Source organism: Catharus ustulatus, chromosome 11 (genome assembly GCF_009819885.2).
Source record: "Catharus ustulatus isolate bCatUst1 chromosome 11, bCatUst1.pri.v2, whole genome shotgun sequence".
Lineage (NCBI taxonomy): Eukaryota > Metazoa > Chordata > Aves > Passeriformes > Turdidae > Catharus > Catharus ustulatus.
Window position 1 is genome coordinate 10,891,454 of NC_046231.1, and position 288,358 is coordinate 11,179,811.

The 288,358-nt window shown below is 38.4% G+C and overlaps 1 protein-coding gene and 1 long non-coding RNA gene across 6 annotated transcripts; one reads left to right on the forward strand and one right to left on the reverse strand.

The window, feature by feature from the left end:
- Nucleotides 1–2,224: 2,224 nt before the first annotated feature.
- LOC117001239 lies at nucleotides 2,225–8,890 on the reverse strand. 3 transcript variants are annotated; one of them, XR_004418993.1, is made up of 6 exons: nucleotides 8,429–8,443; nucleotides 7,765–7,815; nucleotides 4,912–4,984; nucleotides 4,143–4,234; nucleotides 3,226–3,370; nucleotides 2,225–2,320 (listed from the first exon to the last, which is right to left on the reverse strand). It is a non-coding gene; the product is annotated as an uncharacterized LOC117001239 (long non-coding RNA). The 3 variants fall into 3 exon arrangements; XR_004418992.2 differs by lacking the exons at nucleotides 7,765–7,815; nucleotides 8,429–8,443 and adding an exon at nucleotides 8,681–8,890; XR_004418991.1 differs by lacking the exon at nucleotides 7,765–7,815 and having other exon boundaries at nucleotides 8,429–8,528.
- FTO (FTO alpha-ketoglutarate dependent dioxygenase) lies at nucleotides 7,995–240,498 on the forward strand. Of its 3 annotated transcripts, none has more exons than XM_033069392.1 (9): nucleotides 7,995–8,178; nucleotides 46,621–46,698; nucleotides 51,522–52,179; nucleotides 60,651–60,794; nucleotides 66,726–66,805; nucleotides 67,130–67,273; nucleotides 73,119–73,238; nucleotides 105,533–105,657; nucleotides 233,388–240,498. In XM_033069392.1, exons 3-9 carry the CDS (start codon nucleotides 51,588–51,590, stop codon nucleotides 233,539–233,541), a joined length of 1,359 nt encoding a protein of 452 aa, XP_032925283.1. In that variant the 5' UTR covers nucleotides 7,995–8,178; nucleotides 46,621–46,698; nucleotides 51,522–51,587; the 3' UTR covers nucleotides 233,542–240,498. The 3 variants fall into 3 exon arrangements, with proteins under 3 accessions (XP_032925283.1, XP_032925282.1, XP_032925284.1); XM_033069391.1 differs by lacking the exon at nucleotides 7,995–8,178 and adding an exon at nucleotides 8,567–8,676; XM_033069393.1 differs by lacking the exon at nucleotides 7,995–8,178 and adding an exon at nucleotides 8,980–9,464.
- Nucleotides 240,499–288,358: the final 47,860 nt, after the last annotated feature.

Here is a 288,358-nt window from a genome sequence, read left to right on the forward strand (position 1 = left end):
CACCTGAATTAATGTAATAAAAATGAAGACTGGTGTGGAGTGTAACCAGCCACAAGCCTGATCCATAGTTAAGGAGATAATTCTGCTGACTCCAGTTTGAATCAAAGCTGTAGGTGTTGAGGTTTTTTAAAACACATTATCAGTTCAGTGTATAGGTTAACTGAGTACAACTACTTCTACGAATGTTCCTATGAAAATATGAAAGTTTCAAAGAGTGATTTCTAAATGTAACTACAGTAAGTAAAGGACTGAGAGAGAGACTGCCTTAAGCAGTAAGTCTCAACATAAAAAGCATCATTATAAATGGCTGCCTTGTAGTATTTGCTTTTCAAAGTCCACACGTGTGATAGATTTTTCAAGTCTGCAGTGCTGTGCACAGATGTATCAAGAGACTAGAACAAACCTTAAAATTAAAAAAGGAAAAACATGTGCAAACAAACTACAGATGTGATACTTTGTTTTAAAATGAAAATACTAAAGTTTTTCATATACTACTTTTATAACCCTTTTACATGTAGAGAAGTTATACTAAGGAAGTTCAATGATTTTAACTATTAGAAAACTTCCCTGATAGCCACTGTCTTCTCAAATCTGTACTTTTGTTTAACCCCGGCTACTGTGGATTCTCATAATAAGGACTTCAAAGGCAAGCAAGCTATCATGACTGCTATAAATAAATACATGAACAAGGGGAAAGAATAATCTTTCTGCCTGCAGGTACTATTATTACCCACTGATCAACAAAAAAGAGTATGGACTTGCTATAGTGAATTATTAGGGATACTGGTATAAACCATTGTTTGTAATAAATGTGAATCACACCTTTCCTTGTATGCTCTGGCATAACAGCAGCCTCGCTCATTTTTCTGAGAGCACTGCTATTAAAAGACTGAGCACAGCTGGATGGATAAGGTCTATGGCCTGGAATCTGGAGCTGCTGGTCAGCTGAAAGGAGTTTACTGGGGGGGGGCTTTCATTTTGTTTCTCAACGTCATGAACTTTTTCTTGTCAATGCTCAATCCTTTCTTCCAGCTCCAGGCCTGACCCAGCCACTTGGGGCCGCCACCAACCTGTTCAGACTTTTTTTTTATCATTAACAAGCTGTATTAACTTGGTGGTCATTCTGGGGAAAATAATAAAAAGATGAAAAAGAATGTGAAAAGTCAGCATAAAAAGCATTCTGTTGAAAGGAACATAATCACTGTGAAGACTTCAGCATAGAACCTGAATAATAAATTTCAGGTTTTGATATAACTATTACTGCCTGTGAAGAACTCTTTGAAGATAATTGAAACCACTGTGCAGCAATCTGCTTTATAGCACTGACAAATAACAGTTTCCTAAGGCTTATCATTTAAGGTTAGTAAAGGGAGGACACATATTTACTCCATATGGTGCTTAAATGTAATTTTTAACGCATGACCTTATATAGGAACCTCATGCATGCTGTTAAGTAAAGTTATAGATTTGGGATGTGGTGGGGCAAACTATAAAACTACAATTCCACAGAACATTCAACTACTGAAAGAATGCTAATAATATGCAACATTCCAATTATATACAATTTCTAGTATTTTGGGATTTAAATATATATTTAATGTCTAAAGTGGCTCAAATATGTAGGTGGAGATATTTAAGAAGGTACTCTGGAAAAAGAGACTTAACAGTTCTCATTACCATACTCAATTTTATACTTGGCAAATATTTCCAGTGTGCTTTGGAGAAGAAACAGTTAGCTGCAGAATATAATTAGATACAGAGGGTATGGTTGTCATCTGTCTTTAGAAGGATACAAATTTTGCTTTTGGTATCTCAAGCATTGTACCTCTGATTTCCCTTAGTTCTGATAAACATTGGTAAGCTAGAACAAAAGGCAGAGAGGGCACATGGGGGTGATGTAACATGCACGAACAGAAAACATACCCAGAAGTGAATGCAAAAAACTTGGCGTATAAAGAAAGAAAAGGTGGCTTTGATGAGAGAGACAAGTTCAAGACTTTACAAAGAGAGTTGCACATCTTTGAGACCTGTATCTAGTTTACAGGAAATCTATTTTTGAAGGCCCAGAAAGAAAACTGAAAATAAGGACACACTTCATTTGTTTAAAGGGGCTTGTTTTATTTTTTGTATACTTGTGGACAGAAGCTTCTACTTAAAAGAACAAAAGTGAAACAAAAAAAAAAATCCCCTAATAACTTCAGGATGTCACAGAATGTTACTTGCCTGTAAGCAGGTTTTTTGTTTACGTGGAGTTTTTTCAATGCTCTTCCACTGCAAATTCATTCCAAACTTCTAGTTAAAAGGGTTTTGGCGAGGAATGCTGGAAAAGAAATTTTAACTTAAGGAGTTAAGTTTTTTTTCTCTGGCAAACACTGCATTTTTTTTATTTTCTGTGCCATAAAGCATTAATTCAGGTATTCCAATTTGGACACTTTGTGTAATGCTACTTAAGTGGACAAGGAGTGCATCTGGTAAGGAACCTAACAGAAACACAGGAAATGCCCTCCAGAACGAGTAAACAATTCATTTGTTCCACCATCTTGGATTTGACAACAGCCTGACAGAAAAGATGGAAGTTATGTCATGCCAGTCAATTTGTTCCTGACTCACTCTCTACTGAGTCAAAAGGAAAGAATATTTTGGACTTAAAAAAATTATGAAATAGCCTCCTCTACACAAGCAATATTTTCAGCTGCCCTTTTATGAATCCGTTAGCTTCTGACAACACCTTCCTTGGATGCAGCGTGACTTGGTTAAGCACAGCACAATGTGAGCACAGAGTCATGGTGCTTTTGGATTAATTAGCCCTCCTGCAATGCAGTAATAGCATGAACAGCTCTGCTGAACCCACACTGGTTGGCCAGCACAGCACTGAGTTTAATAATGGGTGAAATCTCACTATATAGACAATTTCGATTCTAGAATGAAACTCCTGATTAATCATTAGGATTCTACAGTTCCCAGAACACTGACAGTATACTTCAAACCCAAAGTACCAGCTCCAGAGTGACAGACAGTGCTGTAGCTCTGTACATGGAGATCTAATACAATCCACCACAGACTTACATACACAGACATAACTAGAAATGGAAAAAAGATTCAAAAGAGTGATTTTTGCTACTGCTTTAAAAAGTGCTCTGAGAGAAACCAGCATTTTAAATTTGTTGATATTTTAAAGGGCAAAAATATTACTGTAAGGTAAAATAAAAGTATTAAACCCCATACCTTTCAGTTCTCTCCTCTTGTTCATTTCTATGCTGATTGAGTAAGAAGTGATCATCATGTACACGAAGAAATCTGTCCTCCAGGTCTTTTTGACTGATTTGTTACTTAGCTTGTTGAGCTTTTATATTCTGTGCAGTTCTTGACTCTACCCAAACCAAGACAACTTTAAATTATGTTCAATACATTCAACAAGATAGAGTTCAAAGTCAAAACTAATTTTGAAATACTGAATCCCCCCAATTTTTCAAGTAATTTTGTATTTTACACTTGTATGAGTCCGTTAATATTTTTTTTATGTATCGTCATTTTAATCACTTACTTTTTCCTTCTTCTTACAGGTTAAAAAAAAAAAAAGGCAATTAAAAGTATACAGCAATCTGTTTACACACTAGACAACACAAAGGTAAGTTTACCCAGTAACCAGGTTCTGCCAAAGATACTATAAGCATTACCAAGGGGATTCTTTCTAATCTTTTCCAAAGTGAACATATTATCTTGAAGTTTGGAAACATTAACTCATAATTCTGTAAATTTACTCAGATATAAAACTAAGCCCAGTTGTTCCATTCTAATAGCAGCTGAGCAACATAGCAGAATTGCATTATACTTTTGGTTCCCATTTTGTGAAATGGATCTGGCCTTGTCCTCAGTTCAGCAAAAAAGTTCTCTTCTTCTGGAAGGATGAATGTTACACCTCAATGACATTTCCAGTTTTTAGCATCTCAGAGCAACTCCCCTCTTATAACAAGCAACTTGAACATAGAATGGGTCACAGCATCTTTCACAATTTAACCCAGATTTTGAATGGTATTTGAACTCAATTTTGTGAGTGGCAACATCAGAAACATTTTTAGAAAGAAACTAAAGAAGCCACTGATCAAAGTCTGTAGCTGTAATAAATAGCAGCTGGTACAAACCTTGTAATCCTTCAATTCCAGCTGGTGCTAGACCTGCATGTCTCACAGGCAGGTCCCCCACAGTTACATCAGCTGCAACAGGCATGGCTTATCTAGGGATAAAAAAATTCAAATGAAATACCTCTTCATCTGGTATTTAAACTGAAACTAGACCGAAGAATACAACAATATGAAATGAAGGGAAAAGTTATGGTGGATTCAGTGAAATGACAGACTCTGAATGCTCCTATCTCAACGAGATTGCGCAGAGGATGATCTAAACTCTCAAGTTTAATGTCATGCCAGTTTTAATGCATTCACAAAATACACCTTTGTTGTGCAATGGCTGCAATTCTATTTAATATATGTACAATTAGCTTTCTGAAGTTCTAGTTCCACTGTTTTCAGGAATTTTTGGGCTAAGGCTGCATTTCCAAGTGGATGTGGGAAGGGGACATGCAGGTTTTTAAATTCTTTGTTCATTTAAGAGAGGTAAAAGCTGAAGGCATTGGCTGGTAGATGAGTAATGCCATCTTCCATGTTCTGAAAGAGGTGCTGGGGGTTTATGAAGTTATTTCAGGGTTGCCTGGCATTCTCTTTGTCTTCTTTCAATCACTGTCTTATAAGAAATTACTTTTTAAGAGAGACAGTCTCCTATGAATGATTCTCATAAATCTGAACTGATTCTATCCTGTGGCAACATAAAGCTCAACTATATGACAAAGTGAGATTAGGAAAGTATTAATGTGAAAAAGTACTACATTTGTTTTGGTGTAATATATGAACATACTTGTTAACAACTGCTGTTTCTTTCTTGTCTTCTGGTGCAGAAAATTACATGTTGGTCACAGAGTCAAGTAATGCTGAAACAACAGGAAAAGGAGAGATGTAAAGTCCTTTCAACAGTCTTACCCCCAAAACCATTGTTACACTCTTCAGGTGATATAAATCCTTAGTCAACCCAAAACCATCTAGCAAAGCACTGGAAATTAACAGTGATGCTACTAGAGACTTGTATCAGAGGGCAGAAGTGACATGGTACAATCAACAGACATCCCATGAAATATCTATTAGTGTGATCATAATCAAAAGTGCTGCCTAAGCTCTTTCTTCCATCATAAATAAGTCTCCTTATGGCTTTGTTCTAAAGAAACAAAAGGGATTAATGGAAATTTAGTTTCCAACAAGTCAGTCTTGCTTTTAATCTTTTGGTTTTTTCATCACTAAAATTTATGATAAAATATTATTTCCAGACTTCACTGTTTATGAATAAACAGGAACACATTTTTCTCCCATGTGGAACAAATGTTTCCTTATCATGACCATTGAAGTGAACTGATCTACAGTTGTAGACTTGCAATATGGTTGCAGTTTCAATGTCATCAGTGACAGACAGTACTGCTCTGTGATGTTGATGTCCACACCACTCAGCTGATGGCACAACTGGCAACCAATACAAATACACATCCACTGGAAGATCCAGCTCCTCAGCATTCTTGGCTCTTTTTGCTTTGCTCTTACAAAATCCTCACAACTTTTTTGTAATTTGTTAAATTAGCTCTATCTGCAGTCATTGGCTTCACTCAGGTCTAGATTCATTACTGTGGTTACTGTTGTAGGTCCCTGTACCAGTATGGCTACAGCAACTGAGGTCAAAGGGAAACAGAAACACTTTACCACCAGAGGATCATCTAAATTTGCTCCATGATAGTAGGAAGGAGATGATACCATTCTACATCTTTCTAGAATGTGGTTGTCCTTGCTTTCACAAATCAAAAATGACAGAGGCTTTTTTTTGGGCAAGTTTCAAGAGACATCGAGAGCTAAACAAGTATTTTATCAGCACAACTCCACAATGTTTGTGATCTATCAAAATCAGGCTTCAAAAACTCCAGAGCAGTAACAGGCACAGACAAACATTACTGGTTTTCACTATATGCCAAAGAAACTTTACTGGGGATATCTACCTGTTATTTTCTCTGTATGAGAACCATGAGAGAAATCTACTTATTTAAAAACAGAGACAAAACAACACATGCTTGTCACTCAAACTGTCACTCAAATAAGCAAACAAACAACTCTTGTCAGTAGTAATCCATTACTGGCTGCAGCAAAACCACAGAAATACTTGAGCTGTAAGCAAACTAACATAGCAGATATGCACACAAAGCCAGTTTTTACTGGCAACATGACATGACTTGAAGTGACAAAATAAAGCAACTTCAAATCTAAAATGTCCTGAAAATTTAGAAGGTGAAATTTTCAAAAGGAAGAGGAAGAATAATTTCATTTCCATTACAAAGAGTCAGAAATTAGGCATTCAGTTATCTTTTCTGTCCTGGGCCACAGAAAAAGAAAATGAAAAAAACCAACCATATTAATTGGTTTTATCAGATACATGGTTTTAGACAGAAATAGTACAAACATGCCTCCTGGTTTTAAGGAGGACAAATATAATTACGGATTTAGAATTTGCTTGGCAACTTATTTGCCTGATTAGTAACATACCCACGTCTTTAATAATCACTAATAACCACCAGTTAAGCTGCTGCTTTGAGAGAGGACACTTCAAACATCAAAGCATGTTACATATGTTACAGTTCCTCTTTGAATATTATCTCAGTGTCAATCACAGACACTTAAACAAAATTACTTTTCCTTGCAGTCCAGCTCCAGTCTTATTTCTAAAAGCATATGAGATTTCTCCACAGCGTTCCATATTACTTTTGAAAGCATTTCCAAAGCGATTACATCTGACAAAACTGTACAGAAACACTGCCACAAAAGTTATGGTACTTAAAAGTGCAGCATTTCCTAAAAGAAAGCATAACAAAGTGAGAGAGATATAAATTTGTATTTGCATCTGGACAGATTGATATTCATCCTCAATCTCAATAACTTAAACCAGGCTTTATTTCCAAGAAAGGATGCCCTACAATCACTTCAGCACAGATTATTCCTCAAAACAAGATAAAAGAACCTAATGTACAAAGAGAGGAATATTCCCCGTATCTCTGGGATTAACCTGTAAGAACTTCAAGTTAGGTATAAACAAGAATTTTTGATGCAACTACTAAAGTTAAAGAAACTGTAACTCTCATATACATTTCACTACTTGCAAAAGTGGTTTTACCACCATCCATATCTGAAAATGTACTACAAAAAACCACACACAACTTTGCACTGTTATACAAGGCTCACAGCAATAAAATTAATATTTATCAAAGCTCATGCTTCAGGTTCAGATTCTTATATAACTCACAGAAGTGTACTTTTGTGTCAATATCATTCAAAGTCAGCAAAACTGAATGGAGATTACTTAATTTTTTAGAAGTTCTCAGCCAAAGGGGCTTTAAGTGACTTCCAGTGAGGGGGTTTCTAGTGAAATCATAAGAATTACAGCTTAATTGTTTCAACATGGTTTTTGAATTGAGTGTCAGATATAGCCAAGATGATCCTTTTGTTCCAAAATCCTACTTCACTTCCCTACTAGAGGGAATTCAAAAAAGGAGGTGGGAGGGACCACCCACCTATCTTAGTTTATCACAACATATTTCCAGCCTATGTTTTCCGTCTACTGAGTCCTTAAAATATATGTTGTCACTTTATTGGTCTTGTAAGCTAAAACAGCCTCATTTATTACCTGTTAGAAATACACACACATATCATCTTTCAAATATCACGTGTTGCAGTGCTGTGTGTTTTGGGAGGTGGACAGGGAAAAAAAAAAAAAAAGGAAAGATATGGAAGATATTAGGAAACGGGATCACAACCTCCTGCTATTGCCTGAGGGAAGAAACATTTCTCAGAACTGTAAGTCCTACTTCAACATAGAAAAATCTAACAATCGTGTCTTGCCTTCAACATATTTCACAAAGCCTCTCCGGTTTGATTCAGGCGCGCCGGCTCTGGCGGTGACTGACAGCGCTGGAAGGGGCAGGGCCGCGGGGAAGGCCGCGCTCGCCTCAGGAGGGAACGCCCACAGTGCCCGGGCTGTCCCGCCCTCGGCACAGGAGCTCCGGCTCCAGCCCGGCTTTCCCCAGCATAGCCTTCCCAGGTACAGAACACAGGCCCACGGGGCTACTGGTAACCAAACGCTGGGGATCCCAGCCTCTTCCCACGGGCACCGAGCGAGGAGCCCCTCGGGTCTGGAACCGCCGCGGCAGCGCGGGACCCGCCAGCCCCGCTCCTCGCCTCCCCGGCCGGGGCCCGCCCGCTCCAGGACACGGCGCCTCAGCCCCGGGCAGCTCCGGCGCCCCGTCCTCCCCGCGCCGTGCCCCGAGGAGGAGAAGCTCCCCCGTACTCACGGCCCCCGCCTGCCCCGGGCTCTGCTCAGCGCTCCGCTAGCAGCTGCCGCTGTTGCCAACCGGGCCCTTCCCCTTCCGGGCCGCCCTGGGCCTGCCGGGACTTGGAGTTCGGGGCGGGGCCGCGCACTGCCCGCGGAGCGCGGTCCGGCCGCTGCCGGCGGGAGCTGCGCGGGGCTGCTCCGCTCCGGGCGGACGGCTAAGGCGGCACCATGAAGAGGAGAGCGGGGGAGCGGGAGAAAGAGCTGAAGGTACCTTCCGTTTGCTTCCTGCTCCCCGCAGCCCCGAGGAGTGCGCCCGTGGCCAGCCCTCTCTGCGCCGCTCCGGGGCTGTGCGGCGCAGCTCCCGCCGGGGCTCCGCTAGCTCCAGTGCTGGAGCCCCGAGGGGGAACTCCGAGGCCGCCGTGAAGTTGCTGTGAGAAGGCGGGAGCCCGGCCCCGAGCTCGGCCCCGAGCGGTCCCGGAGCCGGGTGAGCCCTGACGGCCGCGTGTGGCCAGCGCCGCCCCGCGCCCCCAGCGGCTGCAGCGCTGCCCGGCGGGGGCTCCGCTGAGCCTGGAGAAGGCGGATCCCCCTCCCCGAGTGCGGGGCACCTCCAGCAGCCTGGGCAGCAGCTGCTGGTAAAGGCCTGTGCCGTCCGGGCAAGAAATTTCCGTTTAAACGAGTTCTGTGGTACATGAAAAAAAAACAAAACGATGGAAGGACCGTATGTTCATTTTTGTTGAAACATTCACAATGAGATGATGCGCTGTGTAACTGCGCTTAATTGTTAAATTTAAAAGTACACTAAACCTGGCCTAAATAAATGTTTTAAGTCTGTTATATCGCCCGAGCTTTATAATGTTTATTTTCTTGTTCACGTGTTTAGGTACAATGTTGTTACATGCTTACATTGAATATGTTATTTCTGTGGAAGCAAACGGGAGTGCTGAATGTTTGCTGTTTCAGGTGCCTTTGAAGGGCTTGTTTTACTACATTGGACAATATTTTATTTCAGGTCTTGATGATTGTTGTACTTCTACTGATTTTGTTTACAAGACCCAGTAAGTGACTTGTTTGAAGGCATAGTGCTGGTGTTAATGAAAGGAAGACTAATTCCATTATAAATTTAGAAAATGCCTTTGAAAATGGTAATCTCATTCACCTGAGGAGAGAACATGCTGGTTTTAGCATTGCTATTTACTTTTCAGTATTAAATACAGTATTCCCTGTAGAGGCAGGGAAAAGTTGTGATGTAAGTTTGCAACTAAGTGTTACACTAGAAAACTTGAGATCCTCTTTGGCCGAGTGAGATTCATAACAACTCCTTAAGGACTACCTGGTCATTTTGCAACTTGTCTTTCTGCTATCTCAATTTGCCGAAGGACAGCAATTTCAGTGTTACGTTTGTGTTCTGCCCTTTCCATATATGTCAAAACGTATGCAGCTGTCCCATCCAATACCTTGCAGAATAAACCTCAACCCATACTTTTTCTAGCCTGTTCATTTGTGCTGTCCATCCAAGGACCGTTGTTTTTTCAGTGGGGCGTGAATATATTTGGAAATAATTTACATTAGAAGAATAATGGCCCTTGATAAAATAATCACGCAAGGACACCTGTGAGGGGTAAAAGGATGGTGCTGTGAACTACATTGGCAAAGGCTGTAGGAGTAATGGCACATGAAGAGGTGTCAAGAACAATGTATGAGAAAAACTTGAGGTCAAGTGCAAGAGTACTGCTGTAGACACAACTTTATGCTGGTGCACAGACAGAGAAAGATGAAAGATTCTTACAGAGAATTTAAAGGTGTCAATACTTACAGAATGCCCTAGGGGGATGTGGTAAGTTGGACACTAGAGAGAAGCTGAGTATATTGAAAGTAAAGCAAAATATGCCTGTAGAATGTCTTAGAATAAAGGCTGCTAAAGGAGAAAGCAGCAATGGAAAAAGGGGGGTATGCTAGAAGGAGCTTGTGCTTTGTTTTTCCTATGGAAGCATCCTCATACTGATTATTTTGTGCAACTTGGTTGGATATGTAATCTCTGGGCTCCTGTCAGTCCTCTAAGTCACCCTCCACGGGCTTAGCCATTCCTAGTTTATGTTGATCATCTGAGAAATGCTGAAGACAAAGGAACAGTGTCTTTATTGTACTAGTTCTGCCAAGACTTCCATTTAGTTACTGATCTATATTTTTTAGCAAACCAAGTATTAGTGAGGTTAACCCAACCTCTTCTGGAGAGTAAGATTTATGAGGCCTACTACTGAGAGGGAAGTGGTTGGGTAGAGAAGCTGGTTTGGATTATGTGTCTCCTGGCAATGTCCCTTGTTTTCCAGAACTAAATCCTGAATAAAAGTTCTTGTTTTGCTATAATTGTGTACAGTCAAATGCTGTCTGTCAGAATCCTGCTGATTGGTTTTTGCTTTGTAATTATGTAGTATGTTTCTTATATGTGATAAACTTTTCTCTGGCTCAAATTTTCTTGCGTATAGCAAGCTTTGATTTATGCTGTTATAGAAGAGCATTTCTGTTCCAAGTATATGTGGTAGAACTTCTGTAGAGTGCAGTGCTGTCACACAGCAATTTCCACTTTGCAGACCACTCAGTTGAGTAAGATTAAATGTGTAGCAGAAATTAAATTGTGCTAGTATTTGGTGTTCCAAGTCAAGAGGTGGAGGATATAAATTCATTCTTGGGAAGAAGATCTGAAAAATAATTAGGAAAACCACAGCCAGTTAACTACTGATCTGTTCTAAACACCACATTGGGCATGTTAATGTCCTGTAGAGTATTTCTCTGAGTCTTAAGTGGGCAGCAAAACACAACTATTCTGCAGTTTCTAAAGATGCCTTTGGAGCTGTTGCAAGCCATCAGCTGCTCTGGTCTTCCCCAGAGCAAATATTGCGTAAAATGAGAGCTGTTAGAGTAGATGTTGCTCATTAGCTGAAAAGGCATTTTTATGAAACAGTTGTGGGGTTGTTCATGCTTGTTTGTTTTAACTTAGAATTGTGTTTTAATTAATACAGTTTATAGTTATTTTGATTCTTTTTTCTTTACACAGTTGGTCACTTCTTTTTCTCTGGGTGTAGAAATGTACCATGCAAAGTAAAATCAAATCTCATATTTGGTGATCTAAGTAGGCTATTTCCTCCTTTTAGACTTGGGAAAAAAGCTTTTTTGCTTTTAGAATGTTTATTATCTTGATTGATGAGTTAAAAAATTTAATATTTGATGTAAGACTTAATGTTCTCGCGACTTACTTATTTCAAGTCGATTTTTTTTAAAGTAAGTTACAGTATGACAGGGGGCCAAGTTCTAGTCATTTCCGTATATGCTTCCTCTACCACTCTTTGCATGTCAACGCCCTGTGCCACTGCCAGGTGAAAAAGAAGATACTCAGCCAGTCTGGAGAATTACTTTCTTTTAAAGTAAAGGTATTACCTTGATGGGTCTTTGGAATAGACCACTAAACCCAGTTCACAGTTGCCTGATGTCGCTGTTTATGCTAATTCACATTACTGTGAATACTGACTGTAGAGAATGTATTCCACAGACACTACTGTTATGTTTGTACAGCTCCCAGGACAGCTGGGACCCCAATCCAATAAAGTTATTGCTGTACAAATAATAAATGCATCAATGTGCACATATCTGAATATTCACAAGGGCTTTTACAAAGATATTCATATGCAATATCACATTTGTGAGACATGTTGGACAAAGTAGCAAGGAAATATAACGCTTTAAATAACACAAAGCTTTGTATGTATTTTATTTGCGAGGAGAGAAAGGGAATATATTGTGTTTTGGCTGAGATTTCATTGAAGGTCTTATTTCATGCATCATCCTCATTTTTGCTGCCTGCAAAATAATACATCTTTACAAGGTAAAACAGGTTGTCTCAACATATTAATGCTCAAGAAAAATTAGGCAAGTATTCTCAAAGCACTTCAAAGCATGATTAAGGATTTGCTTTTAGAATTTATGCTGAAAGATGGAACCCATACCATACAATGAAGTTTAAAAACTTAAACATTGTTACCATGGTTTGTCCTAATATTATAATGATATATTGTTTACGGTTATTGTTCTACTTCTTAAGATAAAAAAACATTATTAAAAAGAGCCAAACAAAACAAAGTTTTCTAATTGACGGATTAGATTCTTTTAGAAATTGTATTTAGGAAAATTAATGAAACAGCTTAGATGCAGTTAAATAAGCTTGTTGTCACGTCATATTTCTGCTTAGGTAAATGGTGTGCAAGTTTTAGCAGAATCAGCAACCAATATGCCAGTAGCAATTTTTGTGGTAATCACATTATTGGAACTTCCCATTATTAATGAGACAATAATTAAGAAATAGTGTTGATAGTCACATAACACATGATTTGTATATTGGAAATGGTCAGGTAGAAGCCTTGCAGATGCAGAATAAAATACAAGAAAGAATGAGTGGCAAATGTTTCTTGCTTTTAAATTCATCACATTCCTGCTGTTTAAATTGCCTCAGCTGCTAATGCTGGAACCATTACAGTAATGGACTCGGCAAATGAAGGAGAACCGAGACACACACTTTATTACTGGAGGGGTAATTTTCTCTTCATCTGTAATAGCAGCAGTGCCTAGTATTGATCAGACCATCAAGATACTAATCCTCTGTAAAATTACTTGTTATAAGTGAAAATGTGTTAATCCAAATCAGTCTGTGTCCTGACTTTCTACTTGCTATTGAATACAGACTATTAGATGGTTTATTTTTTGTGATTTAAAGCCTTTACATCGATAATAGAGCTTCCTTTGCAAGAGCATGTGCTTAATCTTAGCTATGGCCCAGGGATGTCTTTTTGTTTTAACTAGAACATCACCCACTTAATTAAGAAGTGCGTGTCTATCTTTCTGCTCGGAATTATGTTGGTACTTTAGGCTCTGCAGATTTATTAAACGTTGTTTTACATTCAGTCACTTGTTTTTTGCCGTAAATAAGGACAGATCTATGCTTCACTTATTGGAATCTGCAAAGATCTTGGAGCTAAGGATGTGAGGAGGATGACTGCTCAAAGCATGAATTTGAGTATTGTGGATGGTGGCCTGAGAGGCTTTTGTGTAAGGCAGCAGTGTCAGGGAAGTTCAATGCCAGGGATCTAAAGGTCTTCAGTTCACTTTTATCCTGGTGGTCCACTAGAGGAGACAGTGCTATGGCGACCTGTGCATGTCCCCATTCTGAATATGGGAAGTTTTAGGGGTTTTTTGGTTGGTTGTATGTTTGGGTTTTTTTGGGGCTTTTTTGTTTGTTTGGTTGGTTGGTTGGTTTTTTTCCCCCTCTCCCTCTGTTTTGACTGGTTTTTTTATAGTCATGTATGTTTAAAATGGAAGCTCATGTCTGTAACTTGTATAGCCTCAGTGGAGTGGCTGTTCCTGGTACAGGATACCCTGTAGGACCTGATGTGGTTTTGAAAAACCTTCCTATTTTCTGTGGTAAAATAACAATTCATGTGAATTGGAATTTAGGGTTTGAATTAATATATTTCTGAAGAGAAATCTTAGGAAGAATAAATTATTCAGTTTCAGAAAGCTACGTAGTCATCCAAACCCTTTAGTCTTCTGGTTCTGAACTGTTTATAATGTTAGAAGTTTCAGATAAAGATTAGCATTTATGAAATAAAACCGTAGTGAAAAGTCTCTACTGGAAGTGCAGTACAGGGCTTACTTCCAGTATTATTTTTAGATTTTGAAAACATTTGATGAACAATTATTATACTTTCTTCTTTTACATCCGAGAATATTCAGTTTCAGCTGATCCAGGTTAGTGAAAACTAGACAGGTCAGTGATTGCCTAAAGCTGGTTTCTATTCCCTTGCAATTGATAATCAAAGTTTTGCAACCTTCAGCTGAAGCAGGATTGGGCTGCCATGCTTTTAATAATTAATCCATTTCTTAAATTATTTAATTACCTGTAATGACCAAGTGCATCCAAAATACCAGATGATCCTCTTCTCCAGCCGAGGCTGAAAAGCACTGTAGTGTTTTACTGTATTCTGTTATGTTCACTAGTGAAGTGCAAAGCATGATTATGAGCATTTATTGGCATTTAAAGTATGGCACAGATTAAACATCTCTTTGAAGCCTACTGGATAGAAAATTATAGTGCTGTAATTTCAAAACACTTGGAGTCTGATTATGGGAGTAAACTCTGCTCTACCTTATTTAGCTTAACAGTTTTTTGCTTTTGTATACATACTACCCCAATTTCTAAAAGAATTACATCTTTATCTCCTAGAACTTGTCCAGCTTCATTTTGCGCTTTTATCTGCTGCTCTTCCCACCATTTTTATTTAAGACTGTAAAGTTACTTTAGTGTAACTGCTCTTGTCACCTTTGCCCTCAGCTAATCAAATAGTTTACCTTGAGGGAAGCATTTATCTCCCACTTTCATTATTATTATTTTCGTAGCTGTAAAGATATATATTTTATGTCTCCAGAAGGGTGTAACAGTGAAACGAGGTATTGATCTGCTGTATTTGGCAATTTCTTTCCACCTTGCCATCGATATCATGTCAGCCTCTGTCTGTACTGTGGTTGACCTCACAAATAGCTCTTTATGTTCCCATTGGATTCAAATGATATACTATGCTCAAAACTAAATCAATGAATGATTATAAAGTTTTTAGTATTATTTCATAACCCTCAGGCAACTGGTACTTCATGCAGTGAATGTTTGAAAAGGTAGCTGATTAAAATATTTTGTTGATTCTATTCTAAGGTTTGAAACTGTATTGAAATCAAACACCTTGTAATATTAAGAGATTCCATTATTTGCTGGCATAAGATTTTACTTTAAATCTCCCACATCTCATGGATGTTCTGTCCTCTGAGTGCAGAAATTTCATGCACTGGATCTTGCCAGTGATAAATCATGATTGTACATACCCTGTATGTGTTTATGGGGAAGGGAGGGGTGGGGGGGAAAGGAGGTAAAGATCAAATAAGGTTTTCATCTTCAAAAAGTGAGCAGTAAGTTTAAGCAGCTTTTGGATTGGAAAACATTGCTATTACTGCCATGTAAACCCATACCCTTAGATATAATTCGAACAGTTTAACTGATAAAATACATGTTCAAATGCATATTTAATAGACTTTTTTTACTCTAATGGAAATAGGTACCATTTTTACAAGCAGTTAAAGGTTTTTAGAACCCAGTCGTACTGATTTTGAATGTGCACTCAAGATCTGGAAAAATCTTCAGATTCTACTCAGTGTTTACTTCTAGTTTAAGTTAAGTCAGTGCAGCAGGTAATGATGTTCTTAAAGGAAATACTTCATCGTCTGATATCTAAACCATGTGATGGCAAACAACTGGAGTTAGTAAAATACTCAACTGAGCTATGATGTGTATGTATGTATGTAATTACTGAATAAAACCAGAACAAACTATTAAGTCTAATGATGTTAGGTAGGAGAAATTGTTTTTGGGCCTTCATTGTAAACAGTACATCAGGAAAATGACCATCTTTCTGAGTTGGAAAGCTTATATAGAGTCAGAGTCTAAACAGAAATTCTTAATAAGCTGTTTTAAAGAAAATGAGCATTTGTTAAACATATCACTTTTTCAGGACATTTATGCAATAAAAGAATTGTGGAAAGGTGTTCCAATTAGATTTATTTCAAGTAAAATATTTTATTGTGTATTCTGAGACCATATAAGTGCCGTATATTAGTATATAATATAAAACCATCAGAAATTATACCAAAGCTCTGATCAGTTTGAAACTGTTCCTGTTAACCCAGATTTTTTCTAAGATGTAGAAAGACTTTTTTTTAATGTACGGCAGCTATTATGAACTTGTAAAAAATTAAATTGTGTTTATATGCACACAGGAGCCAAAAAGTAACTTTTTACTGAATTTGTTATTTCAGCTACTGTATTTGTTGAGTATAGTGTAACTGACTTGACAGAAGGTAAGATCAAAAGACAGTTCTATTCCCACTCTCCAGCCATTCCCATGGCAGTTATTTAGAATAAGATGGGTTGAATCAGTTATGTGGCTCTTTGCATCTGTGGTAATGGGTAAGGGAAACTGTTTTGGTTTGGATATTTTACTGTGATGATTAGTTCAGTAGTCAATTATCTTTTAGGGATGTTCAGTGCTCCGCTTTTTCGCCTCTGGCACGCGAAATGCAAGATGTGTACCATACTGGTGGTTTGTTTCTTTTTAAACTTCATGCAGGAGGTGTTAGTTGAGGAAAACTAGAGGAACAACAGTTGGTTTGTGTAATCTTCCCCCATGCTTTAAACCAGAAGCCATCAAGCTTCTGCATTGTCAAGCTTGGGAGGCATCTGGTATGTGCTGGCTCTCTTTCTTCAGCCTCTCTTGCTGCTGTCCAGGAAAATAGTCCGTGATATATTCATATGGACACTATCAATCTTGGTTCAATAGGAAGTGTTTATGGAAAGCATTTATAAATAGACATAAATGAAATAAAAGCAGTTAATGAGTACAACCAATGCTTTTATTTCACAGTCTTGTATTCCATTTTTAAAAACTTCTAAAATCTTTTACTTGCATTAGTAAAAACTCCTATTCTTGGGTACCTATTTTGCTTGAATGTGCCATGGGGAACTTTATTTAAAAGGCTTTCTTCTTCTGAGTTTCTTTGCATTCTTGATATTTATGTTTTCAAGTTAGATTCCATATGTTTTCTCCAGTATTATTGTAAATAGGAGTTGAAACTCGTAGGAAATTTTCTGACCATGGGAGCTGGTACTTTAGAAAACGTGTAATCCCTTGACTGTAGCAAGTTGTGCTTGATGAGAGTATATAGCAAAATTCTTAGTGGTGTTATAGCTTAAGCTTTTGTAATGAACTGTAGATATTTGTCAGCCTTCCCTGAACTATTTTAAAAGTGCCTAATGTTACTGAAGTATTTCTTCACAGAAAGAGTGATTGGGCATTGGAGGTGGTGAAGTCACCATCCCTGGAGGTGTTTAAGAAAAGGCTGCCTTTGGCACTTAGTGCCATGGTCTAGTGGACATGGTGGTGTTGTCACATTAATGAGCGTTCCCCAAATTTACAATTTCTGCTTTAGATAGGACCATCTTGCCTATGTAGAAAACCTCTGAAATTTGTTATTCAGTCAAAAAAAAGTTGAATTATAACTTTATGGTTCTGGCTACCTGAAAGTAATTCAATGTGATCAGGACAGTAGATTGGTCGTTATCTGTGATTTCTGTATTTGGTTAGTGTTGATATTGTGACTTGTGCAATAGAACATAGGAATGTAATGCCCACCTACAGAGTCTGTGCTTTATGTGTGTCTGTATACGTGACAGACACATGAGTTTATGCTTTATGATCCAAACATATTCCTCATAAATAATGGCAATTCATTTTCTCTTCAGTTTGCACAGCACGGTTTGTGATGAGGGTCTTTAGTGGCTTGGTGTCATGACAGAAGGTGGTCAAAGCAGTAATGTCACAGGCAGGAGGATGCCAGTGACCCAGTGAAGGAAACAAGCACTTTGCATGTTGATCTGCTTTGTGAGAGGGCAGTGTTTGGCCCTGTAAGTGCAGAAGAGATGGACTGTTCATGAAAAGGGCACAGAGAGCTAACCCATATGATCCTTTGTCAACCTGATTAAATTTAGTGCCAAGCTTTCATTCATATGAAAGATGAGACACATCACTGTTTATCTAATAGAAAAAAGTATTTCTATTTTTCCTGAAGTCTTTTATATGTTAATAGAGGCAAACATGACCATGATCACATAATTTAAATGTGTAAGTAAAAAATATACATCTTTACTGGCAATGGTTTAAAAGTAAGATGTATACGTTTTATGCAAAATAATGCAATTTCATTGTTAATCATGCTGTTCAAGCCATAACTCCACACAAAACAGTTTTTAAACAAATAGAATATGCTGTTATTGGACCATTTATAATAGAAATGCCTAGAATATGTAGAGACTGATGAAAAGTATTTATTTTGCATACTTTAATGTATGCTTCTATTATGATATTAATATACAAATTCAGAATTAAAATTCCAGGTATTAGACATAATTGTAAGGTGTTAGACTCTGATTTTTAATACTAACAGAAACACCAGTATTTAGAACAAGGGTTACAACAGATGTAATTTTGGAAATAAATGCAGGCATACAAGAAAATGGAAGAATTTCTTGTTAAATAATTGAAGTTCTAAATATTTAAAGAACGAGAAGGGAAAAAGTTTAGATGTCTTTCCCCTCACTCTTCCTACCCTGCCAAATGTGGCTTGCTTAAGAGACCTGCTGGGAGTTCTGTTTAATGTTATACTTTGCATGCATTTGCGATTTGAAATAAAATAAAATAAAAAAGCCAGCCAAATTTGAGAGAGACAGTTTGAATGGCATGCTGTCAGTTTGGCTCTTCGTGAATTGGCAGTGGTCTCATTTAGGACCTTCAGATATGTGTCTGCCTGGACAGAATGAGAACATTTTGCATGTTCTTGAGAAGACAACCACTCCTTGCTGCCTCACAGTACTCAGTGGTGCATGACAGTTGCCCTTCATCGCTGTCTTCTCCGAACTTAACCTTTGACCGCCCACTTTGTTGCCGCGCAACGCTTGGAGCAGGCCGAGATGTTCATGAATGACGGGCATTGGCCTGCAACGTGCTTGTCATTATTGGACTGTCAAAAGTAGCCTGCCATTGGGCTCCATCAAGGTTTGAAACCTATGTGCAGCAGTCCATATTACTTAACTTCCAGCACTGTCAACAGGGCGATCGAATGTGCATAAAAAATGTGTGTTGAATATGTCTTTGATCATAATATAGGGAGATATTTTTTGTGTGTGCTAAATGTATTCATACGAGTTTCACAGGGCCAAGAGGTTGATTCTGCTGCCATGGTAAAAAGTGAACTGTTGTCTCCTGTGGTCTAAGTTTCAAATAGCACAATTTAGATTTGAACAGCTCTGCCAGTTAAACTCTCAGCTTGTCTTGCGTATCCTATCAGCTTTTCAGCCAGCAGTATAAGCAGCGAGATACCAGACCAGTGGTGCCTGAGGTTAGCTGTCAAACTGGAATGTTATTTTGGAACTTGCTGTAATGTAATATCGTAGAAGGAGGTCAGGCTGTGTGATTTGTAAAGCAGTTGTGCAAACTTAAAATGACTGAAATGTTTATTTCAGGTACTTTTTATTCCATCTAAAAGAATTGATGAGAAAATAGAATTTATCATAAAAAAAACCAAAGGCAATAAAAAATGGTCATTTTTCTCGCATGCACAGAATACAGTGCATAAAAGAGCATCAAAATCCAATATGAGGAGCCAGGCTGAAATTTGCTAAGTAATAAATGCTTGACATTGAAAATATGTAACAGGCAGATACCTGTGTATCTTCTGATAATGAATCCCAAAGAGATTTGGGATGAACCTCATACTTAATTTAACAAATGGCAATTGTACCCATGGGTTAATTGGAATAAACTTGGTGTGTAGGTAACTAACTTATGCAATCTATCACACATTAATGTACAATAAATGCACATACAAATACTTTGAATTGCTTCCTGCTTGGAAGCGTCATATCCTTCTTTAGTGGAATATTTGCTATTCACTTGGGCAACAGCGATCTGTAACTGAAGCTTATTTCATTGGATTTGAAACTTGTCTGTTTTCTCTCAAAATATATCAGTTCCTTTGTAATTGAAATGGTATATTAAAATGACATCACAAAATCTCATCTTAAGAAAACCAAAGATTCTCTAGAGCTTGTTCATAATGACTTCTTTCCAAACCAGAAAAGTAGCATTATCTTGCAAACTGGCTATAAAATTACTTTTCCCTTCAAGCTTCAAAATATCTTTTTGCTAATTAAGTAAAACCAGTAGAATTATAGTAGTGGATATGGGTTAGATTGCTTGGAAACAAAAAAGTATTATTTTCATAGTAGTTTCGCCCTCAGTGTATTTCCTAAACCAGATTTTATTTTTTCTGCTCACAGTATCATTTGCAAGAGACCTCAGTTCAGAGGTAATGATCTAAAAGACCGGATTGTGTCATGGAGATGTTTTTGGTCTTCTTGCTCTTAATGACAAATGCTGTTTAATAGCCCAACTCTTTTAGTCTTTGCCGGTGTGTTGACAAGTGGCTACTCTGACATGGAGTGTAAAATGCAGGCATTCAGGTGTGTGTTTGTGTACATACATGTACACATGTGAGCCATAAATGTGCAAAATTCTTTGGTGAATGAAGTGGTCTGGTATTAGATGTTAAAACAATTATCTTCTAAACTCTTTATCCTGCCCAGGAAGTTGCTGTTAATAAGTTTTGGTTTATGTTTCCCCTTAATGGACTAATGTAGATATATATGAAATATGCTTTCGTGAGGAAGGACTGAATTTTCAAAGTGTGCAAATATGCAATCATTTAAGTAGACAAATATAAATAATGAACATTTAAATAATTGTTGTGTTGGTTGATATGGCCTCTGAATTTAGAACTCCTTTTCAGTCTCCACAGTTAAAAAAATGCTACCAAAATTAACAGAAAAACTGACCTAACAACTTTTAAACTAAAGGAATTTTATTTTTCATTTCAGAAAAATGTTGCTCTTCCTTTCACTGTACATATGAAGGTTTAATTTCCACTGAGAGTTAATAATACATTTTATAGCTGTGTTACTGAGAGAGAAAAGTTTAAAATCTTCAAGCACAATTTTTTTCACTTGAAGTATGGAACCTGTTCCTCCACTAACCAGAGGCTGCTTTTTTCCTATTTTGAAGTAGTATTTTACATTTGTGTGCAGAAGAAACTAGGCATCATTATGCAGTTTATTGCAAGTATGTTCATATCTTTATATTTTTCTAAATGGAAGTACTTTTGTGAATTCTGTCCAGTCTGTGTCATAACTAAGGGTTTGCAATGTTTTTGCTCTTACCCTGCAGATCTTTTTATCTTATCACTATTTAAAAAGGATATGGAAAAACCAATTTATTAACATAGAATGCAATAAAAAGTAAGTTCTCATAAACTGTTAGGAGCTGGTGTCTTTTCCCATTGCCTTAAAAGATGAAAGAAGCACTATGAAAGTGTTTTCTAACTTTAGACATTAGAATTTGAAAGTGAAAGCACAGTGAATAAAGATGACGGCAGTTAAGTGCCATTTTGTTTTGTATTCTGAATTAAGAATATCCTGCTGAAAGCAAAACATTTTAATCAAGCAAAGAAACTTCTGAAGTTGTTGTCAGGATGGCAGGAGGTGTCCAGGTGCTTTTTATTTCAACTTCCGAAAGTGTTTAAAAGCCACATAAGTGTATCTGGGAGGTTACACATCCGTGATGCTCTGTGGTGTTAGAGGAACAAAATAAATCCTATTACCCAAAATAAAAGAGAGGTAGATACCTTAAGGGAAGTGTTCTGTTGTCACCTATACCCTCTGCAATACAAATATCAGCTTGTCACATAGGTTGAGACCCTTGTAGTGCGTTCTTTCAGGGAACAAATCTGTCTTCTGGCTTTAATGTAAGAGCTGTGAAATATCTGTATTAGGTAAAATAGAGGTTAAGGCACCTTAAGGGCACTGAATTCTTATCTCTTTTTACTAGCAGGGGTGTCAACATGTACTAAAATGTGATGACCTACTCTCCTCCTTGATAAAAAGGAAAATGACCTGTCTACTGTGGATGGTGATAGAGTTGCCTGGGGCAGATTACATTGTCACCTTTTTTAGTATTGGTGTGTAGGAAAATAAAAAAGGCCAGGATAGTTCTGTTTACCACAGAAGTATTTGACATTTCTAGCTACTGATAAAATACACTCAGGGGTAGAAAGAAGAAACTGGTTTACAGTACTAAACAAGGTTATGGAGAAAGGCAGAGATTGTTTGTTGTGTGAGCCCTTGGTATCACAGGATGTATGATGTGTATCAAGAGATTCCTTCTGACCACTTCAGACACTCACAGTTCAAGTTGTGCATTTAACCCTGCTCTCCACTTGTCCAGGGCCTTTTGGTACACAAAAGGCTGACATGTCTTCAGTGAAGTCTTGAAATTCTGATGTACCAGTGGACTGTGCAACTTAGAGGGTTTAATCATGGACTTAGTTGATAAAAGTAACAATATTTCTTGTATTCTTGAAATAATTGGTGTCACATTCAACACTTTTTCTTGGTAGCATTCCAGAGCATTTATAATTTGTAACAATTAATTTAGAAGTTGTTAGTCGTTGCCTGTTGCTGTGTGTGATGATATATCTATAACTTAGAGTTGATTTAAATTGTGGAGCTGAAACATACCTAACTGTTAAAAGTGCTTTAAGCTTTAATTAATACTTCTGTGTCTTACTGTAAAGGAAGGTGTGCTTCCTGCTCATCAGAAACTGGACTTAAGGATGAAGGAGAGATTTCTGTTGCAGTCTTTATCAATATTTGAGTAGAACGGGTTTCAGCATTTCTTCATGTTTTCTATGATGGCAATGAAATTTAGATGTTAGTTCCTTGCATAATAATCTTGTCTCTTGTTTGCATAAATAAATTTTAAGTTTTGTTGTTAGAGGTATGAGACTCCAAGGGATGGGAAATTGATTTCCTGTTGCCAAACAGATACTGATTTTTAAATTGTTTAAAAACTCAAATCTGTACCTAAAATATCCCCAAAATGAGTGAAATCATAAATGAGCATTCATGAGAGAAACTAAAAGTTTCTTTAAAAGGCATGGGAGCCTTTTTGAAAAAGCATAAACCCCATAACTTTGGTCTGGTTTTGCAGTTTGCAGGTCAAGCTCATTAAGGTATTTTTGGCCTAAAGTTCTAAGTATTCATGAAAAAGGTAGAAATCTGTTTGGATTTAATGTCAATGGAAGATGAAATTTAGAAAATCAATGTTAACTTATTTAAATCAGGTCAGTGAAGTGTGTCTTGTTATATGCTGAAAATTCTGACATTATATTCTTCTGAAGCGTAAATAATTGATTTTGTCTCTCCTAATTGTTTTGAATTTTTTTATAAGGCTAGTAGCTAGTTATAAAGTAAAAACTCATTGGTTTATAGAACTTTGTTCTTTCAATTTTAAGTGTTTACAGAATTCAGTATTACATTGGCTCATGCGTAACTGCCCATGATTTTACCTGCATTTGTGATTAAAGAGTGTTTAAAAATTTGCATTAACAAACCCATTTATTTATAATCTTTTTTTGTTTGTTTCATAGTCAGTGGGGGATTTGTTATTGTTTTCTTGTAAATATTTTTATTCCAAGGAATTTAAGTAAAGAGCAGGATATAATCCAGTTCCTGCAGAAAACTAGAGAATTAAGTCAGTAATGAAGGTGGGCAATGAACAATGAAGGAACAAAACAACTCAAGAAAGAGACCTGCTGAAAGATGATAAAATACTAAGGCAATATGGTATTTTGGGAGGAAGATTAGATAAGGAGAAAAGTAGCACAGAACTGAAAGACAGAGAATCAGTAAAAAGTGAGTTACAAAGCCAGATATCTAGCAGATTCCTGTGTAATATTCTAGCATTTATTTGACTGAAATGTAATGAGTGACTGTTGTGTACTGTATATACAAGTGAATTTACATGTGTGGTTTGCTGTTATAGAGGGACTGATTGGCAATGTAAGTGCATCAAATGTTTTTAAAACCAGATTATTTTTCACTTGGGCATCTATCTGCTAATTCCTCTTTTGTAAGGAGTAGTGAGGGAGAGTAATTAATTGATACTGAGGAAAAGAAGGAAGATTTTTTTAAAGCTTGGGATGTTAGCATAGCTACAAACAATAAAAATGAAGAAAAATCCAAACAGATAGTTGTGAACACGTGAACTGTTCATGCCTAAGTACGTATTGGGCCTCGACCATTGGGTCCTTTAGAGAGGAACCTGACTGAAAAAGTCTGGACTGCTTAGAATGGATTTATTATTCTTTTTGCATGTGGAATCTCTACTGTTGTGGTCCTGAGCCTAATCATCTCTCCTTTCTAATTTAGTTTAAAAATTCTTTGAGAATTCCACATTTCATCTGTGTGTGCAAAATGGCAGAACTTTGTATGCATAATAAAAGCTCAGTGACTCCTTGACAGTGCCAGTGGTGTGATTAATTCCTGTGCATAATATATTCAGTCATCCTATGCATATGCAGTGACAATATAAGCAAAGGGGGATGAAGGGTCCCTATGGATGATGTCTGGGGGAGAGCTCTTGTCTTGCTGTTGTCAAATACGTGTGTCTGTCCCCATGTCCCCACAGATCTCCTTGGGCTTTGTGCCAACTGCAGCATCTTCCCCATCTGGTCAGTACAGAAAGGTGGACCACACCTCAACCTCTTCCATCACGTGCTGGCAAGTTTGTGTGACTTGGTACAGAGGCAGAAAATAAAAGAAAGCATTTTCCTAAGGAGCCTTTATCTAATAACCCCTGGTGTTCGCCACATTGATTCTTCCTGTTAATAAACTGCACTGTTTGCAGAAAATCATGCCAGGTGTTTGACTGAAGCAATGTTGTATCAGGTGATGTAGTGCCTCATATCCCAAATAATTAGGCCTTTGATTGCATTTCTTCCTAAGAATGATCTAGACTTTTCTTGGGTAACCTTACAGTGTTAGTTGTGTTTGTAGCATGCCACATGTGTTTTTTTTGTTTGGGGTGGTTTTTTTTGTTGGTGCTTCTATAGATAATTTCTAGGCTTTATTCTATGAATGGTATTGAAAATGTAAACATTTTTAGCTAGAATCACCAAAGCTCTCAAACTAGAAAGGTACCTCTATCTTTTTTCTGACATGAACAGTTGCTCTTGCAGGCTCTAAACTGGGATTACGTGGTGCCTGTAAATGTTAACAAGAAACCTTAGAGAACTACTACTGACAAGCCATACAGCTTTATGACATTATGCTGGCAAAACTCTGTATGTTGTGTTTCTATCTACATCCGTGGAAAGGTATAGTGCATTTTGCTAACTGTAGTTTGTAGGCACATATGGTGATTTGGTGTCATACTGCACATATTTCTGTATCATAATAAACAAAATACTTGTATCTTGTTAAATTAATAAATCAAGTAGATTTTGTAGTTGTGTTTTAGTAACTGGATAAAATATAATTTAAAATCTGGCTTGTTACCAATATTTATCAGTGATGAAAAATTACAGATTAGTCTGTGTTTCTATAATCAGAACATTTACACAATGGATATATTGTTACAGTTGTTGTTTTAGTTCTGATGATTACTCAGTATGTCTATTGCAATTTTCTCATTTACAGCTGTTATTGAGCTCCATGTGTAATAGATGGAATTACTGTGTCTACCATTTATTTAATGAATAGCCTACAGAAACATTAGTGTTAATAATATTATCCACTTAATGTACATAACAGTTTATAATATGGATAGATGAATAATGTGTTGCACTATTTAAGTTTTATCGGAATAAGATAAATAGTTCTAGTGCATTTTTGTTCGTAAATGCGATGTTAGAGTCATCTGGGGGATTTAACAAAAGTCAATTCTAAGCAAAGTGATTGCAACTAGTCTGTTATCTAATATATAAATAAAATGGTTTAGACTTAAAGGTCTTTTTTGGGGGGGTGGGATTTGAACCAAGAGGAAATTTTTCATTTTAAAATAAGTGAGAGTGTCAGCTGTTCAAGTTTGTTCTTGATGGGGGATATTCTGCTAATAAGGAGAATTGGATTGGAAAACTAAAAATTTGGTTTCTTTGCTCAGTAGAAAGGAAGTGTACATGAGACACATATATTAAACAGAATTAGCTAAGTTTACCAATTTGATAAATATGACATGCATCTCTGATTAAATAGCAAAAATAGCAGCCTGTATAGTAAGCAAAGTCAGGCCTTGTCCAATGCAGGCAGCTTCCTCCTCTTGCTCTTTATCTGCTTTTTTGGATTAGAGCAATGTAGAAAAGTTTGATTTTCTAAGACTAAGAGGAAAATATTCCCCCTACCTCCATTTTGATAGGCAAAGGTAAATAACCTATTAGACCAACTTGTAGTTAGACAAGGCTTATGTGTCCTAAAGCTAGGCTGACCTTGCCTAGTGGCTCTGGGTGGTCTTGTAAGGGACAGACCCACGGCTGTTGTAGCCCAATGTATTTTGGGTTAGTTGTCCCCACACCCCCAAAATGTTCCTTAGGGCAGACAAGCTGTGCAGACCAGTGAGTCTTTGCTGCTGAAGTTATACAGATTATATTGTTTAACTCCACAGATCTCAGAGGAAATCTGAGAGATGTTGGCATATTCAGTTGTGAATTTTAATACGTTCTTTAATTATAGTTTTAACTCTGTGGTAAATGGTTTAAACTGAGTCTGTACAGAAAATAGTCTATGCATTTATGTACATCTGAGAGGTTCTTCTAAATAAAATACCTACCAAGTCCTCCTACCATAAGACTTATGTCCTTATAGCTGTGTATCCATAAATTCCTTAGCATTACCAATACTTTGTTATTTAAACACTCTCCATTCTGAGCTACGTTGTAGTGCAGGGATTCATGAGCAGTGAATGCCAGCATTTCAGGACCACCAGAGGACTGCAGAGAGCTCCCTGGTATTTTAACTCTAGTTCCCCAAAGATAATTGGTGTTTCAGAGAAGGTAAAATGTGTGCATCGAATACACATACTCTTCTTCTGGCCAGTTGTACAGTGTTGTGATTTTATTCCTTAAAAGAACATTATGTGTTACTGATTTGGGACTATCTGTAATTGTTTTGCAATGTGAAGTAATATTATCCGCTATTATGTGATTATTTTCTCAAAAATACAGAGCTTTCTAAAGTTCTGTAACATATCACACATGAAGAATAGCACAAAATTGATATTTTAGCAGAATAAATAATTTTGGTTTCTTCAATGTTTTATCTGGTTACTCTATCAGTTCTTTCCACAGATTTTTTTCTTCTTCTTTTTTTGCTTACTACAGAAAAATTACATCAAATGCAGGATAACAGAACACTGTCAAACTAAGAAGGTTTTATATGGACAGCATTAGACAGGAGCAGAAAGATCCAGTGCGCTAATAGGCACGCTCACATGAGCTACCTAGTCCATTGACAGTTCTTTCCTTTGTTCTCTCTCTCGACCCACTTTCTGCCAGTGATTTGTGACATATTTTGTAAGAGATCAAATAAGCCCTTGACACCTGATTGCAATGTAGTGCTTGTTTACAGTTGCATTTTTGAAGGACCTCTAGACAAGATGGAAGGTTTAACTTAAAGTAATTAAATTTGCATCTACTCTGTGACAGGAATTTTCTTATGTGTGTATCCTGTTGAGCAACTTTTACTGTAATTGGCCATGAAGTACCAAAAGAAGGATCCAGGTAGACAAAATCATTGTTGCCTACTACTAAAATCTGTCATGGTATTTCTTAAGGACTGGCTTGTACTTGGCTTGTGCCATGTTCTTTGAAATACAGTAATGCCTACTTTTCTTTTTTTTTCCTGTTTTTTTTAATGTGGACCCTGACTTGAAACACAAATTAAGCTGAACTTGATGAATAGCATTTTCTATTCACATTTTAAAAGCTAAATATCTATTTTATAGCTTCTTGGAATTCAACATGATTAATTCATATCTGTTTTTATGGTATATTTTGGCCAGATTGATATTCCTGAATTTCCTCTGATGAGTGAGATTTGAAGTAACATACCAGGATGTTCACCTTATGCAAACTGAAGTGGTTTTATGAGGACCGAGAATTATTTGTATCTTGCATGACCTGTCCTTATGGCTACTTTTGAGTACAGTGTAGGTTAGAAGAAGTTATTTTCAGCCTACTGACTACAAGCAAGATTAATAGCTTTTGAAAGGGCTGTAATGAAAGGCTGACCCAACTGGCTTTTGTATTATACCTTGTTTATCCTGCTCTCATCTCTATCACCTTTGGGCTACAACAAAATGTAATTTATGTTAGCAGTGCTTCATTGAAGGTGAAAGGTCACATTTTTAATGAGGGTAACCCTGATTGGGATTCAGGTTTTAAAATGTGTGGTAGAGTACAGTGAACAAAGTCTATGTAAAGAAAATGATTGCAGAAGGGGGTGAGAAAACATTATTTGGGGGGGAAATAAGACCATTTTCAACTAGCAGAAGTTAAAGAGTTATGAAAAGGGATTTAACAAAGTACCAGCAATGTGATGCTCAGTTTTAATAAACCTTTATAGTTTTGGCCAAATGGTGGGTTCTTTGTACTGATAAAAATACTTTGCAAATCTCTCTCTCTCTCTGTCTCTCTCCCATATCTTTGACTTGAGGCGGGCATAAAGGAAGTGACCACCTGTGCTTGTTCTAGGGAGAACTTGTCTGTATTTGGAACAGTTAACCATAATACCCAAGAGGGTTTGAGTTTTCCCTTTAGGAAGCAAAGTTGCCTTATGTTCATGAGATTGAGCAGTGGTGTCCATTAGTTGTATGCTTTAAAAATGATCCTGCTGGATTTTTGTTGAATGATGTTAATATTAGATGCGCTACATAACTTACAATTTTCTGAAACATGCACTTTCTCATAGAAGCCAAATTTTTTTGAGATAGGTTAAAACTTTAAGAGAATTTTAGTCAGAAGAAGTTTAGCAGGTACCTGGGGAGGTATTAGGGTATAGGCAATGAAGGTAACACAGAGTAGTCAAAAGCTGATTTGAAAGAAGTTCTAGGATTTGGATTTTCAGCATTCAAATACTTACCCTGTGTGACTGGTGCTTGTCATGAATCTTACTCTCGTCTTTCATTTATGTGCGTTGTTTGCAAGGGACAAAGTGCTTCATTTATGTTCAAGAAAGGAATGGGACATACATCAGGGATTTTGAATTCTATTGCCTTTTTATGCGAACAACTTCCAACCTGGGCTTAGTTCAAAGTTTGATATAGAGAAGATTGGTGAAATGAGCCTCTTTGGTTCTTTACAGCCAAATTATCTTTCATGGAGACATAGACTATAAAAATCTGAGTTTTTATATATGTATATATATATTTTTTTTTTTTTTTTTTTTTTACTGTATGTGTAGATTGTGGAACAATAACCACTGAGAAAAACGATAAGGTAAGGCCCATAGGATTCACCTTGTGAATGAAATTTTAGGAAGGCTGCAGGTTAGGCTGTGTAAGAGCTGCAATACTTTGAAGAGGTATTGTGCTGATGTCAGAAACTTTTTTTTCCTGATTTTGGATTGTTTTTTGTGTATTGTGCTGCATCATAACTAAATACTGGATGATGTCCCTTTATGGTAGGAACTTTTTATTCCATGGTGATATGTGAAGCAGTTTATTGAGGCCCTGCTGTAGTTGAGACACTGGGTTTCCTTTCCTTCTCCCCAACACTCCCCACTCCTGTAGCCTTGCTGTGCCATGCCTCTCCATCCTGCTCTCTCCCTTCTTCCATACCACAGCACTCCCCTGTGCCTGGGCTCCTGCTGTCTCTCGGCAAGGAATAGAATCACACTGTGCTTTAAAGCAACATAATGTTGGGATTCCCCTTCTTTTCATCTGTGTCAATAGGTCTTGAACTATTACTGCAAATCTTCAAAATGATTCTTTTAAATTTACACTTGTTTTACATTATTTTATAATTAAGTTTTAGTGTTTAAAGAGAAGAAAGGAATAGAAGTTTTTAAAATTATTAAATATTAATTTTATTCACATTTAACCCTAATTTACATTAAGGATGTTAACTGAAAGGCAGATCTTTTGAATTCAACATTTTCATTTCCTTTTAGCCTCATTGATGAACAGTTAGATCTTGTGATATAAAGTGTCAGGGTCCACTGGGATAGAAGGAATAATTGTGCAGTCCTGTACCTTTTAGAATGATCTGTTTGTGATGCTTACTGTTTCCTAACAAAATAAAACAAACAAACAAAAATCAAATTGAGAAATATTTTGTCTAAACTAAAATGGAGATTTGAAACAAAACTTTTTTTCAAATGACTAGAGTGGCTATCCTGCTTGAGGACTCCGGTGAATCTTCTTGGCTGTCTTAACAGGACTTCTGTGACTTAGAAAGCTACTGGAAAGTATATTAAGGGGCAATATTGGTGATAAAATCTTGTATTACATATGTGATAGACATATATATTACATGCAGGGCTATGAATTTAGGTAAGTACAAAAAAATTGTGCTGCATACAGCTACAACTAGGTGTGAAACTGATTGCTGATGTTTATTTCCTTTCAGAGAATTAAATTAACGTAAATGCACTCAGTATCCTTCTGTTAAAATCTATAATTCTTATGTAGGAGTTCAGGAAACCTAGAATTTATTTCTGTGATCTGAAATTACTTACAGAACCCTGGATAAAAGTTCAGTCTTGGCATTGTATAAACTACTGCAGCCTTTTGGATGCATTCAGTGCTTACACTTGCACAAGTAAAATCCTGCAAATGATACAGGCCTTTGTGCAATGTTTAATAAATCATGGAACTTTGAAGAATCTTTGAGAAGTGGAGCCTGCATGTGACTGAGCAGCAGACATGAATAAGTGTTATCCTCGAGTGTATGTAGCAGACAGTAATAGATGCTTGAACAGACAATATGAGCACTGAATGAATGATGGTAATAACATTAAATATTTACATATAGCAAAAGCATTTTGACAGCAGAAAAGAGACTGTCTCTGCAGTAAGGTGGGTAAACCCCAGTGTGATATAGTACACCTTTCTATAGGACAACTTTTCATTAATAACTAGCAGTGTTTCTCTGTAAGACAGATATTTTGATCTGCTGTCATACAAGACAATTTTCAGGACTTCATTGATGTAATCTCCAAGTGCCAATATCACTCCATACCTACCATAATGCAAAAACACTTACTGAGTTCAGAAAGAAGAATTGGTAATTGGATAATAACAAAATGCATAATATTAACCAAAGTAGATTTTAACCTGTTACCAAAAGCCCAGATTCACTCTACTTTGCCTTACCTCAGTTTTACATTGAAGTTTCCAACACAGGAGCTGTCTGGAGAACTGTGCCCTAAGGAATGTCATACTGTGGCTGTGCCTGAAAGAGTTGATGAAAGTGAGAAGTCGTCCTGCCCGCTCCACTGCTGAGCAGTTTCATGGAAGTAAATCCATTTTATTGATTCTGGAGTTCTTGAAGTGCAGGGTATTTGTTTATGTGCCCTTGTTTTGTTTTTTGAGACAACCGGCAAATTATGATTGTAGAAGAGTTGGTATTCCTTGCACTGGACTTGTTAAAATAGGTGATGCTTAATTCACTCATAATTTTAAAGGGAAATTACTTCATCAGAAGCATAGGATGACAGTTTTTATACTGAGGAACATATGAATTTTGTTAAAGGTTTTTATCCTTCTAAATGCATTTCAAAAACCTTTCACTTATAGGAAAGAAATAAAACAATGGAGACAGTAAATTTATTTTTTTTTTTAATACTGTATGAAACTCGTATTACTGTGATGAGCCTCCTTGCATTTAATGATCTGTCATGTCATGTAATTAAAACAAATTAATACTGAAAATTAATTAAATTGAGTGCTATCAAACCACTTTTTCATATATTCATTTTGTTGTCACAGCAAAAGAGATCATAGACCACAATTCTAGAATTTGTTGCTTTAAATCATCTGTAAGGTTGATTTTTGTTTTGTTCCAATATTTTATGGCAAAGATAATTCTTTGGACGTGTATAAGGGAAATTTCTTGTTGAAAAGATGCTTGGCAGTTCCTTTCCTAGCAGTGGCTTTGGCATGGGTATACAGTCAATGTCCATGAGTAATCTAGGTCATTTGAGAATATGAATAACTATGAATATCTGGAATATCTAAGGCCTATGACCAGTTGAGCTTTGGTCAGTCAAGCATTTTTTGAGCTATACGGTCTAATACATTTTTACAGCTTTTAAGGAAAGAATCTTGATCCTGTGGAGGAAAGGGCTGGTATATTGCAAGAGGGGAAAAATGTTATATTCCTGCAAATATGTGAACAATATGCTTTGCAAAAGGAATGTGACAAAAATTTAATGTGATGTTTTCTTTTCTTGGAGGCATTTTTCTTTGAGGGAAAAAATTTTGCAGGTGATGGCTGTTCTGAGGAGCATTCCTCTGTGGCTGTAAAATTGATGTGGGCTACAGAGCTAGAATGTTGATAACTTGATGCCAGTGGATGTGAGCTGAGATGTTTTGAGTGGGGAATGCACTGAAGATAAACCCAAGTGAGCTCATTTCCCTGTCTAAAACTTGAACCATATTCCATGTTTGTTTCTTGAATATCAAGAACTGGAAATTATGCAGCATTTAAATTTCAGATTGAATCTGGAATCTAGTATGGGAGCATGCCCCTGGCTTTTCAGAGGACATGTCAGGATCCTTAAGAAACAATGCCTGTTTTGGAGATGATCATATATGTGTGTTTTTCAAGGCAGCTACTAGTTTGTTGTCTTTTTGGATTAAAACTTCTAACATGCTGATCAGGAGTTACTCTAGTTTAAATGCTTTTTCTTTCTAACACAGCCTGTGTGTTATAAGTAAGGAAGTGTTCTTGTAAAAACAATAAAACAGCAGGTTCTTAAAAGCTTGAACAAGAATACTTCAGTGACCATCAGACTTTGGACTTTTTTGTTCATTGCTGTGGTAAACAGGGGGTTACACTTGGTTTTTTGCTGTTGATGCTGCCTTCTTTGTATTGTGGTCTCTACAATTCCTCACCATTTCTCATTGCTTTGTATCAGCACATCCTCCCTCCTGTCTGCTCATTTGAGCTTTCCAAGGTGTCAGAGCAGTGACAGTGCTCCAGAAAGTACAAGTACTTCCTTTGAATCTAGAAGAGCAATTTGTGAATCCATGAGCAGAGTTCTATCTGACACATAAGAAACAAGTTTGTCTTCCTTTTTTAACTTCATATTTAAAGTAAGGGACAACGTTGATTCTTGTGGCAGCAGTTTAGGTCCTAAAGTAGGATATAGGTTCAAATACTTAAAGTGTGTTTACAGTAAAAGTTTCCAAACTTGGAGCTACAGTGTGCTGACCACTCACTGAGTGAAACTTCTCCCATTTGTATTTCTAAGGGCTTTTAGAACTAAATTTGGATTTCTAAGGACTTTTTAGCAGTATTTATATACTTCACATCAGATCTGTTTGCCTAATATAATAGAAGGTTTAGTCCATGCAGTCGTATTGTGCTAATCTAAACATCAAAATGAGAATTTTAGGTTCAGAAACTTCTTTCATCACACATAATTTCAGGGTTTACTGATGCACATACATAACTGAATAAGAGTCTGTGTTCATCATATAACCTTCTAGACCATGTGCTGGTCAGGACCTGAGAACATACAAAACTTGGCTGAAGTTGTATATTTCTATTTCACTGAGTTTGTGGTGGGGAAATGAATTAGACAAGCTGCAACTGTCAGTCTGTTGCAGCCTGAATAATGTTTTCACAAGCAGTGTTTAAAAGCTGTTATTCCTCCTCTTCATTCTTGCTCCTCTTCATTCTTGTGGCTTCAGAATTTGGAGAAATCATTTTTAAAGCAACTTCTAAGCATCTTGTGATCCAAGTTACATTTCAATAAAAACAGACATTTGGTGTTCTCATGTAACAGTAAGTCTGCCTGGTGTGGATTTTTCTTTTTTTTTCCTTGTTTTGTATTGTGCAGTTCTACATACGCTAATTTACATTATTTTTGCTTAGTTTAATGAAGCACATGAAATTGGGAGTCATGAGATTTGAGTCATGGCAATTTAATGCCAGTAATAGGAAGCAACTTGGTTGAGGGTGATTTTCTGCTGAAATTAGTACCATAAAGTATTAATATATTGCTATTTGTATCATGATGATAGATGTGGGGTTCAGATGTAGCATTTTTAATTTATTCATCAATATATATAGAGTGTCCATAAATAAATGCTGTCCACATGCTAAATGGCTAGAGAACATAGACATTTTCTTCCCTTTTCCTGTAAAAATGTTGTGAAATAAAAATGTAGGGACTAATGACAGGGATTCTACTAGCATCCTTTTTTGTAATCTATGGTTTTAACTTGATCTAAGCATGTAAGTGAATCTTTTTACTTGGTAGACAATTGTGCTGGTATTCACACATTAATTTATACTCATCGTGAAATGTAATTTAAACTCTTTGTGGTTTTTCATGAGCGAAGTTGTGCTGCAGAGTTTAGTTTGTTTGCATGAACTTCAACACTGAGCTGCAGAATAGACCCAGGGTAACGGAGATGGGGGTGGCTGTAACTCCATTGTAGTGACAATAAATATCATGGCAGGAGTATACGAAGTGTTGACATGCAAGGAAGGGAAGGAAGAATGTGCAAGTTTGCATCTCTAGAACACTCTACTAAACTGTGAAAGCACTTCAGATAAAAATAGTAATGGTGAGTGTCCATTCGAAGTGGAGGGGGATATAAAAATAAAAAAATTAGTTGATGGAATATTTTCCTAAAATCAATGACAAAAACTATCCGAAGTATGCAGTGCATAGCATTGGCTTTAAGATACACTGGCTTGGGCTGTAAGAGCAGGCTGTAACAGAACTGTGTGTAAAGTGCTCCCAGCTATTCAGGTGCGTGTGTCAGGTGTAAAGCGAGCAGAGTCCAGCTGTCTATCTGTCTCTCTCCTGGGGAGCCCGCAGTGCCGGGTGTCCCTGGCAGGGAGGGACGCTGATCTCTGTGGTGTGTGGGCTGGAGCCCAGTCAGATTGTGGAGTTGCTCTGCTGTCCCTGTTATAGCTTAGTCCGGTTTCGGAGCTGGTGTGCTCTCCCTGTTATAACTCAGTCCAGTTTCGGAGCTGGTGTTCTGTCCCTGTTACAGCTCAGTTCGGTTTCAGAGTTGCTCTGCTGTCCCTGTTATAGCTCAGTCCGGTTTCGGAGTTGCTCTGCTGTCCCTGTTACAGCTCAGTCCGGTTTCGGAGTTGGTGTGCTGTCCCTGTTATAGGTCAGTCCGGTTTCAGAGCTGATGTGCTGTCCCTGCTGTAACTCAGTCCCATTTCAGAGCTGATGTGCTGTCCCTGCTGTAGCTCAGTCCGGTTTCGGAGTTGGTGTGCTGTCCCTGTTACAGCTCAGTCCGGTTTCACAGCCGGTGTGCTGTCCCTGTTACAGCTCAGTCCGGTTTCACAGCTGGTGTGCTGTCCCTGCTGTAACTCAGTCCCATTTCAGAGCTGATATGCTGTCCCTGCTGTAGCTCAGTCCGGTTTCGGAGCTGCTCTGCTGTCCCTGTTATATCTCAGTCCGGTTTCACAGCCGGTGTGCTGTCCCTGTTACAGCTCAGTCCGGTTTCGGAGCTGCTCTGCTGTCCCTGCTGAGGTTCAGTGTCACTAGGTGGCACTGGAACATCGCCCGTGCCCGCACCGCCGCGCCTGCACTGCCGGGCGTCAGGGAAATTGTTTTATTGGTAAAGGGCATAGTGTAATATATTCATCTCCATCCCAGGCAGCCATTTAATGCCCTGAAACATGCCCTCTCACAGCTCTGGCCTGTTGACTGCGCTTATTTGGTGTAATAATTAGCAGAATTTCTCACTAACAGCGGTACTTACTAACACCTCACATTTTGCTCTGTGTTTTTGTACGTGATGGATTGTGCATTCTATGAATAAAGTTAAGCGGGTCACAGCCTAAGCCCTGTACAACACAGCTATTTTCTGCACAATAGTTCTGAATAGATATATATTAACTCCTTTTTAATCCCCGTGGTGTGTAATGCAAACAAATTCGAGTCTTTTTGTAATAGGCTATTGAAAACTTGTAAGCACAGAACACTTAACTTGTCAACTTAAAGAACAAAAAAAGAGAAATGGAATGAGGAGCTACAGAAATTCGAGTACAGTATCTTTTGCCAATGGCAGCCTTTAGGAGCCTGTTCTAGTCCTTCATGAGGTTTGGTAGAGATGAATGTACATGGTTCTAGAGGAACAATTCCTGTATGCATGTTAAAGGTGATCTCTCTGCTCTCATGATGTTCAAAGTTCATCAGTATGAAAGGAAAAGTAGGAATTCTGAGGTAAACTGTTTTTTGGTTTTTTTTGCACTTTCCTAGCTGGAAATTATTTTGCTTAAAATTCTTGTGATGGAAATAAAAAGAAAAGGTTCCTGAATAAATTCTGTGGGTAGGGATCCTCATCATGGTTCTTTCCAAATGTAGGGCCTGATAAAGTTAAGGGTTCCCAAAATTATCAAGTAACTGTAGTCTTTTTTCAGTTAAACTCCTAAGTAAAAAATTAATGGAATTCTTATATAATGAATTAACTTAACTAACAGTAGTTTGGAAGTTCAGCTCTGCATGGAGACTATCAAGCCTTTGTCATTAGTTTAGTTGGGAATTGCAGCATATGTAGTGCCAAATGTGGGTCATAAGCTCCTGCAGTTATCTGTTATTTAATTTTAAAATCCTCCCTTGGAATATTTTTTTAAATCCTACATTTTTATTTTTTTTTTTTTTTTTTTTTTCATTCAGCCCTTCTTGAATTCTAGTTACTGCTGAAGCAATTCCATTGTAGAAGGGGAAGTAATTCAGCATGTTAAGCCAGCAAATAGAACAAAGGTGGGTCTGGCAGCTTTCTCTTAGTGTCAGTTCCTTGCCCTCAGCCTCCCTTATTAATGCAACTGAGCTGCTGTCACTCAGATGGTTTTAACACAGATATGCAGGCTACGTGTCAGAAAGGGTGGCCTAGATTTTTGAATTGCAGGTTGAGAGTACCCCAACATACAAAACCACTGTATCAAGTTATAAATGGTTGACTCCAGTCCTTGTAGACAGTCTGAAGTAAGTGAAATTTATTTATTGTTGTCTTTGACATATCCTTTAAGGAAGCAGGAGAATTTAGATCTTAAGGTGTCTGCAGTATTTTCAGCTGGATGGAGACTTTCCTGTGTGCATTTATTTTTATGATAGTTCCGAACAATCCTTCTCTTTGTCAAGTTGTACTTCCACGTTAGTGTTATTTTTTGTGTTCTTGTATGTCTTTATATAAAGGGTTTTATGTTTTCTCACTGTTCCTTCACTTGTCCTAATTGATTGTGGGCTTTTTGATAATGTTCTTATATATCCTACACAGATATTTACTTAAAAATGCAATCAGAAGCTATTTTGTGCTTTTTCTTTACTGGGTCATTTAATGGATTCAATTTTGATTGTCACCACACAGTTCATTAAACATGTCTGTATTTTCCTATCAGCCTGCTACAGCTTTAGCAGGTTGTGGATCGGTATGGCTCCCCCTCTTCTTCCTTTGTTTTGACAACCAATCCAAGCCATTCTAGAGTGAGTTACTACTCTTGGTAGGAATTGTTTATTTATTAAATTTGGCAGAAGAAACATGCAGTAGTGCAAGTCTAGGATATTTTGTCAGCAGAAAGGAGCAAGTAGGGCAAAGGAGAGTTGAAATGGTTGAAATCTGGAATGGTCCTCTGTGTGCCAGCCTCTCTTTTTCACCTTCACAAATCCAGCCTGTATTTGAGAATAGCATGGAGATGGGAAGAGATGATTTTGAAAAGATTTATTACTGTACTACCTCACATTCTCAAAATAATGGGCAGAGGTAGCAGCAGGACTATTTAGAATCTTAAACCAGTTAGGAATGTGAGTGTATGGGATGAAAGGACAGGCAAGAGTTTTCCCTGAACAAATGTCCAAGGAAGAGTTAAGAAGTCATTTTTGTGCATTTCCAATCTAGTTGAGTAGTACTGCTCTGCAAAATTATATCTGAACATTGTAAGTGAGGGGGAGAGTTAATGAGAAATAAGGTAGGTATATGCAAATAATAGAAAGGAAAACTGGAAATTAAGTATTGACCTTTTCATAAGTCAGAATAGCTTTATTAAAACAGCATTATTTAAAAAGGTGTGAGTTCTTAAGTTTGCTCAATAAATGTATTCTTAAGCAAAATGTCGATTTGCATTATGAAATTCGCTTGGATTTGGTGCAAAGAAAATGACTTAACAGAGATTTACTTCTTTCACAGCACATCAGTGTTCCCTTGTATTTTATCTCTTAGTATACCCCAACACTGTTTATGTTGTGCAAAGATGGCTTAAAAATAAAATGTGAGTAAACTTTCTTTTAGCTGTGGTTCTTTAACCTTATGATAGTACTGTAAATGTTCTCAGTACTCTGAAATACAGATTCCAGCTAAGTCCAGTTTTTTTTGAATTGTGAGGCAGAAGAGAATTTCTAACACCAAGGTCTCCTGGTTCACTGACCACTGGTGACTGGCAAAATGATTAATCAAAACCAAACTGAGGAACGAAATGCATCAGACTTTCAGTCAGTGTGGTTCTGATGCCTCCAGGTTATTTGGTTAGGCTGTATGTGCAGAACTTCTTAAAAAAATATGAATGATTCTTTGAAGTCTGATGCTCTAAACAGTTTGGGAACCACTCATTTAGGAAAACTTTCAAACTTGATATAAGAAAAAATTCCCACAAGGGAGAATGCAGGTTTCACAGGGGTCTCTCCTCCAATGCCTAATTATCCTTTCTTTTCAATTGTGCTCCCTGTTTCTGGTCTGAACTTGTCCAGCATTTCAGACCCTGAATTTTGCTAATTGTTGCCTGCCAACTTAATGTGTAGATGTTAGGTTTTTGTTCCCCATGTGACTTATTTCAGAGACTCTGAACAAAACAAAGCCTTCAAACTTCAAAATTAATCAAGTCTGAATTGTTCACTGTGAGGTGTTTCTTTATATTACTTTTGTTGAACCTCCTCCCCCCTTTTTTCAGCAAACTATACAGCAATATATTTCTTTAATTTATACCCCAAAATTCAATCCAACGGTATTTCATTAATAGTTGTCTTATTGTGGAGTCAACAACTGTAGTATTTAGGTTTCTGAGTGAGTGTTTCTATCATTTGACTGACAGTGTAGTGCATGTCAAGTTAGGAAATTAGTGTGTAATAAATACAAGCCAGTGTCTGAGCATTTATTACACAGGTCACTCTTACAAATCATAGAATCACAAAATCCCAGGTTGTAAGGAGATCTCAATTGTTTTCTGGTCCAGTTGTGTAAAATGTTACAAATTGCACTTCATCTCACCAAATGCACTCATACTAATTTTGTTATGTATTGTAACTATATTAACACTGTTCTCCTGTGTCTTCAAAAATGACATTTCAGTTGTGCTGTTTTGGAAAAATGTTGAGAGTGAATTCATTGTAACCATGATTATGCATCAGTAATTAGATGGTTACCTTTAAATTGTTTAAATTGTTTTGGGGAGAGGAGGGAGAATTCCACAAAGCTTCTGCTCAAGAACTTCTCTGGTGAGAAATGTTGGAAGGAAAATTTGAGTTTATCATGTCCTTGAAAAGGGCAAAGCACAAAGATGGAAGAGCAGAGGCAAGAAGCACGAGGCAAGAAGTCTAGTGCTGCTTCTGCAGCCAAAGCCCAGGGAACTGGCATAGCCCTTCCTTCGGTGCGTTCTTTTGACAGTGATTTTGTTAATTGTGACACGTATTCTCAAGAATTTTATTGTAAATTACTCCTTTAAAATACACCAACTGTGTGCCTGGTGAAATGTGACTAACAGAAGAGTGTTGCTGGAATATATTTCCTTTTACGTGTAAGGCTTTAAACCACCTTCCTGGCTTTTCACTCTGCAGTGAAGAATACAGTTATGCATTCTGCAAATATGTACATACCATATCTTGGAAGGCTGTGAAGGTCTTCAGATTTCACCAACTTTGTAGGTGCTTTTAGACTTTCATAGTGCTTATTGTGCTAATAAAATCTCTGGAAAATAATTTGGTTCTGTAAAAAATACCGAGAATCAACAATTTTGTAATGGCCTGCAAAGATGTTCAAATACTGTGTAATGGGCATGACAGTTACAGTGTGTGAAATTTAATGCTCTAGCTCCTTATTGATCTTCCTTGTAGCTGACTGCATGGCACATGCATTTGCACTTAACACCTGCTCTTTCTACATTAGCACTATCTTCTGCAGTGTCACCAAGGGCAGGTTAGAAGCTGCATTTGATGCAAAACTGAACTATTTAAGGAAATATCTATATTTTTTTCATATCCTTTTTACTTTGCTTTTGTCTGCTTTATCTTGTGGGTGATATTTTAATGCTTGGAGTTTTTTCCCCCTTTTTTAAAGTGTTCTTGTTAGACATTGGTTGCTTCTACCATTACTTATCAATATATGTAGAGACCAGCAATCCTGCCAGGCTTGTTATTTTCTGGAAATGATTAAAAGCTGCAAGAAAATTTATTTTATCTTTGGTTTTGCTGGTAATTCTGTAAAACTATTAATGTGACCTGCCAGTGTTTGTATTGGAAAGTTCTTTGTCTGTATCTACAGAAGTTATGTTGCAAAGGCTCTGCGTCTGCATTTCAAGCTGTAAGCCCTTGGGTTTCAGTCTGGAGGTCTTCAGTCTGTTCCGTGGTTGTTGGTCAGTGTGTTTGTTCTTACTTTGCTACATTAATTAGATATTGAATCCCAGTGAGGTTTGTGCAATTCCACATTGCAGATATGCAGTATTTCCTCAAGTAATGTGGAAATTCTTAATGTTTCTTGAGGCCTTCAGGGAGAAATAGCGCCATGTCAGCATTATTTTCCATTCTTGAACATCATATGCAACTCCTAAGGCTACAGAGATCTAGTGGCACATGTCCTGGTAATAGATTTCCATGGAAGTCAGGAACCATCAGTATCTTCATGTCATTAAAATATCAGATGAACAGCAACACCAAATGTATCGATGTTTCAACATTTACCTTCATTATAGTTTTCATTTTATCTGTCTTTAATCTTTATTGACTCTTTTGTCTGTCAAATACTGTTGCTGAGTATTTCACAACTGGTCAAACCACCTTGATTTCTTGGACTTGGTGTGGGGGGGGTGTTTTTGCTAAATCCTGCAGAATCAGTTACTGGTAAAAGTCACTAAGGTTTCTGTCTGCTGATTCTTTGGAGGTGAGTTGGTTAGGAATTGTTAGATTAAGAAATCTGGTCTCAGAATCTCTTTGCTTTTAGAAACTGTGCAAAGAATGACATGCAGATGTGCCTCAGTGTCCTTAAGTATTCATAAGGATTTACAGCCATATTGAGCTAAACACTGTCTGAAGTGTTTTCTGAAGTGCAGGTATGATCTTGTGTCCATATGTATAAGAAGAAACTGGAGATCTGATTAAAATGTGATAATTTTAAAGTTTGCATGTTCTTCTCTCCTAATACTTGTAGCTGAGCCATTTACTAACTGGCACCTGCTGCAAGAGGGTGCACAAATGCTAGGAAGGAATAAAATGTGGATGATGTTATCAAGGTGCTTGCAGTGATGGTAGAAGAAGTTTATTCAGAATTATACAGAGAGGCCTTAGGGACATTTTGACAGCCCAGTGTCTGTGTTTGAACTATTTATTACTTCATATTTTTATTATGATTACTTACAGTGCTAATCCATGTGTGACAAATCTACACTCAGCTAGGTAAGGAAATTGCCAGTTCTGTTCCATTAACAGCCACTGGCCAAAGGAACAATGTTCCTGTAGGTTAAAACAACAATTAAGGGGCCCTTAACACTTCAAGGTGGGGAAAGAGGGGATACTGGCAGCAGACATTTTTCACACATTGCTAAGCTGCTTCAATGCATAAATTAACTCTTAGTTCAGTTACATCAGTTGAGTGTGTTGTGCATATGCATGACTGGTCTGTGTGTGTGTGAACCAAAACCTGGGCCTGTTGATTTATGAGAAAGGGTAAGAGAGGTTGAAATTAGTAAGCAAAGCCAAACAGTACCTTTGGAGCAGAGAATATCAGACAGTCTTTGAGACAGCTACTCACAGATTTTTTTACTCTATGTAATTTTTTTCATGCCCAGGTCACTTGAACTGCATTTTGTTACTTCTGTAGCTGGACCCATTTGTTCAGTGGAAGAACAGGATTCATTGTGATTATATTAAATAACAAGTATCATTTATTGCAGTATAATTAGCAAGTGGATATGTAGGGCATGTAATACTGCTAGATCATTGTAGATTTTAAAAATATGAGTTTACATAGAATAATAATAGTAATGATAATGCCTATTTTTGTCCTTAATATAAAAATGTTTTTGACTTATATTGGGGGGCAGGGAGGGCAGCTTGTAGTATGCAAAGTGTGGTACAGTATGGTCTACAGTATATGTCTACCAGTATTTCCAGTGTTTTTGGGAGACTGTATTGTAGAATGTGGCACAGACAAGGTTTTTGGTAAGTCTTGAGTGTAATGAAGAGTAGACTAGCAATATAACATTTTCATGTCAGTAAATGGTGCTGTAAAAATGGCCAGTCCCTTACTATCTTTTGATGTAGAGTTTACAGAAATAATTTGAAGAAAAAAAATCCTGAAATCTAATATATGTGATAATGGAGAAATAAAAGCTGTAATGGTACATTTAGGATGTATTTTTTATTACTCTAGGTTCATTTCTTACATAACTTATTTTAGTGAACCACTTGAATGATCTTGGTAACTATGAAGTTTTAATAGCTAACACTTGGAAAACCTTGTAGTTTAAACAAATGTCAACTTCAAAATCACATTCCTTCCTTAAGAAGCTATCCCAATTTTATTTTTTATAAAACACCCTAAGATGTGAAAGGTTGTTAGGAGGTAATGTTTTGGAACTTCCTGTAAAATGGTGGCTTTTTTCTTGATGGGGTCTTAGTATTGTGTCACAAAATTGTTGCTATATGTTTAATCTTCCTCCTTATGAAATTGTTTATTAAGCATTTCAGAGCACTAACCCTTTTCTTCATGCAGGATTTGAAAGAAAACCATGTTTTATTAGAGTTGATTTTAAAAAAGAGAGTGAAAGGGAAACACAGGACCTAACAGGCATTCCTATGTGGGTAAAAAGGGTAATAGGAAGGAGAGATTTTTGAGGAAGCAAAGGTTTTCATCTGAACTGTGATTCAGATCTTTCTTTCATGACAACAGGCATTCTCAGGCATTCTAAACCTGGTAACCTTTTAGAAAACAAAAGACTGCTGGGAAAAACTGTTGGAAAAGGAGATGATACTTTCTTTTGCTTTGAATAGTGGCTCTTTTTTAAAGATCTATCCCTGAAATTTCTGCAAAAACATTGGATTGCATTAAAACAAAAAAAAAAAAAAAAAAATAGAGTGTTTTACTAGTTCTGGTAGTCTCAGAAGTGTAGAAACTGCAGCAGGCAGTCAGCAAACTTTTTAGGATGAGAAAAATGGGCAATGTTTTAAGAACTCCTGATGAAAGGAGTTGAGGCAGAGGGACTGTTGTAGGCTGGGAGTGGAGATGATGTTTCAAAGCTGCTACACCATCCTCTCTGCACCTTCACCTCTTTGCTGTGTTTCTGTTACTTTTCTTGCTCTATTACATACAAGGTATTACTTCTCTTGCCAGGAAAAATAAATAATTACATGTATAGTGATTAAGGGATTCCAATTATTAATATTCCACCTGCTGAATTTTACAACTGTCTTGTTAATAATCTTATTTATTATTAATAAATGAGCAGAGATTAATGTCTGCAGAATGTTCATTGCATGCTCTAAAGCTGGGCATTTGTGTTTCTGATGTTTGTTGCAGGGTCACTTAAAACAGCTCCGGTAACACTCACAACAGCCCACAAAATAAGTATTTGCAGAGGTTTTTGTGTTTCTGAAGGCCCAAGAGGAACACTTAGCAAAGTTTCTAAAGCAGTGCATGGTGATGGGGATGGTGCACATTAGATTGCCTTTCATGTACTGGCATCACTAATGTCTGTGTAAAAATCACATTGTTTTTAAAATCATAAGAAACACAATCTCAGTATATGAATAAACTTTTACACTGTTGATAATTTTTAAAATTTGAAAAATCAGATTTAGGAAAGTGCTCTTTAAGAACCCTGATACCTTCAAGTAGGGGCATTTCTTTAGATTTTATTTAGGGGGTTATGTGTTCGAAGAGCCAATAAACAGTGCTTATGTAACACTGCTTAGACTTTCACATCAGCTGGTGTAGCCAGATACTCAGTTTTTCTTTTTTTCTTTTTTTTTTTTTTCCACTTTTTGGAGGTATTTGTGAGTAGCTTGATGTTTTTGACATCTGTGTGACAGCTTCTTGCATAAGAGATGAGCAGCATGTTCTACCACCCAGCTGTGTGTATTAGTCTGCACATCAAGCTGAAGAGCGGCACTTAGCCAGATCTGACAATCAAATGTGAACTACTACTACCTATACACGAGAGTGCATTTTAATGTTGTGTGCTTTTTGCCAAGAGCCTGATACTTGACAAAGAAATTGTCAGAATCTCTCTTCATCCCACTTTTTTTTTCTTCCCATAAATGTGAGTCCATGTTAAAATATCTTCTATTTTTCCTTGCAGTTTAATATGGTTTATCTTAGAGACAGCAAAGCTAGTCTAATGTTTTCAACAATTTTATGTAATAAAATTCTGGCAAGTGTTTGGTAATAGAGCAGTGTAATTATTTTAGAAAATGCAGGAAATCAGTGTGTCGTTTTCTGCCAACTTAATCTGAAGTTACAATCTGCTGGGTTTCACCAAAACTTCATGTCAACATACCAACAACCTGTCCCCAAAGAAAACCGAGGACATAAAGAAATTACACCAGTAGTTCAGAAATGTCCGTGCTGCTCTTCTCAGGCTTGTTAGGAATTGGTGCTCAGCACGTTGTGAGTGTGGAGATGAGTGAGAGCCACCTGCTCTTACTGTAGTTTGACTGATCTATGAACCCTGAAATCCTCTGCACTTCCACCTGACTTTAAGGCTCTGTCACCTTTCTCAGTGCTTAAATTTGAATAAATGGAATTCATTGTCACAGAATGCACAGTATACTCCATAGTTCAGCTTTCCTTGTTCATGTGTTTGCTGTAAGTCAGGAGTTAGTTAATACATGGGATCGTCATGTTTTCTCTTTCTTTTTAAAATAGTAGTGCCAGAATAACAAAGATCTGTTTTGACCTTGTTTTGAACTTGATTTTATGAGTGTTAGTCATACCTTTTTTTTACTTGCTGTTTGCCTTTGTATTATACCTTTAATATTCTTTTAAAAACAGTATTCCATTCCCATCTGGTCTTTCTCTTACAACATAAAAATATTGAGTTGTTTCTTATGCTAGTGTTTATGTACTTGAAAGTATTGCAATAAAAATAAGAATTTGAATCCTGTTATATATTTAAGAATTATGGCAGATACAGTTTTGTGATCTTTGAGTTGCAAGTAAGTTGAAATTTGTTAATAATCAAAGTAAGAAGCAATTCTTGCAAACTAAAGGAAAGAAGTAGTAGAGGAAACAGTTTATTAATTTTCAAGGCGAGAACTTCCACTGTAATAATTTTTACACTGTGGTTAATCTGTAATTAGTACTGAGTTAGTGTTGAGTTAGTCTGTGAGTAGCTAAGTGTGAGTGGACCTGTGACGGATCAGGATTGTTTGATTCCAGAAATTCTGATGTCATGTTTCACACATCTCTTGGCAAATCATTGACACAATTAATTGTATAGTGCCACAAAAAAATCTATTTTAATTAATAAAAACCTGAAAAATACAGTTTGGAGAGCTATCAGGCTTTTGTCTTAGCAATTTATTAGTGGTCACATTGACTAAATATTGGTAGGGATGCTCTCAGTCTAAACCAGTAATGAAAATGGAGTTGAGAGAACAAGGGGACAGAGAGTTTTTACAGGCAGCTGGTTCTTTGTGCACTCCCAACATCAAACTGCATTTATGGCTGCCTCTGGGATGGCAGTCTTGAGGATTTTAAGTATTGTCAGGCTGTGGGGCTTTGGGGTACAGTAGATTGTGCTTTCCTTTTCTTTCATAAACTATTTCAGGAAATACTTTAGGGAACCCCCAACATTGGGGCTTTTTTAGTGAAGTGGGCTGTTGAGCCATTTGGTGAAATATGAGCTTTGTACCCCTTAGCTGCACAAATTGAAGTAAGAAAGAAAATGGAAAGGAAACAAGAAATTAGTGTGTAGTTATAAAGTAAGCATAGGCTTTAAAACATAAGGCTGAGATGAATTTTGGTCAGCGTAACAACAACTGATTATCTAAAAAAGAACTTGGGAGTAAAAGTACTACTGATCTCTAAAACTACCTAAACTGAAATACTGCTTTGTAAGCAGAGAAGTTCTCTGGTTATTTATTTATTTGTTTTTCCTTACTTAGTTTTCCAATATTGAAGGTAGTAAGAGAAGTAATTGCACCTGGTTTTGCCATTTACAACTACTTTTATACTTCTCTTGGGTTTTAGTCTAATTTTCTGTTTCAATTTTGTCCCTCCAAAACAGAAGAAAAAACTTCTTGAAGAAATTGGAGAGAACAAACTTCCGTATCTGACACCATCCGATGCTGATTTCCACCAGCTGGTAACGTATTTCTTTTAAATCATTTTAAACTAAAATGGCTGTTTGCACTGAACAACAAATAAATCTTCCTTCAAAGAGACACTGTGAAATCTGATATGAAAAAAGGTATCCTGATGGCTGATAATTCCCTTCCAGGTGATGTGAAATAAGATCTCTAGAACTGGAATATTCGCAAATGAGAACTCGGTGAACTAACTTTATTTTTATGTGTGGACCCTTGCTACAAGTAATGTGTAACAGTTAATCACAGTTATTCATGCTTTGTTGAAGCAAAATGCATGTCATTATTCTTTTAATTTAGTTTTTCTGAAGGGTGAAGAGACCTTTATAGCTCACATTTGGCAAAATAGTGGGAATATTAACATAGAAGTTTAAAGTTTAGGAGGCTTAATTCTACTTTCCAGCAATAAGTAATTGTTAATACTTTGCTTACAAAACAAACTATGGAAACTGCAATGCCTCAAATGAAACCAAGCATAAGTAAGATCAGGCCCAGTAGCCATGTGAGTGGTAAATCGAGTGAGTGTATGCTAGAATATAATGAATAAATAGAATTATCTGCATTTATCTTGGATCTTTCTAGATCAGGTACAGAACTCAGGGTCAGTTCAATCAGATCAAATTGGATCATGGTAAGAAAAAAAGCATAAGGAATAACCTGGTGGTTTGAACAGCTCCAGTGACTATGCTCATGTTACACGACACAGGAGTGGTGCCTGCCTTGTGTTGAAATATGGCTCAAAGATGTGCAGATGTAGAAGAGCTGGGAGAATTTGTAAGAGTCATGCAGATGGATTTTATTATTTCTTTTTTCTTTACACAAAAACCCAAACACTTTATTTTCAGTCTTACTGCTCATGAAGAAACTCTTCCCCCTTTTAAGAGTTGGGCAGCTGACTTTTCTCCTTCCTAGTCCTGTTACATCCCCTCCTGTTTGTTGTTCTGTTCTACCTCTGATGCTGCCAAGAGCTGCTGTGCCCAGCATCTTTTTTCTTTTTCACATCTTTGTAAATTCAGCTTCTCATGGAGCTGATGTGAAAAGAGAAAGTGGAGCCAAGGATGCCCAAGTGAGATGTCATTTGCTCAGGGTCACTAACCCCTGAATATAGAAGACAATGGGAACAAGAAAAGCAGTAAAATCCCACCTGTTCAATCCTTAATAATGTTTCGATACATTATTTTTGTGAATATAGAATTATACTTTTTATGTAGTGTTTGTGTGCATGCTAGATATTTTTAAGTATATATACTAATCATAAGCATCACAAACACCTTTTGAAGTCTGTGGTTACTGGAATCACAGCTGTAGAAATTGCCAGTTCCAGGATGCTTAAATGCACTACATCTGGAGAGGAAAAGAAGGGTGAGAGCTTGAAGACAACAAGTTGGTAAAGTAAAATATCGCACACAGTTTAGTTTTATAGTCTGTCTTTCCTGGACAGACCTGCCCTACTCCTTCAAGGATCTACCTCTTATAAAACTATATTCTTTGAACATGTTGAAAAAGTTAGGTAGGATGCAACTAAAAAAATTCTCTTATCCTGTTGGGTATGGAAGTGTACGGCCTGAACAGAAGTAAGAAATTCCATCGCAAGCAAAACTTCCGCTGACATCCTCTTTCAATGTGTTTTTCCTGATAAAGGATTTTGGAAATGGGCCCTGAGCCATAAGCTGAAACAATGTAATGTTTAAAGCCGGTAGAGAACAAAAAAGAGGCTGTAACAAGGTAGTTCACAAATATTTGAAGTACAGACTATCATTTCGTGATGCACATGGCAGTTTGCTTATCAAGGGTCCTTATTGCTGATTCCTAACTTTACTCTGTCATTCAGGTCCATAGGGTGATTCTCTGCTGAGTATCACCATCAGAAATAAAAGCATATTTAAAATCCTGTGTGTAGCATTCACAAGAAGATTTGAGCATCAAATGTGCTCTTTTTTTTTCAGTGCTGTAGTTGCCTGTAATGCTGCCACTTCTTCAGAGTGAACAGTGAGTTGACCTTTAATACTGGCTGTCAGAGTTACAACACAGAGTACATGATTACTGCCCTTCCCCACCCCCCCAAAACAACAAGGTGTCCACTGTGAACCCAGCAGTCATCCCGTGTTCTGATCCTGTAATTCTTTCCTTATGGAGGGCACAGCACAGGCACTGGTTGGGGATTTAAAGAGGACCAGGCTGTTTTCATGTGATGTGTCGGAAATGTGTTTCCACTTCCTGATTTCTTTTGAGATACCTTAATGATAAAATAGTTCTTAAGCATGTGATCTTAAAGCACAACCCAAAGGTAACAGGCCTCTGACTTGGCTGGCAGCAAAATGTGCAAGGCATTACCTCTGCAGTTCAGGAGGGGCATACAAGGTTGTTTCCTTTGTAAAATCTCTGTTCTTCCTTTCTAGTGCGTGTTTTTAGGGATTTAATTGCTTTACGTCATATTGTTATTTCCCTCCTTCTGTTTCTAATAATTGTTTGGAATTTCATGGGTGTGATTAATGACAGAAATCCAGTGCATTTATATTTTCGTACAAATGGTTTATAATATGTAGTATTTCTGACTGTTTAAATATACTATAATAGCATATGTAATGTGTTATGAGTATGTCCAGTATACAGAATAATTTAAAGAAATACTGGGGTACAACTATAGAACTGTCAGAGCTCCTGCTTTCATACAGGGCATTTACATAATGAAAGAAATAATGAAGTAATAGTCATTATATGTCACAACATATCCTGCCATTCTTAAGTAAGTTTATGAAAGAATATTTATGATTCCCATCAGCCTCTACCTTCCCATCTGAGTGCAGCCTATAGCTCCAAATCATAAATTTACAGTTACTGATTTCATTGGCTGTTGTTTTTAAGAATTTTTTTCACTGTTCAAAGGCTGGAGTTACACAACACTGATAGAAACAAAAGGGGCAGTTCAGGACCTCTAAAGGAATCATTTCAGACCTTTGGCAAACTCAGGTGAATTTAGTTTATCAAGTTTGGATTCACTTATTTGAATGAAATGATCCTGTGTTCTGGGGTTGTAGAGGGACCTTCACTGTTTTCAAGCTTTGGTGTTTGAAGCTAAGCATGGAAATGCAATTGTCAGAAATTATTATCTGTAGATACTGTTACAGGGTTGTGTTTTTCCCCCCTCTCTCTAGGAAGCTAGTTTTTGGAACCGTAAGAAAGTATAACAAAAGGAGTTAACTTCACTGTAAAAATTTCACAAGGAATGGTGGCGAGGTTTATAGATAAACCAAGATTTATTATATGTAATCATTATTTTTAAAATAGGCTTCCTTTTATGTTTCCTTTTTAGTAGAAACAAATGATCCTATAAAGCCAGCTCTTCAGTGTTGTAGGATAACACTGCATTATGATGCAAGTCTGTTTTCATGCGTGGAAAACGTGCATACTTACTGTCTGGTTTGTGTTTTTTAAGGGCATGTTCTTTGGATTTTAAAATTAATTTCCTGAAAGGCAGGTTCAAATGAGACTTGGAAGTAGATAGTACTAGTAAAGTGGGTTTGAGTTGTACCAGAAGGAGCTCCCAGATGGATTGTAGGTCAGTGTGGTGTTTTGTGCCGGTGACTTTTATTTGCCTTTTTAAAAGCCCTTTGAATGCAAGCTATTAGACTAATAAAAGTTTTGGCAGATCAGTTTTGTGCATCCATGTGCTCTTGTCCATTGCCCAGTGCTTTCAGATTTCAGTCTACCTTAATGTGTGTCCCCACACCACCATCAGTACCTACCTTTTCTCCAAGCTACCGACTAATTTTTGGATGAAAAGAAATAGGTGTGGTGAGTCTTTAGGAGCTTCGCAAGTGCTAGTTGATGCGTGATGCACTCACATTACAGCCCTTCCCTTAGGCAGGGCACTAGTGTGCATCTGTTTCTTCTATTTATCTGTTAATTTAAATGTCATACTTAAGAATTTACTCTTGTAAAGAAGTTATTCTCTAGCCTTTGTCTAGTTTGCCAAACAGTCTCAGCAGTAGTTAAAGCAGATTTACAGGCAACCAATAAAAGGTGTGATTATGTGATACTCACTTCCTTAGAAAAACAGATTAACAAAATAAAATTATCCAAGCCTTCCTGGAGTGGGAAGCAGTATTGTGCATACAAAGCAAGGAGCTGCTGATTAGCAGTGTTATACCTTGCTGGGAGTCGCTGCCTCCACACACTGCTGGATTCTGAACTCCAGCTGATACCAGAGCTGGTGTGGTCACAAGAGGATATGAGGAAAAAGGACACTACAGGTAGGGAGCTGGGGAGGAAAATAAGGTTGGACATTTTCTGTTATCAGAAGAGAGCTTTTATGTAAAATAATTGGCATCACTAAGGAATGTAAAAATAGAAAGCACCAGAATGTTAGCAGCGCTTTTTTTTTTTTAAATGTACATTTTGATTTCTTTTTTTTTCCTGAAAAGTATTGTTTATATAAAACTATTTGAGTTCATCATGTAGCCCTCTAGATTTTTGTACAAAAAAGTGGATACACTTTCTTACTTGATATTCTGTTGTTTATATACTTAAAGGGGGCATTATCTACACATTCATCAGATGAGCTGTATGTTCTACTGCATTGTTCTAGAGTTTTCTTATTTCTTTATTTGGAGATTTGCCTTGGTTGAAGCCACTGGCACATATCCACAGATTGTGCAAAATACAGAAATATGAAAATAAAGTAACAAGTGCCATCTATATCTTCACCACGTTCTAGACTCAGTCTTGTTAACTTGACAGCTTTGCCTTGTCTTAAAATATCTTGACTCCTGTAAAAAGAATAATTATTTTCCTCTTTTTGTTGTTTCTTTTTCTCCTTCAGTGGAAGACCAAGTACTCCAAGCTGATTTTCAGGAAATCGGATACAGTACCTGAAGAGCTCCATCAAATGGTACAAGAAAGCTTTCTGACCTTGCGAGAACACAACTGCTTCTTTCAAGATCTTGTAAGGATCAAAAGCAAAGACTTTCTTACTCCAGTGTCTCGTATATTAATTGGAGACCCAGGATGCACTTACAAGTACTTGAACACAAGATTATTTACAGTTCCTTGGCCTACAGAAGGTTATGATATAAAATATTGCAGTCCTCAAATACATGATGCTTGTAAAGCATTAATGAAACTTAATGACTACTTGCATATCGAAGCAGTCAGGGCATTGCAAGGACAAAATTTGTTTGATACCAAAGAAATTAAAGATACTACTGTAATAGACAGAGAACAAAGTTTTGCTACTTCTGTTATGGAGCAAGAGTCTGTTTCAAAAGATCAAAGCAGTGTTTGTGTAGCAGAGGATGACAGAAGTCTAAAGAACAGAACATCTTATAATTTGACTTTATTAAATTATATGGATCCTCTACAAATGCTGTACTTGAAACAAGAACCTTACTTTGGAATGGGAAACATGGCAGTGAGCTGGCACCATGATGAGAATCTGGTGGAAAGGTCAACAGTGGCTGTGTACAGTTACAGCTGTGAAGGTGAGTGATGGGACTTGACCAGTCACAAACTTACCTGAAATCCCTGAAGCGCTCCTGTATTCCCTTGTGTGTGTACATCAGCACACCTCTGCCTGCTGGTCTAGACCTGTCACGTGCTTCTGAATGTGTTGTGGTACCTTTTGTATTTAGGCCTAATCTTTATTTCCACTAAAATCTATACGAAATAGATTTAAACTAAAAAATGCATTGCAACTGGCTTAGCAATTGTTCTCTAACTAGATTTAAAAATTGGTATAATTAACTCCCTGACTAAGAGCCAGGAAATCAAAATCTGTCAAAATATTTTTCTTAGATTAATGCATGTGCATGTTTTCTATCCTGTCAAATGTTTCAGTGTGGTTGGGATCACCATTTTTGTAGTGTTTTTTATCATATACAGACTTGCTTTGCTTTATGCTGATTTTACTACTCTTCTTTCTTTGGAAAGATCATTTTCAGTTGGCTTTGGATAGAAGTATTACTGTATTTACTTAGAAATATATTCATTTTGTCTAGGCATACTGTAATGTTAATATGTATTTTATGGAACACTTGCCAACATTTCCCTAGCTGGGAAGGGTGGACACTGCATTAAAACAACTGTTGTCTGACTGGCTGTGTAGGCTCTTGCTTATTTTAAAACCAATTTTTAAAATACAGTAGGTTTTTTAGAGGTGATGGTAATTGTTAAATATTTATAATATTTATAAATTTCAATATAAATTGAAAAATTGTTAAAAATTTCATGTTTAGTTTAAATTACTTGTCCCATTTTTATCTTTTAAGAGCAGACATGATAATTTTTTGTCTGGTTTTTTCCTAACAATGCTTGAACAAAGGCTTAGGTATTTTTAAATTACTCTTAGTTTTGCAAACATAAAATTAGAATTTAGACACTTGATTTGAATTTACCATTGTTCTGTTATGTTTCATTATTCACAATGCATTTTTTTTCTTCTTCCAAAAATCCTTTGATGTTTGCTTTAGAACAGGAGAAGAATTTGCATTGACTTCAGTAGGTTTCAGCTAAAGACTGTGATAAAAAAAAAATAGTTTATACTCCCACGTGCATTCTCTTACTGGTTTTATTATTTTTGTAATAATAAAAAAAACTCTGTGTCACTTTGTTACTTAATGTACAACTGAAGTAACATTATTTACATTTTCCTGGATATAAAACATCAACTGGCTTAGCAAATTGAGTAGAAGAGATTCCCTGACTAGTAAAAGTGCAATTTTCTTCAGGCACTGCTTTCTGTCCTATTTGTCAATGGTGTCATATAGATTTGTTGGGGATTTTTCCATTAGTACTGTAGAGAAATATTTTTTCAGTAGCATTTTAAGTTGAAGAAACCTAAACATGAACTTGAAGTAATAATACTGTGTATGAGGGTTTACTGTAGTATGCTTGAAACCTTTTTACTTTAACATAAGGTTTGCTTATGGAGGGGGAAAAAAATGAGTCCCTTTAAGTTCAGAGAGCTATAAATTAACAGTAATGAAAGCTACTATGTTTATTCATAACTTGTCAGTTGATTTTGTTTCTTAAATTCAGCTTGTAAAATAAGTAAAAATTACGATGTTTTAAAACCACTGCAAATTCTGTAGATTTGATTGATGTGGGTAGAAAGAAATATTTAATATGTTTAGGTCAAACATTATTTTGATATCTATGTACAATTAATGTTTTTGCCAAATACAAGAGGTTTTTTTCATAAATACATTTACAATTAAAAGTGTTTTTTGGTTACTTTTTTTCCTGAAAAGTTTGGAAATAGACATGAAAACAAAGAAAGCAGAATTTTTCTAACAAATAAATTGATCTATCATTAAAAAAAAAAGTTGTTTCTTGAAATTTTTCTGGTTTTGCATTGCTCAAGTTGGGTTCTTGAGCTTTAGAGGGAGTTTCAGGTGCATGCCATGACTGTGGAGCATCGTGGAGAAATGTCCTGCAATGCAGCTCTATGTGCCAGCAGTTCACTCCCATCTGTCCTCAAGGTGTGGTTGTGTTTGCATGTCCCTAAAGCAATGACCTACTTATTCATAAATTGGAGGAAATGGATCCTGTTATAGCTTAGGAGTATGGTTTTGTCACTGAAGTGTTGGTAAATAGTTTGTGTTAAAGTTTTGTACTCCACGTATCCAACAAGATCTGATTTTAGAGAAGTACAGTAATTTCATGACTATAAGGCGCATCCTTTTGACCAAAATTTTCCCCTGAACCCGGAAGTGCGCCTTATAGTCCAGTGTGCCTTATATGATGGACAAAGTTGCGACATTTGCCACCCCAGAAGTGTGAGCCGTGGGGGGAGCTGGCAGTGCCGCGGCAGCCGGGTGGAGGCGGGCCTGGGGGCCCATGGCTGCCAGGTTGAGGTGGAGCCTCGGGCAGCAACCACATGGGAGGAGCTGGGGGCGGAGCCTCGCTGCAAAAAAAAAAGTGCGCCTTATAGTCCAGTGCGCCTTATCTGACCTACAAAGTTGCGAATTTTGCCGACTCCCGGGGGGTGCGCCTTATAGTCCGGTGTGCCTTATGGTCGTGAAATTACTGTATATGGTCTTTTTGCTCTTCTGATTTTCTGTTTACAGCCTTCCCATGCTGGTGATTCTAAGCTCATCAATGTTTATAATGTTCTTTCCAGTTCTATATGTCAATGTTTTGACAGTTTCTGCAGTTCACAAAGACTTTCAAAATTTCCCATATTACCAGGTCTCCATAACTGTCAAACAAGTATCTCAACATATTTTTGAAGAATATTGTTATATCTTTGTAGAATCATGTCTTGACTTCTATTGTTATTTTCCATAAATGTGTTTAGTTTTTATGCCAACATCTTTTATTAGTATGTACTCCATTAATTAATTTAGTATTGAATTACTGAATTCTTAGCGTAGTGTAAACAGACTGTCACAGAATCACTACAGAATACATAATAAAAGCAGTAGATGTGGTCAGAATTTTTTTGTTGAAACTGTTTTTCCTTAGAAGATGTAGATGAGCTGGATTAGTAATATTCTAGGTGAGGACACTTTCTGTGGGAAATGAAAACACAAATTGAGCATGTTGGTTTTTGTATTGTTGGTCATGCTGGAACTGGCTTGATTCTCTTTTCTGCCAGGTCTTGCACGTTTGTTTTGTCAGCTCTCAATTCCTCAAATGCTCCTGGTCTCTGAGGTGCTGCAGACACTGGGGGTCTGTGGCAGCCTTTGCATGTGGAAGCTGGTGCTTCCAGAGCTGCATGGCTGGGGCCAATCTGCCCTGCCGCGAATGCAGAATCCCCAGGTTGTCGGGTTTTGAGCAGCAGGAGCTCTTGGAATCAAGCAGTCTTACTGAGCTATGGCAGTTCTGTCAGACTGTTTAGAGATACACAATTCAGGTTATATGGTTTTCTTTTTACTTTTATTTACATCTTTATATCCGTTTGATTTTGTACCTACTTACTGGATTAAATAGCATTAAAACAAATACTACTGTAATTGAAACAACTTGTTTTCTTGTTCATTTGTTCATTGTTTGATGCCATAATGAAAATTTCATGTTTGAAACTTTGATCAGTATTAATTAGAGTAGAAGCAGTTTTCAATATGCCAGAAAAGAAATTTAGACATCAACATAAAGATATTGGAACAACTGATATTCCAATTAGTATCAGTGTTTTTCTTGCTTCCAGTATAAAACTCTTTCAAAGCAACTTCAAATGAAGTACATTTCTAGCAACAAAAGGTAAATATTTTGCTTAATGCTTTTACTTACATTTACTTAGATTAGGTTAAGAGTAGGTTGTCAAGTGATGACAATGGGACCTCATAAAAATTTGAGAGGTTTCCTTTTAGTGTGTATGCTGCATGAAAGTGCATGAGTTGTAGCCAAGGTGCATGTGCAGAACTGAATAGGTTACAAAATGTGTGTTTAATTATACTGCCACTAACAGTATTTGGAATTAATTTACTTTTTAGAATTTATCAAGGGACAGAAAATTCAAATTTTGACCAATTCAGCTTTTTTAATAACACATTAGCTTGCAAGTGTCCTATCACCTGAGAGCATGAAGGTAAAAAATTGTTCAGGATTTTAATATAGTAAGCTCATAAGATTTATAACTGCAGCAGGAAATAAATATCATGAATTGCAATTCAGTAGAATTAGGGCATTTTCAAAAATAGGATTTTATCCATGAAAAGTTCCTAATGACTAGCTTTCCATCAGGTCGATGTAAGGTTTGTAGGAAGTTTTATTACTTAGCAGAGCGCTAGTTGGTTCTAAATCCAAAGATGTTTACATCCATCTAAAAAGATGTCTAAATCCATCTAAATCTAAAGATGCTCTTTGAAATAGAGATTTGTTTCAGTTAAGAACTTGAAGGAGATAGAAAAAATGTAAACACTTGAAATGTGTCCATCTTTCTCTTACCTGGACTTGCCACAGAGAAGGAGATTTGATAGGTAGTTTTCTCTAGATTCTCTACCATTTCTTGTTTGTTTTCTTGCTGTAAGGCCTACTTGCTGTTAAACTCTTGAGCTTCTACACAACTGACTCTGTCTGCTGTCAAGGTAATGTTAAAAGATTTAACAAACTTAGTGGCAGTGATGACTATTCTTCTTTTGTGCTTGTTTCTTTTGTAAAATGTTGTTTATATGTTTTTACTCTGTGAAGAAGCAACATCCTAGCCTAATGATGGCTATTTCATTTAATTGGGAATAAAAATAATTGAGATGCACTACAGATGTCTGTTTCCCCACTATATTAAAAAACCCCTGAAACTACAGAAGTTGTTCAGCATTGAAGTCAATCTAACTTTGTAGTTGACCAATAACCCTCTTTATGTACTACTTAATAGATAAAAGTCATGGAATAGATGTTTTTTTTGCAGGATTGGAATAATTCCCAATGTCAATAATATAAGAGAAATATTGCTTGTTAAAATAACAGAAATGGTATGTGGAAAATGTTACATTCCTTTTAAAGAAATGAGTAAGTGCATTAAATGGTTGCAGCTCTAACTTGTTGGGTCTGCCCAGTTGGATTTATGTTCTGAGAGTTACAAATTTTTAGTGACTAACTTTCACAATAATCGATTAGAATCCCTGCTGTCTAGAAAGAAATCATCACTTGAATAGACTTCTGTGGGTTGTGGGGTTTCTTTTAAACATCTTCTCACTGATCAAATCCAGCCTCTCCCTCAGAAATTAAGGGATGACAGAATATTGTTCTTGTTTTAGGGATTTTGTTCCTGATATATCTGGATACAGCATTCCAAACATGAATTTATAAGAACATTTCTGGCAAAATCTTACAATTTTTTTTGGTTTTGTGGATGTCAGATGCAAGAAAAATTTAAATGTTAGTATAATTTAACCTCTTACACTATGGCTTTTCAGTAATGAGGTAGTGGAAATAACTTTGGGTAGATACTTCTTCTTTCCCATCAGCTGCTGAGAAGCAAAGCATGCTCTGCTTCTTTCACTTCTTGCATGTAACATATATAAATTGCTATTAGAAGACACTGATAATTTATGTATTTTTTTAATTGAGGAACATGTGCCCAAATTATTTTACATTCTGGAAAAATCAATCAATCTGTAAAAAAATAATATAATGATGGTCTGTTGGGTTTAATGTTGAAGCAAATGCTTCCAGTCCTTGTTCTTAGCAATGTATTGGCAATGATTCTATTTTCTTAAGAAATGGTGTGTAAGGTTACATTTAGGATGTAGTTTGGCTTTACAGTTTGACGTGAATAGAGATCATTTAGGTTTCAGAGCATCAAAAAAGTCTCAAACTCTGGAAGATTTTGGAGCCAACTAGCAAAGAAACCTTTCAAAGCTACTTTTACTTTCTGTGCTCTGGAACAATAACCAAAGTAGTTCCAGGAAAACAAGTTTCATATTGTTCTGAACCTAACCCTGACCCAAACCTGATAAGATCAGATCTAAGTGCGGGAACATCTCTGAAATTTGAGCTGTCTAGTTAAAAGCATAATGCTGTGGCCAATTTTCTGCAGCTACATTCTCTCTTTCATGGTTCTGCCATAATTACAGGTTTGATGAGGTATTGTTATGTTGTGGTAAGCTTTTTACTTCATTGCACCATTTTATTTGGGATTCCAGCATAAAGGTTTCTTGCAGGCCCAAGTCTGTAAACCTCTGCTGACCAGAATTCAAATCTGGACATAGTTTTGCTATACTTCCATTAAATACTTGTATATTCAATCATTTCATGGCTTACTACAAAATAAGTTTTTGTTCTTAAGGTGATGGATATGTGATCCATGATTTATTCACATGATTTATTCGCAGATACTTATGATTTAGATTCATCCAAATGTTTTCACTTATATGGCAACTGTAATTATATCAATAAATACACAGCATCCAGTCATTCTTGAGCTGTCATAGAGAATTTAATAACAACTTATTTTTATGTTAAAGTTTGTCAGTGCTACTTGGGGATATGCCACGAATGCTAAGGTGTCTATTTTTCCCTTGCTCTGAGTTTCAGGGTAGCTTGCATTTAAAAGCAAGTAGCAGCTTGCTTCCATTTGTTACCAAAATAACATGGTAGGAACAATCAGTTTCAATTGCTGCTGATAATTATAAGGTGCAATAATTGAGAATGTGGAGAAAAGGAGATTGTGAGCTGTATTTGAACTCAGTACTTAAGCAATAAAAAATTTATCAAACTGCAAAAAATAAGTCATTTTAACGAGCACATTCCAAAGGTGCTGGATTTATGAGGAGACCCCAGGAAACTTTGATTGAAATTGCTGTCTCTGATTGTAGTTCTATATTTTATTGGTGCCATATTGTGAACAGTGCTGCTGCCAAAGTGAATGGGAAGGCAGCGTAGCAGAGAGAGTTAACCCAGAAAGGTTACTTGTTTTTATAATATCTGTGATGTATTGCATTAAAAATGCCTTGAAAGCCATCCTATTTGCAGTTTTCAGAAAACATTTTTCTTAAATTAAGTTACGATTTATCTGAACAGGGTAGAAAATATGAAAGGCCCTTGAAGAGTTTAGTATTGATTTTTCTGAGTATTTGCTAGCTCTTGTTTTCTCATTTGTGTGCTCCTTGATGGAAGGGCCTAGAGCTGCTCCCATGCCAGAGCTTTGGTTGGATGAGAACTGTAAGCAGTGAAGGGAAGGAACTTGGGGACTCTAAGAATTTTCACTTGAGAACATTTGAATTGGCTCTTTAATAGGCTTTGTCTGTTTGTTTCCTGAATTTAAACAATATTTCATTGACATAATAGTTAATAATTTGTCTTAATTTTCTAAAGACTGGCCCCAGCTAAACAACCTGTGGTAACCATGTGAGGTGAATGACATGAATATTTTAGAAGTGTGAGTTTGTGGTCACACTTTGTGTGCGTCTTACAATAAGAGCTATACATCTTTAATATTTTTCTTCTAGAATTAAATTAAGGCAAAGGTTTTAAAAATGATTACATGAAAGCACATTTCAAGTGGACAGTGAAATGGACACAGTCACTAAGTTGTAAGCAAGAATTGGGCATGGTGCATTGTTAATTTCTAACTGTTCACTGCTGTTCCGTGCCAAATACTTATTAAAACTTCATCCCTCCTCTGTCTAAATGCACTGTTACTTTAGCTGTAAAACTGTTACACCATAGCTCCCAAATACCTTGTTATAAATGCTGACTGTATCTTTCAATTTATACTGCAGTGAAGTAAGCTTATGAAAATAGTTCTGAGGGATTAAGCTCTAAATGCTATTTCTATGCAGTGGATTATTTTTTCCCCAAGCTCAACACGTTCATGTTGCATAATGATAAGAAAAGTGTTGTGACAAATGTATTGAAGCTTCATTGGCTCTTGCACATGTTATCTAGCATGTTTGCCTAGTAATTTTGAGAAAAGAATGACAGAGATGGTTGTAAGATTTGCTTTGTTGGTCTAGACTGTGTTTTGTAACCATTATTTCACCTCACTTTGCCTCAGTTTATGATTTGGTGAAATTGCAGGTATACAAACAAATGAAATTGTTCCTAAAATGCTTTGGCAGTTTATGACTTGAAATTCTTTCAGAAGTTATCTATTGTTATATCAGTGTTGCTGCATTTTTTGGTTTTTTCTTTCATGCTTGTAGTTTTAGTAATGAGAAAAATTTAGTGATACTTAACTAAAACTCCCCTTGCATGTGTTTAAGAATTTCAGAAAACCTTGAGTCCATTACAAGCCTTGACTTGATAAGCCTTCACTTGGTAGTAACTTAGCATTTTCATCTTGATGAAGTTGGTTGCAGAAAAATTCTTGATCTCATATGGCTTTTTTTTTCTTTTACCTATTGCATACTTTTGAATTTGGAGATGATGATTATAGCAAATGGAGACTTGTAGAATCTTTAAGCCTATTAAGATTGTACCAATATGTGATATCTTTTAAGTCTAAACCAGATTTTTTATTTAGATTCTTACCTGTTCCTTCATTTGTGTGGTCTCTTTCTGTCTCAAGATTCAGCTCTACAAGCAAGCAATGAACAAGAACTGAAGGGAAGAGATCCTGCTGTTTGGCACGTGGGCTTGAAGGTAGCATGGGACATAGAGACACCAGGATTGGCAGTACCACTTCACCAAGGAGACATCTACTTGATGCTTGGTAATTTTCAAGGACTAAGAAGTTGAACCTTCTGTTGAAAATAGAGAGAATTAGACTTATGTTTAAAAGGTTACCATATCTTCCATACATGTTTATTTAGAAAAACATGAAATCTGACTGGTGTATATAGTAAATTGTCCTACTCTGATTACTTCCAGAGGAACTTTTTTTCCTTAATGTTTCTTTCACTTACAGCTTAGAAAAGAAATAGTCTTTTTCTCACCTTTTCTCTCTGTTGTGCAGTCAGAATTACTGGTCCAAGTTAGGCTTCAGGCCATAACTGGAATTGCCCCAGGTCTTGCCAAAAGTTACGCTGTATCTGCTCCATCCTTGTATTTCTAGATTCTTTTTGTATTCTTAATGCAGTTCTTCTGAGCATCTTGTAAGCTCAACAAATTTCTGTTCTTCAGCTTGACTTATTAAGTGACACTTGTATTATATAAGATGTGAATGAATGTCTTTAAGTTTTCTGTTACCATATCCTTGAGGTTTCAATCATTATGCCAATCTGTGAGTATTTTATTAGTTACCAGTTTTACAAAGACGCTTCTTCCTTCTGCTACTATGTCTGTATTCAAACATGCTGTTTTCTAGTAGTGGGATTATACTAAGATCATAATGAACACAGCTGTCTTACTCCAAGAATGTGTCTCAATGTCTCAAGCGTAGAGGATTAAAAAGAGAAAATTAAATTGAGTTAATTTGCTTGAGCAGCTGAGCTCATGTGCTAAGGTTTATCCATTGAAAGAAACAAAGCGAGAACTGTTGCTAAGGTTTGTTGACACAAAATCTGTTGCTTTCTCTTTTCACTTCTGTTTCTCTTGGTTACCATTTTTGTTAAAATAAATTTGGTTATAAATCAGACAAAATCAAGAACAAGGCTTCTGACAGCATCAGCTTGGCCTGTTTAGTGTCTTGGCTTGACAGACATCATCTTAGAAGACCGAGAGCACTTGCAGGCTCCCTGCTTATGTGTTGGTGACTTGGAAGGCATATTCGATGGAATGTCCCTATAAAGACTTGTCACACACCCAACTTTATGGGCAGAATAGTCTTTTGAACTTTACCTTTCACAGTTCACATACTACGAACAGTACCTTTATAAGCCATCATAAAAACCTTGTTCTTAGTTATCTCATCAAATCTTCTGCACTGTCATGAGAGAAGTGTTATGTAAAAGTACTGAACTAACTGTGCTCTGAAGTAAAGATCAGGTGTTAAGATGTGAGATCCTTTGGCACAGTGATCTGGATGTACCTCCCTTTTTTGTAAGGATATGAAGTAGAAGCCTAGAGGGAAAGAGGGACAGTGAAAATGAAGTTTAACTGGCAGCTAAACATTCCTAGAAAGGTTATTATAATCTATTTTTGTGCAATAGCAGTTAGGGCATCAAGTAAACTTCTTATCTAATCCTTCCTGACTGGAAACTTTGAGCATATAGAGCAATGCTGGCCAACAGATTCAGAAGGTATTTAATAAAAGAAGGGGACTAACTTTAGTATTTTTATTGCAAAATACTGTAGATTGTAGTTGATTGAGTTACCAGATCATAAGGGTGTTTTTTATTCCCTAGTGGAATTTATATAGTAACTAAAGTATTTTCAGAGATCCTATATGAAGGGCAGATCAGAAAGTTAGTTTATTTAATGAGTAACATCATGAGCATGTTTAGATGGAAACAATGGATATATTAAACATTCTTTTGAAGATGATGTGTAAATCACTTTCTTATTAATACTTTTGAAGAGCTACAGATTTGAGCTCTGTAGGCCAGGTGTTTTTTTAATCTCTTCTGCATTTCCATAGTCCTTGTATTTCTTTTCAATTACTTGCAAAAAAAATTGGTCTTCTAAATAGTCTTACAGGGTATTCTCAACCTTTTTATAAGGTTTCTTTGTGTAGCAGAATTGCCTTTATAATTTTGACTTGGAGTGAAAGATAATATAAGGAAACATATGTATGTTTTAGTGTACTTTTTACTGTTCAGATTTTTTGCACTAACTTTTAATAGGGGGCGTCTTGAGGATGCCATCTAAAAGACAAAATATGAAAACTCTGTAAAAAAAGAAACTTGGCAATAATAAAAAAATTTAAGAAAAATTACCTTATGCTTTTGTGCATGCTTTATTCCAGAACCTCATTTCAGTAAGCAGAGTCCTCTTGCTGGCATTATGTTAAAAGCAGTGGCACAATGCAGGACATCAAGAAAGTAGAACGTGGAAGAGTCCTGCAGCTGGTGGTGGTTCATGTACAGGCACTGATTGATAGGATTGGGAGGATTGGTTGTGACCACCACTCACTCATCTACCCTAGCACAAAACTCAGCCACTCTGTAGGTCTGTTCTTCCAGTGTTTGGAATGGTGTAGTGTTACTGTTTTTTATGAATGTTGAAAATGCTGAAACATCACATTCAATATGTTGCTTATAATTTAAAAGTCAGGTCCTATCAATTCCTGTACCTGTAATACCACTAGTATTTCCTGTGGTACACACAAATCTATATAAGAAAGTGTGGTAACTGGATATTTCTTATAGTAATGTGCAATTACAGTAGCTTGTAAATCAAGATCAATGGGTATAGCAAACTAACAAAAAAAACCATTGCTTTCTTTTTAAGATTTCTAGTAGACATTTAATAATGTTCCTTTTTCCCTCTACATTTGCTTTATAAATGTTTTTTGTTATGCTGGGGAGAAATTTAGTAAAATGTCTTCTAATTTAAATTTACATCTTCCTTCTCAGCAGCCCCCTTCAAATGAAATCATGAGCCATAATTTAGGTGTATGTTAATACTAAACATAAGGTGATCACATCCATTCTTTTTTTAAGCTATTACAATAATATAAATGTAATTTTTTTAAGCAATACCAACAAAAACTCAGAATTATTTTCTGTAAGACAGATTTTTAAAAATAATTCTTTTAGGCTTTTCTTAAGATGAAAAAAAAAATCTGGTGAATGGCTGCGAAGTCTGCTGCCTAAAAATTCAAATCTAAACTTTATATCACTCATGAAACGGAAACACTTTAGCTCAATTTAGAATAATATATTGGTCTGCAGAGGAAGTGCACACTGAACCCTGCTGTCTCAAGTACACAGTCAAGGGGTGTCTAATATGAAACGTGTTGGGTGCATGCAATAAATCCAAAACGCGTGGAGGTGAGCAGAGGGCCCCATCTGCTCTGTCCTAGAGCATGCTTAACTAGGCTTGTCATGGTCCTACTATTAAATTGGAATTTTTCCCCTAATCTTTGAGTTAGACATGACCAGATTTGCAAGCAGATTTACAATTTTCACTAATTTTCCTACCTTGACTTCAAAACATACTTAACAAAAATACATTCTGGACTCTTTCAAAGGCAGATTTGCTTTTCTGCAGCTGTTTCCCATAGATCAAGCTCGTTCTTGAAGGGTTAGGGTTTTATAACAGCATGAAGATGAACTTTGAATCTTATACCACTCCCCACCCCCAGCAAATTATAGTTTAAGAAGCATCAAAAAATTATTTTCATAACCAACCAGAAGTAGGTTGCACACATTGCAGAGGTTGGCTTGTGGTTAAAGATAAGTATTTAATGGAAACACTTCCACATGTATATAGTGACTCATTAAACTATTTCTAGATATTTAATCTGCTTCTATTTTCACAAACTAACTTGAACCCTCTTTGCTCTCTAGCATCTTGAATGTGTTGGAACTTTTCACCCCCCCTTTTTTTTCAAGTCCACATTTAGTCTAAATGGTGTATTCCCTACTGTTAAGACTTAGAACTTCAGAAATGTATTTGTCATTACCAAACTTTGATCATGAAGTTTGACAATTCTGACATATTTCTTTTGAATTAATTATTTTTTTTTAGCTTTTAGACTTTTAATTAATTCTGTTTTATTTGTGCATGGCTTTCTTGTTTACTAATGGTAGTTAAGAAAATTAATAGCAAAAGTCCATTTCACTTTTGTTTGTAGAGATTTGAGGTGGTTAGAATATCAAAGATTTTGCCAGTGCTTTAAACTCCACTGTACCTTTTATTTGCCCCCTGAAACAGATAAAAGACAACTATAAAAAGTTCAGGAGGAACACTTTAGAGAAGATAGAAAAGGCTATATTTTGGTAATTCTGGGAGCCATTTTTTTGTTCTGTGCTTTCCTGGGAAATACTTTACCTCCAAGTAATAAGTTTAGGGCCTTTAGCCCCCCTCTTTTAAGAACTGACTAAGAATTTCTTTCTACCTTTTATTTGTTATGTTGCAATAGTCTGCAGTGACATGGCTGTAGAGTCATTGTTCCTCTCCAAGTGCTTTGGCTGCTCAACTCACTGATAATTAGTTCAGTAATAGAATGAGAATTTAGTGTATGAATATTATTTCAGTGTTTGTACACAGACATGTCCATTAGTCTGTTTTTTGACAAAGTGCTGCTGGTGAAGCCCAGGTAATTCAGCTGTCAGAAGAAAGCCCAGGGCGGACAGAGCAGGGGCAGGGACTGAGAACAGGATCAGAGAGAAAAGGGAGGAACTGGCAGTAGATTGAAGGAGAGGACAGAAGAAATGTATTTTGAGAAAAGAAGAGGCAAAAACCCCCAGATGTCAGTACAGTGCAGGGAGAGACAGATCTACTATGTGAACTCGGCTCCACACGTAGAAATTGAATATGCAACATCCAGATTTCAGAATGTATCTGCTGTTTGTAACAGGAAAATCACTGAGAAGTTTTATTGATGGTGGGGTCCCACATAGAGAATAATAGCCTGCATTCTATACTGAAGAGTCTCTGTTTTGGTTTTGCAGACCTCACAGGTCAGTGCTTAGTCATGTAAAATTGAGGCTGACTCCTTAAGAGTAGTTTTTTACTGAACCCCACAAGAGCACTGTGGCACTTCCAGTTTGAGTGACCAAAGAATGAAGCAGCTTTGGTTTGGCTTTAAAACCAAACTAGTATTCTGGGTGTAGTGTTCTGTATCTGAATAAAAACTTTTAATGCCATATGGACAACAGCCAATTTATCAGAGCAATTTTTCTTTTCAGTTAATATATATTTAGGAGAAAATGAAAGCAAATCTTTACCACAATCTTTTAAGACCTAAAATGTATTTTTTAATATGCTTTGAGGCATACAATCAATGAAGCTTCAAATATTTTTATACAATTAGAGTTTTAGATTAGTTAGAAACTCTTAAATTAAAATTACAAGGTTTTTTTTCTGAGATTCATAAAGGATTAGAGACAGTTGGAAGCAATTCCAAGGTGGAGAACTGCAATGAAAGATTTCCCAAGGGTTTGAATAAAGGTGTAAATCAAAATTTAATAGGTCTAATTCTATGTTTGCTACATACAACCACAAAGAATGACCACTGAAAGAGACAGTGGAAGTGTTTAGGTTTGTTTTCTGACACAACTCTTTTTGAAAGTGATTGTGCTATTTAAATATTGCAATATCCAGAGATGATAATGTTCTGTGGCCCTTGCAAGACTTGGTTTTGTGCAATTTACCCTCGTATGTGTCTACAGGAAATAGGTTTTTTCGTAAGTTCTTTTTTTGTTGTTTTGTAGCATTTTTTTGAGAATTTTCATTATTTTTAGTGATTTTGGGGAAAGAGATTGTAGCATCCACGTAGTCTGTTCAGTCTTCTCAATAGTCTAGACTCAGCAGTCTCCTCATCTTTGGAGGAACTAATTTGTTTAGTTAAACTTTCCTTATAGGAGGTGGGAAAAACTACTTCTAAAATGTATAGGAGAAAACTAGTGTAAGTAGAAACGTTTCTGACTTGAGGATAGTGAATAGTTATTGTGCTCTGCAAAACATTGGAGCTATGGGACTGAATTCTCTAAGCATTAAAGCAAGAAAAGTATTGTACTTCATTAACATTCAACCAGATTAACTTTTAATAAGTGTAATTTTTCCCTGTCCTTAATGTTTTCCAATCTGTCCCTAGATGATCTCAATATGACACATCAGCACTGTGTTCTGGCTGGTTTATCACCTCGGTTCAGCTCAACTCACAGGGTGGCAGATGTAAGTATCAAAAACCTTTCACTGTTTGGTCCCTTGTAAAACCAATATCCTGCTGCCATATTTGCAGCACCATGGTGTCTTTTCAGAATTGTGCTTCGTGTTATGCTTATGACTCAAACTCTTTTCATTACCAACTGCTGTTGTTTATTTTTGATTGAGGTGCACTTGGTTCTGTATTGGTAGTTGGCCTTAGCTCCCAGGTAGACTTATCAGATGTGAATTCAGAATGTGCTGCGCCAGCCTCATGGATTGCTGATGAAATATAGTTGAGAAATGCAAATTTTCTGAAGTGGCTATATATATGTTTTTATTGTATCTTTATAGTCTTCAAGAGGAACGTTGGAATACATAATTGGACAGTGTGAACTGGCACTCCAGAATTTACAGACTGATTCTGAATCAATGGCTGTGTCTTTGAAATCACTGGAAGCTGCAGTGGTGAAGCAAGTAGAAGAAATACATAATGAGGTGAGATAATCTGCACTGAAAATACTTAAGCCAGGTCTGAGCAGTGCAGTCTCCTCATGGAGTTAATGGCAATTAAGTGTGTTCAGTTGCTTACAAGGCATTGCTTTGTACGAGTTTGCAGTGTGGCTTTTATGACTTTTTTACTTGACTACAGTAATTGGGATTATCGTGGAAGCTTTCATTTTTCCTTCTTAAGATCCCTCTGCTGGTAAAATAAGAGAACTTTCACAAAATACTACATCAGAACTGACAGTGTGGTGGTCAAACAGACTAATCTAGCACTTCTCTAATGGAAAGGAAGGGAGAGAAGGATAAGAGGATTAGAGGGAAAGGAGCAGGTACATTTTTTCAGTTATTCCTCCCTGGTTTTTGTTGAACCAGGTTTTTGCATAATGCCAAGGGTGGCACAATTGGGAGTGTGGGCCCTGGAGTATGTTCTGAAGAAAATACAATGGAAATAATAATTGTGAGGAACATATTTAAGCAGGTCATTTAGTGCTACAAAAGATGCAAGTGTAGTAACGCACTTTGACAGGATTCCACTGAAGCTTTCTTGCTTGGAGCTGTGCTCTATTTCTCTTAAGATAAATTAGAAGCTGTACATAGGTAATTTGTGCTCAAACTAGAATTTGTGTAAAATGTTTAAATTGCTGTCTGCTGAGGAATAGAATATTGTGTAGTGCTACTAAAACTTTGTAGAACACATTTTTATCTGTAGTGTTTACAGTTGGTAAAATGGAGCACAGTTGGCAAAAGATCTGTGCCCTTGACTTTTACCAAAACAGCTCCTAGGGCAATTTAAAGAAGTCTGATGCATGCAGGGGTTTACAAAACATTAATCAGGCTCAGTCCATAAAACTACACGCATATGTGGTTTGCACAGCAAGGGCCACAGGCACAGCTGGTGTAAATTTGCACGGGTCCTTTAACATCAAAGCCATGTGCTGTTTACATCAGGTGAGAGAGTAGCCCCTGGTGTTTGCAGTCACCTGAATAATTTTGCAATGTGACATACAGGGTGGTTCCTGTTACACATATGGGATGTACTGTAACAGCAATCCTAGTTTGACTTGTACATATTGTGCACTTAGTAGACACACTGGATCTATATTTAATTTGAAAAGAGAATACCCATCCAAAAATGCCAAAAAGGGTTTTGCTATTCTTTTCTTTTTTCCTTAATTTTTTATCCCAAGGTCAAATCTTCACTTGCTGTTAGAGTGCTACTTAAATGTCATTTGTGCTGCACAAGTAGACAACATTTCTAGAGGCTTATCTCTGTGGTCAATGCCTATTTCTTTTTCAAACATCACTGAGCTGAAAATATAAAGACCTGTGAAGCCAATGCAACTTTTCTTGCATATAAAAGCTTCCCACCTTCCTGTATGCTAAATCTTTGTCTTTTCAGGCACTAATACAGGTTTTAGGTTCAAACTTTATCAGGCAAGTGGAAGAACAAGAGACTGTTTTGTTTCTTTAAAGAATCAAACTGCTTACTCATGAAAATGAGCCTTTCATTTGTTAGCAATTTTTAATGCAAAATCAAAATAGCACTAAAATCCAAATCCCCATAGGATTAATGGAGAACTGCCTCCCAGTTTCCCAATTTTGCCTGTGTATTTCTGATACACAGCTTTCTGTGCTATTGGTAAAGCTCCTTGCAATGTTTTTTTCTTCTTCTTTTGAACCAGAGATCATGAGCTGGAAATGAGATAGTATCTAGAGGTGATGATATTGTTGTATTTTATTTTTAAACATTGTCATAACTGAAGTTTGTCAGTTTTAACTCTGGTAATTAGATACAGCCATTCTTCTTGGTTCTTTATCTTCCTGAAATGCTATGGGCTCATTCTTTTTACCCCCTTGCTGCTGCCTCCAAAGCAATCATCAGACAACGTTAACCAGAAGAGAACCATCACAGTACCAAGCTAAAATATACTAGTTTAGCAGATTCCCAGTCTATGGTGAAATTAAGTGCTCTGCCAAATGAGGCCTGGATGAATTATCTGTGTCTGCTCAAGGGAAAAAGCCTAAGAGCAGGTCTGAAAGAATGAGGAATGATTCCGTGCCTTCACTTTTGTACTCCCAGGCAGGAAAATTGACTTGCTGTGCTGATAAAGTGTGTTTGAACTGAGGATCTGAAGCATAGGTGGAGCCTTCATTTTTTTCCAGTTTTGTGGTGGGCAGAGAAACCTCTAAAAGTGTATCTGGGGAGTGTCCTCACTTGATGTTAGATTTGCCAGAGTTCATTTGTCAAGGCCCTGTCTTGGATGTCTTGACAGAGGTATTCCTGTTGAAGAAGTAAGATGCTAACCTGAGGAGGATTTTAGCATCTCTAGTGGGCAACCAGGTGGAAGTTTAATATTTCTTTAAACCTAGTTTTGTTGTCATAGTCTCCCTCACTAAAACAACTTTCAAAGGAATATCTGAGTAATTGCAAGGTATGTGCTGTGTGTTAGATGTGTGAGTCACGTCACTCCCAGTGTGTACTTTGTAGTTGTAAGTAAAGATAACCTTAATTAAGGGTGTTCACATGCAGTTTGTCTGCATAGCTTATGGCCTTGCAGTCTGAACAAATACTTCAGTGGCAGTGGTGTAGGAGGGTGAACAGATGTAGTTACCTGGCAGCTGTGGAGTACAATAGCCTGACAGCTCACACACAGTCACAATCAGATTGTTGTTTGGTCAGGAATAATCTATCCCAAGAGAAATGATCTTGCACAATTCTCTGAATGGGAACCTCTTGCTCATACTAGTACTTTCCTCTCACTTGGCTTTCCTAAACATATATAGCTGCTGAGTACACCCCAAACAGAGTACAGGGCACCCAGGGAAAACCACTGGCAACTAATTATTTTTTAAAGGAGCTAAATATTGTTAGATCATGTAAATGCTCCTACATACAGAATCTGCAATAAAGCTCTTACCAGCCTGTTCACATTTCAAGGAAAATTTTTTCTTGCTCTGTCTAATGCAAAGTCTTCTAATAGTTCATGTTGGTGTGAGGTACTTCTCTATTTGCCAGCACCAAACTAATATTCAGATGATCTCAGTGCAGCAAAACACAGAGGAAGTCTTCTTGATGTCATGGGGTTGTGTTGAAAATATGGCAGATTTAAAAACTAAGTACTTAAGTTTGAAAGGTAAGAACTTATTCACATCAGGGTATTTGCTTAGCTGTGATAGTCAGGTCCTGATTGCCATGATTAAAATGAGACTGAATTGGTTGCCCTGTTGTTCGTGAGGTACAATCAGTTTTGCCTACAGCAGATCTGTTTTTGTGGCAGCAGTAGATAAATTGTGCTTGGAGAATGAATGGAGAGGTAGAAAGCCTGGTCAGGCTGAGTTGAAGGGATGTGGTGTTAGACACTGAGGTCACTGATGAGAAAGGGAGAGGTGTAGGCAGCCAAAGGAAGGTTAATATATGTTTTAGCACATTGCAGCAAGCTGACAGCATGGTTGCTAGCTGACTAGTATGGCAGAGAGAAAATACAGATCACCTATATGTGTGCCATTTAATAACCACCAGTACTTTTAAATAATTGACTGAGGAGCATTGCATCACAAAATGACCAATTCTACTGTTGGCCTTTTACCACCCAGTATTGACAATAACCTAAAATTGGTCTTTAATCATTGCTTAAAGGACAGCTTGAAAATATGTTGAGATTAGACATATGAGGCCTGATTCTCAGCTTACTTGAACAGATGTAAGTCATACGTGAAAATCAATTAGAGGATGAAAATTATTCTTCAGACACTCACCCTATATATTTTTATATGTAAATATGTTTAAACTGTGTCCTCTTCAATCATATAAAATATTATAGTTCTCATGTGTGGGAGTCTCCAAATAAAAACTCTCAAAAATCCTTAGTAAGAGCTGTTAACCCGAAAGTTTTGTCACAGAAGATGAATGTTCTCTAACTTCCATTCCAGTAGGGCTAGAAATGAGCTTTTTGTGTCTGTCCAGTATTTAGCATTGAGGGTTTTTTACTCAGAAGGTGCATCTTCTGTGCATGGAAGGAGACAAGCCAAGAGGAGTGAGTTCCTGCTACAGAAAAACGTTATTACAAAAGAGAAATCATGTCACCCTTTCCTCATCAAGATAGTTTTCTTTCTCAGAATCATCAGTTATCTGTTCAGAGGTCATAGTTCAGAGCAGACACTTGCCAAGCAGCTTGCTGGCCACCTTGGAGGGTGAAACACTGTTTTTCTCCCCAACCCAGATTTATTAATTCAGGTTAGAGCTAAACAGAGCTGCTGTGAGATGAATGCAGAGCAGAGTTTGATAGCTGTGTGAGATGGCAGTCCACATCATTAAACACTCTCTTGTTGCAATTAGGGGCACACTGACCTCTGATGAGACCAGCTAATCCTGCAGAAAATGAATTAGCTTGTTGCTATACTTTATGTCTTAGATTAAAAGCGACTCTTTTTTGTCAAATTGTATATATTTTGTATAGGATCAAGTTACATTTAAATTTTGGCCAATGTGCCAGACTCCAATTAGAGTGAAATTACATAGATTATTGCCAGAAATCAATATGACTAGGTAAAAATCAGATTGACTGAAATAGATCTATGATAAGTCATATTTTAACATTGATTTTAATAAAAATAATTTTTTTCTCTGATTAATGGCCTAATGATTCATTTCATGGAACCTGTTTGCCAGACATCACATGGTAGAGGCCAAAAAATGCAAAAAGAAAATGGAGAGAAAAAAAAATTAAGTTCTTAAAATTCTAACTGAATAATGGTGTGCTTGGCTTTCCCAAAACTGCATATACTGATTATTTTTTTTTAATCAAACCATAACTGAGTCCTTCATACCTTGTTAATGTTATAGAGGAAGCAAAGTTTCCTTCAGCCTTTTTTTTTTTAGGGATGATGTTGTCAAACTTCTGTGCTAAAAAGTCACTGGCTAGCACTCAGGTTTTTTGAAAAGCATTTTAAGATCTGTGTCTGCCAGCTAATCGTATTTTATATTTTACTAACAAATTTACTTTAATATTGTTTTTATACACTGAAAATTTAAGTCTTTTTTATTGTAATCTTTAATGTATTGACCAAACCTTTAGGTGATGTTAACTGGACCAATTTCAGATTTCTGTAACTGTTCAGTTTTCTCTTGCAGGAAAGGGAGTGTTAGGTGACAGCTTTGGGCAGTTTTCTTTATTCTTTCACCTTGGTAGGTTTTCTTTGTTTGCATCTTCAGAGTTGAGCAGGGATAAACAAATCTTCTTTGTGGTACAAATAATGATTAAAGCAGCTTTGAACTCAGTGTGAAACATAACTACCACAACAAAGATAAATATGGAATTCTGAAGACCAGAACTATGGATTACTCTTAAAGAAAAGAGCATCTCTGGTAACTGGCTGTCTGCTGAAGGATGAGAGGCTGAGATTCCTTGTGTGCCACCCTCTCATTCCATAGAAACTGGGCTGCATTCTAGCAATGTTATTACTGCAAGTTTTTTTTCAATCTTCTATGATTGAAACAATTTGAAGCCCACAGTGTTAATCACAATAGCCAGAGTTAGTGCATATATGACTGGAATTGTTAATGTTTGTTGTACATGGGCACCATGTAAAAAAAAAGGGAAAAAAAGAGAGTTGAGTTTTGCACCTCTCTGGGTTTGAAGAGAGTAGCTCAGGTCACAAATGGATGTGGAATAGAAATAAACAGCTGGGTGTAAGGGTGTGTTTAGAAATGACCTACTTTGTAACTCTGTCCTTTTCTATGGGACTGTTCAGGTATAGCTGGGTTCTTGCATTACCCCATTCGTGCCCTAGACAGGAGCCATGGATATTTATGGTGCCATATGTTTTTATCTTGCAGGTTGAATTTGAGTGGCTTAGGCAGTTTTGGTTCCAAGGCAAGAGGTATTTGAAGTGCACTGATTGGTGGCTTAAGCCTATTGCTAAATTGGAAGAATTTTGGAAAAAACTGGAGATTATGGTAAGTACTAGTTTTAAAGTCTAAAGCCTCTAGGGCCTTATTCTGAGAGCACTCACAATTATGTTTTTAATTGTACTGTAGTAATGGGTTTTAGACTTTATTCAGAACATATGAGAAGCAGAATCAATGTCAGCCTTTCACTGTCTCCTCTTACTTTTATCCCCCAGTAGCCAGAGAAAATGTGAGCAAAATCAGATCCAAAACCCCAGGATTTTAGTTAGTTCTTGACTTTGCTTGTTTTTAAAGTTTGAAAGGCTTATAAAAGCCTCATATGAGCCTTTTAGAGCCTCCCAAGATGACAGCCATATATTACACCACACAAATGCTGTGCATTGTCAACTTGTTTGTACAACACCCAGACAGACAACTCTGCTAATGACAACAGTGGTGCACGTGTCTGAGGAAAGATGAGAACAAAATTGTTGATCTGGAAGTACAACTGTCTGTGGTCTACCTGCACACTTAGGCCATAGCCAGAACCTGCAAGAGGGGATTATTTCAAGAATGAATGTAATAGTGATTTTTGTGTACTTCAAAGTATATTGTACATTCCTTGAAAAGGGATTCAGTGCCAAGCACTGTTACCCTGTTGCTGTTGCTGTCCATGTAGAGCCTCAGGTGTGATCCTGTGCTGTCAAAGTTTCAGAGCAATTGCCAGTGTGCCTGTTTCTGGATTTGCACTCAGAAGGGGCTGTGCTGGCAAACCCATTGCTCTCCTCTGCATCAGAAGCTGCTTTGGTCATTTCTGCTGGCCACAGCATAAATTAGCCCCAGTTTGCCTGTGCTGGCTTGGAAGAGTTTGGCTGTAGCTGAGGGTGCTGAGTAGGGTTTGTTTCAGGGTGTGTTTGAGGCTCTGGAGATGTGGTGCCACAGGAATGAGCTCTTGAGTCTCCCAGGAAATGCTGTCACTCAAACTCGGTGTGAGCTTCCCTGCAGTGCCTGGTTCAGGCTTGGAAAACACACCTGGAAAAGGGGACAGTTCAGTTGTGGAATTTAGTGGCCACACGAAATCAGTGAATGCTGAATTTTCCTACAAAAGGAGAGAAAATATAACTTGCTTATGTGTTTGGGGTTTTTTTCCCCTCATTTTTGTGTTCTTATGTGTTCACATTCTCGAATGACCCTTATAATTGAAAAAAAATCTTTTGGTTTGTTTTTCTTTCAAATGACAACTTACTCTCTTGTAACGCAGGCTTAGATGAGGTAGAGACAAGAATGTTTGATATTTTATATCCATTGTGTGCTGAAAACATGGAAAACCAGCAAACTCTGAACTCTCAAGGGTTAGGTTTTCTGCAATTGGTGTGACATTGCCATGTGTCTCTAATTAGGAACAGGGTGGCGTCAGTGTATCTCCTTTCAACAGGCCCGGGATGATATTTATCAGCAAACCCCGGCTCGGGCCAAGACAGAAGCTGCTTCTAATTTATATTTTAAGAATTGCTTTAATGTTTTATGACTTATAACATATTAATCACAATTAATTTCAGCTATTGGAGGAGACAGAAGGGGAGGTTAATTGGGAATGTGTGTTTGGCGGGCCGGTTCGGGGCGCGGCCGCCGCCAGGGGGCAATGTTGAGCCGCGCGCTGTACGGACCGTGCGTTCCCATCCCGAATTACCGCGGTGCTCCGAGCGAGCCCTAATCTCCGAGATTCCATAACACAGGAAATCAATTGCGGGTTAACAAATTCAACAGCAATTTAACATAAAAAGTGCAGTGTTTTGGTGCATGCTTAGCTTCCACAGCTAAGTTAAATCAAAAGGGTATTTTTGAAGGTACCCAGCAGTCTGCAGTCAATGGGGTTTTTTCTCTCCAAATTTATAATTTTAGCTGGGTGATTATTTAAAAAAAAAATAAAGAGAGAGAGAAATGTAAAATGCTAAAAGTAAAAATGTCTTAGAATTGTTGGTATTGTTTTGGAAGAATTTTGCTGCTTAAAAGGAATTATTTCTTAAAAGAAAATATTTAAGCAATGTATTTTTCCTTTGTGTGTGAACTGAACAACTGTTGACATAGTGTTTTTATACATGTGTCTAGAGTGATACAAAAGTCAGTCTCAAGGACCTTTTGAGTGTTTTTTTTTTTAGGTTTTCCCCTTGTTTAATAAAGCAGCTATAAAGAAGAAAAGAAAGTTTAAAAAATTATCTCTGACTCTCCTAATTGTAATTTCTCTTCTGTTACAGCAGAGTATGATATTGCAGGAAGTGTAGCCCAGTGTCTTCAAACCTGTGGGCTTTATTTAATATTTTTCTACATTATAGCAAGCACACAATTTTATCATAATGTTTATTCCTGGCATTTCTTTCCCTGAGGATAGTTTTACTTAGAGCTCACTCTTGTGATGTAAATGTTAAACCTTTCATTTGAATGACATTCTGACAAAACATCACATTTCCCACAATATTACCTCATGAATTTATGAGCCATTAAATCCAAAGCAGTTTAACCAATCTTCCTTTTTTTTCCTCCCCCTCCCTTGAAAATATGAAGGCTATTCTTATGTTGGAGGGTTTTTTTTAAAAGTCATCCAAGATTAACACGTTATCACCTGCAACATCAGGATAAATGCTTGCAGAATTCAAAGGGAGAGTTACCATTTGAAAAAAGACCATACAGGCTTTGCTTTCTGGGTAAAGAGAAGTCTGAAAAGCTGAAATCTCATGTGATGTGAGCAAGTCTTGCTGTAGCTGTTCTGAGATTCAGTGGAGAGACAATTTGTCTCTCAGGGTCTGATATCATGCAAACCTTGCAATCTGACATTTATTTTAGCAAGGAAAATCTGTAACCACCACACCAAATCTGTAAGAACTGCAGAAGTCCGACAGTATTTTTTGGTTATTTTGTTTTAGGTTGATTCACATGAGAAGAGTAAGATGTAAATCAATGAAATTATTTTTGTTTGTGTAATGAAAAGTAAACATATAAGGGTACACTTGCATGTTGAATTTTTGAAGGCTTTTTAAAACATATCTAGTGTTCCTTAAAAAAAAAAAGGAAGGCCCTCACAGTGCTATATGGTGTGAATTGTATTTCTTGCTTTGACAGTCCATTTAGCAATGTAGCAATGTATTTATATGGCAGTTGGCCTTAATAACCTTTATTGACTTTAGTGGGAAAGAGCCAAGACTGGCATTATTAAAATGTATCAATTTCATTGCAGTATAAAATCACAACATATATAATTATGTTAGGTAGGCTAGGCTCCATTTAATCCCACCTATTTATGCAGGAATTTGGCAAGACAAAAGCAACGTGGAACTGAAATGTGGAGAAAAGTGTGAGAGACTTGGAATTACATTTAACAGCACAACTGTTTGCCTGCAGTGAAGGGACTACTTAAAGGAATGAAACATAGATCTTGGGGAAGTAATTTCTTAATGGGATAACTAAAGCACAAGTAGTTGTTACACCATTTGTTTCATTTTTTGGCTCTTAAAGCAGAGCTGATGATAATGAAATGCAGCACACCTTTTAATTTGTAGCAGTGCAAAAGCAGAAGCGTGCACACTTGGTGAAAGTAGAATCATCAAAGTGGCATTTCAGGCAGACTGGTATCTTTCTGCACAACTTTTGTGTTGATTTGTAAAACTTTCTTAAAACTATCTTTAGTCTTGTTATTACTGTTATTCTCAATAGTAGGCTTTTTATCTGTTTACACAACTGAATTGAAATCAGAGAGCAAGGCTTTTTTATTGTAAAATTATTTTTCTTTCCTTTTTGAGGTCTGTTTTATTATTTGCTCCCATTGCTATATATGAGTATGTCATAGTTTCAGCTGTAAGCCACTATTGTCAGGGGCTTACAGCCTGACAGTTAGAATTGAGTCTACGCTGAAACTTGAGCTACAAAATCTCAGCCCAGAGCCATTTTTTTCCTCCCCAAATTAAAGCAAGGGTTTAAATATGTATTTAAATCAAGAGCATTTCAGTTCCCGGATAACCATGAAAAGCTCTAAGAAAAAATATGCTTTTACAAGGAATTCTCCTAGCTTTTGTAGACTTTGGCACTTTAAACAACTAACCAATTATTTTTTAAAAAATAGATAATGGGATCACAAACAGGCTGGTTGGTGTTTAGCTTCTTTCAGAAATTGCATAGCAACTTAACTGACACTTGAATTGGTTTGACCTTGTCAGCCAAAATTCCGGGAACTCGGAGGTATTATTTCAATTTCTCTTCTGGTTTTCCCGTTGTGCTCAGAGACTGCAGTGTCACACTTTACTGGAGGGCCATGTGGCCATGGGTGATCGGATTTGCCTAATGAGCTGTGAAATGTAGGTACGATGTGGCAGCTCGAAGACCCAAATTTTACCCATATTTATTGTCTTTTGGGGCTCTCCTTATCTGTTTAGGCCAGAACCTTTAAATAAATGTATTTTTGGCTGATTATATTTTATGTACACTGGAAGTCAGATGTTGCTGGAAATGTATCTTTTATCTTAATCAACAACAAAACCTGATCCTAGAGACTTACTCTTTTTTTTCTTTCTTTTTTTCCTTTTTTCTTTTTTTTTTGGCAATAATTTCTTTGACCCCAATATTTTTAGCTGTCAGAAATGGGAGAAAGGATTTAGCATTGTCTGTACTAGAATCACAATGAAACTCTAAAAAGAAAAAAAAAAAGTAAAGTTGTATTGCACATCTTTGAGGAAAAAAAATATTTACAATTCTGAGGGAATTCAGACTTAAGCTTCCAAAACAACATGTGTGCTGAAAGCACAAAAGACTCTGTTTATGATTCTCTTTGAAGTGTTTCTGCAACAGGATAAGGAAAATTTTAGAAACTGTCTGATAGTGTTCAGGGTAAATACTTAAACCCCTTTAGAGAATTTCACACACAGATACTGTGCAGCAGAAAAAAGGATACTTATGTTTCCTAAAGCTGCTACAGCCTACAGCTTTGTACTTAAAGACAGAGGTGTTGAATAGAATTCTTCTGAGGATACATCCAGTGACAATATCTACAGGAACATCAGAGCGAACCAGTGGATAGCACTTTCTGTTTTTAACCCTTGCGTGAGCTGTTGAGATGTGAGCGGCGTTGATAGGAGCCTCTGTAACATTTCTGTTCGGAACTGGGATTGTTCAAAGGGCAGCATTCCCACTCTGACAGCATCCTGGGAAAGCACACTGACAGCAGGCAGGCTGGAGTGTCCTCTGGCACAGGCCAGCAGAGGTTTAGCCCCGTTTGTGTCCCTGGGGCAGTGAGGTGCATTTCTGCTGGCCCAGGTGTGTCCATGGGGGTGTAGCTGTGCCTCTGGTGCTGCCTCTGCCTTCCCCTCCAGCTGCATTCGCACCTGGCTTACAGGTTTGACATTGGTGGGTGTTCTTGTGAGCTGCAGTTTTGGACAACTAGAATTCTGTTGCCTTGTGCTTTATTCTTGCTGTAACAGGGCTTCTTTCTGTGATCCTCACTATTTTTATACTCTTGGATGTATACAGTTGTGTGTTCTAAACACCTGCACTTGCACGTCAAATGTGATGAGATCTGTGCTAGTGTTCGAAGCAAAAAATGCATATACCACAATCAGCAGAAATCAAATTTGTTCTCCCAAAACCTTGGACGGGTATACAGTAGAATAACAAAAGATCTTTGTATCAATGGTGTGTTTATTGAGGCTTATTATTTGCTGTGGAAATACTGATGTTGTAGTAGTGAGCTATTGTTTCACCAGTCTCACTGTTCTTTGCAAAATCTTTCACAAGGGCATGGAGTGACAGGACGAGGGGGGATGGTTTTAAATTGATAGAGGGCAGGTTTAGTTTGGATATTAAGAAGAAATTGTTTATTGTGAGGCTGTCAAGGCTCTGGTACAGTTGCCCAGAGAAGATGTGGCTGCCCCATCCCTGGAAGTGTTCGGGGCTTGGAGCAACCTGGGATAGTGGAAGGTGTCCCTGTCCATGGCAGGGGGCATTGGAAATAAATTGTGTTTAAGGTACCTTCCAACCCAAAAGATTCTATGATATGCTTTAATGTTCTCAGAAATCTATTTCCTAGTAGAAAAACTTAATAAAAGACTGTATTTGAAGACTGGGAATAATATTCCTTGAAAAGAAATTCATCTTATTTTTAGAATTTATGTTATATGCTATATAGAAATTGATTAATTATTAACAATATTTAAAATTATTTCTAGTTCTTATGCATTCAATCCCAGAAGTGATCAGATACAGAGCTTATGGATTCACATTTGTGTATATGTGTTTATGGACATGCTACACAGAAAAAAAAGGATTTGGTTTGGTGTTAAAACTGTGAATTACAGTGGTTTGGCAGGAATAATTTGTACTGTGATTGTTATAAACTAGGGTAAGTCGTGATTTTGAATGAAAGTGAAGCAAATGGCAGTATGATTAAAATGTCACCATCTACATTGCTGCTTTATTTAATACAGCTATTTTATTGCTATTGTATTTTGGTGGTTGCCATTGTATTTTAGTGGCTCTGTAACCACTATAAAATAGAACACAGCTGCTTTACTGTCCAAATGGCTTTGGTAGGCGAAGGAGGTGATGTCTTCTGAAAAGCTGCTGTTGCTGCATTGATACCTTTTCCCTCCCATCTGATCATCAGTCCTTCTAATTCCTAACAAGATCATGGATGAATAGTATTTTTGTAATGTGTTCTCTAACAGTTACTTCATCTTTGCTCAAAACTGCAGCTTTCGTTTTATACATAAAGAAATATAACTTGGCTTCAGGAGTCACTATGGAGAGCATTATGCCCTGATGAATTGGGTGCTAATTCTTTCACTGACCCTCTGTTTAACTTGTGCAAGTAACTTAGGTGTGGTTTTCAAAATCAGTCTGGCAATCAAAATATTGAGGTCTTACTTTGGTTTTGCATTGCATACAATTTCTGATCTTAAATTCCACCTCAATTAAATGAGGCTGTGATTTCTTTCTGTATCTGACAATTATTTATTGGCTGTGTCCTAGGGAGAGAACATCCTGCGTTTGAAAAAGACTGACAAGTTTTTTACCTCCCATATCATGATTGAAAAGTGTGGATGGGGCCACATAGGAGCTTTTTTTTTTTTTTTTTTTGTGTCTTTGTGTCAGATGGGCAAATTCTGTCTGTTTAAGAAAGAGCTTACTGAGTTTTGGCTGACCCTGATTGTCTCCTGGCACTTCCCAGGTCTTGTTCTCAGGAGCTTTTGCATGAATCTTTTTTCCACTTAGTGTTTGTCACTACACATGCTTCTGCTTAATGATCCTGAAGCTGTAGATATAATAATGTTTACTATTGTGCAGCAGAAGATAATTACTGGGTTTTCTCAAATGTTACAAGTGAACATCAGATTTTGGCAGTTTTCCTTGGACTGCTAGTCAATCTGAACTCTATATAATTTTCACAGCAGAGGCACTAATACAAAGTGTAAATGTAGCAAATCTTTTAAATTAGTCCAGTAAAATAATGTGATTGTTTATCACAATCAGCCTAGTTTTCATAGGACTCATTTTGAATTTCTGTAATGGAGTAGAATGATTAGGGGATGGTGAGAACAGGCAGGATTGTTGCTGGGGGACAGGAATGGCAGCAGTGGAGCTGTGCTCGAGATGAATCCAGCCCTGTGCTTTGCATGCAGTGATCCACAAAGTGCACTGTTAATAGCTGGGAATAGTGCATCAGTTCATGTTGTCTAGCTGCCTAGGGATCAATATCATTTTGTAATAAACTGAAGTGATTATTTTTATGTGTCTGTGTATATATGTATGCATATATACACTGCTAATAATTACATTTTAGCTCGATCTTCAAGCTGTGTCCTACATGCTAATGGATTAGAGCATCACCAGCCAGCTAGAAGGTCAATTGTTTTGTGATGCTGTGGTGGGACTCAGCTTGAATAACTGAATTATAAGACTTTTTTACATGGCAGAGTAAGTTAACTCATTGTGATCCTTTTGGTCTCCTTCTGCCCAATGTCATGCTTCCATTTCATGAAATAAAAGTTTTTGTGGTGAAATCATTTGCAGCAGGAGGACCACAGAATTCACTCACTTGCTCAAAAGTAATGATTGGTTGTGTTGCTGATGGACGATAGAAATTATTTTAAGATTATTCTGTACAAACCAGTTTATGCTGATGCTGTACCACACAGAGTTCTACTAATCTTCTGTGAGGTGACAGAAAATCTGAAAATCCACAGAGCCTTGCATTTCTTTGTGTCTTCTCTTATGGGTAGGAGGAAGGAGCACGGTGGTGTTGCATATCCAGTGGTAATACATCTATCCCTAGGAAACAGGGCTGAGGCAAGATGAAATTAGTTCTGCTTTGCATTTATGTAGGTGCTCAAAGCAAAGACCAACACAAGTCCTGACTAGGTCCTAGTCCGAAATGTTATGATGCTTTTGAAAGAATTAAAGATAAACATAATTAAGATTATTAATATTTCTCACTTTCTAAAGTCTTTTCCTATAGGTGTTCTCTTCATTAAAGCAACCTTACTGGGACGGGCATTGTCCCTCAGAGGAAGGACAGCAGAGAAAGGAGAGGTTGCCATGCAGGTACACTTGTACAGTCAAGGCTCTCCAAAACATTTTTTCCATTACTGATCTTCTGTTGGTTTTCATGTAGGACATACTTGATACACGTATTTATGAAATATTTGTACAATCAAGGGTCAATTCCACTTGTGGTTGTTATGCTAAACGAATTTTGAATTCGCAGTAATTAGGAATCTGCTGGGGAGAAGAAAAAAATGGGTGAGACGACAGATGAACTGGTCTTAAAAACTCTTGAAGTTTGTGGAGATGTTGAACAAACAAACAAACAAAAAAAACCCTCACTTTTTTTTTTTTTTTAAGAAATCCTAATGTTAAAAAACTTGATAACAGGGCTGTTTTCTCAAGTTTTTTCTTTGCTTTTCATCTTCTACATTTTCTTCTTAAATGTAAAATGCTGTAATTGAATCACAGCATTAGCTGGCTTTCCCCAACAAAACAGCAGATTTAGGCTCTTTGCTGCTGGTTTCAAAAATAGTATGTATGGAACGAGAGTGCAAAGACAAAAATTGAGCACATAGATGTATAATCCCAAAGGAGTAAACTGACTTCTACTAGACAAGCTGAAAGCTGATTAAAATATTTTTCATCCTTTGGGTATGCAACAGCTTTTGATGATGGAGAGTGTATTAATATTCAGCTTAGCTGCTTGTCGACACTGCAGACAGGTCCCAGGAAAGATTCTGATACTGACCAGGTTTTCTCACTCTGCCAGAAATCTTTATGAGACACAGAGCAGCAGCCTTGTACCAGGAAAAGCCAAGATAAGGATACTGCTATGTCTTTATTCTAGAAATTGCTTTTATAGATTTTTAAAGGATTGTAAATTTTAAAGAATGCTTTTAAATTATATTAATGCATTTAAATACAACAAAGGAGAAAGATTATTCTGAATTATTTTAAAATAAAGGTGCTGTAGTCTATTCAATTTTCAATTTTTCTGACTTGTTTGTTAACTTACAAGGATCCCAATAATAATATTGGTGATCAGGATTTTTGGAGAGTGTGTTCCTACTTAAATTATTTTATAAGTCAGATCTGAGGTGGTGGGGTACTGTTCTCTTAACTTTCTCTATTCCCTTGTAATGTAATACCTGCCTTCCAGACAAGAATGAGATGTAAACAGCTGCTTTATCAGCTGATACTTCTTCTGTTCTTTTGTTGGCATGCTGACATATAGGGTGTTTGCTTTTTCCCCTTCCACAGTGACTAAATATATACAGTATCTCTAGAAAACATGTCATAGGCTGTGTGAGGTGCCTTTAGGATGGCTCCAGGGCTAAATACTTCCTGTAGTAGGTGAAAGAGCATGGCTTAATCAGCTTAGTTAACTTAATTAAGCTGTGCTTTTTCTCATGGCACAGTTTTAAAGTGTATTTCGTTTAGAAACTGTGTTTCATAGTTGTGGAATAGCACGCGGTTGGAGAAATTCTGTGGGATTTTTATAGTGGTCTTGAAAAAGGTAATAGTTGCTAGTTTTTCTGCAATGAGAGGAAGTGAACTAAAGGAGTGTGTCCTTTTTACTGAAGATTTAAAGGGGAAATTCTAATGCAGTTTAAATTGAAAAGGCTTCTCAAACTGAGAAACTCTACTCTTCTTTTTATCCCCATCTAAGTTTAGGATTTTTATACATAGCAAGAGCTGACCATTTTCATCCCAATCTTGGCTTGCCTGCTTATAGATGTGTCACCAGATTCCATGACTCTACATTCTTTTATTGCTCTTTGGAAGAACTAAACTAAGGCAGTGTGTTTGTGAGAATGTGGTTCTTTTCTCCACTGATCTTTGAGTCTCAGCAGAAAATACTATTACAAATTAAAGTTATTTGAACTCAGTTGTTCTTTCTAGAGGTAAGTTGCTTCTTATACCCTTCATGAGCTACTCCATGTTGAGGAAAATGTCTGATTTTCCTCTTGGGCAAATGCTGAGGTCCTGGTCCTAGTGGAACTCTCTTGTGTGAATAAAGGAGATTGATTAGCAAGGCACAGGCACAGTTGGAAACAGTAAGTGCTGAGTGAGTTCTACTTACCTTCTCATTTGCTTCATCTGGCTCATTAATGTTAGTTATTTGCTTACCTCTACAGATTTCTGAGAATAAGGGGTGGGGGAAGAAGGAGCTAAGGCAGCAGCTGGAGCTGGCCAAGGGAGAGTGGCAGCAGGTGCCAGTAGCCAGGGCAAGCACAGGGAGAGGCTTGGGAGCCCTTCTGCTGGCAGGATGACAGGACTGAAGGCAAGGTGAGTGAGCACTCCTGGGACAGCAGCTTTGGAGTCAGGGCAGAAAGGCTTGTAACTGAGTGTGTGGGTGGAATGGACCTTTGGGTACAGTGGGAAGAGAAAACAAGCTTGGCAGGAAAAGCTTTGGAGGCTGAGCAAAAGTAGGAAAGGATGGCCAAGGCTCTCAGGCAAAAAGGAGTGGTGTGGTTTGAGAGAAAATAGGATGGAGAGGCTTTGTAAGGGGGAAGTGGTTATGGGGAAGATGGCAGAAGATAAGGGTGTAACTGTGTGTCTCCTTCAAAGCCAAATACTGAGGGTAGTGATTTCTTTGAATTTTTTTCCCATCTCTTTAAAAACTTTGTGTTTTGATAGAACTCTCTTAATTGATACCTTTGTGCTGTAATAACATTTCATATACTGCTGGCTTATAATACAGAATCAAATAAGGGAGAAATAATCTTTGTTTATGCAAAAATAATTATGTCAAATGCAGAAAACTATTTAAGGTATGTTGGAAAGCATTTGCTTTTGATTCCACAAACATAAATTTATTCAGAAAAAAACAAGGAGATTATATACGCATAGATTTTTTAAAATTTAAAAAATGCATATAATGGTTAAGGCTTGTGAATTTTTTTGGTGTTTTTATATGGCACATGGATGCACATATATCTATGTGTATATAGAGCCATGTGCACACATGGGAGGTAAAAGATAGGCCTATTTAAGTACTGAGCTGCTCTCCATAATGCTTGAAGTCGCAGAATCTCTCTGAACTGATACAATGTGTTAAGTTTCTCATATTTGTACTTCTCATCCCACTGCTTGGGCATAGTTCTGTTATAGACTTCAGTGTTCCTTGATTATATGGGGTGTTATAATTTCCTGATGACTGGTTATGTTATTTATAATACAGAGGGTGTTAATCCTTTGGTGATTAACACTCTATTTGAATTACCAGAGGTCAAAGGTACATTCTTTTATTTGGAGTTTGGGGTTTTTTCAGTGTTTTTTTCCTTTGATTTTTTTTTTCTAAAGGTTGTTTCATTCTCTGTTTTATATGAAAACATTTTGAGACAATTTGGAGTGTGAAGAGAAGAGGAGCATGCTTCTTCCTAGGGGCCCAAGTCTGGAGCTGTAGGCATTAGAACGTGATTTCTATTTCCACTGAACAACTCCTCCAGAAATCCTCCATTTAAAAATAATTAATACCTCCTAATAGAAAAAATCATGGTAAAAAGCACATGGAAGAAGATATTCCCTACTTAAGCCTGTGAAAAATTACATACCTACCTGTGTCTCATTCTAAGCCTTTCTGGAAAGATTTATTGAAGATTATAAATGTGTGTGCGTATATATTTGTGTATGTATACATGTAAATACTCAGTTTATAAGGTATAAATATGTATGGCTGTCATTTCAGGTGATGTGGAGATATTGCAGAGATTCTTGTCCAGTTGCCAGCTGTATCCCAGGCATTGTGGTTTCTGAACTGAGGATCTATATTAAAAGCCTTCAGTTGTTTCAAAGGCTGTGGCTGTGCAGAAGTTACCCTTCCCCTAATATTTCAGTCCTTTCTCGAAATACCGTAGAGTTTTTTGTGTTTTTCTCAGCTGTGTTCTTTTAAGTGCTGGAGCTGATTGAGAGGGAAGCACCAAAGGATTTTTGCTGTTTTTCACACATTTCTGGGGTTGTGTAACCATTCCCCCAGCTCCAGGAGAATTCAGTTTGCTGAGTTGCTGTGTCCACCTGCAAATCCTTTACAAGGACCTACAGCAATTGCCAGTGCACATCAAAGTGCTGTGACTGTGGCTTTGCTCCCTTCTGTAAAGGTGACCCTAACGTGTTCCTTGACTGCAGTTCTAAACAACATGTTCCACCTGGAGATTTCTTCAGGCTATGGTTATTCTACCTACTCCAAATCTGGAAAAGTGTGGGCATGATGGAAGACCAGCAGTTCCCTCACTGGTGTTTTTCCACTCCAAAACCCCTCTGGTAGTACTTGAAACTGCTTCAAGCCAGTTAGAGGAGAATTATGTTGATGTAGCATGGCCCTCTGCAGTATTTAGGACTTGCATGTAAACCAAAGAGGTGGTCAAAGAGCAAAGGAAGCACTAAATAAAGTTAGGAAGACAAAAAAAGGAGAGTGGCTCATCTGGTTGGTGCAGTGTTTTGGGCTTACAGATTGTTCTCAGCTCAAAAGATGCCAGCCTTGGAAGCTGTAACAGGGTATGATGAGCCTCCCTCTGCATTTTCCAACAGAGGCTGCTCCTGACTTGCTGCTTTAAGAAAACTCATCATCAGACTAGACTGAACAAATGTTAGCAGCATCTAAAAAATAACAGCTCTGGTTTAACTCACCAGAATGGGCTTAATGCCTGACCTGCGGGATGAAGTCTTTCAGTCTGCCAGAAAATTGAAACATACTGTAGTAATTCTTCAACATTTAATGTAGGTACCAAACCTGTGGGTGTTTTAATGTTGCTCTACAGCAGATAGGACGATTGTTAAATAAGTGGAAGCACCGAGGCCAGTTGCTCCTGTCTGACCACTCATTTGATGATTGTGTTTCACTGTCTGTGTGTGCTGGGTTTCTCCCTGCTTTGCTGTGTCTGGTGTTTTGCTCTGAGCTTAGTGAGGTGCTAAGATTAGCACTGGTTTGCTTTTGTCATAATCTTTCATGTTTGCTGTGACGGATAGGTGAAAAAGTAGTGTTTGTTCTGCTCCAGCATGCAAGGAATCCAGCTCAGACACTGAGGGCAATTAGTCCCTATGTTGTGGGATAAAAAGCAGACATGCTAAAATTTTAGAGGTACTTTTTTTCCTGTACATGCTCCAGGGGGAATGCTGCACACTGCACTGTGGCTTCCTACATGATTTCTCTGTTTAAGATTGCTAAAGTGCTGACTGCCATTCAACTGCTGGCCTGTGGTTAGCGCAAATACTAAATACTACACTGGCTTTGTTCTTTAGTGTTTCACTTCCATTTCAGGAATTTCATTTATGCTTAGAAACTTTTTTTTCTACTCCTGTGAGTAGTCTGGCACCACAAAATGTATTGAAAGCATTTGAACTAGTTCGGTAGGAGGCAGAATTAAAGGTCAAAGTGGTTTTGTGAGCAGAGCAAGAAACTGGGAGGAAATAAGTTGCAAAAAAGAGGTAGTAACAATAACCAAGTGTGAGAAATGGGAATAAATATAATGGAAGTACAAAGAGTCTTGGAAGTGCAAAGGATTCTAGGATTAAAGGAACTGAAGTTATTAATAGGACAATCTGAATTTTCATCTCTTCAACTTGGCTGCAGCATTTAAAAGGGTCTTCCTCTGGGGATATTAAATATGTTAACTACTAATATAAATAATACAATTAATTAGAAACATGAGTTGTGTGTGACTGTGTAATTTCACTTTCTATGTCAAAATAGGTTTTTGTCTTCTGACACAGTTCTGAGTCAGCTTTTTTGAAGGAGTGGTTACATTATGGCCTCACGGTAGCAGAACACTGTGCTTGAAAGTCTGCAGATAGAACATTTGCAGTAGTGTGTATGTGTGAAATTTTAAGTGATGAACTGCCTGATTAAAACCAGAATATGTTTTTACTGAAAATTGTTATTGGTTTTGTGTAAATCCATTTTTAATACTGAGGAGAAAAAAAAAGGCATGGGAGAGGGAAATAAATTAGTGGATAGCAAGCAAGACTGAAAGAACATACAACTAAAGGTTGAGAATAATAACCAGCTTACTAAATAAGATTTGCTTCATGAAAGATGGAGAAAGTTGTTTGCTGGTACAGCTAGAACAAGGTACTTAGCTGCTTTCATATTGAAGATTATGTTCTGTACAAATACATAGTACATTAGAATTTTGCTAGTCCTGTTTCAAAGTCTGCTGAAATATTTTGAATTCCTCCTTACATTTATCACAACCAACCATTTATTTTCTTGGGTTGAACCATAAGTATTTGTAGAAGTGCTGTAATCTTTTTTTAAAAACAATGATTTGAAAATTTGCATAATGGGCTTAAGTAAATAACATGACTTACAAATAAGGCTATGAATCTCTTGCCTCTGATGCTTTTTTTTGGTAACTTGTTCCATAACCAGAATTTATAGAATTAAATTCATTACTAGACATTCAAATTAAAGACATTAATATGTGTTATATTATGTTACATTATTAGACATTAAAATATACTTAGAGATCTACATCAGAAATATTAGTTATTTATATCCTGTTTTCATTTTACACCTACTTTTGCCTTACATTTGTACAAACCCAGTCAATAAGCATATATAAACCATGTCAACTTTTGCTGTTTCATTGCATTTTTGCTGTTTAATTGCATTTTTCAAATAAATTTTAATAAAAAAAATATTTTACTGCTTATTTACACTGTAGATCTCCTAAATCTAAGACACCACTGGGCTCAGAAGATAACATATAGTCTTATCCAGTGTTTGAACTGGTACTCCAGTTCCTGGTTTCCTGAGGATAAATGTGATTGCTCCAATATAAATGTTTTGGATCACAGTGACAGCTGTGGAAATTAAACATAGCCAGCAAAATCTATTTTCTGTCTAGCTAAGTAAAGGAGAGGACAGATGAAAAAACTCCCTGGGCGAATGAATTCTTATGAACAGTGATGAATCTCTTCCCTTTGCTATATTAATTTTATTGTATTGTTAGGAAAAAAAAATCTAACTTGGATTTTTGTGTATGTTTATCATATTAAGGTGCAAAAATGAGAATATCTCTCCTAGACCATGTTGTGGCATACATAGCGAGCACTTTCCTAACCACACAGAAGAGTTAGCCTTCAGGGTAATTTCCAGAGAGTTGCAATGGTTTGTGAGTGAAATAGACTTTAAAATTCTGTGAAAATCTGGGGTTTGGGGTGAGGTGAAAAACTTAAAATTTCCCAGGAATTTCCTTTCTCCTAATTTATTATGAACAATATTTTGTTTTTCAGAAGTTTTGCCTTATCTTGCCTTAAAATATCTGAAAGTTTTGAGTCTACAACTTGTTCCCTAAACATAAGTTTTGATACCTGCTTCAGAGGCTCCTGTCACGCAGAGAAATGCAGAATTTTCTCATACAGGCTATGCAGCAGATTGGGCACCGAGGAAGAATAAGAAGAGAGAGATTTCCCTTTGAGTCATTTTCATCCCTGGTTTGTTTTGTCCCTGAGGCGTGGTCCTGGCCTCTGTAGTTCTGGAGGATTCCTTTGCCCTTCCAGTGAAACTGCTCAGCCTTGACCTGTGGTTTGAGTCCCCTGTTTGCACCCAGAGGAGACAAAACAGGAGTTCTGCCTCTTTCAGGTGCTTCTTTCAGCTGGGCTTTGGGTTGCTGTTGTTAATAAGCTTACACTCCTCTGGGCCAATTCTTTCTTCTTTCCACAACTACTTCTTCTGTAACTCCCTCTAGCAAAGTATGCTATTAGAAGCAATCCGATAGTCTTTTTTGTGAACTATACCAGTCACTGGATATTTCTGTTTGGGTTAAAAAGTCAAAATAACTGTGGAGTGCTCAGTTGTTGCATTGTGATTTTATTCTTTCTTTGCTGAGGTGGAGGAGTTAATGTAGGATATAGCTCAGAAGTGAGGCTATGGGATATAATTTGTATATGTTTTTTTAAATTAGTATATTGTAACCCTTAAGATATACAAACACTTTTTTTTTTAAGAGGAAAAAAACCAGCTCTCTTTAAATGTTTATTGCAAAGTAAATGGTTAAAACCAAACTGCAGTTACTTGAAAGAGACAAATATACATTCATTATTTCCTGAGTGTGTTGTTTTTACGGGAAAGCAAAGGAAGCAATGGCTGGGTGTCATTAAGGAGTAGCTCGTGGAAAGCGGTGAAATGAGCAATGAGACTTGTAAAGTGTCATGAAAACTGAAACACCAGGGTACAAAGTACTGCTTATCCTTCCAGATATGGATACCATATGGCTACATGAAGGGAAATGGAGAGTAGGAGACAAGAATCATATTATTCCTCACACTTTCATTTGCTTGCTATTTGCTTTGGGCAAATGGCTTAAGAAGTTGTGCCTGGACCTTCTTCTGGCACAGTGTTTATTGACAAGACACCTGTCTTCCCTGTCAGGCTCCTTGAAGTTTCTTTGGTGTAATTCCAGCTTTGGCACTTCTGATTATAAATTTATTGTTGTTTTTCTAATAGTGTTGAAATAATCTGTTATTGACTGTTCCTAAGTTAAAATCTATATTAATTTTCTGGTAGGATATTCCTTTCTTCTCTTAAAACATTTCACTTATTTTCCTTAAGAAAGACAATCTGCTATAGTGGGTTCTTGCTGTCCTTGAAATCTCTTGTCCTTTTGTTCTTTATCTGCAAGTTGCCATTTCTGGACTACTTTCTGCACATCTCTTTTATGTATCTTTGGAATTAAATGGACTGATTGGGGTGCTTGGAAGGATGTGGAAAGGCTTTGACTTCTGGAAAGACAGCTATGTGGTCCATGTACCTTTGAAATGGCACAGAGGAGAAGAGTCTTTATCAGCTCTCCAGGGGCTGTCACAATTCTGGGAAGATTCTGTCACCTCCTCCCTCACCCATTTTCTCCATTCCACCTCCTGAGTATGCACCTGGTGTTTTCTTCATTTATAACAGTTTCACAGCAGTTTCATGTTTCTCTGAGGTTAACAGATCTTTCTTAAATATTGTTAATATTTAATATTAATGTTAATATTGTTAAACTAAGTCTTACCAAAATACAGTACACTTATATTCACTATAATAGTTGTTTAAAATGACAATTCTGGCAAATTTCACTTTTGCTTTTCCAACTTTGTGCCTATACTTGAGAATTTCTGATGTTGTCACCCAAAGTTAATGGCTGGTAGATAAAGCTGAAGCCAGGTGTTGCAAAACCAAGGAGAGTACTGACACTGAAACTTTCACTTGTTCTGCCTCATACCATCTGGATAGATCACTAATGTATTTGGCTTTGCCTTCACCTAAGGCTCTAGAAATGAGCAGCTATTTGACTGTGTTGCAGCAAAAAAAAGTGATTTTAAGAGCAGGTCCTTTTGTCACGTGAATGGGTGTTGGGTCAAGAAAGAACAAGAAAAGCTGCCCAGAAAGGTTGTGTGGGAGGTCAAGAAAATCGTGCAAAACTCAATAGAAGATGTTACACAGGGAGCCCCTGATGTATAAGGTTTATGCTTTGTTGCAGTTCTGAAAATTAATGCTTCGTGTGTCGTATTAGGCTGTTGTGGGCATGTAGTGGTGAAATTACAGATAATAAATTACTACTCTTTCTGCTGAAGCTGTGTAACCTTCTCCTAATTTTAGCACCACAAGGAAATGCCATTTAATGATTCTCTATGCTATGGAGTTTACTGCAAGTGTTTGAACTTTCCTGTGGTCTAGGAAAGCTGGCATTTTAAGGAGTATTTCATAGTTGCATAGGTTACCATTACAGCATTATAATGACTTTGCAGTGCTTTGTTCAGTAGAACACTAGCCTATTTGTGGGGGGAAAAAGTCCAAAGGACGTCCTAACTTCTGTTCTCTACAGAAGTATTTGATATGACACAGCATTAAGGGATAGAATCAACCCCATACATTCTCAATTTCAGAAAGAGGGGGAAAAACTGAAATACGAAGCTATTCCCACTAGAAATGTTGTAAATCTTACAAAATATATAAACTTTCCTCTTGAACATACATCAAAGGCATAAAACTTGGGAGATTAAAATATGTTTTTAATCTTGGTTTGATGAGCAAAACTTTCACTGTAATATTTATTATGAGAGGCTCTACTTGTGTTGCCTCTTCCCTTTGTTCTGTTTATATATGACTTCCTTTCTTCCAAAAAAAGTAGGAAGTATCGTTTTCACAAAGCCGAAGGATATTGCAATGGTTTGTTCATTTAAGCTGAATTGTAGGCCCACGTGGCAGACACAAACTTTTCTTTTATTGTCCCGGGTCCCAGAGGACAAGCAATGCTTTCTGATGGCTTCCCATGAATGCCTTTCATTTGTGGAGGAGTTTCAGTGGCTTATGCTGACTGTACAAAGATCAAACAGGCAGGAAAATTGTGGTTTTGTGAAACTTAGCCAAGATCTTTGTTATTTTCTCAGAAGTTTTTCTTCTCTAACCCTGTTTTTTAAGGACAATATTAGGACAATTAGTTTTAGCGACTGATGGAAAAAAAGATTGTTCTGTCATTTTCTTTTTAAAATTTAAGTATTTTCTTGGTTATTAGAAAATTTGTAGGCATGTTTAAAGAAACTACTGACCATAATTGTAGTCTGTCTTTATTGCATTTGGAATCAATGGTATCCAAAATTAAGCTTAAAAAAATGTTGTGGCTGTTTGGTCCTGCAATTTGATCTATTTTGGGCCACTGTGCCTGCAGAGTTCTGCTGAAATCACCCAGTTGGTTTTTTTTTTCCCTCCTGGGCACAAAGGTCTGTCAAACAGACCTTGATTGTGATTTGACCTGTCAAAGTCTCATTTGTTTCAAGAAAAGTGTTTTTTTTTTTTTCTCAACAGGTTCTCTTAGCATTCATTACAGAGATTTCCTTTTTGCTCAGCTGTTGGCAAGCTCAAGCATTGGAAAGGGATGTGCAGACCACAATGTCTTTTTAACTGCAGTGATGGCATGTTTTGCCAGCGATACATAATTTTCGTTGTGTTACTCACATAAAACCTCATGTTTGTCATACAAATTCGGTTTTTGTTGAAGGATTACTTTAATAAAACTAAAATGGCCCAAGTTTCTGAAGTGAAACCTGTAGCATCTTTAGGGGTCAGACGTAGCTGTAACTTGAACAGCTGTACAACATGCATCCTAGATTGTTTTTAATTGTCTTCCCTTTCTCTAACAGCAGTAATTCTTGTTTATATTGTCAAGAACCTTTCCACTGAGCACAAGAGCACCATACTTTAAGGTCGCATGCTTAACCCCACTGCGGGGTTACAATGCAAATGGGCCCCCTTTGTTTTCATTAATGTGTGAGGGGTGGGTGCAAGGCAAGCTGTTCACAGGGCTTAAATAACTTATTGTAAAAGTGTCTTAAAGAAAGCATATTTTGTCTCCATACCACAGTTGTTTAGCATTACTCTTGTGCATCCAACCGACAGCCAGTTTGGCAATGGATTTTTGTGTGTCATTTTGTTCTTTTGACCTGTGATGCTTTTTCCTTTTTTCTTTTTTTAAACCGAGCTAATGGATTCACCTCAAATAATACAAAATGAAGAACCTTCTTCTCCTTCTGTTCCTGATTGCCTAAAGAGTAGTAAACAAAGCTGGAACTGCGCTTTTCCACCCCAAACCCTTTACATAACAATTTGCCAACTACTGTTTCTGTGTTGATGAATAGGTTAAAAATTAAGACTTTCTAAAAATGTCAAATTAAAATAGTATTCTCAGTGCTTTTAATCAATTAAAAATTAACAAAGTGTAACCTTTTGGAATGGCTTCAGGAGTTTGAAGTCTTTTTTTCTGGAATGGCTTCAGGAGTTTCAAGTCTTTTTTTGATGCCTGCCACTCATGTATGGAGGAAGAAATAGATTGAAATATTACAGCTTGTTTTGATTATCTAGATTTACTCTGAGTCCCAAGATTTTAGATGATTTCAAATCCAGTGCTGATGGTAATTTTTAGTTGGTTTTGTAGGCCAAAATGACTTTAAAAAAGTTGAAGTCATGCTTTTAAGTGCTACAAAGTGTCAAAACCAAAGCCATTTGGGGGGGGTATATTTCAATATGGACTTAAGTTCATAGTATTTGGTTGCTCTATTTGACAAGTTTTCACAAATGCTTCTCAAAGTACTTCTTTTCCTCCTAATAACTTCTATGCTCTTGGGCTTTGGGCAGAGACATTTTGTCTTGGATTTTAATTTTCTTACACTTCATCTCTAGTAAGAGCAACTTAATATATCTAGTGATCTCTCCAGTATGGCAATAACTGATTTGACTAGTTGCAAACAAGATAAAATCTGCCAACCTTAAAAGATAATTTAGTACTCAAGAACATAGTGGCAGTGTGATATTTAAGGAGTTCTGTTAATAAATATTTAATAAAATTTTTTGTGAAACCAAAAAAAAGTATAGCATTTAAGATGGCAATAGATGAGATTTCAGCATGCAGTCTTGACAGAGTTGTTATTGAATAGCAAAAAATACTCACATATTTTTAAAAAGCAGTCCATATCCTAATGAAAATGTTTTAGCTTGCTGTTTTTTTTCCTAGAGGAGGGTAGTTATCCCTGAAGATTGATTTAGTACACATAAAAAGATTGCATTATGACATCCTAAATAAAAAATTTAAAAGTGGGGGGAAAAAAAAAGAACACTGACTACAGAATTCAAATGCTGAGGAGAGACCCTACTTTATTAAATGACATGTTTTCCTCTTTAAGAAGAGAAATATTTTTATAAACCACATTAATAGTTTGGGTGATTGTTTGCCTAGGCTGTACCTCTTATGTGTGGGCTGTGAATGCTGTGAAGTGTGATTTGCCCTGTAGCATCATGATGAAGCAGGTAGACAGGAACAATACATGGAGATTTTTAGAGCTCTGGCACAGCTTGTCATGATGTATCTTTAACAGTAGAGGTTTTTGTATGAGACAACACAGGTCAAACCCTTCTCCACAAACTGCTATTTTTCATTTCTGCAGCAGCCCAGGAGATAGAAAGGCTTTTCTGGGCTAGTGGAGAGCGTCTCCTTTGTGGCATGTACTGGGTGCGTGTCTGTTAAGGATGCTCAGCCAGTTTGTGTAAATGCATCCTTGACATTGCTTTTTACCAGTGGATTAACAGCTCCTCCTGGAAGAGTGCAGAGGTGATTAGTCAGCCACCTCTGACCTCTCTCTCAAGTTGGACTTCACAGCTGAACTTGAGAACCCGTATCTTGTTTCACGTGCTGTAGAAGGAAGCATTGGTGAGTGGCGAGGCAGGAGCTGGGAATGTTGTGGTGCAGGGTAACAGAATGCGCTGTAATGGGGTGTCTGAGCTGTAACAGAGTTGTCTGTTTTCCAAATTGTATTGTCATAATTTGTGAGCACATCATGCAAACGTCATCTCTGTTGAGTTGCCGGAATCTGCAGCACGTGATTTTTGTTTCAGAGAGAAATCAGTGTGCATGTGTTTGTGTATGTTTGATCTGGTAATCGCGCCGTTTGTTTTCTTTGTTAGGCACATGAATCAGATGATTAAAGTTTATTTTCCCTAATTGAATGCTGTCATATTAATAAAAACTCTGTCTCTATATTTTTTTATGTAGTGAAATTTTCCGATAGTTGGACAATCTTCTTCAGTGTCGTAGCATGGTGTTTTACTGGAGCAAGCTTAATCAGACTAATCAATAACTGCCTACAGTTGGCATTAACAGCCTTATAAAGTGTAGGTTTTACAGATACATTCAGAAGAAAAATACATAGCAGTATATGTTACTGAGTTCCTGGCAGAATGGAAGTTGGCAACTGAGTGTGTCAAGAGGATGAGAATGTCAGTGGGAATTGATGTGTCCTTGGAAGGGGTGGAGGTGTGCCTGAGCGTTCCTTGGGTTAATGCTCCAAATCCATGATGCTGGCCTGAAATTAGGTGGAATGTGATGAAACAGTAACTAAAGTTTTAATATTCTTTAGTTTAGGTGGAGCTGTGGTTTATGTATTTTTAAATTTTTTTTTTACTCTGGCAAAAAAGTGTCGTTTTCTTTTGAGTGTACAGGATGTAAAGTTTGATCTGACATATTAATTATAGTTCAACATTGTAATTTTGCAGTTGTCTTTTGTAACATTTGTGTTGCCTTTATATACTTGTAAGATATATTCTCCTTTATAACTTGTGATAGAAAATTAGTGTCTGTATATAAGTGGCATATATATATATATTACATGCTTATGTGGCTTTATGCTCTAATAAACGACAATGACATGTGCAAAACATTTTTCCTCAACATGCTCTGAATGCAAGAGAGTTAGGAGTAAGTACTTGCCTTGCTCTTTCAGAAGGGATTCATATTTAGTGTAGGTACTGACTCCAAACTAGTGATGGTACATATTTTGGGCAACTATTTGAAGTAAGTTAAATCAGTAGGCTTTTCTGTTTATTCTCCTTTGTCAGATTCCCCATTTTTACAAGTTTCTGGTACATCATCAGGATTTTCATGGCCCATATGTGAAGTACCTAGCCCATGCTTTGATGTAAAATATAGTCATGTACTGTAACAAAACTAGAGGAGACTAAGGCACTGAAATCAGACAGTCTAGTTTTCTGTTGAGGAATGAGGTTCATAGCTTCCAAAAAAGTGTGTTTGCTAATGCTGTTGTCATCAACTACTGGCAATGTCTGGTGGTATTCTCCTTGCTGCTTGACAATGTCATATTCTCCATACATTAAATACATGTAGAGTAGCAGGCTCTGCTTTGGTTTTATTTCCTATGTTCTTCCCAGCAGTGTGCTCTCAATTTTCTTTCTGTCTGTTTTGCCATGGCAGCTGATATCACTATTGCACTTAAATGATTATGAATTTTAAATCTTCACAACGGTGTGCCATGGTATCACTGGGGGTAATGAAGTTGTTACTTGATCCAAGTGTGACAAAACTTCATTTTTGAAAAAACACAGTGAGAATCCCATTCTCACAGGGATATTCACAGACCTGGTGCCTTTATTGCTGTGAGGATGGTAAAGGCATTGAACCCCTTATGTCATTCAAAGATATGATTCAGCTGTATGTGGTTATCTTGCATATGTACTAAATTGCTATTCTGCTAGGGCATGTGTCTTAGACAAAGCATGCCCACAGGCACTTCTGGACATGTGGCTTGCTGTTTCATTTGATTGTGGCTTGCAGCTTCTTCATTCTGCTGTGTTTAACCCATTCTGTAACTTGGCTTTCTGTTTTAAATTATTTCAGTAAAACTAATGACACTGGAAATACACTTTACATTTCTGCATAACTCTATTTTAGCAGACAGTGTGTTAAAAGGTGTTGTGACTAAGGCAGTAAATTGCTTGATGGCAACACAGCTTCAGTGTTGGGATGAAAATTCTCGACCTTTCCATACTAAACTGATACTGAGATGTGCTGTTCAAGAAAATCTGTAATATGACAAGAAATTAAACACTAAAAAATAATAAAAAATAAAAATTTAAATAATGGATTCAGAATCTAGCATTCGCTGTTTTCCATTTTTCTTTGTAGCTTGTGAATGTTTTAAATTTTTTTTTGTGATTATTATGGTTACCTTTAGAGATTCCAGTTTGCATTTTCAGTGCTACAAAGAGCAGAGATTTAGTTTGGATATTTTGGTATAAGTTTGCATCTATAAATATTTTAATAGAAGCTTGTAGGTAGCTTAGAGTATTAGGGCTTCAGTATAAATTAGATGAGTCAAAACAATGCAGGTCTTGAATTATTCCATTAGAATCAGTAAAATTAGATGGGTATTTAATTTGAACTACAGTTCATTTCAGTGTCTGTGAGATAGTATTTCCTACTTCTGGCTTTGAAGCCCATAATTTTTCCTCTCATCTCTCCTCCACCCTAAATTATTCATAATAGTTGATGTTGATTTTGAGATGCTAAGAAAATTAGAGTGCTATTTTGAGTTCTTTTGAATGCATAAAATCATTTGTTGTGTAATTCTTCAGTGCTTATTAGAACTGCACATAATTGTTGATGTTGAAATTTCAGACTGCTGGCTGAGTGAGTGTGTGCAGGTTGTACTCAGCATGATTCAGCACTGCAAAATCTAAGCAGTCCAGAGTGCAGATTAGCCAAGTGAGTCTTCTAGTGCATCTTAGCTCAACTGATTTGAGCAATAGTAGATAATCACTGAAGCATACACTGCTGTGCAGTCCTTCAGAACTTAAGTGTTCAGTGTAACTACTGTTTGCATGTGACCAAAATGGAAAAAGGGAGGTGTATACAAAGGAGTGAATTATAACAAAGAACACTTTCTGCTTCAGTTCTTGTTCAGAAAACATATGTTCAACCATGCAGGCAACAGTTGGGGTAAAGACACACTGTAGGTTTGGAAACAAAAGGAGTGTTCTTTTCTTGCATTCACAATGTTTTCAAACATATTCACTTGTTAGGGACTGGCCTGTCAGCTGGATCTTCTTGCAAGCGTGATTTCTTTTTCCTGACTTCTTTCAAAAGCTTTTTCCCCACAATGTTTTACACTTCATATAATCCACTATGCATGCTAGGCCTGCCTGGTCTTTGTGCTATTGATGATTCAGAGGTGGAGGGGCCGTGCTCTGGGAGAATGTGGCTGAAGGGTAACCTTTCAGTCACCCATACCTCTGAAGATACTAAGCCACCCTTATTCCAAATATCTTAAGGGGTTTGATTGCTCTGTCATGATGAGGTGGGTTATACTTCACCTTTAGAACATTGCCAAACCAATTAGTGCAGTAAAAATATTTTGAAAGTGTTGATCTTATTACATTTTTTAGTTTGTAACTGCATATTAAAAATCTTAGAGAGACTCGTCATAACCGCTTAAATCATCTAGTAAAAAGAATTTATTTTTCTCAATTAGAAATTCATTCAGTTGTGGCATGCCAGAGTAACCAAAAATTACTTGGGCATTACTTCTGTTTGGACTCTTTTTTCCTAAATTTATGGTTCAAGACCCTGGTATAAATATTCTTATATAGTCATAAAGGTAATGCTTATTTCCCAATAAGCTCAACCTGGTTTAATTTATGACTTTTGAACTCGTATAGCTGGAAAATGTATTGCTTTAGCTCCACAGGCATAGATAAATGGAACAACTTTCTAGTGCAGACAAGACCTACAGTTTCTTTGGAAATGTCGAAGTGATCTACTCGCTGTAGGTTTTTCTAGGTCAAACTACTCATCTATCAAGTCAGGTATTCATCCTTTGTTGTCAGCAGTGAATACCTCAAAGCAAGGCAGGGCTGCCTACATTTTAATGCATGTAGACTTGTATATAGAGCTTAAGCATATGTCTGACTTTAAGCATTCTGCTCTATAATTGGGTTATGTACATGTTTAGTTTTGATGTGCACCATTGAATATAATGGTAGGGCAGAATGTATGATCTTTGTGGTGATGGCTTCACACCAGCAACTTGACTTTCCATTCCTTTTATGCTACAAAAATGATATTTTTGTAAAATTCTCTATTCTTTAAATTTTATTTAAAAGAGACATAATGTTTCTCTAAAAACCTCTGATTTCATGTTGAAAGTTCTCAGTCAATAGCCACAACAGTTAGGGAGTTTTATGTTGGCTTGTAGATGTGTTTTGTTGGAATATTAATAGTGTTATCTGAGTTCTCAGCCTGGGAAATTACCACTGATGAATATCCAAGGATTAGAATTTCCCATATATAGTCCTTCTGACTGTGAGGATCATTTACTCGAGTAGAAAATCCTCAGACAAGAAAACTCCATGTAAATATTTTCTATTGGAAGGTGCCAGCAAATGCGTCCTTGCCAACGTATGTCAAAACTGCCAGAAGATCTGTGAGGATGGAGATTAACATTTTAGCACTGTCATTCTTAAGAGCTTTGACAGGGAAACATTATTTAAATGTTTTTACTTTGACTGCATATGACTGAAAAGATGTTAACGGTAGATAAAACTAATATAAAGCAGTTAATGATACTGACATATATTCCAAGTCTGCACCTTTTTCTTTTCTTGAGGTCTGTGTCAGAAATCCTTGAGAATGCTACAGCTTTAAAATAAATTGTCCTTCCTTCTCAAATGAAATTTGATGATTTGTCTCCAGTCTGATAAAAGAAAGCATATGCTAGTATATTACTTCTTTTGAGGAATTTTTTGTTTTGTTTTATAGGCTCCTTAAAAATAAATTATGTTTTAGATGTTGCAGTGACTCTGAGTCTCAGAAAGAAAATAGTTAATAATTTCTTTCCTTTCAGTTCCCATGAGTCTACCTTCATTGCAGTTTGCATATAACAGCTAGTAAGAGTAGAATGTACTGAACCTTAAACAAATCTATTAGGATCACCATAGCAAGAAACTGGGAAAATGGCAGGAAAAACGAACAATGATTTTGTAAACCCTCCAAAGGTCAGAAAAAGGCTTTCAGTAAGTATGCAGAGGCTAGAAATCAAATCCCATTTCCTATCATAAGAAACCAGTTGTTGTAGCAGCAGTGGTTAATGTACTGTATGTGAAAGATTTAAGACTAGTTGGAAAGCTTTGCTTCTGTTTTATTAGGCTGCTATTGAAAAGCCAACAGCATAACTTCAACTAGGTGCTTTGAGATTTCTTAATGGGCTGTCAAGGGCAAGACACCAGGTCTGTGCTATACTAGCTCTTTCCTGTACATTAAAACAACAGGGGCCAAATGATCATATACAGAAGTATGAATTACTTGATGCTTTCTCTGTTCCATATGGTCAGCCATGTCTTTGGCAATTAATCATGTACAGAATCAGTTGAGTGCTCTCTGAAGCATTGAAGTCAACATTTAGTTGTACCTGTGCCAGTGGGGGCAGTGGGGGTTGTGAGCGTAAAATAGCAGGATGAAGAGCTGCTGGCGCCGAAGCCAGAGCAGCTGGCTTCTATAAACAACACTTTTTTCCTCTTTACCTTTTTTTTTAAACTTTCTTTGACAAACATGACTCATTTTTCAATATCATCCAGAACATGAGGGTTGCTGAGTGAAGCTGTGATATCTGGCATAGTGGATTAATAAACAAAAGGCAGAGAATTGGGTTTAATGTGCCCAAATTACCGGGTGATAACTTAAACCATACTGGCTGTTTCTATTGTATCTATGAAAATGGGTGCATTTGCTCGTATTTTAAGTAGAAATTTTAAAATTAAAGAAGAAATGAGCAGGGTTTTGTAATCAATTACTAGCTTATTTTATCATGGAGGAGTTAGAACATGTTAAATTAACATAGCTTAATAGATTTCAGGTTCATTTTGCCTTCCCTTCTAATAGGGGTTCTAGTTTCATAGAATTGCATCAGAATGCTTCTTTCACTGAAACCAAATAAAATTACTAAAATAACAGGAAAAATACAGAACAACATTTTAGCCCTGCTTACAGAATTTACTCTTTGTTTTTCCTTTCTGTATTAGTTATTGATTTTTTTAGAGATGATTGCTATGTTAAAGTTGGAATGGTTGGTAAAGATTCAGAAGCTTATACTATTTAAACTGGTGGTGAGTAAATTAAATCTTAACTTAGAGTGAAAAATCTGATTTGTTGACCCAACAAAGTAGAACCAAGAGGCAAACTGTCCCAAGTGCCACTTTAGTTCAGACTGAAGGCTAATTTGTTTGACAGAACACTAAGCTTCTTGTCTCCAGTTATACAGTGTTTCTAACCTTACGTCTGACTCCTCATGAGGTCTGTATTGAAGGAAGGAAAAAATCTAGCTCTGTATGATTGAAAATGTACCAGTGTGGGGTTTGGAGTGTGTAGATGTTGTTTTTTCTTGCTTGTTTGTAGGCATGTTGTGATATTCACTCACAGTTCAGCAGGGTAGTGGCCTGTGGATGTTAAAATGGAGTTTCTTCTGCTGCATATCTAAGGAAAAAATATTGTAATTCTGTTACAATAACTAGATTAGCTTTGTTAGGTATCTAATTTTGTGTGTATATCTTGGGTGAATAGAAGGACTTGGTTATAACAGTTAGTATTCAGTCCTGTGTCACTGATATGTTGTTGGTGATAATGAGAGAAATGGGGTGTTGGTCTCTTGAAATCTAATCTTAGAACCTTCCTTTCTTACGTAATGAGAGAAGATGCTCTGATGGCTCTTGCCTGCTATGTTAAAGTTATTTCTGGTGCTGTACCAGGAGGAAGGCAAAGAGTACAGTTTCCTAAATACTGTGTTTAACATAAAAGACTGGATTTACTCCTGATACATTTGTACATACACATACACATACGTATGTATGTGTGTACATAGATTTGTGCTTTTTGAGCAGCGAGTTGTGTGCTTAAGACTTACGCCATTTGGGTTTTACAAAGAAAGCCCTAAATGCACTAGTAGATCTGTAAGGAGGATTGGATAAGATTTACTGAAAATACTAGCAGTACTGCTTGTTACGTTGGTGGATGGCCAATGAGACAGGGAGTTGCTTCCCACAAGTGATAAGCAATTTGCGTAATCTCGTTGCTTAGGTTCTCCAGGATATGTTTTTGCCAACTCAGGAAGCAGAAGAAAGAAAGTTTCACCAGTTTGTAAACATTACTACCCTCAAGAATCTCTGTGAACACAAGGATGAGATAAGACAGGCCGTAGGGCTGGTTGCATTGTTTATTTATTCTACTGTCCTGCAGTCCCAAGTGTGCTGAAAACCCCTGAGTCAGTGCTGAGTCCAGTTGAGAATTGTGAAGGCTTCACTCAGCATTGGGCAAAGGGGGCCTCTGCAGGCAATTATCTGTCATTAAAAGAATTGAGGCACAAGATCAGATTTTCTTTGATGGGATGTGCAGCTATAGTGATGTTCAAAAGAAGGTCATTCCAGCTCTTTAGAGCAGGGGTGGTATCAGCCGGGTTTCTGATGGATTTTTATCAGTGTTGATGTGAGGAAATGGCTTTCCCAGCTGATAACATCTTTGACCGAGTTTCTTGAACCCTTGACCTTTATCAGTCAAGGTATATATTGAATCCCCTTGTTAAAAATAAATCCCAAAACAAGTTACATGGAAAAGACAACTTTCAAAGGAACATGCTTTGTAATATTATTTTACCCAGAATGCTGCTTTTTTTGTTACAATTTGAGATTTTTTTTATTGTGATTATAAGAATAGCAAGTTATTAAGAAATGCCTCTATAAAAGCTACACATCAAGCCCTGCACTGGCATTCCAGGTGACCTTACTGCCCTTTCAGTACTCTTAGAAAACAAGTAAATCAGTTAAATTGCTATGTATTGTTGTTGTATGTTGCTTAATAATACTATTTCACCCTCCAGGTAGCTGTGACTGTACTCACAGGGCTCAATAAAGAAGCGTTTATGATGTCAGTGTCAAACTATGCGTTTGACTTGAGCCATGTACATCACCACATAAATGAAAGGTCTTAACAGAAGGCTGGAGCAATATAATTGTTCTCTCAGTAAAAAATAAGTTATGTTCTGTTTCTGGAATGATGATGTTTCTGTAGATGGAGGGGACTTTACTTAATGAAACTCAGGACCAAACCTGCAGTTTGACCAGGTCAACAGAATTCATGCCATATCACATATGTGATTGTGAATACTTGGAGAAGTGGTCACCCATCTCTGGCTGATAAATACTCCATTAGCATCATATTTGCATCAGATTTTAACTGAAAATTCTTTAACAACTCCCAGTTCTCCATGCTCTGAATGATTTTCTGAATCATTTATTTTGAGGATCTTGATGTTTGTTGCAGCAAATAACTGTACTTTTAGATTTGTGAGGCATAGCATTGTTAAACTTGGGAGTTTCCTGAAGTCTTGTGGAGAGTTAGACGTCTCACCATCACCAGTGGATTTTCTTGTCTCTCTGTGAATAAAATGACCATGCAAACATTCTGAAAGGGAAATCTTGGTGGACTGTATGGCTACAGTCTGATCATCCTAAAATACAGACGTAAACTCTGGTTGTAGTGCTCAGTCAAGTCCTGTCCATGATAAATATAAAAGTTAAGCTTTAGCGGGTATATTTATTGTGAATGACAAGGAGTGGTAATTTTCACCATTAAAGATGTGCTTCAGCTCATGTGAGTCTTTCACTTGCTGAAGTCCTCTATCAAACCCTGCTTTAAACTGTGCAGCTGCTGGAAGTGAGGCTCTAAGGTCAGGATTGTTGAAGTTGGCGGATATTAGAGCTGTGGAAAAGATGTTGTAGGTCAGTGCAAGGGAAACCCATGTCAGGGAATCCTTATCTGAAAATGCTCTCTGGCTTTTTGTTTGCTTTGTAATGTCAAAGCAGGGTCAAGAATGTGATCTGTATAGACAGAGTTTTGAACATTTGGGGTTTTTACAAGAAAATGTTCTTTTTGATGTTTAAGTCCTGTATGATGGGGTAATGCCTTTTGGTAGGCCAACTGATAGAGCTGGGAGATGGGGAGAAAGGTGCTTTTTGTTCTCTGCATGTGATGTTGGTGCAATAAAGTTATTTTCTGTCTCTGTGAACCCTGTCATGCTTCTCTCTTGGAATGACCATAGCAGTAACAATGCTACTCCTGCTTTACGTAGCTTAAGAAGTGTATTATCTGCATGTTTTTTTTTCTTGGGGAAAAAAACCCCAAACTATAATAATGAGGATAGATCTCTCTGTTTTCACAAACTGAAGATAACAACAATTCCTCATGCAGAATTCCCAGAGGAATTTCAGTTGGGCAGCACAGAATGTAATGTGTCTGTGGTGTTGAGGAGGCAAAATGCTATGTGTTTTGTCACCTTGTTCCAATAAGGGAGGTTATGCTGGGAATAGGAATTGCAGCTCTTGGTTATGTTTGGTTTTGTTTTCAAACTCTCATGCACAACTTCCCAGGTTAGAAACTTATTTTTTTGCCTCTTTCTGTGAAAAGAAAACAGGTTTCTGCAATAATTCCATCTGTTCTGTCATCCTTCCCTAAAGCACTTAGGTGCTTTGATATGTTTGCAGAACATGTAACTGGAGGCCAGAATACCAAAAATAATTCCATGTGTATTGGAGGCTGTTAAGGTGAAAAAGGCAGTATAATATCTTCACTTAAGGAAAAGACTCTCAGTCTCTGCCGTGGAGACACTGCTGCACATTGAGGAGCACGTGGGCACTGCTGGATGTAGGACTGGTTCATAGCTGAGCATCAACCATTTCCTCCCCAGCTTGGCAGATGTGGGGAAGTGCAGGGAAAGAGGAGAAAATGGTATAGTGGAGTCAGAAGGCAAAGATGGAGTGAGGGAACTGGAGTCAACTGGGTGGGAGGATGAAGGGTGATAGGAACATCCCCAGTTCTCTTATGTCAATGTTAACTGCCAGCACGTTTGGGAGGGCCAGTAACATTTGATCTGCAGAGACGGAGTGTCATCCTGCTTCACATATTATTTAAATCCATTGCATGTATAGGTATATTTTTGAGCAGTTTTTAATTTATTCCATATGTGAAAAGACTTTATTACTTGTTTATTTGAAGGATTTAATGATAAAGGGAACATGCTGATATGGACATCAGCAGAAATTCCATTCAGCAGATACAATGCAAGCAGCAGTTATTTTCAATAGCTTTACCAAGGAGCAAAGAGGAGGGTGAAATCCCCCAAACAAATGCTACATTGAGGAAAATACTTCTGATATTATTTGGTACATGATAATATTTAGAAAATAACTATGCCTCAAGAAAATGTGGGCTAGAATACACAATATCTTAGTGTGATACTTAAGGCAATGAGATTTTAAGGTTTACCTTATGTGCCATGTATATTGATTAAATACCAAATATATGGTGGCCATTTCTAACCATTATTTACTGTATTGATTTGTCAGCAGTGGAACTGTAATAAAAAAAGCTATTGATTTACTGTCCTTATTTGCTTATGGGCTTTTTATTAATTTTACACATTGTTTCCTATTTCCAGATTATAATTTTTATGTGTTTCCTCCCTTTAAGACAAGCCTGATCCTCTCTGAAGTTAGAAAAGAGCAACAAATTGAGGAACAAAGAAATGAGACCATCAGCTGCTTCCTGCTCCTTCTTAAGGAGAGACAAAAGCTGCGTAAAGAATGGACAGCAAGGTGAGAAACACTCCTATAAATCCCCTTGAGTGGGGAAAAGTGACTTTAAAAAACAATTCTAAATTTTCTCTGTTCAAATAGTAGTTCTTTGAATGGGATAGTCCATGTTTCTGTGGGGTAACTGCTCCCTTACTCATACAGTGCAGGCTACTGATAACAGCTTGGTAAGCAGCACTCAGATCTGAGGAGTGGTGCAACCCCTCAGGTTTTCCACACACATATTGCTGACAATATGAGCCGTGCTCTTTGCTGGAATGCTCTGCTAAAACTGCCCTTCTTGGCTTCCCTCGTGCTCCTCCCATTTCCCTGTGTCCTGCTGGTGTTACCTGGATCATGTTGGGTGAGGTGTGCGTCCGTGCATGGGCTGCTGGAGTTCATCTCGTGGGACTGTTTTACTGTACCCGAGTTCTTCCCTGCCATTGATCAGGGGATGCTGTTAACAGTGTTTAAAAATTGTTTATGTTTGTATTTGGAAAGGTTTGTGTTATTGGAATGTAATCAACTGAAAGCATTTCAGAAGTACCAGATACACCTTGCTTTCAGTTTGTTCAGAAACAGGTGAATGAAAGAGGATTTCCACCATGTTCCACCTTGTCCTTCTCTTAGGCTGCTAAATGAGTTGATGTCACCTTTTCTCACACCTATGTCCAAAAGCTATCGAAATTTTGTAATCTCTTATTATTTTCTTATTTGATATTTACATAAAATATCTATCAGTCTGTGAAATTTTTCTGCCAAAAAAATTACAGCTTTTATTTAAAACCAGGAGATTTTCCTTACTATTAAATACAGTTTTTAGTCAAAAATATTTTTAAATCACGTATTTGTAATTCAGATTTAGCGTTGAACTGGCATGATTGCTTTACCTGCTCTAATTAATGTTAGAGGAGATCTCTTGTATTTTGCTGGTGTAGCTCTTAAAGACTGAGATTGCTTTTAAAATGTTACCTGCAGATTTTGGGTCTGACACTTGGGTATCTTTTCTGCTGCAAATAATTGAAGCTGAATAATGAAGCTGAAACATTTTAGGAACTTTAGATAAAAATTGAGCATAATTGCACATAATTATTTTAAAAATTACAGGTTGTGTTTTATAAGTTTGTGTTCCAGTGAGTATGGAATGTTTGTATGCTACTCATTTAAGATTTCAGAGTAAGGTGACTCTAAAATATTTTCTATATTATCGTGTGGGGTTTGTGTTTCCGTATTACCATGTGGGGTTTTCCTTCGTGAACAATTTAAGGGATTTTTATGGGGGTTTTGTTGGTTTGTTGGGTTTTTTGGGAAGATTGTTTGGTTTTTTGCCTTCCATCACCATGCTTACTAAATAATGCAAATGTTTTAGCTGTTTTGGAAACAGAGAAAACCACTTAAAGCTTTTCTGTGGGACATGTGCATCTTCGTTGTGAAAGAGAATAGAAAGCTTCCAATGAGTGGAATGCCTTCTTAGAGTTCATTTTGCCTAAGAATGATTTCCTGATATACAAAGTCATCAGAAATCATGCAGTAATGAGTGATTTGGAAGTGCTGTGGGTTTCGGTGTGCCTGGCCTCGCCTGCTGCTCGCAGGGAGCTCTGGGGCTGGAGCCAGGGCTGCAGTTGGAGACAGAGCCCAGCCTGCGACACAGCAAAGCTGCAGCTCGTGGGGGCTGGGACAGGCTCGAGCAGACAAAGTGCAGGCCTTCTTAAAACTAAACACCTGAAAGAAAATTTCAAGAGCATTGTGCCTTGAACGTTCTAAAATAAAGTGTCCTTTGAGTATTAAATATCCATAATCCTTTTTCTTTCCATTTGATGTTTCCCATCCCAGTGACCTATCTGGGGTCTCCTCCGTGTGATGTGCACAAAGAGCTGTTACCATACACCTCACTGGCTCCATCAAAGCCCCAGCTCGGGGTCTGCAGTGAAACTCTGCCTGTGGCAGCCATGGAACACGCCGTGCTGAAAGTTATAAAACGTCCGCCCTGGTACGAGCAGGGCTGCCCACGTTTCAGAGATCAGTCTATTGTGTACTTTGGAATTACATGAGAAAAATGTGCTTGGACAGGAAATAATTAGCACTTGTCAAAGGGCAGGCAATAGGTTACAGTACTTTACTTTCAACAGGCTATCAGGGGATCAGCTAGATTAGATAATAGAATTTTTTTCCTGTGGAAGTTAAATACAGATGACTCTAATTACCTTACATTGTGCATTAGAGAGCAGATTATGAACAGTACAACTTCAAGAAATTTAGGTCAATGAAGAGAGGGCAGCTGGCAGAAAACTTCACTCTGCACTTGGTCTTTGTAGAGTTATGTAGTCATTCTGTTCTTTCTTGTGTTTTATTTGTGTCATTAGCACCTGAAATAAAAAAAACCCAAAACATACATGTTGGGAACTGGTAACAAGCTGACTGAACTTCTGGAAATTTAGTCTTTCCCAGGGAAAGGCATATGAACTGTTCTGGTATGTAGCTACTCAGTTAAAGCATCTTCTTGTGGTATTTGCTTTAAGTTGTACCAGTGTTTCTGCATATTAATGAGCTGAAATTACTCTTTAAGATTTTATTTCAGCTCCACAGCCCAAAGCACATGGCAGTGTGCTTAGTGTTGCACTCACCATTTCATAGACTTGTGATGCAAAGATGTCATCAGTATCTTAAGTATCTGAGCAGGTCTTCCAGGGATTCAAGTTGTTCTCTGAGTGGTAGTGATCCAAAATACTTCAGGTAGGACTCAGTGAATGTCGTCTGAGTGTTAACAGAAATGGTCCAGAGTTTCCAAAGGCCCAGATTTGTTTATACTGTGTGATAGTGCCTGATGGACAGGTTGTTATAGCTGTTAAAGAGCTGCTCTAGCCCTTTGAACTGACCCCTTCTTGACCTCTGCTTACAGAAGGTCACTGCTCAGCTTATAAAGTGAGGGGAACCAAGGATTCTACTGTAACAAATAGAGGGTGAAGGGAACAGCTGGGAATTTTGGACTAACCATGCAAACCTGGATAGACTTTTTAGGGTCACTGTATGATAATGAAAATTGTTACCAAATTATATGGAAATTTAACAGCAATAGTGGGAAAGAGAGGGTGGAGTCTAATGCATTGGGTTTGATAAATGAAGTGTGAAGTTACCCATCTGGCTCTAGACAGCCCTCTTTTTCTCTACGAAAGGGAAACATTTAAAAATAACCATGGTACATCTAGAATCAATGACCCATACAGAGAGCTGGAATAGATCAAGATTTAATGGTGACTGTGGAAGAAATTATCATTTGAAAAGTGAGACAAAGGATGAGAAAGTACAGTTCAATATCTGCACCTGATTCATTTTTTTATAAGGCCTTAATATTTTCCCTTTTGATGATGTTATTGACATTTTTTATTTTACTTTTTAACTGGAACCAGAAAAGTTATTATATCACAAAGAAACAAGGGAAAAAGAAAAAGTATTTTAATTTCAAGAGAGAATGTTGCACTTTTCCTGATCAGTATGTGCCTGAGAGAGCTGGGCTATAGTTAAATAAAATTGTTGCTCTTATTTCTCCTAATAGAACTTGTATCATGTTATAATAGCATTGTCTTTAATGCTTGCATGACGTACTGCACTTAATTGCTAGTAAGTTTTTGTTTATTTTTCATAGACATACATTCACTACCAAACTAATTTGTCATCAATAAATCATCAAGAGATTAATTTAAAGGGTAGTGTTTAACTGCATTGAAAATATTGACTGCTAGGAAAAAAAATGGTTAGTTAAACCATTACTAAAGTATGGGGTTTTCAAATGGAAAAATTGTATTAGTTCAAAGTAGTTTTATTATAACACAGACTCTGATGTCCTTTTTGCTATTTCCTTCAGTGAAATCATACCATTTCTCTTATGGAAAATTCAACCATGCTGGAAAATGTAAAGATTTGGAGAAAGACATAATGAAGGAGAAAGTTTGTAACATGATTTATGATTGTTGAATTTTCATAGTTGTGCTACTTATCCAAATTCTGAAATCTTAACTTCTCTCTAAATCATCATCTAATGATAAATTGGCATAGTGAAAACAGAATAAACATTCAATAATCTGTACCAAAGTAAACACAAAATTCTTCTGGTTCATGAGATAACCACCAGAAAAGTGTTAATTGATGATATCTGGTAACATCAATAACTTATAACCTTGCATCATTAAAATAACAGTAAAAAAAAATCTCTTTTTATGGGGTCATTCTATAACCCAAAATGTTTTGCAGACTGGGTCACTGTATTTCTAGAATTATGTTCTTGCATTTTTGCATGGCAGAGGAAGAAAGAACCTCTTACTTGTGACAAATCATGTTAGTTTCAGGTTTCAAGTCAGATGTGAGCTATAATTCCTCATCATTTTTTGCCTTTGTCAAACCCCTTCTTAGATCTCACAATTTTTGCATAACAATTTAAAGGTATGTATTTTTTTTAAGTTACAATCAACATGTATACTACAGAGTTAGTCTGAGCTCTCAGCAGTGAAATCTGGATTTTTATGTCAATATTTGTATAGGAATATAAATTACTAGTACCTAGTGAGAAAATTGAGTCCTAATCTGGATGACACTTTTCAATTCTATAATAAGAGAAATGAAAACTCTTAGAGTAGAAGCTTAAAATGGTGTGCATATTAGATAAGATACTAAGTGGAACATTTTATATAATTTATTTTCTGTTTTGGAAAAAAGTTCATTTTTTTTCTTCTTATGCCTAACCTCCTTATACCTTGAAATTTTAGATCATAATTAAGGAGGTAATTGAGGTAGATTTTACTTTTCTTAGCTCCAGTAGGAGAAAGTGGTGTTGATGTAAAGAAGGACTGTGTTTCCTCTGTAGCAGAGGAAATGTTGATGGGTTAAGAAGTTTACATGGGCTTTGGGAAAATCAGAGCTTTTTTTCCTTTCTGTCACAGGCTTTGTGTATTTTCAGGAACTCATGAATGCTATTTTTCAAATGAAATGTGATAATACCAGTTCAAAGACTGGTTGAAAAATACTGATTTTTTTTTAACTCTCACAGCCCTGGCAAGATGATAAGTATATGAAATAATGTGAACTCTTCAGAAAATAGTACAGTAGCAGCTACACCAGTTCTCAAGATTTTACAAACAGAGGTATCAAAGTTTGTCAGAGAGTGGGGGAAGTATTTGTGTTGTTTAAAACTTGTTGTTTTGTGTAAAGTGATAAGGACAGATTTTTTTTTGTTTGTTTTCCATGTTGTGGAATCCAGTATTGTGTTTCTGGTATTAGTAAGGATCTCAGTACATACAGCTGCGTGATCTCCAGTGTGTTTTTTGGTAATAATTGTCCTCTCTGGACAGCAGGTCAGTAAATTACCAATGAGCACACACCAAAATTTTGATACACCATTTTGGAAATCACAGAGAGAAAAAGAGAAAATTACATTTGGATTCTTGGACATTTGTACTTTAGATGTATGTGTGTGAATACTCCTTAAAAGAAGAAACTGAAACTGTTCAGCACCATCATGTAAGCTAAACCAGGTTTTCAGAACATAATATATTTAGACATTGTGCAGAAAATAAACTGTGACTGAGTAATCCTGAATACTGTATGTTAATCAAGAAGATGCTTTGAGTCAGACTGAAAACCAACCTTGCAGCTTTCAAATGAATGGAGAGGACAACCTCGATGAAGTTGTCAGGTCTCCTGCTGTAGTTATGCTTAGACATCAGCTGCCTTGGTTGACCTTTGACTTTTCTCCAGTTGCTTATTGCCAGATTTCTTTTACTCCTCGTGACCCTTCCTGTTTTCTGCCTCTGTCTTTCACCTGTGTTCCTTGTATGGAGGAATCTTTGAAGCAGCCAAGCTTGGGATCAATAGGTACAAGTACTCTTCAGAACAATGGAAATGCAGCTTGGTTAAATGCTGCTGTTTAGCTGTTCCTTTGAAAGTGTCTTGACCCTTTACCCTTGGAAAGATTATGTGTTTACAAGCTGTGGCTACTTACAGAAAATCCTGCCTCTTACCTTCTGATGTCCCTATATACACAGAAATATGGTGCAACAAAAGCTACGTGGTGTAACAACCTAAACCAAAATGTATTATAGGGCAGGCTATGAAAAGCTGCAGAACTTCAGCTCAGTGTCTCTGTGTGTGGCTTTTGTTTGTCAGACTCTTCTTTAAGGCACTTCGTAGGGATTGTTTACTCCTGAGTGTTTATCATTTTAGTTTAATTTTAATGGTTCACTTTTGAAATCCATAGACAGATCCTATACCTGAGTAACTACCAAATGAAACTTCTTTCACATTTTTCTCTTTTGATTCCATGATTTTTTTCTTCTCATGGTAGATGGGTTTTCCAAATAATTCAATGGCATTTCCAAAACTGGAAAATTACACAAATTTAGTCCTTATTTATAGCTCAATTAAAGCTTCAAAAAAAGTGTGATAAATAATTTTCCCGCTCTATCAGAGATTATTCAGTTACATATGATTTTTGTTTGTTTTTATTTGGAGAGGCTTTTAAAGTGAACATGGGTGACATTTCCTTATTTATGTAAACTTTCATAATTGCAGTACAAGTAAGATAGATAGTGTTGTTTTTCCAGTGGCTTGACAATGATTTGTTCACTACCATTGGGAGACCTGAATGCTGGAAATGGAGATTATTGCATTTCCAGGCTACAGGATACTGGAGATTGACTAGATCACAGAGGTGACAAATTTATAATCTGTGGAGACCAAGTGTTAGCCTCATCATCAGACAGTTGAACCACAAAGCAGCATTAGCATCTGCTGTCATCCTTTCTGGAGGAGAGAATGGTGTCTACCAGAGGCAGAGGAAAAGGAGAAAGGCTGGGAGAGTTCAGTGTGCTTTACTGTGGAGCCCACATTAGATAAATACCTGGTGTTACAAACTAGGGATAAGGTGTGAGCGGTCCAGTGAATGAAAAATTATCACAGATTTATTTTACTTTATCCACTGAGGTCTATTTCTTTTGCAGTATCAATCCATTCTTTCCTTTGCCTTCAGCAAAATGTGCTAATGTCATGGTATGTAACATCCATTAAACTACTGGCAAACTTACTGTGAACTCAAACTTTGTCTAAAACTAGACATTTAAAATTAAAAGTCTGAAGACAGAATTATCTCTTCTGTAAAAAAATAGAAGCCTTATCCGAACAGGACTTTAATGATTTTAACACCATTATTGTCACAGCTTTACCTGTCATAAAACTGAATTAAATGTTTAATTTGGAGGTGTGTTAAATAATCAGTATACATTATCAGTGGTGACAAAACAGAGGGTAACTTAAAGGGTTTACCCAGCCAAATGGTGCTGATCTTGTCGTATCATGATCAGTGTAAGTGAGCAGATGCTTACATAAGTTCATGACTTAAGTCTTAAAGGCAGTCAGTCTTGTGTTGTGAAAGTTTTTCCACATATATAGAACTTGATGGCTCCAGGGATTGGCAATGAAATACAAAGCCTTTTGTTTTCAGGTCAGCAGTTTAAATATGGTTCAGGTAGGCAGTGCCAAAGATTATTCCCATTGGGTATCTGTGTTTGATGGCCTATGTAAAATGCATGGGTTCTTCAGCCCTGGTAGGCAGGTGTGTATATCACATAAAGCAACTGCTACAGCTGACACTAATTGGTACCCTTGCTGGCACTTCTGGAGCAACCAAAAATTAAATGGATGTTGAAACTGAGCAAGATGCTGTCAATGCTCTGAGCAGTGTAGGCAGTGGTGGTGAGGTGGTGATAAGCCAGTGAATGTCATGGATTACTGGGGGTAAAAAAGAGGATCAGTCTGTTGCATCTACAGTTTTTGCTTTAAAGTTATGGTAGCACATGCTGATAATCATGTGCTGGGAGAGAGGGTGAATTCTTGGGAAATCTGAACAGGATTAGTGAGAGGGAAGTGAAGTCCACAGGGAGGTCAAAGAATGGCTTGGAGATGTATCTACTAATCTGAGAAACAAAGATGAACCAGAGAATAGGATTTGATTTACTTGCTTATTTTCTACTACTAATGAGATCTTTTGGGCATTTGAAGAGTTCGATTTGGCTAGTATTATCTGTTCTATTTATTTTATATGAATTTTCAATACTTAATGTATCATTGCTGTGGAATTATTAAATTATAAACTATGTTGATGTTTTAATATAGCTAAAAAGGGAAGTTGGCATTTCTTAAGCTTACGCGGTTCTGTAAAAACAGTGAATTTGGGGACCTGTTACAGAGCATAAATTGCTTTCATATTATATATCTTATTTTGGTAAATGACAGCATCCCCAAATGGGAAAAGAGCATATGTAGTAATAATAGAAGAAAATCCTTTTATAACTTGCTTGAGTAACTTGGCCAACTGAGAACTCTTTCAGAGATATGCAGGTATAAGTATGCAGGTATATAAGAAATAATTGAAACAAAAAGATATCTTGAACAGTATCAAAAAGATTGAGAAACAGCCTCAAAATGCAGCATTTGTGAGAGAAGCTGAGAAAAGTCTATTGAGTGTTAAAGTGAGGGCAGTAATACTAGGAGAAAAGAGTGTTCTGTTGGAAAATGAGAGTTCTAAGAACTAACAGTAAGAGGGTGTTCTACTTTTTCTGCAAGGGTAAACTGAATGGATCCATCAGTTATGCCCGTGATATAATGAAGTTAGATTTAGTGCCAGATTATGCTGGAGGATGGGTTTTTTGGTGCAAGTTTGGACAATAGTGTTTAATTTTTTTGCCAGTTGTTTTCAGTCAAGTCAACATTTTATCATTTTTATTTTCTCATATTTAATAATGTCAGCATTTGATCTTCCTGAGTTAGAAAAAAATATTTTTATCGGAATTATTTTTGACCATCTAGTTAATGTGAATGTGAGCAAGTGCTCAGGAGAGGTAGAGCAATCAAAGCACCCACTCCAGTGTAGATGACTTGCTGGCTGCACAGCATGTTTATTGTGAGGTGTAGTGTACTGCATAAAAGATCTAAGTGTTTTATATTAGACCATCCTGAAAGCACTTTAGGTATTTGCCCTTCCTTTCCTACTTGGAGATATGGATAATCCCCAAATCCAGGTGTGTATTATTAGGAATTGAGGGGGAGGTTGGAGGAGGGGAGAGCAGGGGAGGGGAAGGATTTGAGAGGTAAAAGGGTGCAATATTGGAGGAGGTTTTTGAATGTTTTGCTTGCCTGTAGGTGACACTGTTGCATCATTTATCTGTACATTTCCACATATGTTGTCCAGGGACAAAAAAAAAGTTTCATTGAAATAATTTGAGGGATTCAAAAAGTACATTTCACTAATGATTCTTTAAGCCTTGGCTAGAGAGTAGAGTCTTAGATACAGGTACATGAATTGTATGTTCTCCTTCCCAAAGATGGCAGCAGTTTATAATATTATTTCTGATTAACTGGCTCACTAGCATTGCATCTTCAGTTCAGTATTCCCTTGAAAGGTGAGATTCTAAAAAGATTGCTCTGCATGTTTCTAAATACTAATGTAATAAACCAAAATGATAATACACTGATGAAAAAAATCTTAATTTGCTGCTAAGTTACAGCAATATAAAGTTAAAATGTTTTTCTTTGCTCAAGTAATTTAAATTAATAATGTGTGTCATTAAGTGAAATCTCACAGAGGATTTTTTCTTCTTTGCCATTAAGTCTGCTGGCTGCAGTGAAAATGAAATATTCTATGAGGCTTGAGCAATCATCTATCTCTAAGCTACAGTGTGCCTGCTGCCAGATGTTCAGGTACTGGTGCTGATGCTTTGACATGTATATCTCTTCCAGGCAAAAAAAACAATATATACATCAGTCCAGGTGCAAGGTGGCCTTGCCAGCAAACCTGCCTCCTCCTAGCTGTGACACTCATCCACTCCCCGTCAGAGTGTGTACGTTGGAAGGGGATTGTAATTAACCCCTGGAAAGCATAGGTTTCACTAAAGTGATGTGCACAGTAATGATATTGTTAGCTTCCTTAATTTCCAGTTTCACCATCAATTATGCCATGTGTTTCATCCAGTTGGTGCTACCCTCCCAGTGTTAATTATAACCTACAAGACTGTTACAGTTAATTTTATGGCAAGCATATTGTCTCTTCAAGGCTCCACAGCAGCTCATAAATTATCTTGAAGGTAAAATGTAACTTGGGGAACTAGTTATGAAAATTCCATCCATCTCGCTTAGGAGGTGCAGCTGCTACTGTCAGCTGCCTCGCTGCTGCATTGTGAAGGAATTATGGTGGGTCAGGTTTAAGAGGCGAGGCCCAGGCTGTCACTGAGGAGAAAGGCTGTCCTGGCCCTGTCAGACAAGTACCTTCTGCCAGTCCCTTGTGGTTTCACTTTGCAGGCAGTAAAAGGCAGGCAGTGCAGGTGTTTAGTCCCCAAGCTGTCTCTATTCATTACTTTACAGAAACTTGTTTTAGGTAGGCAGGTACGGAGACCTTTTCACTGTTGTCATAATGTTAGGCATCATCTGCAAAGTGCAAGATAGATAACTCTATAAATAACTCGCTGTTCTGTTGGGCTGGGCTGGTGGAGAAAAGATGATTAGCACTGTAGAAGCACATGAAATAGCTCGCTGGTTTGTAAAATGACTGTTGGTTTAATTGTAGCAATAGCTTGGTCTGGAAGAGCACATCTGTTCGCCTTTATTTCGCATACACAATAAGAGGAGGTGCAATTTCACTGCTAAGTAATTTGTGTTGGAGTTTCACATTAAATAAATTAGCATGGGTTTATATGGGCATTATTTATGACATCTGTGTGTGTGTCCTGGTTTTTTTGCTCAAGGAATTGCAAACAGTCATTTCTTAAAAAGACATAAAAGTGAGGGGGAATAATGAAAATAAAGCAGTTTATTGCTCAGAACAATGAGACTGGCATTCATTGCTATTTATATTTTAGTAATACACTTTTATTATTACTAAAATGCCTTATTCTGCTCTTTGCAGCAGTAACACAACTACCATAGAATATAATGCCTTATCCTGCTGGCTCTTCCTTTAATATTTTGTATTTCAATAGTTTTAAATGCTCTTAAGCTTTGAGTGTTCCTTTAAGAATAAAACCAAAGTGCAAATCAAATTTCCTGAGAGGCTTTTTATTCTTCCACTCTTTTACCTTTGGAAAGGCCTTCTGTGTTTATGGTGTTGTTTCCTAACCTCATTTACAGCTGGGAGGGCACATGAGAAGGAATACTGAAAGCTGATACTTTTCCATAGGCAACTACTGTGCAGATGTGAATGTACAGATCCATTGTGAATGAGTAAATGTTATGAATTCAATTGAGGAGAAAATGAACAAACGCAATAATGAAAAACAGTAAGGATAATTCATCTAAATATATATATTGTTGGTTAGTTTTGACAGTTTTCATTCAGTTTTAATTACTTTTGATTATTCATTACACAGGGAAGAAAACATTTTCAAGAAAGTGCTGACATTGTAAATTACAGTAAATTCACGAATACAAGCCGCACTGACTATAAGCCGCATCTCTGGGTGTTGGCAAATATTTTGGTTTTTGTCCATAGATAAGCCGCACACGAATATAAGCCGCTCTGTCGTTCGCAGCGAGGACCCGCGTGCAATTATTAACAGAACGGCGGGAGGGCGGGGTTTACTGGCTGAGCTAAGGCTGTGCAGGCTCGGCCCGCTAGGGGCCGCTGACGGGGCCAGGTGGTCCAGCACGGTGCTGCAGCTCGGGGCCGGCCGCCGCTGCCCCTGGGCTCGGTCACCCCGGGTCGGCGCTGCCCTGCGGTGGCAGGCAGGGACGGAGCTTCCCCTGCTCCTACGGCAGCGGCGGCGGGCGGGGACGGAGTTTCCCCGCTCCTGCCGCGGCGGCGGCGGGCGGGGACAAAGCACCCCGTCGGCTCCCCGAGCCGCGGCAATGGCTGCGTCGGCTCCCCGGGCCACAGCAATGGCGGCGCCGGCTTCCCCCCCCCTCCCCGGGCCGCAGCAATGGCGGCGCCGGCTTCCCCCCCCCCTCCCCGGGCCGCAGCAATGGCGGCGCCGGCTTCCCCCCCCCCTCCCCGGGCCGCAGCACTGGCGGCGCCGGCTTCCCCCCCCTCCCCGGGCCGCGGTAGGGGCGGCCCGGGTCCCCCCTCTCCTCCCCGGGCCGCGGTAGGGGCGGCCCGGGTCCCCCCTCTCCTCCCCGGGCCGCGGTAGGGGCGGCCCGGGTCCCCCCCCCCCTCCCCCGGCCGCGGTAGGGCCGGCCCGGGTCCCCCCTCTCCTCCCCGAGCTGCAGCAATGGCGGCGCCGGGCCCCCCCCCCCGTCTCTCCCCTGGGCTGTGGCAGAGGAGGAAAGAGAGCTCTCCCGCCTCTCTCCCCGCCCCCCGTTCTGCCTACACGGAGCCAGGCTCCACCCGCGGTGCAACAAAGTAGCGATTTGTAACAATCGCAAAATGCCGACTTTGCAGCTGCTCGGCTCAGCACTCTGGCAGGCACTTCTGAGGTTGTATTAGCCGCTCCTGATTATTAGCCGCATTTCCGGTTTAGGAGCAAAATCTTAGTCAAATTGGTGCGGCTTGTATTCGTGAAATTACTGTAGACCTCTTATATGGTTAACAAGGGGAAAAAAGGCTCATTAGAGCCTGAAAATCACTACACTCCTAATGTATGTTCTTTATTTCTTTTCCTTTGGAATTTACAGTAAATGTGCCTTGTGATATTTATTAGAGTTCCATCCTTTTCCTGGAGTCAACAGCAGACATTTTTGTTTAGTCCCAGAAGAAACCACTATGTTCTGACCAGAACCTTATATTTCTATTTGTTTAGAGGGAGTTTATTTAGAATTTATTTAGAGGGAAAGTCTGCATTAGGCAGAGCCTTGGGCAAAGTGAGGTATACAAACAGAATCTCAAGAGCAGAACCTGAGGTGTTGCTTCTCAAACTTCCTTTTTGGCTTCACCCTTTCCTTATCTCCCACAAAAGAGAAGGGAGAAAGTTCTAGGTGTTGCTGGAATATCCCATGTGATGTGGGGTTGCTTCACCTGCTCATGTGTGTCACATCTCCTACACTGCAGGATGTCAACTGTAAACAGAGATTATCCATAAATATTGCCAAAGCAATTCCTCCATTGTGGGGTTCTCCCAGTTCGGGTTCTGCATCACAGCTGGGGGTATCTGCAGCTGTTGGAGTGCAATTCTCATGAGTTTGTCTACCCACATAAGGCTGGGCACAGGAGAGAGCTCTGAGAATTCAGATATCCAGACTGGTTTCTTAGGAGATAATTTGACTGCTGAGTATCCAAAATGTAACATTTATTTTGGTTAAAATCACGTGAAAGTATCTGGATTATTTTCATCATTGTCTCTTCCCAGCTTGATTTTGCACCATTGCAATACTGCTGAGTTTGAGAGTTACTCTTGATTTAAGTTAGTGGGATTGAGAAGAGAATTAGAGCACAGATCCTGGTAACTGTCCTTCACATTTTCTGGTGATGGAATCTCAGACTTTGATTGTGATAGTGTTGCAGAAAGAGACACATCTGATTTGAGAAATCTCTGTGGTTTTAATTTGACACATAAAATGGTCATTACTAAAGTCATTCTCTTTTAAATAGAAGAAAATATTTGAATGCAATTGAAAGAGAAAAGCTTTATTTTTATTTTTTTTTAGAATAAAGTGCCTTTATTTCTTAACTCTTGGCCAACTTTGATAGGAAAAGTCTGCATTTGGGAAGAAAACTATGAAGTATTGAAAAATAGTTTTACAAAAATGGATTGAATTAGCTCTAACATAATTGGAGACAACTTAAGAGTTGGATCCAAACCACTTACTGCTTCTCTCTTGTACTCAGACATAGGATGTTTTGGTGTGAAATACATTTTATAATCTTTTATTTCAAAATATTCCCACACCTGGCTCTCTTTTTACCTTAAGATAGAGAATCACTGTTCTTCACTGCCATTTTGGGGCCTTCTGACCTGTTTTTTCTCTAAGACGGCAATTTTATAATTTGCCTTGGCTGAGAAGTGTAAAACCTTGAGTAGGATTGCTTGACTACCATAATACTATGCAAATTTAATTGTGTAATCAAAGTTACATGATTAAGAAACAAGACGTTGGTATGCTTTGAGTTCCTGACTTAGCAGAAGTGTGAAACAAGATCATTTCAAGACCATTTATAGTTCCTTTGAAGGAAAACAGCTTGAAAAAATATAAATAGAATCGTGTATGTGAGTTTTCACGTGTTCAAGACAAGTTTCTCTAAGTGTTTCTCTGACTTTTAGCATGAATTCAGGTCTCTTTGACAGTGAGTGTCACTGCACACAGAAGTACTTTATTGAAGACATTCTATTGATGGAGTTGGTCTGTACTTAGGATTTCTTATTGTGTACATTGTCTGTAGAAGGAAATCTTCTTAGTATCTCATCAGAATATTTTAAAGCAAACAAAGTGACCAAAGCAAACAAAAATTCCAGCAAAAGAAACCAAACCCCCCTTGAACTTTGATGTACCTGTGCTTGTGAAATGTGTGACTTTTATTTCTCACTGGAACCTATCAGCATGTGCTTTAGTGTGCTAACATAGATGATGATCTTAAAAAGTGTTAACTGACTTTTTCTGCACACTCTTAATTGCGAACTGATATGGAAAAGTTTTCCTTCAATTTTTGCTAATTCTTATTTTTATCCTATAAAATAAACTGTAAGAAAATAGCATGCTGTCAAATTTTTTTTAAAAGAATTTAAGCGTACAGCTTTTAAAAATGTATCCATTATTATGAGAGACAGTTGAAGAGAAATACAGAAAAATAATTTTTTTTGCCTGCTCATTTTTTTGCTCAAAGCCTGGCCTTTATTTGAACATATTATTTTTCACACACCAAAAAATAACCCAATAAGATTTATTGGCGTTTGTATGGAAAAAATGAAAGGATTTTCATGTTTTGTAGGAAACTTAATACACTCTCACAGATGGCCTAGCTCAGGTGTGATTTTAATTATGAGATAAAACAAAGCCCAACACAGTAGGAAGTAGTCTTAATAAACGGCCTGAAGCTTTTGTCTTCATGTGTCAAAAAGCCTTTTTATTGCGTGATGAAATTTTTTTTCCTAGGTGTTTCTAAAAATTGTTTGAAAAAAATACAAGGGCTTCCAAAGTTCAAGTGAATTATTCTGGTCAAGTTAAAAACAGGAATTTCATTTTGTTTTTTATTTTTATTTTTCTTCCCAACAAGTTTAGACTTCTGGCAAATGGTAGAAAAAATGCATTAATATTAATCAAACCTGCAAGGACCAAATGCTTTATTTATAAGCAAAATAATTGTCTAATCAGATATTTTCATTGTTTATTGCAGTATCACATTGCTTAGTCATAACACAAACTGAGAATTTGCTAAGCTTGGCTTAAACTGCACTATCAGAAACTAATATTAATTTAAACCCAGTTATGGTATTCAGCCTTCATTATTAAAACACAAATAGTATGATCCTGTTGTTAAAATATTACTAATATATTATAATAATGTTGCACTGTCTTTCCCTTAGTGGGGAATTATGAGGACCTCGTGTTAGGACCTCAGTGTCCTGACATAGTTAATTATCCATAGATAATGGTTTTCAGCAGTGGCTGTTCTGAACATCACAACCTCACTGTTAAGGGCTTAATAAATATTTTCAGACTCAGGTGCAGAGCACCTACGTCCTCCTCTGCAGAAGCAAACAGCTGTGGTTGCCTTCCTGTGCCATACATCACCCCCAGCCCCTCATTTGTCCTGGCAAACCTAATGGTGCAAATGGCAAGTTTTATGCCCTGTGCTAGACTGGGGTAATGTTTGCTGCAGAAATGCTACCTTACCTTTCAGGAGTCATCTGTCTTTTCTAATGCAGAAATATCTTGGAAGCTGAGACTTCTGTGGTTCGTTACTCGAATGTTCTGTGTACTGATAAAATTATTTAAAACTTCATTTTAGAGTGTAAGACTGCTATCACCACCCATGCTGGAAGGTGCAAAACTGCAACCAGATGGTTCACAATTGAAATCTGTATCCACGGGCTTACTTTTAGGGGACAGTTATTTGTAAAAATTATTTTAATTATAGGACAGTGCAGAGCTTAATTGTAATGAGCTTTTACAAGGTAATACAGGTTAAAGATTTGGGGATTTTTTAATGTGGTTGAATACATCTCATGGGAGGAGGTACCCATAAGCTCCAGGTAGCTGTGTGTCACCTTAAATTAGGGCTTGGACTATTGGGTGATTCTTACATAACATGCCAACTGTAATTGCTGTTGAATAATGGAGTGAAAAGAGGAAACTCTAGGTTTATGTGCGTGGAACTGAGCCATGTTCAGACAGAGATATTCTAGAAATGGAATAACTTGCATGGTCTTTGATGATTAGTAGTCAGTGAACTTCTCTGTCTAACTAGTTACAATAGCAGTCATATTTGAAATGCTACTCAAAATCTCTTTGGCATTCAGTCCAAGATAAACCCACCAGCTTCACTTCTTCATATTTTTCTTCTAGATCTCAACACTTTCAGCAAAGGCCCTAGGGGGAAGTTCTTGGGTTTTTTCCCCAGGAATTTTTATTCTCTGCTTCCTCCTTGCCTTGCCATCCATGCATCATCAGTCCTCATTCTTTTCCGTTTTTGGATTTTTATTTCATCTTGTCTGGTCACATTCATCATGTATTATGAGGGGGTATCATATAAATAATAATTTATATTAAATTAATAATGATGTAGTTCAGGTTTTTGACTATGTGCTGATTGAGGGAGCATTTGGAAGAATACTGTATTGTCCATATTCTACAGAATTTGTAGTGCAGTTTAGGCATTAAAATGATCCTTGTCTGTCCTGTTCTATACTAAACACTCTGCTTCTGAGATTTTCTAGGAAATCAGTTATTGCTGAGCAGGGGAAGCAATCACCATTGACTTGCATGGGTGTCTGTGAAGCATGGATCCTCAGCATTGCTACCCCGGTCTCTGGAAAATTCCTAACTAGTTTTTGGTTGTCAAACACACAAATTTTATTATTCTCACCATTCAACAAACTGCAGTGACTGTAGGAAATCAGTGTTAATAGTACTGGGCACTTGATGTTTCAATTGAAGTTGTGATTATGGTGTTGCTTATTCAGTTACGAGTTTGGTACAAACCTAGAGGAAGGAATTCTCATTCTATTATGTGCTGATTGTCTTTCCTACTTGTTAATCCTACCCTGGTGATTGACTCTGGGTGAAACACAAGCTGGCATTACTGGTCTGTGCTGCACTCAGAGATGCTGCATTCTCCTTCTGCTCTGGATGTGAGCAGTGCTAACATGTCACTAACCTGGCCTGGCTATCTGACCAAGTCCTAAGTGTTTTGTCTCCCCATCAAACACAAGTTGCAGTGTCAGTGCTCACTTTTTTCCCTTAACTTTTAATGGTACAAGCTTAAAAGTTACATGAAAAACACAGACATGACTCCAGGATTAAAATTCAGCATTGGATTAATTTAAGTCAATCATATCCCTTTCTGATTGAGTGCGCTTTAAATTCTGTCATAACTATTCTCTTGGTAGCCTATGTCCCTTTGAGTCATTAACAAAATGTAACTGATCTTCATCTGTTTGGTTGGAGAGGGTGGGGGGGTTAATCTTCAAAATAATCAAGGCAAGAAGCTTTTGGCTCATGAAAGTAAATGTTTTCGATCCTTTGTTGTCAGATGCCACAATTTTCTCCACAGCAAACTTAGATGAAACAGAAAACTGATACACCGAGCCACTGGAATTGCAGTCTTGTAATTTAGAAATATCCACTTTATCCTTTATAATTCACTAAGATTCTTCAGTCTGAATCTGATATAGGTAGGAGCCAAGACAAACAGTAACCATTTATAATCGTTCAGAAGAGTTTGGGTTTCACTAGAATGTAAAGCCAAAGAGTTCTTGGCTTTGTTTCACATGTCTTACAAGGAGAGAAAGTGTATTTAAATTGTAGTATTCACCATAGCTGCATGCTTCTGTAGTATCTGCAAGGTTTTCTTTTCAGCATTATAAAGATGTGAAAATTTTGTACACTAGATTTTTTCACTTTACCAGCTGAAGAACTTGATTTAAGGTCTTTTAACTTGCTAGAAATAGTCTATACAAAAAACTGTCTGCAGTCAGTCCTTCAAGCAGGAGTGAGAATGCAGTGGTACCAGGGGTGCCATACATGTGCTTATATGAAGAAAAGGGCAGGTGTGCATCCCTTCTGTGTGGAGCATTGCCCTGGAGTGCTGACACCTATTAAGAGTTTTGATCCTTCAGAACACTTCTGAATTCACCGCTGACTTGCTGGGCTCTTAAAGAACAAGTTGTGCAGCAGAGAGTATTTGCAGGACTGAGCCATAAAATTGCTTTTGTGATTTACTTTTTTTAGAGGTATTTGCCAACTAGCTAGAATAACTCTGAGTGAGTGCACAGGACAAAAATGGAATCTACATTTATTTCACCTCGGGAGTTTTAGTCCTAGAATTATAAAAGCTATCAAATTAGGCTCTGCTCTCATTTTAGTATGTTACTGACCTACCACCCAACATGTGTGTGCATGCACACCTGACTTCCAGGTATGTATGTGGAGTAGATACACAAGGAGTCCTTCTAGTGAGGGGAGTTTACCAGAATATCATTCAGAATCTGTCTTGTCTTGTCCTGTCCTGAATTATCATTAACGTAAGAATCAGAGCAACAGTGTAATTGCTCTGTATCTCCAGAAAGTTCTTTTTAATATAGGTTAAACTATGTATTCTACCTTAAATAGCATTTTGAAATTCCTAAATGAAATTGCCAGTATATATGACAATGAAAAAGAGAGAAGATTCCTGTTTACAAAATCCATGCTGGGAAAGCATTATGGCAAAAAGATTGTAGTACTGTACTCTTTACAGCTGGAATTTGTGAAATGTTTTGCCCTGGACATAGGTGTGTTTATGGTGAGCTTTCCACATCTGGGGTCAAGCACCAGTAAAAGTTGTGTTTTCCTTAGACACGAGCTGGGCTGGCATTTCTGACAGACGTGTAAACAGATGCAAGCCTTGTTGCTAATGACAGGTGATTATAAGTGGCATGGGTGCCAAGGTAATTAAACCATGCCTTGACAGGAACATTTGGTGAAATGGTACTTCAGCATTAGAAAAATTGTTGCAACACTTTTTTTCGCTGCTAAGCTATAACCTGAATATCATTCATTTTGATTCTTTGGCCACAGTGCTCCCAAACCTGCTCCCTGCTTTATGTATAGAAGTATTGAGAAGCTGCTGAATGGCACCAGTACATATCAGTGGGGTTTTGGAGCTTTGAATTGAAGCATCTGCTTCTAAGAAGGCTTTTAGCATATAAATACAGTATAAAGTCCAGCATGGAGGGGTTGGTGATGTATTATCTTTATGACAAGATAATGGTTATTGTGCCAGCTTTATTAATGGCTAAATTATTGTGCTACTGTTTGTCATATATTTCTTTTTGGACATCTTAACTGCTATTACTGCTGCAAATTGTAGTTTCTAAATCTATTTAAGATTTTTTTTGTGCATGTGAATGTACTTCACCATGAAATATAGTTTATTCTTAAAGTGAAAATAATGGTTGCTTTAGAAGTAATGCACTTGATATTAGAACTTTTATGAACTTCAGGCAGTATCTTCTCAGCTCTTCATACTGCAATTTCATCGTTTGACTTTATCTTTTCCATTCCAATTTCTGTAGCTGATAGTGAATATAATGCTAAGTTCCTTATTGATCTCAGAATTCCAAGCGACCCTTTATTTAAAATATTCACTCTCATATTGCATCAGAAAAGTGCAAAAATTTGCTTTAATCCTATAAATTAATCAAAATTGATTTAATAAAATATGAAAGATCTAGTTTAGGGATATTTTTCCACTATTCTGTGTGAAATTCATTATAATCTTAGGATGGAATCTTCTGTTCACATTATTGATGTTCCCTTGGTTTTTGCTTCAGCCTTGAAGCAATAAGTGTTTAATATAATAATCTCATCTGAAGTTCTGGGCTGATAGAAAATTTTGGAGGAGAACTTAATCCTGTTTATTTTTCGTTCAGGGCTCTCAGGATGGAAAGAAGTTATTTCTCTCTGCTGATTGGTCATTAAGCAGGGTAATAAACTACTACAAATATTCAATTGTAGCTAATACAATCTTAACATGTGGGCTGGGTACTTAGCAAAGGGTCTTTGAAATCTAGTAACTTAGTTTAAAGGTGGTTCTTAAAAATGAAATTTTAAATCTAGTGAAGTCAATTTTCACATCAGTTACTTGAAGAGATGCAGTTAAATGATTTGTTAGATACCTTTCTTCCACATTCTCATAAGAATTTAGCTCAATTTGAGCTAAACCCATCAAGAAAATGAAATTTCCAATGTCTTTTGTTGCCTTTTTTTCTTCTTTCCCCATCACCCAATTCAAATCTATTAACTTTCCTTCCCCTGAATTCTAATGAATGTGCTAATAGAATGTTGATGGTCAATTAATACAATTGTAGGATTTTAAGGCTGAGAGAGAGCATGTAAATAATTTGTATGGTCCAAAGAAGCTGGTTGAATGTATGTGGTGATTTCAAGTGTGTCACAGGTGAGTGGTGTGCCTATGAAATGCTGCAGCAATGACCTAACAAAGTGAAGTCATTTATCTACAGAGAAAGTAAATCAGGGGATCACTTGTAAGGATTGTCAAGCCGAGAAGTGAGAGGGTAACTGGCATTTTTGCATTTAGAATTTCGATGTACAGGAGTGTTTCAGAGGTTAGAAAAGCTTGGCTGTTTTCCATCATCTTCAGTGAAAGAGAAGGTGTGCAAGTTGTGCTCCTGGTGCAGTTTGCAACTTATAAGTAAAAAAGCAGAAAGAAAAGGATTTGGATGCTCGTAGTTAAGGGAGGTGTAATAGCTGTAAAGCCTATCCAGTATAAAATCAGTCATACTGAGGTCCAGAATTGAATGTGTGTGTTTATACGTACAACTTTTTCAAAAGATTTTAGTGTTATGTGCAAGTAACCTTGGAGCTGCCAGTTCATTTTATTTCTGATGTTGCCTGTTAGTCCCTGAAGCAGATAAACTATGGATTTTTTTTGATCTTCCATTTGCTAGGCTTTCTTTATATTGTGGTTACAGTCACAATGTCAGCACATAAAATGTTAAACATCACTGGTCTGAAAGAAGCTTCCATTGTCTTCTACTTCTGGTGCCTGGGGATTCTTTCTAGCCTTGCAGTGGTGGTTCTGTCAGTGTAATATGTCATGAAGCATTTCTCAGTAATGACAGACATTGAATATGAGTGACAGGAACTCTGACCGAGTGAAATGGGTTCAATTACCAGAGATGTAGGGTTACCTGAGATAAAACCAAATGGTCCAATTGTGCTCAGTTTTGACCCTGTGACTCTCAACTATCCAGCAGCAAAGACAAATGGCTGATTAACCATCCCCTAACCCTCCTTTTCTGTGATAAACTTGTTTGGATTTCCTTGTCTGAATAAAAATCTAAGTGTGGCATGTTTCTAAAAGGAAATATGATAGGAAAACAATGGGTACTGGTGCTAGTCATTTTCTTCTCTTACCGACACAAAACAGAAAGCTGTCATTCTATCTTGGAATGTATCTAGGACATAGTGTCCAGAAATCAATACAAGATAAATGATTGCTCTCTTAACCTCACCTTTCTTCTGCTGCAGCGGTTACCTTGCTCCTGTTCACCTGTAGCCAACCTGACGCCAGAATAAATGAGAGAACCTGCCATGAAAAGTATCTTCTTGGGGTTTTTTTGTGTTGGAGGGTTTTTGTTGGCTGGGGGGCAGGGGTTGCTAGTCAGTATTGAGAACCGTTTTACACTTGTTCTAGTCCAGTGCCTCCAGCTCCCAGATAGAGTTATAGCAAGCTCCCTAATTAAACTGTCGCTGTCTGCCCTCACTTGACTGCCTTTACAAAGTCATTTAACTAACAGACATTCCTGACTATTAAAGCTAGGAGCTGTGTGTCTCCAGTGCTGGAGATAAAATGAATGAAATTTGTTAATCTCCACTGACACTTGATCCTAGATGTTGAACTAACGCTGTTGCACCTGAACTTTTTCTTTATTGTAATTACTTCTCATGTTATTATTTCATGTAATAAATTGGAAGAAAATTTCAACAGGTATTAAATTATTCAAGCTGATTTATGGATGCTGAGTGAATATGACATTCATCTTGTGCATTCTTCAAAAGCACAATTCAGTGGATGTTCAGAGCTGAATTCAAGGTTTGCAGTGATAGAAAACTGCAGTAAGAGGATGTATTTCCTTCATCTGAAAGGAATGACATTTAAAGACTCTACCATTTAGTAATAAAGATAAATTTTACCTTTGTGATTTTTATCTGCACTTAATTTAAGCTAATACTTTGATTGAAAATTTAATAAATTTAATAGCACATCAAAAAAATTGCATGTCATTGGTGGAATCAGAAGGGCTCAGATTACAGGATAGAATTCATTTCTGTTTGAAGGAACAAACACTTTAAAGGAACATTTGTAGTTTATTTTCCATCTTCTCTATTTGTTCAGTAGTTCTTTTTCTGTCATAAATTTTAAGTCCAGAAGGGACTTAGACCATCTGGTTTGAGCTCCTGTATATTTTAAGAAGTTACATTTCCTTTGACTGTTCCTGTACTGGGCTCAGTGATTTCTCTTTGGGTTTAAATCCATTTTTCAGAATGGTGTCCATTGATTTGAGGACAGTGGGAAATGGGAATCTACCATTTCTCTGGAAATGAAGTCAATGGCTAATTAGCCTCACATCTTAAAGGTTCTTTTTTCTGTTTTTTATTGGAATGCTCTGCTTCAGCAGCCTTTGTGTACCCTTCCTATTGGATTTTCCATTCACAAATATTGCTCCTGCCACATATAAAGAGAGTTCTAGAGAACTTCTGCTCATTGCTAGGTGTTATCTGCCCTCTGTCCTTTACAACTAATAGCAGCCAATAGAAAGAAAGTCTTTTTTCTTTTTGGAATATGATTTGATCTTATAGGCTTGCATTTCGTTAAATAGATGGGTCATGACCAATGTCAATTCTGTTCATGCCAGAAAAAGCTGAGATGCAGCTCATCTTTTCTGTTATATTTTTGCAGTAGAGGCTAATGCTGAACTTCAGAATGACTCAGCAAAAAACTGTGTGCTTATCCACACAGTCTACAGACGAGACAGGCATCTCCAGGAAAGTCTCACAGTCTTTCACCTGGTCATAATAATTGCTTAATTCCTCACATCTTTTAATGCCTGTGAATTTGCATCCCCGGTGCAGCTTTGGTGTCCCCATTGTGCCCACCTAAGCAGTGGTTTTCAGGTGAGAGATGTGTGGCTGCAAAAGGACAGTGCAGTAAGTTTCGTGGCCTCTTCAGCCAGTCGTATTGTTTATATTTCAAGTGAATACATGGTTTATTTTGTTTAGTTGATACAAAATCTGTCATATTTTAAGTTGCATTTACTCTGTTTTAAGCACGAGTTGAAGCCAGGCCTTTAGGGCTATTCACAGAGTAGGATGTTCAACAAATCAGCTTTTGCAGCACCAAAATACTGAACATCAGTGACAACAGCCAAAGATGGATTAAAATACATGCTTCTTTATTTACAAGTCTAAGTCAAATATGCATCTGCAAACTCCTATATAGTATCCATCCAATGTCTATATAGTAAGCAGGCTTCTCTGAATACAAGAAATATTTCACTAGCTTTGATGTATGGAATAATGTAAATACTTGCCACTTATAAATTTACATTTATTTCCTTAGTTCTATTATTATGTTGTGATGATGTTTCTATGGCATCCTTCCTTTGCCTCCCCTTTCCTATTTTGACCTTTCACTCATACCATTCTAATATATTGTAATGCACAAGATAAATTCTGGGAAAATTAGTCCTTTGGTTGATGTAAATGTTTTTTTTCCCCTCACGTTCTACAACATCCAACATATTTACAAAATCTGTATCAATATATTGCGGATTCCAGTCGCATGCTGTTCTTGCCTGTGCAGCTATCCAATAAAAATGCCTTCCACAGCTATCAGGATGGAAGTTTGCAGGAAACCAGCCATTGCATCCCACTTGGAGCACTGTTTGTGCTCTGCTCCCCCTGAGCCTGGCGGGCCAAAGTGAACAGTGGGAGCTGTTGATCGATGGATAATATTCAGTTCCAAGCTTCCATAGCACCTTATTCTGAGGCTGACTCATTCACCAGCCCATGTTCCATGCCATGAGAAATCTGGAAAAAAACCTGGGTATTCTGGCATTCAGAAGATTTAATAAGATTGTGTGTGTGGAATTATTTGACTCTGTTGTGCAAAGAACAGTGAGTCTGGAGTTAAAAGTACATGACACAATGGCCTTAAAAACAAAAAGTATCTGACACGATGTCTTTAAAAAAAAAAAAAAGATACGTTTCCAATAGTATATTGTCAAGATTTAAATGTGAGCTAGCAAAATCATCCTTCAGTGCCGGGTACACTTTTGGGAGGGTAGTTAGCACATAGTGGTTTATTCATTATTTTAGGCGTGGTGGTTTTTTTTAGCAGATTATCTTCACTTTAATAATTGTTAGTTGTATTACTAGTATTTTTTAGGCAGTTGGAATATATCTTACAAGCATAAAAATATGTACAGATCAGATTTTTCTGTCAGTTCCTAGAGGCCTGTATTTAAAACCAAACTAACAAAACAAAACAAGCAAAAAGCCTCAGCCTCTGTTGTTTTTTAAACTCTGTGTCACAGGGTCTGTAAAAGAAAGCTCTGCCTAATGCAACACTGTGGATTTCCTACATTACTGTAAAGGCTACAGGTATAGTCCCTTGTGTGGCTGCCTAAGGATACTTGTCCTTGTGTGTGCAGGACTGTCAAGTGAAAAAATTTTGTAGATATTTATTGTACTGAAAGACCAAATTATTTTGCAGTCCAGTAAGTGGTCTTCTACTTCAGTATACAATGACCTCTTGGGTTTCTTTCACTCCATCTTCCTTTAGAAAGGTTGCCACAATCAGGCTCATTGGTTTAAAAACACAATTCACAAAAAATAACAGAAAAAGATGGTCCATCATATACAAGTTCAAACATGGAGAATTAGACTGAAGAAGTATTAAATTGATGGAGTAGATTTTTTTTATATAAATGTCATATTATGCTGGTTCATCAAATGTATATTTGAGAAGAATACAAATTTAAAAATTAAGTACATCTATTAGATAGAGCTACCAACTTTTATCAGTGGAATAGATGCCTTGGTACTTGGAGTAACCCAAAATATATTTTTTACTGTTGTAAGCTATATATTGATTAAAAATCATAGTGCAACTACCCTGCTCTAGAATGTAATTATATTATTGCATATATTAAAATTTTGTGAAAAATAGTTTGATGTCTATCTTTTGGAATTTAATTGACATAATTTTGATGTAAATATTAATTGTATTAGTAGGAAATAATCTCTACATTTCCCTAGCATATTTAATAAGAGTGAAGTTTGTTTTCACAGGTTCTAAAACAGTCATGTGGTCTTAGTGAAACCGCTTTATTAGCACTTACACCTTTACTTGCTTTATTAGTGGGGTCAAATTCATTTGATTTAAGGTAATAGGACTTTTTCAATGCTGTATTTTCTATATAAGACTTGGGGAGGATGGGTGAGCATTTTCCCTCACAGAGATTTTGATCATTCCAGCTCTGCAAGCTAAACCAGATCTCAGTGCAACTTTGTTTGGTGGGTATCCACAAGTACACACAATTCTGTTAATTTTCAAATTCTTCTGCTTTAAATCTGCATCCTCTCGCACTTCATCTGTGTAAATAAAGCTCCTCGTGCAAGCCGGCCAGGAAAACATATGATACCATTTGCGATTGCAGAATGCGGCATGCTGTTCTTCTGTAATTATAATGGCCTGAGCAGTGAGGGGTTGGTTAGCCTTCCTTAGCAATCATTAATCTAGCCAGTCCTAGGTACAGTGGCCCATCTTGGAGAACAGCAGTCCTTGGCATGGGGCACCTCGCGCTGCGAGTTTGCTGCGAGCGAGGGATGGCCGTGTTTGTTTGGGGCTGCTGCTCGCCCTCCCTCAGGAGTCTGGCAGGAGGCTGCTGCTGCCTCCTGATTGCTGCTTGCCCTCTCCCTCACTCTCTGCTTGTCCCTTTATTTCTCCTTGTTGTGAAAGTTTCTTTCTGTGTGACTGGGAGTCTGTTTAGCAGACCATATTGCAAGTGAAGGTGCATCGTTTGTTGCCTGATTTTGGCAACGCTGGGCAGTCAGCTGGGATGTAATTAAGACTCTGAGAACAGGCTGTCTTCTCCACAGGAAGGGCATGTTAGATGTTGCTGGGATTTGGGGCTGTCAGTTTGGCCAAGGCTGGAAACTGAGAGCTAGGGACAGTGATCTTTTCTTTCATTTATAATCCCTTTATGTACAGTGTATGCACTTGGCAAAGTTTACATATAACCTAGTGGCTGGAGCTTGCAAGCCAGTGCGGCTGAATTAGCATATGTTACATGTATATTTTAGTAATATTTTAAAGCAAGTGCAAATTTCCAAAGTGAATTATGCATGTATGACAGAAATAGGGTTGTGTTGCATTGGGTGTCAAATCCCACAACTTTTTGTCAAGACCATGGATTTTACATTAAAAAGGCAGAGAGACTAAACGAGGTAAAACAGTTTTAATTTTTAACAGTTTGGTCCAGCCCAAGGAACTGCTCTTTGACAGTTATAACTGACATTTGAATAATTGGATTAATTCAGAAAGGGGCAAATCCTGTATTGATGACTGTGCTTGTTCTATATGTTTTTTAACTTAGGGAAGGAGCTGAATGGTTTAATTATTTAAAGGATACTTCTTGCAATATAAAATACTGCTGTTTTGAAACTTTGGTCTAAAATCAAGGAGGAAAAATATTTGCATTATTCCATTCTTCACATATAAAAGGTTAAGAAGAAAAAAAAAAAAAAGAAACTTACTGCTTTGTGGCTTTTAAGCCAATGTAAAGAAAAACGGAGAGGCAGAAATTACCATTTGTGCCCCAAAGCACCAGAAATGGAGATGAGCCTGATTTAGTCAAGTAGATTCCAATCTTTTTTAGGGAAGTGTAAACCCTCAGTAATAATCACATTACACTGTAATTGCAGGATATTCAATCAACATCATTGCAAAAAGGACAACTTCCAGTTTCCTTAAGCTAATAGGATATTTTTTCTTTTATCCAGACTCCTGTTTTGTTTTGTTTGGTTTGGTTTGGTTTGGTTTGGTTTTGTTTTTGTTTTGTTTTTGTTTAGTGAGAAATTTAAAGTTCACAAAAGTAAATGGTTTTACTGTGCTGAAAACCAAGGGTAGGAAGGCTAAATATGTCAGGGACAGTTCAGAACACCAGTTTGGTTCTGGCTGTTTACCCAGCAGGACATAAAGGGTATTAACGCTCAAGGAGAAAATGCGGATTCACAGCTTACGAAATTAACACCCAGTAAATGAAGTATGAAACATGCCTATGAAATGTCACATGCATATATGGATGCATGTATGATTTTAGGCAGAAGTGCTTTCTTAAAGAGGATTGTGCAGTCTGCTTTGGTTTTGTTAGTTTATGTTGCAAAACAAGCGACATCTTTCCTAAGCATTCCTTGCTTCCAAGCTGCATTTATATGTAACACTATCTTAAATTCTGCTAACATAATTCTCTTCTCCTAAAGGTTTGTTTCAAAATATTTATGTATAAATAACCAAGTGAAATTTGAAAGTTTGTGAGTGAATTCTAAATTTTTCTTCTTAGATGGCAAGGAAGTATTATTTAAGGTGAGTTTTGTAAATTGGCATCTTCAGGAGTTTCTGTGTAGTCCTCAAATGTTTTATGGTTTGCTTCACAAACAAGACATTTCAGCTTTCCTGTATCCAGACTATCATTCCTTTGGGAATACTCAAAGCCTTTTAAAATTATGGGGGTTTTGGTGTTGTTTTGTTTTGGGTTGTTGGTGGTTTTTTTTTTTCTGGGGCAGTCTAAGGAAGTCCCAGGAGTGAAGTTGCCATCTGTCCTCTATATTAAAAGAATCTTCTATATTATATACCTGATGTTCTTGTCCCAGAGATAAATGTTGATAATTAAAAGAACAGCATTTGTCCTTTGCGGTGAATTAAAAATTCTTTCTTACAAACTGTTACAAAATTTATGAACAATTTTTAGGTTCTTTAAGCTCTATTTTCTATTCTATGTACTTTTTTCTCATTAGAGATTTGATAAGTATTGGCAAGTAAATTGAATCTTTTATTAATCTAAGCATGTGCATGTATGATTTAAGGAAGGCTTCAGCAGCATTGAATACAGTTGAGTGTAGATAAATTATTGTTACAGATAACTCTGTCTTGTGGTAGAGAGGAGGGAAAGCCATGGGTTGAGAATGAGAGATTTGCATAAGCCAGACATGAATATTGGGAATGTTTCCTCCATATAAATTGCAAGTCAGAGACTCCACCTCCCCCTTCAGGAAAGGAACCTTCTTCATTGTATGAACTTCTTCCCCAGCACACATTTGCCCAGGAACAATTCTGCATCTTTACACTTCAGCTGTAGCTCATTAGTGTCCATAGTTGCTCCCAGTAGTCCCTCCTTTCAGGGTGCAGGCATGGCCTGAATACCAAGTACTTCTGTTCTGAATATCACACTCATGCAAGTCAAGATTAATAATTTTTAAGTAGCATCCTTGTTTGTTTTAGTATTCTCTCCATTTGTGGCTTTAAGACAATAATGTAAAGAATATGTCTATCAGTAAGAAGAGTGGGGGAAGAAGAATGCTGTGTAGTTGCTGGAATAATCTGTTGTGCTGCTCTCCTTCCCCCATGGTGAGCAACACCAAGCCAGGTCAGACCAAAAACCTTTCTAGCTCAGTGCCACACAGTGAGGGACAATAGCAACAGCAAAAGAAAAGATAATACAAAAAGGAAAAGAAAGAAAAGGGATAAGTGATTTTCTCTCTGGATATTTACCTAACCCCGATATTTTTTGGCTAACAAAAATTCTGATGCACAGGTGGTATCTTTGGTCCTGTATAGAATTTATGCGGTAGTTTTTAATTTATGTGGACTTTTAACAGCATTGCTATTCTTTTCTGAGCTCTGGCTCTACCTACTAAAGATTATAACCACAGCCCACCCCCCTCCCTCCCCCGCAAAAAACCCAAAACAAACCACCAAAGCCAAAAATTCCACAAAACCAAAAATCCCCCCAAACCAAAAGTTCTATCTTCTTTTGATATCTTACTGCTTTTTATGAAGAGTAAAAACTTGATTCCTAGGTAAAGTTTGGCGGTTGGGTAGGATGGGATTGTGGTTTTTGTTCATTCATAAAATTAATTAGTTTTTCATACAGAGTCCTCTATCCATCAGTCTTTTTTGTCTTTCTTAATTGTATTGTATCTGCTTTGATGTAGGGACCAAAACTATTTAGTTCTTCATGTTTTGCCACCTAATCTTATCCAAACTGTACCATATTCATATAAATTAGTTCATTTTTCTTTCTAGTTTGGATGTGTTTTTTATTCGTAATTTGTCTAAAAGAGCCTGTGTATTTTTTGTGGAGTGAAATGTCAGACACAGAATAAATAATTGTTGTTTTTACAACACAGTACAAGTCTGGTACCTGCTATTCAGATCTAAAATTGTCATTAAGCATACAAGGTGGAACTGCAGTCAGATCAGAGTTTATTTACCTGCCTTAGGTAAAATAATGAGGACATTTATGATCTCTTTGCTAGGCAGAATACTGGTGTTGTTATATCACTGTATATGTAAATGAACTTCACAAGTATCTGTTCTAAACTGAGGTTATATTCTGTCTGGCACACCTTGGATATAGAAAAAATGCAGAGGATAAATTAAGGAGCTGTGCTGACAAGACTCCTTATACACAGACCACTGAAGAATTATATAGAAATTTATATTCATATTTAGTTTAGGAGACTTGTTTGCATACAGTGACTATAATTTCATTTTAGTGCCAGACTATCAGCAATCAAAATTTTATACTGACTCCCAAAAACTTACGTGCAGCAGTTCTCTATATTTCTGTCCCAAATCAGTCTTCTATTAAGATAGCAACTGTTGTTAATTTTTAGTTACTGAAGATTTTCTTTCCGTAATTTTTAAAAATTATATATTTAAAATGTTAGTCATCTTAAAGCATGGAAATGTGTTCATTATTCATTATTGCTTTCCTATTTGCTCTGATTGCCATACATAGTCAGTTACTAAATTTTTGGGTAATTACTTTATGTGAAGATGTATTATTTTGCATGGTCCTTAATGGCATAATATTAGGCTGCATGCAGATGCAGCTATTCCACCTTTTACTTGTTTCGCTCCCATAGAGGATTCCTGCTCAGCAATTTTGGGTGCAGTGAGTTTACTGCTGATGATATGCATACAGGACACATGTATTTTATGTAGTTATAATGGCTTAATTCAGTCTTTGTTCTTCAGCTCCTTAAGAGTTACTTGTTCAATTTCTGATATCAAGTTTTGGTTTAGTGTATGTGAGGTGGCAGTGCCTAATTGATGAATGACCTTCCAGTGCATATACAGGATTGTTTGCCTCTTGTTAAATTCATTCCTTGCAGAATTTCTTTTAGACAATATGCATCTCTCTGATGCTATAATCTGTATGATTATTGAAAACTTAATTAAAAAAAAACTGTTCTCCAACAGCTTCTAATGTACCCGGTTTTGTTACCTTAACATTTTTCTTTCATTAATATTGATTAAACTGTAAAGGGTTTCATTGCTGTTAATGGGGGCCATATTTTAAATTTTAGTTCATTAACATTTAAATAGATTTTAATTGTTACATTTAACAAATTTATGCAGGTAAAGATTCAATTTCTTCAATTAATTTACATTTACACGTTCAGAGATCTTTCAGTAAGGCTATTCTCATAAAACTTTAAGGGTCCCAGAAGGATCTCTCTATACTTATATTCTTTTCATTTTATCCCTGCTACTCTCTCCATATTATGTCTTTGAAATTACTAGGCTTATTTCCATGTGCTACTTAATAAAATAACCTTTCTTTTAGCTTTTTAGGGGAAGTTTTGTTTCAACAGATTTATATATAAAGAATCAAGTAAAATTTTACGTACATGAGTGAATTCTAAATTTTACAAGTTTTGGATTTGATCATCTTCTCCATTATGCCGTACTTGTGGAAAAAAGAAGTACCTGCTTGTTTGATGTAACATGCAAATCAGAAGAAAGAATTCCTGGGACTCCTTTTCCATCCCCACAGCTTCCAGAAATCCAAATGAAAATAGGTAAACTTAGTTTGGTACTTTATCTCATACAATAGAGGAAAATTCAGAAAGATGGTATTATGTCATCCTTGACCTGGGTCTGACATTTCTCTGGAAGCATATTACCATATTATCCTACACAGGATATAAGTATACAGGGTAAGTTTCTATCAGTTTGGTAAAAAGCCACATGTTTTACTTTATCAAACTAATTGGCTTGCATGATACCAAAATAAAACATTGTATAGAGCAAGGACAGGAAAGACAGAGGTGGTGAACATCTATGTCTTACGAACAAGAGTACAAGTTATCTCTTGCAATATTAAATTTCATCAAGAAGGGAGAGAAATTTCTTCATTTTATTAGGAACAGCCAGATCAGCTCATAATTGCATAAATATGATCCCAAATAAATTACTAGTGAAGCTTAATGTGACACATTTTATATTTCTAAATGTTATTGTGTGTCTTGAAGTAATTTTCTGAATTACAACCCAACATGGAAAACCAGGGACTCGGGATTGTAGAAGATGGATCAGTCATTTGAAGTTTTTAAGTTGATAAGAAATTTGCAGAGTTGTCAGGGGCACAATAGGAGTTTGACAGTGGGGTCAAATCAATATACAGCAAAGTGTTAATGTTGGAAAGCAAAAGTTTAAAACATTCCATATGAAGGAACTGGTCACATGAGGAGGTCAGTGGATAGGACAGGGGAGGACAAGGACCTGCTAGACGACAATATCCAACTGTAGAAGAGAATATCAAATTAATCTTAAATGCTCAGACATAAACACATTTTTAGGATTTTGGGCCCAGGAAGATTAAGGGCAATAAAGGAGAATAAAGGTGCATGGAAATAGTAAAGGCTCTAAAAATTTTCGAGGCAATTATTACACCATTTAGTGAAAGTGATTTCTGTTGACAAAAGGTGGTCCAAGCAGAGGTGATCAGAATGGAAGTTGATAGAAGCTTGACACAAAGGTAGTAAATGGATATTCAGTGTGTATAAGAGGAATCAAAATGGAAGTAAACATTGAAAAGGAAATTAAGACCTAAAATACCCTTTTTTACTCGTGATAAAACTTAATGTTTTGGGAGGATTTTGCTGGTAAGGAGTGAAAAGGTCACTGAAAGAAAATATAAATTGAAATGGGGGAAAGAAGAGACTTGAACATGATGGGAAAGTTCATGTACAGTAATTTCATGATTACAAGCCGCACTGACTATAAGCCGAATCGCCGGGTGTTGGCAAACATTTTGTTCTTTGTCCATAAATAAACCGCACCCAATTATAAACCACTCTGTCGTTCGCAGGGAGGACCCGCGTGCAACAAAGTTGCCAAATAGTAACAGAATCGCGGCACGGCGGGGTTTACTGGTTCGGCTCGGGCTGTGAGGGCTCGGGGCTGCGGACAGGGCTGGGCGGCCCAGCTCGGTGCTGCCGCTCGGCGGGGCTGCTTGGGGCCGGCCGCTGTGGGAGGCGGGGATTGAGTCCTCTGGCACCCACGGCGGCAGCAGGTGGGAACGGGAGCCCCTCGAGCCGCGGGGACGGCAGCATGGAGCCCCCGCCTCCCCCCGGGCCGCAGGGCCAGCAGGAGGGAGCCCCCGCCTCTCCCCTGCCCCGCGCTGCCTGCACGGAGCCCGGCTCCACCCACTGCGCAACACAGTAACCAATTTGTAACAACCGCGTAAATGCAGGGTTTTACTGGCAGGTGCTTGACTTGGCAGTTTGCACTGACTCGGTTTGCACTTCCAGGGTTGGAAATGTCAGAAAATTATTCACATTTTAGCTGCTCCTGAGTATAAGCCGCATTTCCGGTGTGGGAGCAAAATTTTGGTCAAAACGGTGCAGCTTGTAATCGTGAAATAACTGTAATTTTTTAGCTGACATAAAATATAATCAAAAGGACACACTACTGGAATACAGCGACCATTAATGAACAAAAGCATATACATATCTTGAGGGTACATTGTCTTGTGTCATGAAAGGCAGATTGTGTCAGGGGGTGGAGTGTTTATCCTGGTCATTGTTTATCCTGTCAGACAATATTGATTTTAATTGTGTAGGAAGGAGGTACTAGAGAAAAAACCCAGCAGCTCCACCATGCTGACACTTACTCATGCAAGGTTCCCAGAGTTCTATGAAGTACTGTTGGTTTCAGTTCTGGCAGCATTCAGAAATGTTATTATTGTTTGTGAGAGGCAGAAACTCACTTTAAAGTGTGAAACTCACTTGGAAACTGAAAAAGAATTTAAAATAATTCTTCACTGGGTCAGTTTCTCAACTTCTGATAATTAGCATTGGTCCTCTCCAAAAAAAGAAGTTGTAGAACTATAGATTCTCAGAGGAAATAGAGCTAAGTTGGAAATTATATCATAGCATAAATACAATTCAAAACAAAGGATATTTCCCTCCCAGAGACAAGAATATAAAAATGTTTTTCTTCAGCTTTTTTGCTGAAGAATTTGCTTTTTTATATTTATGATTCTACATCTGTCCATTACCAAATGCAGACATGATTTTATACATTTAAGACAGGAGAGGACAATCTGATTTCCAAGAAGGAAAGTGTTTCATTTTAAAGCATCATGTTAGTCTTGGGCTTCTGCTAATGTGAAAATAAGAATGTTTGCTGCTGAGGGACTGAGATCTCCACATAAAATATCTATGAAGGAAATAAATATTTTAAAATGCAAGCACTAAAGTGGTATTGGCACTTCAAAATAGGGTCAGGGGCTGATTCCTCCTTTAGAAGTGTCAGTGTTCTAATGCTTGTGACTGCATACACTGAACCTTTCATGATAAAGTAACTAGTTGATTTTTTTCCAATGGAAAAAACACATAGTTTTTTTTTTTCATTCAGATCACAAGTTTTCTATAAATAGTGATACAAGGGCTCATGGTATGTGAAAATGGAAGTTTTTATAAAGCTGATTTATTCTATCCAGACTGCACAGAAGAGAACACCAGAATAACATCTGCCTGGCAAGTTAATTCATGTTTCATTCAATGAAAATAATTTCTTTAAAATGAGCAAAGAATAAGCTATGCTTTTGCAAGATAAATGTGTATTTTTCCAGATGATCTAGATCTCATACTGAAACATGTAAAAATGTACTTCAGCCTCAGTGCACAAAAGGAGAGGTACTTGGAAGCCAGGAATTTCTGCAGCCTGCTGTCATCAGCTCTGATTCCTCTTTGTTCTAGGTAGCATAAAGGATGCAGGAGGAGACCAAACCTTTGCTTCAAAAAACTGCTTGCACATAATGTTAGTGATGTTATTTGATCTATATTTTTAAGACAGACTGGTAATAAATAATAGGACTTTCCAGTAGTCCTGTTTCCTTCTGATGAACAACAGCAACAGGGAGTACTCAGATCTGCTTCCTGGCCTTGCATATTCCCTCAAAATTGGTTTGTGCCTCAAAGCACATGTTTTGGTTTCAACTTTTGGTTTCAAGGTCACATTTTTGTACAGAATCAAAATATTTATTATTCATTAAATAATTGTCTGTAAGTATTAAATTTCTGTTAATCATGTCTGGAAACATAAAAGCAAGAGAAGAGTAGACTATTAATAAAATAGAATGAAAGAATACAGATTTTGAGGACCCTAAATGGGAATTTCACTTGAGTCTTGAACTCAACACATACTGAGTACCTGTAATTAAATGCTGAGCAATCTGAACTTCTATTGACCTTGGAACTGAAGTTGTTTCAAATCTGTCTCTTACCATTTTAACAACCCCCAAGTTTCTCTTGCAAATTACATCTGGTTTTGGGTAAGTGGGAAGGTTGAATACCTTGTGCTTTTACTTACCTTGTCCTGTGCTCAATCTGCTGGCAGATGAAACATGTTCAGCTCTGTTAGCCCTTAGAGTTTGGTAGAGTTCAAGACTGAAATAACAGAGAGGACAAGGGGGTGGTTTAGCAGGGAGTGGCCACCTCAAGTCAGTCTGGTTAGATTGCTGCTGCTTGCAGTGTCAGCAGAGCAAGCTCACAGACAAAAGCACTTCCCAGGTGACATTTGGGTGTTTGATGAGATGTTAGGAAGAGATTCTTCCCTCTGAGGGGGATGAGCCACTGGAACAGATTCCCAGAGAAGCTGTGGCTGCCCCATCCCAGGCTGGGTGTGGCTTTGAGCAACCCAGGATAGTGGAAGGCTGAAGGGGGCTGGAACAAGATGGTCCTTAATGTCACTTCTCACCCAAAGCATTCTATGATTTTATGATTGTATTACTATTCTTAACTGTTTCTTTAATAGAAAAGTAATTTTTTAGGGAAAAAAAAAAAGGCCTGCTTTTTTATGTTTGTACCATGTTTCTTATCAGTTTGTTGAACTTTCTTTAGTCATGTGCAGCCTAACAAGTACATAGAAATGTAACGGGATACAAAAAACAGTCTCTAGCAAAGTGTAGATGTGCGCACAAAACCTACATTAGAGCTGGTTCATGACAGTAAATGTAAATTTCATAATCTTATTATCCACCCACACAAGTCTGTACAAGTACCTTGGATGGAAAAGCATGCAGATGCAAACTCTATAAAAGTGTGAACAAACAAGGTAATTAAAAGATAGGTTTTATTGCAGATAAAAATGTATGATTGCTTTTCCCCTCAAGTGGTACCCCAATAGAAGTCACAGCTATTTGCATGCAGTGCAAATAATTTAATACAAAACATTACCACTACCTCAAGGTCCTGAGAGTGACAGTAGGAATGCAGAATGCTGTACTTGTATTTCCTTTTCCAGACTATCTCACATATGCTTAGATGTGCCTTACCAATGCAAGTCACCCTTTTGTGTCCAGGCTTTGAAATTTTAGCCCTTTCTGGTAAGTAAGTTTGAATGAAAATTAGATTTATTTTCCCTTCATTAAATAATCAAGGAGACTTGATTCTAGTCTTTCCACTGTACTCACCATATTATTATTATTAGTCGCTCAGATTTATGTCTACTAAATTTATGTTTGCATACATAGAAATTGAAGTAAATATGGTATCTATTCTGAAGATTGCACTTCTGTGATAAAAATTTAAAAAGCACACTCAGGTTGAATGTTAGGATGTGATTTCTGAGTCCAACCAGTTCAGACAGGTCTGCCTAAAACTATAATCAAGTTGAATGCATTGCATTGGTATTCTAATTTCCAGTTTGGGATTTTGCTACATAAACTCTAGTAGAGTATGTCTAATCTTTATGAGGCCCAAGGTCTCTGTATAAACTCCCTGAATTTTCCTCCATGTGTCTCTGCTAAACTGAGATGTGTCTTCTGGCTGAGTTGTAGAGACATTAAATTACTGAGTAAATCAATACAGTGCCGTTATGTCACTGTATCTTTTTCAAAGACCAGCTCAAATTTTGTGTGCTGTAGCTTTGATCCCTTTCATTTAATTCTAAGAACACTTGTTATTATAGTAACTGTTGTTTGTATGTTATTTTAGCTTTTTACTTAAGTAGCTATTTAGCAATTTAAATGAAAATGTAATTGGGTTACATCTGTTTTACATGCATGTAATACCACGCAGATGTAAACTTATATTAAAACCATCTTTTCTTTTTGGCAAAAAGACAAAAAAATAGAATTGTAGCAATCATGCAATACATCTTTTTTTTTTTTTTTTAAGTAGTGTACACAAGATGTATTCCAGTGTTTATGTTGTGATGGTAACAGCCCTTTCTATTTTTATGGCAGCTAACTGGTATAGCTGTACAAGGACAAGTACACTCTTATGCTGGTGTAAATCCAAAGGAACTCCATTGAAGTTAGTTAAAATTCCTTACCAAACTTATCAGTTTCAATAACTAACTCTTTCCAGAGTCAAATTCCACTCCAAAGATCTCCACTGAAATAAGGAATCTTTGTGAGGCTGCACAGTTATGAATGACACCGATACTTGGCTTCCAATCGCTTTATTTTAAAGAAAGATGAACTTCTTCTGGCTGATATTACCAAGTGCTGAGTGCCCTCAGCTATTGTTGATTTTGATAAGGTTATTTTCTATGCTATGGAAAGAGCGATAAAAGATATGGATTCAATTCCAGCTTTCTCTCTGCTTTTGTATAGGTACTTAGGGAAGGTACTTAATTTCTCTGTACTGCTGTAATCATAACACAGAATTCCTCCTGCCCTATTTATCCTGTCCTTTTTTTTCCTTTGACTCTAGATTCTTCATAGCTGATTACTATTCTTTATTTTTGTGGTATCTAGCACAATATCAGGATTGTGAGTAGTATCTATTGGTACAAGTGTAAGTCCCAAGTGAAATATAGGAATGTATTAGAGTACCTGACAATTCTCTAAAATAACTGGAATCTTTAAAGACTTTGGAATTTATTTAGAATAGCTCTTCTGTCTATCAGCAGGCTAAAAATATTAAGTATTGTTTGTTGAGTAGTCTAGTACACAGCTTTTTCATAATGCAGTGCCTTGCATTAACACAGCCTGTGTTAATAAGGGAAGACTTCTTACTCCCTTAGTTTCACTTATATAAGCATAAGTTCAAAATAAACCATGTATATTTTACTTGAAGCAAGGATATATTTAACAGACTCTTTTATTATTACAATATATGTTTCTGTTGAATAACTCTTTTTAAAGTGTAATTGTGAAGGACACATAAGGAAACTGTTGCGCATTTTTCTTCTTACTTTTTACCTATCAACATTTAAGGCCCTGATTCTAAAGCCATGAACATAAATATGTGAGACTCTGTGGAGACTGAATCAGAATATAAATTTAAATTTATTCCAGTTCCTCATTATTAAGTGCTTTTAGAGTAAATCTTGTTGCTCTGAAGTGTGAATTTGGCCCAAGTGAGGACTTGAAAATTGTCTCTGAAGAGTATTTAAGCAGGTAATTTGCAAATTACCAATGAAAAGCTGATAGGAAGCCACAGAGAGTCAATATGAAGGTTTTGTTTCTCAGTTGTGCCTGGTAGCTCTGCTACAGTTCCTGTTTGCTACAAGGTTTGTATTTCAGGATTTATTCTGAGCAATCTCTAATGATACACTCAAAATAATGTTCTCCAAACACTTAGTTTGTGTATCCTTATTTGTTTGAATTAACTAAGCCTGGGACTTCTTGAGAAGTCCACAATCAATTCTTGGTTAAAAATTATTACAAAGTAGTTGTGTAACTATTAACAAATCAGATTTTTGTGAGCATATAGAGTAAATATCTGCTTTTAAAATACTTTTCCCACATACACTGTATAATACACTGTAACTGCTAAGTTTTGTTATTTAATGGAATTTATGTTAACTGAGCTGTCCCAGTTAACTTTGCTGTATAAGATACTCTAAATTTTCTTCATGGATTTGCCAGAGAAATTGATGGATGCAGAAATCTTTGCTTCTTACATGCAGACTTTAGTTAATTGGTTGTCTGTATAAGAGTTAAGAGTTGGACTCAAAGATCCTCATGGGTGCCTAACAACTCAGTATATTCTGTGATTATACATATGATATGTATGTAGGATGGCAGTATTAACAGAAAAGAAACACAAGAAGTTTTATAAGTTTTGTCAGGTAAAGACTGGAAGCTGGGATGCTCCACATTTTTCCTCTTTCTTTCTGCATGGAAATATTTTTTTTCCTTTTCAGTGCCATTCTCCTTCCCAGTGGACTGGGCTGTGAAGCAATTGCCCTCGAGTTGAGATAATGATTTATAGAAATATATATATATATATATGTGTAAATATACATATATATAAATATAGAAATATATATATATATATATAGAGAGAGTGATGTATATATACAGATGTATAAATATCTACCCAGGGAGATGTCTATATACATTTTTAAAACCTCTTAAGTTTTAAGAATTTTTGTGGCCCAGAGCCATGCTCTCAGTAGTGTAGGAGCTGTCTCAGTTTGCAGACCACTGGTGCCAAGGACCCTCAGCTGCTGCTGCTGGGGATAACTCTGCTTTCTGCACCTCTCATGGCATTTCCAGGCTGGGTAAACTGCAGAGAATGATTCAGTGTTAACTCACATGGTGACTGCCTGTATGATTTATGGAGATTTTCAGTAGGAACTTGGTAGGTACAGTGGGTTCTTTCTGTTTCTGTCTCCTTCTGGACAGCCATACTTCCATTTATTCCATGAAAAAAGTAACTGCCTGTGCTTGGCAAGGAAAGCCGTCTCAGAGATGTGATGGGGAGGCTTAGAGCCTCTAAGTACCTGGATCTACAGCTGATGCAGCCAAGCTACTCAAGCATTCCCTCTTTTGCAATGAGACAGAACATGTCCCTAACCTGCCCTTTTATGCCAGTGTGATGTAATGCTTATGGTAAATAAAAACCATTGTAGCTGTGAATTAATATTGACTTTGATTATTGACACCTCGAGGTGACCAAGGTCTCTATGATTATTAGAATTTTAAAAATAGTCTTACAAAGATACTGATTTTAAGTTCAGTGTATTGAGTGGAGGGTGAGAACACAGTTACATGATAAATAATAATTATTAAAGCACTTGATGTGGCATGTACCATCTTTCCCTTTATGCTATGACAGCTTCCTTTGCTGAAGAGGTAGATGCATGTCTGTTACAACTGCTGGAGTGGGGAAAGAGCACTGAAACTTGGGCTCAGTATCAGATCATATTTCACTAACAGAACAAGATTGATTTATTGTGTTACATCAGGGTTAGATGGACCTAGTACTGCTTCACCACATGCTATTTCATTCCCTTGTCTACTAAGTATGCAAGTACAAACAGCTTTAACACAATTCTTTACCTAGAAACAAGCCTGAGGCTTCATCCAAATACTTTTAACATATGAAAATTGAGCTGCTTTGAACTTGTATGTTTTTGATAACTGCTTGGTATGCTTCCTGGAGGATCACCTGTAGGCTTTTCTTTCCAAATCCTAATCCCTTTGATTAAGTGCCAGGACAGATAGCTCTCATTGAATAACTCCAGTCTCCTAATTCTTCCTTCATTCAGAGTTGAAAGGGAGCTGCTCAAGCTTCAATAGGTAAATCCTCAGATTTAGTTAAAGTAATTCAGACACTTAGAAACTGAAATTGTTTTGTTCTGAAACAGGGTTCAGATGGGCTACTGAACATTTACATACCACTTGCTGCCAGAAGCTGTAGGATGAAAAAAAAACCAAACAAATTTTTTAGCAAGAAGGATTAAGAGTAGGCAAACTTTGAGCACCAGACATTAAAGACAACCTGGCATGAAAATTTAAACCCAGAAATAGGAACAGAGTTACTTTGCTTGACTGCTCTTGTGGGTTTTTTTCTGCAAGATCAGACTGTGGTGCTGGGCTAAACATTCCATTCCTTCCTTGGCCCTTCTTGTTAGAAACTACCAAAATAGGGAGTAAGCAGAGGAAAAACAATTCTTAGTCTTTTTATCTTTACAAGTATGCCTGCTGGGAACAAACCTGAGCCAGTTCAAGATTCTTCTATTTAAAAGTGTTTGTGGCAGACGAGTATGACGGGGAATTAAAACTAAACCTGTTAGCTGCTGATATCTGGGGGAAATTGAGCTATCTATTGCACATACAGTTTTGCACATGCCAGTTTGCCTATGTGCATAATGAAACAGTTTTCTCTGTGGAGGACTTGCTGTTCACCTAAGAAATGAGAATATTTCCACATGAATAAATGGCCTTGCTTAATTCTAGTACAGCCAGAAATGGAGCAGAACAATTAGAGAAACTACACTCAGTTTGTGTGATAAAGATTTTCATAGCTCCTTCAGCCTGAAGATCTGTTATGTTTAGCAGAATGAAACCTGCCAAAATAGTACATGAAACTGAGTACTGTGTCACTGTTCTAAACTGCCCACTCTGTGAACAAGGGATGAGGCTTCCATGGCTGTAATGAGTTTATAGTTAACTTGAACAAAACCCATTGGGTGACTGTGCACCTCGTTAGCATTAGACTTTCTGTCAGATCCTTTTGCCTCTTAGCCACCAGATTGTTCCAAAATATTCATTTGCAGTCATTTACTCTTGTAGGTAAAAAAAGGATAAATTCTTAAACTGCCTCCATTACTTTTGTTGTTGTTGTGGCAGGCAGCAGTGTTATTTCTGCAGCTCTTTGGCAGGTAAGATGTGTGAGCCATTTGAAGATGGAGCTTTACCCTGAAAACAAACCAGCACTGGAATTAAGTATAGACCTTAAATACTACAGCATTAGATTAAAAATTAGGACATATGTAAAGAAAGCCAGCCCCACAACTCTGGGGTAGTTCTGACTGTTCAGATTGCTTTCTATTATGACAGAAAAGTTCAACTTGATTTTTTTTCTTTTAAGAATATCTGGTTTTTCTAACCATATCCCACATATCAAGAGATCTGTAATGGAGTTGCAATTCAACTGCATCAATACAGTTGAGTCTGGAAAAAGAATGGAATGGTATCCAACTGCAAGTAATCAGCAAAAGCAAGTAGACAAGGATGACAAAAACAAGCTAGAATTTTTAAGGACATAAGTGCTAATTTCTTTGATCTAGAAAATAATTACATAGAGTAGAGGATTAGGATTTCAGTCTTTGCTGGGAGATCTTGCTGCAAGCAGCAGAGCAGCACCCATGGTCTCAAATCAGTAAAAACTTAGTGTTACATCCAGACAACTTCATCTCAGTCTAATATCATGAGATTTTTAAAGTTCTTAGGTGTAGCTTATTATTTTATTCCTTAGCTAATTTAATAAATGAATCCAGTAGGTATTAGAATTGTTATTAAGGCAATGACAACTTGAGGGTTCTGGTTAATAAGATAAAAATAAAGTAGTTTGGTTAAATAAACTTTGAAGCAGAAAGCCTGAAGGCCTCTTGTTATTACCTCATTAACAAGAAATGCCATTAAGTTATTATTATCCTGTAATGGTTCTCCTTCTTATCACTCTTGCATTCTGATCAGCAGGCATATTTAATGAAATAGCAATAAATTTTAAGAAATTATATGTACCCAAGCAAGACTAGAAACTGAAAATGGAAATAGAAAGATTTAACTTTTGAACATACACTTTTGAAATGGGAAAAGATTCTGCATGTTCTTACAACAAAGCTTTGGAATGAAAGCAAAAGTTTATGACACATTTTATTAGACCTGTAAATCTGAAAGCTTAGCTGTAGTTTTTAATTTTTATTTTGCCTCCATAACTATTTTTATACCCTCTTTATAGTTGACTGGTCCAAATAAGTTCTGCTAGAAGTCTATGCCCCATTAGTCTTCTGTAATAAAATGTGAACCTGGCTAAAATAAAACATGATGCTTTAAGAGCAATTAAGAATGGTCTTTTGTAGATAACTGTAACATGAAATACAATCACTGTTTTTATTAATGGATTTGGGAAAAGCAGCTTAGTGATTTATAGCACTGAAAAGGGTTATTTTACATTTTTATTTCTTTTATTTTATGTCTCACTCTTCAGAAAACCTTTTAAGACTCCTGAAATAATCCAAATCTGTGTTTCTAATGTTTATCATGTTAATGTGAACCTTGGTATCCATTTTATTTAGGTAGTGCTGTGATGTCAGCTAAGAAGGTGTCCTTTATTTGCTGTTTCTCCACTCCAGAAAGTGTTGGCTCTGAAAGAAAATCTTGTTGGATGTTTTATAAGAGTGATAAAATGTAAAAGCTGTGCATTGTACTTATAAAGGCAGGATTTGAAGGCTACAGACATAATCTACTGGGTATTGTCTGAGCACAGAGCACAGCATTTAATCAACAAACAGTTTCTTAAAATGTATAAACACATTTGACACATGTCTTTTTTATTGTATAATAATTGTTTCTTTGTGATTATTACATTAAGCTTCTAATGACTTGAAGTCTTCAAGATGAGAGTTTGATATGGCTGGCAATGGAATCACCACTGTTAAACATGGAGATGTTGTTGTTATGTTTGGCACATTTAGAAAATTTCTGTTTGGATTTCCATTGTATTAAATATGGTGTTTGCAGGCAAAAAGTGTAAATTTGCCATCATTATGAATGGTGGGAGGAGGACAGAGAAGAAAAAAGGTCTAAAGTGAACAGTGTATTTCCTCATCTCCTTGGGACCATAAAGGCTACCAGTGTTCTGTGGGCTCTGTGCTTCTTTGGAGCTGCTTTCCCAAAGCCATGGAAGCTCCTTCTGGGCTCCTCCTGGCAAAGCAGGTACCTGAAGGGCTGTCACACACTGTCCTTTACAGCCACTCTGCATCTCTGGGGGCGAGCAAAGTCTGGATCTTGGTTACACAGAATTAGGAACGCGTTTCCTAGACTTTGTGTTAGTGTATTGGCATCTCAGATAAGAAATGGATTGCTGTGTGCTGGTGAGTGTTTGGATAAAGGCAACTCATTTGGTCTCTGAAACCCCTTTTTCCACAGCAGAGCTGAGTGTAGCTTTAAAAGCCATCAGCATGAGAGAAGGGCCACAGCAGTATTCCTCACAGGGTGCCTGCTGGCATTTAGCACATGCAGGATCAAAATAAAATGTGCCTTGTAAAGAACAGAGTATACACTCCTTCAGGCTAGGTAAGTCAAAATTCTAACTGATGAAACTAAATTTCGTGTCTGATATCAACATTTTGAAAAAACAATCAAAATCACATTAGGTAAACTTGTCTTCAACTAAATATATATACAGTACATATGTGTGCATATGTATGTGTAATTTATACATATATATTTGGGGAGTGGGTATTTTAGTGTACAAGAGGCTCTTTATGCTTCTGAAGGGTAGTAGGGATATGGTCACTGGCCTTATTGTGCTCTTTGTTTCACCTGCCTTAAGGAAGGGCAGGTTTTAAATGAAGTTTCTTCTACAGGAAATTCTACTTCCACAACTGTGGAAGCACATGATAAAAATCAGTAGCTTAATGCTTCTGCACTTACAGTAAAGTGTAGTTGCAAATGAAGCAATTTATTTGATTTGTAAGCACATTCACAAATGTTTTGACAACTTTCTAGTGTACACCACAAATTGTGTGGTAGCAGTGACTTCTGGGGTTAAACCTCCTGGCCCAAAACCAAGGGTGGCCTTAAGTGTCTTTAAATGCTTGGCCCACAGTATTATTTGGTAGGGACAAATAGCTGACATATACTGTGCTAGTAATATCCTCTGTCTGCTGTAACAAGATCCTTCCCCAGGCAGTGCAGGGCCCTATTTTTGGGGTGTGCAGTACAAAGTGGGCAGTCAGTCACCTTGAGTTCCACCCGCTTGACTTTCACTCCCCAGGGTCTCAGCTCCGTGCTCAGTGCTGGCTGCTGTTGGCACAGGCCTTGAGTCAGTCAAAATTCTGTTCATTCTTCAAGATAAGATCTGAAATAAATGTGCCTTTTGAAAACTTGTGTGGTTGCCATAGCCATAGGAATGCAGTCTTCATTTAAAATCAGCAGCACATCAGAGTCACTGTCTGTGTCGTTCAGAAAATGTTACATGGGGTTTATCCAGACACTCAGTCTAGAGAATGAGGAGGATGTGCATTTCCTTAGCTTAGCCTGCTTCAGAGAGCTAGCAAAGAAATGTTAGACTAAATCAAGAAGAATGAAAGAATCTGCTGTGTAGATTCTCTTTAAAAGTGATAGAATTGTGCTCTAAACTCATCTAGGACAGCTCTGAAATGTGTTACAGAAAGTCAAATGGAGCTGAAGGGTGAAGTATCCTAGGAGCAAGGACTGCATTGAGACTCAGCAATCCACCTGTGCAAATCTATTTGCCCCAAATCCACCTCCAGAAGAGGCAAGAGAACTGTAGGAACACAGGGGTTGTTATATTTTGCTGCATCATCTGAGGTAATTTTGTTATGAAGAAATCAACTCTATCTCTAGCAAATCTGAGTATAACAGCATTAAGGTAGATGACAGAATGATCCCCACCAAATTCACACAGGGATGTGAAATTTGAGGAAAAATATTTACCTTGGCATCATACCACCTGAGCATGAATGTATTATGTTACTGGTTTACAAAGGTTATATGCTAGATATTTTTCTTTCTCTGCATGGCTCTGAATGGAAATGAATAATTGTCATTTTGCTATAGCCATTTACAAGCATTAATGGTTGGTGAAAATGTACTTTCATGTGATCTTTCTCTTATTGCAACTCTAAACATGGCTGGGAGATCTGGAGTATAATTTAATTATCACTGTTTTTCTCACATTAAAGCAATTACAAACAACTTGCAGAACTAGTCAAACTTAAATATGCTCATACAGCTTAAGAAGAATTCTTGAAGACACGTGGTTCATATTTGGAGACAGGAGTGGCTGTGGCTGAAGGGAGTGTGTGATTACTCTTTGGTTACTGCTCATCACAGGTGACCACTTTTATCTTTTTCTGTCTTTTCCTTTTTGCTAAGATAGTTATTAAATATTTTATATAAATGCAGTAATTAATCTTTTTTTAACCTTTAGTGTTTTAAAACACTTAAGACATTTTGGAAGGACAATGTACAGTGGAAATACCAGGGATTGCATTAAAAAGAATGGGTACTTTGGTGTCTTAGTAGTAGTATTGACTTGAGAGTGAATAATAATGAGATTTAAGATGTATAAATCCATTCAGGGCCCTTGCTTGAGAATTTGTGTTGATGCAGTTCCCATGTTTTTTTCTCTCCCCCTGTCTCTGCTTAGCCTTTTACCTTCAAAACAGGCAGTAGGATTCAGAGATTAGCCTTGTGTTTTAGTTTTCACTGGAATTTGACATTTTTTATTAATATTTCCATCATTTGAGTTTCCTAACATGAAGAAATTCAGGGCAACTTGGATTTCTGTGAGAACATTGCTATTAACAGCAGCAGGGGAAGGGTATTAATTCAGGAGTTTTATAGAGATTTTGCTTGTAGCAGGTACAGTGTTTCAAATACTGTTCAGAATCATAGAGGGTGTGTGTATCACATCTCAGAGCAAGTGACTAATAATGTTTTGAAAAATTAGGTGCATGTTAGAGATCATTTATGTATAAATGGGTGTTGGGACTGTTCAAGTTTAGAATTCAGATTCTAGATACTTGGTTTCATTGTTTTGCCTTCATGCACAGATGTAGCCAAGACCAGCTAATTATTGTGTTTATGGCACATTTGAAGAGGTGGCTGTCCACAAACTAGTCAACAAAACCTGTCATTATTACTTTGTATTCTTGTCATTTTCTGTTGGCATTTAATATATTTTATATATTCTGATGTAAGTGTAAGTATTTATTATAGTATCCCAGAATTATTTTTTCAACATAACAAAAGAAGGTAGAGGCGCATAGCAGAAATGATGTTACTATGTAGAATCAAGTAAATATATTTGTATATTCATTGAGTTCAGTTGTATTTTAAATTCTATTGCTGTGAAGTATTCTGTACTGAAAAAAGGTTTTTTCTCCTTGTGAACAGATAATAGGTAAGTGAAGCTTAGTTTGATTTTGATTTATAGGACCAATCATTGATATTCATCATTGATGCACAGTAAGATGTGCCTTCAGCTCCCTCCATGGACAACAGATCTCCAGTTAACTCTGTACTAATTTGCACATATGCAACAGCTTTATTTTCAGCCTACTGTGTTTCCACTCAAGTCTTTACCTACAACTGTTGCCTTTGGTGGGGTGCTGTTTTCAGTATTTGCAAGTATAGAGTACTTGGGATAAAGCTTAATTATTAAAAGACCTACACTGTTATATAGAAAACTGAAAATATATCTTTTCCTATCCACTTAAGTGTGTAGAAGAAGCACAAAAATATTTTTTAATCAATTTCTTTCAGGTCTTTGTGTTCTCTGCTAGGAAATCATTTTGCTTTTTCATAATTCACAGAAGTTACCTTGTGCTTGTATGTGCCCATGTGTGTGACACTCAGTTCTGCACTGCTTGTACTGAGACACCTAATGTTGTTTATGTTGTCCTCCTAAATACCATAAGTGATATGAAATATGCACTAAGGACTTGCATAGAGAGAGAAAGACTTCCTAAAAATTTAGCTTACACAGGTTTGGGATGAAACAACCCACAGAGCAGTTGCTGAGATCACATACACAGACATTGTGCTTTCTGTAATTTTTAATTGCTTTTTAAATTATAGACTAGAAGCTGTTTGATGTCTTGAAAAGAGCTGAGTCTTTCTGTGGTTCGTGCTCTGGTTTTGGGGCTCTGGCTGAAATTTCATAGTCCTTTCAGGAATTCCCTCAGTGAGTTTGGAGGAGTCTCTTCATGAAATGTGAGAAAGCACTAGTTACCTAACTGTGCAGAGCAGCTTGTACAGACAGGAGAGTGGATGTCTCCAGCCTCCACGCATAAGGTATATTTAAAATCACATTTACTTACAAGCTAAATGGTATGTTTGCACTACACTAACATACTAGTTTAATGGATGCTGGAAACACCACCAATAATCAAAGGATTTTTATTGAGACGTGTTAGTGCATTGAGGCTGGGTTAAGATACTCGAGTATGAGCGTTCTTTCAGCAAGAGATATTAAACTTGTTTGTGTTCCTTCATTTAAGGCCAAATGTCATATCAGCTTTCAGTAATGCTAGATCTTTTCTTTCTTTTTTTTTCTTTCTAGGGCAGATAATGTTGTGATAGTATTTCAGTGCTTTTATTCCCATAAATTGCATACCGAATGAAAATGTGTCAAGAGTATCAACTGTTTACTGTAAAGGTATATTTGCTCTGCTTATCTAAATCCACCTATTTTCCTTGCAAAATTTCTTTAGAAGTCTATAAAATCATTTTGTGTATTGTCTGTAGAGTATAAAGAAAAAAGGTACACAGAAGAGGGGAATAAAAGAGCATTTAAGCTATGTGATAAATAGAAATGCTTGTGTCCTTTTTGTAAAAAAATCAACTCTGTGTATTTCAGAGTGTATTACTAGCGTGGCACACTGAGAATTTTCCTACATGAGGGTCAATTTAATCTTTGTGTTGTGTTGAACACTGCCTACACTGGCTCTGAAAGCTGTTTTTTTGAGAATATAGTCGCTTTGAGTCAGAAGGAAAGGGTACTAAGAATGCAATAATGTTGGTAAAATGCAATTCTTGGGAGCACTGCATTATCCTTGCTTGTGAACTTTTAGTAGCTTGATTTTCTATCAGAATAAACAAGAGTTGAATGATGACTAGGTCCTACTGATTACGTGCAGAGTTTATCACTCAGCTGTTACCAGCTGAAGTCTTGTGTAAACAGCTGGACCGCAGGGGACGTTCTCTGAATGGCGAGGGCTTCCCGGTTTGCTACCGCAGAACTGACTGCAAGGCAGGCTTTGGCAGCTCGTGTTAAACACACCCAGCCCCTGTGTTAGGGCACCTATTAGAGATACATCTCCCTTCTGAATCAAACTGAGCTTTTTCTGGGCGTCTGCTTTTTATCATCAAGATTTTTAAACTGCTCGCACTCGTTACCATGAGCGAAGTTGTCTCACTGGAGGGCTAAGTAGCTGCATATGGGTTTCCTATGCTTTGGACATGAATTTCCATGCTGCATCTGCATGCCTTTGAGGAGAGGCATTGTGTGGAGCTGCTTGGGCTCGTGTGTGTAGAGTTACTGCAGATGCTTTGCAGAAATGAAATTTGCTTGCGATTGAAATTGTGAAGTTAAGGAAAGTTGTGAAATTTACTGTGAGAGCTACCTGCTAAAAGGGCTGAGCAGGACTGGCTGAGAAAGCTTTTTGTTTGTTTGTTTGTTTGTTTGTTTGTCTTCTTCAGGTCCTGTTGAAAACGTACTAGAAAATAAATTATGTAGAGAAGTAAAGGTCTGTGTTTTTCTTAATAAATATGAAGGTTCGTTTAAATATGATATAATAGAAGTTGGAGTAAGAAAAATAAAATCGGTCTAAGGAAATGAGTAAACATTGACATTTATATTTGCATCATTCTACTTTAAAATAAATATGTGAAAATCAACATGGGGCTGTACAGACATCTTAAGATCAATGAAACCCAATAATGAAGCAGCACACTTGTTTACAGCTCAAGTGTTCAAGTCAGATGGCTGAAGGAGTTAAACACCTGGAGCAAGGCTGCCAAACTGCTAAGCTGGCTTTTGGCAGCAGTGGCAGCGTGCAGAGAGAGTTTTCCCTTCATTATGGTTCACTGACTAATTCATTCAATGCTGAGAAACCAATTGAGAGCTGAAAATTCAGGAAAGCTTCTTTTTCCTATTCTAACCTTTAAATATATTGATATGTAAGAGGACTTGAGCTGCAGGTTTTAGATGCTTGCTGGATGTGAAAGACAAAAATAAAATAATTAGTTTGGGTTTTTTTCATAATATATACAGTGCACTAAGTTTCATTTTAATAAAAAACAACTATTCAAGAAATTATCATCTTGTATATTTTCAATTTTTCCTAAAGGTAGACCTAAATAATATTTTTATCACTTTTATTAATATTTAAATAGTTAGAAAATATTTCCAAAGTAGTAAAATATATCAAATTGGCTAATAAAGTATGTATTATGTAGCATTGACAAAATACATTTCTATCAAGTATGGTAGTTATCATATTGAATTGTAAAACAATTTTTTTAATAGTTGCTAGTCAATGAGCAGTATTTTTGTAAGAAAACAACCGAAAGTTTTAATTAGCACTCCTTGTCTTCTTACAAATAATTCCTTCTTTTGGTGCTTCCATTTCTGTTTTGCTTTGTTGTTCCTCTAAAGCTATTCTTTCGTGACAAAATATAAGCTTTCTCTGTCAGATCTTAAACATTTACTGATAGCAATAATTGGTTTATGAAAGTATCTCAGGTTTGCCTATTAGAAAATAAATACTTCTTTTAAAAGGCTAGAGGTCATATATGTTTTGATAAATTATATTTTTTCACCAGATCTCTTTTATTCTGCCTATGCTTGTAAAGGCAAGGAAGAAGTCTCATGTATGTTCTCTAGTTCAATTTAAGCCCACTGCTAAATTTGTTGAATATGTTTGAGAAATAAACTTTTGGATAAACAGATGGACTTACAGAGAATTGAATTACAGGAAATACTCAGTTTGCAGTTGTAGTTTTAGTTATTCCTCACCTTTTGATTCGAGAAGTTAGACATAAGTTAGAATGCTTTAATCTAATATGGACTTTTGGCTGTGATCTTTTAGTTACGTAAACAAAGAGCAGTGTTCACAGGAATGCATCAAGTATTGGTTGATTAAGATTTCAAATGTTTTTGAAGGTTTTTCTTTTTGAGAGGATTGCAGTTGTAGATAAATATTTTTCTAGCTTATTAAGCTCTATTTCATCCCTCTGTAATTTCAAGTTTCATAACCTTTCCCTCTTATTTCAAGAGATATTTTGTATATGAAAAGATCATGTCAAAACTTAGCTCTACCCTTCATCAGGCTTTTTAAAATCTGAGTTAGAATTCTGTTTCTAAGATAAACAGATTTGGATCAGAAAGATTTTCAACTAGCTGGTATTCATTTTGGCTGAGAGTTCAAGCAACATCTTTAATCATATTTTTGTTGATTATTTATTAGTTTCTGTGGGAAATCAAAGGACAGACAACCTAAAATACGTCTTCCGTAAGATACATCATGAATCAGAAGCTGTAGCAAAGAATTTCTAGGATGTGCCTTTCATGTACTTATATGAACTGATTGAGAGATAAAATATACATCTTTAGTGTGTGTATAACATGCAGATGAAGGCTGACCCAAAAATGGAAGACATCAATATCTGGCTGGAGTAAGATTTGTATTTCGTTACCAGAGTAAGAAAATCCGTTGTGGGAGAAAACAGTATTTCTGTTCTGTTCCATGTCATCTGAAGGACAGTGGTTATCACTAATGCAAAACATCAAAGAAAATTGGTATAAAGGTGCACATTTAGAAGACATTGGCTACCTTTGGAAATCTTGAAAAACATGTGTTTCCATAATTGGCATGTACTTGTATGGGGTAGTAATAAAATATGATAGCATCTCAATATATCTGTGAGACCCCCATCAAGTTTTAGCAGTCACTATTATGTATTTTTGAATTATGACAGTCAAAGACTGACCTTAGTGCTGACACTAATGAGGAGAAAACAGTCTCTTCTTGGAAAATAAACACTCACTGCATTTTACTGCATGCGTCAGTGGTACAAAAAACCAAAATCAGTTAATTGAAAATGTGATTATGTAAAACTAATTTTGTGTTTTGAATCTGCTGCTGAAAAAAATATCATTCTAAGATTTTTACAAGTTTAGTAACCCACATTTCATTCAGGAAGCTCCGAGCCAGGGAGAAGCACCACTGTCTAACAGAACGAGCAGAAGCATTTTGGTCATTCCTAGCTGCCAGTTCATATCTTTGAGCTTTTTTAGCTGCTTCAGCTTGCAGGGGATTTTTCTCCTTCCTGCTCCCTTCCCCAGTCTTTCTTGGTGAACATTTTCTAGATTTCCTACTTCTCTAGTATGAGGGTACCTGTCATCAGTGATGTAAAGTGTTGCTGCAATAATTTGTTGGTAAAAACTGAGCAGACAGAATGTCCATCATCAAATGCTCCACCAGGATGCTGCTGGCTGTTGAGAGAAGGATTGAATTATTGAAAAAGTGGTGCATGCCCCTAGCAAAAATACTAGAGAAAAAATAAATGGCGAGCAGATTTATGCCAGATTTGTGATGGAATTGGGATTTGTTTCCAAAATGTATTGACAGTTTAATAAAAATAATTTAAGTATGGAATTTTATCATTAAAGCCAATTATTTTTCTCATCTTTGTTTCCAGTGTGAGTAGCAAATACATTTTTCTCTGTGTGTTTTTTCTCTGTGTTATAGTTTGGCAGTAGAAATAGTTCTATTTTTTTTCCCACCAACACAGGATAATAAAAACCAAAAGACAAATATAATTTTTTAAAAAGATAAATAATATAACATGCTCTTCATTTTTTATTGGAAAGCAATCAAATATCTTGTTACAAGATTATTTTTCTTCTGTAAAATACACCACACTTTTTTTCAAAAAGCTCTTTCTTATAGGGTGGAGCTAACGATTTTGTTTAAATTTTTGGCTTTTCCTTGTGAAGGTTTCCAAAGGGCAGAGTCTGCTGCAGTATTAAAACAGAGGTTTAGTGCTGTATTAGGTGGTGGTTGGCAGTCTGAGTATCAGTGCTGCCAAATATAATATGATTCAAACACCACTAATAGTTTCTACTTAGCCATATGTGTGATTTTGTAAATGTCTATGGAAATTGTGCAATAGTCTTTTTTTTTTTTTTTGGGACGATCTATACAGGCAAACACAAAGTGTGTCCTCATTCTGCATCCTAAGGCAAGATCTCCAAAAATGAGAACGTAGGAGCCACTAGCCAAAATACAGCACAGCTTTTATTTTGCGGGCTTGTGTCATCTTCAGTGTAAAAGCTCTGTCTATGCAAAAATAAATTCATTACCTTATGCTTCATTTTCATCCAATGAGCCAAGTCCTTGAGGGAAGCATCAACTTGTAATTAGAGAACTAAATAAGAATACAGTAAATTCACGAATACAAGCCGCACTGAGTATAAGCCGCATCTCTGGGTGTTGGCAAATATTTCGGTTTTTGTCCATAGATAAGCCGCACACGAATATAAGCCGCTCTGTCGTTCGCAGCGAGGACCCGCGTGCAATTAGTAACAGAACCGCGGGAGGGCGGGGTTTACTGGCTGAGCTAAGGCTGTGCAGGCTCGGCCCGCTAGGGGCCACTGACGGGGCCAGGTGGCCCAGCCCAGCGCTGCCGCTCGGGGCCGGCCGCCGCTGCCCCTGGGCTCGGTCACCCCGGGTCGGCGCTGCCCCGCGGTGGCAGGCAGGGACGGAGCTTCCCCCGCTCCTACGGCAGCGGCGGCGCCTCCTCCCCGGGCCGCGGCAATGGCTGCGCAGGGCTCCCGTCGGCTCCCGGAGCCGCGGCAATGGCGGCGCGGCCCCCCCGCGTCCTCCCCGAGCCGTGGCAATGGCGGCGCCCCCCCCACCTCTTCTCCCCGGGCCGCGGCAATGGCGGCGCCCCCCCCGTCGGCTCCCCGGGCCGCGGCAATGGCGGCGCCCCCCCCCCCTCCTCCCCTGGGCTGCGGCAGAGGAGGAAAGAGAGCTCTCCCGCCTCTCTCCCCGCCCCCCGTGCTGCCTGCAGGGAGCCAGGGCAACACGGTAACACTGTAACAATCGTGGAATGCCGGCTTTTACTGGCCGGTGCTTGGCTCGGCACTCTGGCTGGCACGTCTGGGGTTGCAAATGTCAGAAAATTATTAATATATTAGCCGCACCCGACTATTAGCCGCACTTCCGGGTTTCCACCAAAATTTTTGTCAAATTGCTGCGGCTTGTATTCGTGAAATTACTGTAATTAAAGAATAAATTAGGTCCAGCCCCATGTTTGCATGCCTTTGTCGAGAAGGTGAGAGAAGCTCCTGCAGTTTGTTCCACTTGCATCTTAAAATGAAAGCAAAGCCTGCTGTGTTTTCCCCTGCCCTTTTCATAAATACTTCTTTTTTTTTCTTTATTGAAATGATTTAAGGACACTTGGGACTAAGAATTTTTATTTTTTTTAAATAGTCATTATTTAGTTTCTAGATGTATTGGTGAGGAAACAAAGATTACCTTGTTCATAAGGGAATTGGTGCCCCAGGTTAATGTCCAGGTGTTCTTTCAACTGATGGCTGAGACTAATTTCTTCCTGGCCCTCTGGTAACCAGCTGAAGCAGAGCCCAGCTGGTATATCTTCACTCTTGCATACCAACATCTTTCACTGATTCACACATTTCCTTGTATTCTCAGTACTTCCTCTACTGCTTAACAATCTTTGAACAGTAGTTTGAAGATAAATGCTGTTTTGCCTTGCAATGGCTGCATCTGACCCAAGGAATTAATTTTATTTTTTTTAATCATAATCTCATAATGATCCTTGTAAGCTCCATTTGTCAAAAGGTCATAAATTTAGGAACCCATCAAAGGTTTGCTAAAGAAATACTTAACACTGAATATTATCTGGTTTGAATCTTGTGTGTTTGGATGGCATTTCAGCAGGTAATGCTACAAAGAAGAGTTCCAAATATGTTTAAGTCAAGCGTTCAGTCTCTTATTTCTCTTATTTTCTCACACATACATATGCATACCTATCTCTTGCCACCTGTCAAAGTTCACAATTGGAGTCAGATTTTGCCTGCTACACATAGACTATATCAATCTAAAAATACACTGAGCAGCAGAGACATCTGATGTTCTTTCACTGCATTCTGAATTTAAGGTGCATATATCATGTGCTTAGTTTTTAAGCTTCCTTGCAAAGTTTACAGTTTTTTTGTGGTCACCATTTGGTATGTGCTCTGCTTGAGTAAGGGATGTAGTAAATGTTAGATGGGAGCAGGCAAGGGGACAGCAAAAGGGATGCCAGCAGTTTTAATTGCATCTTAGGAAAGAATATGCTTACCCTGGGGGTACGTGGGAAGTGGAAGCTGCAGAGTTGGAGTTTCTTGTGGGAAAAGATCACAAGCAAAGTGATCTTTGCATGTGCTGTTGACCAGTAAAGTAGGAAGAAGGCAGTTCACTATTTGTGTGGTGAAAAATGTGTGATGGGACTGCTCAGAATAGAGAAATAAATTTAACCTCATGCTGAAAACACCAGCTTGAGGAAATAGACTCTGAAAGCATTGTCAGGGCAAAACAGCACAGTCACGAGGGATTCACTGAAGTAAAATAGCTTCAGAGCTTTCATATGAGCCAGGGTAAAACTTCACAGTTCTAAATGCTGCTCAGCACTACTGTAGAGGTATTGGTGTGATGTTACTTGGCTGTATATAACTGAATATACAGACTATGTACATTTGGACATTTAGACCAAATTGAATTCAGAGAGAATTATGTGCACCAGCTATGAAGGACTGGTAATTAAGATGTGGAAAGAGAAGGAAGTCCTTATTCACCAGAGTGTCCATATAACTCCATTTCTGCTTTCACTGTAATCATTCAGGACTCTTCTATCCCTGACAGCACAAGTAACATTTAAATTTAAATATTGACAACTGTAGAAGAGGGAAGGTGGAAGCTACTTATCATGGTTTGTGTAAAGAATTCTTGTTTGAACAGCTCTTTTGAGAGAACTTCTGAAATTATTTCCTGTTGTCTGTACAAACTGAAGTGCAGTTCAGTGAGTTATGTTAATTCTCTCAGGGCTGTGTGCAGTATCTTCTGGGGATTCTTCAGTTCCACAAGGACCTTCACAGCATAACTGCATGCTCTAATTATATAATCACACATTTGCACCACTTAAGTCATTAAGTATAATTGCATTTGCCATGAGGACATGCAATAATAGAGCAAAAATTACTTCTAGAAAAATGATGCAACAGAATCTTAAAAAAAATTACATATGTAAGGCATACTTACCAAAATATAGTATATACTGGAGGTTAAAAACTCCCATGATGTACAAATATTTGCAAAATCTCAGTGTTTTCTTATGCAAGCACTTGTGAAATATTTGCCTTAATTTGGGTGCAGTTTTTGTTGTTAAACTCATCTTACATAGAAACAATACCAGTTGTTGAGAACTGTAATTCTGGATGTAGGTAGTTGAACCTTTGTGTATGGATTCTACCATCCTATTTAGCTAGGAAAATATGATCTAAATAGCTTGATAGTTTTACAGGACTTGAGTTACAGAAAAACATGGTGCAAGGGTTAGTGTGGCACAAGTCTGCAAGTGATGCTCTCCATTCTGTCCCTGGTGTGGTACTGTGAGTGGGAGCTGTTGTTACTCTGCTGGTGGAACGATATTTTGGATGAGATAAAAGTTGTGTTTTTGAGGTATTGTGCAGACTGCTAGTATGTATTCCACAAGCACTCTAGGAAGAGAAGAGCCTTGGTCCCAATAGCCATGAAAATAGGTGCACTCAGACTCATTCCCCAGACTTTTTCATTTGGACTCTGATTTATCTTTTCCTAAAACTGTTGATTTGTGTTAAACAGCTGTTGCCTTTTATTCAGACCTGGCTGGAGTTCAGCAATTTATCTGAAGTTGTGAAGGTATTCTAAGACAACTCATCAAAGGCTCAGCAAAAACAGTTTCTTAATGGGAAGTAATTTTCCAATCACCATATAACAGAGCTGTAATAATACATTGGAGTGTTCTTTGATGTAGCTTAAGGCATACAGTTGCCTAATAAGGATGCCTAATTGTGTAGGTTTCATTGTACACAGCTGAGGAACAGTTTTCAATAGCTTCCAACGTATTATGAATTACTTTTGACTGAAGTTTAAATACAAGATTATATCATAGAATGAAAATGGAGATGTGCTGCATTAGCATAATTATATCTCTCTAGTTGTAAATATTTATATAACAATACTACAAAGACCAGATATAGTTATGTGTTTTTATTCCAGTTGGTCTAAACATTCAAGAAAAACTAGTTCTTCAGCAGTTCTAGGAATAGTTTACTTGTCAAGTTACGAATAAACTTTTTGAGACTTTACGTTCAGTTTTCTAATACAGATTTATTTTTTCTTATTTATTTGCTTCAAATATTTCACTCTTTTTTAAATGCTATCCTGTGAAATTTCTCGTACTTCTAAAAAGATTTTTAAAAGCAAGCCACTTTTAAGTGAAATTTTCTGTTGGAAAAGCATGTTTATAAAGCTCACCTGTACCATTCTTTTAAAGAGAAGCTCAGAGAAGGGACATTGTCTGCTAGGTATCTCTCTGAACATATGGGCTGAATTACTCAGCAAAGATTTGAACTACACTGTTTCAGATTGGTTACGGTGGTAAAAACTGCCTCGCACTGCTCTGCAGAAGAGGGATGGATAAAATGCTCTTTGAACAGTCAAGATTTTTTAAAAATGTCAGTGCAGAGGGCTTGCATTTGTGTTTGGCTTTCTAGACCTGCCTCTTGACCTTCTAATTACTTGATTTGAAACAGCACTGAGGGTATAATAAAACTGGAGGTTGTCTCTCGTTTGCTTTATCATAAATTAAAGCTGTTAGTTTGGTGAGGTGAAAGTAAAGGCAGAGTGTTCATTACTGCTCAAGTGACGGCTTGTCAATAGCACTGCCTTTTAGTTTGTTCTAGTCAGCACTTGCTGTGCATTTTGTTGGACCACTGGGAAATAAATACAACAAGATTATACATTTGGAATACCACAAGAGTTCATGAAGGGAAAAACCAAAAAAAACCCCAACCAGATGATAAATTATACACTTGGTAGAAAGTGACATGCTATCTTGTGCTATTAACAACCAGAGATAATTGCAGTGAATTGTAATTGCAGTTTGCAACTTACAGTACAGTGTGTCCAACATCAATCTTAATAGTGAACAAAGCAATTTATATTAAAAGTTAATTCACTTGGTAAGTTTCGGCTGTATACAAGGGAGCTAACAGATGTAGCTTTTCAGAAAGTTCAAAGGCATTTGGAACATGGAGGGAAATGCTAATGTAGTAAGCCTCAGAGAAATATTGCATTACTACTTGTAATGAAAACAAATGTATGCCATTATATCCCAGTTTGTGTTTATTTAATAAACTATGCAGTTTTGTACGTTGAAGAAATTCTGGTTTTGAATGTAACAGAACCAAATTTTTACTCATAGATTACACAAGAATAGCGATTGCATATGTATATAGCAAAATGGGGGTCTAGATTTCCATGTATTTGATTCGCTATTCGGTTTTAACTTAATCCTTTTATGAGTCAGTACTAAAAGGAGTGTGTGTGTGTGTGTATGTGTTTATACATACGTATTGCTGCAATTTTTTAATCTAGGCCTTTATTCTGGAATTGTTTAGTAGTGCCCTGAGTATTTTGCTGGGTTGCCTGGTCATAATTACCCCAGATTTTGAGCGATATCTTTAATTGGTTTTAATTAAAGTGAAACTTTATTTTGGGAGAGCCTAACACCCCTTCTGACGGAGATGATAATCTGGCATTCACTGACCATCCAGTGGTGCCCTCCTGTCTGGGAGAGCTTCTGCGTACGCGCTGACTTTGTTTTGTGGGCTGCAGCACTTCACATTTGCTTTAACAAGCATTACCATTCTCTGAGTGTTGTGGTCAGCCCTCGGTGGTCATCAAATGACAGAGAATGCCCTGATGTGCAGAGTCATGTTCCAAGCACGCAGTGACTGCTGTGCATGGACTGGCTGTGCATTGGCGGGTGACCATCGGTGCAGTTTGAAAACTCAGGGTGAAAGTGCTGCCATTTTCAATAGTTACTTGGCAAAGTATGAAAATCTCCAAATTAAGGTATAATTATATTTGCCTAACTGAATAATTGCTACATTTTTTTAGAATGTGGAAAAATATTGAAAGGGAAGAGAGTTGAGGAGGACCTTTTGCTCACTGTCACCTACAGATCCTCACCTCCATCAGAGAGTTCATCTAGCAGAAGGAAGCATTGCTCCACATTTTGTGCCATCTTGCTTTCTCATAAACGTCTTGTCCTTAAGAGAGAGCAGAGTTAGTTCATGTGTAAGTCTTGTCTAGGGTTTCACCCAGTGTCAGCTGCTTTAGTTCTACTGAATTCAGTGGAACAAAGACATTTAGCACTAACTAATGATTGATTCTCACAGGAGTTTGGAGAGTAGCTGAAAAGCTGGACTGAAGCTATTTTTCTTCTTCATGGCATTATTTTTGTTAGGTAGGTAGGAGTGTGTAATTCAGAACTAACAATCATGTTTAGATGGATAGCTTGGAGCTTTGCTTGTCTCTGCTCAAGGAAATCCAGAGCTGCACTAAATGTCTTATATGTGTATCTTATATTATCTCTCTTATACACATGTGCATTAGGCAGAGGTTTGATTTCAGTAAAGATTTAATATCCTGTTAAAAACACAGTCTTAAATTATTTGATCATTAAATTTTTAATGTGGAGGTTAACTAGTGGTATGTAGTAGCACACTTGTAAATTTGATTGTAAATACTTGGCTGGAATTTTTAGAATTATATAGAAAATATAAAAGAAAAAAAAACACCTTTACTTTTTTTCTGGTAATTAATTTTCTCCTGTATAACAACATATTGGATCTGACATAAATTGGCAGGAAAGGTAATTTGAGAAACAAAGCTTAGAATGTTACATATAATTTTCCATTTGTTTTAGCAAAAGTCATCTATAGATCTGAGGGATGTTTTGACAGCCAGTCATTCTGGATGTACATTATCCAATTGAAATTATTTTTGTTTACTTTTTCAAGGGTAATAATAGAATTATTAAAAATACATAGAAATTTATTTTACTTCATTTTATCAGGAGCAAGTTTCTGCATTTCTGGATTACACTATATATTATAATTCATTTTGTTGAAAAGGGCATGTGGTGCTGCCTGTGTGTGTATATATCTATACACACATTTTATGTGTCATAGTAGGAATTGAGTTCTTTCCCTTTGCTATGTGACTGTAAGTGCATATTCCATGTATTATTCTAGCAGAACAGAAAAACATCAAACAAATTAATCCTAAAATGCATATCTAGTCTGTAACCTGTTTTACACTGAAGAGTAGAGGGAAGTTGGACAGGGCAGTGTGTAGCATCACTGCTCCTGGCACTGGAACATCTGCCTGCCGGCATGGGCAGGTGGAAAAGCACAGGAATTGTGCTGTAAGTTCAGAGCAAGGATCCATCAAACTCCTGCTCTGCCTCCAGGAGTGGCCACGTGCAGACATGTAGGGAATAAGAGCGGGGCAGCTACAAATGGTATTTTTTTCAGTCTCCAGGTATGAATGAAGGGGGTTCTTATCCATGATGCCAAGGCCCCAGTGCTGTGTCTGCACAGCTGTTCCAGGTGTGTGCTGCAGGAGCCTTGGAGTGCCCAGCTCTTGCTTTCCCTCTCTGCAGGCAGCACTGGGATGCAGCAGCAGTGCACGAGGCTGGGCAATACAGGCTGCAACAGCGTCAGGTTACCTTGCAGGAAAAAAGAATTGGAAAACACAGGGAATCAAATTTCTGAAAAGCTCAGCAGTTAAGACCTTCTGTTTAACAATCTGGTTAAAGGAGACAGGTTTTCACAGGAGTTCACGTTCCATGTATGTATTTACTCTCCTTATGTATATACATTCCATAAAAAGGTGTGCCTGTCTTCTTCCCCAGGCACTCTGAGAAATGTCAAAAGTCCAATTATAGAAATAGACTACTTGGAACCCTTCATTCACCTAGAAATTAACATAAATCATAATCTGGGAACAAACTTTATTCCTAGGTTTTATTGTCTCCCACCAGAACAGTTAAATGGCCAGACATCAAAATTACTGAGCTGTTAGAAACTCTTCACCCAGAACAGAATTTATTTGGTTTTTGCACGTGCATATCTGAAAAATTCCTGAAAATTTCTCTTGTGAGTCAGATGTGGCTTAATATTGCCCTTTCTTTATTTAAATGATGTCACTTTGTCCATTAATGAGGATGTTTAGCATTAATTTGTAGTATGTTTAGCACCTACTTTGGAGAAAAAGTTGCAAAGTGTTAAAAAAAGAAACTTAGTGTGAGGAATTTATTAATGATGAAAATGAGCAACACGGGAAAAACCTGAAGGATTCTACAATATAAATAATGGAGCATGCCATGAAATACCTTTTCATATAATTGAAATAATTTACAGTATTCCTCAAACAGAAAAATGTAAGTAGCTGAAGGATCTGCTATGATATTTTTATTTCTTCAAAACTGAAATATATTAGGGTTATGGAGAGGAACAGAAAGCAGAAGACATTGACTAGCAACTCCTTTTTAAATATTAGGGTGCTAGAACTAGATTAACTGATTTACCAGTGGAGTTGGAGAAATAAAAGCAATACATTTGATAGTTATAAGTTTTAAGTTCCTACTATTTCTTCACAAGATTCCAAGAAATTGCATGCACATAGGGAAATGCATTTTGGTAAAAATTCAGTACATTCAATTATAGTTTTATATTTGTATTCTGTGTTCACTAATACAAACATCATTATGTTAGTCCTTCCATATTACTTTTTGGCAGTAGATCTCTGAACATCTTACTAAGAGGTAAATAATGTTACATTTCAGGAAACCAGTGAACAGAGAACTCATTCAATGTGACTTTGAAATATTGTGTTACTTTATTTAACAACTTTTAATTATCCATTCAAACAGTCAAAGCAGGATCCTATTTGGATAGCGTGCCATATAATGGAAATGAAAAATACGCACTCCAAGAAACAAGATTACAGAGACTGTTGTCTGAAAGCAATTTGCTGAAAGCATTTAGACCATTCTTGCAAAATAAGGATGTGTTAAAAGAAAATTTATATTCCTGTAAGGAATTTTAATAAGATCCTCTTCAAACTTGAACCTAGTTCCAGTTCTTAGGACTTTTGTGGGGAAAAACAAGTCCAACTCTGGTTACATCAAGACAAATGAAAGCAGGTCAAGAAACCCAGCTCCTCCCCCACTATAGTCTGTGAAAACATGATCCAGCCTGAATATTTGGTGTGGTGTCTGTGCTAGGAAGAAGCATGAACAATTCTGGTAAAGTAGTGAAAATAGGAATTTGGGGTTTGGAGGGGTTTTTTGTTATTATGAAATATGCAAAGCGGGTGAAGTTATTGCAAGCTGGATGTTTGCTGCAGCGCATTTGCGCTTCAGGATCGCAAGTAGATTCTGGTTTTAGGCATTAGAAAAGAGATGTCAGTGGGGATTTATTTTTTTTCAAAGTAAAAACAAGTAGCAGGGTTAAACAAAGAAAAGTTTAGGTTATTAAATAAAGTTCCAATACTTCTTACTCGCTCAAGATATTTGCAGCAAGTTCTCTGGAGTAGAAAATGAAGGGAATGTGCCATGCAATTTTTCTTTAGCCTTTTTGCAATGCAACAGGGCAATCGATACAAATCTTTGCAGTAATCATATATTGATTTTCCTAGAATATAACTCCATTTAAAGCATTTTTATCCCCAGGAGTGAAAGCATTGGAGGCTATCAAAGGAGGAAGTAGCTTTCCTTGACCCCATCTGCAGTTCACATTGATTAACAGAGGCTAGGTAAAATAAATAAATATGTGTGAGAGAGAATAAAGAAGAAAGAGTCACAGAAAGGTTAATACTGGCTGGGGAGAAACATAATTATAGTGCATTAGGGTTTTTGTAAAATTATTAGGTCAGGGTAAGCTAACAAGTGACTTGGAGAAGGTGGATTCTTCATTAAATCAGAGCCAAATATTTCAATACCTATTTTTCACTGACTCTGCTACAAATTCAAATAATGTGGAGCTTTCTAATGATCTGCCCCTGTGCACATGCAGGTATCAGGACAGTGAAATCAAGTTGAAACCAGTAGGTTTTCACTTTACCCTGTAATGGAACGTCTGTTATAATGTACTGAGCCTGGGAGAAATTCATAGTGAGTGTGCAGAGGTGGCATTGAAAGAAGCTTGATGATCCATGAGATTTTATTTTTATTAATTGTAAAAATGCTGTTGTTGTAGGTGGTATTTTAAAGTTGCAAAAACACAATAGATCTGTTTTCTTTTTTATTTAATTTTATGAAACATTAAAGATAAGACACTATTTTAATACAATTTTAGTAACACTGAGCAATTCTCTCCTGCTTTCATGTCCTGAATGCAGTTTTCAGTTTTTAACCACTTGCTTTATTCACTGCTACTGCAAAGCAGACAATGTCACATCTCATGTAAGTGTCACACTCTCCTAGGAGACAGTAAACCAAGGCCATATGTCATAATTTTGGAATCAGATTTTCTCAAAGCCAGGAATTTTGGGATTTTGTGATTCATCCCAGCTGCCCCAAAAGTCCCTGCAACCTATCCCATGCATCTCTGTACTTTCAATCTGGCAGTTTTATCTCCTCTCCTGGCACTTTGGTCATTTCCTGCCCCTTATCCTCCCTTCCCTATGTTTTTGTGACTGAAGCTAAATTCTCATAGATCAGCCTTTATTAAATTAAAAGGTGTGTGTAGCCTCATTATCCTTTGCAGTGTGTTGTAGTTGATACTGTTTATTTTACCAGCAGCTTCAGAGCTTTTTTTGCTTCAGGCAAAGCAACTACTACACATTGTCAGATAAGGTACCTTATCTGTCAGCAGCACTCTTGTGAATTAATCATAATTCAATAGGTTTGCTAATCAAGATTTGAGATGAATGTTTTGATAGAGCAATCAGATTTGTCCAAGTCTATCATTAGTTGACAGTTGCTTTAGGCAGAATGCTAACTTGGCATTAGGACCTGGTTTGGCTCAGTTTGGCGTGGCCCCACCAGTCAGTGGCATCAGTTATTGAAGTGATGGACTTCTGTATAGATTCTAATTGTAGTTCTGTTTCAGTTTTGACAGAGACTGGAGTGAAGCTGAGATCAGGCAGCTCACACCTACCCTGTTCCGCATTATCAAAACATTTTTGAACCAGGAGTTCACTTTGTAATTTTCACAAATAACAAAACTACTCCAAGCTCGTTGACAAATCTGAGACATGATTTATGGTAGCATATGCAAACGTTGCTCAGGACTGAAAGGGTCACTGGAATAGAAAGGAGATAAAGTTAATATATTGTTAAGTGTTGCTAATTATGAATCAAGTCACGTCTGATGTCACTAAAATTTGTTCTTTATTTTGCCCGGTTAAACATTCTTGGGGGTAATTTACAACATAGCTTGCAGCAGTTTCCTCAATTTGAAAGCATAAATGAAGGCTTTCATTGTATATTGACATATTTTTCTTGTTAAGCAATGTTTAAAGTACTGATACAAGGTGCTGTAATAGTGGGTTAGACTGCAAGTGCAAGTTTGGTACATTGTAGTCAATAATGCATTAGTGTGGGAAAATGAAGAGGAGAATTGATGTGTTTGGAGTTTTTTTTAACATGGGTGGAAAAGAAGGGAAAAAAAGTCTTCAAGCATCCACAGCTAAATATAGACCTGTTTTCCTAGTTAATGTAATTTTAGGGTATGTGTTAGTAGTATGAATTCAATATATGTGTGGAACTCTAGTGTCATCATCATTTTAATACATATTCTTTCTCTCGTGCTAATCTTCTGGTACTTGTGACTTTGGGGAGAGCATGTGCATGGTGATGTGATGGGAAGCCCACTGTGCACTGTCCTCTGTACAGACAGTGGCTGGAGCTGAAACTCTTGTTCTTGTGCAGCAGGTACAGAGAACTGTCTACCCTTTACATTCTCTTGAAGCTTAACATAGAGCTAAAACCAGTCCCTCACCAAAGGCATGTCAGCTCTTGTCTACAGTTCCTCTTTGAATAATTTGAGATCTTGAATTGTTAGGTGAAAGGAGAAACTAAAAAAGTACTAGTTCTAATATAGATATTCAGCCCTAAGCCTCAAAAACCAATGTACAGGCTTAACATTTTATATAGCAGAAATGGGTGTTAAAATGCCTTTACTGTTGCAGGTGGAGGAGTTTAGTACAATGCCAGGGTAACTTGCATTGCTGATATTTTGGTAGCAGTGTCATTTAGAGATGAGTTCAGAAGACTGTGGTGTAAATATTTGTGCTCACTTGATGTTAAATAAGCAATCAGAATGCTAGATCTTTGCAGTCCTGCTTTAGTTGCTTTCCTGGAGTGATCTGTGAGCTCCAAAGGTTCACTAACTTTCAGAATACCTGCACAGCTGCCTTTTAAAGTCCTGCTGCAAATAGTTCTTGGAAACTGCACTGGAATAAGGCTGCCAGGAGCACTAAAGAGAATTGGCAGGTGAACTGAGTCACAGTCTAATGCTCACCTGACCTGTATTGAATCTGTGGCAGACGGTGAGGACAATAACTCCTCTCAGCAGTGATCAATGAGATGCTTTTCTGGTTAAGTTCAGCACAAGTGGAATGCCTTCAGTATCTGCTGCTTGTCAGGGACAACGTTCCTGTGTCATCTCATAAAGCAACACTAACTAGTAAAAAACCCCAAAGTGATACTCAAGTGCAAGGAGAAATGAACCTCTAATTTTAAGATTTTGGGTGTTTTTCAGCATAGCCTGCCAAATTAAAAAAAGAAAAAAAATACCATTTTATGACTTTTATTTTAAAAAGAATTTTTGTATTTTTGCCAGTCACTGCTGTGCTAAAAGCCAAAGTGAATATTATTTGTACTCACTGCTCATAAAATACCATAGACCTGTTTCTGTGGAGTGATGAGAATTACATTGACTTTGCCACCACAGGATTCCTTCTAATATCCTGTCAACATTCTCGTGCCCTCCATTTACTGCTGTGCTCAAATCCCATCTCTCCATAACATTTAAAAGGAATAATGAAAGAGCATCTTTGCCAATACCAAACTACACCATTGTTTCATTTGTGCACTGAACGGCTGTTGATTTCTTTGCAAGTTCCCTCTGCCTGGTAAACTACCTGGGTGAGAATTTTTCCTGTGCAAATTTAGATGAAGAAAGCTTTTTGATGATCAATGAAGTACTGTGTATGTAAAGTGGTTAATTAAATTTCTTTCCTTCCTCCATCAAATTCTGCAAGTTAAAAATCCCATTCTGAGGCTTTCCACTCACTCAAAACCCTAGTGCCTTGACAGCCACCTTTGACTTCATTTTCTTCTTGATAAAATCTATCATGACACACAAGAGTGCCTTGCTCATATGAGATGAATGATGGTCCTTCATGCTTACTACAATAACATGAGATTAACATAGATCAAAGATTTGCTAGAGTTATTAAGAATAGGCAGTCTCCACATACTTAATATATCTGGATTTTTTTTTTCTCTTTGCTAGTTAACATATCAAACTAATAAATAGCAATGAGTCATTCTGCTTTTTTTTTTTTCCTTTAGAGTGCTAATAAATGTATATGAGTTGACAGTTTTATAATGGTGAAGAGATAAAAAATGTTCTTGGTAAAAAGATGCTCTGTGTGAATACTTGTATGCATTTCTGTTCACATGGTCATATATCTAACACCTGTGTGATCCCTCAGGCAATTCAGTCACTCATTTTTCCTGCCAATTTGCTTGCTTCATTTTGATCTATGTTTGCTATCATTTGTCAACTGACACCTTTAGCATGTTTTCACATCAGTTGTTTTGAGAACATGAATGCTGATAATTACATCAGTGCTGCCCCATTGCAGAAGTACAGACTAGACAGTCACCTGGGACTGTTTTTTTAATAAGTTATTTAACAGTTATTAATTTCTGATTTTCATGTGTTTCAAAATTGCTGGTTGCTTATCCATGTCTCTTATTGCAGGTTTGTAGCTGTAACTACAACTCCTCTCTTAAGTGCATGTAAACAATGGCTTCAGTATTGGAGAGTTTGGTTGGGTCTTTTCCCCAGCTGTACATTTCCTGCCTCCCCTCAGGTGGATGTCAAAGACCTAAAGAAAAGTCTCAGGTTTCCAGTGCCTCGGTTTTTCTCAAATTCTGTAGTTTAAAGCAGAATTCCCCAGAGTTTGTGCATGCACGTGACCGCTGTCTCTGCATTCCTGCATTTCCATGAAAGACCAGTCTTTTTCATGACTTACTGAGATTCCCTGAGGGTTTCATGCAAATATTCATAAAAGTGTCATGTGTTCCTTGTAATTTCTGGGATTTTTTTTCTCATTACCATGGTAGTTCCATCATCCAGTTCCAGGTGCTGGTTGTTCTTCATTTCTGTGGGAGCAGTCTCCTCTCTAGCATTCACTTTCCAAAATGAGTGTAGGTGAGATCTAGATCGAAATTGTGGTTCCCATTCATATATGGCTGTGCACAAACAAGATATCCCAGAAGACTCCTTCCAAAGTTAATTTTCATCTTAGTCAACTGATTGATATGGTTTTCTTCCTTAAACCTCATGCCTTGAAAATGGAAGTTCAGTGCAAGGAGTAACTTGTCTTTCTGTCCATGTGGGACTAAACATTTTACCAAACTATTGTCTTTTTCTTTAGACAAAGATCTAATGACATCATGAAATAAGACAGAAACTCAGTGAAACAGAATTACATCACTGTACCAGAAACATATTTTGTATCTAAGCACTAAGTGAAGCTCCTTAACACAAGTTTTAAATAAAACAAGAATTGTTCCAGTAGTGTTAAACAGTGCTACTGCTTTAAAAGAGACTTACCCCAAAGGGCTTATTACCACAATTTTCCAAGTATTTAATTTATTATGTGCTCGGTGTTTTACTACCTTTCCCAGATTTTAGTTATCTCAGCCCCACTGTTGAGTGCTGAAAGGTCAAGAGGTGCACTGCAAAGGCTGTGAGTGAAAAGGCACATCAATGCTAAAATGTTTAGACTATTTGAAATCAAGGAATACAATATAAAACTATTTACTTCTGAAGTGCTTGTGCATATTTTGAAATCCAGCATAAACCCTCTTTAAACATCACAATGCATAATTAGCATTTACCTTTGTATCTGTGCATTTCTTCATAAGTATCTAGAACAGGATTTACTGGGAATTCAGTATGGGTACACAGGTTTTCAGACTGAAATCTAAATGTGTGAGTTGTGGGTTATGTTTTTACTTTTGTTTTTGTTTGGATTTTTTATTGAAATTTTGGCTTTTTAGTGTTTGCTTCGTCAAGGAGACAAAAGCATGCACAACAACAAAAATGTTGTCTGCAAACATCTAGATGTACATGTGTTATAGGAGGCATAAAATTTTGTAGTTTAAAAAATACAAATAAATAAATAAATAAGTTTATGTAGCACCTTTTATCCCCCATTGATTCCATAGTTATTTCAGAAAACTCAACATATGTTGGATCACCTAGCATGCTACTGGAGGACTGGGAACTGTGGTACAAAAAACAGCAGCCTTTAGAAGAAGGAAATAGTTTTTAAAAATATAGAAACCAAAAATGATAAGCATCCAGGTCAAATGCCACTAAAGTTCTTCCCATTGATTTTGATGGGAGCGCACAAGAAAAAATTCAGACTATGTCACCATTTTATATGGCAGACTGAAAAAGAAAAACCTTTTCCACTTTTCTCCCCGCCGCCCAAAATACAGTTTTACAGGATCCTTAGTATAATGATTATGATTTCAGATCGTAAGGAAACTTTAAAATCATCTCAGTTTAACTTCATTTGCACTGTCCTGCATCTGGGGAAGGTTCAGGGTTTGGGGCAGAAGTGCAGCTGGCACCTGGGGATGGGAGCAGGCAGGGATATCACGAGCACTCCATGGTAACACCAGTGGTGACAACTCTTTTCTGGAAAGAAGTGTCCTGTATCAAGAACAAATGGTCTTGATGAAGACCTCTGATAATATATAATGCATTATCATTATTAAAAATGCATTACACTTGATTTCTTGTAGTAACCACTTCTTGGAAGAGAGATGAAAAATACTCTTCTGAAAGTCCAGTGGATTTAGCTTAGCTTTGAGAAACTCGGTACCCAGTAGCAGCAGCCAGCCCAGGCATGTTTTTAACCCTGGAAAACAGCTGTTTGAAAGAGGTTTTGAATTTCTGATGTAATGGTTTTAGTTAAGAAACCTCAGTTTTTGGCAGTTGCATGAATGAGTTTAATTTTTATAATTAAAATACTTTGATTAATTTGTTTCATTTCAGTGAAAATGTCAACAACATTGATTGCATTTAGATATTTTTCAGTCTAAATTAAGTGGTAAATATTTTTGTAGATGAATTCATCTGTTATTTAGAGAACATACAAGTGTAAAAGAAAGCAGAGTTAATTTGTTTCTTACCTCATTGACCATCCTGCTAATATTCGCCATCTCTCTGTAGCACAAGTTACAACGTGTTCAATACCTTAAGTCTGAAAACTATGTTGGCATTCTTACAGGGCCCTTTTAAATATGTCTGTGGCCTGGGAATGTTTCCACACCCTACGTGTCTTCCTCAAAATCCCCTCCAAAGTAGTTTTAAATCATGATTAGCCTTTATCTCAGACTAATGTTTAGCAGAGTGGGATGGAAGTGGAATAATTACTTAATGTAATTATATATAATATAAACCCAACCAGGTACCTAAAGATGTGATTTTTTTTTTTTTCTAAATTATTCTCCTTACAAAGGCAAAGGGCAGGTGGGAATAAGGCAGCCATTGCTGTGGGAAATAATTTAAGAAATAACCATGATTATGCTGTATCTGTTTCATTGATTTCATGCAAACTAATGGCTTGTGCATGTTTTTAGAGAAGCTGGTTGGGTGTTATAAGAAATTAATATGCTCTGGAAAATGTCCAAAACTTTGATAATGCCCTTTTATTTTAATACTAGTTATTAAATATTAAATAGTTAAAATAGGTGACAGCTGAGTGTTGATCAGAGTAGGATAAATCAGAACAAATATTAATATAGCTTGCTTGTGTTCTCCATGGGCAAAATTTCAAGTCAATGATAAAGTATTGTTAATCAGTGGATTGATTTGACCATAAAGCAGTAGTATATTGGTGCAATCAAAGCTTTAAATTTGAACCTTGTCATCTCTGTGTGTCTGAGATCTGAAAGCCACATTGCACACCATGCATTCCCCAGTATTGCTGGTAATCTGAGAAGAGGACTTTTAATGGAGATATCCACCCTCTACAGAATGGAAAGGGTGAAAGTTCTCTAATGAACATGATGCAAGATGATCAAAGCAGATCATCAAAGTATGCAGGAGCTGCTGTACCAGTCATATCTCTACTAATGGCCCTTGCTGCCTGCCTGTCACTGAACTGCAGAGAGAGGGAGGGGAAAAGTATCAGAGGACAAAGTAACATGGTGGGGAGGTTGTTTTCCCAGACACATTCATGATATTTGAGTCCCTGAATCTGAAATGGTAAATCAGAGTATTAAGCAGTAATTTTTGATGTATTACTGTTACTGAGCTGGAAGTTGTAGTTCAGGGGACTCCGAGGTCCAGGTTTAATTCTCCAGGAAGTACTATTTGAATATTTATATTGACATTAGCCATACACTGATTCAGAATCAAAAGCTTTGTCAGTTATAAACAGCTGATCTTTTCCCCTTAGAAGTGGGTTTTCATCAGATGGTCTCTCATGACAGAGGAGTTGTACTGAGATTGGAAAACTTATTCTTCATTTCAAAATAAAAGGACATTTGAGTCTAGGCACAAGGGAAAATGTCTACCCTTTGCCTGTTTAGCACTTCTCAGATACATTGGAATATGTTTATTAGTTCTCTGAAGACTGAAAAGGCTTTGAATTGTCAGTGGCACATGTAGTCACACACAGAAATCTGAGAGAAGCTGGAACTTTTTTTGTTTTGACTGGCACTTGCGAGACATCAGCTAAGTGAAATGCAGTATGTAATGCAGTAGGTCACTGTGAACAATTTCCTCCTCCTTTTTTTGTGTTCATATTTTATTTACTGTAGCTTGCTCTCAGTGCTCCAAATAATCTTAAAATAAATCTGATCCTATTTGATAAGACGAACAGTTTCTTCCCATCTTCTCTCTTCAAATCCAATCAAATTCCTTATCAGCCTAAAAATAATCAGAGCAAGTCTCTTGAGAATTCCCCACAGCCGTTACCTGACTTTGCCTAGAATATTTCCTCATCTCTTAGGGAGAAGGGGGTGCCAAAAACAATGCCAATAGTCTGGCTGCAAAGAAAGAGATCTCACTCACTGTCTGGTATTTCTTCTGGTGGGGGCTTCTGTGAGCAGTTGCTATTGTGGGCAAATTAAAAAAAAAGGAAGGGCATCTAGACAGGTAATTTCCCAGAAGTTTTGGTAATACACAGGAAAAAACACATTTTAAAAGGTGCTTAAAAGACAGCAGTAAATAGAAATTTCCATTGCAAAGCTTTGCATTTTTTATGGAACTACCACTTAGGAAAATTGCACACTGGTTGCATTTTTCAAATGGAGTCATTATAGATACCAAACATTATGGAAGTGTCATTGCCATGTTTTCCAGTGTAAATTAAGTAAGCACTCAACAGAAAACAAAACCAAGGAAAAGTAGGTGGTGTGGTGTCCATTGCTAGGGAACAGTTCTGAAGCATGGCACAGAAGTTTAAATAAGCAGAAAAGTTGTGTGGTATCTTAACCCAGTCATGCTGCATTGCTTGGTTAAACATCCCAAAGGAAGTCAGAACAATTAAAGCATGAAAAACTGGGTGGAAGTGTATTTTTTCGAAATCTATGCACGTTATACTCACCTATTGAACTTCATCTGTAATTGGGGTAACAACGTATGGTGATGATCAGATGCCCAAGTGTCTGAATGAAATGAAATGAAATGAAATGAATGGCCCTTGCTGTAGTCCAGCCATAAAGGAAAGAGAGCCTTACTCCAGGCCATCTAGTGAGTTCCTGGGCATGCCAAGGAGAAGCATCACTCTCTGGAATCTCAGTCCAGAGCTCTATTTTCTGGGGCTCACTGCCTATCTTGTATGGAGAGATGCTCCAGCTTCCTCCAGGTCAGCTCTTTGACTCATGAGCTCTGACCATGATTGAGTGGTGCTGTAGATGTAGGATGGGAATTCTTGCATTTTACTTTTATAAAATGTAATTCAGTGAAGGACATGAACTGAATGGGAAAGCTGTCATTGTACTCATGAACACTTATTTTCTCTTTTGGGGTCTGCAAAAACAACAGTAAGGGCCAAGTCATTTGATCACCATTATGTGTAGTAATTTGTCTGAAGTTATCTTCTCATTGTGCTTTGAAAAAAACCCAACAGAATAGGGGTAAAGGGGACAATTTACAGCTGTTTTTAATAATTCATTTTAGCTTTGACATGTGACAAAATCTCCATTTGAGCTCAGAGGTTGAAAGCTATTTCATAGCAAAAAGAAGCGACTTGTTTGCACTGGTTTCTTAATACAGAATGCTTAAAGCAGCAGAAACTACATTAGTAAAACTGCATGAAATAAATACAAATATATGGAGGGGATTTGGGAAATGCAGTTTGTGGATGATCTATATGAGAACAGCAGTGAAAGCCTTAGTATTTGGGCAGAGATTGTTCCTTAGGCTGCAAACTGCCTTTAGGTCCTTATGCTTCTCTCATCTGCACGTACAAAGGAGTCTGTGCACAGGGGAGGAGAGAAATGTGGCCCTTTATGAGGAGTGAATTGAGAGCTTGAGTACACATAAGCACTGTTCTATTAGCACAACCCAATACCAAAGGTATTGCAAATTAATTGAGCAAAAGAATTTGTGTACAGTTGGCATGTCTGTTCTTACATGAATCAAAAGGAGGAATTGGACAGAACTCCTTTTATGAAGAAAAGAAAAACATATGTTAGTTATTGTATTGAGAGGATGTTTTTATGAGAAAAGGGGATGCTGCTTCATTAATAACTGACATGTCACACCAATTCTGGTAGGTCTGATAGATTAAACATGAACCTCTCATTATTCAAGCAGCTGAAATGTATTGGCTGCTTTACCCACCTAATATTTATTCCTTGCACAGTATAACTACAGAATTGACATCTTCTTTTAAAATTGTTTGGCTGTAATAAATATAAAACTTTCACTGCTGATGTAAAGCATTGCTAGCTGGCATCATTTCCTATCCCTTTTTAATTATTCTTGACACTGTGGAGAAACATCTAATATAAATCTGTAATGTGCTCTGATGACAAACTACACGGTTGGAAGACCATGTAATCTCTCCACAATTAATTAAAGTGCACAGAGCTGCTTTTTTTTCCCTTTTTTTTTTCCCCCTTATTTTCCACCCCCCCAGCAACCAGATGCCACTGACTGGCTCAAATAACATTGCTGTCAACTGTAAAAAATTAAGACCCAAACCCTAAGAAAAGTACTTAAATAAAGAAACCAGATGCCAGGTTACTTTTTGATATTATGGCATACATCTCGGTGGTAGGCACTATTGTTCAACATCTGTAGCTTTACATACTTAATTACTGACATAGCAAATCTGTTGGCAGTTTATTTCCACAAGTATCTGTCACTTCAGCAAATCCTTTATTGAAAACTGAACGATGCCAATCAGTGTGAATAGTTCACCAGTACGCCTAGAGCAATGAAATTAAGGAGGATTTGGCTGCTGTTTGTTCAATGGGCATAGCCTTTTGTTTTTGAATGGGTGTTGAATCTGCTTCAGAAGAGCTTCAGCTCTGTGCTAGAAGCTCTTAACAGTCCTGTAAGGCTTGTGGGCACATGGAGTTGATCAAATGCAAATTAATAACAATTTTTAGGCCACATAATAATGTTGTTGTAACATTTATTGACTGTAATAATACTGTGAATGGAAGACAGGTTAATAAAAAAGTGTTTATTAAATATTATTGTAGCACCATATGACTTTTGGTGGTGAAGCCTATAGCCACAGGAAACTGCAGGTGCAGGTCAATTTGCAAGATAGCAGCGAAATTAACATTACAAGAAAGAATTTCATAACTATAGTCATTTTCTTGTTGACATTACAATATAGAAAAAATAATCTCAAATTTATTATTTACCATGGTTTTTTTGAGAGAAATGTTCGAAATGCATTAATGTGCTTTTTGCTGTTTCTGTAACAATAGAATGAAAAGGATGATATGCTGGTGTCTGTTTTCCTACCCACCTGGCAGGTGTATTTTGACCAACAAAGTAGAATGTTTTGGAGTCATTTGGAAAAACTCCATTATGCTTCATTACTTTTCAGTTAGGGTTGTTTTATTATTAACAATTTTTCAAGCTTCACAAAATAAATGGTTGTGGTTGCTAGTGGGACCTTTTGTGGGTGGACAAGCAGGGAGTTTCCCATCCCCAGCTCATTCTTTGTGCACAGGACCTGCTGTGGGGCAGATGTCCCAACAATTGATGTCCTTGGGATGGGCAGCTCCACAGCTAGGGAGTCGTGTGACCCCACATCTCACTGATCGTGCAGTACTGAGGGCTTCAGGTGCAATAGGTCTTTAGTTCTGTCGTGTTTTGGGGAGGTTTCTCTTAATGGAATAATGTCAGTGTTTGTAAACTGTTCTCTTAACCCGCAACTCAACTATTGATTCACATTTCACTTTATGCCACCATTCACTCACTCCTCACAGGTGATATAAATCAAAAGGATTACAGTCCATTTCCTTGTTGTGTGGTGTCTTTTTCAAAAGAAATTACTGCTACCGCTAGAGACAGAGGAAGTTTTTTTGGGTTTTTTTTTGCGACAAGACAGTTGGCACAGCTAGAAGCTAAGCTACACTACATGTTAATGTTTCTCTTGGAGAGGAAACTCCTTTTTAGCGAACTGTAGTGACTCATCAGCTTTCTGATTCAACTTACAGTGCTTCCACTGAAAAGGTTTTTTAAACAGAGCAATCAAAACTAAGAGCAGTTCCTAAATGGGGAATATGGATGCAATGTGGTGGTGTAAATCCAGATGAAACTGATACAAACAATAAGCTTTTCTGTGCTGGTTATTTTTGCTCTGTTTTAAAAAATACTTCATGTTCTGTCAAGGGGTTTAGTGTATTCTCCATAAGAGACTTTTTTTGAATCATCGTATTTGGAGCTATATACAGCATAATTATGTTATTTATACTTGCATTATAGTTGAGGGATTTGAAACTGTGTTACAAACTATGGATCAAATTTCACTATCAAGTACCTCCAAGAAATCCCATTAGTTTCACCCATTTTAGAGGGCTGTAACTGAGAGCAAGCAGAGATCCAGATGAGTGTGCTCACATGCACGACAGTCCTTGCAAGCATTTGAGGACTGGACACAGCACCCGGCGTGCAGAGCAGACAGGAGAACTTCTCCCTGCAGAAATCAGGAACACAGCACAAAACTTGCGCATTGAAAACATTCCAGTTTGGGCAAAATCAACATTCTAAGGGCACAGTAATTGCCAGGGGATTTTAGTGACCACAAATGGTTAGGAACTTGGTTTTACATCTCATCTGACCAATAGTTTATGACGCGCTGTGGTTTTTGCTTTTTTGTAACAACATGTTTCTTGGATCGTTTAAAGTATTTGGCTTGCAACACCTCTGAGGCATGGGTTAGCTTGCAGTAATGCATACTTTGATGTGTCTTATTGTTAAATTATATAGTGAGGACAATATTTCATTTTATTTAATACAAATCATTTTTATTTACTTAAAAGGAGCAAGCTGTCTTATTATATGTGTTTGGCTTAGAAACAAAGGAATTATATTCTTTTAAGAGGTGTTTTATGTTTTATGGTTACTGAGAGAATAAATGGCCTTTTAATAGGCATTTATATAAGTGGGATCCATGTCTCCACTCTATTATATATTTTCAAATAATTAAAAGTGCTATACAAATGCTATATGATAGCCTTCCAAAAAAAAAAAAATTGAGGGAAAACCCATGTGGTTTAATATATCAGGAAAGTAATCCTGTTTCTTGGGGAGAGGGGAGGCAGAAAGGTTTATTAGGGTAATTTAATTTCTACTGATGCTACAAACATGCATGGGATGAGGATGTGGGAGTTCAAATGTAGACGCTGCCTGTGCTGTTCCCTATGGTGACCTGTTCTTCATTGAGACACTCAATTGACACAGACGCCAGTGCCTTTATTACTGAGTCTACTGGAAATGAGGCTTGCACTCTACCAGGGATAGATATTTCTCCTGTGCTCACCACTATCACACATCACGTTTCGAGGACGGGGGAAAAGGAACTTTTAGAACAATAATATCAAACAACTTGGGGAAAAATGTTAAATATTACCATATGAAGAACTGATTAAATTTGTATGGGTTTCTTTCAGTAAAAATTGATATGTGATGAAACACAGTGCAGCTGGATAACTTGTTTTGGCTAACGTTCCAGTGTTCTCTGATCTCTTTACCCAGCTCTGTATAAAAAAGAAACCATATCAGCATCCTTGTTCCTGTTGTACAGCTCTGACATAAATGCCCCCTTTTGGTTTGCCCCATACCATCTGGACTGTAAAAAACCTAACATGACTTTGCCAGTGAGTTAGTTTATCTACATATCTTCTTCGTATTCAGATCTACTCTCAAATATCATTTATATCAGTCTACTCATTGCAGTTTTCATGCATTTAATATGTAAAAACTACTGTACATAGTTATTCCAAATCCATCAGTGCTGGAGAACCAAGGAGCAGATGCTGCTCATGTTTCCTTTCCAGCGTAGCCCAGAGAAAAGTTTGTTCTGGTAGCTGGGAACCAAAGACCAGGTCTCCTGTTCAGACATTGTCTTGTTCAGTCCCTCAGACTTCATAGGGCCTTAGGCACAGTCATTAATTAGTGAAAATGCCACAGTCTGTGGGTACCTCTTCCTGTTTCGTTGCAATATAATTTTTTTACTCGTTTGTGCATACACTGGGTTTATGATTCCTCCATGAGGATAATGTGTTCTAAACGTCAGCTCATTTTTGAGCAGGCATAAGAGCTCTGTCAAAGTAATAAACTTCTACTTGTCAATATCAGAAGTTATTTTAAAATTCATATTCTTTATGAATATTCCTCAGCACCTGAAATGCAGGATTGTGAGTTTAGGCTAGTTTGCTTACTTTAATTTTTTCTCTTCAGTCAAATGTCCTTATATTGCAGGCTTTTTGGCTGGCACAGGAAGATCAGACTTCCTGCTCATTGATGTAAATAGAATTTTTCTTTTATTTTGGGAGTGGCAGGGGGTTGCTGCAAAGTTTAATTTTCCATTTTGTTAACTAAGAACATATGCCAAGGGTCTTGGACTCTCTGAAGTACTGACTGACATAAAATATAATGGCAATCCAGCATGGGCTGGGGCTGAAAAATTTTGGATATTGTCCCACTAGATACTGGGAGACTGCAGATTTTTTTTAGCTGGGATAGATAGCATGGGTAATTTGCTCTTCACTTTGGCACACTCTGTTTAATTGCAACTACAGCAGAGCAAAACCATCTGCTAAAGTGATCAAGGTCGCAGGTTTTGAGTTATGAACATTAGGGAAAGTCATGGATGCAGTTCTTCTTGTCATTTCTTGTGGTGGAGCCCCACGGAGAGATCCCCCCTCCGTGTCTGTCGTGGTTGTCTCTGTGTGATCCGTGCCAGCCCCGTGCTGCTGCAGCTGCCACCACTGCTGCTTCTGCTTGCTCTGCTTCTCCATGTTGTTCCTAACCCTTCCAGATTTTTCAAGGGTGTTTGGTGCAACCCTGTGTTAGAAAATAGGATAAAACAAGGAGAGATTCGTAGCTAAGTTAGGAACATCTGGAGCAAAGAGATTTTCCACACTTTGTAACAGCAAAGCTCTGTTTTAGCCATTTTAATCAGATTTTCTGCCTTTGATGCTATCACAACTTTCTTTGCATTGGAAAAGTGTGTGCCTGTGGCATCCTTGGACTGTCCATGAGGACTGCAAAAGGAATGATTCCTCTGTTCTTGTGTTTGTCACTGCTCATCACTCTCTGTTGGCTTTCAAACTGCTCTTCATTCTCAACATAAATTTGCTCTGCAAACATTTCCACAGATTTCTTTTTCTTTTTTTATTTTTTTTTTAAATTTTTTTTTTTGTGTGTGTTTAGAATGGAAAAACCTCCCCTAGGGGAAAATAAAATCTATATGGCCCCCAACAGAGAATTAAGTAAAAATGGGAATTTGTATCCCTGAAAGAATTACCTGTATTTAAAAGGAAATACCTGCAGTTCATATATACTATTAACACAATAATTCTGAAGCAAGCTTTCCATTTCTATTAAGTCAATTCTCAGTAAATGCTAAAGAACTTTTATATTAACTTGGATACATTTCCTGTTTTAAGTGAGGAAGGCTTATATTATTATTTATTGAATGACAGGACAGAAAAGATTGCAATGTATCTTTATCTCCAAAACACTAAGAGCAGAATTCTGACATTCTAACGTTCTCGTTGTGTTTAACCTTCCTAAACATGATTGCTAAATAAGGATATTACACCTCCTTTCTTTGTCACTGCAATGCACAACTGTGGATTGTCTATGCTCAGAGCTCATACTGTGTAAATGAGAAATGCTACAGAACCAGCTTTTATTGTCCAAAATCCTAACCATGGACAGGAAGGCTGATATTCTAAAAGGAGCAACCAGTAATTACTACTTTTGGAACAAAATTCTGATGCAATTGTAGCCATTTTCTGTACACATAAAGAAAGATCAGGGCCTTTTATGCCCTTTAAAACTTGCTTGTTCCACTTTTCTGTCTTACCGCTGCTACCACAGCTCTCTTTCTGTTCATATCAGTTAATGTTATATTTGTGTTGCCAACTTAACCTTCTAGGGTAAAGAGCATCTCAGTCATAACATTATAGAAACTGCTATGAAAATTCAGGTGAAAGGTTCACCTAATTCAGCAATCCAATGTGAACTGTGCCTAGTTTTGAAAGCCTAGAGAAAGAATGGAGAGAGGATACTTGAAGGCAAAAACTGTTTTTCCACATCTCAAACTTACTGGACTTTAATTGTATTTCTATAACTAAGTGGAAGTTAAATCTGTTGAAATGCAGTAGAAATTTGTAAAAATAACTTAAAAATTAATGTACCATTCCATGCCCATAATTTAATTCAGATGTGTGCGTATTAATTCTGATTTCAGCATGGTGTGATGTATATGCTGAGTTATAACTGACAACCTAAAATTAGAATTTCAGTTTGTACAAAGAAAACCAAATTATTTAATAGATGTACAGAACTGAGGAAGCAATTATAAGTTCTGTGATACCTTTGTTCACACAGAGGAATACTACATATTTTCTGTAGTAAGGTTCACTCTTTAGATTTATAGGTTAAATAATAGACTTTATTAAGTCAGTAATTTTTGCAAGGCTCAGTTGCTTCTTTCCATAAGAAAATTGTCCGATCTGTAAACTTTAGAACCAAAAAATTTTCAGAATTACTGCCACCTCCCAAAATTACATTATGTTATCCTAAAGCCCAGCTAAGCAAAGTACTATATCCATATGTATATGGGATGATGTTTTCACTGGAAGAAAGAAAATGCTCAATTTTTAGACTCTTAGAATACGTTTTACATTTTTCCTTTAAGCAATGTCAGTCCCCTAAGTGTAACTCATTGGAAGGAGGATATTTAAAAATGGTGTATATGTGGTCCTTAACTTCTGAGAAGTGGCTACTGCCTGAGCTTTGTGGCTACTGCCTTGTTTTAGTTCTAAAATACTGGTGCTGACATGATACAGTGACAGCAGAAATGACTGAGAGACAGTAGGAATCAGCTACAACAAAGGAAAACAAGTGCAAGGGAGCAGTAATTTTTTTTTTTTCTTCTATTAGTTCAAAGTCTTGTCCATCTGTTCTTAATTTACTGTCATACAGACATTGGATCTTTCACTGCTGATGGCCCACACAATGAATCAAATCCTGTTTCCTAATTTCCACCATTTTAAGTTATGCTCCTAGGAAATGGAATTCTGCAGTTCTGTGCCTCTCTTCGTGACAGCTGCAGGAAAGGAATGAGGTGAAGAGAGGAAGCTGGCACTGTAGACCTTTGACTTGGTACTTACCTGGGTCCCTCACTTTGGCCTGCAAACTGTTGAGGTTTTGTATGTCTTTAACAGCCTTTAGGTGAGGACTTTCTGTGGCCATTGCATTCTCTCTTTATTTGGATACAACTGTGAAGAATTTGTTTTATTTTTGCTAGATGCTATCTGATGTTTTAATGGCATTTCATAGAAATAAAGGTGAAAATGTTCTGTTGCTGAATAGAAAAAGAAAACCCAGATGGCTTGCTTCATGCATTACTTAGCTGTCCTCTTCCAATAAAGTCAAAATTACATGAAAACTGTGGAGTATCCCTTCTCAGATTTTATTTGATTATTTCAATATGCCTGATTTCTTTATTTCAATGATGTTAAATTAAGGATATATATAGTTGGGAAAGAATTTTAAATAAAGTTTGGACTCAAAAAAGACTCCATGTTCATGGATCTGCTTAAAGGTTAACTGCTTTTCATAAGATATGAGAGGAATTTGATATGAAGTGACAGAAGTCTGGGTATGAGGCTTGTTCTAAAAATATGAAGCTGCAGTCACTGCTCTGTTGTGTTCTCAAGGTGTCTTGCATCAGGATTTGCATGTCCTGCAGTTACAGGGTGCCCACACTTAATGTGCACTGACTAGGCAAAGTGCAAATAAAACTAAGACAGACTTTGGATACTTCTGGATGACAGAGCAAGGGAGGATTTGGCAGATGGTATCCAGGTCTGTGTGGAGTGCCTTTGTATGGTGTGTGATGAATCCGCGAAGAGAGTGGGATGCTTGTGTTTGACTTCAGCCTGTAATTATGTCATGAGTCATTATCTGATACCTTTAGTTTAAAACTGTCAGTTTTAAAATATAGATAGCTTGACGGGCAAAATCGTGCACCAATCACCTCACAGTCCAATCCCATTTGGAGAAAAATAAAGGCTACAGAACAAGGAAAGACTTCGAGCACCTGTATTATGTACTGCAGTGAAGTAGCAGCTATTGTGAAATTACCTTTATGTGGTGAATGTCTGTAGCAGACTTCCTTTCCCCAAAAACGCATTTTGAGAAGATGTTGTTGTCTCATCTCTCAGAAGAGCTTTCCAAATTAATCTTTAAAACCTAAGCAATTAATTTACTTATTATGTTACATTTATGTAAGCTGTTAAATGTAAATGCTTCGCTTTCAAGGGAAACCTAAATCATTTGTACCTTGTGGTGTAATCATTTTCCATCACAATCAGAGGAGTTTCCAGCGAGGCTTTCTCCCACACAGTCAGTATGCAGCCCCTCTTCTTACACATCCTGGTGTGGGTTTTTCTGTGAACACTTTTTGCTCTTTAGTTATTTGTTGTAATTATCAAGTTCATTTTTCTCTAATAGATGTGATTAAGTATATTTAGCACTGTGTAATGAGTTTTCTGCCTGGTTGCATTCTGGCTAATAAGGAATTCCTCAGAGTCTCTTCTGACAGCTGCTGTGGATCCCAGGTTTGTGCTGCCACAAGAGACCTCTTCCATGAATTGCTAACATTAGAGAAATTAACTCGGTTAGACTAACCATAAAATCTGGGCTGAAATTTGATTACTAATAGATCTTGTGCTAGCTTTCGGCAGCTCCGATATTGTGGTGTTCTCTTGCACAGAAAGACCCACAAAAAATCATCACATTTCAAAAATACTTTTGCATTCACACATAGTATGTAAACTTCTTTGTGAAGGCTGAACTGATTAAAAAAAAAAAAAAAGGCTGAAAATAATACTGCCAATAATTGTTCAGTGTTCTTGTTATGGTAGCTTTTTTTTTTTTAAGCTCTTATGATCCATCTGCTAACTTACCGGTCTATGGATAATGGTTTTGTTATCCATACTACTTCCTATTATTCTAGCAGCTCCCAAATTTGTGAGGCTGAAAATGATGGGAGCAATCTGCACTTGGTGATGCAGTGCTGTGGCTGAGTTGCTTAGCAACAGCGGATGCAGCCCCTGCGCCCGCTCTCCGGAAGGGGGATACAGAGACAGGAGATGGAATAACGCACCTGACACGGGGCTGCCTTCAGCAGAGAGGCAGCAGCCTTGCGAGTTATTTTCCTGCCAAGTGCCACTGACTGTGGGAAAAGTCTTCTCTGAACAGGTCCTGTGAAAAAGGAGAAAAAATGGAAAGTGGTCGCTTGACTTTCTGAATTACTGGAGAGAGTGAAAATCCAGCAGTAAATGGGTTTTCTTGCTAGCTGTGAGCCTGTGCTGCATTATGAGGTCTCTTCTACTGTGGTGCATAATCGTTACAGAAAATGCGTAATCATAACCATGTGTCTTCTATTTATCACTACAATTGAATACCAAATTCATGGAGAATAGGGATTGAAAATTAATGCCAAGTACCTCTTAAATTCCCTGCTGGTATGTTAATTACATAAAGACTGTTCATAATAGGGTTAGTGGTAATGTAATAAATATGGATGGTTCTACAGTTTTAAATTCTTTTGAGATCTGAACAACTCTACATTTAGGATCACACAGTATTAATTGCTAGGAACTATATTTCAATCCTCTTCTGGTTTCCAGTCAAATATTTTACAAAGACTTGTGTGATTACTGAAGTATCACAGTATTCAGTGTTATTTTCAGTTCCGTATATCCCACACCCTCAAGCCTTTGGAAATCATCTGTGCTTGAAGCCTCTCTGTAGAGTGAAGTATCACTTTGGTACGATATTTAGTACAAAATATCAGCCTTTAGGAAGCATAAAATGTAGAAGGGAGTAGGAGGTAAGTTGATGCAGATATACCCAAGTTTGTTAAGGGGCTCTTATCTGCAGTCACCAGCATCACATGGGATTTTTCCAAGTGCTGGTTATTGCTACTAGTCAGTGCTGCTTTGCAATTAGTGTTGGAGCACTTAGATAAGGTGGATATATAGGAACTAAGAACAGATAACATAAATGCAAACAAAGACATTTCAGTCTTTTAACCTCCTTTGTACTTGTTTATTTCTGAACTGGCTCTTAAGCAAGCAAGCAAAATGGGGTTGCTTTTTTCAGTTCCTTTGTAGGAAAAATATGTCCAGAAATTTAGAAAGACCTAATTATTTAAGAGTTTGTATTGCTTCACTTCCATGTTTTGCAAATAGTGCTACCTAAATCCTAGGCTCCTAAATTATAAGTCCTAAAATTCATTGTAAGAAAGGCACTGCTTATCATAAAGGCAGAGGTTTTGATCTAAGTGGGAGTCTGTGGGCTCATTTTTAGAAGGTCAGATTGATAGACAATATCTCACAGTCTAGATAGTGACTCTATCAAACTAATTCTTAAACACATAGTAGTACAATGAATTATTCCTGTCTTGGAAGTATGGTTTATGACCTTTCTGCCCCAGGTATTATTGCTGATTATTATCTGAGAATGGGTAGTAGCATGCTTTTTGTTTCATTGGGTTTTGTGGTTGATTTGAGGGTTTTTTTATTTTAACTTAGATTTGTTTTTTAAGCAAATCTGTTTTATGAACCACTTAATGCAGCAGATTTATGATAAAATAAATTTATCTTATAGCATGGTAATAAAGAAATGCCCTTCACCTTCCTTTTTTCCTAGAGGTTATTGTTTAAACGACTCTCTCATGTTTTACAGATAAATATTTCTGTGGCCTTTTATTTTCCTTTTTTTTTTAAACACCAATTTGCAGAAAAGTGTGAGTATTTTAGAATATTTTAATCTATTTTGCAAAATCTACACTTGCTAATTGCCAGCTTTTCAAAAACAAAATGGTAGAATTCTTCATACAAGGCTGCATAAAAGATGGACCTATTTTGTATATAGAATATTGCCTGTCCTTTAGATCTATGTGTTTTGCTTATGGAATAAACCAAAGTAGGAGAGATAAACTAATATTTTGTATAAGCTCAGCCAGACAATACACATGATAAAGATGTTTCATCTTCTTATGTATGCAGAAAATATGAAAAATTGTAGTTTACACATATTTTCTCAATTCAAGTGTAAAATTGGGCCCCCAGATTGCCCTGGGCCACGGTGGTTGTGTTAAAGAAGCACTATTTACCTAGCAGCTGAGTGAAAAATGATCAGAATATTAGACTCATCTAGGCCACATTAAGAAGCCATTGCATTTCCCGACTATTTTATGCTATCTCAATATGAAAACAGAGCAATTTCAGCTCATATCAGGTTATGATCGGCAATTACAGTTGCATAATTCACCTAGTCGTCTCTTTTCAGGGCCTTTATTTTCCCTCTTGGTGACATTCCTGAGAAAGTGCCTGATAAAAATGTCATATATCATCCTGGCTTTAAAACTCGTAAGGGGGTAATCTGCTATGCCTTGCTGAGCTTATATTCATCACTAGATTTTTGACTTGGAGGGGTCATGACACTCATAATTTCCTTTTTGATATTGTCCTCACTAGATATGACAAGGGGCTGTAAAAGCTCCGTGGTAGGCTGTGGTTAAGAGCTGTTCCAGAGGGGCTCATCACCAGCAATAACAGTGCATTACTGGGGATTGTGCAGTACTTGGCCGTTTCGAAGATAATTAGATTTGATGTCAACATTTCTTTATCACCTGCATCCTTTTGTGCATCTGCGTGTCAAGTTGTTATTTCCGGATTTATTAGCACCCTCAGAGCTACTATCTATCTGTCAGCCTGTGTGGTGTTTGTGTTGACAGTTGTAAAGTTAATTACTAGTACTAATGAGCATCGGGCTTTTGGTGGACATGGCATTTTGGGCATTTAAAACCGTAATTAGATTTTTTTTTTCCTTTGTGTACAGCCACAGGAAAAATGCAGAGAAAGAAAAAGAAACTGAAACCGAGAACCCTGACCTCAAATCTCCATCTCCAATTTGACATTGTTTGCAGTATCTCTAATTCAAAAAACTCAAACAGGCGGTTTGCTTTGTGCTGCGTTTTCTTCTCATCATTAACTCCCTGAATATTTGTTTTATCATGTCATCCAAACCCAGATCTTAAGGGAAAGAAAAGTTTTGTTTTCAGGTGACTTTATTAAAAACATGTCCAGATAGCATATGTATCATCCATTCCTTTTTCTGTAAAAGTATTTGTATTTTAGCCCACAGACAATGTAAGTATTGTGGTTAAAAAATCAAAATTAGCCCATCTTCTGATCCTTCTCCTGTTAATATAATAATGTATTAAACCCAGCAAACACATAGACACTTCTTGTTTATTATATAATTGTAAATCCAGAGTAATTTCAGTGAAGTGGGATTAACAGAAATGTAACAGAAAGAAGAATTTTGATACTTATTTGCCTTGCATACATGTTAAATTTCCTATCCTGTAAATCATATTACCAGCTCTTTTATGTGATGTTCCAAGTAACATATAACTCATAGGATTTAGAATAATGGCACTTATATGTGACATATACTTTTTGTAAGTATATTGTTTATTCCGCTGCTGCAACTAAGAACCACTCCCTTGCTGCTGTTTCTATTTGCTTTCTATTTATCATTATCTGCCATTTTGTTAAACAACTACCCTTCCCAGACATAAATCATCTGTAAAAATACTCTGGCTCAGAGAAAATTTCACCCTGGCACTGAAATGATGAGATAACCATTTTCATCTCTTGTTGAAGCATTGAGATTTATTGGGCTTTGATGGGCTACAGACCAGACATCATTCTCTGCTAAACAGACTCCCACTTGCATTTATTCTTATTGCATTTAGCAATTCAAAATGGAGCTCCCCAAGTCCCTGCAGAGCCCCTTCCCAGTTTAGGTGGGGCACAGGACGTCAGTGTTATTACTTTATATTAGATAAGGAAGGGACACACACTGAAGCATGTGGTGATTCAGATGATTTTTTATTTCCGTTTAGCGGTGATGACAGAATGTCATAGTGAAATGACTTCAAAAGTCATTTTTCCCTCTGCCCTGGTTCTGCAGCCTTGTCCCTCGAGGGCACTTCCATTGTACAGTTATATTAATTCTGCTAACTTTCAGACTTCATTGCTGACAATAGGCCTTTTGGCTTTCTCAGACTATTACATTAAATTTCCCATCAAACCATGTCAGCCTCCGAGGTCAGAGATTCCAGGAGAAGCTTTAGATATTTTGCCTTTTGACTTCATGGGCAGGTATTTCTAAATTGCTTTTAGCTTTGTTTTTCCAGTGTCAGAAATCATATTGAACCCATCTGAGAACTCAGACAATAAGTGTTTGTCAGGTGAAGGACAAATGGTCGGAGGGGTGGGGAGGCTGTGCACGGCCAGCCAAACACGTGTTTGCAGGAGCACTGCTGTCCTCGGCTGTGGCAGTGTCAGCCAGGGTCAGGTACCCTGCTCAGGTACCCTGCTCCAGCTGCATTTCTCAAGGCAGCACTGCCTGACCGTGCATTTCACACACACACACCTCCGGGTTGTCCTCTAAATGCTGATCTTCCAAAAAACAGGCTTTTGTTTTATCTCAGTGCACTTTTAATGCTGACTAGTTTGACTACTCTGCAGGTTATTTTGGCATTTTTTAGGAAAATTTGGTGTAATAATAGTCATTCACAGCTGGGGAAACTGAGGCACGGAGAGATGAACAAGGTGATGAAGGGACAAAAACACAGGGACTCTCCTTTGTGGAGTCCTGTCCACTGTCAGTGTCTGGAAACAGTCCCCCTGAAGGTGTTTTGAAGAATTGAAGTTTTTTTTAAAGCAGAACTTATTTGCATAAACCATGGCTCATGTAAGAATCACCAAAATTTTAGATAGTACTATGTGATCATGAAGTAGTTTTTAAATTATTGAACAAGCTTTGCTTCTGCAGCATTTTTTTTTCTCTGTATTTATCAAGATTATGCTTCAAATAATATATAAATTGTTTTAACTAGATGGATTTTTTTTTCTCCTTGGAATGATTTTACATTATGAGGGGGAAAAAAAAAGGTTTTAAACCAGCACTCATCAAATGAGATTTTTAATTTATCACAGATTTTAAATTTATCACAGATAAACACCCAATGTTGAAGTGGAGAACACGTTATTTTAAAAAAGGTGTTACTGTGTGCAGAATACAGTTAAGTAAAAAATGAGACAGAATTATAGGAAAAAAACCCCAGGCTTTCATTGATAGAAAAACACATTAAAAAAATCAAGAGCATGGATGGTGTATGGAATTCAGCAAAAATCAGTGTGTGCAGATTTTTAGCCATTATTTTGAATTTGTAATCATGGTTTCTATATTTAGACAACAGGAATTCTACAGCATATTCTTCCCCCAAAAGTCTATTATTTAATAAGGCAAATGAGCTGAGTTTTCAGAGAAAAATATTTCACCCTGAAAACAAACTCTGCTCTATTTTTTTTTTTCTTTGGGTGGTAATTTTAAAGTACCAAAATTAGAACTGTCTTAATTCTTATGTTTACATCCATGAAGGGGAATGTGTGCAGAATAGCAGGCGGGTGCAGGGCTGCAGAAAGATGAACTGGGGAAGGCAGTGTCGATGTGTTACTACCTGCTTGCAGCCATAAGGCCAGGGAGTCATTTGTGACACTCTGGGGACAATTTTGTCACCCTGACAGTAATGCTGTTATGCACCAACTTGACACACAGGAAGAATCCATAAAGACAGATAAGTAACTGTGAAAGTGGCTGGGGATCAGCCTGAGTGCTACCACTCACCTGCAGTGACAAATAGATAGTCATGAAGGATTGAAAATCCTGCCCAGCACAGAGATGTGTCAGTCCAGAGCCCGAGCGCTATGTGCTTACATGGAGCTTGTAGTAAAAATACACATAAGGCACATGCACAGAAGGCCCCCAGGCATAACTATGAGAAGGTTAACTTCAAAGTACATTAGTTCTTCTTTGTAGCTTTTTTTTTTTCCTTAAGAGTACTTGATGTCTTTTACAATTGGAGCAAATTTTTATATTAATTGCATTTGATTGGGCTGATTCCTGCAATTTTAATTGAAATGGTTATATGTTAACGTTGGGGTAATGAAAATGAGATTTTGGCCAATGTGATTTTTCTGGGTGCCAATGGGTCTGATTCCAGGTGTCATTTTTTTAGTAATTATTTTATACCAATAGAGGTCCCCATCTGCAAATCCAATGAAGAAACCTGTGACTTAAGAAACACGTTCTGCTTTTAGAAATATTGTGCTTCAGCTTTTGCAGTCAACCATAAGTGCTAAAAATCAGTGCCAAACTCTTAGCTGTTTATGTTCAAAACTGTGTTAACACCTACTGCAAATGCATTTCTTTCTGTTAAAAAAAACCCACAAGTTATTTGCAGTTTAAAAAATATTTTATAGAAAGCTAATGGTAGTTTTATGGGGTTTTTGGTTTGTTTGTTTAAGACAAGGCTTGAAGACCACTTCTGAATTCTCTCTTCTGAAGTCACTCTTTTGTGACTTCTGTTTCATTATTCACGTTTGATAATTTGAGATTTATTTCTCAGGAAAGAAGTGAGTTACAACCAAAGGCAGATGATGTGCTTGAGTTTCTATTTTTTTTACTTTATAATCTCTGCTTTTCTCCTTCTCAGTCTGGCCACTGGCTTCCACTTTTAAGGAACTTCCGTTTGTAGGCAATCTCTGAAGTAATTTTGATCCCTAGAGGAGGGACTAAAAAAAAATCTGTCAACCATACATTTCTTTACATCCCACATGCAATGTTTTTTTTTCTAACGTGTTTTCTTTTTTTTCTTCTGATCTACAAGTTCCTTGTTGTGTCCTGAGTTCCCTTCCATACTGGCAGCTTTGAGCAGGGTCTGCAGAGCTCTGGGCTGGTGCTGCTCCCTTCAGTCCTGTGCTCAGCAGGGTGTGATGGCTCTGATGCTCAGCCCCCAGTGCCAGTCCCAACCTCCTTGCTGAGCACTCATCACATGCACATCTCCCATGAACTATTTAGTTAATGCATTACCAGTTTCTTTTGAATTCTTCGCCTCTCTGGCACAGTGTTGGGCACCCAGACCTGGGTGGTTTGTGCAGGGTGGGGCATGGTGTGTTTGGCCTCCTCCTGCATGATCTGTGCTCACTCTCCTCCAGTCACCCTTTTCTTGAGCTGCTCTGGCATGAGCATTTTGTTCTCTTGATAATGTCCTCCTCTGGAGACCCTGGAGAGTAACAGTGTGGGTTAGCTGGGAAATCAGTCCCAGTAATGACAAGTCACATAATGAGCTTTGGTGCAGTAAGATACACTGGGCATCATTATCAGCACTCTCAAACTATTTAGCAAATACCTAGCTGGCTTCTCCATTGCTCTCTTTAATTTGCAGCACAGATAAAATAAACCTCATAAACCAAAATGGCAAAACCTCCCTTGCCCCCTGCCCCATCTGGAGTTCCTTGTCACAGAATAGTTTCTAGGCTTAAGTCAAAATACCTGTACCCCACTGGATCTCATCCTTGATGTTCCTGTACTGTTTTATCCTTTTCTGTTTCTTTTGTTCTTTTATTTCCTTTTTCCCACCTCTTGTGGTAGAGTACCTGTTCAGACAAGCCTTCCAAGGCTTGCAGGTCTTTCTTGTGCACTACCAGCCTGGACAAGTGGTTCTTTTTCTTTACATGCTTCCTTCTTGTCCAAGGCTATAACAAGTGTTGCCTTTGTTGAGAATCATGTGTAGCCACTTTAGCCTAGTGTAAGACATTTTTTCTGTTTTTTCTTCTATTTGTTACAGCAATTCGGAGTACCTAGAGAACAGTTTTACCGTAAGAAATGTCTCAGGAGAAAAAGGAATTTATAAATTTGGGTTAAACAGACATTAGTTTATCTTACATCTCTTGCTGAGATGGTGTCATCCTCCCTGTTCAAACCAGGCCCAACCCCCAGACAGAGATTTTCAGCTTCTTTAAGACCATTTCCAGTGTGTTTCCAGCTTCTATTTTTGAGCAGGTAGGGTTTATATTTCCATTGCAATCGCGAACAGTAAAGCCTTTTTAAAGAAATCAAGATTCATGTCTAATTCAAGTATAGCAATTATTTAATAAAAATGCAGCAAATACTCTGAAATTTTTGTGGTAAGAATTAGCATGGCAGTATCTAACTTCCCATTTTACCATATTTTTGCTGAGTCTTAATCATTTGAGCTAATCAAAATTAAGGTCAAATACTTCTTCACCAAAAAGTGCAATTTTTACAAAGCTAAAGCTTCCCATGATAAATGTCTCTGTTTTATTAAAATAAAATCTGTTTAAATTTTGAGTTTGATCTGAAGTTCAGGTTTTTGATTATTCAAAAAAAATTAATTTTGTGGCACTTGAAATCACCTTCTAGAAGGGTAGCTCAAACTCACATTTTGTTCAATTTGTTCAACTTCTTGGCAAAAATACTACATCTTTGATGTATTTTGGACTTTATAGGATAAAACTGTGTAATGGCCTGTAAGAGTTAAATGGCTGCTGAATAAATTATGGGAGATGTCAACTCATCCCACAAGGGATCACGTGTGAACATGAATGTCACACTCACCTGCCACAAGTCCCATCAAACTGAACATCACCCCAGCCCAGTGTTCTGCTGACTAAAAACCAAGTGTTTGAACTCAGTTCTACAAATCAGATTGAGTTTTGCAATTTGGAATTACTTGGCTGTTATTTGATAAAATAAATGAAATATATAAAAAAGCATTGGAAATTTCAAAATTTCCTCTGGCATGGAGATTTGCAGTTTCACTCAGCTTATGTGCAATACGCCATTGGCAAAGCAATTCCATTCTAGAGTCAATTGCTCTTGTTGGTTGAACTGAATGCTAATGCAGGAGCTTTTATCTCATTGAGAACACATTAGTTAGAACCCAGAGAGCAAGAGGATACTGCCAAAAGGTGTCTTGCATTGACAGCAAAGCTTCTAACCTTGGAGTTCATCTCTCCCATTTCCATTCTAATCTTTGCTCTGATTTGGGTAAGGAAAATACAGTTGTTTCCTGTCACTGCCTAGGAATTCCTTAAAAAAAAGTTTGTTTCATGTTTTACTTCTCTTTTTGTTGTACCTCTACCCAGTAATTAGGTACTGCAGTGTTTATGTTTTGAATGGTGGTAAAGCTTTACTTCCTCATGGATTTGCAGAGGGCATTGAAAGACTTTTTTTATACTGTATTCCACAGACTCATGAAAAAATTGAATATAATAATTCAATAGATTGGAAACATATTGCTTAGCCAAGATCTTTTTATTACTGGTCTGAATCTCACAATGAATACCTCTTCAGACTGGACTGGAAATGAGTAGAATGTGGTGGTCATTTGTCATCAAGAGATTGAAAATGATAGGCTTAGATAACCTGAAATTCAGTATGTGTGGTGATTGCTACATCTCCCTTTGTTAACTGTGATTGTTGTGTATTTTCTTGGTGATTGCAAGCAGACTACTTAAACTTCTTTATTTTCTTCTCTAACAAAAAGATGTATCTTCTTTTTAGCAAAGATGCATACTAAACTCATAGGTCCAGTGCTTTGGCTGGACCTATGTCCACAGGCACAGTGTAAGTTGAGCTGATGGGAAAACAGTACAATCTGGGAAAAGCATCTCATCTTTGAGTGATTTGATCCCAAACCGGGCATGTTTACGGTGCTCCATTGACTGCCACGACACCATGTGAATTTGTGTCATTTAATGTCACTTTCAAGGTTACTATAAAATCTGAATGGAAAAAAACGTGGGTTGCACCCTCCCTGGAAAGGCAGTGTGTTAGTAATTTTGTGGCAGGAGACTTACAAGACTGGATAGCTTTTCCATAATGCTCCACACTTTTGCCTTTTGTACACAAGGAAATAATAACTTGAACCATTGTGCTTCATCATCTGCTGCAAAGCTCAGTATCCAAATTCTTTAATGTCCATGCTGATCTAGGGTTCTTCCAGAAGGGAAGAAGCATACATTGGAATCAGGAAAATCTGGATTGTATTTGTTTCTAAACTCGTTGATCATTTGATACTTCAAGCTGCTTTATCAACAATCTTAAGCATTTTCTGAAAGGCACCTCAAATCATAATTTTTTATTCAGGTGTGTCTATAGTCATCATCTAAAGAAGATACCAAGAAGTGACAAGTGTAGCAGATTTTTTTTCTCTCTTTTTTTAAATCAGCAAATTTGATATATTGGCTACTACAGGCCTTTGTGGTTACTCTAGGCCTTACTATAATTTCTGATTAGTAAAGGATTTATCTGTGAAATGTTCCTTCTAAGAATGCCCATGTCCAAAGGCGGGGAATGGAAGGAAAGCTGGATTTGTGGAGGTTTGGTCAGAGAGACCCACGGTGGACCCAAGCCAGTAGGACATGGGATGACAATTCAGGAAAAGTGCTGTCCACTAAATAAGCAGTGTGGATACAAGGAATTACTTTGCAGGAATTTTAGTGGGAATTGAAGTTGGGAAACACCGCATGTGTTCTGCTGCAGAGAAGGCTGCAGTTGTACACAGAAGCAGGAAAGTCACAGTGTTATGAGAAGGGCTCACAGAGGTCAAACCCTCCATTACAAACTGAATAGGTTGTAAATAATGCACGTGGGCCACAGACATATCTCTTTTTCCAATGATTAATTATGCAAATCTGGTATTCTGTCTCAGGTCAGATCTCTGACCATGTAATTCGCTCTTTTTCATGGAAAATTTCTGAGTTTTTCCCTCTCTTCCCTAAAAGGAGCTATTAGTAGAATTTCAGCACTTTCAAACTGCATTTTTTTGCTAATTTATTTCAAGCAAAGTGCCTTTTATGGGCTTATGTACTACTTTTATGCATTAAAACACAAGCAGAAGTCAACCAACTTGAACAGGTTGAATGCCACATCTGTGCAGAAGATATCAGCCCACTTATTTATGGCTCAAAGAAACAGAGTCTAAATTAAAGCAGCTATTGCTATAGAATGGATAAGCGGCCATTATGAATTATCCTTAATTATAGCGATTTCCTAAACTAATAAACCTGCTAAATCTTTTTTGCAAAGGTTAGTTTACACAGTGCATATAAAATCCGCATGTGCTACGCATCAACCACCAGCTGTCTGACAGTGTGTTGCTATTGCAGTGAGTGTTCACATAAATTTTATGTTGGTTATATTAACAGTCAGTCCATATCACTACCCACAGATGCCAGTAGACATAAAAATTGCTCTCCAGTGAGCCTAAATATCCCTAGAAGCTAGTTGTGTCTAATGTTCCATGTAGTATTTGTACGTGAAAGCAGCAGATTGAAAAGTTATTTACAGATGAATATTTCAATTGAGTTAGTTCATATTGGCCTACTTAGGCTTCTTTGCTGGTTTATTTGTATGCTAAATAATTCACTAAAGGTTCTTGTTTACTTTCAAAAGTAGTTTCTATGAAATGCAAACAACAGAGCCAACTTTAGGTGCTCTAAAGGCTAAGCAGCCCTGTTTTAAATGCAGGTCAGAGCTGCAGACAGCATCTTGCAGATGGGCTGTCACTCGCAGTTTTACCCTTTTATTTGCTGGGTCTTTAAAGAATTTACTGGGATTTGGTGCTTTAATATAAATATTTTGCAATAATGGGTTATTTTTTCTTACTCAAGCCTTTTCTGTGGACAACTGTGAAGTCATTGAAAGTCTTCCCATTAAGCAGACAGAGCTGGCTGGTTGTGGGCTAGTTAGATGGATTCTTGACAGTGCACAGGACTAGCAGGTGCTGTAGATAAGTGATTGCTCCTGCTGTAGGACATAAATACATTTTCATATGAATGCCTATGGTCTAATGTTTGCATACCATTTGTTGTATACTTTGATTTCTTGATTAATCAGAGCGCTGGACAAATGCAGTCATTGTCTTTTCCTTTACTGAGATGCAGGAACTTAGCAATACTCCTAGCACAGCACTATCTACATCACAGTGTTCATCTGTGTGCTAACTTTTTTATTTTATAATATTGATTTTATCATTTTTACTGTTTGTAGTAGGAGTTGCTGTATTGATATTTACTCAACCCCTCTTTGTGCAAACGCTGTGGAATACTTTGTTGCAGGTATTGACATAGATTTGCTGGTTGCCTCACCAGCCTCAGCTTATTTCACCCAAATGGTATTCAGATGCTGTAATTGTTTCTTGCTATTGATTTTAGATTGCATTTATAACATGCTTCCAGAGACCATGTCACACATGCTGAGTCTGGCTGTAGCTTTAGTTTAACCTTTCCAACAAGAATGTAAATCACCTGTATTAAAATTGCAACGCTATAATGTTTTCAGTCTTGATTTGTTTTTCAAAGATCTCTCGAGAAAGAGGGAGACCAGTCAGTTCTTGATGGATTGTGAAGGAATATCTTACTGCTTCCTAAAGAATTCTCAGCTATTAATGAGTATTCTGGCATAATATTAGGGATATGTATAATATTAGGGATGATGTACTGTCAATGCTGATCTGCTTTTGTACAAATATATCATTGCTCAGGGATAGGTTCACAAAGACACTTAAAAGTGAGTTATTTTGTTACCTGCATGTCCTACCATTTGTAAAATGAGGAACTTCTGGGCAAATCATATCTTCAACAATTACTCTGGATGGGTGTTGAGATCATCATGTCTTCTGGAAGAGTTTCTTTAAATAATGTGTGATTTCACTCGACTTATGCTCAAGTCCCACTTATGCTCAGTCTTTCCACAGAAGTCTTTATTAATGAGTTCACCTGCCAAAGTTCCATGGAGGCACAGGCCCTTCGTGGCATCCCCCAGGAAATGAAAACCCCAAATATAAACTTAAATAATTTCACTAGGAAATACCCAAGGATGAAGGAGAAGCTTACTATATCACCTAAGAATGTTAACCAGTAAAACATGCATAATGTCTCTAGTGACTTTTATCTATTCCATTTTTCTTTATTTATTTGCCAACAACAGTAGGCCAGAATTACAAGTTTAGATAAAATTTGGAAACTTGACATAACCTTCTAAAAAATCAGAGTAGTAAATGTAGGTGCTATAAAGCGTAGGAAAATTTCTTCTCTTGTAACCCTAATGTATGAGATGGCTACTGATTTATTACTCATTTAACTGGTGGTGCATTTTGCACAGCAATTCTGTGTTCCCATCCTTTTATAACTTTACATATCTAAACAACACCTCTTTAAAGAACTGAATAGTAGCTTTTGAAATTAATTTGTATATTTGTTTTTGAAAACTGGGTTGCACTTTAATAAAAGAAATATGGTACATAAAATACAGTTAAAAACAGAATCCCTAGGAAAGTTCATGAGGGTTTGTACCCAAAGTACAGATTGGTAAAATTGGGCAGATTTGGAAATTTCACTTGAATTAAGAAAAAATTAAAAAGGAGCATTTCATAAACATACAAGAGTGTATGTTTATGTGGAGGGAAACTTCATTACATGGGGAATTAGTTTTCCTAAAAGATGAGTTGTATATTGTTGGTATTAAAATACAAAACCCCTTTGCCCAGATATCAACAATCAAATGCAGTGCTTGTGATTGCACCAAATAGAAGACTTGGTCCCACTGTGTTATCTGTGAGTAAAGACAAATCAGCAGCTCTTCTACAGCAGACAGGCAAGGAAAAAAGCCATTATGAAATATTAGTGAACATGTCATGAGACATCAGTAGTTTGCAGAAGCTGTCCCGTTTGTCAGTGCTGCCCTAGTTGTTTAGAATACATGCATTTAAGAAAAAATTCTAATTTTTATATGTGAAAAAACCTGAATTCATTCCAACTCATTGAGAAACACAAGTGTTATGAAAGGGATTAAATTGTATGCTTTGCATTTAGATAAGAATGTAAATGTTTTGCAAGTGTACTGAATATTTGGAATGCAGCATTTTAGTGTGGAGAAACTGTGGCATCTTCAGAGTGATTCTCAGCTTTCTGCTTCCTGAGAGCTTTTCCTGAATTCAGGGGAGGTTTCCTCTGGGCAAGGAGCTCAGGACGGGGCTCCGTCATCATCAGTTAATTGGGCAGAAATCTGAAAATGGCAGTGTTTGAAGGAAGTGTGTGTGTGAAGGCAGACAGGCATCCTGCAACAACTAATTCACCCACACAGCGCATCTTTGAACTGTCTAAGGCATAGCTAACTGCTTACATGCTACCAACAAGAGTAAATACTCTGAACAGAAGGAAGAGACAGAGTTGCTGTGAGTAAAGAAAAAGATTACAAGACAGCCCATCTGCTAGAACCTGTCACCTCCAGTTACAAGCTGGAGGCAGCCCTACCTCGGAGCAACTAGAGAGACCAGTTTGTTATTCAAACAGGAGAGAGGGAGAAGCTAACTTAGACCTCCACTTTCTGTCTGATATTGTGTCAAAATATCAGTTTCAGGGAATTTTGTGGGCAGAATAGTAAGGATAAGCTGAGTCTAAACACTAACAAGAAAATAGCTAAAAGAACTGCTTCAGCAGAGCAAAATGGCTCTCCTGGCTAACAGCTATGCCGGGGATTGAACACCCTGGTTCTCAGGTGTAAACAAGAATTCTGCCAAGGAATGTACTACTGGCAACAAGGATAAGAATTATATTAATAGTTAAGGCAATCTTGTTATCATTAAGAATCCTGATTATAGTACAGTAATTTCACGAATACAAGCCGCACCAATTTGACAAAAATTTTGGTGGAAACCCGGAAGTGCGGCTAATAGTCGGGGGCGGCTAATATGTGAATAATTTTCTGACATTTACAACCCCAGACGTGCCAGCCAGGGCGCCGAGCCAAGCACCTGCCAGTAAAAGCCGGCATTCTGCGATTGTTACAGTGTTACTGTGTTGCCCTGGCTCCATGCAGGCAGCACGGGGGGTGGGGAGAGAGGCTGGAGAGCTCTCTTCTTCCCTCCTCTGCCGCAGCCCAGGGGAGGACGGGGGGGGGGGGGGCCGCGCCGCCATTGCCGCGGCTCCGGGAGCCGACGGGAGCCCTGCCCAGTCATTGCCGCGGCCTGGGGAGGGGGGGGGAAGTGTGCGCCGCCATTGCCGCGGCTCGGGGAGGAGGCGGGGTGCTTTGTCCGCGCCCGCCGCCGCTGCCGTAGGAGTGGGGGAAGCTCCGTCCCTGCCTGCCACCGCGGGGCAGCGCCGACCCGGGGTGACCGAGCCCAGTGGCAGCGGCGGCCGGCCCCGAGCTGCAGCACCGGGCTGGGCCACCTGGCCCCGTCGGCAGCCCCTAGCGGGCCGAGCCTGCACAGCCTTAGCTCAGCCAGTAAACCCCGCCCTCCCGCGGTTCTGTTACTAATTGCACGCGGGTCCTCGCTGCAAACGACAAAGCGGCTTATATTCGTGTGCGGCTTATCTATGGACAAAAACCGAAATATTTGCCAACACCCAGAGATGCGGCTTATACTCAGTGCGGCTTGTATTCATGAATTTACTGTAATTTGAAAAATGATCACCTGGTTGTCATTGTACTGCAAGCCTGACAAAGGCAATTTTAGAGGACCTTAAGTCACACAATTCCCTTTTCTCTTTAAATACCTATTGTTTTCATATATATTATATAGCAGGGATTGGAATACCTATTGTCTTTGGAAACCTATTATTGTTGTCTACAGCCAGGTCAAGTTTCCCTCCTTCCAGTGTCACTGTCAAGACCAGGTAGGGTGGTCACAGACAGTTTTCACTGCTCTTACAATGTGTGAGGAGCCAATTTAATTTTTATTTATGCCTCAACACTGTCCAATTTTATTTCTCGTACTGTGGGTTAAGAATCCATTTTGTGACAGCAGGTGGAAAGTTGGAGGAGCTGTACCCCATGTGCTGAGAGCCCTAACACGTGGCACATGTAGAGGTCAGCCAGCACGTGTGGTGGGGGTGGAGGCTGCTGAAATTAGAGTTTCTAAGCAGGACCCCTTTAGAAAATGGAGGGAAACTCTGTCTCTGCGGGGATTTTACCTGACAGCCAGTCAGGGGAGAGAAAAGTGCCACCACTGGGCTGCAGGTGATTCTCCTGAGAGGTGGGGGAACCTCTGCTGCTAGGGGGCAATCCCCTGACTAGCCATGGTCATCCTCAAAGGATAGGACTGTGGGAAGAGCCTTAGCATATAAAAAGCAGTTGAGTCGTAACTGGGTCCCATCTGGTTTTTGGTTCACTTGTCCACTTGTTCATCCCCTTTTTGCTCCTGTCCTCACCCTGCCTGCATCCCATCTTCCTGCAGTCCACCCTGCTTTGTCCCTGCTTGCCTTCCCTGTCCACACCAGTTCTGTCTACCCTGCTTCACTTCTCCGCTAGCCTGCCTGCCACTGCCCACAGCAGCCTGCTGCATCCCCAAAAAAACCTGTGGCCCTGAGCACCTCTATCCCAGTGCCAAAATGCCTTCAGGGTTAGGGTTAGGGCTAGACTTGGGAGAGCCAAAGAGCCTACAGGTCCAGGAACACTGAGGCTGGAAGAGGCATGCCTTGGCAATCCTGTCAGCACCCCACCATTGCTGCTCCTTCATCTTTCTGATCTTCAGCACCTGATTTAGGCTGAGGATGTCCCCAGGATTCCCCCATTCCAAGCAGGGTTGATGGGACTGCCCACTCACACGCCAGTCAGTTTGGTCACAAGGCTGGCAGAAAGGAATCCCAAAAAAACTAATGGTCTCCATGGATGTGTGAGGAACCAAGCACAGAGAAATGTAGAATGAACCTGAGCACACACCCCTTCAGTGACTGAGCTGGGGAAGAAATTGTGCTGTTATAAATTGTGCAGCACACACCTTCAACCTGCTGGTTGGAAGCCAACAGTGCACCCCTGGATTCTGGTGGTTCTGTCCCTCTGTCTTTTTCTCTCTTGGTCTCTCTTTCCCCTCGCTGCTTAGTTTTCCTTTCTAGTAGGGACACATATCCTTCACTATCAATAAATGGTTCTCAGATATAATATTTGCCTTGTTTGTGCTTGATTTCGTGAAAGAAATCTGTTAAAAAGATTCCCCCTCACAATCCAGCACAATTTTAAAAATAATCCCCCCCTTATAGCAGAATGCAACACAGTGTTTTGTTTTACCTATTGTCCCTTGGGGAATGGACAAATAGGGTGCAGACATGTAGCGGGCCATCTTGACATTGATTTTTGAAGGTTCATTAGATAAATGCTGACATCATAGATTGATGTCTCTTTAAAACAGTGCCTGGCACAGAACCATTGGGAGAATCAAAAATATCGACTTATCATGTTTGTGCAGGAGGCCCATGGAGATCTCCTGCATTAATGGGTCTATCAATTTAGGTATTCTTTAATTATTCTAATTGTACACCTTGCAGCTGGAAAGTGGCTTTATTAGGACTTCTGGCTAGATAGTCACACCTTTCAAAGAGAAGAAAGAACAGTGAATTATCTACTTTGTCATCACATCTTGAATTATTCAGGGGGTTTTTCAGTTAGTTTCTTTTTCTTTATTATGTGCCAATTTGCCTGTGTAATGTGATGGTAAAAACGAATGGGGATGCAGTGATGGGCCAATGCAGAGGCAAAATGCTATGTGGTAGTTTAGAGAAATAGATGCTGGTAAAATAAAGTTGATGGTTTTGTTCGTGTTTAACCCCTCACCCTGGCACCATCAATAGATTGAAGACATCATTTGTATCTGCAAGTGTTTGTTTAATTAAGACCTCCTAAAAATCTTTGCTATTGATTCATTCCATTATCTTATTGATTAACTGCACTGGATCATGTACTTGCTCTTTAGTGGAAGGCAACAGTTTCAGCCTGCTGTCATTTACCCACAGATGTGAACAGTAAGCAATGTTCAGCATCCATGTCTGCCAAAGTGTCTTGTGTTTTAATGAAGTACTGGCTGCAATTCCCTGTATTACATGAGAAAAGCCAGTTGTCTCCTGCTGGTGGTGTGACCAAGCATAAAGGTTTTCTTCCAGTTGTTCATAAAGCAGCTGCTTACCAGGGAATGTTGGAAAGTTGTGCTTTGCATTTCTGTGTTAAAATCTAGAGGTTTGAGTCAGAGCAGCAAATTAACACAGATTATCTGTCTATCTCATTTTCAAGGTTTGTGGTTTGGGTTTTTCTGTGCTGGAAAATAATGGAAACCAGGACTTTTTATAGTACAATGTCATATTTGTGCCTTGCTGCTTCACCTTGTGGAGTTTTCTGCATAACCTACATTAATATGTGTGTGTATGTGATAAAAGCATCTCACCACTGCCTCTCTGAAGATTTTTCTCAGGAAAATGATTCAGTAACAATATTCTGACTGCCCAACAATTGCACTGTCTGGCTACATTTGTGCAGCTGCATGTGCCCTTTTTTGTCAGCTCTTTGTTGTTTTTTTATTTAACAGAAGAATCCTTTTCTTATAGCACTGTCATAGCAGTGTGGCATGTAGTACCTCATTTTACAATTCCAGAAATGAGTTTCTGTGTTGGAAGTGGGAGTCTGACAACTCTGACCTGTGGACCAGCAGCCACAAGGTCACCCAAGTGTAATGACCTCAGCTGCTTGCCCACCCTGGGGTGGCTGAGTGCTGCTCTCAGAATTGCTCATGCTACCTCTCAGATTTTTAGGGAATACCATTAGTGGCAAGAGAAAGGGGGTGACTGACAGTAAAATTATTGGTAAGTCTAAAGCAAGGGAAAAAAACCCAGCCCAGCATTTTCTCTTTCTGTCCTGACATTTGAGTGACAATCCAGATTGGACCAGGGTAACAGCCAATATTTCACTGGAAAATTTTAAGACATTATGCATGCCATATTGAGGTGTTCCATAGGAAATAGGGCATATATTCTTTATTTTCACATGCAGCTCAATCTTGACATTTCCATTGTATTGTGGGTATTGTGGGTGGTCTCCTAGCAAATGCCAGTGGGTTCTTTGCTGCCCTTGTGAAGGAGGGGCTCAGAAACTCCCACCATGACAAAATCACTACTCTTTCCTCCTTTTTATATAAAATGAAAACTTCTCTACTTGAGCTCTTTTAAAATTCTAGCTCAATTGAGACTTTTGTGTTTAGTTAAGTTTATATATTTGCTGGCATGCTTTGTTAATTTAGGCCAACTTCACCTTGGCAGAGTCAATGATTTTTTTGGGTTCCCTGCACCCTATTAAATGAGCTAGCACCAAAACAACATCCAGTGGACAGATGACTCTGTTCTGATTACTTTTCAGGGTCTTTTATGGCAGCAGTTGATCCTGACTCAGCCTTTTTGATACCTAACCATGGCAATTTCTAGTGCCTCAGGTTATTTGTAACTGCATTAATGCTAAAATTAAATCACAAAGTACAAGTTGAATAAGTTCTTGTTCTTTAAGCCATCTCTGAGAAAATGTTGTACAACCTTTTTTCTTCCTTTTTTTTCAGAATCCATTTATGTGCAAATAATAGGTTCTTCTGTTTGCTGTCATAAATAACTGTAATATTTATGATTTAGATATGTAGTATGTATCATATATAAGAAGTTGCTATTCAGGTTCTGGAATTGTGCAAGACAGAGTAGAAAGGACTACCTTGTTACAGGAATTGTCTTTGTTTCCCTTCTGGTCCGGAATCATTAAATTTTTCTGTTTATTTAACCCAAATGACTGCATCAATTTGGGGTTGCTATTGTGAGAGATCCTGGCAATCTCTTAGGTGGCCGGTAATATCCTAGGAGGCTTTGTGTCAGAGCAGAGGTAGAACTGAAGTTTGTGTGTGGTGGGGAATCAGCAGGAACAGGAATATTGGCTGAAGGAGCAAGGCAGCAGGCTGCAGACGTGGGGCAGGGTGGGACTGGCTCCTGCCCCTGATGGACCCTCCTCAACTGCACGGGCTTGGCACCTCTGTGACATTCTTTCTGGGCCATGTTTGGCTTGGATTTTTTTTGCTTAGCTGCAGTCTGCTCCTTTTCTTAGGTTCTGAGCACTTACTGTGATTAGAGAGTGCTCAGCCAGAATGGGTCTGTCCAGTTCATACCAATAATTGCAATTATGGGAGAGAAGCTCCACGTGTCCCTTCCCATTTCACCTGAGGGTGGCTGATCAGACTGGCTGTTTGCACTAAATTCACCTCAGATACCCTTGATGGCTTTAAATGAGCTGCAGGAGGTGTTGGTGGAGCACAGCTACCCCATGTCCATCACCTTGTAAGGGTGCAGTTTACTTTGCCAGACCAGAGAAGCACACTTTATACTGGGTACAGCTGGATAAACTGTTTGGGGTATCCTGGCTAGCTCAGGGATGCTTGGGGAAATGGGATCACACCTTTGGATTGCAAATTAGGCTTTATTCCCAGAAGTAAAGAACAGTACAGTTTCAGTGTTTTTGCTGGAAAACAGAGTGGTTTTATTTCCCACTGTTCTAAAATCCAATTACTTTGTAATCTTAAGTAATTCATTTATATCTCTGCAGGAAAATGTAAATAGTAGTAAGGAATATTGATATAAAGGACAGTTGTAAGTCCTGGGGAAAATTTGAGACAGTTTCTATAAGGACAAAAAGTAAAATTCTTAAAAATTTACTGTAACCTTCAATTCAGAAGACATTTTAGCACAGGTTAGTGAAAGTATTTTGTGTTCCAAAAATATGTATGACTTTTGAGAGATCTTTTGCATGTATTTAGCTAAAGGTAAGTTACTTGTTTTGAATATGTTAAAATAAGATTTTTTTACAATTGGAAATATCTTTCCAAAATATCCTTGCAACATTTAATAAATTGGAACCAACCCATTCCATCAATTTTTGTAATTTCAAGAAATTAGGATTTTCTGGTGAAAAAATGTTTCATTTAAAAGATCCCAGCTAAATCTATTGAAGATTTATTATTTATCATGGACCAAATCTTGCTTTCTGTACCTACATAAATAGTTAATGAAAGTGCTTCCAAGCATAAAGCATGAACTATTTGGACCAATGTTATAAAGTGCTTTGAGCTGGGAGAAATAGAAGCTGAAACATGGAAGTTACATTATAAGCAGAGTTATTTTTGTTCTGTAGAAAAACTTTTAATTGTCAAAGACTTAAAAAGAAAGTATTTTTTCCCCTTTTGAATCCTACAAGAGTTACCTTCAACATACATCCAATATTTTATTGCCATTGTCAAAAACTCAATGCTAGCGTTTTGATTACTGAAACATAGGTGCAGATCAACTGAACAATTACAACCTCCAAATAACATTTCAGGAATTGTCAAACTGAGCATGAGCTTCCAGTGGAAAGGACTTACTTTGAAGTTGGAATTTTGGTGTATAATGTCTTTACCAGTTTACAGCTTTGCTGACTGTAGTATACAAAGGTATTTCACAAAACACAACAACAGCTTATCTAAATCTTGGTCTTTTCTGGAGAGTGAGCTTACTACATTCATATAATAGAAATCTAAACTCAGGTATCTTTATCTAAAATTGATTAAATTAGGGTGTTTTTGAAGAAATAACACTTATAATTGTTGAAATTGGCATCAGTAACTGCAGTGCTTTAAAATCTGAATAGAAAGAAAAAGAACAGTTTGAAGGGAGGTCTACATTAAAACACAAAAGTAATCCAGCATTTTCAGGAAAGAAAATATATAGGATTAATCTTGCTGGATTTCTCCCCAAAATTACTGTTTATTATTTAAGATAAATTAATTCTGAACATGCTTCCTATATAAAACTGAACACTCCATCAAAGTGAATGGGTGTCTTGTCTGAATGAGAACTGCAAAATAAGACTGTATATATTAATATGAAGCATTACAAACTGAAAGATGTATGTTTGAAAAATGTAAGTGAAAGCTTCACAAGTCTTTCTTTTTAACTATATCCACTCTACACATACACGACAGCTTTCTCAACATTTGGGGACCACTGGTAGTAAACATAACTGGGCAAAGCATGTCTAAGAACTTGGGACACCATCCTATGCTGAGCCCTTCATTGCTGTCAGTATATTAGCAATTTCCAGATTAATTTTCACATGGAATATTACAGAATAGAACTATTCTAAAATAAATACTTCATGTTCAGCCATTCTTTGATTTTCTGTAGAACCTGTACAGTTCAAATGCAAACTGTGATTATCCTTTTATCTAGCATGTTTGCCAAAACATGACATAGAAAACTTTTCTGCAGATAAGACAGTGAGAGTTTTTACTGCTGTGAGTAGGTTCTTGTTACTTGCTTGTACTTGCTTATACTATTGGTGAACTTGCCCTTCCAGCAGAGAGTTTGGTAGGTCATTCCACACCAATGAGGAAAAAAGCACACAACAGCACAGTCTACAAGTAAATAAACAAAAGCCTCAGTGGAATTTCTGCTCCCTAAAACACTGTGTTGTGAAGATTTCTTTCTAACTCCTCTTCTTTCTCCTCTATCTCAGCACAGATATAAGTCCATTAGGATTTCTTGGAGGCTGTAGCAGGCTACAATAATCCTTGCTGTGATTGCTGGTGCACTTGTGTGGTTCTGTCCCTTTTCCCCTGCAGACAGAATTGTAGATTTTTCAGAATCTTTGGCCAGGGCTACCCTAGCAACCTTCTGTAAGATACTTTGGAAGAAGGATCCAAAGGTGTATAACTGCATGTTGATTTTCATGCACCCCAAAAGACTGGACTGTTTCTGTTTTTCCCTTGGCAATTACTCCATCTCTCTGTAGGTAGGCAAATAATTTCTCACCTGGAAATGAAGCAATGAGAAAACTTGTATGAATTGCTTTTGCTTCCTGACCACTTATTGCTAAAACACCGAAGTTTAGTTTTAATCTTGTCTATACTTCTAGAGAGTCCCGTGGGGAAAGGAGCTGTTTTATGTACAGCTTAGCCTGAAGCACTTGCGTCACTGTACAGTTTTGTATTGCTTGTTTAATAGACCACAAAAGTCAACATCTCTTTGGAAGAACAATTTGTGCTTAAAGTAGTCACAAATTCCAAGAGATCCTGTTGAGGCAGGATGTTGTGAGAAACCCGAAGTTGGAACAAAACCTCTTGTTCCTTAATTATAATGTTAATACTTGGGAAAACTTAAGCCATTCTGTGTTGGTTTATGTCAATAAAGGTTTGGGGTTTTTCTTTCTTTCTTGCCCATCCTTCTTTGGGAAGCTGGACATAAGTCAACACTTTCACCTTCAATGTAAGAATGTTTCAGTTGCATATTATTATGGAAATAGACTGCATCTCTGAAGAGAGACAATCTGCATTTAAAATATCTTTAATGAAAAGAGGTCAAAACTTTAGTTCACAGATTTATAAAATAAGTGAAATGGAAAGGGGTTTCAGCAGTTGTATGGACTAACCTGATGCTCAAAGCATTATCATCAGTGAGGTCATTATCAGATTGCTCAGGGCTTTAGCCAGTCAGAGCTTGAAAACCCTCAAACCCTCAAACCCCTCAACTTCTTTGGGCAGCCTGTTCTACTACTTGGCTCTCTTCATGGGAAGAATGATCTTTTTTTTTTTGTATTATCTGGTTGAAATATCTCTTGTTTCACTGTTGATCTGTTACCCCTTGTCTTCTCTGAAGAGCCTGGCTCCAACGTTTCCTTTGTTGGTTTTTGTCACGCAGGTGGGATGCAAACCTTCAACCTCTTTGCTCTAAGCCACGAATTGTCAGAGTAATTTCTGTTTTGCCTTTCTAGGTGTCCATTCAATCTGGGATGACCATTTTTTTTCAATGCAGTTGTAGATGTCTGTCAGATAATTCCTACCTTTGGTTACAAGCACAAAACATTTGGTTGTTTAGTGTCTTAGGTTCTTTACAGGTGAAATGCAACTAAATCACTAATTTTCATAGGATGGGGCATGTAATGAATGCACTTGCAAAAGTGGGCAGTATACATTTACCCAGGGAATTAAGCAATGAAGCCAATATAAGATTGATGAGAAAAAGCTCACTGTCAGCATGTCATAGTATTACAAACTGTATCAGATTTGTGTGCCCAGCATTAGGTTTAAAGAAAGCACATTAAAAGCAATGTATGGTTGCCTGGTTTCTTCTTCAACTATCAAATACAAAGCTACACATGAGCAATTTTGAGAGCTGAATATAACCCCTCTGACAATATCAAACTCTTGAGTTCTTCTGACAGCCACTGGTCAGCTGATTTGTAGAATAATATGTTGTCCATTCCTTCAGACAAGTGAAATTACTGTCCTCACCTGGCCATATTGAAATTATATAATTGATTCCAGGAAAATCCATTTCTAATCATCTACAACCTTTTAGCAGTTTCTGTTGTGATGAATAGTTTTACAGATTTCAGACAGCAACTAGAGCTTCTATGCTCCTGAAGAAGTGCTGAATAGTTCTATGTATACACTCATGTCTATATTACACGTTTTGTTCTACAAATTGCTAAACATTCCAGGCCTACTTATGCAGTTTTTTGGAAGCTCGTTTTTTTGGACCTTGACCTTATGCTAGACAAAAAGAACAGGGAGCAATAGTACAGTAATTTCACGACCATAAGGCGCACCGGACTATAAGGCGCACCCCCCGGGAGTCGGTAAATTTTGCAACTTTGCAGATCAGATAAGGCGCACCGGACTATAAGGCGCACTTTTTTTTTTTTTTTTTTTTTTTTTTTTTTAAGCGAGGCTCCGCCCCCAGCTCCCCCCGCGTGGTTGCTGGCCAAGGCCCCGCCCCAACCCGGCAGCCATTGGCCCCCGGGCCTGCCTGTATCCGCCATTCCGTGCGGCATCCCCGGGGCCAGGGAACGCCTGCCGCCGCTCCGTGCGGCGTCCCCGGGGCCGGAAAATGCCCGCCGCCACTCCGTGCGGCGTCCCCGGGGCCGGAAAATGCCCGCCGCCGCTCCGTGCGGTGTCTCCAGGGCCGGAAAATGCCCGCCGCCGCTCCGTGTGGCGTCCCCGGGGCCGGAGAAAGCCCTCCGCCGCTCCGTGCGGCGTCCCCAGGGCCCCGCTGCTCCAGAGTTCCCTGGTGCTCTGGGTGCCCCCATGTCGGCGGGCTTGCCCCGCGCCGCCACTGCCCTGCCTCCCATCCCTCGCTCGGCTCGGCGCACTGCGGCCCCGTCGGCCCCTATCGGCCTGTGGCCCCGCTGCCGCCAGCACTGCAGCCCCGCTGGTTGCGCCTGCCCCTATCAGCTGTGGCGCCGCTGCCCCCAGCACTGTGGTCCCGTCGGCCCCTACCGGCCTGTGGCCCCGCTGCCGCCAGCACCGCAGCCCCGCTGGTTGCGCCTGCCCCTATCAGCTGTGGCGCTGCTGCCCCCAGCACTGTGGTCCCGTCGGCCCCTATCGGCCTGTGGCCCCGCTGCCACCAGCACCGCAGCCCCGCTGGCTGCGCCTGCCCCTATCAGCTGTGGCGCCGCTGCCCCCAGCACTGTGGTCCCGTCGGCTCAGGCCGCTGCGCACAACAAAGTTACAAAGTAGTAACACCTCCCTGCCCGCGCTGCTCCCGTTACCTGGGGCACCCAGGGCTGCCCCCTGCCTTCCAGCCCGCACTGCTCCCCGTGCCCGGGGCTGCCCGGGGCCACGCCCCGCCTTCCAGTCCACGCTGCTCCCTGTGCCTGGGGCTGCCCGGGGCCACGCCCCGCCTTCCAGTCCACGCTGCTCCCTGTGCCTGGAGCCGCCGGGGGCCGTCCCCTGCCTTCCAGCCCGCACTGCTCCCCGTGCCCGGGGCTGCCCGGGCCCACGCCCCGCCTTCCAGTCCACGCTGCTCCCTGTGCCTGGAGTCGCCGGGGCCACGCCCCGCCTTCCAGCCCGCGCTGCTCCCCGTGCCTGGGGCTGCCCGGGGCCGCCCTCTGCCTTCCAGCCCGCGCTGCTCCCTGTGCCTGGGACTGCCCGGGGCCACGCCCCGCCTTCCAGTCCACGCTGCTCCCTGTGCCTGGGGCTGCCCGGGGCCACGCCCCGCCTTCCAGTCCACGCTGCTCCCTGTGCCTGGAGCCGCCGGGGGCCGTCCCCTGCCTTCCAGCCCGCACTGCTCCCCGTGCCCGGGGCTGCCCGGGCCCACGCCCCGCCTTCCAGTCCACGCTGCTCCCTGTGCCTGGAGTCGCCGGGGCCACGCCCCGCCTTCCAGCCCGCGCTGCTCCCCGTGCCTGGGGCTGCCCGGGGCCACGCCCCGCCTTCCAGTCCACGCTGCTCCCTGTGCCTGGAGTCGCCGGGGCCACGCCCCGCCTTCCAGCCCGCGCTGCTCCCCGTGCCTGGGGCTGCCCGGGGCCGCCCTCTGCCTTCCAGCCCGCGCTGCTCCCTGTGCCTGGGACTGCCCGCGGCTGCCCCACCATGGCTACTCGGCGCTCCTGCGGCGCCGCCCCCCCTCGCGGCTCTCACTTCCGGGGTGGAAAATTTTGCAACTTTGTAGATCAGATAAGGCGCACCGGACTATAAGGCGCACTTCCGGGTTTAGGGAAAAATTTTAGTCATAAGGGTGCGCCTTATAGTCGTGAAATTACTGTAATTTAATTGAAGATACTTAACATTAATTACAGCAATAGACAAAACATACTGCTGATATAAAATGGAGCAAATCATGAGTGTAGCAGAGGACCTTTAGGGTTCATAGGACTGAGCAGATTTTTTTCATTATTATTAAATATTATTTCTGGGTTTTTCCTGCAAAATTTTTATCATATAGTAAGATTTTTTTTCATCAACAACTAATTGAATCCATTATCTACGTCATTATGGAATACATGGAAGGGGGAAATTTATGAAAGATATTATAAAATATATGACTTATTTGGTCATTCTAGATTGCTGGGATCAAATTTGAAAGCAGCTTGCTCAAATTTCTAAGCTACTGAGCCCTAGCCCCTTGAAAGGTGCCTGTTGTTTCCTACCCATTTGTTATAGTATCCTGTTCTTGGCAGGATGCCTACTATTTGAGGTTACTTTCATTAATCAGCCATAAGTTAATTTCTTTGCAGGCAGAATCCCGGATCTCATGTTGTCTTTAAAGCTGAAGACCTCAGGTTGTTTTATTTTTACTTTGATACCACTGCAAAAAGATAGGCTTAAGTTGAAGAACTGTGTCTCTGAGGAATCATTTGGTAGTCTTTGAAAAAGTGACAAATTGGACAATCATGAAGCACTATTCATATCTTCAGTTAAAAGTTACAAAACTGAGTGACTGATGCATTTCTGGAATGTGGATCATATCCTTAAAATAACCCACTCTGTGGATTACGTTGCAAAGGGACATAGAATTACTCTCACAGGCTGCCTGGTGTCAGGGCTAAACACATAATTAAGTCAGTGATAACACAAGAAAGTAATTTTTCCTGCCCAGTGACACACGGTTCTTTTTCTAGGGGTTGTGTACGTATTTTAGCTTATAGTTGTGACTCTCTTTGTAACTTTCTGATTATTTTCAATAGCAATCAACATGCTTAAAAGTTTATAGACTGATCTGTGACTCCCATGTAGTACATTTCTGCTTTGAGATGTTTCTTTTTTAATTTTTAACAGGCTGATCCCTTTTCTCTTTCTTTTTTTTCCTCTTTCTCAGTTTTTTTTCTTTTTCTCTTTTTCTCTTTCTTGTTTTTCTTTCTCCTTTTTCTTTTTCTTTTTCTTTTTCTTTTTCTTTTTCTTTTTCTTTTTCTTTTTCTTTTTCTTTTTCTTTTTCTTTTTCTTTTTCTTTTTCTTTTTCTTTTTCTTTTTCTTTTTCTTTCTTTTCTTTTTTCTTTTGATAGGTGGCCATTACCAGTACATGGGAACAGCAGTCTGACTTGATATGTTGCATATACTATGAGTTTAATGTTTTTTTCCATTGCACTTCATTTCCCTAATGCTACCTGAGGTACTTCGAGGCACATGCATCCCTGTCTTCTGTCTTTGAGAGTTAACTTCAACTGCAGCAATAGAATCTGGGTGCTTTTTAGAGCATTAAATCCGGCGAGTGGATATTTGTCATGATGTCTTTCAGGACCACCAGGTGTATGTCGGGGAGTGGGAAGTTGCTCCACAGGTAACTCAAGTCTCTCTGAGCACTGCTGGTACATGAAGAAGCCATTTGTATCCCACTGAGTCCCTGAGTGCTGAGGACCTGGCTGAGATTTACACGAGTCCAATCTCTGCAGATGATAAGGGTGGCTGCAGCAGGGCGGCATCCATGTGACCTGAATCTCAGTTTCAGAGTGGCACTAGTGGGGCTTTTGGGTTTTTATTTATTTTGGTTTTAGCTGGGTCAAAGCTACTGTGAAGGGTGCATTTTATGAGAGGAGGCAGCTGGAAAGCAATGACGTGGGAGGGCTCAGGAAAGGGAGCCACGCTGCCTCTCGGGGATGGAGTGGGAATGCTGGGTCAAAGGCCCTGGATGCCTGCTCCCATAGCTTACTTAGGGTTGCCCCAATGCTTTTAGACAGAATTGTTGTCAATGGTATTGATCAGATGTTCTGATAATCCAGCAAGCTTCCTGATGTGTTAAATTCCCTTCTTTCACGTGGTGTTAAGTGTGGAAGAAGTATATGTAACTCTCAGTGGACACCACCAAAGGATGGCTGCTTGCCATCAATTGTGCTGCACATGCCAATTCCAATTAGTCATTTACTAGCCACTTTTAACACTTTCTAGCAATTCTGTGTACCCCTTAAATATTCTTTATACTGGAGTTTTAATTTGTGCATTTATCAGAAGAATTACACAGAAAATTTTCTTTTCATCAGACATAGAAAATGCTGAATTAAATTTCTGCTACCTCTGGATTCTTAAAAGTGTATATTCAGACTGAAAAGAGGACATGGAAGCTATCAACTCCAGAGGAGCAAAATTTTGTATTTGAAGCAATATAAATACAACAAACAGGACCAAATATAACAATGGAATATTAGCTAAAATTTGCAATGCATCTTGGAAGGAAATTTAACTTTGCTTAAGCTTCTGATTTCTTTTGCATAACTACTTGATAGTTTCATGAACAACTTCTTTCTATAAAAAATAGCAAGTTTTCAATCTACTTTAGCTAGTGCTTTGAAGTGTTTACAATGTAAGAGGAAGGGTGAAATTTTCAAGGCTTTTTATTTGTGTGTATGCATGTACTGTAACAGGTTTCCCATTCTCCATCACCAGCAGCTCAGAAGAGCTGTTAGTGCAGACAAGGTCAGATGTCATCACCAGTTTTGTCTAAAGGTGTGATGTCCCACCTTATCACCACCTCCCCCCTTGCTCTGCAGTGCAGAAGGGCAGGAGTGCAGCCCATGGGAAGGCATCCAAAATTCGCCTTTACTCAAAGTGAGACTTCATACAGCAAGAAATGGGTTAATGATTGTATCTCCACTTCAGCAAATGCGCAATAAAGAGGTAGATTAAGAGAGATGAAAAATTTATTGCAGAAGTGGCACAGTATTATGGAAAACAAAATTATTTCATTGAGCGGGAGTTCTGTTACCATAATCCTAACAATAAACTCTATTACAATAATGATAGGAGAAAAACTAATTGCAGCAAGGACAGGACAAATCTTTTTTAATCCTCCTTGTCATCTCAACTAAATCCAAACCTATTTGTATTAACCTTTGCTGACAGAGTCACATGATGGACATAATTTCTAGTAATTTACCAGCAGTAGATCTAACCTTTCTTCATCAAATATTCATAAAGGCATGATTCTCAATGATTTTCTGTCTCTTTTCATATTTACAGCTTGTTGTCTTCTTCCTTTTTACTATAATTTGAACACAATTGAAGTCAGATGGAATTAAAGTAGAATTGCTATAGTGGCTACAGTACCTGAAAGCAATGAATAACTAATTGAAATGTCTTATAAGTTGAGATCATGCTGTACTCTGATGGGACTGCTTTAAACAATCCACATGTCCTTGCTTTTTGAGGGGTTAAAAACTCAACCCAGATTAAATGGCATCAGTTCTTGTCATTTGCATAACTTTAAAATGTGTGTGTCATACATCTGCACAAGCACACATGGAGTTGAAAGTATGAACTTTGACTGAATCCCTGGACAAGGTATTTGACCCATGAAAAGAAATGCTGTGGGCTCAATTCTTTAGGTGTAAGTAAGACTGACCATTGAACTCTATTCAATTATGTTAGTGTAAAACTGATATAAAAGGTTGAAGACAAATCAGTTTGATTAGGGCAGTGTAGAAGTAGTATGAAACCTGGACTATGCATCTCTTCCCTTCTAGGAAATTTAAATCTGAAATATGATTATATATTACCTATAAAATGATCACACATCACAGTAGGTTTTGTTTCTATGAAGAAATTAGATACTTTCAATGCAAACATAAAGTATAATGGAAAATATATAAAGTACAATGGAATATATTAAACAGAGATTCATATACCTAAAATGTTATGTGATAAACTCTCAGAAATACTTTAGACTGGTATATTTGAATTTAAGATGATTGGGTAATTGCTGTAAACATCCTTTGAATCATGCTATGAACCAAAACTCTGCCTGTCACTAGCTCTGATAGACAATGTGGTGTCACCGGGCTCATTCTCACCAGGAGAGATTGTGGATGTGTGGAGACATTATAAATGATTTAAAATAAGCTAAAGAAGTGCTTTTTCAGTAAGCACAGTGTGCAGAGGAATTGAGATTTTTTTTTTCTTGACTGGTTCAGGTGCTGATTTCCCATGCATTGAGAGCTGTTACTGTGACACCAGAAGGGGTTTGGTGTTTGCATAGAGCAGTGATGAGGGCATGAGAAATAGTTAAATGTTCCCTAGAAGGAGATGAGCTTACAGGTAAATAATATCTACTGGAGCAGTTAATATGCTCTAATCATACCGTTTGATACATATAAAGTCAGGGGTAGAGGTTTTAAGGAATTCCTTAACTGAAACTAAATGAAGTACTTTGGAGAAAAATGCAAGAAAGTTGTCTTGGAAAGAGAAAAAGTTCTTTTTAAAGGCATAGAGACATACATAAAGCTGTTGCTTCAGTTCAACTCTGCAGAGAATTAGAGCAAATAGTATGTATTACTTTATTCTAGCCTTTGTCAAAGAAAAGCCCTTTTTCGATCCATAGTAATTATGAAATAAGAGGAATTGTTAATTAAGTGACATATAGGCTTATTTGAATGCTCAAAATTACTAATTTTCAGAAATATAATTTTTAATTATAAAAATTAAAAGCTGTCCTAATTTTCCACTGTTTTAGAATAAAACTGAAATAAGTGCCTTTGTTTGTATATAATTAGAACTTTAAATTAATTGTATAGGACTTTAAAATAAAATACTCTTATAGAAACGTGCAAAACTGCATTTCCTTTCAGGTGACAGCTTTCACTATTACAGATAAAACGTTTATAAACTCCATAAGTAACATTAATGGCATTTTTAGGTCTGTCTCATATAGGTTTTGATTGCCTGAACTCACAGCTGGTTTATCTTTAGAGGTACATCCAGTGAACACTTTAAAATACAGACTACTTTAAGGAACAGAAAGCCAAACAATAAACATTTATTCAAATTTGTAGAATTATACTGGGAAAATTATGGTGAAAATACCATATTCTTACTGTGACCAACACAGGAAGAATTTCAAAGGGCTTTTCACAGATTCATGACAAACAAAATATCTTCAAAGGGCTTATGGTAAATACAGCAAGAACCTCGTTACTCACTAGCACATGGGATGTAATAAAAAGAAACTGAAATCAAATATTGGTGTGGAAGAACTGGTTTCAACCTAGAGATTCCCCCCTCTTTTCCATATCACCTTATTTTATGAGGTTCTGGCAGTCTGCAAGTTTACAATAACCAGTTGTTGATGCAGTGAAATGGTCATCAGCATTCTAATGCAGTTGATTACTCAATCATAATAAAGATACTGCACTGAATTCTAATACATTTCATATTATATATGTAATTTGTTTTCTGTTGTGAGCTAATTATGTTTTAATAAGTCAAACTGCTTGCTCTCATAGGAATATGAGGGAGGATTCAGTACAGGAAAAAAACACAGAGTTTGTAATTTAGGCACATATTGCAAGCAGGAGTTTAGTCTGTTTGTATTGTAAAAACAGTACTTTAAAGAGTCTGGCACGTGTTTACAGGTTGTTTCCAAGAGCATTTCCTTCCTGGTTACTGTGCCAAAGTTGGGCTCCTCTTTTGCTGACAGAAGTCTTGACATGGACTGAGTTTGACTTTCTTCATGTTTAGAGAATTTGTGACTATCCACAGTATAATTATAATGCTCCTGGTAATCCCAGCAGACAGGAGTGAGTGTGGCTGAGTGCTCCAGGTGAATCTCAGGCACTTCACCTGTGTAACTGCATCTGAAGGGTGTGACACCAGGTCAGCAGCCTCCTGAAAAACTGGTTTGTCCATCAGTCCCTTGGCAAGGGCAGAAGGTCACTGGGACTAGTCAGGTTGGTCTTGTGGGTAGCCAGTGAGACTTTATGGCTTCCAGGTGACCTTGGTCCTGTAATGTACCATAAAGGACTGGTTTTCTCCATTAATGGTTTGTGAGAACTGGAAAGGCAACTTGTAATACAGCTGCTTTTCCTGCTTCTTCCATAATGACATTCTGAACAAGCAAGATGATGTCCTTTAATTCAATATGACCTTGTATTTTTGGTGATTCCATGATGTCTTTAGAAAAAAATAAGTAAATTAAGATATAAGCTTGCTGTTTAGTTATATATTAATGTATTTACTTTTTTCCATTTCATCACAAAATGTAATATTAATTAAAATTATGTATGTGTACATACCTTTTGGCCAATTCTCTTTTCAGTTAAACCTATGTATATTAAACATTAGTCTTATACCCGTCTATAACAACTGCAAGGGAATGAGGAATATGATGCTTCCTAAAAGGTTTTTTCCCCTTGCATAAGGGTTTTTCCATGGTGGTGTTGGGTTCAAAGGCTAAACTGATTCTTTTGTGGCTTTGAAAAGAGAACTCTTCTGTCTTCTTTCATTCTTCTGGAGTCTCTTTTCCACTTAGAATGTATAATTTTACAGCAAGAGCTATTACAAGGAGCTTTGAAAGTCTTAATCAAAGTAAGCTCATTAAAGAATGGATATATAAAAATTTGAGCATCATTGTATTTGGCTTTTTATGTCAGTTGTTTTGACTTCTATCACAAGCTACTAAATTTTGCTCCTTTATGCCTGTGCTAGCTGTGTAACTGCATGGTTTCCAAAAATCTTTTCTTGATTTGAAGATGTCAGAAATTACCAATGTTCTGTTCCTTAAATGGTTTTTCCCAGTGTATGATTGACTTCACTGTAGAAAACAGGCATATTCGAATTTCTCTGGGCTCTTTTTCAGATTTCAACCCCTACTGCTAGACAAGAGAGCTCTTCCATAGAAGATAGTTTCTTTCAATCTATCAGTTTTAAATCTGATAAGTGAAGCAAATTGAATTAATCATTATCATGTGTTTTTCACCTGTCTACACTGTTTCTTTTCTCTGTTTTCTGGAACAAGTTGAGAAAAAACGGGTTTGAGCACTGCTAAAAGCTTGATGGCACAGCCCTAGCTGAACTCTGCCAAGTGGGGTTTTTACATTGGTAGTAAAGTATTTAATTCCTAATATTCAGTGATGGAAAGAACACACTTCATTACTGTTTAAAGCCCAAAGTTGTCATAATACAAAGGTGTTCTCTTGAAGGTAGTTAAAGCCTTTTAGTTAAAAAGGTCACAAATATATCAAGAAGATTGGCTTCTAGTTTAAATTATGAGACAGATGTAAGAGTGTTTTTCTAATATCTTGTCAGGAGGAATACAGAAAAAAAAGGAGGATGTGCATGGAGCATAGCTCAGGGGCCTGGAAAGAACAGGTGGTTACAGTGTGATTTCACCAGTGTTTCACCCTGGCTGTGCAGACAAGCCAACATCAGGTAAACTGGACCTGATGAAGTCATTATGTCTTGGAAAAGGGAGATGAAGCTGATAGCTGTTATCAGAAATAGCTGAGCCAGGCCTGTCAGTGTTCAGGCAGGCAGCAGTGTCCTCTGTGCTCAGTCGTGGTGAAATGCTGGAGCAGCTCAAGTGAAAGTGCAAAGAGCAAACTCTGTAGGACAAGGTCTAAGAAAATGGGCTTCTCATCTTCCTGGGGAATGGCATTACTTCCTTAGCTACTCCTACTGGCACTTCAGTGAGAGGATATAGGCTGAAATTTCCATGTAGAGCTGCACATATCCAAAAAATACAAACTACAGATTAGTGACTCCTCAGGAGCACTTAAGAATGGAAAAAAGAAAAAGGGACACCTGCTGTTTGGACTGAAGAGGAGGATTATGTAGCTACCGCCAAAACCTTTAAAGTTTACATTCATTTCTTGGCATTATGACAAGCTGGAGTAATAGCATTTCAGCAGAGAAAAAGGTGACCACATTGCATTGTAGATTGATATGATCGCAATATTATTTGAAAAAGCAAACAACATAGGAGAGCTATTAGGTCAGTTGCATACTCAGGGAAGCAATGTTTCTTGTAACAGGAAAACATTTCATCAGCAGTTCATTTTAAGGAAGCTCAGCTGGCAACCTATAAACTAGGGAAAATGGAGTCTGAAATACAACATTCCTAGACAAAATAAAACATATAGAAGGTAAAAATCATTCACTTTTCATGAAGTTTAAATGATTATTCTATAGCAGACACAGAACAAAGGAAGACAAAACAATAGGTCTCTTGTGAGAGTAGTGAAATGGATATTTTCCATGATGAATATCTTGATTTTCCATGGATTTGCACAGAATATGGAGGGATGGACAGCAAATGGCACCCAACAACAAAAGATTTCTGTTTCCTTGGCATCAAAAAATTACACCATTATCCACAGAACTTAAACCTGACAGTGTAATGTAAGTTACTTGACAGAAACTCCTGAGAAGTTCCTCTGGTAGGTTACTGAAGTCCTGCATTACTCCAGATAACACATACAGTAGATTTTGCCCATGAGTTAGAACATTCAGTGCAGCACAGGGACTGGAGACTGAATGCAGAGAGAGATTGGGGTGGGGATAGGACTGCTGCCTCAGGTCCTTAGGATAATCCTGTGTGTGCATGGCTGTGCTTTGGGCAGCCATACGTGGATCACCTTTTGGGCAGCCATAGATGGATCACCTTTTGGGCAGCCATAGATGGATCACCTTTTGGGCAGCTGTACATGGATCACCTTTTGGGCAGCTGTACATGGATCACCTTTTGGGCAGCTGTACATGGATCACCTTTTGGGCAGCCATACGTGGATCATCTTTTGGGCAGCCATACACAGATCACCTTTTGGGCAGCTGTACATGGATCACCTTTTGGGCAGCCATACACAGATCACCTTTTGGGCAGCCATACGTGAATCGCCTTTTGGGCAGCCATACATGGATCACCTTTTGAGTAGCCATAGATGGATCACCTTTTGGGCAGCTGTACATGGATCACCTTTTGGGCAGCCACACATGGATCACCTTTTGGGCAGCTGTACATGGATCACCTTTTGGGCAGCCACACATGGATCACCTTTTGGGCAGCCATAGATGGATCACCTTTTGGGCAGCTGTACATGGATCACCTTTTGGGCAGCCATATGTGGATCACCTCCCACCCTACACAGGGGAGCTCTTCAACCTGTGCTGAACCCAAAATATATCTGAAAGTTCTACTCAGCTAAATGAGATTTAAATGTGTGACTATGCATTTTGCTCAGAACTGAGAGAAGATTGAATCAGGTCCTTAATTAGCTAATATGAGAGGTCTTTGGAATTCTGATGTGGTGTTTTAGGAGGAATTATATGATAAAATAACGTGAGCAGCCTTGCAGGTCAGTCAGCACAGCAGATGTTAGCCTCTCTTGTTAGCAGACTTTGGGTTTTGTCACCATTTCATGGTAAAGAACCAGTCAAGAGAAAGCACATAAATGAATTTGAATTGTGCCTTGCAAATGCTAACAAAATAACCCATCTGAACTACTCATAAGGAATTAGCACCACATACTTTATTATGATTGGACTGTTCTCTGTGGCAATAACTTCAAGAGGAATTTCAGGAGTAGTTGCAGTATCTATTGAGAAGCAATTTTTTTACTTTCTCTGGAGGCAAGATAGTTTTACGAATAACTCTGAAGTTTACTCTGAAGGCCATTTCAGTCGCCCATAGATCTTACAATATTATGTTACCTTCTTTCATTTCAAATTCACAGCATAAGAAAGAAAAAGAATGACATAAATTGGATGTTAGAAGAGTTCTGAAGATAGACATCAGAAGAATTCAAGAGTAAGAAGAGAACTCAGCATTATTTGTTATTTTCCATCCTAAAGTAAAAAGAGAACAAAGCATCAAAAGCATCAATAGTGAGAGAGTGCTCAAAGCCAGAACTATAAATCATAGCATATAAAACAAGTGAGTTGGCACCACCAAAAGGTCTAAAGTCTTAGTCTGTGGTTTAAAGTCATTGATATTGCAGTCAGAAAGATCTTTCAACCACAGAATTAAGATGAAGAGCTGTTTGCATTTGTTGCAATAGACATTTTAGGTTTTGCCTGCTAGTAGCATTTTGGTGCTCACTATGGTGAATAAGTGTTCATGGTGCTGAAATATTCAAGTCCACTGATAGGATGTTATAGATCAGAATCTTGCACTTTTTTGTAAGTACTTCTGAAAATGATGGCTGTGAATGTAGGCCAGGATCAGATGCATGTACATTATTTTGTGTTTAAATTGATTGAATGCAATCATATTCCATAAACTGAAGTATATTCCAGTCTAGTAACTTTAAATCATCATCCAGTCTGTACTAGAATTTTAGTTGGTTTTTAAAAATATTGCAGAATTACCTTAATTCAAAAATTTTGAAGTATAGTGATGCTGAACTTGAAAGTAAGTAAAGAAATACATTTCTTTACATTGTGTTTCGGCAATGGTAATTATTTTTAAGTGAAAATAGAAAAGAGATCAAGATTTCAAATCTTTATATAATGTTTGCAGTTATTTGAAATGCAAAAGGTAATAGAAGAAATTCTGAGGTCTTGTTTGGAGAAAGATTTACTCCACTTGTAGAGAAGCAGCTTGTTAAGCATATTGTTGTCATATTATTTTTATTTGTGGCTGGATATACTGTAGCATTTCCTGGGATCTCAAGTCTGTTTCTCTGCCAGCACTGGATTTTTTTTTTGGTGGTATATTTTTATAGTGATTTATCCATAAAATATCATTGGATAAAGCAGCAGCCATGGAGAAATTCTGCAGTGGTTGAAATGAGATTAGTTACATGAGGCTTTCTTTTTTTTTTTTTGCTTCCTCTTCTTGGGCCTCTCTGGCTTTCTTGTATCTGTTTTCTCATTTCCCTATTATTTGTTCCCTCCTGAGTCCATTTCACCTTATTTTGACCTTAAAGAAACTGTGTTTTAGCCCACAGGATTGCATTGCTCTTACAGTAGGAGTTCCAATATATGTTATAAACATTCTGGTTGCAGGCTACAGTCAAGGTGCACCACACAGGGAAGACAATGTTGTTTTGCAGCACAATAAACCTTTAGTTTTGTTTGTTTCTTTGTTTCCTAAGCCTCTTTGGAGTTCAAGGCCATAGCTCTTGATAGAAGATGTGGTATAAGTTCCTCTTACATGTGTGTGTGAGTGTGTATATATGTATATATGTATAAAGAGAGAGATGTCTGTATGTACATACATGTATATATGCCTCAAGGTATAGCGATAAATGAGATTTTAAATTCAGTCTTGCAGTTGTTTGGCTCTCACATAGCCTCCTTTTAGCTATTGAGATGTGCAAATTCACTGAAATGGGGCAAAGCAGGCAAGAGGTGCATCTTAGGAAGAATGTGAGAGGATCCAGGAGGTTTCTGGGGCAGGATCTCCATTTGGTGTCCCTCTCCCTTCTGAGCCACACATGCATACATACATGTTCAGTGTAAAATCATATGTGAGTCCTTGCACTGAGGGCACCACAAACATCCAAGGTCTGCAGTTCCATTCAGCTCCCAAGTGCTGCCCCTTCTGGGTCACCCTTGCTTTGGTCCTGATGGAAGTTGGGGGATTTTGGGGATGGGTTTATTTGCAGCCAGGAGCAGTGGTGCAGGAAGATTACATTGCTTTGGTGCTGAGAACATACAGGCCCTTCCTCTCCAGACTGATTTAAGGATCAAGTAATTTGGTTGCTGTTGGTTGCATTCAGTCATGTTTCCTTTGATTTTACTTTCCTTATATAACAGGGATTTGTCATACAGCAGTGGATTTTTATTAACATTAAAAGGTGCCTTATGGAAAAACACACTCAACAAGGAAAATCTTTTAGCTTTTTTGCAGAAGGGCAGAGCCTCCAGATCCTGAAGTTCTTTGGAAAATGGGATTGCGTATTTTAAATGAGGTGGCATTAAATGGGAGGGCCATCCTCCTGCCATGTCATTTAAATTGATCCTATGTTTACATTTTTGCTTACCTATATGACTTTCACATGAAAAGAGTACAAAAGATAAAGCAAAAGAGTACATGATGCTGGAAGCATCATTAACTTTTCAGATTACATTCTTTTGAAAAACACAGTGTCTTCCAAAAAATGTGTCTCATGCATTGCTCAGCCCCAGATCTTCCAGCAGTCTGATACTGGCAAGGGAGGGCATCTGTAGCCCCCTGGGAAGTGGGCTGTGGGGATTTCCTTTTCTCCTCTTTGTTGGTTTTTATTTCCTTTCCTTTTCCTCTCTTTTTTCAGTCATTTAACGCTGTTCTGCACAACAGAGGGGAGCATCTGGCCCCAAGTAAACACCCAATAAAATAAGTGGGGGAAGTTCACAGCTCCCTTGGTGCTATTGCGTCTGTCTGTCTGGTTGTGGACTCAACAAGATAACCATGCATCAAATTACATTGTCCAGGCTATCTTCACAACCAGAAATGCTTGAAACCTTATTTTAATAGAAGCTTAGATTCTGGAGAATACTATAAAATCTCTCCAAAGGCTCCAAATCAGCAATTCCATCTGTGTTTCTGCAAATGTAGAGGAACAATGCCCCAGCTGATTATGCAAACAGAATGAAAATAGTTATTTTAAAAGTGCATAAAATCGATACTTTGGGGAAAACAAGTCAGCTGTGTTTATACTCAGCATATAGCAGACATTTTGTTTCTTTGTCTGAAAAAATCATAGGGAAGCAAGAATTGCAAGTGAAATAAAACAGCCGATCATACAGTGCAGCAGAGGGGACTGGAACATCAGATGTCTCAGCAAAGGCTTAGAGAATTTTAGGTTCCTTCTGAGAGAATATAAATTATATTGAGGTTGATATATTTGTATGTTGTTTGAAGTCAAAGCCAAATATTCTTAACACGGTGGGAATAACTCCCTTCCCATTGCTGATCATGAAAAGTATGTAACTAAATCTGTGTCTGTGGTGCTGAAAATTTCCTCCTAAATGCTGTCTCTTTTGGACTAATGGGATTTTTTGCAAGTATTGGTGTGAAGGGGTGTGCATATAAATATGTATAAACGTGCTTCCCATACAGTCAGGATACATTCCTTGTATACATATTATTCTAAAAACAGGAAACAAAAGCATCTGAATAACAAGACTGAAAGGGAAAAATTTTTAGACCTGTAAGTTAAATTGGATTAAACTTCATCTTTCAGCAAATGCCATGTTATTTATTCAGTGTTTCTCTGGGGGATTTCCCTACTCCCTGCACTTTATAGTAAGTAGTGATGTTTCTTAATTAAAAAATCAAACAAACATGGAATTGAGGCTGCCCCACACAGACATTCTCCTGTGGGAATAGGAGGTGCACTGATTTTCTCATGGACAGTTTCTGGGTCTGTTGGACACAAAGGAGGGGAAAAGCTGTGTCTGGGGAAGTCAAATTCACATCATGCATCTGCTGCCAGGACTGTTCTCAGTGCTGCAGGGCCTTCTCCTAGGTATTGCCCTTTATAGGGGAGAGCTGGTGGACATGGTGAGGAAGGTCACTGATAAACTCATCAAAAGTCAGGTAGATTTCTGTTTATTAATTACCCACAGTAGATATTACTGTCTTGGAGAAAGGAGATCCTTGTTTCCTCTTTTCTTTTATTCTTTCCACCCAGAGCTGGAATGTTTCTGAGGTTTCAGGGCTTTACAGTCCCCACTCGGTAGCTAAACAAACCTTTATCCTTTTCCTTAGTTTCTGAACTAAATAGTTTAGAAAGACTGAAGTACATTCTGACAGATTTTAATTAATGTTGTGGGGGGAAAGTATTTTAAGTTATTAACCATTAAGACAAAGCACAGTGTTTTTTTAAAATCGGTTTGAGTTTTATATATTTCTATAAATGCATGTGAAGCACCTTGCTGCACCACTTGAAAAATCTTTTGGTTGGACTCCATCAGTGCTTGGGTTGCAGTTGTTTCAATGTGTGGAAGGTTTTTCTCATATTTACCTGGTCTACTATTTGAGTAATAATAGAAACTCTGACATTTTCAAGATCATCAGAAACTCTGATGCAACTGTCGTTTCACCCTGTTTAGTGTCAGGTTCATTGCCCCTGCCTTTCTGTGGAACAGCAAAATGCACTCTGCAGACCAGTGTTAAAGATGGGTTCTGCTGTAGATTCACTTTGTCAAAGTACACACAAGGCTGGCTGATTTCAAGCCATCCTACTTTGTCACCAGTGATGCCTCAGGCCATTGTAGCCAGCGTCCTCATTTCCAATGGAAGGGTTTATTTTGTAGGCATAAAGCTCTTGAATCAGTGACTGTAAATGTGGTTCTGTGTAAGGGCCATAAGGACCACAGGTAAGGACCAGTGACATGAGCCATTATCAACTTTGGAAAGGAGCAGACAGAGATCATCTGATGTGCCAGCAAATGTTTTTGTTCTTGTGTCTTTGTGCAGCTGATACTTTTTTTCCTTAGATTAATATTTAACTGATATTGCCTCTACCCTTTTCCTAAAACTGGCATTCTCTTTTCAAGTTTCTTATCTAGAAACAAATTCATTTTGTCCCTTCTATAAATGCAGTCCTGGTCTCGGCCATTATTTATGGCTGGGCACACTGTAGTTACAGCACATGAAAGAACATCAGCAATGACTTATTGTAAATGGGACAGACTTCTTGGGAATGCACTGGGGATTAGATGTCCAAAAGAATGAAGCACTGCTCTCTTTCCATCTGGCCACTTCATTTCACTGAGTATTTGGGACCAGTACTTCTAAAACCTAGTTTGCAAAGTCAAATATTGATTTAATTTGTTTTGTTCTTAAAAGCTAGAGTAAACCTGGGAAGGTTTTACTTGTGCAGAGTCACGGGAGGGACAAGCAGGGAACAACTGAAAGAAATGCTTTCTGCCAAAGTTGGCCATCTTCTGATTGGTTAATTAAAAAAACTAAGAAAATCTTTGATCTAGATTGGATTCAATAACTTTCAAAATGTCACTTCTGGCATTAAAAATGGGAATTTTGTTGGTGATATAACCATATAAAAATGGTATTTCAGTATCTTCATATTTTCTCCATTCTCTGTTTTTTTCAGTAAATAGTCTTTAGGATGCAAACTATAAAAGTTAATACCAAGTGAAGGATTTCTCATTATTGGCTTCCTGTGTTTTACAGAATTTGACAGATCCTAAAGTATTCCACCCTAACCCTGTGTCATGATGGAGCATTAGTCAACCCATTTTCCAAATACCCTTCAAAACATCTTTGGTGATGTTCCAGCTGAAATGCTGATCCTGTATATGCTATTTCTTCTAAAATAAGCTAAATCAGAAGTCAAGCTTTCAATATTTTTTGACTATAAACAAGTTAAGCTCCAGATCCCTGTGTAGCTCTCATGTCTTGGATTAGTTCTCCAGACAAAGCTCTGGGAGAGCACAGGACTGGGTTCCCTTGGGTGCAGGTGATCCAGGCTGGAGCACTGTCTGCAGGATGAGGACACCAGAGACACAATGGCTCTTGTGGGTTTTGCTCCCAGTGGAAGAGTTGCCATTTTTTCAGCTGGTTTTTTCCCACTGTTCTTTGGGAGCAGTGTGTCCATTCACCCCAAGGGCATGGAAAAAATTTGAAGTTACAGAACATCACTTCTACTCCATGTTGTATTAGCTGACTTACAATGCCAATAATGTAGCCATTGTAAATTAATTAAAGAAATGATTATACCTTGCAAAATTTCACTATACTCAGCCTTTTTCATTCCTTCCATAGTTTCTTTTGGATGGTGTTTATTATTATGCTTCTTAGCTCATGTGTATTGTGAATAGTTTCTGAAAAAGTGTTTGGACTGAAATCGTGGCCTTGTTGACATCACTGAAAGTTTCAACAGTGACTTAAATGGTATCAGGTTTTAGCTGTGATGCTTTCAGCAGCAGAAATAAATTTGTCATACCTGTCAGTGACATACATTTTAGAAAAAAAGAAAAATCAGGGTTAATTTATTTGTCCTCTTGTATGTAATCTCATGTTCTCTCATGTGCTTTGCATTCTCAGATAGCTGAGGATGTACTAGATCCTCTTGTATATGTTCTGGCAACTAAGTGTCGTCTTGAAATGACATGGGATTATCCTAACACTGAGATTAGAGTAACTGCACGTAGTTTACATCATAATTTCTATGTGGAGCAATTGTTTGAGGGACGAGTGTGAAAAAACCCAAACCTACAAGCAAAACTCTGTGTCCAGGTACCTGTACTAGTAGAATTTGTGTTCCACAGCACAGCTCTGTGTGGTAACATTAATAACCCATATTTGATCAGACCCATAAGTGCAAAGTCATTGTGAGTTTTAAGAGTGGAAGATGGTGTCTAAAGAAGTTGCTGCTGTTGCTGTTGCTCAGAACAGCACGCCCCATGTTAGCAGAGCTGTGCCATTCTAAGTGATGCCAGTCTGGGTGTCAGGAATGCATTTGTCTTAGTAAAGTGATCAAAATGCTTTTTTTGCCTGGGCCATTGTTTTAAAAGTTACCCTGAAGTTTTGAATAATAGTACAGCAATACCTTTATTCCAGCATGAATGGAGGAAGAAAGTAGCTCCTCATATAAAACATAAAACTTCAGGAATGCTGGAGTAAGCGAGTGTGTGCTTCTGTACCTGGAGGGCAAATGTCCCATCCTCCCCTTCTGACCAAATCAATGCATGGGGAAATCAGCCAGACCCATTTTCCTTGTCTTTCCCCATGAATTCCATGTTGTCTTCGTTGGTCTTTGAACTGCTATGCACAGGCAAGTAAATCAGTACCATCTTGGAAACAGAGTGTTTATATCCTCTCCTCACTCTTAATATGCATGTGCAGTCTGAGCCACAGACTGACCCCTATTGATCTGGTTTGGCTACGCTTCTGTGGAGTAGACAAGCAGTGCAAGAGAACCCAGGGACTCTAATTCACAGAACCTTATTTAGGTTCCTAGGTAATAATTCTTATTTGCATTAATCACATTCATTAACAGAACATGAGGCCGCCTCTTGCCTTCTATGCATTCCTGTTCCTGACAGCTGAACAAAAAGGTATCTGCTCTGAAGAAAGAGTGGTTTAAGTATATTGACACTTGATACCTAATAGTTGCAAAACTTAACTAGTAGAAAAAAGATGTATTTTCTAATCAATGACTCACGCATTACTGTAAAATATATCGATTAAAAACAAAGCATAATGTTAGTCATTTACTCAGTAGAGTGATGCAATACTGAAAGAAATTTATCCTCTGACTTTTGCATTAACCTTTTATTGACTGCTTGCATACTCATAATTAACACACACTTTAGCTAGCTTGGTTAATTTTAGAATTGTGATCAGTGTCCTCTAATGTAGATGACACCCTGATCATCAAAAATCAGTGCAGTCCAGGGGACCGTGACCAGGCAAGTGTCTGTCTCAGTGAATGAGGTATCAGCCACCTTCCAGGGAAGGCATCACGTACTGTTATGCAAATAGTCAAACAGTCATACAAATGTTTGTCATCACTTAGCTGAACATTGGTAAATATTAATGAGCAAAGTCCATTTGTCAAAAACAGACAAAAAGGCTATGAAAACTCTGAGAACTTTAGAGGGTAGAGGTAGTGAGAACATGCTTTTCGCGTAACTAAGAATGGGCTGTTTTAATTGAAACTCTCACAAGTCTTGATTGTTTTAGTAAGAAAGTAGGGACCATGGAGTTTTGGGCATTCTATAAACAAGCAATTCTATCTATAATATGTTGTTGAACACTTACAGTCAAGGTGTTGCAGCTAAATTACTCTAAAATATATCATGGCAGTTTTCCTGTTCTCGTGCTGCAGTCTGAGGACCTGACACACTTCCATTCCTCTGATCCCTCACATGGAATATGTTAGGGCTAAAACTTTCCCAATTGCATGATTGCCTGAAAGTTCAGATGGGTTTGGTTATGGGGAGACCTCTCAGCAATGGCTCTGCTGGCAACAAATATAGAAAAGGGAAAGTTGCAGGTAGTGGCTTCTGGGCTGTCCAGACACAGCATCACCATGACTGCTATCACATTTACAGCAACACAAACACCCACACGTGAGGGAAGAGCTGGATGTGTGAGAGAGCAAGGAAAAAAAAGACATGAAAGGTAGAAAGAAAGCTCTGAAATGGTGAGGAAGCTAAAGATTGATGTATCTTTTCTCTCAGTGAAAACTGTTGTTAATAGATGTGGGAGGGAGAGAATATTATTATTATTATTATTATTATTATTATTATTATTATTATTATTATTATTATTATTATCATCAGCTGAGTTTTGCAGATCACATAACATGCCTGCAGTATTTACTGGCTGAGCTTTGTGATTTGTCATCTGCAATAACCTCTACATGGTTAATTTAACCACTTTTAGATGGAAATGCTTAAACTGGAATGTCTTATACTACCCACCATACCGAGTGTATTATTTTGTGCCAAGACAGAAAATAAAGCAAGCTTTTAAAAGACTTATAGAGTTATGCTGTAATTAGTTTCAGCTTCCCCTGCATATTAATTTTCTCCTGTTCCTTTATATAATTTGGAAAATGTCTTCAGAACATGATGGCACAATCAGTTAAGTACCTCTCAGAACTCACACACTAAACTGTATTTGCTGTAACAACTATTATAAAGCAGCCAGCAAAACAAATCCTCTGTTATTCTGTACAGTGCAGCTTATCAATGCAAACAGTTTAATATTTATGCTAAGAGGATTGTCACAAGTAGCTTCTGTTCCTTTAATTCTTGTTTTAAATAAATAATGAGAACATTTAAACACATTACTCTTCCCAGGGCCCTGAGGTCGGCTAATCTTATTATTTATGAAGTGATGTGCTACATAATAGTACTTAGTGCATGTTAACAGATGCTATTATCAGGGGCTGATGTGGAGAGCTGAAGATATATTGGAATGCTATGTGTTAATACTGTCCTTGTGGTGTAATGTACGATGGATTGAGTGCCCAGGATGCTGGTGCAGCAATTAACCACCCACCAACATGGGTGTAAAGCTGAAGTATGTATTCTCATGGGGATTGCACTGCTATTAATAATTCCCAGGAGAAGAAGACATCTTTCATTTGGCAGCAGTCTCTTCCAGAAGGTCAATGGTGTGGACAAGGAAGTTGCATGTGTCAGTATTCTTAGAGTTCATTCTACTGAGGTGAAAGACACATATATGTTTGAAACAGCTTTAAAGTTCTTACAAAATTATGTGCTTTATAGAACAGGAATTTTTTTTAATGTCATGCAAGAGATAAAAGTGCACTTCTGCAATTTGGTTGTTAACTCTTTAAAGAGCTATATAGACCTGCAGTATATACCAAAATTAAGGTAATTCTCAGCATTTTTCTTTGCCCCATTGCAAATATTAACTAATTAGTCAGTAATGTGCAAATTGTTTGAGGGGAAGGGAAAAGAGAGGAGGAGAAAAACTCCTTGAACTGTGGCAATGTTTTTGATTCAGCATGTATTACAGTCTAATCTTTAGAGATGTGATGGTTGCCACTTAGAAAAACTTTCCTCTGCAGGCTGCAGTTCAGTTGAATATTATAACTAAACTTCACTAGTATTGATGAATAATCCATTTAATAAAAAACATTGTAATTTAAACATTTTCTCTGGGGACTAACATACACTAACCTCTTAATTTAATTTTATTGAAGTTTTGCCCACCCATTCATCATTGGAAGTTGTTATTAACCTTCATTTCCATTTTTCTTTATAGAATTTTCTCTTTTTATATTGCCTTTTTCAGTGCTAAGCAGGTTGATACACTTGTAAATCTCCAGAATCTACAAAGCTAGTCTGGCTTCTTTAATGTTGTTTAATCTATCCCCTCTGACCTTAATGCAGTAAATTCAGTTTAATCTTTCTCAATAATCTAGTAATACATTGGAAACCAGCAAACATTTAAATCTGATAATGATTTAATCACATACTTTAAATAACAGCTGAGATAATGAAAAAATAATTCACCATATAAAGGAACACTAACTGAGTTTTCTCTGTGATTGGCTTTTTGAGAAATCCCTATAGAAAATACAAAGCCTACAACAGAAATCAACTTCACTGGAAATGTGCAATCCATTTGGTGTCAGAAGATGTCGTATTTCTTTTTTATTATCATCTTTCTCTTTAAATTAATGCTCAAATGTATCCTTGCTGAGTATTCAGTTTCTTGATACAGTTTTACTTAAGTGGTTTATCTGCTTACCTTTCTTTTCAGATGCCAGTCAGACGCAGCAGAGAGCTTGCCAGAAGACCAGAAACCAGAATGCCATCCCTTCTGGACTGATGATGATGAATCTAATATGCCTCTGCCATATGATCTAGAAGAAGTAATTGCTTATCTACAAAATCTTGTTCAATGGATAGAATAACAAGTGACCTTCCAGCCTAGAGTTATTGATGCTGGTCATCTGGGGAGAAGCTCTGTCATATCATAAATCTTTTCAGCTTTACAATTCCTTGATCACATGTTATTTTATGTGTCAATGCAGATTTTACCAGTCTTTACACAGTAGCTTAGTTACTGTCTTATAATAAAAAAGATCAGCCCCCAGACTTACAGAAGCCTGTGTTTTTTAAGACCTGAAGTCCAGAACATCAGCCTTAGTTCCCTCCTCCTCCCCTCTAATTCCCATTGACCCTAGAGCCCAGGGATTTCTGTGTTTCACAGCCTCACAGAATGGGTGACGTTGGAAGGGAGCACAGGGGGATCATCTGGTCCAAGCTCCCTGCTCAGGCAGGGCCATCCCAGAGCACAGGGCACAGCGCTGTGTCCAGGCACTTGTGGAACATCCCCAGCGAGGGAGGCTCCCCAGCCTCTGGCCTGGCTGCTCAGTGCTCCTTGCTCATGGCCAGGTGCAGCTTCCTGGGCATCATTCCTGCCCTTCCTCCTGTACCAGTGCTGGGCACCAGGAGCACAGCTGGTCCCTGCTCTGACACCTCCTGCAGATACTGAGAGACATCAGTGATGTCCCCTCTCAGCATCTCTTCCTGAGGCTGAGCAAGCCCAACTCTGCCAGTATTTTAACATGTTCCCTTGCTATCTAAATGTCAGCTTCCATGAGTGCTGGAACTGTCTCTGGCCTGGCAGGTTTGAGCAAGCCAAGGTGTAGCTCACACCTGTGGCAAAGCAGAATGTGTGATCTGAGCATCCTAATGAGAGGCCAGCTTGGGGTGAGCCTGCTGGGGATCTTCAAAACAGAGCTGTGAATTCTCCATCCAGTAACACAAAGTGGAGTAGATGTTGGAGATATTCCTTTGGGCAGTGGCCCCTTCTTAGACCATTTTTCAGATGAGGAATTCTGTTGGAGCATTCTAACATAGATCCCAAGACTTTCTTACTGTTTTGCCTCATGGCAACTGAGTAGTACTAAGAGAGATTTCTGATGTGAATCTTTACCTACTGGGCTCCCTGGAATTCAGAATTCAGTTCCTAATCATTGCTTTGTTTCTGCATGTTGTGAATCCTATTCTGAGGTCAGATTTCCCAGTGCATTGCCTGAAGAGATGATGGACTTAAGTAAGACCTTCCAGGTGGGTTGTTTGGTCCCCTGAGAAACTAGATTTAGATCGTGTGATACTGGGTTTTGCAGTATCAAGTGAAACCTGTGAGCACAAAACCAGAAAACTATGAGAAACAAAGCTGCCTGTAATTTTACGTAGTAATGTGCCATAAAAAGAACAATTCTGTGTGGAATGATACAGGGTATTCCTGAATGAGATAGAGAATTTTGATTTGGTAAATTGCTATTTTAACTCACCTGGTTGGACTGGTGTCCAACTTTGCCTCAAAAAGCAGAAAATCATTACAGTGGAAAAGCACTCAGCCTGTATTACCACTACAAAAGAAGCCAGTAAGGTTCAGAGTTTGAGGTTGCCACCAAGAAATGAATATGTCTCCTGTGTTAATGTGGTGTTTAAAGTCTCTGCTGAGGCCAGGCTCACCCAGAACACACCAGCTTTCTGTACTGACAAAGTGCTGTGTGTGTGGATGAGGCTTGTACTCCTGAAAATTGTGCTTTTAACAGTATAACATATGCCAGACCTCCCTGGAGCTAAGGAAGCTGTGCCAGTAAAAATTCAGTTTTATTGGTATAAAACTGTGTCCACACCTACCAGCTTTTGCCAGGACAATTAGATCAAGTAGAGATTGTACCTCATAAGACTTCTGGTAAAGCTGTGCCAGCAAAAGTGTAAGTACCTGAATCAAGTGTTTCCACTGTAATCCTGGGCTTCTGCAAAAACTTTTAGTTACCCTGGAGAATACTCTGAAGAATAAGTTATTACTTAAATTAGGTTTGATAATATTACCTTGATTCACACATTTATCTGTTGTCTCTTGTGCCATAGATTTCATAACATTTGGAAATACTGCTGTAGGCATAGCTTTCTCTTCCCTGCACTAGCTAAAGCTGGCTTTACCAGTGGGCAAATAGCACATATTTGGATTAGTGCCACACTAAACATTGTTTACTTTGGAGATCGCTTAGAGAAAATCTAGCTGAAGATGTGGGAATTCTGCTTTTGAAAAGGCAGTTCTCAGAAACAGATATTGCTGTGGAAATGAGCAATATGAATTCAGACAAGCTAATGATGTAAGAGTGTTAACACAATGTTTAGGGAGACTGTTTATTTATGCTGTTATTTTATGATTACTCTATGTTTAATTATATATTTAAGTTCTGCTAAAATCCATGGGGGTCACAGTATTGAAAGGAATCTGACCACCACAAAGGGTGGAGAAGGCACATCAATGATGTAGTTTGTAGCTGAAGTAGAGGCGAAGCTATTTAGAAAATGATTGTCAAATAATTATTTCCAGCAGCAGTAAAAATAAAACCAATCCAAAACAGCCCCAAACCTATTAGGAGACTGCTGGCAGTAATAATAGAATTTTTAGAATACATGTTTCCAGGTCTTGCCTATGCTTGAAGATTTAAGGTAGTGAATTAACTGAACTAGTACTAGTCTCAGTGCAGTCACACAGCACTTATCCAAACCAGGGATAGCAATGACATGGACAAATGAACACCTTTGGAATGAATAAGACTGCCACAATACCAATAATCAAGTGATTTAGGGCTCTGTGTTGCATTCCAAACGTGCATCATCTAAATCAGTATAACCTGATTGAGTTCAGTTGAAATGCAGAAGTATGAGAAGATTTCATGTCTCCAAAGCCCACAGGAGTTGATAGCAATAACATGAGTAAGGTGGTGGAACTGTTTGAAACACAGAGTAATGCCAAAGGGTACCCCAAAAGGAGAACACAGTTAAAGGTAAATATATATATAAAAACCTGAGAAATGAAGTGTAAATTATTGCAGTGTTTAGATTATGTCTTAGAAGCTGGTAAATACTTTGAAGATTTCTTTATTTTATTCAAGTAGTTATAATTTAGCTTGTTTCAATGATTCTTTAGCAATCCATTTATTTTCCAGCTTTAGATAACCCCTTTCCTTTTTGGATGAGCTGGAAGACACAGCCTCTAATTAATGTTCTGTGTTTAGCAATTATTTGCCAAGCCTGGATGCTTTAGAAGCATGAGGACCAAGGTCAAGTTTTTTCAAGGAAGAGGTGAGAGCATAAATTAACTTCTGACATTAAATTCAGTGGTTCTTTTAAAATGGTGAAGTTCATGACTTTGCTTACATTTACTTTTCATCAGCCAGGACTGAAGAGAAGTAAAATAGTTCAGTTGCACGTGTGTGTCAAGCTAAATGGATTGCAGAAGATACAGATCTGTTTGCCTGTCTGCACTTGCCTTTAGACAATATTCATCAATTTTACAAAAGCTACTGACTAAACATGGAACCAGTACAAATGAAATGCTCAAGGCAAGGGCTTTCTTTTTTAAATCTGATATAGAGTTGGTTTTACACTGATAGAAAATGTTGGCAGAAAATGAAAAACTTCTATTGTTTCTGTAATTGGGGGGATGAAAGATACAGAGTGGTTTTAAATATTTGATAGAAAACTGCTGTGTTATGCAATGTAATTAGAAATGTTTTTGTAATGCTTTGCTCATATCCCTGTATATGAAAATATTTTATCCCATAGGTCCTTTCTTCTGTTGAAAAGGTTATGTAAATAAATAAAATTAGTCTCAATACAGTAAATTTTAAAGGCACAATACTTATGTTCTAAGCTTTCCAGCAGGTTCTGATTATTTAAAGGGTAAATAAGAAAACTGTGCAGGATGGGTAACATGCACCATAATAAATATCCAAATCAGTTGTCTTATTACCATTTGAATATGTTGTTAGGTTCACTAGTAGTGGTACAAGATGCTCTATAAAATTATGTTGGACTACTTAATGCAGTGGGGCAGATTCCGGGATTCCATTCGTGTAACAGCACAGAAATCAAAAGATTGTTAAAATCAGTCATGAAAGGTGACAAAAATATTGTAGTGTGTTACGAGTTGGCATTGTTTCTTTCTCAGTTATAGCAGTGCTGTTCCATCAGTCCTGTGGAGTTTGGGCTGCTGGATATTAGAGGCCAGGCTTAGGCTTAGGTCTAAGCTGGGCTGAGAGTCAGGCAAGAGAGAGGAGGTGAGATGCACACGAGAGCCAAGGGATGTGCTGTCCCAAGGCCACAACTTCATTAACTGGACTCATATGGGAGTCATTGAGCTCAAACTTGTACAGTGCAGGTCAGGATCTCCCCTTAATTGTTACCACCTGGTGCAAAGTTAATGTTGGCTCCCTGAAGCCCTTCCTGCCCCTGACAGCCAGTCCTCAGCTCTCTGCCTGGAGCTCAGCACTCTCAGCTCACACCAAGATTAGAGTTGGGAAGAGTGGTTGTTCCACTGTAGCAACAGGGATGAGAAACTCTCATCCCCAGCTTCAGCTTCCACCTCTGTCCAGCTGCAGCTCCATGGACTGAGCATCTCCAAATATTCTGCTTCCCATTTGAGATTCAAGTTGCTGCAGCTCATCTTCTGTCCTGTCTCACCAGAACAGTGATCTGACACAGGGAAGGGTCAGACAAGAAGAATTCTGTTTGCATGAGGTTCCTCATTGAAAACAGACCTCATTGCACTCCCATAAGAGTGACAAGTTCAGGACTGCAATAATCTGCCTTTAGAAGGTGGCAGCTGCTGGGGAGTGATGAAGGACTTTGGCTAAATCACCAGCACTCGTTGTTCTGTAGGACTCCCATCCTGCCCTGTTCTGGCTCACCCCACCTGTACAGGCAGAGGCAATCCTGAATAGAACCACTGCTCTCTTTCCTGTCCAAACTGACTCCTCACCTTCCATGTGGCTGGGCTTGCACCTTCATTTACATTCATCTGTCCCCTTCATCTTAGCCTGAGGGCATTCATTGAACAGGAGAAGATAATTTATACAATTACAAAAAGGCTGTACATGGAAAGGCTACAGAACTGGCTGAGTAACATGTAAAATAAAAGTCAAGAAATAACTGATAAAATTAGCACATTAAAACGCTGATATTTAGGCATGAGCACTTCACATGTCATGGGAACTATCATTTCTCTTCTTGTTGCTTAGGAGATAGCATTCATAATCCAAAAGGTTGTATTATGCTATGGTTTACATCCTCTAAATCCCCACTGATTTTACAGGCTTGTCCATGATGATCAAGAATTTGGTCACAAAAGTTGTTCTCCTCCCCCTCCCTATCGTCAAATACTTGCTTTCATGCCAACACATCTTGCTCTGATTAGTCCCCTTGATTACAGGCTAAAGTAAAAAGTCAGGTGTATAAGATTCCCATTATCCTTTATTCCACTGCTTCTAAGAACAGGTCAGATAGAGTTATTTCAGTGAAAATGTGAACAATCAACTTCTGTTTACCATTAACCTTCAGTTTTCTTTTCTTAAAATCAAATCAGGGCTTGGTAGGCAGTTATTTTCATACATGTCCCTTGATCAGTGGAACAATCTGTCAAAAGCCATTAAAGCCTCTATTAGGTTGAATTGCATTCAAAGTTAAGCTCTCCAATCGTTTGAAGGGCTGTGATGATTGTTTTTAATATAGTATACATCGATTGCTCTCTCAGAGTAGCAGCATAACTTTGAAACTAAGCATATATGACTTGAGCGTTTTGCTCTCTCCTATGTCTTCAGAAGCTTTGTGTCTTGTGCAAGATGAATGTCTACATTAAAAAAGGAAAAAACAAATGCAGTGAAATCACCTCTTTAATGTCACAAGTTTTTAACTTTTCTTATTTTATTTTAACCCTCAAGGTGTCATATATGAAACAGGAAGATTCCCAGGGTCCCTTTCCTCAACACCTTCACTGAAAAATGTATCTAATTGTGCTGATATTTTAAAAGTGGCTCTTTATCTTAAATATCAGGATGCTTTACACAGAGAAACTGAGGCAGAGGTCAAAAGTGCATCTGGGATCTGAGTGCCAGCACTGGAATGAGTGTTATGTAACCCTCTGTTGCTGGTGTATCTCTATTACTTCCAGTAATCAGCTCAGTTTACAGATTAAAGATGCTCTCACAGAACTTGTTGTCCTCCAAAGTTAAATCTGAAAGTTGTGCTGGAATCTGTCCTACTCATGTCATATTTAGCACAGTATTTAATTGCATAACACACAATAATATATCTCATATAATAGAGATCTTTCAGACCTCCTAAGGTTTGATTAAAACTTCTCAGTGAATCTTTTAGTTACATTCCAAGTCCCTGAGCTCTCAATGGGAAAGATAGATTTTATTGGAATTAAATGATTCCACAGAGAATATGCAGTATATAATACAATATAATAGAATATTATCCCCACTCTTCTAGATCTATTTTAGGTATTTCCACTGCATGCCCCACAGAGTTTGACAGCAGCTGTATTAGGAAACTCTTAAGGAAATACCCTGATGGTGTTTGTGCTTTTTTTACCAAGGTGAAGGTGAGTTGCTGAAGCAAACTGGAATGCTGGTTATGCACCTGTTAGCACTTTGGTCTGGTACTTATTTGGTAGTCTGGTAGTACTTTACTGAGAGCACTTTTTAACTAGCTATTTTGATGAACATCATAATAAATTATCATCCAACATCAAAGAATTCCACAATTCTTTTATTGCTGTTCTTGCCCTTTTGTCTCAGTATTATCAGTAATGTTATTAACAAGTTTTTTTTCTTTGTTAGTCTGATGTGACCTTAAAGTGAGAAAACTGTAGAATTATGTATTGGATATTCCCTGAAGTACATTTTTTTCCAAACCAATTTATTGGGTTATTTTGACTCCCTTTCCATTTGGTATTGCTACTTTTTATTAAGACCTATTTATAGAAATCTGCAAGATACACAGTGATATGTAAATTTGTGTTATGCATTTACTTGTTTACTGGCATTTATCAAATAAACCGCTTTAAAAATCTCTTTGTCTGTCATTTGCCCTATAGAAAGTGTTAGTTCTTGTCTTCAATACCTCATTGTTGCAGTGCATGGAAGTTCAGGAGCATAGGTGACAAAATTGGTTTCTGTAAGCTCTCTATGTGCCAAATAGTGAGAGACAAACTTCGCCAAAGCAGCAAACTCAAAGATGGTGAGTCTACCCTTCAGTGGCACATTGCTCACAACCTGAACTCTGTGTCAAGTCCAAGTGCACAGTTATCCTCATCTGCCTATGCTGGCAATTTAATAATGGTAAATAGATAAAATAGATGGTGGAGGGTTTGTTTTTATCATTGAATTGATAGATTTAAATACTGGTTATATTGCAATTCTTCTAGTAAGGAAGGCAGAATTATTTCTGTGCCTTTGGTAAGACTCGTATCCTAAATGAGTATGACTGACTTCTACTCCCTGTAATAGTGTTTCCTTCAGCAAGAAGTTATGGCTCTGCTCGGTTTGGAACGCATTCCTCTGGCAGTGCAACCTTACAGTTCCCATGTCTGACACAAACTGTTGCATTCTGTGAGTAGTAGGAGCTCAGTGATCACCAACACTGCATCAACCTGTTGGAGTGTACAAACTGTTTGTTCCATGTTTGTAGCTGTAGAGCTTGTGATTTCAAACGTGTAGTCATGTCAAACAAAGCAATGTCAAAGAAATGTCTTGTACATAGCCTAAGAGGTAGTGAGGTTTGTGATGTCCATTGTTTCTAAAGAGTTCCATTTCCAGGTTTATATACACCCACATCAGATTTTGTGCAGGGTTCTTTGTCAAAGGAATGGGTATCATTAGCTGTCTCTTTCCCAGTGAAAGCTGTGCCCCTGGTATCCCAGATTCGAGGGGCAGAGCAAGGCAAGGACTGACACTGCAGATTTCCTGTGATGCTGTGGCAGGAGCCATTGCAGAGATCAGCAGAGAGAGTTGATGTGCACATGGCCTGGCTGAGGTGCACTGCAGTGTTCTGTAATTCCTGGAGTTCCCTTAAGGCCAAAGGCTGTGTGCACAAATTATTCTGCATTAGTAGATTCCAGCCAAGAGGTGATGGAAATGTGAATAATATTGGCCAGGATGGAATGGAGTCTCCAAGTAAAAAAGTTGACAGAGAGCATTATTAACACACACTCCAGTTCAGAGTCAGCCAGGCATCCAAGAGATGAGAAATTTGATTTCTTAGCCTAGAACATTCTTTCCTTGGCTTTAGAAAAGGTTTAATTGATTTAAGTAAAAGCCAGGCAACTGGATGGAGACCCATTTGCAAAACCAGTGAAACATTTCTTACAATCCATTGTGATATATCGTATATATACCTAGAAAGATCAAGATGAGTGTCCCTGGGGTCTAGAGTGCCTTGAGCTGTTCCTCTTTTCCCTTTTTTACTCTCAGAACATACTTTTCTTTTCCTTAAATTTTCGTAAAAAATGGGTAAAACACATGGCAGTAGTGACCTTTCGAAAAAAAAAAAAAATTAAATACTCAGGGCTTTTGGCTTTTGCTGGAGGATGCAAGCACAAAGAGACTAAAGTAAAAACATTTACTGTGCAGGTTAAGGTGCTTTTCCAGCATTTCCATTCAAGGGCAGCTGGTCCTGAGGCAGAGTCTAATCAGGATTCAGTGTTTGTTGACTTTTGATTTTTATCCTAATTCCATTCTTTCTATTGGAAATCTGTCATAAGAACTTAAATTCTTCTTGAGAAGACAGACTTGTAGTTGTCTTTTCACCATAAAGGCTCTTGGACCCTGTTACCTACACTCATCACCCTGCAAGTGAGAGTATCATAAGGTTAGACACCCTGCTATAGCTGAAAGATATTCCTTTCATTTGGTGATGAGACTTCATTTCTGATCTAAAAGTTATATTGCTGAAGTTGCAGATGTGCAATTTGTCAGCCAATGTTGGTATTCTGTAGTCTTACAATCATAGTTCAAAGTAAGTTTTTACTAAAAATTTTTAAAAGTGTTGGGGTTTTTGTTCCAAGATCTTTCCCATCATCTCAAACTAGATGAATCACATTGAGTTTGTAAATAGGTAAAAGGAAGTAAATAAAGTTTTCATCACTCTGGATTCTTGCTTTTTCAGTGAGTTTGGAGTATGATTTTAGAGTTTGTAACTGAATCCGTTTATCTACTAAAGATATACATGCAAGGTTTCCTCTAATCTATATGATGCCCTCTTTGCACAATTATATTTCATTTCAGCTGGTCTGTATGAAACTTGCTGCATAATTATCACCAAGATTTTGGAGCTACCAGCACTTAATTAATTGGGTTTCTGTTATCCTGTTCCTATTTGCATGTTAATTATTAGGGTGAAAATAAAGGGCACCTTTCACAAGCCTTGATATTTTCTGTTAACAAGTATTTTGCTAACATCTAATAAAATTAATAGCCTCTAACAACAAGAGGCTACTTAGCAAATTCATAGCTTTTCAATGTATCTTGTGGCTTTATGGTATGTCAGACTAGGAATGTAAAAGTGGTTTAAGGAGCTGCTGCTGGGTTCAACTAGCTGCAGAAACTTTTAAGTTATTTTTGTTTCTCCTTTATTGCTTAACCTCTGGGGCTTAATTCTGGGCTACTTGATAAAGCAGTCATTCAGGAACTTGAAACTATACAAGCTTTGACTTGATAGACTTAGAACAAGATCTTGTATTAAACATACATTTTAAAAATATCATTTCAAATCTGGAAATTGATTGTGGCTTGACCTGTGTATACTGAAGAGCTTGCTGTTTCTTACTTTCTTTGCTTTACTGATATTATTAGATCTGTTGTTCTTTTACCAGAACTCCCAGCTGATAGAAGAAAAATCAATGTAGAGCAAAGCATATTGGACAACAGCACTTTCATTAGAGTCAGGGCCACAACTGACTAACTAAGACTAAGTTATGACATTTCCACATTTAAAGGTTGCAAATGCTTGTATTATGCATTTTCTGGTATTCTCAGGGGGCCAGAGTCAAACATGCATGAAGCAAGCTTGGAACAGAGCAGTCTTTTTAAAAAAATTTGATATAACACACTGATTTTTTTGTACATGCCAATATGAGGATTATAAATCACAAGGAATTTCTCTCCATTTTTTTTTTTTTTTTTACATAGCACACATCCAAAGTTACACTTCCCAGCATTTTGTATTTATCTGCATACCCTTACATTCACTCATTTCAGTGAACTGCTGGACCTAGTGATCTCTCAGGTGCCTTTTGCAGTGTGCATTCAGCACTTGCCTGGTATAGAGCAGGAATGCAAAGGGATCTCTGAGGATGCATCCCTTCCACACACCATCCCCTGAGCTAGCTCATCTTGGATTGAAGATGCTCAGAGGTCTGGAGTTCAAACACACGTCTGCCCAGCTAATGGGGTCAGAACATCTCCTTCCAATAATGGATTGGTTCTCTCCAGGGTAAAGTGCCACTAAGAGAAATTGAGAGGAGATCCATCCTTAAATAAGATTTGATGCAGCCCAGGAGAATGACAATTACATCTTTCGCTAACACTATTTCTAAGGCAAAGTCATGCTTTGTAGGAAACAGGATGATGGAGTAGTTGGGGAGATTTTTATAGTGTAGTGACTAGTAGATAGATCCATACTATAGAAAATTTTTAGAGAGAAAATGAAACTCATGTAAGTGGCTCTTCTGTTGCAGACAGTGAGAAGTGTCCCTGTGTGGATCACCTTAGTAAATCTGGGTTATTTTCCTCTTGGACTAAGTGTAGCTGGTGACAGTAGCAGATATTTTTATCCAATAGATGAAAAACATAAGACCCCTTCATGGAGTTGAAGTCCAGGGATCCAGCTGAGATGTACAGTAAAAGAGACACTCAGAAGGGGCTGCCAAAATCAAGTTAGAGCTGCAATTAGCATCCACACCTGGATGGTCCTTTGCTGTGTCCCATGGCATAAAGCTCAGCTGAGGGGCTGGGGTAGGGCTGGGCAGGGGTGATTCCATTGGAGACTGTGAGCTGTGTCACACCTGAACCTTCTCCCTCTCATCCTCACACATATGTGACTGTGCACACTCCAGCAGCAAACCTGCCCCAGAGTCACCAGCACAGGGAGAACACCATGGGTGGGCAGTAATCCCATGGCAGGGGAGATCCCATTAGAGCCACCACTGAGCTTGTGTGTCTGAACTAAAGCAGGCTGAGTGAGTTTGCCCCTCTGATTCCCAGATTACTGATTCACAGAAAGGCATTTTCAACCATTATTCTTAAACTCAAATCCTGATTTTTATGGCAGATCTGTGGCTGAAATATAGATTGGAGGTGGAGGCAGTAGCTGAGATTTTGCCTGTCTCTGACCACTTAATTTTCTTCTTTGTAATTCCACACTCTTCTGCACATGTCAGTTTTATGTGCAAGATGTAGGAGTAGGCTCTCCAGTCGTTGATCCTGACTTAACTGATGTCATTCATCCATTTTGGACTTGGATAATCCTCCTGGCCCAGACTCCTACATCAGCACTGGCTTGTCACAAGCCCAGGTTGCACAGCAGCCCCTCAAGCCCTTGGGCAGCTGCAGCCCCCTGCTGTCACCCACTGGGGGAGGGCACAGTTCTCCCTCACACCCTCCTGGTGTTTCCCAGCTTTTGCACAGGCGCTGGCACTCGCTGCTGGCCTTGACCCTGTGATGAGGGTCCCTTTCCTTGAAGAAACTTAACTCAGAGGTAGGGATGAGACACTGGAATAGGCTGCCCAGAGAAGCTGTGAATGTCCCAGCACTGGACGTGTTCCAGGCCAGTTTGGGTGGGTTCTAGGGGTCCCTGCCCAGTGCAGGGGGCTTGGAACAAGCTGATCTGTAAGGTCTCTTCCAACCCCAGCCATTCCGTGATTTTGACTCAAACATGTAGCTCCTTATTAGTGGCTAATAAAAAGGAACAGAAAAATCTCTCCAGCTATGCATTCCAAAGTTTGCATTCTGTGGCCAAGGAGGGAGTTAAATGTACAGGTATCTAATGGAGCCATAAAATGGTTACAAAGAGCTGCATAAGCAAATGTGGCTCTTTATTCCTCAGAACCCCAAAAGGGAACAAAAAGGGGCTGATCTGAAAGTAGTTGCACGCTGGGATTTCAACATTCCTGCAGAGAACCTCCCCAGCCTCTGCCCATCTGCCAGTGCCACTTGTGTTGTAGTTCTGTAGCCTCCATCCTCTGTTCCCTGTGGTGCTGCCAGGGGTAAGCAGCACTGCAGCATCAGTGTTTGCTTCCCAAGGCAGCCTCTGACTGCCCCCAGTCACCACCTGAGCAGTGCATGGGCATTGCTGAATGCTGTGTCACTCTTTCCTAATTCTCATTTACTGAATGTACCTTCCAGAGCCTCACGGGGCAACAGTGAAAAGAAGTTCCTGAAGTGTAAATAAAAATCCCAGAGCTAAGGAGCAATCCTGAACTGTACTGCAGGATTTTCTATTATTTAGAAACAATGTAAATCATTATTTTATGGAGAAGCAAAATATGTTAAAACGTTTCTGTATAGTTCTTTTCTGAGAACAGAAGCTTTTCTCCCCTTTTTTTAAAGCAACCATTTAATGAAGTCTGACACTTAGCAACGTTTTGAAATAATTTTTGCTGCTCTGCCAGCAGTTAGCTTTGCTGTGAATCTCTAAAGACAAATCCATCTACAGTGAATCTAGCAAAATTCAGCTCCGTGTTGTATGTCAGGGTTGAGGACTACTTGTCAGCTCTGGCACTGTCAGATTTTATCTTTAAATATGACAGGCAATTTGTTCAGGGAGCACTTCTGAATGACAAGATATAGTGGTGTTGTAAAACATGGCACCTGTGTGGTATGCCCTGCCTCTGTGGACATCAGAGGCTATTGTTTCCTTTGCTATTAGACAGCCACAGTCACACAATAAGGTGTGTAAAATGTTCACAGAAACCTTTTAAATAGAGTAGCAGGAAAGTAGATACCCTCCGGTCATTTAAGTCAGGCCATTTATCATTTTATCTTATAAAACACAACATTGGCTGAAATGCAGTGTAAAGAGAAAACCAAACGCTCTGCTGAGCAATGTCGGTCAAGCCAAGGGTTTGAGCCACGCTGTAATAAAAGAGGGTTATCTTTAAAGTGAAATGCAATAGAAAAATTAGGATTTTAACTCCTTCCCGGTCAGACAGCTGGCAGGAGCCATGCAGAGGGCTGCTGTTGGCATATGGGATGAATATGGTCCCACTGAAAAATCCTCTGTTAGCACAGTGGGGCTTCCTGGAATGGGGCAGTCAGAGCAGATGATGAAACATTAACACACCTAATATGTTTATTTAAAAATAAATAAATAGAGGGTCATTTAGGATAATTTTCTTGAAATATAAAGCAGATCAAACTGGGAAAATTAAAGCGGAGGCATTATGGGTCTGCCACTGCCAAAGTCAAGAGAAGCTTTTCCACCCTGCAGGAGCTGTGTGTTCATAGGACTGGTGAGCAGCCTTGCTCAGAACATGGATGTGAAACTGAGTCAGTGTAGCACAGTGTGATCCCACAGAGCAGTGCATGCAGACAAATCCCAAAACACCTGCTGACAGTGCTCCTGCCCTGCTGACAGGGCGTGGTGTCTGTACTGGGCTGGATGTGGGAGGGAGCCAGCTCACTCTTTTGAAATTAAAAAAAAAATACCCTTTAGACCTTTGTGTTGGCCTGTTTCTGTTACCAAAGAGGTGGCCAAGGTGCTGCTGACTGAAAGCTGAGTGCCTGTGCAATTGCCTGTCAGCCAGGGCAGTGCTGTGTCTGTCCAGTGGAGCTTCTGCCCTGCCTGTGCAGGACTTGCAGCCTTTGACATGACCCAGCCCCTGAGCCCAGCCCTTCCAGCCAGCACCACTGTCCTGCCCCTCGCTGTCCTTGCTGCTCTGCCAGCCAGTGAAACTGCTTTACAGCCAGGGGAGCAGCTACAGCTCTGCCCTTGTGGCTGACAGAAGGGATTTGATCCCTGATGTGCCTTCCAGTTGCCTTTGGGGAGCAGGCAGTCTGGGCTCTGATAGATCTGGACCATGAGAAGTTTGGATTAAGGCAATTCTGTGCAGGTTTCCCAAGTCCAAGAAGAGGGAAAAAGACAAATGATAGGGGTTTGATTAGCAGTGACACTGTGATCAAGTCATATTAATGTCCAGTGGTCAGCTGGAAGGCAAGCAATATTTGGGATTTTACTAAAAGTCTCAAGTCCTGGAAATGAGGGATTCTGCAAAAACATTGTTTTAACTTTCATGTAAGAAGCAAGTGCTTGGACTTCATATTTACTACTGAATGGAAATGAACTCTGCAAACTCAAACACTAGGTGGCAAATGCAGTGACATCAGTTAAATCCTAATATTAGTGGCCTACATTCTCAATTTTTGCAGCCTGCCCTGTTAATAGCATTTAGCAATGGCAGTAGTGGTGTGCATGTAGGTTTGGCATGGCAGCTGGAACAAAAATAAAAGTAATACAAGGTGGTGGGTGATAGGATGGGTTTGGCAGTTAGAGAGATGTAGAATATGAATAAACATGTCCCTCATTAGGAAGGAATTGGCACAGTTTAAATATACTTTTTTTCTTATTATTATGAAAAGAAATTAAGAGATTCTTTTTTCCTTCATATGATTGCTTTAAAGGAAATTCTCTAGATGAAGCAGAAAAATAGCCTTTCCTTTTTTGACAGACAAAACTATCTGTCATGTTCACTCTTAGTATGATTTCCCCATCTTCAGTAGAAGAAAATAATACTTTTATTTTTAAAGGGGCATGACTGTGTTCAGATGTTTATAAATTCTTCTCAGATATTTTTATCTGTTCCTTTTTTACATAAAAGGTTGTCATTATTTTAGAACCACTGGGAAAATGAGCATACATCTTATCTAAGCAAAGATCTTTTGATGATTAGCTCCATATTCTGAGATGGTTTCCATAATGAATGATTAGCAAGAAGCACTTCCAGAGGGTTAATCATTCCACCTGGATTTGGTATTTATTTCATGTTAGCATGAACTGTCACTGAAGAAGTCTATGTCTTCCCCTTGACTCCAGAGAGAGATGAGGTAACTTGCTTGTGTAACTTTCAGCTAAGTTTGGCAGAGAAAAGTCATCTTTAGTCACCTAAATCCCTTGACTTTCTCCCTGACATAGCAGCCTAGATCACAAAGGTGTTTTCAAGAATGTTTGCCTTCTCCTTGTTCACCAGCATTTGACCATCTGTGATACAGCTTCATAATGGAAGCTAATTCAAAGGGCTTTTAAAAACAAGGAGAAAGTTTGGGGTTTTTTTTAGTAATTAATACTGATGGATGACTGGTATGGTCACACAGAACAACATAAATCTTTGTGCCATGCCCAGTGCTAAAAAGCAAACTCTAGCTCAGGGAGCTCAGGTGCTTAAGCACAGGGAAGTCATACAGAGAGAGGGGTTTGGACCCCATGTCCATTAGGAGGGCAGATAAACACCCAGTGAAGTAATTTTGCCTGCCCATCACTGAATAATGTACTCTGGAAGGAAGAGATGCTCTTCACTTCCACCCCCCTCAAGCAAGGGGCCTTGCCAGCAGTTCTAGAGGGACTGCAGTCAGAAAGAAAAAACCCTCAAACACTCATGAAGAGCTACCTACATCAAAGTACCTGCCCCAAATCAGAAGCAGCTGTAATTATCACTTATCTACCAGAGGATTTTCATGAGGAATGAGATATAAAATACTTCATATGTATTTCAAATGCTGTGTATTTACTGGGGTGCATGTTATAGACCTGCACAAGTACTAGTATCAAGGAGTAAGGAGGTCTTTTTTCAAAGGTGAAAATTGAAAATTTGGGATAAAAGTGAACTGACCAGCAGTGAAAAAATACACAGACATCTCACAAACTGTATGCCAGTGTATAATCTTTTGCTGCTACAGCAATTTCTCCTCTTAAATACTTTTATTTGAATATTGCTGTTACAGGAAACCTGAGATATGCCAGGTAGGAAGGAGTAGTTAATCATATTATGCACTCTACAAATTGTGTGCATGCTTTATTAGTTTCTTCTATGGACAAAATTAAGTGATATCTGGGAAATACCTGCAATAAAGGTATTTTGGGGTTTTTTTTGCTTAAGTAGTCAACTTGTGTCCTCAATTTGCCTTTTCTAAACCATGAAGGTGGTTATTATATGAGCTGGGCTTAGGTGGGAATCAAAATAATGGTATCAAATACACAAGAACAGGTATCTTTGTTTGGAAAAATTGCAATTCATTGATGCACAAGATCCAGCCCTCTGTGGGCCCAAACCACAATGGACATGGTTATCCACAGCTGGAGTTAGTCTGAGATGACAGGAGATGGGAGCACAGGTGCAAAAACTTCATTTATTTCCCAGCTGTCCTGGGAAGTGGCTTGAGTCTGTGGCAATGAAGGGAGCTAGAAATGGGATGGGGAGGAACTTTGGGAGCCTGGAAGGAGCTGATGGATATGCCTGAAAGCAGGAAAGTAAGTGGGAATGTTTCTCCACACTCCTGAGTTTACTATGGTGTTTTCCATAAAGTCTTGCCTTTGGTAGAGTAAATAATTGCATGTGTTCTGTGGTTAATGGAGGGATCAAATTCAGGCATGGACACTTTTCATCAGGACTCCTCATCTGTAGGAACACGGCTTTGTACCCCTCTGGACCAAGCTTGTTGAGGAGCTCTGTTTACTCTGGTGCTCTTTAACTCATTGTCCTTAAGGCAGTTGGATTTGTGACCAACTTTAATCGAATGTGAAGTAAAAATTCAAGTCTTAGTGACTGAATTTGTGAAATTGAATTCTGAAATTGTGTTGTGAAGTTTGTAATGTGGCAAAAGGAGAGTGACAGACAGCAGTGACCCTTCTGGAGGACCCAGCAGGACGTGTCCATCACTGTCCCTTTGGAGCAGCCAGCTGCTGTGTCCTGTGGAGGGAACACTGAACAACAGGCAGAGGGCAGAACTCTTGTGGTGAGGGCATAGGGGCAGGATTTGGGTGATGAAAAATTTGAAATTTATGGGAAATTAGTCTTCGTTAATTCTGCTGTTCACACAACCTCTCTCTGGTAAACCTGAGAAAAGCAGGGCTTTCTCTCTTTTACACTAATAAAACTAGGGTAATGTTATTAAAATGCTTTGGCTGTACAACAGTTTCCCATAAGCTTCCAGCAATTATCCACAATGGATGCACATTCTTAACTCATGTTTGATTTTAATAGTCAGTGTGACACTGGATAGAATTGGATTGGGCATTGAGCTTTTCAGTCCCAAACCACCAGTGCACTTGGGGGTATATTCAGATTTAAATTGCATGAGTTTCAATTGGAAAATGTGCAAGTGCTTTGCTGGATCCAAGCTGGTACTTGGTATCTCAGTTTTGTAACTTTTTGAGCAGAAGTTTTTCATAAGAATAAGTCATTCATTTCATGTGGTTATCTAAAAAAGTGTGTTTGCAGTTGTGCTGTGTGTTCAGACAAGGACCAATTCAAACCAATATGAATTGAATAACAGAATAAGTTTCTTCTGGATTTATGAGAATGGAAGAGAGGCATTATTAATGCCTGTAAGGAAAAGGCTGTTTTGGGAACTCAGTCCTACTAGAAATCAGCTCATCTACACAGGTGGGAGATTTTTGAGCCTGAACTCCACAGCAAGTGGGAATTCATGGGTATTGTGGCTTTTACTGTGATAAAACTTTGAAAGCAAACACTGTATTCAAAACAACTGTTTCAGCCAAAATGAGGTGAGGTTTTTTTGCTAAGGGACAGGTGTGGCAGGCTGCACATTAATGCAGACCTCAGTGTTGTGCAGAAGCATCCCAAGAACCTCTGTGGCTCTGCAGATACTGAATGCTCAGGTACCAGCTGACCACAGCCTTCCTCCCCTCTTCACCTTCCTAAAGAAGGGGAGCATTGGAAAGAAAGGTGACCCAGGAGTGCTAATGTGAGTGTTAGGATGAAGAACAAATAGCTTGTCAAACAGCAGTGTTGTCTGAGCTAATTGAAGAATCATGGACCTATTTGGGGTGGGAGAGACTTTCAGGATTGAGTCCACCAGTATCCCCAGAACTGTCAAGCCCCCCACTCACCCATGTCATTAAGTTCCACGTTCACATAGTTTTTTTAATACCTACAGGGATGGTGATTCCATCACTTCCCTGGGCACACTGTTTCTTTTATTCCTTAAAAAAGTTGGCAATTACATTGCAGCTTTATTTTATTTTGTTGTTCTTAAAAATCAACTGAATATCAATCTACAATCAATAAAGAAAGTTGCCTATAGGCAGTTCTACCTTCAAATCTACTCCATGGATCAGCTGCTGGTAATCTATACACAGTCAATAAGACACATTTCAAAAGGGAGGTTTTTCTCCCAAAAGGCAAAACTGCTCTAATTTACAGCTGGATATGAACTGGGCAAATAGTATACACCTGAAGTAAATGTAATTTCCAATTTACAAGAAATGCTGGTGAAAGATTAGATCTGATCTTCTCTCTATGCAAGTAATCTATGGATATTTATATTATGATAACTGGAGAGCACAAATTGCTTTGGTTTTTCCTTTTGGGTATCTTTTTTATTTGTTTGTTTAGCAAAACCTGCAGGGGAAACTCGAACAGCTATAATTGCAGTCACAGTTACAAGTTGTGGGGTCTGTAGATAATAAGCTACAAGGCATTTTTATTGTGCTCTTTTATTATTATTTGGTTAAAGAATGCTTTTTTTCCCCAAGACAATCCATCTGTGTTTTGTAGGAAGGAGAATCAAAGCAATAGCTGTCAAATATCAGTGAGATAGCAGATTTACAAATTAATCCCATTGCTTTGTATTTCCACAAAGGTTGAAATCTATAATTGGTGCTAGAAACTATAATTAACTTATTAGAAGCACTGAGGCAGCTAGGTGTGCAAAATGGCAGCAGGTGTGTAGTATCATTAGAAACACACTGTATTAAAAGCACCTCGGAGTTTTATCCCTTTAGTTTCATGCTACCAGCTGCCAATTTGATTGGTTAAGTGGTTTTGGGCCATGCAATACTCTTTCTTTTGGATTGATGTGTTTATTACTTTTTATGACAGGGGATCCCAAGGCAGATGTTCAATAAAGAAACAAGCTGCTACAGACCAGAGTAAAGAGATAGGTGGTGTAGATGCAGGAAATTGGGAAAGTTATCATATGCGCTAAGTTGTTATTGAAGATTTTGCTCCCAGCATTTGTAGCAGTTGTGTTATATGCTCTTCCACAGACAGTAATCTAACAGGGAATTATTGAAAGCCAAGTGCCAAGATTTCAAATTGCACTATATGATGTGGAGCTGCTAGTGGAGCAGGGAGCTGGAGCTGTGAAATGATGAAGTCGTGGCCATGCCATTTTTGGGAGCAGTGTGGGAGCAGTGAGAGCTGCTGTGCTCCTGCACAGCCTTTTCTCAGTGAGACACAGCTGAAGCTCTGCTTCTCCTTTGCACCTTGGGCAATCTTTGGTGAAATCCTTTACATTAGCACAAATGGAGTGAAAATTGTTACTGGTAAGGAATATTGTTCAGAATTTGGATAAAGGTGAACAAATTATGGTTGTATAGATCTTGATCAACCAAAGCCAAATTCTGCTCTGACTTCACCAGTAAAAATAAAGGCTCATCATATTTAATTGAATGGGAACATACAGATGGATACATGAGCAAAACCAAAAAAAGAGACAGGTTTTTTGTTCCTGTAACTGTTTACTGCTTGGTTTGTTTTGCTTTGTGCTAAGGAGGAGAGAAAATACAAGTTTCACGGCTTTTGGCGGTTTCTGAACACTCCTGTAGGGGAAATGCATATATTTTCTAGAGAGGCTTCTTGGCATAAGCCATTTCTTTTTCAGTATTTTTAAAGGAAGCAATAGACTGTGATTGACATTAAAATTTTCTTTTTAATTGATTTAGTCTATTTTGCTGGTTTTGTGACTTTAATTTAATCTATTACAACCAGATATGAGGAGAGCTAATAATTCATGAGAGATGTTATTTTCTAATTAGATTTTTATGAATGCCCCTAAAGCTTCTGCCCAGAAGTGGAAGCTGGCCAAAAAGTTTGAATTATACTAAGAGCAAACTGTTCTGCTCTGTCCATATTCTTTGATCTACTGCTTTCCTTTGGTTTCTTGGTGTACTAGCATCATCCCTGAAATGATGTTTTCCCCCTGTGTTTGGAAGGGGTGAATATCTCATTCCTCCTTTCACCACCTCTAAGACACTTCTTGTCCTACTCCTGCAATCTCCTCTTGACTTTCTGAGGCTCATCTCTTTAGACTGGGCACAAAGTGCTCCCTCCTTTCTCTTGCAGACAAGAAAGTGTGACTTGTGCCATCCCGAATCTTCCCACTCCTATGTGTGTCAGTAGCCACTGGAAACCTCCCTTCTTTGGTTATAAGGCTGTATCTTTCCATACCCTCTTCCTTTTCCTGCTGTTTGAATTACAGAGTGGCTAACAGGGAGAAAAAGGAAACATGAAATGGGTTCTTGCTGTCTGTGGGGAGAAAAGCCGTTCAAATTGAGACAGCCCTGTGGTCTGCAGGACTTCTCATGGCCTGAAATGGCAAATTTTATGGGCTGAGACAAGTATTCCAGATCATATCACAGCTATTCTATCCTCTTCTAAGCTATTGAAGCCTTAAGGAAGGAAGAAAAAGAAATTATCAAATTTAGGCCGTTATTAGACGATTTGTTGGACCAGTCTAACAAAAAATTCCTAATGCTGCTCTGGATTTCTGATGGTTCAGTTCAGTTGGCAGGAGGCACCCAGACAGGACAGGGAAGGCTGAGGCTGTGTGGGACCAGTCGGGAGAAATGCCAGGGATGTGTTAAACACATGAGGCAGAAATGAGAGACTGTGACACTGGAGCTGTGTTAGAGCAGGGGCTGATCATAAAACCTGAGTGCTTTCAGTAACAGGATGTGTTTTGATGCACAAACAAAGGCAGTGAAAGAGAGAATGCAGACCCTGGGAGCTGAGGAACATGGGAAAGGGGAATCATGCTAAAAAGCAATATGAGCCCTTGTGGGAAGTGACGTTCTAAAAACAAACCACAGTGGTTGCTGCATTGTACAAACCTAATAAGACATAGTGAAAAATATTGGATTTATTTTTACAAGTTAAAAGTGACCTTGTTGGCCTTATGAATGGATTCACTTCTCACAGTACCTCTTAAGGGCATTAGGGTTATGACTAACTCATAAAAATAAATCCAATATTTTCCCCTTGGCCATGTCATATCCAATGCTGGAATTCAGCTGTGAGAGCTGGTGGGGCTCCGACTTTCATTTAGTTTGACCTCCTATTATGAGGAGTACCTGGCTCTCGGTCCTGGTGGGCTGCAGCACAGTTCCAGCAGCAGCTCTGTCACACACAGAGTAGAAACAGAAAACATCCAAGAAGGCCTGGAAATAGAGAGCTGTGCAACACAACATGTAACTGAACAGAACATGTGAAAGGAATGAGTGTTTCAAATACAGATGGGTTTTTTCCTTTCCTGTTTTTCATTTGACCAGCATAACAGATCAAGGCAGGACTATCAGTTTAGTCCTACACTCTATCTAGGGGAGATAGAATCCAAGCTGATGACTGAGCTCGTACAGTTTTCAGTTCTCTTGGAGTCAAAGGACCTTTCAAAACTCCAGTCAAGAAAATAGCTAGAGAACAAGTGGTTTTAAAATGAGTTGAGAGCTTTAAAGGCAACAGACACACCTATCTAGTACTTGTGATGACACAAGGCCTCCCCTGAGCAACAACCTAGTCCAAAGCAGTTGGAAAAAAATGTACAAACTGTTTTCAGCACCCATGGATGTCTACAGCTATAAGTTTTGCTGCTGCAGCTTAGTGGGCTCTGTCAATCACTGAGGGCTTGTATTGGTTCCAGCAGTGTGAGGTGGTCACTGCCACGTATCAATGAGGAAATGTTCATTTTAAGTGCACACCAGATGTGCTCTTTTTATAACTCATGTTTTCTCTTATATTTTCTGCCTGATAACCCCTCCCTTTCCAGCAGGCTCAGATGAACTCACCTTCCTTTTGGCTGAAGAACTTTAAAAGGCCCAGTACACACACCTGGGCGTGGCCATGGATGACTGGCTCCAGGTGGCATTGCTTGAGAATGGGGTTTGGACTTGGTGGTTCCAGCCCAACCAGTCAGTGAGACTGTGACCTTAAATCCAAGCTGTGACAGCACAAACCTCTGTATAAGCTCATCTGCCCTGTCAAAAAATGCAGAGTGGGCAGAAAACCAGTCGATGACATAGGAGTGAAGGTGCTATGGGATGAACAAGAGTGTTTGCCAGATACAATTAATCAGGCTGAGCTAAAATAGAAGCAGAATGAGATTTAAATATTTCTTGCATTGGGACTTGCAGGGGGAAACCCTAAACTGGTGTAATTTGGATAAAATATAAACTCAAATGCAAATATATAAATCCATTAATCTGTGTTTATCTGAAGCTGAGTTGGATTCCAGCTTTGGTTACTAAAAACTTAATTTTGCCATTGTTCAGTGTTGCCTTTTGTTTCCACAAATTTTCTCCCAACAACTTGAGCAGCATGCTGAATTGTAACTGTAGAAAATCATGAATGACATGCCTATGTTGTAGGCATTTTTGAGGTTGCAGGGCTAACAGTAAATATTCACACTTAAAATATTGAATTTAGGTTTATATGCCATGGAAATGTTGAGTACCTTCTTTGCTTTGTTTCCTCTGCCTGTGCTTTTCCCATGATTCTTTTATTACACTGAACAAGTTCCGTATCTGTGACATACAGAAGTTGACGTCTTCTCATATTGCATTTCCTTATTTTCTCTGAACAAGTTTCAATGAGTATTATTTTACCTGCATCATTTTGGTGTCCCAAGTATTCCCATAGTCAGATCAATCATGGGAAAATATTCATTCCTTAGAAACATATTGGATCCAGAGCTGGGGGTTCCCCAAGTGCAGGAGTACCAGCCCTGCCCTGTGCTCTGCACGATTCGTGAGCTCTTGGCTCTCCTGTGGAGCAGCCCCTGCACCCCAGGGCTGCCCCAGGCCAGGCAACCCCTGCTCTGAGCATCGTGGCCACTGCTGCAGTAGCTGAAAAGGTGTGTTGGGAAGTAAGCCACAATAACAGATTTAAGATTTCTTCTACGAGACAGCTTTGTCAGGAATTAAAGGTGTTTTTTCCCAAACAAATGACAAATAAGCCTGTTGAAGCAGCTAAGAACACTTATTTATATAAACTGGCACTGATGTTACCTGTGTAAAATATGTTTAATTTTAGCCAATGCATATTTGAATTATAGTTTCCATAAATATTTGTGAATACATTATGATAAAATCTAAAACCTTGGCAACAGTTAAGAGAAGAGTTTGCAGATAAAAATCAACATTGCCTGGAGTATCCCAGGAGATCATACTGCTAGTGAAGTTTAAATTAGCTTTGCCCTAAAATCTAAGACATTCCTGCAGCACACTTTAAAGCATCTTAAAGTGTGAAGGAGTTAAGCTAATTACTGTAGCATTTGAAGACAAGACATTTGTAGAATTAATAGGCTCAAGTCTGCAGTCTTTTATTCAGCAAAAATTCCTATTGCAATTGTGCATTTATTGTGAAAGAGGTGCACAACTCAGTCCTCTGTTTTAAACTGTGGCATCTTGATAGAATGTAGTCCAAATACTCAGAGGGTCAGGGGAGGTGTGTGATTTCTGGTTACACAATAAGAAAAGGAGGAACATGGACCATTTAACTTCTAGCCTCACTTGATGTTATCTGCCTGTGATAGCAGAACCCTATCCCAATCCCCAGCAGAGACTCTGCCTGGCACCATTTCCACTGAGCAGGTTTGGTCTCCTCACCAGTTGCTGTGTTTGTCCTTTGCTGTCCCTGGGTGCACAGGGCCAAGCCTACAGAGATGAAGGTCAAGAACCCAATCAGAGCAGCCCAGAAAGGCAAAGCAGTGGTGCTAAAGGCACAAAGGCCACACTGTGGGTGTCTCAGGGAAGCTCCTGTCAGCTCAGGGCTGTGCCCATACACCCAGTGTGTGCTGCTAGGTGGAGGACAGCAGGTTTAGTTCCACCTGGGAAGATCCTAGTTCATTCCTTGGGCTCTGGACAGGAGGTGGTGATGATCAGGAGAGTGACCCCAGCAGAGAGCTCCCCATGCTGACACACCAAGGCAGCTGTCCCAAGGCAGGGGTACCTCAGGGGCTCCCACTCACACTGGCTGCTGTGGCTGCTCTGCAGCACCTGGGGGGTCCTCACTCTGCAGGAACCCACCACTGAGGGCAGGGAGAGAACAGGATCCCAGGCTCTGCTGCTTCACCAGTGCAGGGGAATCTCTGCAGATGTGATGTCTGTGCCCCACGTGGAAGGGAAGACTGGTCCATTGCTGCAAGGTTGCTCCTGCACACAGGAGAGGTGAGCAGAGAGCTGCTGAGATGACAGGAATGTTTGTCAGGGAACACAAAGTGGTTTGAGCATGGGCTCTGTTCAGCAGCTTTGCTCTTTCTCAGCCTCCAGTGCTCTCACACAGGGACATGGCTACAGAACACAGATATGTAGGAAGGCATTCAGTTAAGTTTCCTTTGTGAGGTGTTAGAAGGATGCAATTCTCTGTTAAAGTATTTATAGGGCAAAGCACTGGTTCCCTGCAATTCACTGGTGCTATTCAGTGTGAGAATATTTGAGCTCAAGTTTAGGAAGGTGAGTTGTTTGCTGTTCAATCGATCCCAGTCTATTTCTCCTCTAAACCAGTCCAAGTCAGTAGTGCAATTACAGAGAAGACTGAAACAACTTCCACTGCCCCCTTAGCAACAAGTAGCCTTGTTCCTTCCAGGCTACTGAGACATTTCATCCACAATTGGTTTTTAACAGAATATTTTTTACAAGGCATTCACAAATGTGAAAAAAGAATAGCATGTTATGTGAAAATTTTTCCAGCTGCATCTTGACAAGTTTTATGTTGGTTATTGAAGCTGCTGGCTAGAAATGGGTCAGTAGAACTGTAACAGACTTCTTGGTTATTGCTGTTTGACTGAAAGAGTCCAGACATTGCTCACCTTAAAAAAAGCCTTGCTTTGATTTCCTGACTGAGGTAGGACTCAGGTAATGGAAGTTAAGAATTGGTTTGAGGGTGAATGGCTGCATGGGGAGAGGATTGCTGCTTGAGAATTTACAGCATGGACTCTGTTGGAAAATGCTAAGGTATGTTTCACATTTTTATCTAAATATAATTTTGTTACTGAGTGTCGGCCAGATGAAAAGAAACAGTGCACCAGATGCAGTTTATACACACACACATGTATATGTGCCTTTGATCTTTACAGAAAAATATTGTCCTTACAGTAGATCCATTTTCTGATGAGTTTGCTTGTCTTTTTCCAATTCAAGGTTGTAGTCAACAACTGAAGTTAGGCTGGCAGATATGGTACTGAAAATTGGTCGGGCTCATGAGAAAAGTGTGATAATTGCACTTTTTATAGCTGTCATCCAATACAGATCTTTTTGACTGGACCAGCAACTGTTAGTATTTCAATTCTTTCCAACTGCTATTTGGAGAAGTTTTTTAGAATAAATTTTTCCAAATGTTCCTTAGTCTTTTGCAATTTATTTTTTTATAGTTCAGTGCAATATTCCGGATAACAAGTCTTTATTATTTTAAAACCAACATTAGAAATTACTTATGCAGTAGCTACACAGATCATCAGCTTTTTGCAGGGCACCTTCTGTGCCTGCTCACTTAGAAGTTTATTCTGAATCTGTCCTCTGCCTTTAAATTCCTTTAGCATCTCTCAATGTGCCATTGGCATAAGAGTCTTTTACCTTTTTTATTGTGCCTGCCCCATGTCTCAAGCACCTTTTTGGCGTGTAGTAGAAGCCTTCAAGCTTTTCACAGACAAGCAGCTAAAGGAAGGTGTAATAGCAAAGCCTGGGACCTGGAGCCCTGGCAGGCAGGACTCCTCTGTTCATCCCCAGCAGCTGCCCTTTCAGAGCAGGTTGCAGAGCTCAGTCTCCCTGACAGACTCCTGTGTGTCCTTTCTGAATTGCTTCTTCCCTCGGGCAGTCTGAAGGAATGTGCCTCAGATGACCGTGTTCAAGCAAATCTCACCCTTACATTTCACTTTAGTCAATTTAAATCTCACACTTTATGCTGCAGCCAAAGCCATTAGCCCGTGTCATCCATCACTGTAATGCAGATCTGCTCCTATCTCATTACAATGTGCATAGCTCTACCACAGGGTCTGATACACACATCCAGAGCTACACTGAATTATTAAGGGTTTCACTTAAACCAGCAAGACTGGGGAAGTTTTGAAACTCTGTCTTTAATGTGACCTGTAAGGTTGAAGTTCTTGAGGTCTCTCTGAACAGTTGATGTTGTTAGTATGCTCTGTGTGGCACTTCAGATGGATTTTGAACGAGAAATATATTCAGACTTTGGACAACTCTGGCTCTATTGTAGCTTGGCTGTAACAAAAAATCTAAAGACCTCTTCCTCTTATGTACATAAACAATGAAATCCTTAAATCTTCCTTGTCAGATGAAAGCCTGGGCATTCCATAGTAATATTTTTCATGTGCTTACAGTAGGAATTATTTTGAGTGCTCAACTTTGACTTAGTAGGTCAAAGATGATATTCTTTTTATACAGATCTTTAATATAAGCAATATTCTCTTTCACCCCTGACTCATAATACAGCAGTTTTCCTTCAAAGTGTAAATTAAAGTGAAGCCACAAAAGGGTCATTAATGGACTTGGTAGAGTCAATACTGAGGGTATCATGTACTGCCTGTTTAATATTAAAAGTGAAGTCAATGGAAGTATGGTATTAATATATATGGGCTTTGTGAATGCTGAGAGAGAGAGCAGAAAGTTTAAACTTGGGAGTGTACAGAGATGAAACAGCTTGCAATGCAGCATAATGTTGCGGTTCATTCCTGAAAACCCAGGAAAATATATGCCTGCATCTAAAGGTCAGAAACTATTAGTGAGAATTAGGATGGTGTCATGCACTGTATTTCATATGTGGAATTTAAATTTTTTTTTTAAATGGAAGGAAAATATTTGTAATTCCAGAGCCACCAGGTACGCAGTAATATCCAAATTATTGGCTAATCTTTTCCTTCAAATTAATGAATAGAAAGGCCAGAATGCCAGAGCAAAATCCCCTACAGAACATACTAATAAGACACACACTGTATAACTTTATTCTGCTTACAGTATGGAAGATTTTTAAAGGACCAATTAAAAGAGACTTAAATTGCAATTAAAGTGGAAATCACTTGGCAACAAGGCATTAGCCATCTCTCCCATCAGCCCTGCATTAGTGAGCCTTTAGCAAGAGATTTGCTGGTGGATAAAATATTTGTGAAGCATAATAGTAGGACTGAGCCCAGGCAACAGAGAGGAGGCTAAAGCCAAGCTGACCTCCAGGGAAAGGCCTGGGACTGCCTCTTCCTGCTGTGCTGAGATGTAAATGGTGGCAGGTGATGGGAAAGAGCAGCTTCTGAGAGATGCTGCACTGGAGGACAGAGGGCACAACCTGTGGGAGCTTTTTCACCCCTCTGATAAATGGTGCTGCAGCAGGGAGCCCATCTGTTTCTACAGCTGACAGTGCAGATTTATTTTTGATATCAGCCTCTTTCCTGGGGAGGAGGCAGGCGGTATTGCCATGGCTTGGCTTTGTCCCAGGGGATCCCTCACCAGATGTGTAGGGGAACCAGGCAAGGAGGTGAATTGAGACACCACTGGCCAGAGTGTGATCAGCTCTTATCCTCAAAGTGCACCTTTGAATTGGGATGAAGGGATATTTCTGATACACTTAAAGTTTGTGTCTTGAAATCTGAGCCAGGGAGCCATAAAATAGAAAATTCTGCCAAAGGTAAAAAGAGCTGGTTGCACTAAGAAAAAGCCAATGGCAAAAAATATGGGGTTTGGTTTTTTTATTTAAAGAACAAATCAGTAAGTAGTAGGTTTGTGCATGTAAATCCAGGGGGGAAAAAAAGGGAACTTTCTTTGAAATGAAGTTAAAAATTGCAGCCACAGAACTGAGTTTAAGACCTGGAGACCTGATCCAGACAGTGCTCCTTGCCTGCAGGAGGGACTGATGGCACAGGGCCTTAGGCTAAATAATGTCTAATATTCTCATTAATAATAGGTGATGAATGCCACAAATGCAGCCACATCAGCTGATGAGAAATGTCATTTAAAATATGTACATGCTGCTTGGGAATTAAAGTGTGTGTGTGTGCATGGGGGCTGTTGGGCACTCTGTGCTCAGGACCTTGCCCAGCCAGAGGTGCTGGGCTCTGCTGACTCAGCCCTGTGTCAAATGTGTGTCTGCAGAAGTGGTTTGAAATGTCTGTAATGTGCAGCAGTGAGTCATGACAACAAACTGCTTCCAACCATCTGGTGCAGAGTTGATCCCTGGACAGGTCCAGCTGACCACACTTCCCCAGCACTGGGTCATGGAGTGACAAACGCTGTCACTGCTGCTATGGGTGCGTGGCAGAGGTGTCTGTGACAGGAGTCCTGCAAAAACAGCCAAGCCATGAGCCAAAAGGCTGAGTAACTGCTCTGTGTTATTTACAAAAAGACACCTTAGACAGGATTTGTGCACCTCCTTTCTCCCTGATAAGTAGCTGTTAGTCACGTGCTACTGCTAATAAGTTTCAGAAATGAACATTAATAATTTATTTTTCCTTTTTCACTGCTGATTATGGTTCAGACACAACCTGAGTGTCTCTTAGCAAAATGGAGGTACAGATTTGCATAATTACAATCATGATTCATTTTCAAATTTTAATAGTGGATAATTAGATTTTTTTTTTTTGTGGAGGGAAATACCTTAAGTGAAGGCAAATCAGAAGCTTGGCCATTTTATTTTAGCCACATGGCATGGACAATGAAGAATAACTGCGTCATCCAGGCTTTATTTAAATTAAAGAAATGATGGGTTAATATTGCTTGTCTTGCAATGCAGCAGAGCCCTGAAAAGCCACATATTCAACCAAAGCACTGCAGGCCCTGACTGGCAAAGCTTCTCCACAAAGTGTGGTGCTGACATTCCAATTTAGAAGCATCACGTAAAATCTTAATCAGTGCAACCAAATTAGCAGAGGGAAGCTTTTACACCATGTTCCTTGTTTACGCCTATCATTCTTAATAAATTCTAAATGTTTTTACAGGTGTGGAAATAGGCCAATTACCAAGATAATTTTCTTAATCATAGACATCTTAGATTGAGATGTGACATTTGCCACAGTTGCCTTGGTTTGCCTCCATTTCTTTCTGCAAGCTGTCTCCATTTCCAGCACCATCTCTGTGGTAGAAGCGGTCTCTTGACTGATGTATGTCCAAATAAGCCTTCGAATACTTTTCCATATTGGCCTTGAAATAATTCAGATGTCAAATTACCTCTCTCCAGACTTCCTGACTCCACCAGGCCCCTTGAATATGTTTTTAAAAAAGTATTTAGGGGGAAAATATTAAATTTTTCTAAGCTGGGTCAGGGTTCATAGAGTTTGCTAATAAAGAGGCAGGCAAGGAAGATATTTACTTGTGGAAGGCTTTGAGTATATTTTGTGTAACAGCTGCAGGTTGAGACAGCCTTTAGTTTGTATTTCTGAGTTTGCATGCCTCCAAGCTTTTGGCATCTTTGCTTTTTTTTTCTCCCCTCCTTTATTCCTTTCAAGACAAATAAGGAAACAATTTCAGCATTTTCACACCAAGCCTTTTAGCATGGTCCACATATTCAAACCTCAGGTTGAACCACTTCTCAGTTTGATAAGGAATATCCTCCAACTTCTCATTTTGTTCTCTTCAGAATGCCCTTACAGCTGAAATGCATCGGGAGCACAGAGCTGGGAGGGTCCCATCAGCCAGGTGTGCTACAGGCCACAGCACTTGAGCAGTTGCTCTGCACAACATTTGTGTGATAGAGCTCATCAGGAGAAATGAAATCTGCTGTTTTGGTCAGCACAGTCAGCTGTGTCTCCCAAAGCTTTGGGATAGTTTTTTGTTAAATGAGTAATTAGGACAAACATTGTCTTTCTCACTGGACATAATTATAAATTCCCTATTACTGTTCTGCCCAAGGGCCAGATTGTAAAATTGTGCTGCCCAGGGTCAAATTTTGACTTTCAGCAAAAAATCCCAGATATGTTTTGGGAGCACTTTGCAACAGTGATGGCAAATGGCCTCTGCCTTTTTCTGTGGAGGATTAACACAGCAGCCCCTCAGCCAGGGCTGTTTGTAGGGTGGGTTTGCATATCCCATCAATGGAGTAATGTGAGCTAAGCAGGGAACAGGGGCTGAGTGCCTCCTCCTGCTCTATTAAAAACTGCCTCCAGATACAGGTGCAAGGTGAAAAAGGCTTTTATCTCAAGATAAAGACTTTTCCACACTGGCCCTTCTGTATGGTTCACTGTGGTGAGCTCCCATCTGAACCCAGCACAGGCACAGGGGTTTTCTCCTGCAGGGCCTGGAGCAGAGCAGGACTTTCCCTCACTGTTGCTCAGGAAATTGTCAAAAAATGCTCCACCCTTTGGGGTTTTCTTGCTCTTAAGTGAGAAAAAGATGATAAAACAAACAAGTTTCACAAGGATGTTGTTCTCCAGCTCACTGATGTTTCTGCTGAAACCTTGCAAGTGAGCATGAAAGCCAGGGGGTAGGAAATATAAATAAAATTCAAACCTGGTTTCATCTTGTCTATATTAAGACCATGACTTTACAAACACTATCAAATAAAACTATCAGAAGCTTAATTACTTAGAATTAGCTATTTCCAGAAAGATATCAACATGGTTGCTAATTGATTAAATGTTTCAAGTTGGATAAAAAATTTTAAGGTCCAAGACAACAACATAGGACTGACCTATGATATACTCAGAGGAAATCTGATGCCTACATTTTTAATAAAATGAAAACAAAATATCTGGGGTTTGTTTTCTTTAAATAGTGCACTAAGAATGATAAACTGAAACAAAGGTAACATTAAGGTAATATGTGTGGAGCAAGGTAAAAAAAAAAAAAACTGTCCTGATTTTAATAATTTCCAGTGTGACTATATATGTATAAGGAATTGTGCTAATTTGCTATCTCCATTACTAAATTTGATGTCCCTCTATTCAGGTCTTTTATCTAGTTTGCTCTCAGTGTTTTGCTTCTACCACTTGAAAAAGGGGTTAATTGCAACTTATCACTATTAAGAATGTGTTTGCTGCAAGCATGTGATATTTGTCAGGTGGTACAGAATTTGTTCAGAACCATTGACCTAAAATGCCCACAAGTATTGTTTCCTTTAAAGTATTAGCCTTATCTTACCGTGTGGACTCAAGCAATCTGAAAGGTAAATAATCAAAGAAAAGCTATTACCCAAGACTGCTTACAGTTCTTTAAATCAAGTGTCTGTGCAAGGGTAGAGATGCTGTAGGTAATTTTAGAAACAAGCATGTGACAGCAGTTACACACCCTCCAAAATGTTTAAATTCAATTATTTTGATTATAATCAAAAAGTAATTATACACAGCATTGAAAAAGACAGTTGAATGCTTCTCAGAGTTCAGGTACAACCAAAATCTGTGAACAGGAGTGAGCTTGTCTGAGTGTCAGGCAAAGCCCTACCAAATTACTGTTCACTTCGATTAACTTTCAGTGACTGTGTCCATAGGCTGCTTGGTTAATGGTTTTCTGTCAATACTGTAAAAATGCTAACCTGTCTTTACATCTAATCAATTTTGAAAAGGCTCTTTACCTAAATGGTCTATCCCTTTACTTCATTAAAAAAAAAAAAACCACAACAAAACAGAAGCAATCAAATAGGATTGAACTGAACAAGCATTTGTAAAAAATACTATAATTAATTTTAAGTCTCTGTGTTTTGAAGTAGTTGTCCTTGAGTATTGTCTTCATCACCATTTTTTAAAGGGCATTGAAAATCAATGTTTCATTTTACTATCATCCATCTTTATATAGTAATAAATTAAGTGGAAAGTATTGATATTTTTGACTGAGCCTTTAAAATTTACATGCTAATGACAATTGTACCCTTGTGACTTTTTATTTCTGTTGCTGTTTACTGACACTGACTAGAGGGAAATTTCAGTCATCTGGGGACCATTTTTCCTCTGAAGGAGTAGACAGTGTCATGTCTCTGGTTTTATATTATGCTTGAGATCTTAGCCATGGTATCTCTTGCTGGACTTCTTTTCAAAAAAACAGCATAGGCAGCAAAAGTGGTTGAAATGCTTATCGTGTCACTCTGTGTGTTCCAGCTACAATGCAAGCACAGCTAAGGGATCCACAGGAAAACCAGGCTGTGTGGCAGGAAACTGAAAATAAAATGCTGGTGACAAAATAGAGATGCCTTCATGTGCCTTTGGAAATGCAGCTGCTCTTGGGAGGAACAGGACTCCTATCCTGGCATGTGTTTGGATGGGGAATTGGGGAATATGAAGCTTGGATTGTTGGTCAGATCTTATTCTTTCTGGCTCTTTTTCCTTTTTACATCAGATTCATAAGCAATGTCTGGATTGTATGATAGCCAAAAAAACCCTAAATCCAATATATAAAGGAAGGAAGCCTTTGTGGATTCTATGATCCTTTTAAAATTTATTATTTAGAGTATAGCTTATGGGTAGAGCAGGAAGTTCAGAGGGGTTATTTTTAGCTATGTGTGAATACTTCAAAAAATTTTTGTAATATTTCAAGTGAAAGCTGCAGGTGACTTTGACAGTATTTGCTCCATCTTTGTTCACTTCCTGGGAACATTATGAGCTCTTTTCTGTGAATGAAAACATTTGCAGACAGAACTCATGATTGTAAATTAGTGGTTGTCTAGTGCATTCCTTGCTGGCATGGGAATCTGCTAACCCCATACAGCAGGGGAGAGAGGGAAAATGCTGCCTGACTCAGGTGAGGAAGTGCTGAGCACAAGTAGCTGTTTGCCCAAAGGACATATATTCAAAGTAATTGTGGTAAGAACTCTGACAGCAAAACCTTGGCAGCAGTTTGCTGACATGATCCATTTGCTGAGTAATTCTAAATAGCAAATAGATACACGAGCTCCTGCTCTATTTGCGGATAATTTGCAAACATGGAGTCACAATATTTTAATAACTAGTCCATTGCACATATCTCACTAATTGTTATTTTCTACTGTTTATTCTCTATGAAATAAATTCTACGACATTTCTTCTGCATGATTTGTTTAGGCAGGCAGGATTTATTTTCACTTTTGAATATCTTCCAATTAATGTGATGAGTATCAATTCTTAGTTTATTGACGACAAATGTCCATTGCAGTGTTAGCTCTCCCTTTCAATAACATACAGGTAGAAAACAAATGATTGTGCACTGCACAGTAAAACCAAATATTGACAGGGCAGCCTTGCTGGGTTTTCTGAAAAGAAAATCCACCTACTTCTGGGTATAAGTAGGTGTGTTCATGTAAGAGTGGGCAAATACTGTACTGGACTATGTTAAGTGAGTACAGAAGTTTAATGACAAATAGTATGCCAAAGGCCAAATTCTGAAATGCTTTAGCATGAATATTATTCCAAAAATCTGTCTCACTGAAGTAAAAGAGTTTCCTGTGAGTAACTCATGAGGGGTTTGTAATTTGGGTAGGAAAGGGTCTCAGGAGGTCTCTCGTCCAGCCTCCTGTTGAAAGCAGTCAGTTGTGGGCTTTGAAGTGGCCATTCAGGACTTTTCCCAGTGAAGTCTTGGAAACCTTTAAGGTTGGAGATTGTATAACCTCCCTGGGCAGCCTGTGCCCTTGCTTGTTTCTCCTCATTTCCAGTCCTTGTGTCACCTCTTGCCCACAGTGCCTCATTTCCCACCATGTACCACTGTGTCCTGGCTCTGGCCCCATGTCCTTGCTAACCCCCTCATAGTTCTGGTTGGCTGCCTGGTCCCCCAGGGTCCTCTCTTGCCAGCCCAGGTGAGTGCAGCTCCCCAGGCAGTCCTTGCAGGGCAAGCATTCCATCCCCAGCTGTCAGCTGGCCCTGCCCTCTGTCCTGCCAGGGCTGGGGCAGTGGATGGGGCAGGAGCAGAGACTGCTGTGCCTGGAGGTGCCAAACACCAGGAGCCCTGTTGAGCCCCCCAGTGCCACAGCAGCACCACTGCCACTGCTTGCTTGAGTCCAAGGGGATGGCTACAGGCTCCAGGGCAAAATCCCAGATGCTAAGCCCTCTGGAAGAGAGCCCCGGGACACGAGCTAAGTTGCAGTGTGCTCAGAGCAATGGTTTGGTAGCTGCACTGTACTCATGCCAGGTTGTTTTTTGTTTTTTTTCCCCTTGAGCAAACAGTGGCTCAGTCATAAAGGCTAATTTTCACAGTAATATTGATTGCCTGCAACACGCTCAATTCTAGTTTAGATTCCACAGGATAAAGACGCAGCAGCACTGATGTGTTTTTTTCCCTCTGGAACTTGAAGGGTACTGGAAAAGACAAATACAAAAGAAATTGTGCACCAAGGTACAGACAAACCATATGTTAGCTGCAGCTCTCCCCAGGGCAAGGTGCTAAGTTTTGTTTGCATTTTGCCAAGACAGCAATAAAATTGTTTGTTTACAGATGACAGGGAGAAATGGGATGTCCTTAAAGGCGAGCTATGCACGGGGATGCAAACAGCACAGAGGGGCACGGCTTGGAGCAAAGTGCAATTAATGCCCCCTTCCTGGACAGCCCCCAACCCCCTCCATTTTGGGGGGTTAGCCAATCCTGTGGGTCATTATGCAGGATTATAAAAATACGAAGGCTGATGAAAGTTTGCCTTCTCCAGTTTCGCAGTGAACGATGCATTTTGCTATTAGATCCCACTGGCCAGGATGTGCCTCGCAGCCCTGTCTATGTGCAGAGGACAGAAAATATGAGAGGTGTGGAGAAGGACTCACTTTCATCAAAGTATCAGTTTCCAGGATAGTTTGGAAGCCCACAGCATTATTGTATTACACATTGCACAGAAGCGTGCCTTGTTCATTTTTTTTAGTGTTTTAGAAATAAAAGACTTTTCTTCCAAATTGCGCTGGGAGGCAAATTCTTCAACAGTGTAATAGAAAATGTTAGACAATATTCCTTACTGGAGCTATTGACATTTTTGGTAGTCGTGACACTTTGATTTTTCTCAAAACATATGGATCAAGCCTGAGTGTGTTATTGGACAGGAAGACCTGATGAAAGGCCTTCCTTTATCTTTCTTTGTATTTCTTTCTCCCTCTGTTTGTTCATGGCTTTCTCTCTGAATATAATCGTGGTTTTCTTATGCTGCCCAGGGAGCCGTTATTGCCTTACTAAATATTTTATAGTGCACAGTGCACCATACCTGCCAACTGGTTATTATTTGTTATATGAAAAAAATCAGGGGTAGCATCTGAAAAGGAGTGTGCGTTAAAATTTCAAAACTACACACTGAATAATTTCAAACCCTTAAATTGGATGTCAGGCTGGGTTTGTTTTTTAGTTCAGATTTTTTTTTGTTGTTTGTTTGTTTGCTTGAAAAGGATCTGTATAGGTTTTGGGGAGGTTCCCTTCTCTTTTTGGTATGTGTGCCTCTCTGATTCCAAGCACTTGTTTCCTCACAGTTTCACTTCCTATTTGTTCAAAAGGGAAAAGTTCAAAGCCACTCTGGCAGCTGAGGGAAAAGCTTGCTGAATACTAACCCTCAAGTGTCTGTCTTGTCCTGACCTTGAGAAAGTAGCAGTAAACTGTTCTATTGCAAACACCACATGTGTGTTTTGTTAGACCAGGTTAGAAGGGGTCAGAGCTCACCTGAGGTTTGGACTGCAGATTTAGACTGCTTTTCAGCAGCATAATGTATTTTTAAAAAGGGACATTCTCGCCTTTGTATGGGCCTAATATAGGCTCTGTTTAAAAACCTGTCAAAATCCCAAGCACACACTCCATAAAATATAAATAAGTACTTACTGTTTGCAGATGTTGCTTGTTTTTCATAATGTTTGTATTTGAAGTCTCGAATCCCCACTTCCTGTCAGAGCCAGCCCTGTTGCTTTAGTCCATTTATTTCTGAAGGAATGGGAAGAACTTCAAAATGCAATTTCTCAATGAAGACACTTTCTGTCAGACCTGTCAGCATTTGCAGCACAATTACCTTTTTTCAGACCAAGGCTAGCATTTATGGCTTTGACTGCATGCACAGCCTCTCTTCCCCCCAGCTCAGCTAAAGCAGTTGCTGTTTTTAAAAAGACTCCCACTTGCCATAAATTGTGCCTTTAGGTTCTTTCAAAGCAACAGGATAACTTAGCAGACCTTTCTCCTATTTGCATGTTTTAATTCCTTTGATAATGGATACGAAGTATATTGTGGGGAACAATTCTGTCCTGGGAAAAGGGATAGATCAGATTTTTTCATGTGCAATCTATCAAGCATCTCCCTCGGTAAGGTGAGCTCTGTCGAGCCATTTCTCAAAAGAGGAGAAAAAAGACAGGGGAAAAAGAATTGTTTCAGAAACACAGTGACCAGCTCACCCCGAAAAAAAGCTGCATTTCCTGACCTACTACCTGTCTGAAGAGTAGGTATAGATCATTTTTAAGGGGTCATCAAACTTAGTCCCAAGAGAATTTTCTCAGGTTTGGATTGAGCTTCTGTTCTACTCACATTATAAGAAATAGTGCTTTTGAGAGTTAACTTATCTAGGATTATTTAAGGTTGGTATTTGGGTACCAAAAATTCAAATAATCTGGGTAGAGGCCTTCAGAAGTACTTCTTATGCTCAGACCTTTTTGTGTAGGGTGTGATGGGTATGTGGAGGCTGATGTGAGCAGCATGACAGGTAATTCCTGAGCATCCCACTGCTCAGCCCTCCTCCAGAACCCCACAGCACTAGGGGGTGTGTTGAATTTGTGATGTCTATTTGCCCATTCAGTGAGGAAACCTTACCTCCACCTGCCTGCTTTAGCCACCATTTTTTTTCTGCTAAGTTCCTTCTCTAAGTGCCTCCTCTGCTGGGTTAACCTCTCCTCCAGTGGCAGGCTCTTTAGTGTGCAATGCCACCACACTGCTGGCAAGGAGAGGGGGAGAAGAAAAGCCTCTCCTTTGTATTACAAATTCAAAGGGTCATTATTCCATCGTTCCCTATGGACGAATGTGTGAAGATTATTGTGGGAAGTTAGTATTTATTCTGAAGCCCTAATATGATCCTCTTGAACATTTTAATAATGCATTCTCTGGGGTCCATGCTGCAAGTGTTTAAAAGGAAGCAATATGCGTTAGTGCTGGATGGCTGCTGCTTTGCTGGAATAGTCTAAGTTGTGAGGTTGCTTTTGATCAGTCCCTGCTTAAAAAAAAAAAAGCAGAAGTCCCTTTGCCCCCTTCCTCACCAGCCTAGAGTTCTTTTTATCAGTTACATTGATCTAGAAGCAAGAACAAGGCCACAGTATTATATGTCCACATTTGTTACGCTGATTTACGAGTTTCTTAATTCTAAGACCCTTACCTTATCAATGGCCTCAGGAAGTGCTAAACCCCTGATATTAAGCAGAGAAAGAAATTTAGCATCAAAATAGGTGTGGGTTTTGTTTTTTGTTTTGTTGGGTTTTTTTTCTTGGAGACAAATGCAGGATAAACAGTGTTCACTTGCAGTTCGCTGCATTTGCTGGAATTTTAAATCTTCCCTAATATGCATTGTTTCTGTAGGGTCTGATTATAAACATATGTGTGGGACAATGCACATGCATGCTCAGATCAGGTCAGTGGAGTTTTCTTCATCTTTAAAGCTCAAAAACCATAAATCAAGATGAAAATACTCCAGCCAGGAGCTTTACCAATTGATACAATTTTAAAATAGGCCGCTGCTAAGGCTTGGGGGAAAGCTGACATGATGACTTTTATAATAGCAGAACGTTTAAGGTTATAGAAATAAAAGGAAGAGGATGAAATCAGTCGCGTTGATCTTAGCCTGCAGGCTCTCTCAGCTAACTCGAAGCTCCAGCAATTATTTCTGCTCTGGCTTTTCCTCCTTTTTTTCAGCAGTCTGTTTGAAATGAAGCAGAACCAGGCATGGCAAGCTTATCAGTGTCGTTAGCTGACAGGGAGCACATCACACCTGCTTTTACTTGCTAGTTTTTCAGGCACTTTATGCCACAGAAGAATGTTGATTTTGTTCTTATAATGTGTAAAGATTCATTTATTTCACCTTTTGAACTTGACAGAGCCACTCAGTTTTGATGGGAGTTTGTTTTCAACCTGGCATTTGGAAACCCCTGACAATTACTGGACTGTGGCCCAAGGCTGCCTTGATAAAATATAGAGATGATCAAACCCCTCAGACTCTGGGTCTGGCCCAGCTAAAGCACCCAGCTGCTGAGAGCCTGTGGGACTGAGGCTGAGGCTCAGATGTGCCAGTGGCACCTTGGTCATGGTGCAGCTGTCCCCATGGGTGCTCACAGAGCATCAGGACGTGGTTGGGGCTTGGAGCCCTGCAGGGCCAGTGGAAGGGTCCCAGGTATAGCAAAGATAGGGCCAGGAAACTTCTCTTCATACTTGTCACCTTTGGGAATTTTCTAATTTCTCCTTAGGGGAAACCTGGAGTGTTACAGTTGTTGCCTGATGCGTAGTTATTTTAGCAGCTCCTGCCCAGCTTGTTATGGAATTGTGCAATATTAGGAGGATCATAATCCACAATGAGAGGTCTGAACCATCTTTTCCAAAAGCCTGTTCCCATCTGTGGTACAGATAGGTCATTCTTTCTGTGCTTTGCAGTCAGGCCCATCTAATCACACTGCTCAAGGAGCAAAGGAATTCATTCACCCAAAGGGTTCCATTACATGATATTCTGTCATCTCCATTTTAAACCTGTGAAAGCCTTATTTTGAGTGCCACTGCCAAATGTGATAACAGGAGTCTTGCACTGCTGAAGAGAGCTCAAGTATCTGAGATCAGTGCTATGTAATTGTTCTTACACAGACCTACTTTCAGTTGCACAATGATGCTTGCAGGATTTGAGCTTGTAGCATTGAAAGCAGTAGGATCCTCTCTGCTGACTTTTAATGAGAACAGCTCAGACCTTCACTAAAGCTGGCACTCTGGCAAAAGATTTCAGATGTTTCTTGCAGCTATTGTTGTTTTCTAGCCAAACAACCTACTAGTGACAATTCTGTAACTATCAAATACTTGCAGATAACTGGCTAATAGGCAGATGTGTCATGTCTAAATTCCAGGTGCTCTTTCAAACCCTGTACTGTGTCAGAGCTCTGCTTTCCAGATGCAGGCAGTCAGGTTCTGAATACATCCTTACTGATGTGATCACTTTAGTGAGAGAATCTCATTGAAAAATTCAGAATTAATCTGGACCACGAGCCTATGGTGTGGACATACCCAATTACACTCTCCAAATGGTGAGAAATAAAAGCCAGGGAAGGTGCTGGATGTAGCAGCATTTCTGGTGATTGCTTAGAGAGCAGCTAAATATTCATATACATATGGAATAATTTGGTGTGCCTGAGATGGAACCCTTGGCATGATAGAAGCTATTTTAATAAATTCTTGTAATCAAATCTAAATTACAAACACTTCTAAAAACAAAGTGCTCAAGTTGTTTACAGGAGTGAGGGGAACAGACCAAGGGTTGGACTGAGCCATGATCTGGCAGCTCCGTGTGGCCCTTGGAGCAGACACAGGGGAGCCTGGCTCCCTAAATCATCTCCTTCCTCCACCCCTCTATGACAGACCTCATCTGAAGGTGCAATATCCACAGCCCCTGTGGGCTATAGAGAAAAGAGGGAGAGGCTGTAGAAACCCTTGCACACCCCCAGCTTTACTACAAGAGACATAATGCCTGTCTTCCTGGGCTAGGATGGAGAGAAAAGGAAGGGCTGAAACTTTTATTTCCAGTTAAGTTTGCAGAAACCCAAGAAAATATTGCTGGGAATGACCTCAGGGAGGTGTGTGTTGAAAAACCTGGGCTTCAGGAAGGGCTGTGGTCTGTGTGGGCAGGATTTGACTCTTTGTCTTAATTTGAGGAGTGTCTGTGACTCCACCTAATGCTTATTTTCCTGAGTCCAGTGATAAATATCTCACAGGACTGTATGATAGACGTGCAGCAGAAACAATTTAAGTGCTGCTTACGGTGTCATGAAACAAAACCAGATTCTCTGCCAGCTGCTTCCTTTATCAGCTCTTCTGGGAAGATTTTCCTCTGTTTTGAAACACATGGCTGTTTCTTAAAGTGCCAAACAAGGGTTTTAAATGAACCTGGATAATTTACTGGTTTATTTGGTTAATTGTCTGAGTCAAAATCCTATTGAAAAAACCCCAAACCCAAAAATATTTATTTGAGCAGGCGATAATTCAGCATTATTATTGTTCAGCTGTATTACCTAATACCGTACTTCTCTGTTTGTAAGGTATTTTAAGTCTGAAACAGGAATGTCTGAAATTGCACCATTAAAGATGTGATTACAGATGAAATGAAGTTTGTAAATGGGAATTCCAAGGTCACTTATTTTCTGGACCTTTTCCCATCCTCCTTAAAGAATGCCTTGTGAAAAGGGCTAGAAATGCACAATATTTACTCCCTCCTTTCCCCATCATTTACAAGTGTTCCGATTTTCTAGACTATGTATAAGGGATAAAGAGACTGTAAATATTCCAGAAAGCTTTATAAGCCTGCTACCATTCCACAATCAGCTGTAACTGTCCAGCATAATATGTTACACACAGGCATAAAATATGCTCCTATGTGCCTTTATAGACTATGTCTTGATGAATATTTATTATGTCTCATTATTGCAAAATGTTCCTGCAAAACATCTGATTGACAATTAGTTTATTGCTGGTTTGTATCATTTTTTTGCTTTGGCAGAGCCATAGAAGCTGACAAGCATTTTATTATCTATATTTGGCTTTGGAAAGCTTCTGAAAATTTGTTGAAAATGTATGTATTTTAAAAAAATTACCCAAAGCAAAGTAATCTTTGTTTGACCCTAGGTTATGTTTTGTGGTATCCTAATACCAGCTCCATTATTCTCTTTAGTTTAAACTAATGGGCTGATATTATACTGGGCAACTTTAATTAGAGTGTCTATTGCTTAGTAGGCAGCATTTTTGCTTTCAGGCAAGTATGACATGTTGTACAGTAGAGACTTAATTCCTATTTAGGGAGAAACCATAATATATCTCACTTGCCAAGTGCATTGTAAGCAACCACTCTTATAGGAAAAAAAAAATTGTATTCTCTCCTAGATACAAAACACCCATAATCCCATTAATGTAAATGAGTGATTACAAGTGTGCATATCACTGGGAGAATACAGTGTCAGGAGATGCCAGAATTTTAGATGAGATAGAAATAGCACATGGTATATAATTTAATTTAATGAAGAACCCAAATATTCCTGAGAAGAAAGTTCTGTGTTACTGTCAAGGCTGAATCTCTGGATTTTTATTGTCTCATTAGAATTATGGAGAAATAATCTCTAAGACTCTATTTCTATATTAATAAATTTTTATCTTCAGCTTTCCTTTCATAGCTTTTTAGATTTGCCTTGCAAATTCAAGCTCACATTTACAGGAGATGACTTTAATGAAAGGTGAGTTGTTAGATGACATTGTGGGTGCACATATATTTCTGGAGATATTTTGTTGAAATGTTACAGTCCCTAGGACACATCATACAATTCAATATCAGTGTTACTGACATATCTGTGAAAACAATCACAAAGATAAAGAAGGTGCTCCATCATGTGTTCATTTCCATCAAATTAATAATACATGAAGTTCACATAGTACAAAATGTCAATTATTTATTTTTTGTATATGCAAAAACCAAAAAGAACTGTGCAGGAAGATTTTTTTGTTGTCAGAAAAAGAATATAAATTTAAAAGATCAATGGTAATTTTAAATTGGTTCAATTTTAAAGTTAAAATTATTATTTTTGCAATACAGGAGAAGATGCTATAAAAATATTTGTTTATACTATATTCTGTTGGACATTTTGTGAAAGCAGACATTTATACTTCAGTCCTTTCGGAATATACATTATGAAAAATTAAGATATGCACTTCCATATTCCTAACCTTTTGCATGAAAGGAATAAGGATGGGATATTTCAGTAAAAACAAGCAGCAATTTTTAAGTTATAGCAAAGAAATTAAGACTGGGAAAACTTAGGTTTAAAAAAAAAACAACACTACAAACATAATGAAGTTATTGATTTTAATTTTCTGCCTTTCCCATTGAAGAATGAAGCATCTGTGTAGGATAGCTGAAACAGAAAAGGGAAGGAATGGGAAATCTAGAGCAGATCTAGTGGGGGGGGCTTCAATGGCTTTAAGATAAATAAATTTCTTTTTTTTCCATATGCTTGACTGGGAACAAAAAAATACTGAACAGTAGCATTAACTTAGTTGTGTCTCCACAAGTATACATGTTTGGGCATATTTCTCATTAGTATTCAGATGTATGTATATGTCAGTCAGTTTAGACCATTTAACAAAAAATGTTATTCTGAAAATTCAGACTCCTTTTCCTGTTCTGAAATGAAAACAACCACACAAAAGCTCACTCCTAGGGAAGGCTGGGGGTTCAGTGTGAATTCAATGACCATGCCCTGGATTCCTATCTGATCCTAATCTCACAAGCTATTTAGTATCTTTACACCAGTTAAGATAACAAATAATTTCTTGCCTATAAATAGACTTGTTTTAAAGGTGGTTTTACTGAAGAGGTCATTATTTCCTACAATGAAGTCTTCAACAAAATCATATTTTGCTTTGGTAGCTCTGTTGCCAGAATTGTTATATGAAAAATGCTGACTAAACCAGTTTCTTTTGGATTGTATTATGATTTTCTGTGGAAGTTTAGCATTCTGTACAATTGAAATTTTTTTTTTAAATAATATTGAGAAGTTTCAATTCTGGTACATTAAAAATCTATGAAGAAATTTAAACCAGTAATCATAGCAAAATGCCTGAGCTGCAATGCAGACATATGAACATCAAGGAACTGGAAATTCTGGGGTACTTTTTTCTTTTTACTGTGTCTCTGACCTAAAAAGCGATTGCTTTATCTCTTTGCTTTTGTCTTCTATCTCTGCAACAGTGCAGTGAAGATTAATCCATTAGTGATTGTAAAGGGCTTGTATTAGTAGTGGTGGTGTAGTCATGATAGGCTTAGAATAAAAGTGAGGCAAGATATTTAGGGAAGATTCAGTATCTCTTATTAGTTATAGGCATTATAGACATTAGAGTTATGTTAGACATCCTTATGGAGAAACAGATAAGAAGTGGGCATGCAAGCCCATGGAATACAAGCAGCAGCCTTGGTGCATTCAGATGAGATGTCCTGGAACTCATGGAGCAATGCCCTGCCCAGCTCTGGGAATGCAGAGCATCGCTGCTCCCAGAACCTTCAGAGCCTTGGGGTAACAGTCCTGCTGGCTGAGAAGCAAGAGAAAGGCAGTGGGCAGCAGGTTAGGGGTCTTGTGCTACAGATTCCCATTGGAGTGAGAAGTTAGAGACACCCTTGGCTAAGGACAGTCAGTGGAAAATGTAATTCCTCTTGCAGTACACAGCACTGCCTGTGCTGACAGTATTTGAAACCATCCATTGCCAGCAAAGAAAGGATGACTACATGAAGTCAAAAATGTGTGTGCGTTCACATTTGTGGGGGAATCCACTGTCAAGCTTCTTTGAGAAATATACCAAATGTGGATGCTCATAAGTAAGACAATAATGTGCTCAAATGAAGATCACTTTCTTCTCTTAAAAAAAAGGAATGGCATTAAGGGATTCTTGGGCAAGAGAGGAAGAGGCAAGTCATCATGTCTTATTTACAGCATTCTGGTGTTGAGGAACTGTAGTTACAGACTGCAGTGCTTCTCTGGGCTCAAGAACATCATTGTGCTTGGCACTGTACAAGCACAGTGAGAGGCAGGTCAGTCCTGTGAGCCAGGAAAACAGAAATACACAAACAACACTGAGGGTCAGAGTAACAAACAGAGGCTTTAGCACATCTAAGCTCCCAAGGAAGTTGTCACACTCTATGGTGCAACAGCAAAGAAGGAGAATTTGAGAAGGAATTTGATGGAGACCTCTGCTATCTTGTTCTTCTGAAGTTCAACTGTGTTCTGTGACTGAAGAACTTTTGGGAAGTGCTTATTGCTGCATGGTTGATGAGGTGTGTTTGGGGGTTTGGGGCCTTAGACACCAGGGTTTGGTGATGGGGGGACAGGAAAGTGAGGACAAGAAAGCTGCAGGACAGCTGGCAAACACAGGACAGGAAAAATGCCACCTACAGCCCCTGCTCCAGCTTCTCTGCCCAGTTCAGTTTTGGCTCTGGATGTGTAGGGAGCTGATTCTATAGAGAAGTGATGGCTCTTTAGGCACCAACACAACTAAGATACCTCATGGTAATTTAAGTACAGTCAGAGACTTCAATCCTGCAATCCTTCCTGGCACAGCTAATCAGGGCTTTATCCATTTCGTGTTTTTCATCAGGGTTTTGTGTGAAGCAGCATGGCACAGTAACTCCAGGAAAATATAAAATGCAGAGAGAGAATTACTGGGTCTGCCCAGCTTCTTTGAGGTTAGATGTCTCGGGAAGCTGTGAGTCACCCTGAAAACAGGATTCATAAAGTCACGGTGGCATTTGAGATGGCTGAAAACATTTCAGTTGCCTGTTGTTGTGTACAGACACTGAGCAGAATGTGTCAGTGATGTGAGCTCCTGTTAGGATGCAGCACTGCAGCTTCATGGTGGGCACTGCATGGGGCAGAGCTCTGGGGGAGGCAGAGCCCTCCTGCAGCACCAGCACTGGCTGTCATCAATGAAACGGGATTTCAGTCACATGGGCAGCTTTCCTGAGACCTCCTATTAGACAGGGAGTCTCATTTCCCTTCTTAAGAACCTTCACTTGGCTGGAGCTCTATGACTGTGCTGTGGTTGGGGGAGGAAAGACCAGATTTAATCCCTTACCCCAGTTGTGATGGATGGGGGAGGAAAAACCAGATTTAATCCCTTACTCCAGTTGTGATGGATTTTCCATCAACTCTTTCCATTCTTATGCTGACGTGTCGCCACTGACTTCGGTTAGTTTCTTCTGAATTGTACTATTGGAAAAAGAGAAACAAACCTATAAACTGATACCTCTGGAATATTTTTTTAAGGAATACCTATGAAGATTATCTGCATAAATTCTGAAAATCTTTGTTCCTAGATTTTCAGATTAATTTAAATTTATATATATATACATACAATTTTTAGATTTCTAGTTTTTCACTTTAGAAAATCCAACTCTTCTCACAAACATTGCTAGTAAGGAAAGAATGAAAATATAGTTGTCATCTCTGACAAAAGTTTGCATTTAACTATAGGATTGAGAAAACTACCTTTTTTTTCCTCCTCTGTTGTCTCTCCTTGACCCTTGACAAAATTAGGAGGGTCCATGGTCTCTGCATGCTGATTCAGTCCAAAGAGCCCCCATCTGAAGCAGTGTAGTAGGCTGGCACAGAGGCAGCCCAGCAGCCAGCTGCAATGGACCCTCCAGGCTTTTGGGAATGGACCTCAGGCACTCAGTGAGAAACAACTCAGCACTAGCACTTGTGATGATTTCCCAATGCCTCCATCTAGGAAAATGTTTTGTGCATCATTTACTATTAACACTTCAAGGACACCACCACCATCACCTCACCCCCCGAAAAAAAATATATATTTAAATCAAGCTTTCATCTACAGAAAATTTTCATATATCAGCATATATATGGACTTTCAGAATTATTGATGGTTTTATGAGTGGCTTAAAAACTATTAACAAGGAAGAAAATATAAATTCTTTTTATATACCTATGCTTTTCAAGTCTCTAAGGTCACATTTGCAAGCTCTTTTATTCTATGTGTTTGGACAAGAAATAGTCTCCAGTCAGGTCATCAGATAATTTACACTTTTTCAGCTGCAAAGTTCTAATCTGAAGATGGTTTTTTGAAAATTAAAAGTTGCAATTCTCACGCAGTTCTCTGGCTCCAGAAGTTCAAGTACAAGAACAACAAACATTACAAGACCCTTGATAAAATGTTAACATTTGCAATATCAGCTTAATCTCTTTGTTTGCAAATGCTGCCTGGCATGGCTGTTCAGGGCAGGTGCAGAGCTTTGGTGAAGGGAATGGCAGAGCAGCCCAGCCCTGCAGGCTCAGCAGGGGCTGGTGCAGCCAGGGTAGGGATAGGAAGGAAGCTGTGAGCTGAGCAGGCCTACTGGCAGAGGGGGAGGCCAGCAGCAAGCTCAGGTGGTCCTGTTTCTGTGCAGGATTTCCTGGAGTGAAAGGTGTGCTCATGCGCAGTGCAGGTGCTCTGTGCATGTGCAGCAAATCCAGGTGCGCCAGACCTGCAGCATGTGCCCTGTGCCCTCCTTGGGTGCCTGTGCTGGGCACTTGGTCCATGCTCGCTCAGGAGCCACTGATTTGGATTTCTGCATGCCCATCAGTCTGGAAATAGTTATGTCTGGGTTGCCAGAAATCCTAGAACAATGTACAGAGTGTTTGCATTCAGCCCAGGCAAAATTTCCAGGGAGAAAAAAGAGGACAAGCCCAAGGCAACGCCATTGTAGCCTGACATAAAAACTTCTAGCACCTGGAAAATGTTCATACTTTTAATATGTTATTGGTTTTATGGAGGCAACCCATCCCCTCGATAAATTTGCAAAGACAACCTCTTATGTGAAAGGAAAAGCAACTTTTTAGTCTGAAGTAACCAGGTGGAGTTATTAATGCATGACCTGCTCTCAAGGCACAGTGTGCCAGACACTGCTGCATGCTCCACCAGTGATCTGGGGTTTCTGACTTGAGAAATTTTACTTACTGTAACTCCCAACCCCCTCAAAAAAACCCAAAAACTTTTCCTGTGATTTTGAGAGGATCTTTTCAATCCAGACTGAATGGGTCCTTCTGTAATACCACTAAATTGCCTCTGAGTGTCTCTACAGTTCATCTCCTCTAGGAGCAGCCAAGCAGGAATAATGCAAGAGAAATGAGTCACTGAAATTTATTGGTGTCAGCTTTGGTTTTGTATTCATAACATCTTTTACTGTTATTTTTAAGGGTATTGCAGATTGAAACAAGGGAGGATCAAGTGTCCCAGTTGTGTTTAAAGGAAGTAAATCTTTAAGAAATTATTGTGAGACAGATGTTAAATGAATGATTTTGAGTTCAGATCTGTGACAGAGCAGTGTACCTAGGGAGACTCTTTAATAGTAAAACTTAGTGATTTAGATCTATGGCTGATGAAGGGAAATCAGAATTTTTATTCTTATAACTACATAATGCAGTGATCTAACACACAAGTAGAAAAATGGATTGTTGAGTCACCTACATTATTTTAAGCCAATGATCCCTTATTTTAAGGGAGCATCCTTGTACCTGTCAGGTGAATAGGTTCTTTAAGGATTTCAGATGAAATTTCGGTGGCTTTTGGTTATGCACAACGCTGAGATGGCTGTGTTGGTAAGAGTGGGTAGAACTGGAATTGTATGTATCTTTATCAGAGTGGAAATCAGACTTTGGAAACAAGTATCTTGAGCAGATAGTAAGAACTTACTATGTACTTCTTAAGGAGGTTTGATATGCACAATATCTATACAAAAAAAGAAAAACATTGTGCACATATGTAATTTATTCAAGTGACCTATCCATATGATTGTTCAGTAGCACATAATTGAATAAATGTCCTAATGAATAACCAATCCCCTTTTCACAGGGGAAAAAGCCCAAGCACATGAAGTAGACAAGGCATACTAGGTTTTGTCTCAGAACTGCACTAGTTCTTTCTGCTCCACAATACATCAACGTGCATGTAAGGGTTTATAGCTTTGAAGTCTTCTTGGTCACTCTTATTCAAACAAGTTTATCAAGAGGAAATTTCATGATCATGTTTCTTCAGGACAGTAAAGTTACATTGAGAGCCTTACAACTGAACTGGCCATTCACAGGCACAGCAAATCTTTAATTTAATGAAGTATTAACAAAATAGAATTTCTTTCTATTGGGAGATTTTATTGCTACTGTATTACATCTTGACTCACCTCTGTGTCATGAGTTGTATGCAAAAATCACTATGGAGAGAAAGGAAAGCTGAACTTGTGTTCCTTGGTCTGATGTTTACAGTAGAAATATTTCTCAACCTCAGACGTGAAGCTCTCATGAACATGAAGAACAATTGATGCTTTCAGTCAAACCTGGAGAATGTAGACACTTGTGTTGTTACAGCTCATAGTGTTATGGAATAGAGGGAAATGCAAACATTTACCTTTTGCATGGTAACAACACTGGCTACAGTATATACAACAAAGGAGGGAAAAAGGTGTAACTTGTCTCACTCTGATGATGAAGGTTCAGGATTTTGAGATTATATGGCAGAATAGCAAATAATTTTTAAATAAAACACTCTAGGAAACTTTTACACCCTTCAGTGAGGGAAGTAATTTGGCCTGTAATATATAAAAAGATATCTTGTTCTGTTCTCTTTTGAAAGAGCTCTTATGCTCATTGTTTGAGGAAGGGACGTGTTCTTTCCACTGAAAATAAGTATTGTGCCTTGATAGTAAGTTTTACTTAGGTTGAGGTTAGATTCATGCTAATAGTTTTACATACTTGTCAAAATAAGAATAACAATGTGGCTCAAGAAAATGAGATTTTGGAGTTTGAAGTCTTAGAAAATGGTTTTGTTTTCCCCTGTCCTGCACCTCGTACATCACTGCACGTATGAGCACTCTGGGGAGTTCTCAGAAATCTTGATCACACATTTGTCTTGGCAAAGATCTCTGTCTTCACCATTGGCCACTTGTACCTGGAGAAGAGGAGCTGAGACCAGAAAGGGGGCTCTGCAGCAGGCTTTTCACAGGCACAAATTGAATAATCCTCCACCCTGCTGCAGAGGTGTGCCTGTGTATTATCTGTGGCTGGTAGAGTCCTTCATCCTTGTCTCCATCTCTGCCACCAAGGGACATCTGGGCAGAACTGCTCTTGCCCTGGGAAGCGCTCCCTGCCTCCCTCAGACTGCAGCAGCAGCCGTGGCTGCTCCACAGCCTGGGAGATGGGGACTGCAGAGCAGAGGCAATCTTCAGCACCAATCTGTTGGAAGTATCAATGCCAGCACAGCAAAAATGAGTGTTGTAATACAGGGTGCATTTGAGCTTTCCCAGATGAAGCTGTGTTGTTGGAACAATGTCCCACACGCAGCCTCTGCGGCGCGGTTTGCGCAATGGGACCGGAGTTTGGGGATGACCAATCTCTTACTCACCTGCACAGTGACAGAATGCTGTGTGTACTTCTAGGTTGTGCAAGGCAGGTACAAAACAGGGTGACTCAAGCATAGAATGGAAGGGAGGAAAGTGAATTAAGAGCATCTGCCAGATGATAACTGCTCGTACGTGCCTGTTGGAAAGGACTTCCCCATGTTTTCAGGAGCCACTCTTCTTAAAATCTGTGCCAAGTGTTCCTGAGACAGATTTGTACTGAGCACTAAACCTCTCCTACTGGAGTTGAAAACCATTCTTTAAATTATACTTGTATGGGAAATCTTCCTGTGTGCAAACCCTGCATGCAGGTCCTGGAGCAGTATTTGTGAGAACCAAGCAGCAGGTTGGATGCTCAACCCTCAAAGCGCACGAGTGACCCAATGGCCCTGTCCTGCACAGTGCAGGGAAGGACCCTTCTGCTCCAGCTTGAATGGCTGTTGAAAGCATTGGGAAATGTAATGGATAAGGGGCTTGGCACTTCAAAAGAGGCAGCCTAATTTGTGCACACAATGGCAGTCATCCAAATATTAAGCAAACATGTCAGAGATAAAATTTGCAAGACGCAAATTGTAAAATTGGAGACATATATTGTACAGTGTGGGGGAAAAAATAAATTCAGACAGACTAAAAAATGTGTGCCTAATAATTTATATTCTATTACATTATGATTCAATCTATCTTTTTTGTAAAAATGAAAAAATCATACAAAATAAATCTGCTGAAGAAATTAATTACTTGTCAAATTTCAGGTTTGAAACACAAATCATTTGATTACAAAAGAGCACTTCAAGCCACTGATGTATGCTATTTGCTTTGCCTTTGTGTAATTTAAGAACCCAATTGACATGTCTTAATTTGGTATTTTATGAAATTCCCTCCAGGGCCAAGCCCTTTCTTTCCAGATTTCCTCCAAGTACAAATTTTTCTATGGAAAGTTCTAAGCTCTTGACACAGGTTTAACAATAGCAATGCAAATATGTTACTGTAAGGATCCCATTCCCTTTAATTTTTCCCCTTTTGTTACATTGCAAGCACAGAGAGAAAACATGAGCTTCTCCACGTGGAATTTTCAAGAGGCAAAGGTGGAGCCATGTCAGCTGAGATGCTGCTGAGGACTGAGGCACTGGGAAACCTCAGGGCAAGCCTGTGCCACAACTTCTTTCAGAAGGCACTTTAAACTTAAAATTTGTAAGTTTTTGTTTATTCCTCAGATTTCCCCTTTTGATCTGAGCAAAAGGGGACTAGTCATGAGCAACAGACAATAATTGTGTGATTGCATGAAAAAATAGAGTTATTTTATTTGTTAGCAGCATTGTGACTGATATTGGGATATTCATAATTGTTTGGGGTTTGAAAAATGAGTTCTGGAGCAGCCTGTCTGAACAGAGAGAAAGTCCCTGGAAGTGAGATTTAGGAATGAGTGAGACTTTTACCAAGTTACCTGCAGCTGGCTCTGTTTTTGCCTTGCTTCATCATTTAATGTGTGTGCACCATCTCACTTAGCTGAAATTAGTATGCAAGAAAAGATGCATCCAAGTCAGCAATTAAAGTGACTTCATCTAACTTGTTGAGACAGTTGAGTAGCTGTGTCTGATTTTGCTTAGGAAATCATTAGCACCTTAACAGAAGGCAGGAAACTTTGATCAAGATGTGATAGATGCAGATCAATATAATGTGTAAAGATTTTATTTGGTTCTGGTATTGACACCTGGTAAAAGAACTGGCTTATGGACAACTCTCTTGGAAAGTTTGAAAAATTGTTCAATGCTGGCCTAGTGTTTTATGTGGGAAATGACAAAACCAGAACTCGAGTTACAGTTTATATTACTTATTTCTTTTTATTCCTGCAAAGACAGTTTATCTGTATTTTAGGGGATTATTTATGAGTAGGTACATAACCTGTTCTAGTCAGTGAGGTATTCCAGTGGGGATATAACTGACTTGGCATAGGAAGATGGAAAGAACCAAGTTGTGAAAGTGGGGTACACAGCTGAGCTGAGCCAGCTGTGCCATCCTGTGTGAGCTGAGTGGGGTTTGGAAGATCACACACACATACCCCTGCCTTGCTAAAGGTCACTGTCATATCTCCTGGCACAGGGGTGCACATTTCTCAGTTGTACTTTGTCAGGATTATCTGCTTTTATTTAACTTTATTTTCCTGAATCAATGACTTACAGAGCAGATGAGGGAGCAGCCAGTGGTGGGGGTGAGCTGTACAGGGGAAGCCCCAAGACTACTTGAGACCATCTGTAAGTAGCCTGGGGGGAATAAGCAGAAATTTTCTTCCTTTCAGGCTGGAGCACCTCTGTGCTGGTCTGGTTTGGGGTGCAGAGGGTGCAGCCCTGGGTGAATACCTGTGCTCAGCAGTTTTGAGCCCAACCACCTGCATGCACCCAGATGTGCCTTCTAACTCTGCTTTTACTCATTGTTTTTTGGAGCTGCTTGTGCACATATTTTAATGGATTTAAAGGGATTCAGCTCTCTGTAGCATGGTAATTGCACTATTCATCACAGAAATGTTGTAGGCCATGTTCACATCTTTATTGTCCTTTAGCTTTCTCTTTCCTGCTGCCTGAAGCTGTGAGCAGTTTGGAAAGGTCCTACAGCACTACCTGATTCCTCAAATCACTGGCTGGACACCTTACTTGTGTGGTACTCCCATAATAAAATGCTGAAAGTGTTTGTTCACCTTGAGGGTGAAAAAAAGAGTTTTTTTTTTTTTTAAATGAATTTTAGAATATTTAGGATTTTTAAGAAGGGACAAGGGATGCTTGACATCCCTCTCATTTTGTCCTATCTGTACTGCTTTAAGCTGCTCTCTTTTATCAGCATCCTGTTAATGTAGTTTCCTGGCTGTGCTGGATCTGTACAGCACTTCCTTTGGAAGACAGGCATTTGCAATTCTTTATTTAACTGAAAGATACGGTCACGTAAGAGTGTTTAGTGTTCTCAAGGGAAGGAAAGCTTAAACTGAGGGTTGATTTATGTGAACAATCAGGTTGGCATGAATAATTATGGTATTTAATAGAAGAGAAACTTTAAACACCTTAGCAAATGTGTCACTGTGTGAAGTTATACAGCAGTGTGATGACTTGTTCAGGTCTGAATTTATGTTGGACTCGGCTCTGCAGAGCATTGCAAGGGAGTGAAATTCCAGGCTGGCTGCAGTCAGCAGGAATTGAAGACACCAGTGCTTGGCTCAGTAGCACTCACATCTCTTTTTGGATTGAACCCTTCCCACTACGTGAAGATAATTCTATTTACTGAAGTGATATTGCAGTGATTACTTAACCTTTATGGTGTGCTTCTGGGATGAAGGTTCCTTCTTTGTCAACTTCTTTGAGTTTCTCTATGTCTTATGATAGATGAAGTTTGTTAGACCCCAGTTTTAAGATTTCATTTTAAATACACATAAAATTTGTAGACTACCTGGTTATGGAGAAAATTGCAAAATAATTTAAGTGTAACAAAGTTGGCATTGGAGAAAAGGGAACAAGATCCAGGCTGATTTTATTTTTTTCAGAATTTTCTATGGCAATGATTTAAGGGAAGATAGTAGTGTTGACATCAACAGAATCCAGATACTACAATGAGTATTGCTTAATATAGGGAATCCATACATCCATATAGCTATTCTGAAAGCATAGGAGTGGGAAGTTCAATAATCCAGTAAGCCTGACACCTTGGAGAGGTTAGGGATGGGCTGAATCCCTTTTTCATAGTAATTAAATGGGCTTATATGCACTGCATCTTTTCAGAGGCTATCACAGCTCAGCTATGACGTGAGCAGGCTAACCCCTGAAGAGGGAATAACATCCACACCTCCTGCAGGAGGGATGGTAACACATCCCCTCCTGCAGCCCAGGACAGGAGGGCTTTCAAAGCAGGAGAGGAGAAAACTGTTACTCCAAATCCAGTGCCCTAATAATGAGTTTACTGGCACTTGAAGTGAGAATAGTCCCATCACTTTTAAATCTGTGTGTTTTGGCTTTTCAACCTGAGTAAGATCCAAGTCTCAGATGGAATGAGTTCAAGAATGAAAGAAGACCAGAAGTACATGAATAACACACGCACACAAACCAAGTTTTTCTCCCGTTCCTGGTTCACATCCTTTGAAGTATTCTACTTTTCCTCCCTTCCTAGAAGAAGCACTGGGGACAGAAAAAGAGCAATAAAATATTTCCAAATAACCCCTCACAGCTACAAATTATAAATATTTCATATTTTGAGTTATTTCTGTTTCATGTGTTCCCAAATAGCATTTAATTTCTTCCTCTCTTCCTGCCTCTAGCTTTAATTAAGTCTCATCCCTTGCCTGTCAAACCTTGATGCCCCCTTTGTAACAGCTTGCTTCCAGGTGAGTTTTCCTGGGCTAATTTCAGCCCTTGTTCTGTGCTTTCAGAGATTCATGGTAAGACTCTGTAGCCCAGCTCTGACCAAGTGATTAGCAAGGAATTTCCAATTCATGCTTCTCCCTGACTCACAAAATTGAGCTGGTACAGAATAAAGCAAAATAAATAAGAAGCAAGCCAAATAATTCAGAAAAGGAATCTCAGTTTGTCTTAAGTGTCATCTGCCTCATATCTGCTATGAAAATGGTAGGTTGAAATTCCAGCTTTAATGTGCAGACTGCCCACACACTGGATTTTATTTCTCTGCACACATCTGCCATTTGGCAACAGATTCATCTCAAGTACTGAGCTCGCTCCTTGGGCTGGAGCTGCATGTGCTCAGTGTCTCCCCAGATGGTTGATGCTGTTGTGGCCCAGGGTCTCTCCCTTTGCTCACTCTGGAAAATTTCCATTCCTGTTTGTGGAAGGACTTTGGATTTGCAGTGCTTTGAATGATGATCCAAATCAATAATCTGTAGTCATCTAAGAATATTCATTTAATTATCTATCAGAAGTCATTTAATAAAATGATGACTGAATTTTTCTGCCCTGTATATTCTGCAGTGAAGAGCCAAATTTTTCTAATTTAGCAGCTACTCCCAATTCATGTGCTATCTCCATGGAATGTCTTCAGGGTCAAGTCCTCAATGGTGTCAGTGTGTTCTCAGAGGCAGGACAGATGTAACTGTACATATGAAATACAGAGCTTTGAGCTACAGCAAGACAGACACTTCCACAGGGAAAAATTGCTATACATAGAAATACAGGATTTTACACTGTAATTTTAACTGAACTCCATTTAAAGTCTTTCTGTAATCCTAGGTGTGCAGTCCTGTTTCATGTTGCTTGTACCCAGTGTGCTCTCTGTGCTGCAGCACACAGGTGCTGCACACCCTCCTCCTTGCTGTCTTACAAACTTATTTAATATCTATCAGCCAATTCAGACCTGAAATATCCAGTTTGTGATCTCACAGGTGTGTGAGGAGAGTGGGAGGTGGGGGGAGAACATAGAAGGGATGGAAATGGTTGACTAAAATTCCTTTTCTCTTCTGGGTCCATATGTTTCGGTCAGCTGGGGTCCAGCAGTGCCTCATGTTCAGAGCCCATATTGGGCATAGTCTCCTCTTAAATGAATGTCACAAGTGGCTCTTGGAGGTAAAAGCTGATATGGACAGGCAGACTGGCATCTTCTCCATGCTTTGTTTTTTCATGCCTCCACGGGTACTGCTGCACATAACA

Coding starts and splice junctions, on each gene's coding strand:
- FTO (XM_033069391.1), top strand. CDS start 8,638: ATGAAGAGGAGAGCGGGGGAGCGGGAGAAAGAGCTGAAG. Junction 46,699..51,521: donor ATGCTGATTTCCACCAGCTG/GTAACGTATTTC, acceptor TTTCTCCTTCAG/TGGAAGACCAAGTACTCCAA. Junction 52,180..60,650: donor GTACAGTTACAGCTGTGAAG/GTGAGTGATGGG, acceptor TTCTGTCTCAAG/ATTCAGCTCTACAAGCAAGC.